Source organism: Anastrepha obliqua, chromosome 3 (genome assembly GCF_027943255.1).
Source record: "Anastrepha obliqua isolate idAnaObli1 chromosome 3, idAnaObli1_1.0, whole genome shotgun sequence".
Lineage (NCBI taxonomy): Eukaryota > Metazoa > Arthropoda > Insecta > Diptera > Tephritidae > Anastrepha > Anastrepha obliqua.
In genome coordinates this window covers 54170915-54459272 of record NC_072894.1, presented here as the reverse complement: position 1 = coordinate 54459272, position 288358 = coordinate 54170915, and the positions used below count along the sequence as shown (strand labels likewise).

At 35.9% G+C, this 288358-nt stretch overlaps 7 protein-coding genes and 2 pseudogenes across 7 annotated transcripts; 5 read left to right on the top strand and 4 right to left on the bottom strand.

The window, feature by feature from the left end:
* The first annotated feature begins 33310 nt into the window (after positions 1-33310).
* Positions 33311-39863, top strand: LOC129241990 (uncharacterized). The gene is made up of 4 exons (XM_054878534.1): positions 33311-33904; positions 33968-34463; positions 34529-36735; positions 39759-39863. Exons 1-4 carry the CDS (start codon positions 33311-33313, stop codon positions 39861-39863), a joined length of 3402 nt encoding a protein of 1133 aa, XP_054734509.1.
* Positions 39864-49346: 9483 nt separating this feature from the next.
* LOC129243267 (U2 spliceosomal RNA) lies at positions 49347-49533 on the bottom strand (annotated as a pseudogene).
* Positions 49534-50121: 588 nt separating this feature from the next.
* LOC129243245 (U2 spliceosomal RNA) lies at positions 50122-50308 on the bottom strand (annotated as a pseudogene).
* A 13803-nt stretch (positions 50309-64111) lies between these two features.
* Positions 64112-74308, bottom strand: LOC129241988 (uncharacterized). Its single transcript, XM_054878533.1, has 4 exons — positions 73715-74308; positions 73156-73651; positions 70884-73090; positions 64112-64150 (listed from the first exon to the last, which is right to left on the bottom strand). Exons 1-4 carry the CDS (start codon positions 74306-74308, stop codon positions 64112-64114), a joined length of 3336 nt encoding a protein of 1111 aa, XP_054734508.1.
* A 4903-nt stretch (positions 74309-79211) lies between these two features.
* On the top strand, positions 79212-86516 carry LOC129241987 (uncharacterized). The gene is made up of 4 exons (XM_054878532.1): positions 79212-79805; positions 79869-80364; positions 80430-82636; positions 86508-86516. Exons 1-4 carry the CDS (start codon positions 79212-79214, stop codon positions 86514-86516), a joined length of 3306 nt encoding a protein of 1101 aa, XP_054734507.1.
* A 208-nt stretch (positions 86517-86724) lies between these two features.
* LOC129241986 (uncharacterized) lies at positions 86725-110490 on the top strand. The gene is made up of 4 exons (XM_054878531.1): positions 86725-87318; positions 87382-87877; positions 87943-90149; positions 110458-110490. Exons 1-4 carry the CDS (start codon positions 86725-86727, stop codon positions 110488-110490), a joined length of 3330 nt encoding a protein of 1109 aa, XP_054734506.1.
* Positions 110491-131757: 21267 nt separating this feature from the next.
* On the top strand, positions 131758-178394 carry LOC129241985 (tigger transposable element-derived protein 1-like). Its single transcript, XM_054878530.1, has 4 exons — positions 131758-131937; positions 177465-177600; positions 177739-177936; positions 178009-178394. The coding sequence occupies exons 1-4, from the start codon at positions 131758-131760 to the stop codon at positions 178392-178394; spliced, it is 900 nt and encodes a 299-aa protein (XP_054734505.1).
* A 4776-nt stretch (positions 178395-183170) lies between these two features.
* LOC129242625 (uncharacterized) lies at positions 183171-189120 on the top strand. Its single transcript, XM_054879379.1, has 2 exons — positions 183171-183396; positions 188398-189120. The coding sequence occupies exons 1-2, from the start codon at positions 183337-183339 to the stop codon at positions 189088-189090; spliced, it is 753 nt and encodes a 250-aa protein (XP_054735354.1). The 5' UTR covers positions 183171-183336; the 3' UTR covers positions 189091-189120.
* Positions 189121-192140: 3020 nt separating this feature from the next.
* On the bottom strand, positions 192141-192663 carry LOC129241187 (probable fatty acid-binding protein). The gene has a single exon (XM_054877395.1). It carries the CDS (start codon positions 192640-192642, stop codon positions 192247-192249), a length of 396 nt encoding a protein of 131 aa, XP_054733370.1. The 5' UTR covers positions 192643-192663; the 3' UTR covers positions 192141-192246.
* Positions 192664-288358: the final 95695 nt, after the last annotated feature.

The following is a 288358-nucleotide window of genomic DNA, read 5'->3' as shown; positions in this document are numbered from 1 at the left end:
AGTGATCTTGGTTTGATGTTTCTTATTTTCTACCGCTTCCAATACAGCCTTTTCGCGCAGTGATTTTAGCACATTAACTTTCCTCGGCTAATTTTTTCAGCAGTTGCCCATACTATAGCTTTGTTGAAAATTGTTACGGCTTCGGATGAACTTATGCGCTTTTGTTCATTTCCACCTATAGCTTCAACTTCATCTTCGGATTCGCTTTCTTCAATAGCTTCAACCTCTTCAATCAAGTCGTCGTTATTCCAGTCTCTTATTTCTTCTTCTGTGAAAGTAGCCTAATAAATATTTATTATTGTTATCGTATGTTTTTTTATTTACATCAAAACCATAATTACCTCAGGATGTAAGTGTTCGAGAATTTCGGCAGCTTCTTTTTCCATACTTTTAGCTTCAGCTTCTATTTGGTTTTTCAAGACACTAAGTGGAATGTCATCGTCGTCATCGTCTTTCAGGTTTGCAAAGTTTAAAATATTTGTCCAGCATTTCGCCAACGTCTCCTGTCTCAATTTATTCCAAGCTCTATCCAAAAATGTAACAGCATCTCTCAAGCTAATTTTTTGTAATGATTGGATCAAATCGCAATCATCGGAGAAAATAGCTGCCAAGAGAGAATTTCGGTAATGTAGCTTTGTTATTCTTATTGCGTTTTGATCCATTGCTTGAATCAAAGGAGTTACATTCGGCGGCATAAACATCACCCTAATTAAACGATCTTCGGATCTTAACGTGTCCTCGTTTGGATGCGAAGGTGCATTGTCAAGCAAAAGTAATGCCTTTTCAGGTAGTCCTATATTTTTTAAATAAGTTTTCACCTATGTAATAAAAAAAATAGGTTTTTTAAAGGGTGTTTAATTTGTAGTCAAATATGAACTTGCCTGTGGTAGAAACGAAAAGTGAAACCAATTTTGGAACAGAGTTGATGTCATCCAGGCTGATTTTGAGCTTCGGTACTCCACTGGGCAGTTAAAATGCCTAAATGCACGCGGATTTTCGGCTTTTCCAATGACAAGCATTTTAACCTTGTGTTTCCCAGTAGCATTCGCACACGCCATAAATATGATGCGCTGTTTTTCAGATTTGTTTCCCGGTACCTGCTTTTCCATTCTAGAAACGTATGATTTTCCCGGAAGGAGCTTCCAATATAACCCGGATTCATCTGCGTTGTAAATTTGTTCTGGGCATAGTTCAAACTCCTGAATTTTAGCTTGTAACTGAGTTTTGAAAGGCTCCACTAACTCTGGTCGCGAGGAAAGTTTTTCCCCTGAGATTGAAATTAATCGTATGCCATACCGTTTTTTTTAATTTTGTAGCCATCCATCGCTGGCAAAGAAGGTTGAGCCATTCTCGCCATATTTGGCATGTAACTCCTTAGCTTTCTCTTTCAAAATTAATCCATTTATAGGATAATTCTTGCTGCGTTGTAATAAAACCCACATGTAAAGCTTTTTTCCATTTTTGGCAATTCTGGAGCGCGAAGCGTTTTACGTTTTCCAGGGCCCGATAGCGTGTTATTAACGCATTCCAAAATTTTGTTTTCATTTTTCACAATTCCACAAATTGTGGACTTGGCAGTGTTATATTTTTTGGATAGAGCTGTGATACTAACGCCATTCCTGGCCTCGTTAATTATTTCAGCCTTTTTTGATAAACTCAAAACATTTAGTTTTCGTCCCATTATAAAACGCAAATAAATAAAATAAATTTGATCTTAACCGCGCAAAATCCCGTGTATCACTGATAAATATCAATCAATTTAAAAGAAAAGTTCCTTTGAATGAAACAAAAGACGCACATAACGACAAAAATTTGAATACTGGGCGTTACAGCACATGCAAAACGACAGTTTCTCACATGTTTTTCCATGAAAAAAGAAAATAATTGTTCGAGTTTTAAAGTAATCAATGGAGAAAAAAAAAAGTTCAAATTTCCGAATCTTCGAGTTATCGTGTGTTCGAGTTTTCGCGAGTGCACTGTAATTATTTACATATGAAGTATTTTTAATTTAATTTTTTTTATTCAAGTATAAGAATTTATAAATATATTTCAATAAAAAAAACAACAAATTATTTATTATTTAACCAGTTTGCATTTTTCATTCATATATTTAAGAAATTGTTGACGAACGTTTTCCGCTTTACATGTAAGCGTGTGCGAGAATACATCCGAACCATACGATGCTAAAGTATTAAATGTCAAAATGTCGCCGAAAACAATTTTGCCCGTGTGCCCGCGAATGAGACATGAAAAGAGAATTTCCAGTGTCTCCCTTCCAGATGTCTCCGTGTGTAAATGGGGTGATAGACGCAAGAGCAACAGCAAGCGCAACGCGATGGCCGCTTTGCCACCACACATTCTAAAATGTTCTAGAACACAACAAAAACATATACCTCACATGCGCATTGCGCCCAAAGCTAAAATCTAAGCCTAGCGACTACAAAAACAAAATACATTCGTAGACGCAGTCGCAGCGGCCATGATTCTATCAGCGACGGCGCTGAACAATTTAGAACAAAAACCAAAAGTTCATTCATAAGTTCCAGCTCATATTTCAATTTCATTCATAAAACGAGCCGCCCATATGCCAATTTTCGCGACCATTCGAAAATAGTCAATATTGGAATATTTCGCGTGGAATTATTTGCCAATATTTGATAAATTTTAAATTTTTGTCATATCGAGTGGCCGCGGCTCCGTATGTATGTATGCACCCTTATATGTATGTAAATATGTCTAACTGTTCGACAGACGCGAGTTAATGCGACTTAGATTCCTTGAACAATTCCAGCGAATCACACATTTCTGTCCGCAAAGCCGCATATATAATATGTACCCTATGATCAAAAAGTACCGGGAATGTTTAAATAAAACATAACAGAGTTAAATTTATATTATCTCCTTCAAAATATGACCCGTCTGAAGCAACACACATGTGCCAACGTTTAATCCAGTCCTCCAAACACACCCGGCAGGCCGACATGGCCTTCAGCTCCTTCGTCGTATTCTCTTTGATTGGCGCGTTATCATCATGCAAAATCTAAGAATTGTTTGCTCACATTTCCGGCCGTTTGCAACATACAGCATCTCTCTAAGGCTTCAAAACGGATAAATAATATTCTTTATTGACTGTCTGGCCCGATGGAAGGTACTCATGGTGGACTATGCCTTGGCAATCGAAGAAAACAGTCAACATCACCTTCCCGGTTCTTTTTGCTCATAGGGTATACATATTTCATCTTTTCACTGACGGGCAAGAAGACGGTCGCAGTTGTTGTTTTCTATATTAAATACGTGCCAAAAAACAAAACGAATAATTCCGCCGACTTTAGCTTCTGCACCACAAATTAACTGCCGCGCGGCCTTCTTAATCGCAAATTTATTCGCTTCGCTGTGGGCATGAAATAAGTCGATTCTCTTAGTAGTGTGGCGAAAAATTTTATGAAATCGTAGTGTGGTAAACGCAGAAAAAATCTGAATTCCTGTCCTAGCGTGGTAAGTAAATATAGAAACCCTCCACTCGCGTCACTCGCGTGGTAAATATCTGCAATCCCCCACTAGTGTGGTAAGTTGAATTTGAAAATTCCTTACTATGAATCTACAAATTAGTACTCGAAAAAAGCTCATTTAACATTTGCTCCTTCTCATTCCATTAACATTCTCTGCTGCTACTGCATTTAAAAGCTCCCTGCCTTTCGGGTTCGTTCTTTTACATCCCAACTCTGCTGCATGCATTGAAGTCACCTGCTATGAGTGCCGCGCTTCTTTGCTTAGCGTCATTAACCAGTTCATCCGTGATGCTGGCAAAGGTACACAGATCTGTACTGGGTGGTATGTAGCAGCTGTATATGTGTATGTTATTTATTTTGGCACGCACATAGCCGGTTTTTGCAACTGGTTTCCCCAGATGGGTTGGGTTACTCCCGCAGCTCCATATGACACACTTGCCATTTGCTTTGCTGGCCCATGACGCCTCATGCCCAGCTCGCATACTATTTGGGTAAGCAGGTTTTGCGATGTTTCGCAGTGGTTGAGGTTAAGTTGCAAGACCTTCATACTTTCTTCTATTGGGCTGCTCTCTGGAATATGGGGCATGTTCGCCCTCCCGTCACATGGTTAGTGACACATTTGCCGTGCTGTAGGCATAGCGCACACCTCGGCGTATTTATGCAGTTTTTAGCCTTATGGTCTTGCCCTCCACATCTGAAGCACTGAGTAGTGCGGTCATCTTCGCTCTTGCAGTTCCTTGCCAGATGGCCAAAATCGTGGCATTTGTAACTTTGTTATAGCTGCCTTTTCCCTAATGCGGCAGTAAGCCCAGCCAATACGTATTATGGATAGGCTTAGCAATTTGTGTGCGTTGGTTGATGGTGCATGTCTGCGTGCCACCGTATGCTGTATACATTACTCGAATGACTGATAGCGTAACTTTTCCGTCAGGAAGGCTATTTTTTATCACCTCTAACAATTCTTCTCAGAACGTCACTTCATCAATATCCTTTATTTGTATATCCGTTTCTTGTGTTAGGGGGCGAACCTGTGCACTTTCGCCGAGGACACCTTCTATTGCTATCTTGAGCTTTTTAGTAGCTGGATCAGCTTACCGCTTTAGTTCGAATAATAATTCGTCCTTCGCTGGCTCAGTCCCTTGAGGTCAGGCTGCGATTTAATTTTTTTAGCATTTCCGCGTATGAAAGTTAACCGACTTTCTTCAGGACCAATGCGTCGGGTTTCGTTGGTATTTTTTGCGTGGTTTTGGTCTTACATTTGACCACTGTTGACCAGCCTTCACATGATTGGGTGTGTGGGTTGGAGTAGTGTTGTTGCTCTTTGAGCCTGGCCTCTATTGGTCCTCTCGGCGATTCTAAGCGGATGCACTTTGCTATTTGCTGCGGCGAATTGGGCGCATCCCGCCCGCTATTGGCCGCCGTGCGGGCTCTCTTTACTTGCTTTTTGCGATCGTTCTCCATTGTTTCGGTTTGTGTGCTTTGATTGGCGTACGCAGTGTGTGGCTTAGATATGCTGTGCATGTCTAATGCTTTCTGATCCAGCCTCTCTATCGCACTCACTCACCAAGTATTTCATTGGAATGTTGATAAGCCCCTGCACTTCCATCATACTAATGAGCTCTTTTATTTTTCCTCCCGTCACACGTAGCGGGTCTCCGTCTGATTCTCGCTTTGTCGCTTGCTCACTTTCCTCCTCCTTCTGCTGTTGCGTGTCGCTTTTTTCCAAGAATGTTAGAGATCAGAGAGTGCGTGACGTTACGTTTGCCGGGTTGTGCAGTGTTGCCAACCATTTGCTCTTCGCAATAAATTTAGTGCTCTTTTATACCCAAAATGCGAAAATTGTTAAGTTTCGTGTTTGTTTCTGTTTTTTAATTCAAAGCTACCGAAACTGTAAGTTAAAAAAAACTGTAGTATTAAGATTTCAGTGCTATTGAAAGTTTGTTGATTCTTATAAAATTTGATATTTTGAAAGTGCAAATTTAATTTTTTGCTCCTTTTAAGGTTATGCAAGAATATTAAATCTTCTTCTCGCAACTCTTCTTAAGATTGAAAACCTTTTTACACATTTTAAAAAGCGTTTGAACTTACTGAATGCGAATTAAAGCCATAGAGGTGTAATCGTTTCGTCCGGTCATCATCATCTATTCATAGAAAAATAAGCAAAAAAATACCAGAAAATACTAAAGAAACATTTTCACAAAAAGATTGCCTTATTACAAAAGGTTACCTTATTACATTGCAAAAAGGAAGGAAAAAGGGGGTAAAAAATAAAAATACACGTGTATCGGCGATTTTCATGTACACGTCACAATTTGTTTTTTTTTTTTTGTAGTTTATAACTTTAAACGATCAATTCTTGTATGCATACTCGTATCTGTATAGCCACACGATCTCAGGATTAGCTTAACGGATTTGAATGAAATTGGGCACACAGATAGTGTATCACATTTCTAGACTTTTCACCTAGGTGTTGCCACTGACAATGTTTCACAGGGTTGCCACCTTTTCGAAATTTAAAAAAAAAATTGCATGAGATATGCCGATGTGGGTATCAAAAGAAAGGTATTTCACTCCGCATTACAATAGAGATATAAAACCCCGAATTTTTTTAATAATTTTATTATATTAAAATTAAAAATTGTTACATTAAAAATTTTAATGCTTTTAAAGAAACTTAGGCCTTTTATTTTTGCGTTTGTAAGCATTTGTGTCAGTATCGTGACAAATAGACCAACAGTTTTCGCCAAGCATATGCGTAATGTATTGTCCTTTAAAGCGCTTTTCAATAGCCGCAATGTCCTGATGGAACCTTTCGCCATGTTCATCGCTACAAGCTCCTAAATCACCAGGGAAACAATCTAAATGATTGTGAAGGAAATGGATCTTTAGCGACATTAATATGCCCATTTCGCCATATGCCGAAATCATTTCTGCAACAATATTTTTATAATTGTCAGCTCGTTGGTTGCCAAGAAACTGCTCAATAACGGCAACTGTGCATTTCCATGCACGTTGTTCGATAGCATTCAATTTTGATGAAAATTCATAACTTGCAACTATTTTTTTTATTTGCAGACCACTGAAAACACCTTAAATTATACACATCATTAAAAAAATAAAGTTACTAAAAGCCTTCGTAAAAAAAATACCTGCATGAATCTTTGCGCCGCTCAGTTTCGGAAAAATATTGCGCAAACTTGCAATCGCCTCGCCCTCACGATCCAGTTTTTTAACAAAATTTGATACGACACCGAGCTTAATGTGCAGTGATGGCAAAATGATTTGAGATGGTTGCACTAATGGTAGGTTTTCTATACTTTCTACGCCTACTTTGTAGCATGTTCGCGGCTTCCACTTAAATTCAGTGTAATGTTGATCTCTTTTGCGTCCTTCCCATGTACACAAAAAGCACTGGTGGGTTGGAAATCCACGCTTAACACCCATGAGTAATCCGACCACTTTTAGATCGCAGCACATTTTCCAATTATGCTCTTGGTAGTTTATCAGCTGTAATATTAATTCCATGCCTTCGTATGTTTCTTTGAGGTTGGTGGCATATGCGATCGGGACAGCTGGATGTTTGTTACCGATATGAAGCAGCACTACTTTAAGGCTGTTGACCGATGCATCGATGAAAAGTCGCCACTCCTCCGAAATATGAGGGTAACCAATTTTTTCAAACATCGAATCAATATCACAACAATAAGCCAGGTTTTTTTTCCCGATCTTCGTGCAATTTAAAAAATTCGTCATATGGAATACTGCTACGTCGATCACGAGCGGCTGTTATTTTAAAATCAGCCGCCACTATATTCCACTGCTTAAAGCGTGATGCAAAGAGTTCGGCTGTTCTCTTTGACAAATTTCCTTCTCGTATAAGGTCATTGAAGTTGGCTTGTGTTACTAAATGGGGCACTGCAGTCGATGCAAGAAATGTTGATAGCATTGTTGGTGCTACTGTTGGTTCTCCATCCCTTAATTCGGGAACATCATCAAAAATCCCCATTGAAGCCGCTATACGTTCTTCTGGTGAGTACAGAACCGCTGGAATAACCGATTCTACATTAGCGTAGCGAATTTTGTTGCGGCGAAAGTATTGGTACTCTTTAGTTTGAGTAAAAGTTACGTAAAAGTAGCACAGTTCACTGCAGTGCTCCGTACGTGGTAGCCAAATTGTTGGTACAGAGTACTTTATTGTTGACCTTTCATCAGTAAACTTGCATAAATTTTTATAGCAATAGTCGCACACGACTTCCGGAGTATACCACAAGTAAGGAACATAAGCAGTCTTGAATATTTTCTGAAACGAAATAGCCACTGTTTTCGTAATATTTTTAAAATTTTTACTTGGTGCGAATAAACCACAAACGTAACAAAAGTTATTTCGAGTCGGGCACTGCATTTTTCGTAAGATGAAATATACAGAAAGACGTTTTCGCGCAACAGAACTTAAAACAATTGTCAAAGTATACGTCTCCTAGTAGCGCAACTGTCAGATGATCGGAACTTCCGGAACTGTAACAAAGACACAAACGGCACAGAGTGTGTTGTATGAAACAATAAATTAAAGGTTAATAAGTTGTTTAAAAATTTGGAGTCCCTTCAAGTTATGCCGAAAATTTAGAAAAAATCTGAGAATTGATAAAATTTCTTTTTTTAATTTTACATAATAAAAACATTTCCATGAGTCTGCCTGCAGAAATTCAGCGCGATTGGATCACGGAAAAAGGGTCAAAAATTGATCCAAAGTTTTTCACACAGGCGGACTACGAGCTTTATATATATTTTATACATAAAATAAAAAATTCTGACGTGTACATGAAAATCGCCGATACACGAAAATCTCCCCTTTCTTTCATAGGATAGAAAAAAAGTTCGTTTTTGTAATTTTTCAATCAATATGTACTTTTTATTTCAAGGCTTTAACACATATTTTTCGACTTTAATTTAAGTATTCATATACCAAGTAATATCGTTACACTTCATACAAAAGTTCTAAAAAGCGATCTAACTATATTATAATATACTATAATATATTAATTATAATTATAATTATAATTATAAAAAAAGTACATATTGATTGAAAAATTGTAGTTCAAACATTTGAGGCATGGGTCTCTGTTGTTATGAACAATATTGCACATCAACCCAACTCACAGAAGCTTCAGTGATTTCTTCAATATTAAATGTTTGGCACTTTGTGCTTCATCCAAAGGCTATGCAGACAAGTAGCCTACGAAAAAGCCGCACTCTTATTTTAGAGTAAGTTTATTTCTTTGCTGCTAATATGCATATGCTATATACGGAGTCGCGACCACCGACATGACAAAAATTTCAAGATTTACCAAATATTGGCAAATAATTTCAATTCTACGCGAATTGGCTATCGAATTGACTAGTTTCGCATGGTCGCGAAATTTGGCATATGGGCGGCTCGTTTCATGAATGAAAGTACTTCGCTCTTAGAAATATGAGCTCGAACTTATGAATGAATTTTTTGTTTTTGTACCATATAATATTCTAAATTGTTCAGCGCCGTCGCGACTGCGTATACGAATGAATTTTGTTTTTGTAGTCGCTAGGCTTAGATTTTTGGTCTATCAAAGTATTTGCGTCTATCAAAGTATTTTGTTTTTGTAAATATGTACAATAATTAGGAATATCCAAAATAGAAATAGACAAAAGTACACGGAAGCAAGAAAGGAGCGCTGTGCTCGCTCATATATGCATGTACTATGCATGTATATGTTTGATTACACTGGATCACAAATTTCAACTTTTTTTCTGCACCAGAGACGCCGTTATGAAATTCATATGTAAAATCGCCGTCTGATTCCGAAAATCAAGGTTATTTTTTATTCTATGGTAACGTTTTTGAGATATTTACGAATTACCGTTATTTCAAAAAAAAGAAAAATTGGGCCCACTTAATCATAATATATATGAATCGAAAACGAATTGAGCGATTCCAAAACCGTTTAAAGCTTTTGAAAGGTAATAAAATTTGCTATAAACTGTGTGTAAAACACTTTTTGCTAGGCCCTGCAGATTCAAAGATAACGAACTATCATAACGGATTTTTAAAATATAAAAAAATTTGTAATTTGAGAGAGAGGATCTTTAAAACTTTTTATTTTTTCCTATATTTTTTGTTTTCACTCTAAGCTCTGTTTTATTACAAAAAAAAAATAAACTTTGATTAAACTAAATCGATGAACTAATACAAAACTTACAAGCATTCAAGTAAATATATCCATATAGTAAAACTTAATTACCCTACAAATAATAGCATATGTACAATGATTCTGTCTTAACTCTATGATCTTGTTTTATAATTGAAAAAGTTATGTGTCTTGTTTTGACGCTTATTTATATAAGGATCGGTTTCTTTTATGAGAAACCAGCAGTAGTCACCCATCATAGCGACATCGCAGAATCCTTGATACCGACTTTCAATCATTTTCATTTGCTGGTGAAACCTTTCGCCATGCTCGTCACTTTCGTCGCCAAGATTTTGCGGGAAAAAATTTAAATGGGAGTGCAGAAAATGAATTTTTAAAGACATATTTACTCCTGAAAGAAAATTAAAAAGGGAATTAGATAAATACATAAGTGACACATTAGCATATAATTTTCTTAGGCTGGATTAATCTTCCAATTCAGAACAAATTTTGGTCGTTCTTGTTTGTTCGGAGCAGGGCAATAAATTCAGATTAAGGGCTATATATTCTCATGTAAATTTAAAAATTTGCTTTCAAATTTTTTGTTTAGTTTTAAAGTTAACTTAGAAAACGGTCTTATATGTGTTTTTTATTTACCCATTTCCGCATAGTTTTTGATTAAATCGTTCACTATCGGCTCGAAGTTAGGACTTTTGTGTTTGCCTAAAAAAGAAGTAACGACCTTTTCAAAAGAGTCCCACGCCGCTGTCTCCACTGGTGACAATAGTTCTTTGAAATGGGTATTGACCATTATTTTCCTTATTTGCGGCCCCACAAAAATCCCTTCCTTTATTTTTGCTTCTGAAATCTGTGGAAAGGTTGTTTTGAAATAATGAAAAGCTTCGCCTTTTTTGTCCAAAGCCTTGGCAAAGTTTTTGATAAGGCCGAGCTGGATGTGGAGCGGAGGTAGAATTATTTTTTCCTTCTTTATAAGTGGTGAGTATTTTATGTTATCCACCCCAACTTGAAACTCGATTCGTTCTGGCCAATCCTTTATGATGTAGTGGTCTTGACGTGCTCGGCTATCCCATTTGCATAGAAAGCAACAGTATTTTGTGTATCCAGATTGTAGACCACATAGCATTCCAACGACTTTTAGATCGGCACATATTTTCCAATCATGTTCTTCGTATTTAATTAATTTAAGCAATTTTTGCATTGTCTCATATGTTTCCTTCGTATTTACTGCATGCGTGATCGAGATAGATGGCTTTTGGTTGCCAATATGCAATAATACGGCCTTTAAACTTAATTTATTGCCGTCTATGAACAATCGCCACTCTTTTGAATCATATGGTTCACCAAACTGTTTAAATAGACCAGCAATGTTTTTGCAATAACAAACACTGTCCTTCTTCATATAGTACTGGGCGAATTGTTCTTGACGAGTCCTATAATATGTTACCTTAACATCGGATGAAACAAATTTAAATTGTTGCATACGAGAGGCGTGCAGTGCGGCCTTTTCTTTTGACAATTCCAAATCCCTTATCCAATCATTGAGTTGTGCTTGTGACAAATGGTTTCTTTCGTTTTCCGTTTGCAATTCAGTACAACATGATGCCGCGTAATCAGATACTGCTGTTGACAATGAAACTGGAGCCGGAACTAAAGTTAAATTTGATTCTGGCAATATAGCTTCCGTTGAATTTAGTTCTGGTAGATACGCTCGCATAGGTTACTTTTCTTGACTTTCCAACCCCAAATACTTTTATAGTACAAATTGAATAGCAAGTTGGTTCCTTCCACTTTATTGGTGTAATAAATTTCATATGTCGCCTAAATAGATAGTTTAAGAAATTAGTCAGATATGCATTAAAAGAGAGAAAACTCCTAATTTTTACGATGTACCTTTTGGTTTCGGTTTCCGAAAATATCAATTTGACTCGACATGTGGTGCACACAGTATTCGGTGTCCATGGTTTTTCATTGTTTCTAGGCTCAATTCCATAACACTTATGGTATGCAAATTTCAAAGGATTTGAAAACACACGTCGCATCCTTTTAGCGATAAATTCCCCGCAGATGAAACAGAACATATCTGGATCATTTTTGCACTCAAACTCTCGCGCCCTTTTATTCATATTATATTTTTAAGTAAATGACGGATTATAAACTGCAATTATAAAGTGAACAGTATCCGGCGATCCTTGCAGAAATTATGAAGGAACGAGGCACATGTACTATTATTTATACTTACATAGATCAACTAAAAATGCAAGCCTACCTATACAAAAAGGTTCCCTAGTTATACATAGAAAACACTACCTGCCTTAAACATATGATCTTGCTTGAAATGTATCTGTGTTTGAGATAACGACACTAACAATTTTTTGTATCTAATAACCCTTCCAAAATCTACCTGTAACTAACTGATATAACTGATATGGATGCGAATACTAACACATATTACCAGTAGGGTACTTTAGTATTAAATGGATATATTTACTTGAATGCTTGTAACTTTTGTATCAGTTCATCGATTTTGTTTAATCAAAGTTTGTTTTTTTTTTTGTAATAAAACAGAGCTTAGAGTGAAAAGAAAAAATATACAAAAAATGAAAAGTTTTAAAGATCCTTTCTCTCAAAGTACAATTTTTTTATATTTTTTCAAAAAAAATCTAAAAAATCCGTTATGATAGTTCGTTATCTTTGAATCTGCAGGGCCTAGCAAAAAGAGTTTTACACACAGTTCATAGCAAATTTTATTACCTTTCAAAAGCTTTAAACGGTTTTGGAATCACTCAATTCGTTTTCGAGATATATACGATTAAGTGGGCCCAATTTTTCTTTTTTTTGAAATAACGGTAATTCGTAAATATCTCAAAAACGTTACCATAGAATAAAAAATAACCTTGATTTTCGGAATCAGACGGTGATTTTACATAGGAATTTCATAACGGCGTCTCTGGTGCATTTTGGCTGTAAACCAGTGTTATTATTTATTTGGAAGTTTATTTTGTAGGAAGTTTAGTAGGCAAGTAGGTATATATTTATGTATGCTAGGACATAAGGTGGATATATGTACATACACACCTACATAAGCTTTAGAGCAGAATTGTTTTTGCATTTCTTGTAAGAATGCGATGTGCTGTGACATGTAAATAAATACGTAACTCAAGGTTATTTGGGTATACTTCCATATGTACATATGAAAGGAAGATGTTGCTGTTGCCCTTGTGCATTATTGGTTTTCATAAACAAATGTACATGCTCACATACATACATATGTATGTAATTTGCAGTCTAATAAATAAACTATAAATTGAAACACAACATAAAATATGTGTTGATTTATCTTCGCCTTTTCACTGTAAGTGTGAACAGACGTGTTTTTCAAATCGCTCAGCGAAATAATATCTATAGTATAACCAATAACTAGTGCGCACAATTGATCTGAGATAGTGACTCTAAACATCAAAAGTACCAACTGACTCGTTAAACTTTGCTTTATGATTGTGTATTTAAACCTCAAAATCAAAACAAAAATAAACATAAATATAAAAAAACATTATTGCTTTATCTCAGCATATGAGTGTCCTTCACTTACCCCCGTGCGAGCGTAAAAGCTCCTACAGTGAATCCCCTAAAATACCAACAATACCAACTCACAATAGTTCTCTCTCAAATCAACCGCTTGTGGTCCGATCAAGCGGCCCTCGCGCGATTTACGTTTTAGCCGTTACTCGCGTTAAAAAAAAACTAAATTTGTTTCCGTTTATTTCGTTTATTTATTAAACTCCGCAACTACTCCGATGAACGGGAGGAACAAGACTGACTTAAAATTATTTACATTTGTGTTTTTATAGGGTAATTCAACATTGCATTTTCGTAATGGGAACGGAAATGCAATAAATGCGAATTTGACAATATTTGTTAAAATTTATTATTTTCTTAATTCTTCTTTAAGTTACTTTTTGAAACGGTTGCAATTCTCAGAATACATTGGTTTTGAAATCAATGTAACTGTTTGTATATGTAACTTCTCCCCCTTTAGATTAGAATTCTCCTGAATTCTTTTATTTAGATTTATTTTAATATATTTTAGTTTTGTTCTCCAAATGACAATTATTAATATTATTGTTAAAATTAGAAAGAAGTTACACCCGTATATGATTTTGTTATGAATTTTCAAATTAGATATATTTTTGAAATTTATTTTATTCTCTTCATCTATTTGCTTGAATGTAAGTTTTTCTGTAAAAATCTTTATATTGTCATATTGCAATCTCATAATATTTCCTTCGAATCTTTCAATCCAATTAGAGTAATAATAATCATTAATTTTTATTGAACAATTGTTAAATAAACAGTGTCATTTAAGTTAACGTGTCCCGCAGGGCATCGTTGGAAAAATTAAAGTTGCGGGCCAACCACTTGGCCCGTTAAGTTATACTTACTTTCGGGATCCTGGAATTAATTGTCTGTTCTTTGTGTTTTACAGTTACTTTATTGTATTCCTGAATATTAGCTGGTTGAAGATTACCGGTTAAAGCCCACTGGTTCAAGACTGCCCGCGCGGCGGCACACTCAGAACCTTTTATATTTAAACTAGCCTTATTCCTACCCTAACTCTGCTGACACAGCGGTTCCCACGATGTTGTGTATTTCGGGTGAAGTTGCTGTCTGCCGGATGCGCGTGTGGATCACGTTGCATTAAGCAGACGCACTGTCAGCATATTTCAATACACGGGTGTGCTTCTGCTGCAGGTGAGCGAGTTAACTGTGGTGTTAACTGCCCCCCTCTAAATATCTGCGTCCCGCAGATTGACATGCGTATTCCGGGAATCGTCGGGTGTCTCCTTTGCGTAGGTAGCAACAGGCATCGGAATGGTAGGTTGGCGTATCGGAGGGAGGTCAAGGCTTGCTGTTATCTTTCTCCAAATCCAGTAGGAGACCACGGCCAATATGCAAATAAAAAAAGCGTCAACAGCCAAAGAGACATGGAATCTCTGGCCCAGTTTGCCCAGATGGTTGATATTCGTCATGCTCAACTCGTGAACGTATTCTAGACTTGGTTAAAATCCTTGGCTTTTCACGTTGGTAACCGCTGCTGGCAATACCTGCGAGCTCTGCGATGCTCTGTTAGAAAAGGTTTCGTTCTTCACCCAAATTGTCTCATTGCTAAACTGGATAAGGAACGTGCCGTTAAGGACGCTCTTGCGATTATCATTACGAACAGTCCCCTGAAAGTTGGTTAGAAATAATGTACCTTCACTAATTAATTCGATAGTTTCTCCATTTTCAGGTTAGAAGTGGCATTCAGCATCACCCCCCTTAATTAGACGTGCCAGGCATCCATCTTCGGGTAATCTTTGCAGATGGCTCATCTCGCAGATCGTTGAATTTTTGATCGAAGGACATTCACTTATTATGCCGTACGTTTCTTCCTTGCTGACCAACATTTTCGTGTAGTTTGCCACTACCCTCATACCTGCATGAACCGCAGCTCTTGTCATTAGAAAGCGGAATTCATCTGTTCTGACCTTAGGGATTGCGAGTACATAAAGCAGCAGAGAGCCGTTTGAAAATAAGGAGGGATTCGCATATTCAATTGCCTCAATGGCATTTTGATAGGGTAAAGCCTCTTCTTCAGAAATTAGCTGATGTAACTCAACCGGGTTTAAGAGGTGGGTGTTGACTATGCCCGACTTTGCCATTTGACATGCGCGTACTACCTCACTTATTTCTTCCTTGAGGATCTGTATGCGGTTAAGCAGTACGGTTTCAGCAGCCGTAGTGCCAACCTCTTTTCCAATGGTGTTCACGTAACGTGTCATCTGATTGATCTGGTTCATAGATTCCCGAGTGGCATTGAAGAGTTCCTCATTTATTTTAAATTGGTGGTTGCTGTTTGCGATTACATCATCCTGACTTCTGAGGATTGTGTCCCAGTCTGTTGCGTCAGGCGAGCCGGCAACCCATTTCCAGGCCGATCCAAGCCAATTGATTGACCGGATTTTACGGGGTTTAGTGGCCCGAAGTTCGGCGAGGCGTTGGTTAATGTGGTTCAAGTTGTATGCCGCAAAGGATTTTGCGACATCATTCCTCATGCCCTTTGCAGCCGTTTCGAATTTCTCCAATGCTTCACTGAAGAGATTGAAATCAATCTTATGTATCAATTTAAAATGGCCATTTACTATCCAGCCTTGACCTTGATTTATCGCTACCAATGGGGCATCGTAGCCGAAGATGTTGAATCCGCAAACGCAGGGGATTACGAGTAATCTAGCTTGATAAAATTTTCAATAAAAATTTACAAATTTTCTTAGTGTGGCAATAAAATAACATAACAAAAATCGGTAACTTCTTGTTTCAGCCTTAAGTTAATATTGCCAGTTGCGCGTGTTCTTTTCTTGAAAGCAACTTGTTCCTAATCAGAATATCCTTTGAAAGGAAAAGGGAGAAAAAGCATTTCGTCGTTTATATTAAAACAAGTGGCTTTTAGGAAAGGAGGAGCGTTACATATATGGCAAAAAATATATTTTTTTTTTACAATTTACAACACTTTACATTATTTGAATATTGGCAAAAAAATATTTTTTCTTTTGTACAATTTACAACACTTTACATTATTTGAATATTGGCAAAAAAATATTTTTTTTTTTGTACAATGTACAACGCCTTACATTATTTGAATATATTTGGCGTTTTTTTTTTTTTCTTTTTTCTGTCTTTTTGATTAACAGTTTCTTTCTCTCTTTTTTTTCTTAAATATAAAAAATTGTTTCATATAAAAATATTTGTTTTTCTTTTTTTTTTTTCTAGAGGGTTTTAATTATCACCCCATTTTTTGTACGAGCCAGCGAAGGAAAAAATCCGTAAAAAAAGGAAAGGAAAGATCGGTTTCATATATTTTTCACCTGAGTCTTATGGATCCTTTTCCCATTGTTCGTTGTTACCGTGACCCTATTATCTTTTCCTACGACTTCCTTTTTGTACAGTGGCCGTTGTTTTGCTTTTATTTGCTTATTCCTTACGTATACCACGTCGCCCTGCGAATATTCCCTAGGGTGGTCCCTTTTTCTATTAATTCGCGAATTTCTTGATTCCTGATTTTTCCTTATTTGACCCCTTACCTCATTGAAAACCTTTTCCTGAAAATTTCTTATCCCCTGGTAGTTTATTCTTTGCACCCTGTTAAAAAATATGTCGCTCGGTTTATGCTTTGTAATGGAATGAATTGAATTGTTGTACCGATCAGCGGCTATGTATAGTAACTCCTTGGGGCTGGTGTTGGGTAGTTCCTTTTGCAAACAGCGGTATATTTCAATAATAGTGGAATGAAGCCTCTCGACCTGCCCATTTACTTCACTTTTTTGAATGGGGGTCTGGTAGAGCCTGATTCCCAAACTTCTTACATAATTGGATACTAGAGGGGTGACGAATCCTCGTTCGTTGTCTGTAACTATCATCCGCGGGACCGTAAAATAGTGAATTACTTTTGCAAATTTGTTTCGCAAAAGTACGGCCGACCTGTCCTTAATGTGGAAAAACTTCGCAAATTTGGAGAATTTATCTAGACAACTTAAAAATTTCTCCCCGCTAATTTCGAAAATATCAATGTGCAGGATATCGCACGGATGTTTGGGTATTGGTGTATCTTTTAATTTTGGGACGAAAGGATGTCTGTCATATTTATTTACCCGGCATATTTCGCAAGCTTTAGTGAAGTTTCTTATCAGGCTCGCCATTTTGGGGAAGTAGTACCTTTCCAGAATTTGTCCTTTATTTTCCACCGGGTTTCTATGAGCCCGCCTGTGCTCCTCCTCTATTATTTTACAAATTCTTTCTTCATTCGCCGCATCTTCTACCAATCTTTGCGTTACCCTAATCTTGTAATAAAGGAAGTGTTCGAGGTACACATCTTGGAGAAGCTGTAGCCGGTTCTCGGGAATTTTGACACCGTTGATTATATTTGGACGTAGCCTTTCTTTCAATATCCTTACTAAAGTGTCCCGATTAATATCGGCTAGAGTCACATAATGGCGCGTGTAACCCTCGTGTGGGTTCTCAACACTAAGGAGTTCCCGTCCCTCTCTTATCACGAGCTGATTCTTAAAAACATTCAAGGGTGCCTCGACCTGAATTATTAGATCGGAGGCGTCTTGTTCAGCGCTGTGGACAGTTTCTATTTCACTTGCGGTCGCGGTGGTAGAGCCCCTAGCGGCGGTCATTGTTCTGGATGTATCTGTTGCTCCTTCACTAGCCGTTTCTGTATCGGAGCCACTAGCCAACACGTGAAGTCCTGTTGTGTCCTGTTTCCGACCTTTGATCCTGGATAGGGCATCTGCCACATAGTTTGATTTACCGGGTGTGTAAATTAACTCGTGGTTATATTCCTCTATCTGGGCCTTCCATCTTTTTAACTTCGCGTTATGGTTTCGGTTTCCTAGAGCGAAGGTCAGCGGCTGATGATCGGTATAAATTTTAATGTTCTTTGCGCCATATAAGTAGGAACGCAGGTTATCCAATGCCCATACAATGGCCAGCATTTCCTTCTCATTTGTAGCATAGTTTTCTTCTGTCTTGCTTAGCGAGCGAGAGATGTACGCGATTGGCCTGTCCTTTCCAACCTCACCTTGGGACAAGACAGCGCCTATTGCAAAGTTAGAAGCATCCGTAGTCAAATTAAAAGGTTTCTGAAAGTCCGGGAAAACCAAAATATCAGCCGAAACGAGTAGCTCCTTTAGATCAGCAAACGCCTTCAACGCAGCGGATTCGAGCTTGATTTTTACCTTTCTCGACTGGTTAGCCTTTATTTGGGCGTTTTCTCCTCGGGTTAGACTTGTCAATGGCTTAGCCACCTTTGCATAGTCCCGAATGAATTTTCGGTAGTACGACGTCATTCCTAGGAAACGCTTTAGATCCTTAAGCGTTTCGGGAGGATCCAATTCCTGAATGGCTCTTACTTTTTTTGTATCGGGCTTAATCCCGTCAGGAGTGATGACATAACCAAAGAATTCTACGCTAGTCTTCATGAAATGGGTTTTTTCCAGATTAACTTTTAGGTTTGCACTCAGCAGCCTTGCAAAGATCGTGCTAACATTTTCTAGGTGCTCTTCTTCACTTTTTCCAAAAACTATGATGTCGTCAATATACACGTAGCAGATCTTCCCAATATATTCTTTGAGAACATCGTCTATCATGCGTTGAAAAATGGCAGGGGCGTTCTTTAGTCCGAATGGAAGCCTAAGAAATTCAAATTTTCCATTCATCGTTGAGAACGCAGTTTTTGGTACGTCACACTCTTTCATCGGAACCTGGTGGAACCCGGTTAGATCAATCGTTGTAAAGTATTTTGCAGCACCTAAGCTGGCAAGAGTTGTATTTATATTCGGTATGGGGTATGTGTCGGCAATTGTTACGGCGTTTAGGCGCTTGAAGTCAACCACCATTCTATATTGCCTTTCTCCCGAAGGTTTTGGCTTTTTGGGGACAATCCAGATTGGGGAATTGTATGGACTTTTCGAAGGACGAATAATGCCTTCCTCAAGCAATTCCTCGACCTGCCTTTCAACCTCCTCTCTCATGCAGGCAGGATATGGGTAACTCTTGGTGTAAACTGCCTCTGCCGTTGTCGTTCTAATCTCCGCCCTTACTGTGGTATCCACAATTTCCCTGTCACTTATCGGATCAAAAAGTTTTTCGTGATTTTTAATGATCTGTTGCAGTTTGTCCTGCGCCCTAGTTGAAATGTTGTTATCGGAAATTTGGTTAATTTGCCCGGAAGGTTTTTCTAAAAGTGGAATTCTAATATTAGGTTTCAAAATTAGCACATTTTCCTTGCGGTCTATTATAGCCTCCAGTTCCTTTAGGGTATCATCGCCAATAATACCATCAAAGGAAACGAGACCCGGCAGTACGTAAAATGTTATAAAGGTATCGTTTCCCGCGCGTTGGAAAAATCTGCCACTAACTTCCTCAGTGATTTTTATGCGCCCTCCGGCTGAACATACGAAAAAAGGCTTCCTAAGTGTCTTACTGTTTAGGGAAAGGGTTGAATTAATGAAATTTTTATTTGCGCCAGTGTCTACAAGAAATTTCAAGGGAGTACCGTCGTTACTCACATACTCTATGTAAGGTAAGCTGGATAGGCTCCTGTCATAAAATTCACCTGGTCTTCCACATTATCCTCTGCTACTTGAGCATACTCTTCATCAATTGCCTCCATATGGAACATCCTCTGCTGTTTCTGGGGGTAATTATCTGAGCCGAATTTCCTTTTTAACGAGAATCCTTGCTGAGGTTTATTCGGGAAACTCCGACGAGTTTGTGCAGAAGGATCCACTTCCATTTTTTCCACTGGTCGATATATTTCCGGTTTTCGGGTAAATGTGCGGTTCTGGAAGGAACCACTCTGCGGCCTAAATCCGAACTTATTACTATTTCCTGTGGGTCGAAAGTTACCGCTAAACTTCGAAACAGATGGGTGAGGCTTAGAATTCCCACTCATGTTATTCATGGGAACAGTCACCGTATTTCTAATTACCGCTCCATGCACAGGTTGATTCCTGAAATTCAAATTTTGTATGTCCAAACAAGCCGTGTACGCTTCAGGCAGCGATCGCGGTTTTTGGACTATTATCATACGAGAAAGGTCGCCATTTAACCCTCTTATGAAGACATCCAGCGCTCGATTCCGGTACGTTTCCATTAAAGCACCCACAGTTTCGGCAGAGTAATTCTCGGTTTTTAATTTGTTAATTATTAGAGAAAACTGATGGTTTACGCGTGCATAAAATTCGTCTAACCTGAGACCACCTTGCGTCAACTGGCCCAACTGGTGCTCCAATGTGCGTATGTCCCTTTTATCTGCATAATGTAGCGACAGGCAGTTTTTAATCCCTGGCCAGTCGACCTCGGAAATATTGTGTGAAATTAGAGCAGAGTCAGCATTTCCCCTAACTTTCTCCCTAATACTTTTAAGGATGGCCCTATATAGAGGTCTTGCCTTGATGATTTTATAATCATCAAGGATTCCCTCCACTGATGTCACCCAGGACACGTATTGGGAAGGGTTTCCCTCGAACACCTGAAGATCCCTAACTGAATCCGGTAATCTACCAATCTCCCTTAAGTCGTCCTCATTCACCGGCCCCTGTAGAGGAATTTCAATTGGTGCTGCCACGTGTCCCCCCACGGACGCTGCCTCAAGCTGGCGAATGCGATATTCGGCTTTTTTCAGCTCAGCCATGAGCGCGCCCACAGAGCCATTTAATTCAGTAACAGATTGGGTTAAGGAATCCATAATTAAGTAAATTGACTCACCGACTTTTATTTTTACTCCTTTTCAAACCTTTTCCTCTTCCTTCGCTGCTTCTGTCACTTTATTCTCTTCTGCTTATTTTTATCGCACTTGTTGTTTTGCTTAATTCAACTCACAGGCTGATTGATTGCATCGAGATATCCAAAATGTTGAGCTAGAAATGCGAAAGTATTAGTATTTTGTAAAATATTTTTTTATTTTTTATTTTATTTTATTGGTTAAGGTCACGGAAGGGACGCGGGAACCCTTTTTAGTCGTCCTACAATCAGATTGTAGGCAACCTACTTAGGACGCTTCCTTCACACGATTCTCGAAAGCCTAAACAACTTTTAATTTAGCTGCCAGAGGCCAGAAATAGTTGGCGTGTTCCCATGTGAACGACAACGTGCACCCAGATAGGGCGTATCTAGTCCACTGGCTGCAGCTGCTTTATCATGCCGAGATCGTTGACGTTACCCAATTTACTTATAAACATGGCTGTAATTACACTAGCCAATTAACATTTTTCCTCTTTTTTTTTTTGATATTTGCGAATCCGAGCAAGTTGAACCTTGTGCCAATGGCACCCACCAATTCGCCACAGATTTAAAATATGTAATTGTTCTCAAGAATCTTTTTGTATTCTTTTTTATTCTTTTTATATTCTAACATGGCTGTAATTACACTAGCCAATTAACATTTTTCTTCTTTTTTTTTTTGATATTTACGAATCCGGGCAAGGAGTCGAACCTTGTGCCAATGGCACCCACCAATTCGCCACAGATTTAAAATATGTAATTTTTCTCAAGCATCTTTTTGTATTCTTTTTTATTCTTTTTATATTCTTTCCTTCTGACGAGGAGTCGAACCTTGCACTATGAATGTTTCACAGTGCCCACCAATTTGTCAGGGATTTTAATACAATTTTCTGCGTAATTATCTTTAAAATTTTTTTTTTTTTTTTTTTGCAGCCTTTTTTATAAAATAAGGCATTTAGTTAATTAACAAGTACTTGGTCCCATGCAATCTCCAATGTGGAAGGTGTAGCATGACTACTATTGCGGGCACACAAGACTGTAACCGACCGACATTATAGTCGTAGGAGTCCGTCCTCGTAGGCGTAGGCATACGGCCTCCTGTGGCAATTCTAATGTCACCGAGCCATCTTCTTTTATCCTCGTGAGTAAATTGCCAGGAGGGTCCCCCCGTAGGTAGTGAATCGCTGAGCAATATCCTCCGAGTTTTATATTTATTTATCGCAGTAGTGCAGTTATAAGTAATGTTTTATTTAATTTACAAATTTTAGAAAAAATTTTTTCATCTTCGTGAGTAAATTGCCAGGAGGGTCCCCCCGTAGGTAGTGAATCGCTGAGCAATATACTCCGAGTTTTATATTTATTTATTGCAGTAGTGCAGTTTATTTAGTTCACAAATTTTAGAAATTTCCTTTCATCCTCGTGAGTAAATTGCCAGGAGGGTCCCCCCGTAGGTGGTGAATCGCTGAGCAATTTACTTCGAGATTCATATTTATTTTATAATTAATAAATTTTTTTATTTGAGCATTCACCCTTCACTGCACCTCACAAACCTTTCATCCTCGTGAGTAAATTGCCAGGAGGGTCGCCCCGTAGGTGGTGAATCGCTGAGCAATTTACTTCGAGATTCATATTCATTTTACAATTAATTTTTTTTTATTTGAGCATTCACTCTTCACTGCACCTCACAAAATTATCGTCGCATTCCGCTCCATTTTGCCGGATATTCGCTTACTAAACAAGGGAATCCTTTGTGAAGCTCGCATTGCGGCTGTTATTTTGCACAAGTGCGGCTTCACATTGTGGAAGGGCATTTTCAAGTGATTTTTCGTTTTGATTTAATTTGAATTTATTTCAAATTCACTTTTAATTTTAGTTTATTTGGTTAACTCCGATTTTTAATATATTTATTAAATTTAATTTCATTTGAACTTAATTTATTTTGTGTTAATTTATATTAAAAAATTTTGCTATGATTTCAATTTTGGTTTCTTGTCTAATTTTAATTTAAGTTTAGTTACAATTTGATTTATTTTATTTTATCAGGTTAAATTTTATTTTACAGTTTTTTTTTTTTTTTTTTGTTTTTTTTTAATGACACGGCGCACTCACTTTTTTATTTTCACTTTTTTTCCCTTTCCACTACACCATAAGGACTCCCTTGCGGAGATCCTTATTAGGTACCCCATCTTTGAAAAAAAGAGGGATCCCTGCTCGGGCGCCAGTTAACGTGTCCCGCAGGACATCGTTGGAAAAATTAAAGTTGCGGGCCAACCACTTGGCCCGTTAAGTTATACTTACTTTCGGGATCCTGGAATTAATTGTCTGTTCTTTGTGTTTTACAGTTACTTTATTGTATTCCTGAATATTAGCTGGTTGAAGATTACCGGTTAAAGCCCACTGGTTCAAGACTGCCCGCGCGGCGGCACACTCAGAACCTTTTATACTTAAACTAGCCTTATTCCTACCCTAACTCTGCTGACACAGCGGTTCCCACGATGTTGTGTATTTCGGGTGAAGTTGCTGTCTGCCGGATGCGCGTGTGGATCACGTTGCATTAAGCAGACGCACTGTCAGCATATTTCAATACACGGGTGTGCTTCTGCTGCAGGTGATCGAGTTAACTGTGGTGTTGACTTTTATGTTACATGTGTTGTTTACAAATAAATTGAATGCATTTTTAACTAGGACCGTTTTTTCGTCTAGTGTTGTAATTTCTAATTCTTTACTTGATATTAATTTACAACTTTTCGTTATTATACAATGAGTGCTGGTTTTTAGTTGTCTGAAATGTTTATTTTCTTTAAATTTCATAATTTTATCTTTATAAGTAAAAACTTCCTCTATTTCTGCTTCTATTTCTTTTTGATTCTTATTTGGTGGTGGTACAATTTTTCTTATTTTTATTTGTATGAATGATTTTGGAATTTTAATGCTTAATATTAAATAGGTTATATTAAAAGTTGCTATTCCTAGCTGTAAATATTTTAATTTATTGAAACCAATATTATTATTGGTAATTTCCTGATTTTTTAGAATATTTGGGTGAACTAGACCATATTTGGCTGCGACTACATTGTCTTGGATTTGTTCTATTTTACTTTTTATTAACTGAATTTTTGTCATCTGTTGTAAGTACATATGTTGTTGATTTTCTTCGCTATGAATTTACTTATACTACTAGCAAACCCGGCCCCCTTCGCTGGGCACACTAAAATAGAATAGATATGGTTTAGAACAGAAAATATATGGTTTTCATATTATTTATTTCTTTATTCTTTATTCAAGCGCTTTGGTATAAACAATATTTTTTGTTTTTCTATTTGTTTTTGAGTAAATATAAAATATAAATTGAAAATCAGGAAAAAAGAAGATTGTTTTTAAATTTCAAATCAAACCATATGAATAAACAATCGTCTTTTTTCCTGATCATCCATGAATTTTTCGTTTCAATTTATATGTTTTATTAAGCATTGGAGCTTTTTTAACCATTATCCATTTATATTTTTCAAAAAAAAAAAAAAACGAAAAAAATTGTTTTTTTCACGAACACATAATTTCATTCGGATTTCACATTAAATTCTCAAATTTCGTAAGAAATTATTCACTGTTCCAAAATCCACTCCAAAAAAATTCACAAACAATTTTTACATGTTGCACTTACGTTTTTTCCTTATGGCATCCAAATCAGAAAGAAATATTGACACATTGTAACCCACACTGTCAATTTGACAGTTCAGTTCCGCCCCAAGTGTTAAAAAAGTAAGCGACATTATGGCTGGTTCAAAAGAACGCTGTACCCGTTGCCAGTGCTCCGAATTACAACCAAATTTTACGAAACCCATTTTCAATACTTACTTAACAATGTGCGTAAGTTTGGTTTAATTCGGTGCAAAGACACAGCGGGTCCACGTTTTGGCATATATTTCGAGACCCTAGTATTCAATAGGTATGAAAATTACCCCGTATTAAAGCACTTATCAACAGCTTTCATTTGATACCCATATTGTACATACACAACCAAAGGTTACCCGGGTCCACGTTTTGACCTATATCTCGAGACCCTATCTACCAATAGGTATCCAAACTATACGGAAACCATCTTCAATACCTCCTTAACAATGTGTGTAAGTTTGGTTTAATTCGGTGCAAAGACACGGCGGGTCCACGTTTTGGCATATATTTCCAGACCCTAGTCATCAATAGGTATGAAAATTACCCCGTATTAAAGCAGTTATTAACAGCTTTCATTTCACACCCATATTGTACATACACAACCAAAGGTTACCCGGGTTCACGTTTTGATCTATATCTCGAGACCCTATCTACCAATAGGTATCCAAACTATACGGAAACCATCTTCAATGCCTCCTTAACAATGTGTGTAAGTTTGGTTTAATTCGGTTCAAAGACACAGCGGGTCCACGTTTTGGCATATATTTCGAGACCCTAGTGTTCAATAGGTGTGAAAATTACTCCGTATTAAAGCACTTATCAACAGCTTTCATTTGATATCCATACTGTACATACACAACCAAAGGCTACCCGGGTCCACGTTTTGGTCTCTATCTCGAGACCCTAGTCACGGAACGGATGGAAATACTCTGAACTAAAGCATTCACCACCAGCTTCCATTTGATACCCATATTGTACGTACACATCCGAAGGTTACCCGGGTCCACGTTTTGACCTATATCTCGAGACCCTATCTACCAATAGGAATCCAAACTATACGGAAACCATCTTCAATACCTACTTAACAATGTGTGTAAGTTTGGTTTAATTCGGTGCAAAGACACGGCGGGTCCACGTTTTAGCATATATTTCGAGACCCTAGTCATCAATAGGTAAGAAAATTACCCCGTATTAAAGCACTTATCAACAGCTTTCATTTGATACCCATATTGTACATACACAACCAAAGGTTACCCGGGTCCACGTTTTGACCTCTATCTCGAGACCCCAGTCACGGAGCGGCATGAAAAATACTCTGTACTAAAGCATTCACCAACAGCTTCAATTTGATATCCATATTGTACAAACACATTCTAGGGTCCACGTTTTGGTGTCTATCTCGAGACCCTAGTCACGGAGCGGCATGAAAAATACCCTGGACTAAAGCATTCACCAACAGCTTCCATTTGATAACATACACATCCGAAGGTTACCCGGGTCCACGTTTTGGCCTATATCTCGAGCCCTATTTCCAAAATAAAATATAATCCATGTTACTCGTGGATGATGTAGCTTTCGAATGGGGAAAGAATTTTTAAAATCGGTCCATTAGTTTTTGAGCCTATTCATTACAAACAAACAAAGTTTTCCTCTTTATAATATTAGTATAGATTAAGTCCTTTTTCAATTTCTTTCCTATCATCTTGTACAATATTTCTTATTTGTTTCATTGCCAAATTAAAATGTTCATTTATGTGTATTTGTTGATTCAACATTTCGTCCGTTTGTGTTAAATGTTTTTGAATTGTCTGTCTGTCGTCATCGTCCATTGTGCCAAATGTCCATTTTGCTACAGTACCTATTGCGTTTACAAGTCCTCTCTTATGTCTTTTTTCTATTGGTATTAATGTCATTAACTTATTTCTCGCTTCTAATAATTCTGTTTGAAATACATTTTTGTTAATTGTCTTTACTGGTATAGTATTTTCTGTCATTTCGTTAATAATATCTTCTATTTGTTTAACGTCAATTATATGGAGTACTATATCACTGTCCTTAAATATGTCTTGGTTTCTTATTTGTATGTCAACAAATCCTGTTTGGTCCGTTAGTTCCGTTAAAATTATCGTGGTGTTACTATGTCCTATCCATGTCAGTACTAATATCATAGTTAGTATCTGCAAATTTTAATGGTCTTTTAATGTTGTTAGGATGAACGTTTTCTAATTTTTACTTCCTATACTTTGGTTGTTCTTTATGCCTAACCGCTTTATAGTTCTTTATGAATCCTTCTGTTCTTTCTTCTTTATAGTCTTCCCTGGTTTTATTTAGATTGCTTATAATTTTATGCTTCTTTGCTTCTAAATTGCTTTTTATTATTTCCGGATCTATTTTATTGTCATGTACTGCGTTTGGTGTACATTTTATTGTTGAATGGAATCTATCATTGTAATTTCGTATGGCTTTCTGTATTGTGTAAGTGTTTAATTGATAAACCTTTTTCTAATTTATATAAAATTCTTAACTGTTCCGCGATAGTGTTGTGAAACCTTTCAATAGTCGCGCTCTAGCAAAGGCAGGACACTCACAGAGAAAGTGCTCAGTGCTATCCGCCTTCTCCAAGCATGACAGGCATACCGGGTCCTCGATGATTCCAATGGTGGTCATATGCTGACCCCATGGGTTGTGTCCTGTAATGATGCCGACCATCAACCGAATGTCTTTCCTTCTAAGTTTTAGTAGAAAATTTATACAGTTTTCTGTTCGGACTTGTCACAAAACACTTTGCAGTTCTGGAGCGTTCTAGACCGGACCATCGCTCTTTATGTAGATTGCTTACATAATCGTTGATCCAATTCTTGATTCCTGCGGGACTGATTCCGATTATTGGCTCTGGCCCCTGTGGGGGCCACCGCTGATCCACGGTTGGCCAATTCGTCGGCAATTTCGTTTCCTTGAACACCGGAGTGTCCTGGAACCCATATAAGTACAAGCCTGTTTTGTCTTGCGACAGAATTAAGCTTCTTCTTACATTCTTGAACAATCTTTGAGGTTTGCTTCGCGTTCTCCAGGGCCTTCAAAGCAGCCTGACTGTCACTGAAGACTCCAATCTGTTTCCCGCTCCATCTCCTCTCGATTATCCATTCGGCTACTTTTAGGATGGCAAAAACTTCTGTTTGGAAAACAGTTGCCATTCCCCCCATAGCATAGTGATACTTATTACTATCGTTTAAGTACCATCCGGCTCCAGACCCTATTTCAGTCTTGGACCCATCGGTAAAGAAAATATCCGTCAAACCTCCCTGCATGCATTCTGGATTGCTCCATTGCTCACGCAATGGAAATCTGACATCAAATTTCCATCCGAATGAAACTGTGGGTATCAGGTCATCTTTAGGTGCCAAAAACAGTGGATACTGCTCCGACAGCAACTTAAAGATTTCTCTGTGTCCCGAAGTTCCATCTTCGTGCCAGAAACTATATTTATGGAGTCTACACATTGCTTTTATTGCTTCCTGTTGTATCTTAAGATCCAGGGGGAGCGAATCAAGCATAGCATTTAGGGCATCACCAGAGGTTGTACTCATGGCACCCGTGATGTGTATAGTTCCCGGATTGTGAACTTAACCATGCTCCGTCGCCACCAGACCACAGAAGCATAAGTGATGATTGGTCTGATAAGTGCCGTGTATATCCATAGGACCACAGCAGGTTTCAGACCCCAAGTTTTGCCAAAGGCTCTACGGCATTGCTGAAAAATCTTCAATGCACGATTCACCTTCAATGTCAAACTGATTGGTCTAAAATTTTTTGGGAATAGGGAATAGTCATCTTTTCCTGGTTTCGGAATAAATACTACTCTTACGCGTCGCCATTGGGATGGTATATAACCAAATGCAAGACAGGCTGTGAAGATCCTTTTCAGGGCCTCAATCAGCCTGTCTCCCCCTTTTTCAAGGATTGCTGGATATATTCCGTCAGATCCAGGGACTTAAAGTTCTCAAAGGAAGATAAGGAAAACCTTATCGATTCCCTTGTCACTATCCGACTAGCAATATACCAGCTGTACCTAGAGGTTCCACCGTTGCCACCGTTATTGTTCATGCCACTCTCAGCTTCAGAGAGAGTTCTACTACCCGGAAAATGGGTTTCGAGTAGAGCATTAAACGTTTCCGACTTGGAAATGGTGTATGAACCATCAGGTTTTCGAATGGAATCCAGCCTTACTGAGCGGTCTAAATGAAGGACCTTACAAAGTCTCGCTGTTTCCCTCATTTCTTCGACGTTACTGCAGAAATTTCTATAGGATTCAAGTTTGGCTTGCCGTACTTTTTTCTTATATTCTCTCTGTGTAAGTCGATGATTGGCCCAGTCCTCTTCTGTTTTGGTCTTCAAGGCCTTATTAAGAAGTTTCCTGGACCGTACACGAAGCTTCGACAGTTCAGGGTTCCACCAAGGAACCGCTTTCCCCTGTCTGCTTTGCCTGAGTGGACACAGTTCCTCAAAGCAATTGATTAAAGTACCTTCTAATTTCTTAGTAGCATCTTCAATCATTTCTGCTGATTTGAGTTTTTTCAGGTTTGGTAATCGCTCTGTTACAAGCTCACCATACCTGTCCCAGTCCACATTTCGAGGATTCCTACCGGAAGGTATTGATATTGTGTCAATTCCCAGTCGGAATTCGATAAGACGATGATCAGAAAGAGAGTCCTCTTCCAAAACTCGCCATCGGTTGATTTGATTTCCAACTGACCTATTGGTAAGTGTTAAATCAATCACCTCTTGTCTCCTTCTGGTCACAAAAGTTGGTTTGTTACCAGTGTTTTGGATGACCAAATCGGATGACAGGATAAAATCCAGTAACTTGAGACCTCTGGGGTTGCATTTGCTGCTTCCCTACACAATGTTCTGTGAATTTGCGTCACAGCCCACTATTAGCCCCAGATTATTGGATTCTGCGTACTTGACCACTTCTCTTAGGTCCCTCGAAGGAGGTGGCTGTAAAGAGTCGTAGGGTAGGTAGGCCGAAACTATGATAGCTTCGACACTGTTCCCACTTTTCAAGTACTTTATTTTTGCAGCAACGATATCTCCAGAGCATAGCTCTTTTAACATCGTGTGTTCGATCAACCTCGGCATGATAATACATACTCGCGGTCTCACATTCCCTTCACAATGAAGTATTTGTCCCCACGACATAGCACTTAGACCACAAATACGCTTGTGACATACCCATGGTTCTTGTATAAGTATTATGTGTGGGTTTGTTTGCAGTTTTGCATGCCTACGGCACAACAATGGTAATATGATTTCTATCATTCAAGTGGTACGCTGCTCCGAACTTTGAGAATTTATCTATAACTGTTAAAAAATGGTTTCCCTTCATGACATACGTATTATATCTATGTGTATAATTTCATTTTTCTTTACTGGTGTTTCTGAGAAACTTAATTTTTGCAGAGAACGTAAATTCATAGAGAAGGCGCAGTCCCGGCCCGTTCCTCCTAACAAAATACGGGTAGGAAAATGAAATCAGCACAAGTTAACAGTAGGAAATTAATTAATATGGCTGCCAGAGAGAAATGAGAGGGAGAGAGTGATACGCAAGTGTGAAAAAATGTAGTTTACATTAGCTTACATTTGCTTGCGTACAGAACAGAGTTGTTCATTTGATATGTCCATATGATTTGTATGCATGTTTACAGATTTGTTCTTTTTGGTTTTTTTATGAAAATTGCGCGTAATTGTATGTATGATTGTTTATCTATATATATAAAAATGAAATGATGTTCGTTCGTCCGCATTTTTTTGGGCCGATACGAGGCCAATTTTATTCGTTCTTTTTTCATATTATAGGGATCCACTAGGGGAAGGTTTTTAGCAAAAAAAAATTTCTTTTAAATATTTTCTTCATATAAAAAAAAGAAAAAATCAAAATATTGTCCAAAACAAAACTTGCTCGATTGTTAGATTAAAGTAAGTTTCGAATCGACATTCATTTTATGTGTACAACTTTTTTTGAATTTTTTGTATTTGTATTGTGATACAGAAATGTATTGTATACAGAAATTTCAAATGATTCGAATGAAAAATTTTTTTTTTTTTTTTATTTCTTCCATAAAATATTACACCTGTCGTTAGACAATAAGTAATTTGATTTACAAAAAGATGGAATGAGAGTGATATTAAAGGGCCAATGCCCCCAAGCTCATTTAGAAGAAGTATATACATATTATTTAAAAACAAGTGGTTAACAAACAATGACATATACGATTAGTTGACAATTGATTACAAGTATTTTGCAAGATCTGTAGGTGTTTGACGGTTAAGCCGACTTTGGGTAGATTTTTCTTTATTTGGTAGTCTTCTCATCATAGGATTTGTATGCGTTAATAGTCTATTTATGTGTCTTCTGCTAGCGCTTTGTATTGTTTCATCAATAGTATCGATGTCAAGGTTGCGATGAATATCTGCGTTAGGTATGTACCAAGGTGCATAAGTTAAGGTCCTAAGTATTTATGAAAATAATGTTTCAATTCAATTGAGCAATGCGTTCTTTGACCAATTCTATATGGAAATGAATGCGTTTGCAAACGATGTTTTCGGCTATGAACAAATGTTGGAATCGAATGAAAATAGAAAGAAACGCGAAATGATAAAAAAAATTCTTGGAAAATTTAAAATGAGTGGTGCTTCATTGGAAAAATTCAAAGGTAATAAGAACATACACAAGATAAAGATGGAATTCGAATTTTTAAATTTATTTTGTTAATTTCTCATTTTTTCAGAAGTACACCAGACAACAACTCATTCCAACTCTGATTTTGAAATCCTGTTGGAATTGCTGATCGATAATTTTGTCACTATAATGGTCAATGGAAATTTGCGTGTAACAGACCGTGCATATTATTTACCATATCAACTTCTTATGGAACATATGGACCAAATGAACACAAAAAAATAATTTAGTTTTGTTTTGATTTTTTGCAACATTTTGGTTTTCAGTTAATACAATAAAAACAATACTGTTTTTTCGTGAACACAAAATTCTAAATTTATTACGTTGTTTGTTTAGAATTTTTTTAGAAAAAAAGTAAATTTTTTGGTTTTGAGGAAATTTGTTTATTGTTGCTATTTGTGAAAGCGTAGATATTTGTAAGTATTTGACTATAATCCTAAAAGTTAATGGAATACCACTATGACACATAGAAAACATTTTTTCAAAGGGGTGTTTTCGAAAATTATAAAAAAAATTGTTTTAAAAAATTTTGAAGAAATAAAGTAAAATAAAAAAATTTCGAAAGCATGAAATTTTTTCAAAACCAAATTTTCCTCAAAAAGATAAAAGAAATTTCTTCGAAGAGGTGTTTTTCTAAAATTACAAAAAAAAAATTTCAAAAATTTTAAACAAATAAAATAAAATAAAACTTTTTCAAGGGTATGAAATTTTTTCAAAACAAAATTTTCTGAAAACCAAACAAAATTAAAAAAAAAAATTTTCAAAGCATTTCATATTCCACTATTAATAGAGAATACATTTTTTCGAGGGGGTGTTTTTCAAAGCGGACAAAAATCTTTTTTAACAAATCAATTTAAACTTTTACAAAAGTATGAAATTTTTTCAAGAACAAAATTTTCTCAAAAACGTGAAATTAAAAAAAAGTTGTTTTTTCAAAATATTTAATTTTCAGCAATTAACTGAGAAGAAATTTGTTAGAGCGAAGTGTTTTTCAAAACTTCAAAAAACACTTTTTAACCAAAAAAAATAAACCTTTTTTCAAAAACAACAGGAATGATAACATTGCCTACCAATTTCTGCACTTTTGCACAGTCTAAAGAGGCATTGATACAGAGTGTATTTCCAAACATAGTTCAACATTACAAAAACCATGATTGGCTCAGCGAAAGAGCAATTTTAGCTGGGAAAAATAAGGACGTCAATGATATAAATTCAGATATTTTAGATCAAATACCTGGTGACATAGTTGCGTATAAGTCAATGGACACTATTACTGATCAAGATGAGGTCGTAAATTATCCAACTGAATTCTTAAACTCACTCGATTTGCCAAGCTTACCACCTCATCTTCTTCTTCTATCTATCTATATATATAAAAATGAAATGAAGTTACGAGGCCAATTTTATTCGTTCTTTTTTCATATTATAGGGATCCACTAGGGGAAGGTTTTTAGCAAAAAAAAATTTCTTTTAAATATTTTCTTCACATAAAAAAAAAGAAAAAATCAAAATATTGTACAAAACAAAACTTGCTCGATTCTTAGATTAAAGTAAGTTTCGAATCGACATTCATTTTATGTGTACAAAAATATATTAGAAAAAAATTTTATAGTTTTTCAAAACATTTGATTTTCAACTATTAACAAAGAAGATATTTCATTTATAGGTTGAATAGAATTCACGTTGAACAAAAATTTATTAGTGTGTGCATCGACAATAATACGTACATATTTGCTGTGAATTATCTTCGCTGTTGCTTTGTGAGATTACATTAATGGACTATTCAATATTTTCGTTATTATAGTATTTATTGATGCTTTTTAGTGTTCCTTATTGCGAACAGGTGAACATTTTGAAAGTGTGGTTTTCGACGATTTTTAAAAATGCCGAAACGATCTGATCTTGGCCGTAAATCGCGCAATACACGTAATCGTGCTGCAAGGAGAAATGAAGAGACTGCAGAGCAACGAAGTCAGCATAATGAGCAAAGTAGACAACGTATGGACAGATCACGTTCTGCTCATTCGAATGAAAAACGGGAAACACGTAATAATAATGATCGTGAAAGAATGAGACGAAATCGTGCAGTGCAAGGTCAACAAAATACGAACATGAATCAGCGTATTAGGAGACAGAGGTCAATTGTACAAAATCTCAACGGAGCAGCGTTTGCATATAATAATTTGTATGATTATAGTTTGCACAATTCTGTTGTAATTGGAACCATGACTGATGTTTGCAAACATTGTAAGGCACTGAAATTTCAAAATGAAACCGATGGTCTTTGTTGTTCCGGTGGAAAAGTTAAACTACCGGAATTAAAACTTCCCCCTGAACCATTACGTTCATTTGTATCGGGAACAACACCATTATCAAGGCATTTTTTGGACAAAATTCAAACGTATAATTCCTGTTTTCAAATGACATCGTTTGGTGCTTCGAAAATAATCACAGATAATTTCATGCCAACATTCAAGGTAATTTGTCTTTATAATACGGAAGTTTGTGAAATTTACAGTTTTGCAAATTCTTCCACACAGATTCAAGGACAAATTTACCATCAAGTCGGATCTTTATTACCATTCGCGGATGCAAATTATGAGTTTTTACAAATTTATTTTATTGGTAATACCGAAGATGAAATTGATCGACGCTGTACAATTGCCACTAATGCTCGACGAGCAATAGTTGGAGAACTGACAGAATTTTTCCATGCTCATAATTTATTGGTTCGATTGTTCAAAACAGCGATGGATCGAATGCCATCAGACAACCATAAAATTGTGATTCGTCCAGACAAAGTACCTGTAGGCGAACACTCTAGACGATTCAATGCTCCCACTATCGACGATGTTGCAATTGTAATTGTTGGCCAAGATTTTCAAAAGCGTGATATTGTGCTTCATCGTAGAACAAACGAGCTAACACGTGTGTCTGAAACGCATCGTTGCTACGATGCTTTACAATATCCAATATTATTTTGGGAAGGCGAAGATGGCTATCATTTCAATATAAAAATGATAAACCCAGCTACAGGTAACTGAAAAAAAATTCACATATGATAATAATAATCTCACAAAGGTGATTTGTTTTTAATTCAGGCGCACAAACGAATAAAAAAGTTAGCGCTATGAATTATTATTCATATCGATTAATGATTCGTGAAAATGAAGAATCTCACATTCTGAAATGCAGAAGATTGTTCCACCAATTTGTCGTGGATATGTATGCAAAAATTGAGACCGAGCGCTTAAACTATATCAAATTCAACCAGACTAAGTTACGGTCCGAGGAATACATTCACTTACGGGATGCAGTGAATAACGATGGAAATGTGAATGACATCGGTAGAATGATCATATTACCAGCAACATATACTGGTAGCCCGCGACACATGCATGAATATGCCCAGGATGCCATGGCGTATGTTCGCGCTTATGGGCGGCCGGATCTGTTTATTACTTTTACATGCAATCCGCAATGGAGTGAAATCAAAGACCATTTATTTCCTGGCCAATCCCCAATTGATCGACACGACCTAACTGCACGTATTTTCAAACAAAAACTAAAATCACTTATGGACTTTATTGTCAAACATAGAGTGTTTGGAGAGGTGCGTTGTTATATGTATTCCGTTGAATGGCAAAAGCGGGGATTACCGCACGCACACATTTTGATTTGGTTGGTTGATAAAATTACACCGGATCAAATTGATAGTGTGATATCAGCTGAAATACCGGATCAAATGATTGATCCAGATTTGTTCGAAGTCGTCACAAAAAATATGATACATGGACCTTGCGGTGCATTGAATCTGAACTCTCCGTGCATGATTGATGGAAAATGTTCGAAGCGATACCCACGAGCATTAATTTCGGATACGGTCACAGGTGACGATGGATATCCGGCATATCGTCGTCGATCAACTGATGCCAATGGTAAATCAACGATAATTAAGATGAGAAATCAAAATGTTGAAGTTGACAATCGTTGGATTGTTCCATATTGTCCATTGTTGTCCAAAACATTCAAAGCGCATATTAACGTGGAATACTGTAATTCCGTAAAATCAATTAAATACATTTGCAAATATGTAAATAAAGGAAGCGATATGGCTGTATTCGGTGCAGTCCAAAATGACAACGACGAGATTAAAAAATATCAAATGGGGCGTTATATAAGCAGTAACGAAGCGATATGGCGAATTTTTTCATTCCCAATCCACGAAAGACATCCAACAGTCGTTCATTTAGCGGTTCACCTTGAAAATGGCCAACGCGTTTATTTTACTCCTGAAAATGCAGCGCTTAGAGCAACAAGTGCACCGATTACAACTTTGACTGCCTTTTTTCATTTATGTCAATCGGACAATTTTGCAAGAACATTGCTATATGCAGAAGTGCCACAATATTTCACATGGGATAAATCCAGGATAACATTTCAAAGGCGAAAACAAGGCAAACCAGTTCAAGGTCATCCTAATGTGTTCTCAACAGATGCATTAGGACGCATTTATACAGTTCATCCAAATAATGCTGAGTGTTTTTACCTGCGATTGTTGTTAGTTAATGTTCGTGGCCCAACATCATTCCAAGCTTTAAGAACAATTAATGGTGAATTGTGCGCTACATATCGTGAAGCATGTCAAAAATTAAATTTGTTGGAGGATGATAAGCATTGGGAAGATACGCTTGCCGTTTCAGCTGTAATAGCCAGTCCACATCAAATACGAACATTATTTTCGATAATAATTGCAATGTGCTCCCCATCTAATCCATTGGAATTATGGAATAATTTCAAAGATTATATGGCAGATGATATTTTAAACCAAATGCGTCGAGCTACTGCAAATTATGAGTTGGAATTCAATTTGGAAATTTACAATGAAGCATTGATAAGGATTAACGACATTTGTTTGTCGATGTCAAACAAATCGTTAGTACAATTGGGCATGCCAGCAGCAAATCGTCCAGTGCATGATATGTTCAATCGAGAATTGGAGCGTGAATACCATTATGATTGTAATGAACTAAACACATTTGTAACATCAAATTTAACGAAATTGAATGACCAACAGCAACATGTTTATGTTACAATCATGAATAATGTTAGCCATGGAACTGGTGGATTGTTTTTCTTGGATGCTCCTGGGGGAACAGGAAAGACCTTTTTGATTTCATTGCTATTAGCAACAATTCGATCAAATAATAACGTTGCATTGGCACTCGCTTCTTCCGGAATTGCGGCTACATTACTGGAAGGCGGTCGCACAGCACATTCTGCATTAAAGTTGCCTTTGAATATGCAGGTAAATGAAACACCAACATGCAATATTTCGAAAACTTCTGGAATGGCAAAAGTTCTTAAAGTATGTAAGCTCATCGTATGGGACGAGTGTACTATGGCACACAAGAAATCATTAGAAGCACTTGATAGAACTTTGAAAGATCTACGAGGAAGCCAAGCAGTCTTTGGAGGTGCCATGATTTTATTGGCTGGAGATTTCAGGCAAACGTTACCTGTGATCCCAAAATCTACGGCCGCAGATGAAATCAATGCATGCTTAAAATCATCGTATTTATGGAGACATGTAAACACGCTTACACTTACCACAAACGTACGTGTTCAACTACAGAACGATCCGTCAGCAGCTGAATTTTCACACCAATTACTGAAAATCGGAAATGGCCAAATGCCTGTCGATCAAACAGGAATGATTACATTGCCTAAGAATTTCTGCACTTTTGCACAGTCGAAAGAGGCATTGACACAGAGTGTATTTCCAAATATAGTTCAACATTACAAAAACCATGATTGGCTCAGCGAAAGAGCAATTTTAGCTGGGAAAAATAAGGACGTCAATGATATAAATTCAGATATTTTAGATCAAATACCTGGTGACATAGTTGCGTATAAGTCAATGGACACTATTACTGATCAAGATGATGTCGTAAATTATCCAACTGAATTCTTAAACTCACTCGATTTGCCAGGCCTACCACCTCATAATTTACGATTAAAAATTGGAGCACCGATTATTATGCTGCGCAACATTAATGTGCCACGACTTTGCAACGGTACCAGACTCGCTGTGAAGAAGCTAATGGGTAACGTTATCGAAGCAACAATTTTGAAAGGGAAGTACCAGGGAGAAGACGTTTTGATACCCAGAATTCCACTGATTCCGACGGATTTACCATTCGATTTCAAACGATTGCAGTTCCCTATTCGCCTTGCCTTCGCTATGACAATTAATAAAGCGCAAGGACAGTCTCTACAAATGTGCGGTATTAATTTAGAATACCCAATTTTTTCTCATGGACAATTGTATGTAGCTTGCTCACGAGTAGGCAAACCATCGTCATTATTCATTTACGCCAAAGATGGAAAAACCAAAAACGTTGTCTACAAAAAAGTGTTACAATAAAGTTCGAATTAAATTGTATCAAAGAATTTGCCCTTGCGCCTATTAATTGTCATAGCGAAGGCAAGGTGAATAGGGAACTGCAAACGTTTGAAATCGAATGGTAAATCCGTTGGAATCAGTGGAATTCTGGGTATCAAAATGTCTTCTCCTTCTTTGTATTTCCCTTTCAAAGTCTGGTACCGTTGCAAAGTCGTGGCACATTAATGTTGCGCAGCATATAATCGGTGCTCCAATTTTTAATCGTAAATTATGAGGTAGTAGGCCTGACAAATCGAGTGAGTTTAAGAATTCAGTTGCATAATTTACGGCATCATCTTGATCAGTAAATAGTGGCCATTGACTTACTTATATGCAACTATGTCACCAGGTATTTGATCCAAAATAGCTACATTTATATCATTTACGTCCTTATTTTTCCCAGCTAATCAATGCCTCTTTAGACTGTGCAAAAGTGCAGAAATTGTTAGGGAATGTAATTATTCCTGTTGGATCGACAGACATTTGGCCATTTCCGATTTTCAGTAATTGGTGTGAAAATTCAGCTGCCGACGGATCGTTCTGTAGTTGAACACGTACGTTTGTAGCACGTGTAAGCGTGTTTACATGTCTCCATAAATACGATGATTGTAAGCATGCATTGATTTCATCTGCAGCAGATTTTGGGATCACAGGTAAGGTTTGCCTGAAATCATGGCCATACGATGAGCTTACATACTTTAAGAACTTTTGCCATTCCAGATGTTTTCGAAATATTACATGTTGGTGTTTCATTTACCTGCATATTCAAAGGCAACTTAAATGCAGAATGTGCTGTGCGACCGCCTTCAAGTAATGTAGCCGCAATTCCGGAAATAGCGAGTGCCAATGCAAAGTTGCTAATATCAATGAAATCAAAAAGGTCTTTTCTGTTCCCCCAGGAGCATCGAAGAAAAACAATCCACCAGTTCTATGGCTAACATTATTCATAATTGTATCACCAACAGCAACATGGGTCATTCAATTTCTTTAAATTTGATATTACAAATGTGTTTAATTCATTACAACAACTCGATTGAGAACTTCGGATTGTGTTTTCGTTTCGTGATGAACAATTTCAACTATGAAAATTTAGTTTATAACAGTAATCAATTTATAGCCAAATAAATTATAGAAGTTTATTATACGTTATCTCCTTTTTAAGCCCTTTTTGGGAGAATATAAATAAGTTTTAAAATTATGCCAAAGACATACAAAATAATAATCATAACCTATTGTATATATCAAAAGAAAAATAAGTTTTAAACTCCTAGATAAATACAAATGTATGATAGGATAATGCTAAATAATCTAATTTTATCATAACTTTGTAAACTCCTATGTTAAAATGATTTTGGGCAATAAATGAAATGAAATGAAAATTGAGAACTGGAGCGTGAATACCATTATGATTGTAATGAACTAAACACAACAACAGCAACATGTTTATGTTACAATCATGAATAATGTTAGCCATGGAACTGGTGGATTGTTTTTCTTGGATGCTCCTGGGGGAACAGGAAAGACCTTTTTGATTTCATTGCTATTAGCAACAATTCGATCAAATATTAACGTTGCATTGGCACTCGCTTCTTCCGGAATTGCGGCTACATTACTGGAAGGCGGTCGCACAGCACATTCTGCATTAAAGTTGCCTTTGAATATGCAGGTAAATGAAACACCAACATGCAATATTTCGAAAACATCTGGAATGGTAAAAGTTCTTAAAGTATGTAAGCTCATCGTATGGCCATGATTTCAGGCAAACCCTACCTGTGATCCCAAAATCTACGGCTGTAGATGAAATCAATGCATGTTTAAAATCATCGTATTTATCGAGACATGTAAACACGCTTACACTTACCACAAACGTACGTGTTCAACTACAGAACGATCCGTCAGCAGCTGAATTTTCACACCAATTACTGAAAATGGGAAATGACCCAATGTCTGTCGATCCAACAGGAATGATTACATTGCCTAACAATTTCTGAACTTTTGCACAGTCTAAAGAGGCATTGATACAGAGTGTATTTCCAAACATAGTTCAACACTACAAAAACAATGACTGGCTCAGCGAAAGAGCAATTTTAGCTGGGAAAAATAAGGACGTAAATGATATAAATGTAGCTATTTTGGATCAAATACCTGGTGACATAGTTGCATATAAGTAAGTCAATGGACACAATTTACTGATCAAGATGATGTCGTAAATTATGCAACTGAATTCTAAAAATTGGAGCACCGATTATTATGCTGCGCAACATTAATGTGCCACGACTTTGCAACGGTACCAGACTCGCTGTGAAGAAGCTAATGGGTAACGTTATCGAAGCAACAATTTTGAAAGGGAAGTACCAAGGAGAAGACGTTTTGATACCCAGAATTCCACTGATTCCGACGGATTTACCATTCGATTTCAAACGATTGCAGTTCCCTATTCGCCTTGCCTTCGCTATGACAATTAATAAAGCGCAAGGACAGTCTCTACAAATGTGCGGTATTAATTTAGAATACCCAATTTTTTCTCATGGACAATTGTATGTAGCTTGCTCACGAGTAGGCAAACCATCGTCATTATTCATTTACGCCAAAGATGGAAAAACCAAAAACGTTGTCTACAAAAAAGTGTTACAATAAAGTTCGAATTAAATTGTATCAAAGAATTTGCTTTGTTTCGTATTAATTTTATTCTCTTTCAGCAAATCATTGAATTTATCGCCTAGCGAAGTGGGCGAGGGTACGCTAGTATACATATATTAGCAAAGGACATATGTATATTAGCTTTACATATATGAAAATTGCGCCAAATATTGGAAAAAATGTATGATTGCATTAGATTTGATTTTGATTGGATAAATGTATATATGTACATATATGAAAATTGCGGCAAATTAATGAAAAGCTCTTATGATTGCTTGTAACCAATTGAACTTTGGTTTCAATGTAATTCGAAAAGAAATGCATGTATGCATGCATGTTTATATACATATTATATATTAGCATAGCATATGTATTAGGTTATGAAAATTGCGCGAAATTGTATGTATGCATGTTTATATACTTATATTAGCATAGGACATACCTATGTATGTAATTAAGTTATGAAAATTGCGCGAAATATTATGTATGCATGTTTATATACGTATATTAGCAAAGGACATATGTATATTAGCTTTACATATATGAAAATTGCGCCAAATATCGGAAAAAATGTATGATTGCATTAGATTTGATTTTGATTGGATAAATGTATATATGTAGATTTTTCTCTATCTTTCAGGTTTTCCTTTTATCTTCTTTTTCAGGTAGCACCTGAGCCTAGATTTTTAAACCACTACAATTTTCACTTAATCACGATGGATTGAGAGTAGTGTTTTAAAAATCAGATAAATCGCGTTGACTTAATCGATGTCAATATCGAAGTCGTGTGAGAAATTGTTATAGTATGAGAACAATTTCGTAATTCGTGCTTTCACAATTTTATATATTTTTTTTTTCATTTCAGGAAATGTATTGTAATATATATACATACATATACATATAAGAGTACTTAAATTACTTGTGAATAAAAATAAAAAATTAAAATTAAATTAAAATTAAATTAAAATTATTTCATTTTCTTAAGGATAATAATATTTATTTGGTAAGAAGAACTTAAATGACCATATACCAATAATTTAATTCGACAGGATTTCCTTACAAAATCAATATATTCGTTCAGCTAAATCAAATGAACATCTGCATATGAAAAATCGTTCATATGGACGTGCAAAAGCAAACACGCATACACATAAATACATGCCTACAAACTTCCATAGACATACATACATATGAGGTTGTGAGCACTTGCGACAGAAATCAAGAAATCCAGCGCGCATTCATAGGCGCAGCGCACATTCATTGGCACAGCATTGTGCATATACACATATTTACATACATATATTGATGCATACATGTATTGATGCATACATATATACGGAGCCGCGGCCACTCGACTTGACAAAAATTCAAGATTTACCAAATATTGGCAAATAATTCAACGCGAAATATTCCAATATTGACTATTTTCGAATGGTCGCGAAAATTGGCATATGGGCGGCTCGTTTTATGAATGAAAGTACTTTGCTCGTAGAAATATGAGCTCGAACTTATCAATGAATTCGTTTTTGTTGTGCTTTTTAATATTTGAAACTGTTCAACGCCGTCGCGGATAAATAATCATGGCCGCAGCAGCTACGCCTAGGAATGCATTTTGTTCTTGTAGTCGCTAGGCTTAGAATTTTAGTTTTGGAAGCATACACATGTAGAGGCATAAAGTAAGTATGTGCGGTTATATTATATGTATACATGTAAACAGTAGAAACATTTACGTACATATGTATGTACATTGTCCCAACATATGTATTCATATATGCATATATACATACATATGTTTATGTACGCGAATACCGTTTAGATGAGTTGTTTTGCATATGTTAGGAATATGTTTGCATAGGTTTGTCTATTTGCTTTTGAATTTTTTATATGTAGATACATATGAGCTGTGTTTTGAGGCAGGTCAAGATTTTTTTCTGCCCACATGAATATGGATGGTAGATGTTATATCTATTTAGTATATGAATATATGTACATACATACATATGGATATAAAAATTTAAAAAGGACACATATTGTTGAATAATAAGCGTTGATGCAAATGAATGGTTTACAAAACCAATTTTTTATGTGAATATTTTGAAATTATTTTGATAATGCACTTAATATCAATACAATTTAGTTAATTAGATACTTAAAATTTCACATTCATGCATGCATATACTTAGAATTAATTTATTCATCTCACAAGAAATAATCCATTTGCGCATGCAAAATGCCGACGGCAAATAAGCATGAAAAAGAAATGTGATTTTTGCATACATACATACATATGTATATTAGAAATACGTTTGCATACGTTTGTCTATTTGCTTTGAATTCTTTATATGCAGATGTATATGAGAGGTGTATGAGCTGGGTTTTGAGGCAAGCCATGTTTTTTTCTGCCTACATGAATATGGATGGCCACATGAAGATGGAATGGTTTACAAAGTTATTTTTTGTGTTATGATATTTGAATAATTTTGATAATACACCTAAATTCAAAACAATTTAGTCAATTAGATACTTAAAATTTCATATTCATGCATGCATATACTTAGAATTATTATTATTATTATTTATTAGAGAAATATGAAATTTAACACTAACTGATAGAGCACTCTAGCTACTTAGGCCTACGGTGATATTGCGTTACTTAGAATTGATTTATTCATCTCACAAGAAATAATCCATTTGCGCATGCAAAATGCCGACGGTAAATAAGCATGAAAGAAAAATGTACAAGTCTGCTGTTATTTTCTTTTCCCTAACATCAAATCATGGCATTTTACATTTCAATGCAAACGCTATATTTATTTCTGTTGACTACGCTCCGCTATGTTAACTCTCTACTGTTAACTTCCTACCCTCGTTTTGATGTGTTTTGACATTTAACCTGCCCATTCGTTCCTGAGCCTTCTCTATGAATTTACGTTCTCTGATTTTTGTTTTATGGGTTTCCTATCGTACTTGACTTCTTGGCAAATTTATCATTGATTCAGAACCAAGTGAACTAATTCCAGTAACTTAGGGTAATAGATTTTATTTTTTATTTGATTGTATGTTTCTAAAATACCGGAATGTAAACTTTCTCTAACATGGTAAAAGGAGATTTATTTTATGGCTTCAACCTCTGTTTCAATGTCTTGTGCTCTTTTTGTACACTTAGTGAATTGAAGTTTGTTGTCATTCGAATACATACTAATCAGTTTTTCTTGTACTATGTTATAGCTGTGGTCGGTTAGTTCTGAAAATATTCCAATTTTTCCTTTTAAAATATATCTTCTGAAAATTTCACCCATTTGTTCAAAATCACACTCTGCAATAAAAATTATCCTTTTTCCGTGTATCTCTCTAAACTCTTCTGTTTTATTATTTGTAAGTATAATCTGAGTTCTATACTTGTTCACTATCTCTTCCTTAATCGCAAACTGATCACCCAAATTCTCCTCTGCTGAATGTACTGTTGCCATGCTTACGTTGTCTTCCTCCCCATCGAGCGAAATTAGGTTTATGCTATTGGAACTGTCATCATCTTCACATTTCAAAATATTATCTTCACTTTTTTCTATTCTACTGAGAAAATCCGCTACTTTGTTCTCTCTACCTTTTATATAGTCTACTTCGAAATCGTACTCTCCTAGTTTGAGTATCCATCGTTGGTGTCTTGGCGATATATCCTTTCCTTTGTATTTTGTGCATAAAAATTTCTTGAATCTATTCAATATGTCCTTTACTTCTCTATATTCTTCTGTATTCAAATGGTTCAATTGAATTCTGTCCCAGTCAAAGTCTGATCCTTCCAGTGTGTAAACTTGGATGTTTTTATATGGGTTTACTGTAAAATTTGTTATTCTATTATTGAAGGATGTGTGACCATCCTCTAGATTTATTACTGTTTTAAAGCAGTTCATTAAATCAATGCCTATGATAAATTTGTATTTTCGTTCTTTCAATTTTGTCGCTTTCCACCTGATTTTCGCATTTTCATTTACGTTAAATTCTTTAGGTGCGTCTGTTTGCACTTCATATCTTATTATATTCTTTCCATTTATTGTACTGATTTCAATTGGTTTTGTAAGTAATATTTTCTTAAATTCTTTCATATCATTGTCTATTAAACTTATGTTTGCACCGGTATCTATTAGTGCATTATATTCTTTATTATTAATTGTTAACTTTACGTGGGGTACGTAGTCTGAGGTTGTTCCCAAAAAAAATAGTTTTGATTATTTGGGGTTTGTTTAAATTGACCTCCGTCGCATTTACATTCTTTTAGTTCAGAATTTTCTATTACTTTATTTAACTTATAGTTTTGTACATCATTTCTGGATTCCATGGGTGCGTTTAGGTTTTGCCTAGGTTGTTCCAAGCGATTTTGGCTGAAACGCTGGAAGTCGCCTGATGGGTTATTATCCCCACTATTTTGAATTCTAAATCGTCCTGAATTATTATAATTATCATTATTATTATTATTATTATTATTATTTCGTGCCTGTTCAGTATTCTGTCTAAAATAACTTTGTCCTACATAATTTCGTTGATAGTCTCCCTGGTTAAATGTATTCTTGTTTTGAAGTCGATTTTGCCTAAATATCCTGCCGTCATTAGTCTTAAATTTCCTGTATTCTGGCCTAATGCATGTATTCTCGAATCTCCTTTTGGTCAATATTTTTAATATGTCATTAATATTTCGTTCTTCGTAGGTTTTATCTAATAGAGTCCCTTGTGTCATTTCTTTAACTGGGTTTACAAGTAAACTATCTATATTCGACAAATCAATATAATGATCATTGTGATAATATACCGTTAGTTCATCTGACTTATATTTAAAGTTTTGCACTTCAATTACTAACTCACTCACCGAATTCACCTTTAAATTGCCTATCATTCTGTATAGTTGATGTGGTTCTACGCTTGGCCTATACCTCAGTTTTAACGTCTCCTTGATCTGTTGCCAGTTGTCCGGGTTGGGAATGTTTATGATGGTATCTTTCGCCTGCCCCTGGATTATTTTGTAAAATATTGTTCTTGTGGCTTCCTTCTTAATATTTTCATCTTGTATAGTTGATAGCAAGTACTCAATACTGCTGAAGAAACTGTTTACCGTTACTTCTCCTGTACCGGTAAAAGTTGGCAAGTGATTTATTGTTTTCAAAATGTTGTTTCTTCTACTGTTGTCTTGTATATGGTGTTGTTCCAGGTTTTGCTGTTGTTGCTGTAACTGGTGTGTTTGTTGTTATAGGTCTAAGTATGCTTGGCGTAAGCGTTCTAATTGTTGATCCTTTCTGGCCAGTTCTTCGGCCACGCTGACGGATGCAATGTGAGCCTGTTCTTCTATTCTTCTCCGTTTGTCAAAGGATTGTTGCCTCTTGGAATACACTTTGAGAAAAAAAAATATAGTGGTGTCTATTTGTAAATATTCCCTGCACTATAACAATTTTTTATTTTTGTGTTCTTTTTTTTTTATTTTAGTGGTGTTCAAGTAGCATAAATGTTCACTGCACTATTTTTTCTATTTTAGTTAACGTATTGTTCGTATCACTGGATCCTTTTTAACTCGTCAGAATCCTACCGACTGCGCCATTTACGTTTTAGCCGTTACTCGCGTTAAACAAAAACTAAATTTGTTTCCGTTTATTTCGTTTATTGATTAAACTCCGCAACTACTCCGATGAACGGGAGGAACAAGACTGACTTAAAACTATTTACATTTGTGTTTTTATAGGGTAATTCAACATAGCATTTTCGTAATGGGAACGGAAATGCAATAAATGCGAATTTGACAATATTTGTTAAAATTTATTATTTTCTTAATTCTTCTTTAAGTTACTTTTTGAAAAAAATAATAAATTAATTTTTTAATATTATTTAGTATTGCATTTACGAAAGTGCAACATATACATATTTTCTTATTTCACTTAAGGTTCATATGTGTACATATTTGCTTACTTGCTAAAAATTGCTGATTATGTTTTAATAAAAAATTTTTTATTCTCTGGAAATTTTATGAATTGCGACATGTGCCGGAAATTGATATTTGGTTACTGCTATTGTCAATTTTATTTAAAAATTCTTCGAATTTATCAGGTACATTGGCTTTGAAATCAATGTAACTGTTTGTATATGTAACTCGCGCGGATAAAGGAACAAAATCAATCCAAATAAACAGTATGAATTCTCTTGCTCTGACTGGAGTTTCTCTCTCAGCAGTCACAACAAACACCAGCACCATAACGACAGCAGCAACGTCAAAAACAACAACAACAGAAGCATCAGCATCCAACACAATTTGCATAATGTCAACGACATTAAACACGCGCACTAATGCACCAGGCCGCAGCGCGCAAAAAGAAATGCAAATTACACCCAAACGCACTCGCAGCTCACCTGAAAAATCCACTAATAAATCAAATAAAAGACCAAAACAATATCCCACCAAACAGCAACAACTAGCACACTGGTTGAGCCCAAGAATGATAGAAACAAGATTGCGCCCATCAGAGCGTACGTGACGTCACGTTTGCTGAGTTGTGCAGTATTGCCAACCATTTGCTCTTCGCAATAAATTTAGTGCTTTTTTATACCGAAAATGCGACAATTTTTAAGTTTGGTGTTTGTTTCTTTTTGTTTTTAATTTAAGGCTAGCGAAACTTTAGGTTAAAAAAAAACTGTATTATTATACAAAAGAAGTTTAAAAAAGGCCACTCTGAGAAGATTTTAGTGCTAATGAAAATTTGTTTACTCCTATAAAATTTGATAATTTGAAAGTGCAAATTTAATTTTTGGCTAAATTTAAGATTATGCAAAAATATTAAATGCCCCTCTCTCAACTCTTCTTCAGATTGAAAACCTTTTTACACATTTTAAAAAGCCTTTGAATTTATTGAATGCGAATCAAAACCATAGAGGTGTAATCGTTTCTTCCGGTCATCAATCCTTAGTGAGACATAGAGCATCAAGAGGTGTATTCATAGTAAAAATAAGCAACAAAATACCAGAAAATACTAAAGAAACCTTACTGAGTAAGAGTACCTTATCTAGTTACATAACTTCAAATATAGCAAAAAAGTCGTTCCCTTAACAAAAGACTCTCGCTTAACAAAAAAACCTCATAAATTAAATTGTACGTAAGCATGACACATTTATTTAAAAAAACGCATATTTTAAAGACAATTTGTCACGCATACAAAGTTCTTTAAGTGATTCAATAAAAATTTGTTGGGTTATTTTCTTTGAATGGGCCTTTTAATGCGTTTTTATATCCAAAGCTAGGCAACACTGCAGTAGCGAGAGAGAGATTTGACTGCCGAAAGCAGAAGAACACCAACAACACCTGCACTCGCGGGCAATGCCACCAGATGTTAAAAAAAGTAAAGCTAAATAAAACTGAATGAATTATTTAAATAATTATTAAAAAATGTATATTTTACAAAATTATAAACATGACATTTTAATTAGAACAGCTAGAAAAATGTCATGAAGAAAGAACTAAAACTCCGAGACAAAAAATAATAAAAATAACAAAAAAAAAAATGCAAAATCAAGTTACGAAAATGGTAATCTGGCCATACTGGAGCTAAAATCACGTAACTAGTTGTCAAATTCGCTGAGCGCAAAGTAACGGGACCACGATAGGCGCCATCTCATTATTCTTTCCATCATGGGTTGAGCCGACCACCAACTGAGAATAGATTCGACATACTTTCTCAAGAGAGCGATGTGGAAGAATCTACCAACAAAGAGCAACAAAGGCCGCTACCATCGAAGGTGGTCGGCCAAAAAAAAAAAAAAACAAAAAAAATACCAGTCTAACGGTTAGACTTGATAGAAGTGAAACCTTCCCTAAAACAAACTGAGAGAGAATAAGACGAAAGCAGCATTAGGAGCGGGATAATTATAGGTTCATTATAATATTGGTATAAAGTTCATATTTTATTTTCTTCATTTTATCATTATTCATCCTCAATGTTTTCAATTTCAACAAATCGCACCCTAAATACAAAAGGGTCACAACTCAAAATACCAAGATTTTCAGGAGAGACGAAAAACGTTTTATGTAAAAATTATTGTAATATTTAAAGAAAATATTGTTCCATCATGAAAATATACAACATTGAAGAAGGTTCTACTATATTTTTCTCAATTTTATTTTATGTTTGCGAAAATAAAACAAAATTTTGATTTATGACTCTTTAACTGAAATTTTTTCGATTAAGTAGTGATATTTTCTTAAGTTGTGCCTTTTTAACTGATAAAATGTTTTAATTTTATAAGTTCCCTAACCTAATTGAACTCACTTTTCACAACTAAAGAGGCACAATGCAAAATAATATACCACGAAATTTATCACTTTTTACAGTTATAGAGGCAGAACTCAAAATAAAACTCTTTATGTGTAATAAAAGTAATCAGCTGTTCTTGAGCCCATTAACGCAACTAAAAATAATTCTCTTTAATTGATCGTGCAAAAGCAACACACTTGACATAAAAATAGACATAACTGTATTTTTCCAGTTAAAGAAGATAGTTATGTGAACGAAATATTTGCAGCAGTTAGAAATGTGTACTCTGAATTAATTTATGCAAAAAACTCAGTTTTGGAAAATTTTGAGTTGTGACCCTTTTGTATTTAGGGTGCGAAATGATACGAGTGGTTTATGATAGATAAAATATGATACAAATGCTTTGGTTTCGATGTTGTCAAAAAAAAAATACCCAAACGGACCGAAGAAACAGACTTACAAATTTCTTCCATTTTCGTCCACTTGTATTCATATAAAAATGTATGCCTCTTCCCACCAAAGCTAAATGTATTAGTACATTTTTTCTTTTATTTATTCAAGGCTGAAATCCCGGCGGTAATGTAATACCGGATCAACCCGTGGCAGAGAAGGAGCAAGCCGCCCCTAAAACACTCCGCCCATTTCCAAAAATTAGTTTAACATTTGTTGTCCTCCGATGGACGATCTATCAGATGTTAAGCTGATAACCACACTACCTAGTCAATACATTTTAAATAATAAACCTAATAAACCTTTTGAGAATTACACGCTCACAAAAAAAAAATTAATGTACGAAATATTTATACCGATTCACTTAAACTGACTTTCAGTATCTAAACCAAAAATAGAAAAGCCAAAAAACTGTTTTCAATAAATAATCAGAAATGTCCTACAATGCAAATTTCAAAAAAAAAAAAAATTTTATTTCTTGTGATTCGAACTAAGAATTTTGGATCGGAAGCTCACATTGCTAGCCGCTCGGCTATCGCGCCATACTGTCAGTGCTGGCCTAAAAGTTATTTAGTTCGTCGCTACGTTTATATGTTGTAATGCGTTTCACTTTTTCCCAAATCACTCCCAACGATTCTAAAGAAGTTTTCACTTCAAAAATTAATGTACGAAATATTTATACCGATTCACTTAAACTGACTTTCAGTATCTAAACCAAAAATAGAAAAGCCAAAAACTGTTTTCAATAAATAATCAGAAATGTCCTACAATGTAAATTTCAAAAAAAAAAAATTCCATTTTCGTCTACATGTATTCACATAAAAATTTATGGCTCTTCCCACCAAAGCTAAATGTATTAGTATATTTTTTCTTGTATTTATTCAAAGCTAAAATCCCGGCGGTAATGCAATACCGGGTCAGCCCGTGGCAGAGAAGGAGCAAGCCGCCCCTAAAACACTCCGCCCATTTCCAAAAATTAGTTTAACATTTGTTGTCCTCCGATGGAGGATCTATCAGATGTTAAGCTGATAACCACACTACCTAGTCAATACATTTTAAATAATAAACCTAATAAACCCTTTTGAGAATTACACGCTCACAAAAATTATTTATATCAACATATAATATAACGCTTCGTAACTAAATAACTTTTAGGCCAACAACGACAGCATGGCGCGGTAGCCGAGCGACTAGCAATGTGAGCTTCCGATCCAAAATCCTCGGTTCGAATCACAAGAAAGAATAAAAGTTATTTTTATTTAGTTCGTCGCTACTTTTATATCAACATATAATATAACGCTTCGTAGCCAAGTAGGTCGCTTTTTTCGTTTCACTTTTCCTCAAATCACTCCCAACGATTCTAAAGAAGTTTTCACTTCAAAAATACCAAAACCACCACCACTATATGTGCAGAATGTGCAATACTTAAGCACATTAGTCAATGCTTTGAATGATAGCATTCAAAATAACTACGAGCTTAAGGTACTTAACAACAATGAAATAAAAGTACAGACAAAATAATCAACGCACTACACATCTACCATAAAACTGCTAAAAGAACCGAACACACAATATTATACATTTCGTCCAAAGGAAGACAGAGGATTTAAGGTTTTACTAAGAAATATGCATCACTCTACAGATAAGGATGGCATTATATCTGAGCTTGCTGAATACGGACATATAGTTACTAACATTAACACAACATCTTTAAAAACGGGACAAAACAACCTCTTCCTATCTTCTCTATTGAGTTTAAACCTAAAGAAATTAACAAAGATATACACAACTTGCCGAGCTTACTTCACTATAAAATAAAATTTGAACCTCCGCATCAGAAAAGGACTTTGCCTCAGTGCATCAATTGCCAGAAATATGGGCATACAAACATTTATTGCACAAGAAGTCCAGTCTGCGTTAAATGTGCAGGCCCGCACAAAACTGTGAACCGTACCATTAATATAAATGACCATAATATCAAATGTGCCCTATGTAAAGAGAAGCACACCGCAAACTATAAAGGCTGCATGGTTTACAAATCCCTAAGAGTGCAACGTTTCCCAGCTCTGCAGAAAGAGAAATGCCTGCTACACATACAAGTTCAAACGACATAAGTGAACACACCAGAAAAAGTTCAGGGACTTATACACAAGTATATAGTAACAAAGTAATAAATAAATACTACTCCTCAAAACGATGATATACAGGAATTGAAAACAATGATAAGCCAGCTAATCAACCAAATGTCGAACATGATGAACATCATAATACTTCTCGTCACCAAAATGGATGACCAAAGAAAATAACTTGACAATAGCCTTATGGAATGCAAACGGACTAAGCCAACATATACTGGAAACTCAAAACTTCATCAGACAAAACAGTATTGACATACTAATGGTATTGGAAACACATTTTAGCGATAAATCCTTTGTAAGAAGATTGTACCAATCATCCTGACAATAAAGCACATGGAGGCCCTGCTATTATATTAAGCCAAAATATAATATGTAGTGAAATGGGGCAATTCAAAATGGATCACCTACAAGCAATGACAATTCAAATTAATGACACTCATGGCCTATTGACTATATCAGCTGCATACTGCCCACCAAAATTTAATAATAAAATAAACCATTATGTTGACTACCTAAATACACTTGAAAACAAATTTATAGAGGGGGGTGATTTCAATGCAAAGAACATGACATGGGGCTCAAGACTGACCAATACCAAAGGGAAAGCTCTACTTGAAGCCATCAGAGAATTGAACTGCGACTTTATAAGTACAGGGGAATCCACTTACTGACCAACTTGTGTTAGTAAAGTACCAGACTTGCTGGACTTTTTCATAACAAAATCAAGAAACTTAAAAATGCTGACAATTAAATCCTGCCTTGAACTTTCGTCTGACCATTCACCAATAATCCTGACAATTCAAAAACGCCTACAACTAACACCTAGTCATGTCGGTCTCCTTGCCGCGGGGATGAGGCTTAAGTGGCGAGTTAACCCCATTCTATGGAGATTAACCTACCACGAACTAAGAGGGCAGCTTCATATAGGAATTGGGTATCCACTCATCCGCGGAACGGCGGAATTGGTGGCCACCCAAGTACTATGTGGAGAGTACCGTACCGACAACCTGGCAGGAGGGATAAAATGCATTTCTTTTATTTAATGTGGAGGCTAAACATGGATATTTCTGCACGAGGTAACCCACTTTTGGGAAATCCTCCCGTCGAGCAATCGACGGCTCGGGCATCGGGCCCGAACCCCACATTCCCCTATGACCGGAACTGACACCCAGGGTTCCGGAGGAAGCGCATTACTAGTGGTGAAACATGGCACATTGGCTATGCCAATGGAGAGCCGAGTAAGTGTGAGCGATACACCGCCGTCGAAACGATCGGAAGCAACTGAACAAGTTGCGAAGGATGTGGAGATGGCGGACAATCTCTCAGTAGACTCAGACGGATCTCTGGTACCGAGTAAGTCATTGACAACGGTTAAACCTGGTGCGAATCAGGTAAGTACCGGTAAAAAGACCGAAGTTATTGGAGATTCGAACGCAGGTGTTGGTCTAACCGCAAGGCAGATCAAACGAAGAAGACAGAAGGCGAGGCAAGCCGAAGCACTAGCTAAGGCAAGGACTCAAGCTCCGTCAACTTCGACACCTGTAACGGAAACGGGAAAGCGTGGCAGAACAGAGGACTCCTCTGTAGCGCTGCGCTCTTCCGGAAACGAAACGAGGTCTGTGCCAACGACCGGGAAGAGGAGAAAGGCAAAGAAGAGGAAAGTCGAGAGACGGAATTCGGAAATGCCTGCATCCTCGACCCAATCCAAGGCAGACAAACCTTTGCCTGACAAGGCAGAGGCTAAGGGACCTCAAATGTCGAATGACACTCTTCCGTCAACGTCTGGCGAATCATTCGCGAGAATGGCAGCAAAGGCAATGACGGAGGAGATACACACCGACAAACAAGATGGTCTACTGTCCAAAGGGCAACAAGACTATCTTGACAGCTATCTTTGGAAAGCTATCGGTGAGTCGAAAGACGCGCCGACGTTCGAGGGGAAAAGCGTGGTGGACGGCATCGTAAAGGTGCACTGTTCCAATGCTTTTTCCCGAGAATGGCTAGAAAAAGCTATAGCAAAGATTCCAGCCTGCGAAAACAGCAAGTTTATTCTTGTTGAGAGTAGCAAAGAAAGGCTGGTACGAGCGAGTGTCTGGATTCCGGGTCCTTCCTGTAATTCAGCAGAACTCCTCAAACGCATCCGTGTTCAGAATAAGGATCTTGACACGACTCTCTGGAGAGTATACTCGTGCACCAGGCAGAAATCCGCTACCACTTCGGAGGCGGGTTCCCACCTGGTACTGGGTATCGATCTTGGGTCCCTCAAGGTGCTTAAGTCGAAGTACGGGTGCCGTCCTCACCTACATCTGGGGCGGATCCAGTTCCGCGTCCAGGATAAGGTGGAGGACAAAGCGTAAATATACTCAGTCCCATGACTGAAGTAATATTTACACAGATTAATCTGCAGCATAGCAAAGCGTCTACGGCTCTCTTGTGCCGTAGGCATGCAAAACTGCAAACAAACCCACACATAATACTTATACAAGAACCATGGGTGTGTCACAAGCGTATCTGTGGTCTAAGTGCTATGTCGTGGGGACAAATACTTCATTGTGAAGGGAATGTGAGACCGCGAGCATGTATTATCATGCCGAGGTTGATCGAACACACGATGTTAAAAGAGCTATGCTCTGGAGATATCGTTGCTGCAAAAATAAAGTACTTGAAAAGTGGGAACAGTGTCGAAGCTATCATAGTTTCGGCCTACCTACCCTACGACTCTTTACAGCCACCTCCTTCGAGGGACCTAAGAGAAGTGGTCAAGTACGCAGAATCCAATAATCTGGGGCTAATAGTGGGCTGTGACGCAAATTCACAGAACATTGTGTAGGGAAGCAGCAAATGCAACCCCAGAGGTCTCAAGTTACTGGATTTTATCCTGTCATCCGATTTGGTCATCCAAAACACTGGTAACAAACCAACTTTTGTGACCAGAAGGAGACAAGAGGTGATTGATTTAACACTTACCAATAGGTCAGTTGGAAATCAAATCAACCGATGGCGAGTTTTGGAAGAGGACTCTCTTTCTGATCATCGTCTTATCGAATTCCGACTGGGAATTGACACAATATCAATACCTTCCGGTAGGAATCCTCGAAATGTGGACTGGGACAGGTATGGTGAGCTTGTAACAGAGCGATTACCAAACCTGAAAAAACTCAAATCAGCAGAAATGATTGAAGATGCTACTAAGAAATTAGAAGGTACTTTAATCAATTGCTTTGAGGAACTGTGTCCACTCAGGCAAAGCAGACAGGGGAAAGCGGTTCCTTGGTGGAACCCTGAACTGTCGAAGCTTCGTGTACGGTCCAGGAAACTTCTTAATAAGGCCTTGAAGACCAAAACAGAAGAGGACTGGGCCAATCATCGACTTACACAGAGAGAATATAAGAAAAAAGTACGGCAAGCCAAACTTGAATCCTATAGAAATTTCTGCAGTAACGTCGAAGAAATGAGGGAAACAGCGAGACTTTGTAAGGTCCTTCATTTAGACCGCTCAGTAAGGCTGGATTCCATTCGAAAACCTGATGGTTCATACACCATTTCCAAGTCGGAAACGTTTAATGCTCTACTCGAAACCCATTTTCCGGGTAGTAGAACTCTCTCTGAAGCTGAGAGTGGCATGAACAATGACGGTGGCAACGGTGGAACCTCTAGGTAAAGCTGGTATATTGCTAGTCGGATAGTGACAAGGGAATCGATAAGGTTTTCCTTATCTTCCTTTGAGAACTTTAAGTCCCTGGACCTGACGGAATATATCCAGTAATGCTTAAAAAAGGAGGAGACAGGCTGATTGAGGCCCTGAAAAGGATCTTCACAGCCTGTCTTGCATTTGGTTATATACCATCCCAATGGCGACGCGTAAGAGTAGTATTTATTCCAAAACCAGGAAAAGATGACTATTCCCTAGCAAAAAGTTTCAGACCAATCAGTTTGACATCGTTCATGTTGAAAAGTCTGGAACGAGTGGTGGAGAAACATATTCGAGTGGGGGTATTGCCGAGAAGTCCCCTTAGTAGAAACCAACACGCTTACCAGAGTGGAAAATCATGTGAATCAGCCTTACACGATCTTGTTAGCAAGATTGAAGCTGGGCTGGAAGCTGACGAATACACAATGGGCGTGTTCGTGGACATTGAGGGGGCTTTTGATAATGCCACTTTCGGCTCGATATGTTCTTCTGCTGAACGACATGGAGTTAATCAAGCCATTATAAAATGGATATACTCCATGCTCTCTGAGAGGCTGTTAACCGCTGGTGGGAGCGGCGACGAGCAAATCACAGTCAGGGCCAAGCAAGGATGTCCCCAAGGGGGTGTTCTTTCTCCGCTGCTGTGGTGCTTCGTCGTAGACTCCCTATTAGCGGAGATGCAGGAACTCGGATTTCACGTCCAAGCATATGCGGACGACGTCTGTGCGCTAACATCGGATAAATCCTTAAGGAGGCTTTGCACGAAAGTGCAGAGGATCCTTGACAAAATCGATGATTGGTGCATGAGACAAGGTCTTTCCGTTAATCCGAACAAAACAACCATAGTCTTGTTTACGAGAAAACGGAAATTGGATGGACTCAGTCTTCCAACACTGAAAGGTGTGACACTTGGTCTCTCCAACGAAGTTAAATATCTAGGAGTAATCTTGGATAAGAAGCTGACCTGGGAGACACACGTTTCACTGAAGGTGAATCGTGCATTGAAGATTTTTCAGCAATGCCGTAGAGCCTTTGGCAAAACTTGGGGCCTGAAACCTGCTGTGGTCCTATGGATATACACGGCACTTATCAGACCAATCATCACTTACGCTTCTGTGGTCTGGTGGCGACGGAGCATGGTTAAGTCCACAATCCGGGAACTATACAGGCTGCAAAGAAGTGTATGTTTATGCATCACGGGTGCCATGAGTACAACCTCTGGTGATGCCCTAAATGCTATGCTTAATTTGCTCCCCCTGGATCTTAAGATACAACAGGAAGCAATAAAAGCAATGTGTAGACTCCATAAATATGGTTTCTGGCACGAAGATGGAACTACGGGACACAGAGAAATTTTTAAGTTGCTGTCGGAGCAGTATCCACTGTTTTTGGCACCTAAAGATGACCTGATACCCACAGTTTCATTCGGAAGGAAATTTGATGTCAGATTTCCATTGCGTGAGCAATGGAGCAATCCAGAATGCATGCAGGGAGGTTTGACGGATATTTCTTTACCGATGGGTCCAAGACTGAAATAGGGTCTGGAGCCGGATGGTACTTAGACGATAGTTATAAGTATCACTATGCTATGGGGGGAATGGCAACTGTTTTTCAAACAGAAATTTTTGCCATCCTAAAAGTAGCCGAATGGATAATCGAGAGGAGATGGAGCGGGAAACAGAATGGAGTCTTCAGTGACAGTCAGGCTGCATTGAAGGCCCTGGAGAACGCGAAGCAAACCTCAAAGATTGTTCAAGAATGTAAGAAGAAGCTTAATTCTGTCGCAAGACAAAACAGGCTTGTACTTATATGGGTTCCAGGACACTCCGGTGTTCAAGGAAACGAAATTGCCGACGAATTGGCCAACCGTGGATCAGCGGTGCCCCCACAGGGGCCAGAGCCAATAATCGGAATCAGTCCCGCAGGAATCAAAAATTGGATCAACGATTATGTAGGCAATCTACATAAAGAGCGATGGTCCGGTCTAGAACGCTGCAGAACTGCAAAGTGTTTTGTGACAAGTCCGAACAGAAAACTGTCAAACTTGCTACTAAAACTTAGAAGGAAAGACATTCGGTTGATGGTCGCCATCATTACGGGACACAACCCATGGGGTCAGCATATGACCACCATTGGAATCATCGAGGACCCGGTATGCCTGTCCTGCTTGGAGGAGGCGGATAGCACTGAGCACTTTCTCTGTGAGTGTCCTGCCTTTGCTAGAGCGCGACTACGGGTATTGGGTTCAGATATCATGGGAATGAGTGATATTCGTTCTCTAAAACTGGAGGATATTTACAGATTCGCCAAAGAATCTGGAAAATTCTCACAGGACTAACTATCTCTATCTCTGTCTCTATTCTTTCCTATCTCTTTCTCTGATACTTTTCTCCCTCCCTCCTTGACTATCTACCCCCTTTCCAGAGCTTTAAATACAATGGGCTTTTTAGCCTGAGTGTTTTAGGAGCCACCAAATCTCCTGGTGCTCCTTGGCTCGACCTCTTCAAATTCAAATTCAAATTCAACACCTAGTCGGACACCCTATAACCATCTGACAGACTGAGAAGTTTTTATGGAAATAATGGAACAAAGCCTGGACAGGAAAATCCCATTAAAAACTACCCGCGATATTGAAACTGCAATAGCTTTTTTAATGACACGACTATTATGTCACTTAGCCGATCCACACCAACTCTTCAACCTCAATCTAGAAAATATAACATTCCTGACGCAATAAAAAGAAAACTAAGCAAAAAATGGCAGACTACAAGATTTCCGGATGACAAAAAACAACTTAACAAATTAACTAAAGAAATTAAAGAACTATTGAAACATGAAAAAGACAAAACACTAAACAATTACCTTAAAAATATTGACGCAACAAAATCTACAAATTATTCACTGTGGAAGGCGACAAAAAAGATGGTCGGAGTTACAAATACACCTCCCACCAATAAGAACTACAAGCGGACAATGGGCCCGAACACCATCGAAAAAAGCGACTTATTTAGCTCAACATTTTAAAAATATATTTCAAAATGAAAATAACACCAATTTCGATTTGACTCAAACAACGAGCAATAAAGACGAGCAAATCATCAAAAAAACCTCACTAACAGAGATAAAGCAATTAATTTCGACATTAAAAAACAAAAAATCCCCTGGATATGACTCCATTTCGGGAAAAATTTTAAAGCATATGCCCTACAGAGCAATGATTTATCTCAGGAACGTTTTTAATGCTGCTATTAAGTTCAAATACTTCCCAAAGACATGGAAAATTGCCGAAATCATTGCAATCCCAAAACCCAATATAGGCGCGACGGTTGCATCGTCGTACCGACCAACTGCTGACAATATCAAAAATATTTGAGAAGCTACTCTTTGATCGCATAGAGCCCATTATAACAAAATTAAATTTAATTCCCCAACATCAGTTCGGATTTATGCGAAAACATTCGACAATCGAACAAGTGCACAGAATCACTCACAAAATTAATAAAGACTTCAACAATAAACAAGTATGTGTGGCTGTATATCTCGGCGTAGCTAAAGCCTTTGACAAAGTATGGCATCCTGGATTACTGCACAAACTCCAATCTTGGTTGCCATAAGACAACTTTCTAATGTTAAAAAGTTACATCCAAGTTAGAAAATTTTATATTGAATATAACGACGCATGTTCATACATTGAGCCTATGAACGCAGAAATTCCCCAAAGCAGTGTATTAGGACCCACTCTGTGTCTTATCTACACCGCAGATTTACCGGAAGCATCTACAGGAAATTGCATGATTGCGACGTTTGCAGATGGCACTGTACTAATGGCATCTCAGAGAGATCCGAAAACAGCACAAACAAATTTACAAAACGACCTCAACAAAAATTGGACTGGTTGAAAAACAATTCAAGTCAATTACACGAACAGAAAGGTAACCATAGACTCATTAAAGATTGGAAACTCTGACGCGATTACTGATACGAAAGCTAAATACTTAGGCATTACAATTGACTCTAAACTAAACTGGAAGAACCATATAATCAAAAAAAGAAACGAAATTCAAAATCGTTTTCGACAACTGTTCTGGCTTGTAGTATGATTATAAGTCGGATATGCCTTAACATTAATATTCATAAACATTTTGTTTTGGTTTTTATTTTATTGTCCACTTATGCATTCACTTTGCTGTGCCGTTTAAATAGAGTATCATATTTCTTAAAAGGTTCATTACACTTGAAACTAAACGCAAACATAGCTAACGTAATTATTTTATGTGCGGCGCGTGAATGCTACACAAGTAAACACCGAAAAATTGTTATTGGCTTGCATTGACAAAAATTACTATAAAAACGCTTGTACGTAGTATGTAAGACACAAGAAAGAAAACAATCGTTTCACAAGCTGGATGCCTAGCTTGAAATGATAAAATAAAATAAATATATTTAAAATTAAAAACAATACATTCTTTCAATCAATATATTTCTTTACATGGCGATCCTGCCAGCTTGAGCATTAATTTTGCTAAGCTATTAAAATGCAAGTTTCTTGCACAAACAAAGTGCAAAATATTGCATGAGTGCTGACGATATCTGCACCAAAAATTGCAATATATTTGCAAGTGCCCTAAAAAGCACCAAATATTAAGTCCTGACGTGATCAGCCAAAACGATCCGTCAGCTGCGGAAGGAAGAACTTGGTTAAGCCGTTACAACCAAAAAAAAAAATAGATGAACAACCGAGCTCAAGGGCCGCAACCAATCTCCTTGGAAGAATACAGGAGACGGAACGGCCTCAACAAAAAACCAAAAGAGGTTTCCATCCCAAAGGTGAGCAAGCCAAAAAGAAGAGGAGGCTACACCACCAGAATGAAGAGGGAAATCAGCATACTCATCAGGGAGGTAAACCAGCAGCCACCACCATCCTGGGAAAAAGCTAGCGCAATCTGGGAGCGCATAACCCAACTGGAATTCCTGCTCCAGCAGAGAAAAGAAATTAAGTAAATATACATAAAACACTGTGCATGATTGAATGCAGATAGTTAGAGTCTGTAAGCGTTAACCGCTCGAGACAAAAATAATTTTCATTTATTTCTTTACATGGCAAAGTTAAACAACTTTGGCTTCTGTCGATTATATGTTTGCCTTATAAAAATTTGACTGTAAATGAATAAAATTTACTAAGAAGGTCATTTTTATGAAAATGTTTTAATTGTTATAATATGTTAAATATAATGTGTTTACTTAATAAATGAATTAACTTGAAAAAAAAAATTGATAAATCCAATGTAAAAAAAAACAAAATTTATTTCCTTACATTATAAATTATTACATTGCATAAATTATTTGATTTACGGTATAAGGTCCCCAATAGATAGTCTTTCAGAAATGGGAAAAACCTTATCAAAAGTTGATAAACCCAATGCTAATGTAGTAAACGAAGTAGTCGTTAACACTGGCTTAAATTTAGTAGAAATTTGCTTAATTATAATCACAGTCATAACCTTATTGATATTAGCATTAAAATTATATGCTATGCATAATAAAAAACTAAAGAAAAAGTATATGAGTAGATCTAATGAGTTAGACAAAATATGAACAAATGGTCCGAAATTCATAAAACTTTACTGATAGAAAAGGAAAATTTCAAAAAATCGTTTAAATGTATTAATAAAAATATACAAATAAAACAGGAAACAGTTAAAAAACATTTAGAAAATTTAGTATTAGCATTAGAATCAATTAGAAATTTAACTTATATAAATTTCGAGCGACTTACCAGGGATCATCAAAAAGAAGCTCTTGACATATTTTGGCAACTACGAGATCAATTAGTAAAAGTTTTAGCCAAATACAACATTCAACAGGAAGTATCTCATTCGATTAATGAGAAAATTTCAATAAATATTATTGAAAACCCACCAGCTAATCTATTAACAAAGCTTGAAGCAGTTTCCTCAGAAACAGATTATCCAATTACTAATTCAGAAATAGAGTCAGAAGAAGAAGGCGAAATGACACAAACAGTTAAACTCCACAACTGCAAAGGCTGCAAAGCTAGTGACTGAATTCGATGGTAAACCAGAAAATCTACGGTCATTCTTAGATTCCTTAGAATTAGTTGAAGTGATCAAGGGTGAGCACGAAACTGTTGCTGTTTCACTCATAAAAACAAAATTAAAAGGGAATGCCAGAAATCTTATAGACAGAGAAACAACAATCTCTGAAATAATCACAAAATTTAACAGGTCAGTTAAAGGAGAATCGGTAGAAGTATTAGCTGCAAAAATAATGAGTATCAGACAGAACAACAAACCAGCTAATAGTTATTGTAATGAGATAGAAGCTCTTACAAAAAACTTAGAAAATGCCTATATCACAGATGGATTGTCGGCAGAACTCGCAAGCAAATACTCGACACAAACTGCAGTAAAAGCATTGACCAAAAACTGCAGCATTGAAAAAGTCAAATTAATAATGGAAGCTGGCCATTTTACAAATATGAACGATGCGATAAGCAAATTCATTGGTAGCTGTACTGAAGCTACAGGACAACAAAACACAATACTACATTTTGGTCAACGACCATTCAATGGACGATTTGCAAGAAATGGAAGGTTTCAAAGAAGAAACAACTTCCCTAGAAATCAAAATCGTTCAAATTTTGATAATTTAGGAAATAATAATCAAAATAGAAATCGTGACCGACAAGGCAGACCAAATTTCAACCGGAACATGACACACAATGTACGAGTTGCCCAATCGGACGAAAACAACTCGGAAAACTAATCTATTCCTCTAAGATACGCTTAACCTTAACTTTAGAATTTTTGTACAACTTAAAATAGCAGATTTAAATACAAACATTACACTACTTGTAGATACTGGCGCAGATATATCACTCTTAAAATTCAATAAATCCACTTTTCAAAAAATAAACACAAAACACATTACAGCATTAAGCGGTATAGGGCAAGGCAAAATCAGTTCTATTGGTACAATATTTTTTGATTTAAAATTTACGAAATTTTTAATTCTACATAAATTTCACGTTATCCCAGATAACTTTCCAATTCCATGTGATGGTATAATAGGCATGGATTTCATGAAAAAATTCAATTGTGTATTAGACTTTACTCAAAATTACGATGCTCTAATTCTGAGACCAGACAATTTAACACAAATTATAGAAATACCAATAACAACAACATGTAACGACGAAATAATCATTCCCGCAAGGTCAGAAGTTATACGAAAAATAAACTTACCTAATACCTTGGATGAAGCACTGATTCCAAATCAAGAACCACACCCTGGAATATTTATAGCCAATACCATGGTAAAACCTGACAACGCCCATATCCGCATTTTAAATACAAATTATAATACAGTATCTTTAAAACAAAGCAACATTTTAACTGAAAATGTTTCTGATTACAACAATACCTTGGATGAAGCACTGATTCCAAATCAAGAACCACAACCTGGAATATTTATAGCCAATACCTTGGTAAAACCTGACAACGCCCATATCCGCATTTTAAATACAAATTATAATACAGTATCTTTAAAACAAAGCAACATTTTAACTGAAAATGTTTCTGATTACGACATAATAAACAATGACACAGGAAATGCACAAAGAAAAACGGACATTCTCAACAAATTGAGAAAAAATTTTCCTAAAACATATGAAAAACAATTGACAAACCTATGTTCCGAATACAGTGACATATTTGGGTTAGAAACAGAAACAATAACAACAAATAATTTTTATAAGCAAAAGTTAATGGTTAAAGACAAACAGCCGGTATACATAAAGAACTACCGTATACCCCACACACATAAAGATGAAATTGAGAGACAAGTAAACAAACTTATAGAAGACAAAATAGTCGAACCATCATTTTCAGAATACAATAGTCCAATACTATTGGTACCAAAAAAGTCTCTACCGAACTAAGTTGAAAAAAGATGGAAGATGGAGTAATCGACTACAGACAAATCAACAAAAAATTAATTGCAGATAAATTCCCGTTACCGAGAATAGATGACATTTTATACCAACTCGGAAGTGCAAAGTATTTTTCATGTCTCGATCTAATGACTGGATTTCATCAAATTGAACTTGATAAAAATTCAAGAAATTTCACATCAACCAACAACGGTTCATACAGATTTACTAGACTACCATATGGCTTAAAGGTAGCACCTAATTCATTCCAAAGAATGATGACAATTGTTTTCAGTGGTTTAAAACCAGAGCAAGCTTTCTTATATATGGATGACTTAGTAGTCCTTGGTTGCTCTGAAAAACATATGATTTCAAACTTGAAAAATGTTTTCGATTTATGTAGAACACATAATCTAAAATTACACCCTGAAAAATGTTCATTTTTTATGCATGAAGTAACCTACCTCGGGCATAAATGTACAAACAAGGGGATACTTCCAGACGACAATAAGTACTCGGTAATAAAAAATTATCCTACACCCACAGACGGAGATAGTGCAAAAAGGTTCGTCGCCTTTTGCAACTACTACCGCAGGTTTATTAAAAACTTCGCTGAATATTCGAGACACCTAAAAAGGTTATCTAAAAAGGGAGTTGCTTTCGAATGGACAAAAGAATGCAATGATGCATTTGTGTACCTCAAAAGGGCATTAATGAGCCCTACATTGTTACAATATCCCGACTTTAAGAAACCATTTTGCTTAACAACAGACGCAAGCAAATACGCGTGTGGTGCAGTACTTACTCAGGAATATGAAGGAAAACATTTACCAGTAGCATATGCCTCCAAAAGTTTCACAAAAGGAGAAAGCAACAAGTCAACAATTGAACAAGAGTTAGCTGCCATACACTGGGCAATAACCCATTTCAGACCTTATATCTATGGTACAAAGTTTTTAGTTAGAACCAATCACAGACCCCTGTCTTACCTGTTCTCAATGAAGAATCCAAGTTCAAAACTAACACGAATGAGACTTGATTTAGAAGAGTATGATTTCGTAGTAGAATATCTTAGAGGAAAAGATAATCACGTCGCGGACACTTTGTGTCGCATTACAATCAATGACTTAAAGGAAATAAATGAAAAGAATCAAAATTTATACAAAATAGTGACTAGATCAATGTCAAAAAATAACAGCAGTCCAACTACACAGCAGCACATTAAAACATATGATAAGCCCAAAATATATGTCCCAATTAATAACACTGACGTCAGGAAATACAATAAATTAAAGATTACACCCACGCGATGTTACATCAAACGAGGAAAATCTATAATGGCATATATAAAAATTGATGACTTATTTGTTAATGGGAAAATTGACTTAGGACAATTCTTCTCTAGGCTCGACGAAGTGGCCGACAAATATGGCATTAATAATTTACAAGTGGCACCTAGCGAGAAAATTTTCGAATTTGTCTCGATTAATGATTTTAAAAATAAGGGCAATATGATACTAAATAAAGTAAAAGTAGCGCTACTGAATGAGGTGACCCAAATCAATGATGCTAAAACTGTAATGGACATTCTAAAAAGATAACACGATGACCCTATAGAAGGCGGTCATTGCGGAATTTTCAGAACACTTATGAAAATTAAAAGACATTACTTCTGGAATAAAATGTCAAAAGATGTTGCTAAGTACGTAAAAACTTGCGAAAAATGCCAAAAAACCAAAATAACAAAGCATTTAAAAAGCCCCATGACTATAACACCAACACCCACAGGTACATTTGATACAGTTATTGTAGACACAATAGACCCACTAGCTACAACAATTAATGGCAATACTTACGCAGTCACAATAATGTGCGACATGACAAAATATTTAGTCACGATACCCATCCAAGGCAAAAACGCCAAGACAGTGGCGAAAGCAATATTTCAAAAGTTTATTCTTACCTACGGTCTAATGAAGACGTTCATTTCGGACATGGGTACAGAATACAAAAATTCAATACTAACAGAGCTATGTGAATTGCTAAAAATAGAGAAAATTAATTCAACTGCTTACCACCACCAAACACTAGGAGTAATAGAAAGATCACATAAAACTTTCAATCAATACGTAAGATCTTACATATCGATTGACAAAAACGACTGGGATGAGTGGCTACAATACTTCACATACTGTTTTAACACCACTCCTTCTACAGTACATGACTATTGTCCGTATGAATTAATTTGTGAAAAAACACCAAACATGTTTCAGCAGTTCAAAAATGTAGACCAAATTACTCCATTATATAACATAGATAACTACGCTAGAAAAGTAAGATTTAGGCTAGAAGTAGCACATAAAAGAGCTCGCAATATGATAGACATAGCTAAAATTAAGCAAAAAACATTTTATGATAAAAATAGTTTAGATCACAATTTTAGCATAGGCAATTTAGTTTTACTTAGGAATGAAGTGGCCCATAAACTGGAACCCCAATATTGTGGGCCTTGTACCATTAAAGCAATAGATAATAAAAATAATGTTACTATAGTCGATAAGTTATCTTTAAAAGAACAAATAGTTCACAAAAATAGGCTTAAGATTTATCAACAATAAGTAGTTTTAAAGACCGGTCTAAACTTACAAAATTAATACAATATATACATATATATCAAATTAAGATTACTCATATGTACATATTTTATTTTAACAATTCAATGTAAAAGAATGTTCATACAAAAAAAGTTGTATGAGCATTCTTCCGAAGAAGGGAGGTGTAGTATGATTATAAGTCGGATATGCCTTAACATTAATATTCATAAACATTTTGTTTTGGTTTTTATTTTATTGTCCACTTATGCATTCACTTTGCTGTGCCTTTTAAATAGAGTATCATATTTCTTAAAAGGTTCATTACACTTGAAACTAAACGCAAACATAGCTAACGTAATTATTTTATGTGCGGCGCGTGAATGCTACACAAGTAAACACCGAAAAATTGTTATTGGCTTGCATTGACAAAAATTACTATAAAAACGCTTGTACGTAGTATGTAAGACACAAGAAAGAAAACAATCGTTTCACAAGCTGGATGCCTAGCTTGAAATGATAAAATAAAATAAATATATTTAAAATTAAAAACAATACATTCTTTCAATCAATATATTTCTTTACAGGCTGCTAGGACCTCAGTCAAAGCTCTCGCTGCAAAACTAAACCTTAATCTACAAAACGATAATTGCACCAATTTGGAAGTATGACATAGAAGTTTGGGGCACAGCTTCTAAATCCAATTTCAATATACTGTAACGTATGCAGTCGAAGATACTTGGCACGATAACAAATGCACCTTGGTATGTATCAAACCTGATACTCACCGCGACTTAAACATCGACAGAGTTGACGGAGCAATACAAATTGCGAGCAGAAGTCACATAAGCAAACTTCTGACGCACACAAAACCGACAATGAGGGATCTTGCTGATGAAGAAAAATTCAATAAGAAGAGACTTAAACGAATGGACAGGTGTAAAAAGAAAAGCAAGACCGTGAAAAAAGAAAAGCAAAGAGAGCTGGGTGTACATATATATTAGTATGTGTATAAAATACAATTTGAATACTCTAACAGTTTCGCATGACGATTTCATTTGTTCTATAACTATAACTTTCTTTATAACTTTACTAGCAAACCCAGCCCCCTTCGCTGGGCACACTAAAATAGCATAGATATGGTTTAGAACAGAAAATATATGATTTTCATATTATTTATTTCTTTATTCTTTATTCAAGCGCTTTGGCATAAACAATATTTTTTGTTTTTCTATTTGTTTTTGAGTAAATATAAAATATAAATTGAAAATCAGGAAAAAAGAAGATTGTTTTTAAATTTCAAATCAAACCATATGAATAAACAATCGTCTTTTTTCCTGATCATCCATGAATTTTTCGTTTCAATTTATATGTTTTATTAAGCACTAGCGTACCCTCGCCCACTTCGCTAGGCGATAAATTCAATGATTTGCTGAAAGAGAATAAAATTAATACGAAACAAAGCAAATTCTTTGATACAATTTAATTCGAACTTTATTGTAACACTTTTTTGTAGACAACGTTTTTGGTTTTTCCATCTTTGGCGTAAATGAATAATGACGATGGTTTGCCTACTCGTGAGCAAGCTACATACAATTGTCCATGAGAAAAAATTGGGTATTCTAAATTAATACCGCACATTTGTAGAGACTGTCCTTGCGCTTTATTAATTGTCATAGCGAAGGCAAGGCGAATAGGGAACTGCAATCGTTTGAAATCGAATGGTAAATCCGTCGGAATCAGTGGAATTCTGGGTATCAAAACGTCTTCTCCTTGGTACTTCCCTTTCAAAATTGTTGCTTCGATAACGTTACCCATTAGCTTCTTCACAGCGAGTCTGGTACCGTTGCAAAGTCGTGGCACATTAATGTTGCGCAGCATAATAATCGGTGCTCCAATTTTTAGAATTCAGTTGCATAATTTACGACATCATCTTGATCAGTAAATTGTGTCCATTGACTTACTTATATGCAACTATGTCACCAGATATTTGATCCAAAATAGCTACATTTATATCATTTACGTCCTTATTTTTCCCAGCTAAAATTGCTCTTTCGCTGAGCCAATCATTGTTTTTGTAGTGTTGAACTATGTTTGGAAATACACTCTGTATCAATGCCTCTTTAGACTGTGCAAAAGTGCAGAAATTGTTAGGCAATGTAATCATTCCTGTTGGATCGACAGACATTGGGTCATTTCCCATTTTCAGTAATTGGTGTGAAAATTCAGCTGCTGACGGATCGTTCTGTAGTTGAACACGTACGTTTGTGGTAAGTGTAAGCGTGTTTACATGTCTCGATAAATACGATGATTTTAAACATGCATTGATTTCATCTACAGCCGTAGATTTTGGGATCACAGGTAGGGTTTGCCTGAAATCATGGCCATACGATGAGCTTACATACTTTAAGAACTTTTACCATTCCAGATGTTTTCGAAATATTGCATGTTGGTGTTTCATTTACCTGCATATTCAAAGGCAACTTTAATGCAGAATGTGCTGTGCGACCGCCTTCCAGTAATGTAGCCGCAATTCCGGAAGAAGCGAGTGCCAATGCAACGTTAATATTTGATCGAATTGTTGCTAATAGCAATGAAATCAAAAAGGTCTTTCCTGTTCCCCCAGGAGCATCCAAGAAAAACAATCCACCAGTTCCATGGCTAACATTATTCATGATTGTAACATAAACATGTTGCTGTTGTTGTGTTTAGTTCATTACAATCATAATGGTATTCACGCTCCAGTTCTCAATTTTCATTTCATTTCATTTATTGCCCAAAATCATTTTAACATAGGAGTTTACAAAGTTATGATAAAATTAGATTATTTAGCATTATCCTATCATACATTTGTATTTATCTAGGAGTTTAAAACTTATTTTTCTTTTGATATATACAATAGGTTATGATTATTATTTTGTATGTCTTTGGCATAATTTTAAAACTTATTTATATTCTCCCAAAAAGGGCTTAAAAAGGAGATAACGTATAATAAACTTCTATAATTTATTTGGCTATAAATTGATTACTGTTATAAACTAAATTTTCATAGTTGAAATTGTTCATCACGAAACGAAAACACAATCCGAAGTTCTCAATCGAGTTGTTGTAATGAATTAAACACATTTGTAATATCAAATTTAAAGAAATTGAATGACCCATGTTGCTGTTGGTGATACAATTATGAATAATGTTAGCCATAGAACTGGTGGATTGTTTTTCTTCGATGCTCCTGGGGGAACAGAAAAGACCTTTTTGATTTCATTGATATTAGCAACTTTGCATTGGCACTCGCTATTTCCGGAATTGCGGCTACATTACTTGAAGGCGGTCGCACAGCACATTCTGCATTTAAGTTGCCTTTGAATATGCAGGTAAATGAAACACCAACATGTAATATTTCGAAAACATCTGGAATGGCAAAAGTTCTTAAAGTATGTAAGCTCATCGTATGGCCATGATTTCAGGCAAACCTTACCTGTGATCCCAAAATCTGCTGCAGATGAAATCAATGCATGCTTACAATCATCGTATTTATGGAGACATGTAAACACGCTTACACGTGCTACAAACGTACGTGTTCAACTACAGAACGATCCGTCGGCAGCTGAATTTTCACACCAATTACTGAAAATCGGAAATGGCCAAATGTCTGTCGATCCAACAGGAATAATTACATTCCCTAACAATTTCTGCACTTTTGCACAGTCTAAAGAGGCATTGATTAGCTGGGAAAAATAAGGACGTAAATGATATAAATGTAGCTATTTTGGATCAAATACCTGGTGACATAGTTGCATATAAGTAAGTCAATGGCCACTATTTACTGATCAAGATGATGCCGTAAATTATGCAACTGAATTCTTAAACTCACTCGATTTGTCAGGCCTACTACCTCATAATTTACGATTAAAAATTGGAGCACCGATTATATGCTGCGCAACATTAATGTGCCACGACTTTGCAACGGTACCAGACTTTGAAAGGGAAATACAAAGAAGGAGAAGACATTTTGATACCCAGAATTCCACTGATTCCAACGGATTTACCATTCGATTTCAAACGTTTGCAGTTCCCTATTCACCTTGCCTTCGCTATGACAATTAATAGGCGCAAGGGCAAATTCTTTGATACAATTTAATTCGAACTTTATTGTAACACTTTTTTGTAGACAACGTTTTTGGTTTTTCCATCTTTGGCGTAAATGAATAATGACGATGGTTTGCCTACTCGTGAGCAAGCTACATACAATTGTCCATGAGAAAAAATTGGGTATTCTAAATTAATACCGCACATTTGTAGAGACTGTCCTTGCGCTTTATTAATTGTCATAGCGAAGGCAAGGCGAATAGGGAACTGCAATCGTTTGAAATCGAATGGTAAATCCGTCGGAATCAGTGGAATTCTGGGTATCAAAACGTCTTCTCCCTGGTACTTCCCTTTCAAAATTGTTGCTTCGATAACGTTACCCATTAGCTTCTTCACAGCGAGTCTGGTACCGTTGCAAAGTCGTGGCACATTAATGTTGCGCAGCATAATAATCGGTGCTCCAATTTTTAATCGTAAATTATGAGGTGGTAGGCCTGGCAAATCGAGTGAGTTTAAGAATTCAGTTGGATAATTTACGACATCATCTTGATCAGTAATAGTGTCCATTGACTTATACGCAACTATGTCACCAGGTATTTGATCTAAAATATCTGAATTTATATCATTGACGTCCTTATTTTTCCCAGCTAAAATTGCTCTTTCGCTGAGCCAATCATGGTTTTTGTAATGTTGAACTATATTTGGAAATACACTCTGTGTCAATGCCTCTTTCGACTGTGCAAAAGTGCAGAAATTCTTAGGCAATGTAATCATTCCTGTTTGATCGACAGGCATTTGGCCATTTCCGATTTTCAGTAATTGGTGTGAAAATTCAGCTGCTGACGGATCGTTCTGTAGTTGAACACGTACGTTTGTGGTAAGTGTAAGCGTGTTTACATGTCTCCATAAATACGATGATTTTAAGCATGCATTGATTTCATCTGCGGCCGTAGATTTTGGGATCACAGGTAACGTTTGCCTGAAATCTCCAGCCAATAAAATCATGGCACCTCCAAAGACTGCTTGGCTTCCTCGTAGATCTTTCAAAGTTCTATCAAGTGCTTCTAATGATTTCTTGTGTGCCATAGTACACTCGTCCCATACGATGAGCTTACATACTTTAAGAACTTTTGCCATTCCAGAAGTTTTCGAAATATTGCATGTTGGTGTTTCATTTACCTGCATATTCAAAGGCAACTTTAATGCAGAATGTGCTGTGCGACCGCCTTCCAGTAATGTAGCCGCAATTCCGGAAGAAGCGAGTGCCAATGCAACGTTATTATTTGATCGAATTGTTGCTAATAGCAATGAAATCAAAAAGGTCTTTCCTGTTCCCCCAGGAGCATCCAAGAAAAACAATCCACCAGTTCCATGGCTAACATTATTCATGATTGTAACATAAACATGTTGCTGTTGGTCATTCAATTTCGTTAAATTTGATGTTACAAATGTGTTTAGTTCATTACAATCATAATGGTATTCACGCTCCAATTCTCGATTGAACATATCATGCACTGGACGATTTGCTGCTGGCATGCCCAATTGTACTAACGATTTGTTTGACATCGACAAACAAATGTCGTTAATCCTTATCAATGCTTCATTGTAAATTTCCAAATTGAATTCCAACTCATAATTTGCAGTAGCTCGACGCATTTGGTTTAAAATATCATCTGCCATATAATCTTTGAAATTATTCCATAATTCCAATGGATTAGATGGGGAGCACATTGCAATTATTATCGAAAATAATGTTCGTATTTGATGTGGACTGGCTATTACAGCTGAAACGGCAAGCGTATCTTCCCAATGCTTATCATCCTCCAACAAATTTAATTTTTGACATGCTTCACGATATGTAGCGCACAATTCACCATTAATTGTTCTTAAAGCTTGGAATGATGTTGGGCCACGAACATTAACTAACAACAATCGCAGGTAAAAACACTCAGCATTATTTGGATGAACTGTATAAATGCGTCCTAATGCATCTGTTGAGAACACATTAGGATGACCTTGAACTGGTTTGCCTTGTTTTCGCCTTTGAAATGTTATCCTGGATTTATCCCATGTGAAATATTGTGGCACTTCTGCATATAGCAATGTTCTTGCAAAATTGTCCGATTGACATAAATGAAAAAAGGCAGTCAAAGTTGTAATCGGTGCACTTGTTGCTCTAAGCGCTGCATTTTCAGGAGTAAAATAAACGCGTTGGCCATTTTCAAGGTGAACCGCTAAATGAACGACTGTTGGATGTCTTTCGTGGATTGGGAATGAAAAAATTCGCCATATCGCTTCGTTACTGCTTATATAACGCCCCATTTGATATTTTTTAATCTCGTCGTTGTCATTTTGGACTGCACCGAATACAGCCATATCGCTTCCTTTATTTACATATTTGCAAATGTATTTAATTGATTTTACGGAATTACAGTATTCCACGTTAATATGCGCTTTGAATGTTTTGGACAACAATGGACAATATGGAACAATCCAACGATTGTCAACTTCAACATTTTGATTTCTCATCTTAATTATCGTTGATTTACCATTGGCATCAGTTGATCGACGACGATATGCCGGATATCCATCGTCACCTGTGACCGTATCCGAAATTAATGCTCGTGGGTATCGCTTCGAACATTTTCCATCAATCATGCACGGAGAGTTCAGATTCAATGCACCGCAAGGTCCATGTATCATATTTTTTGTGACGACTTCGAACAAATCTGGATCAATCATTTGATCCGGTATTTCAGCTGATATCACACTATCAATTTGATCCGGTGTAATTTTATCAACCAACCAAATCAAAATGTGTGCGTGCGGTAATCCCCGCTTTTGCCATTCAACGGAATACATATAACAACGCACCTCTCCAAACACTCTATGTTTGACAATAAAGTCCATAAGTGATTTTAGTTTTTGTTTGAAAATACGTGCAGTTAGGTCGTGTCGATCAATTGGGGATTGGCCAGGAAATAAATGGTCTTTGATTTCACTCCATTGCGGATTGCATGTAAAAGTAATAAACAGATCCGGCCGCCCATAAGCGCGAACATACGCCATGGCATCCTGTGCATATTCATGCATGTGTCGCGGGCTACCAGTATATGTTGCTGGTAATATGATCATTCTACCGATGTCATTCACATTTCCATCGTTATTCACTGCATCCCGTAAGTGAATGTATTCCTCGGACCGTAACTTAGTCTGGTTGAATTTGATATAGTTTAAGCGCTCGGTCTCAATTTTTGCATACATATCCACGACAAATTGGTGGAACAATCTTCTGCATTTCAGAATGTGAGATTCTTCATTTTCACGAATCATTAATCGATATGAATAATAATTCATAGCGCTAACTTTTTTATTCGTTTGTGCGCCTGAATTAAAAACAAATCACCTTTGTGAGATTATTATTATCATATGTGAATTTTTTTTCAGTTACCTGTAGCTGGGTTTATCATTTTTATATTGAAATGATAGCCATCTTCGCCTTCCCAAAATAATATTGGATATTGTAAAGCATCGTAGCAACGATGCGTTTCAGACACACGTGTTAGCTCGTTTGTTCTACGATGAAGCACAATATCACGCTTTTGAAAATCTTGGCCAACAATTACAATTGCAACATCGTCGATAGTGGGAGCATTGAATCGTCTAGAGTGTTCGCCTACAGGTACTTTGTCTGGACGAATCACAATTTTATGGTTGTCTGATGGCATTCGATCCATCGCTGTTTTGAACAATCGAACCAATAAATTATGAGCATGGAAAAATTCTGTCAGTTCTCCAACTATTGCTCGTCGAGCATTAGTGGCAATTGTACAGCGTCGATCAATTTCATCTTCGGTATTACCAATAAAATAAATTTGTAAAAACTCATAATTTGCATCCGCGAATGGTAATAAAGATCCGACTTGATGGTAAATTTGTCCTTGAATCTGTGTGGAAGAATTTGCAAAACTGTAAATTTCACAAACTTCCGTATTATAAAGACAAATTACCTTGAATGTTGGCATGAAATTATCTGTGATTATTTTCGAAGCACCAAACGATGTCATTTGAAAACAGGAATTATACGTTTGAATTTTGTCCAAAAAATGCCTTGATAATGGTGTTGTTCCCGATACAAATGAACGTAATGGTTCAGGGGGAAGTTTTAATTCCGGTAGTTTAACTTTTCCACCGGAACAACAAAGACCATCGGTTTCATTTTGAAATTTCAGTGCCTTACAATGTTTGCAAACATCAGTCATGGTTCCAATTACAACAGAATTGTGCAAACTATAATCATACAAATTATTATATGCAAACGCTGCTCCGTTGAGATTTTGTACAATTGACCTCTGTCTCCTAATACGCTGATTCATGTTCGTATTTTGTTGACCTTGCACTGCACGATTTCGTCTCATTCTTTCACGATCATTATTATTACGTGTTTCCCGTTTTTCATTCGAATGAGCAGAACGTGATCTGTCCATACGTTGTCTACTTTGCTCATTATGCTGACTTCGTTGCTCTGCAGTCTCTTCATTTCTCCTTGCAGCACGATTACGTGTATTGCGCGATTTACGGCCAAGATCAGATCGTTTCGGCATTTTTAAAAATCGTCGAAAACCACACTTTCAAAATGTTCACCTGTTCGCAATAAGGAACACTAAAAAGCATCAATAAATACTATAATAACGAAAATATTGAATAGTCCATTAATGTAATCTCACAAAGCAACAGCGAAGATAATTCACAGCAAATATGTACGTATTATTGTCGATGCACACACTAATAAATTTTTGTTCAACGTGAATTCTATTCAACCTATAAATGAAATATCTTCTTTGTTAATAGTTGAAAATCAAATGTTTTGAAAAACTATAAAATTTTTTTCTAATATATTTTTGTACACATAAAATGAATGTCGATTCGAAACTTACTTTAATCTAAGAATCGAGCAAGTTTTGTTTTGTACAATATTTTGATTTTTTCTTTTTTTTTATGTGAAGAAAATATTTAAAAGAAATTTTTTTTTGCTAAAAACCTTCCCCTAGTGGATCCCTATAATATGAAAAAAGAACGAATAAAATTGGCCTCGTAACATCATTTCATTTTTATATATATAGATAGATAGAAGAAGAAGATGAGGTGGTAAGCTTGGCAAATCGAGTGAGTTTAAGAATTCAGTTGGATAATTTACGACCTCATCTTGATCAGTAATAGTGTCCATTGACTTATACGCAACTATGTCACCAGGTATTTGATCTAAAATATCTGAATTTATATCATTGACGTCCTTATTTTTCCCAGCTAAAATTGCTCTTTCGCTGAGCCAATCATGGTTTTTGTAATGTTGAACTATGTTTGGAAATACACTCTGTATCAATGCCTCTTTAGACTGTGCAAAAGTGCAGAAATTGGTAGGCAATGTTATCATTCCTGTTGTTTTTGAAAAAAGGTTTATTTTTTTTGGTTAAAAAGTGTTTTTTGAAGTTTTGAAAAACACTTCGCTCTAACAAATTTCTTCTCAGTTAATTGCTGAAAATTAAATATTTTGAAAAAACAACTTTTTTTTAATTTCACGTTTTTGAGAAAATTTTGTTCTTGAAAAAATTTCATACTTTTGTAAAAGTTTAAATTGATTTGTTAAAAAAGATTTTTGTCCGCTTTGAAAAACACCCCCTCGAAAAAATGTATTCTCTATTAATAGTGGAATATGAAATGCTTTGAAAATTTTTTTTTTTAATTTTGTTTGGTTTTCAGAAAATTTTGTTTTGAAAAAATTTCATACCCTTGAAAAAGTTTTATTTTATTTTATTTGTTTAAAATTTTTGAAATTTTTTTTTTGTAATTTTAGAAAAACACCTCTTCGAAGAAATTTCTTTTATCTTTTTGAGGAAAATTTGGTTTTGAAAAAATTTCATGCTTTCGAAATTTTTTTATTTTACTTTATTTCTTCAAAATTTTTTAAAACAATTTTTTTTATAATTTTCGAAAACACCCCTTTGAAAAAATGTTTTCTATGTGTCATAGTGGTATTCCATTAACTTTTAGGATTATAGTCAAATACTTACAAATATCTACGCTTTCACAAATAGCAACAATAAACAAATTTCCTCAAAACCAAAAAATTTACTTTTTTTCTAAAAAAATTCTAAACAAACAACGTAATAAATTTAGAATTTTGTGTTCACGAAAAAACAGTATTGTTTTTATTGTATTAACTGAAAACCAAAATGTTGCAAAAAATCAAAACAAAACTAAATTATTTTTTTGTGTTCATTTGGTCCATATGTTCCATAAGAAGTTGATATGGTAAATAATATGCACGGTCTGTTACACGCAAATTTCCATTGACCATTATAGTGACAAAATTATCGATCAGCAATTCCAACAGGATTTCAAAATCAGAGTTGGAATGAGTTGTTGTCTGGTGTACTTCTGAAAAAATGAGAAATTAACAAAATAAATTTAAAAATTCGAATTCCATCTTTATCTTGTGTATGTTCTTATTACCTTTGAATTTTTCCAATGAAGCACCACTCATTTTAAATTTTCCAAGAATTTTTTTTATCATTTCGCGTTTCTTTCTATTTTCATTCGATTCCAACATTTGTTCATAGCCGAAAACATCGTTTGCAAACGCATTCATCTATATATATAAAAATGAAATGATGTTCGTTCGTCCGCATTTTTTTGGGCCGATACGAGGCCAATTTTATTCGTTCTTTTTTCATATTATAGGGATCCACTAGGGGAAGGTTTTTAGCAAAAAAAAATTTCTTTTAAATATTTTCTTCATATAAAAAAAAGAAAAAATCAAAATATTGTCCAAAACAAAACTTGCTCGATTGTTAGATTAAAGTAAGTTTCGAATCGACATTCATTTTATGTGTACAACTTTTTTTGAATTTTTTGTATTTGTATTGTGATACAGAAATGTATTGTATACAGAAATTTCAAATGATTCGAATGAAAAATTTTTTTTTTTTTTTTATTTCTTCCATAAAATATTACACCTGTCGTTAGACAATAAGTAATTTGATTTACAAAAAGATGGAATGAGAGTGATATTAAAGGGCCAATGCCCCCAAGCTCATTTAGAAGAAGTATATACATATTATTTAAAAACAAGTGGTTAACAAACAATGACATATACGATTAGTTGACAATTGATTACAAGTATTTTGCAAGATCTGTAGGTGTTTGACGGTTAAGCCGACTTTGGGTAGATTTTTCTTTATTTGGTAGTCTTCTCATCATAGGATTTGTATGCGTTAATAGTCTATTTATGTGTCTTCTGCTAGCGCTTTGTATTGTTTCATCAATAGTATCGATGTCAAGGTCGCGATGAATATCTGCGTTAGGTATGTACCAAGGTGCATAAGTTAAGGTCCTAAGTATTTATGAAAATAATGTTTCAATTCAATTGAGCAATGCGTTCTTTGACCAATTCTATATGGAAATGAATGCGTTTGCAAACGATGTTTTCGGCTATGAACAAATGTTGGAATCGAATGAAAATAGAAAGAAACGCGAAATGATAAAAAAAATTCTTGGAAAATTTAAAATGAGTGGTGCTTCATTGGAAAAATTCAAAGGTAATAAGAACATACACAAGATAAAGATGGAATTCGAATTTTTAAATTTATTTTGTTAATTTCTCATTTTTTCAGAAGTACACCAGACAACAACTCATTCCAACTCTGATTTTGAAATCCTGTTGGAATTGCTGATCGATAATTTTGTCACTATAATGGTCAATGGAAATTTGCGTGTAACAGACCGTGCATATTATTTACCATATCAACTTCTTATGGAACATATGGACCAAATGAACACAAAAAAATAATTTAGTTTTGTTTTGATTTTTTGCAACATTTTGGTTTTCAGTTAATACAATAAAAACAATACTGTTTTTTCGTGAACACAAAATTCTAAATTTATTACGTTGTTTGTTTAGAATTTTTTTAGAAAAAAAGTAAATTTTTTGGTTTTGAGGAAATTTGTTTATTGTTGCTATTTGTGAAAGCGTAGATATTTGTAAGTATTTGACTATAATCCTAAAAGTTAATGGAATACCACTATGACACATAGAAAACATTTTTTCAAAGGGGTGTTTTCGAAAATTATAAAAAAAATTGTTTTAAAAATTTTTGAAGAAATAAAGTAAAATAAAAAAATTTCGAAAGCATGAAATTTTTTCAAAACCAAATTTTCCTCAAAAAGATAAAAGAAATTTCTTCGAAGAGGTGTTTTTCTAAAATTACAAAAAAAAAATTTCAAAAATTTTAAACAAATAAAATAAAATAAAACTTTTTCAAGGGTATGAAATTTTTTCAAAACAAAATTTTCTGAAAACCAAACAAAATTAAAAAAAAAAATTTTCAAAGCATTTCATATTCCACTATTAATAGAGAATACATTTTTTCGAGGGGGTGTTTTTCAAAGCGGACAAAAATCTTTTTTAACAAATCAATTTAAACTTTTACAAAAGTATGAAATTTTTTCAAGAACAAAATTTTCTCAAAAACGTGAAATTAAAAAAAAGTTGTTTTTTCAAAATATTTAATTTTCAGCAATTAACTGAGAAGAAATTTGTTAGAGCGAAGTGTTTTTCAAAACTTCAAAAAACACTTTTTAACCAAAAAAAATAAACCTTTTTTCAAAAACAACAGGAATGATAACATTGCCTACCAATTTCTGCACTTTTGCACAGTCTAAAGAGGCATTGATACAGAGTGTATTTCCAAACATAGTTCAACATTACAAAAACCATGATTGGCTCAGCGAAAGAGCAATTTTAGCTGGGAAAAATAAGGACGTCAATGATATAAATTCAGATATTTTAGATCAAATACCTGGTGACATAGTTGCGTATAAGTCAATGGACACTATTACTGATCAAGATGAGGTCGTAAATTATCCAACTGAATTCTTAAACTCACTCGATTTGCCAAGCTTACCACCTCATCTTCTTCTTCTATCTATCTATATATATAAAAATGAAATGATGTTACGAGGCCAATTTTATTCGTTCTTTTTTCATATTATAGGGATCCACTAGGGGAAGGTTTTTAGCAAAAAAAAATTTCTTTTAAATATTTTCTTCACATAAAAAAAAAGAAAAAATCAAAATATTGTACAAAACAAAACTTGCTCGATTCTTAGATTAAAGTAAGTTTCGAATCGACATTCATTTTATGTGTACAAAAATATATTAGAAAAAAATTTTATAGTTTTTCAAAACATTTGATTTTCAACTATTAACAAAGAAGATATTTCATTTATAGGTTGAATAGAATTCACGTTGAACAAAAATTTATTAGTGTGTGCATCGACAATAATACGTACATATTTGCTGTGAATTATCTTCGCTGTTGCTTTGTGAGATTACATTAATGGACTATTCAATATTTTCGTTATTATAGTATTTATTGATGCTTTTTAGTGTTCCTTATTGCGAACAGGTGAACATTTTGAAAGTGTGGTTTTCGACGATTTTTAAAAATGCCGAAACGATCTGATCTTGGCCGTAAATCGCGCAATACACGTAATCGTGCTGCAAGGAGAAATGAAGAGACTGCAGAGCAACGAAGTCAGCATAATGAGCAAAGTAGACAACGTATGGACAGATCACGTTCTGCTCATTCGAATGAAAAACGGGAAACACGTAATAATAATGATCGTGAAAGAATGAGACGAAATCGTGCAGTGCAAGGTCAACAAAATACGAACATGAATCAGCGTATTAGGAGACAGAGGTCAATTGTACAAAATCTCAACGGAGCAGCGTTTGCATATAATAATTTGTATGATTATAGTTTGCACAATTCTGTTGTAATTGGAACCATGACTGATGTTTGCAAACATTGTAAGGCACTGAAATTTCAAAATGAAACCGATGGTCTTTGTTGTTCCGGTGGAAAAGTTAAACTACCGGAATTAAAACTTCCCCCTGAACCATTACGTTCATTTGTATCGGGAACAACACCATTATCAAGGCATTTTTTGGACAAAATTCAAACGTATAATTCCTGTTTTCAAATGACATCGTTTGGTGCTTCGAAAATAATCACAGATAATTTCATGCCAACATTCAAGGTAATTTGTCTTTATAATACGGAAGTTTGTGAAATTTACAGTTTTGCAAATTCTTCCACACAGATTCAAGGACAAATTTACCATCAAGTCGGATCTTTATTACCATTCGCGGATGCAAATTATGAGTTTTTACAAATTTATTTTATTGGTAATACCGAAGATGAAATTGATCGACGCTGTACAATTGCCACTAATGCTCGACGAGCAATAGTTGGAGAACTGACAGAATTTTTCCATGCTCATAATTTATTGGTTCGATTGTTCAAAACAGCGATGGATCGAATGCCATCAGACAACCATAAAATTGTGATTCGTCCAGACAAAGTACCTGTAGGCGAACACTCTAGACGATTCAATGCTCCCACTATCGACGATGTTGCAATTGTAATTGTTGGCCAAGATTTTCAAAAGCGTGATATTGTGCTTCATCGTAGAACAAACGAGCTAACACGTGTGTCTGAAACGCATCGTTGCTACGATGCTTTACAATATCCAATATTATTTTGGGAAGGCGAAGATGGCTATCATTTCAATATAAAAATGATAAACCCAGCTACAGGTAACTGAAAAAAAATTCACATATGATAATAATAATCTCACAAAGGTGATTTGTTTTTAATTCAGGCGCACAAACGAATAAAAAAGTTAGCGCTATGAATTATTATTCATATCGATTAATGATTCGTGAAAATGAAGAATCTCACATTCTGAAATGCAGAAGATTGTTCCACCAATTTGTCGTGGATATGTATGCAAAAATTGAGACCGAGCGCTTAAACTATATCAAATTCAACCAGACTAAGTTACGGTCCGAGGAATACATTCACTTACGGGATGCAGTGAATAACGATGGAAATGTGAATGACATCGGTAGAATGATCATATTACCAGCAACATATACTGGTAGCCCGCGACACATGCATGAATATGCCCAGGATGCCATGGCGTATGTTCGCGCTTATGGGCGGCCGGATCTGTTTATTACTTTTACATGCAATCCGCAATGGAGTGAAATCAAAGACCATTTATTTCCTGGCCAATCCCCAATTGATCGACACGACCTAACTGCACGTATTTTCAAACAAAAACTAAAATCACTTATGGACTTTATTGTCAAACATAGAGTGTTTGGAGAGGTGCGTTGTTATATGTATTCCGTTGAATGGCAAAAGCGGGGATTACCGCACGCACACATTTTGATTTGGTTGGTTGATAAAATTACACCGGATCAAATTGATAGTGTGATATCAGCTGAAATACCGGATCAAATGATTGATCCAGATTTGTTCGAAGTCGTCACAAAAAATATGATACATGGACCTTGCGGTGCATTGAATCTGAACTCTCCGTGCATGATTGATGGAAAATGTTCGAAGCGATACCCACGAGCATTAATTTCGGATACGGTCACAGGTGACGATGGATATCCGGCATATCGTCGTCGATCAACTGATGCCAATGGTAAATCAACGATAATTAAGATGAGAAATCAAAATGTTGAAGTTGACAATCGTTGGATTGTTCCATATTGTCCATTGTTGTCCAAAACATTCAAAGCGCATATTAACGTGGAATACTGTAATTCCGTAAAATCAATTAAATACATTTGCAAATATGTAAATAAAGGAAGCGATATGGCTGTATTCGGTGCAGTCCAAAATGACAACGACGAGATTAAAAAATATCAAATGGGGCGTTATATAAGCAGTAACGAAGCGATATGGCGAATTTTTTCATTCCCAATCCACGAAAGACATCCAACAGTCGTTCATTTAGCGGTTCACCTTGAAAATGGCCAACGCGTTTATTTTACTCCTGAAAATGCAGCGCTTAGAGCAACAAGTGCACCGATTACAACTTTGACTGCCTTTTTTCATTTATGTCAATCGGACAATTTTGCAAGAACATTGCTATATGCAGAAGTGCCACAATATTTCACATGGGATAAATCCAGGATAACATTTCAAAGGCGAAAACAAGGCAAACCAGTTCAAGGTCATCCTAATGTGTTCTCAACAGATGCATTAGGACGCATTTATACAGTTCATCCAAATAATGCTGAGTGTTTTTACCTGCGATTGTTGTTAGTTAATGTTCGTGGCCCAACATCATTCCAAGCTTTAAGAACAATTAATGGTGAATTGTGCGCTACATATCGTGAAGCATGTCAAAAATTAAATTTGTTGGAGGATGATAAGCATTGGGAAGATACGCTTGCCGTTTCAGCTGTAATAGCCAGTCCACATCAAATACGAACATTATTTTCGATAATAATTGCAATGTGCTCCCCATCTAATCCATTGGAATTATGGAATAATTTCAAAGATTATATGGCAGATGATATTTTAAACCAAATGCGTCGAGCTACTGCAAATTATGAGTTGGAATTCAATTTGGAAATTTACAATGAAGCATTGATAAGGATTAACGACATTTGTTTGTCGATGTCAAACAAATCGTTAGTACAATTGGGCATGCCAGCAGCAAATCGTCCAGTGCATGATATGTTCAATCGAGAATTGGAGCGTGAATACCATTATGATTGTAATGAACTAAACACATTTGTAACATCAAATTTAACGAAATTGAATGACCAACAGCAACATGTTTATGTTACAATCATGAATAATGTTAGCCATGGAACTGGTGGATTGTTTTTCTTGGATGCTCCTGGGGGAACAGGAAAGACCTTTTTGATTTCATTGCTATTAGCAACAATTCGATCAAATAATAACGTTGCATTGGCACTCGCTTCTTCCGGAATTGCGGCTACATTACTGGAAGGCGGTCGCACAGCACATTCTGCATTAAAGTTGCCTTTGAATATGCAGGTAAATGAAACACCAACATGCAATATTTCGAAAACTTCTGGAATGGCAAAAGTTCTTAAAGTATGTAAGCTCATCGTATGGGACGAGTGTACTATGGCACACAAGAAATCATTAGAAGCACTTGATAGAACTTTGAAAGATCTACGAGGAAGCCAAGCAGTCTTTGGAGGTGCCATGATTTTATTGGCTGGAGATTTCAGGCAAACGTTACCTGTGATCCCAAAATCTACGGCCGCAGATGAAATCAATGCATGCTTAAAATCATCGTATTTATGGAGGCATGTAAACACGCTTACACTTACCACAAACGTACGTGTTCAACTACAGAACGATCCGTCAGCAGCTGAATTTTCACACCAATTACTGAAAATCGGAAATGGCCAAATGCCTGTCGATCAAACAGGAATGATTACATTGCCTAAGAATTTCTGCACTTTTGCACAGTCGAAAGAGGCATTGACACAGAGTGTATTTCCAAATATAGTTCAACATTACAAAAACCATGATTGGCTCAGCGAAAGAGCAATTTTAGCTGGGAAAAATAAGGACGTCAATGATATAAATTCAGATATTTTAGATCAAATACCTGGTGACATAGTTGCGTATAAGTCAATGGACACTATTACTGATCAAGATGATGTCGTAAATTATCCAACTGAATTCTTAAACTCACTCGATTTGCCAGGCCTACCACCTCATAATTTACGATTAAAAATTGGAGCACCGATTATTATGCTGCGCAACATTAATGTGCCACGACTTTGCAACGGTACCAGACTCGCTGTGAAGAAGCTAATGGGTAACGTTATCGAAGCAACAATTTTGAAAGGGAAGTACCAGGGAGAAGACGTTTTGATACCCAGAATTCCACTGATTCCGACGGATTTACCATTCGATTTCAAACGATTGCAGTTCCCTATTCGCCTTGCCTTCGCTATGACAATTAATAAAGCGCAAGGACAGTCTCTACAAATGTGCGGTATTAATTTAGAATACCCAATTTTTTCTCATGGACAATTGTATGTAGCTTGCTCACGAGTAGGCAAACCATCGTCATTATTCATTTACGCCAAAGATGGAAAAACCAAAAACGTTGTCTACAAAAAAGTGTTACAATAAAGTTCGAATTAAATTGTATCAAAGAATTTGCTTTGTTTCGTATTAATTTTATTCTCTTTCAGCAAATCATTGAATTTATCGCCTAGCGAAGTGGGCGAGGGTACGCTAGTCTATATATATAAAAATGAAATGATGTTCGTTCGTCCGCATTTTTTTGGGCCGATACGAGGCCAATTTTATTCGTTCTTTTTTCATATTATAGGGATCCACTAGGGGAAGGTTTTTAGCAAAAAAAAATTTCTTTTAAATATTTTCTTCATATAAAAAAAAGAAAAAATCAAAATATTGTCCAAAACAAAACTTGCTCGATTGTTAGATTAAAGTAAGTTTCGAATCGACATTCATTTTATGTGTACAACTTTTTTTGAATTTTTTGTATTTGTATTGTGATACAGAAATGTATTGTATACAGAAATTTCAAATGATTCGAATGAAAAATTTTTTTTTTTTTTTTTATTTCTTCCATAAAATATTACACCTGTCGTTAGACAATAAGTAATTTGATTTACAAAAAGATGGAATGAGAGTGATATTGAAGGGCCAATGCCCCCAAGCTCATTTAGAAGAAGTATATACATATTATTTAAAAACAAGTGGTTAACAAACAATGACATATACGATTAGTTGACAATTGATTACAAGTATTTTGCAAGATCTGTAGGTGTTTGACGGTTAAGCCGACTTTGGGTAGATTTTTCTTTATTTGGTAGTCTTCTCATCATAGGATTTGTATGCGTTAATAGTCTATTTATGTGTCTTCTGCTAGCGCTTTGTATTGTTTCATCAATAGTATCGATGTCAAGGTCGCGATGAATATCTGCGTTAGGTATGTACCAAGGTGCATAAGTTAAGGTCCTAAGTATTTATGAAAATAATGTTTCAATTCAATTGAGCAATGCGTTCTTTGACCAATTCTATATGGAAATGAATGCGTTTGCAAACGATGTTTTCGGCTATGAACAAATGTTGGAATCGAATGAAAATAGAAAGAAACGCGAAATGATAAAAAAAATTCTTGGAAAATTTAAAATGAGTGGTGCTTCATTGGAAAAATTCAAAGGTAATAAGAACATACACAAGATAAAGATGGAATTCGAATTTTTAAATTTATTTTGTTAATTTCTCATTTTTTCAGAAGTACACCAGACAACAACTCATTCCAACTCTGATTTTGAAATCCTGTTGGAATTGCTGATCGATAATTTTGTCACTATAATGGTCAATGGAAATTTGCGTGTAACAGACCGTGCATATTATTTACCATATCAACTTCTTATGGAACATATGGACCAAATGAACACAAAAAAATAATTTAGTTTTGTTTGGATTTTTTGCAACATTTTGGTTTTCAGTTAATACAATAAAAACAATACTGTTTTTTCGTGAACACAAAATTCTAAATTTATTACGTTGTTTGTTTAGAATTTTTTTAGAAAAAAAGTAAATTTTTTGGTTTTGAGGAAATTTGTTTATTGTTGCTATTTGTGAAAGCGTAGATATTTGTAAGTATTTGACTATAATCCTAAAAGTTAATGGAATACCACTATGACACATAGAAAACATTTTTTCAAAGGGGTGTTTTCGAAAATTATAAAAAAAATTGTTTTAAAAAATTTTGAAGAAATAAAGTAAAATAAAAAAATTTCGAAAGCATGAAATTTTTTCAAAACCAAATTTTCCTCAAAAAGATAAAAGAAATTTCTTCGAAGAGGTGTTTTTCTAAAATTACAAAAAAAAAAATTCAAAAATTTTAAACAAATAAAATAAAATAAAACTTTTTCAAGGGTATGAAATTTTTTCAAAACAAAATTTTCTGAAAACCAAACAAAATTAAAAAAAAAAATTTTCAAAGCATTTCATATTCCACTATTAATAGAGAATACATTTTTTCGAGGGGGTGTTTTTCAAAGCGGACAAAAATCTTTTTTAACAAATCAATTTAAACTTTTACAAAAGTATGAAATTTTTTCAAGAACAAAATTTTCTCAAAAACGTGAAATTAAAAAAAAGTTGTTTTTTCAAAATATTTAATTTTCAGCAATTAACTGAGAAGAAATTTGTTAGAGCGAAGTGTTTTTCAAAACTTCAAAAAACACTTTTTAACCAAAAAAAATAAACCTTTTTTCAAAAACAACAGGAATGATAACATTGCCTACCAATTTCTGCACTTTTGCACAGTCTAAAGAGGCATTGATACAGAGTGTATTTCCAAACATAGTTCAACATTACAAAAACCATGATTGGCTCAGCGAAAGAGCAATTTTAGCTGGGAAAAATAAGGACGTCAATGATATAAATTCAGATATTTTAGATCAAATACCTGGTGACATAGTTGCGTATAAGTCAATGGACACTATTACTGATCAAGATGAGGTCGTAAATTATCCAACTGAATTCTTAAACTCACTCGATTTGCCAAGCTTACCACCTCATCTTCTTCTTCTATCTATCTATATATATAAAAATGAAATGATGTTACGAGGCCAATTTTATTCGTTCTTTTTTCATATTATAGGGATCCACTAGGGGAAGGTTTTTAGCAAAAAAAAATTTCTTTTAAATATTTTCTTCACATAAAAAAAAAGAAAAAATCAAAATATTGTACAAAACAAAACTTGCTCGATTCTTAGATTAAAGTAAGTTTCGAATCGACATTCATTTTATGTGTACAAAAATATATTAGAAAAAAATTTTATAGTTTTTCAAAACATTTGATTTTCAACTATTAACAAAGAAGATATTTCATTTATAGGTTGAATAGAATTCACGTTGAACAAAAATTTATTAGTGTGTGCATCGACAATAATACGTACATATTTGCTGTGAATTATCTTCGCTGTTGCTTTGTGAGATTACATTAATGGACTATTCAATATTTTCGTTATTATAGTATTTATTGATGCTTTTTAGTGTTCCTTATTGCGAACAGGTGAACATTTTGAAAGTGTGGTTTTCGACGATTTTTAAAAATGCCGAAACGATCTGATCTTGGCCGTAAATCGCGCAATACACGTAATCGTGCTGCAAGGAGAAATGAAGAGACTGCAGAGCAACGAAGTCAGCATAATGAGCAAAGTAGACAACGTATGGACAGATCACGTTCTGCTCATTCGAATGAAAAACGGGAAACACGTAATAATAATGATCGTGAAAGAATGAGACGAAATCGTGCAGTGCAAGGTCAACAAAATACGAACATGAATCAGCGTATTAGGAGACAGAGGTCAATTGTACAAAATCTCAACGGAGCAGCGTTTGCATATAATAATTTGTATGATTATAGTTTGCACAATTCTGTTGTAATTGGAACCATGACTGATGTTTGCAAACATTGTAAGGCACTGAAATTTCAAAATGAAACCGATGGTCTTTGTTGTTCCGGTGGAAAAGTTAAACTACCGGAATTAAAACTTCCCCCTGAACCATTACGTTCATTTGTATCGGGAACAACACCATTATCAAGGCATTTTTTGGACAAAATTCAAACGTATAATTCCTGTTTTCAAATGACATCGTTTGGTGCTTCGAAAATAATCACAGATAATTTCATGCCAACATTCAAGGTAATTTGTCTTTATAATACGGAAGTTTGTGAAATTTACAGTTTTGCAAATTCTTCCACACAGATTCAAGGACAAATTTACCATCAAGTCGGATCTTTATTACCATTCGCGGATGCAAATTATGAGTTTTTACAAATTTATTTTATTGGTAATACCGAAGATGAAATTGATCGACGCTGTACAATTGCCACTAATGCTCGACGAGCAATAGTTGGAGAACTGACAGAATTTTTCCATGCTCATAATTTATTGGTTCGATTGTTCAAAACAGCGATGGATCGAATGCCATCAGACAACCATAAAATTGTGATTCGTCCAGACAAAGTACCTGTAGGCGAACACTCTAGACGATTCAATGCTCCCACTATCGACGATGTTGCAATTGTAATTGTTGGCCAAGATTTTCAAAAGCGTGATATTGTGCTTCATCGTAGAACAAACGAGCTAACACGTGTGTCTGAAACGCATCGTTGCTACGATGCTTTACAATATCCAATATTATTTTGGGAAGGCGAAGATGGCTATCATTTCAATATAAAAATGATAAACCCAGCTACAGGTAACTGAAAAAAAATTCACATATGATAATAATAATCTCACAAAGGTGATTTGTTTTTAATTCAGGCGCACAAACGAATAAAAAAGTTAGCGCTATGAATTATTATTCATATCGATTAATGATTCGTGAAAATGAAGAATCTCACATTCTGAAATGCAGAAGATTGTTCCACCAATTTGTCGTGGATATGTATGCAAAAATTGAGACCGAGCGCTTAAACTATATCAAATTCAACCAGACTAAGTTACGGTCCGAGGAATACATTCACTTACGGGATGCAGTGAATAACGATGGAAATGTGAATGACATCGGTAGAATGATCATATTACCAGCAACATATACTGGTAGCCCGCGACACATGCATGAATATGCACAGGATGCCATGGCGTATGTTCGCGCTTATGGGCGGCCGGATCTGTTTATTACTTTTACATGCAATCCGCAATGGAGTGAAATCAAAGACCATTTATTTCCTGGCCAATCCCCAATTGATCGACACGACCTAACTGCACGTATTTTCAAACAAAAACTAAAATCACTTATGGACTTTATTGTCAAACATAGAGTGTTTGGAGAGGTGCGTTGTTATATGTATTCCGTTGAATGGCAAAAGCGGGGATTACCGCACGCACACATTTTGATTTGGTTGGTTGATAAAATTACACCGGATCAAATTGATAGTGTGATATCAGCTGAAATACCGGATCAAATGATTGATCCAGATTTGTTCGAAGTCGTCACAAAAAATATGATACATGGACCTTGCGGTGCATTGAATCTGAACTCTCCGTGCATGATTGATGGAAAATGTTCGAAGCGATACCCACGAGCATTAATTTCGGATACGGTCACAGGTGACGATGGATATCCGGCATATCGTCGTCGATCAACTGATGCCAATGGTAAATCAACGATAATTAAGATGAGAAATCAAAATGTTGAAGTTGACAATCGTTGGATTGTTCCATATTGTCCATTGTTGTCCAAAACATTCAAAGCGCATATTAACGTGGAATACTGTAATTCCGTAAAATCAATTAAATACATTTGCAAATATGTAAATAAAGGAAGCGATATGGCTGTATTCGGTGCAGTCCAAAATGACAACGACGAGATTAAAAAATATCAAATGGGGCGTTATATAAGCAGTAACGAAGCGATATGGCGAATTTTTTCATTCCCAATCCACGAAAGACATCCAACAGTCGTTCATTTAGCGGTTCACCTTGAAAATGGCCAACGCGTTTATTTTACTCCTGAAAATGCAGCGCTTAGAGCAACAAGTGCACCGATTACAACTTTGACTGCCTTTTTTCATTTATGTCAATCGGACAATTTTGCAAGAACATTGCTATATGCAGAAGTGCCACAATATTTCACATGGGATAAATCCAGGATAACATTTCAAAGGCGAAAACAAGGCAAACCAGTTCAAGGTCATCCTAATGTGTTCTCAACAGATGCATTAGGACGCATTTATACAGTTCATCCAAATAATGCTGAGTGTTTTTACCTGCGATTGTTGTTAGTTAATGTTCGTGGCCCAACATCATTCCAAGCTTTAAGAACAATTAATGGTGAATTGTGCGCTACATATCGTGAAGCATGTCAAAAATTAAATTTGTTGGAGGATGATAAGCATTGGGAAGATACGCTTGCCGTTTCAGCTGTAATAGCCAGTCCACATCAAATACGAACATTATTTTCGATAATAATTGCAATGTGCTCCCCATCTAATCCATTGGAATTATGGAATAATTTCAAAGATTATATGGCAGATGATATTTTAAACCAAATGCGTCGAGCTACTGCAAATTATGAGTTGGAATTCAATTTGGAAATTTACAATGAAGCATTGATAAGGATTAACGACATTTGTTTGTCGATGTCAAACAAATCGTTAGTACAATTGGGCATGCCAGCAGCAAATCGTCCAGTGCATGATATGTTCAATCGAGAATTGGAGCGTGAATACCATTATGATTGTAATGAACTAAACACATTTGTAACATCAAATTTAACGAAATTGAATGACCAACAGCAACATGTTTATGTTACAATCATGAATAATGTTAGCCATGGAACTGGTGGATTGTTTTTCTTGGATGCTCCTGGGGGAACAGGAAAGACCTTTTTGATTTCATTGCTATTAGCAACAATTCGATCAAATAATAACGTTGCATTGGCACTCGCTTCTTCCGGAATTGCGGCTACATTACTGGAAGGCGGTCGCACAGCACATTCTGCATTAAAGTTGCCTTTGAATATGCAGGTAAATGAAACACCAACATGCAATATTTCGAAAACTTCTGGAATGGCAAAAGTTCTTAAAGTATGTAAGCTCATCGTATGGGACGAGTGTACTATGGCACACAAGAAATCATTAGAAGCACTTGATAGAACTTTGAAAGATCTACGAGGAAGCCAAGCAGTCTTTGGAGGTGCCATGATTTTATTGGCTGGAGATTTCAGGCAAACGTTACCTGTGATCCCAAAATCTACGGCCGCAGATGAAATCAATGCATGCTTAAAATCATCGTATTTATGGAGACATGTAAACACGCTTACACTTACCACAAACGTACGTGTTCAACTACAGAACGATCCGTCAGCAGCTGAATTTTCACACCAATTACTGAAAATCGGAAATGGCCAAATGCCTGTCGATCAAACAGGAATGATTACATTGCCTAAGAATTTCTGCACTTTTGCACAGTCGAAAGAGGCATTGACACAGAGTGTATTTCCAAATATAGTTCAACATTACAAAAACCATGATTGGCTCAGCGAAAGAGCAATTTTAGCTGGGAAAAATAAGGACGTCAATGATATAAATTCAGATATTTTAGATCAAATACCTGGTGACATAGTTGCGTATAAGTCAATGGACACTATTACTGATCAAGATGATGTCGTAAATTATCCAACTGAATTCTTAAACTCACTCGATTTGCCAGGCCTACCACCTCATAATTTACGATTAAAAATTGGAGCACCGATTATTATGCTGCGCAACATTAATGTGCCACGACTTTGCAACGGTACCAGACTCGCTGTGAAGAAGCTAATGGGTAACGTTATCGAAGCAACAATTTTGAAAGGGAAGTACCAGGGAGAAGACGTTTTGATACCCAGAATTCCACTGATTCTGACGGATTTACCATTCGATTTCAAACGATTGCAGTTCCCTATTCGCCTTGCCTTCGCTATGACAATTAATAAAGCGCAAGGACAGTCTCTACAAATGTGCGGTATTAATTTAGAATACCCAATTTTTTCTCATGGACAATTGTATGTAGCTTGCTCACGAGTAGGCAAACCATCGTCATTATTCATTTACGCCAAAGATGGAAAAACCAAAAACGTTGTCTACAAAAAAGTGTTACAATAAAGTTCGAATTAAATTGTATCAAAGAATTTGCCCTTGCGCCTATTAATTGTCATAGCGAAGGCAAGGTGAATAGGGAACTGCAAACGTTTGAAATCGAATGGTAAATCCGTTGGAATCAGTGGAATTCTGGGTATCAAAATGTCTTCTCCTTCTTTGTATTTCCCTTTCAAAGTCTGGTACCGTTGCAAAGTCGTGGCACATTAATGTTGCGCAGCATATAATCGGTGCTCCAATTTTTAATCGTAAATTATGAGGTAGTAGGCCTGACAAATCGAGTGAGTTTAAGAATTCAGTTGCATAATTTACGGCATCATCTTGATCAGTAAATAGTGGCCATTGACTTACTTATATGCAACTATGTCACCAGGTATTTGATCCAAAATAGCTACATTTATATCATTTACGTCCTTATTTTTCCCAGCTAATCAATGCCTCTTTAGACTGTGCAAAAGTGCAGAAATTGTTAGGGAATGTAATTATTCCTGTTGGATCGACAGACATTTGGCCATTTCCGATTTTCAGTAATTGGTGTGAAAATTCAGCTGCCGACGGATCGTTCTGTAGTTGAACACGTACGTTTGTAGCACGTGTAAGCGTGTTTACATGTCTCCATAAATACGATGATTGTAAGCATGCATTGATTTCATCTGCAGCAGATTTTGGGATCACAGGTAAGGTTTGCCTGAAATCATGGCCATACGATGAGCTTACATACTTTAAGAACTTTTGCCATTCCAGATGTTTTCGAAATATTACATGTTGGTGTTTCATTTACCTGCATATTCAAAGGCAACTTAAATGCAGAATGTGCTGTGCGACCGCCTTCAAGTAATGTAGCCGCAATTCCGGAAATAGCGAGTGCCAATGCAAAGTTGCTAATATCAATGAAATCAAAAAGGTCTTTTCTGTTCCCCCAGGAGCATCGAAGAAAAACAATCCACCAGTTCTATGGCTAACATTATTCATAATTGTATCACCAACAGCAACATGGGTCATTCAATTTCTTTAAATTTGATATTACAAATGTGTTTAATTCATTACAACAACTCGATTGAGAACTTCGGATTGTGTTTTCGTTTCGTGATGAACAATTTCAACTATGAAAATTTAGTTTATAACAGTAATCAATTTATAGCCAAATAAATTATAGAAGTTTATTATACGTTATCTCCTTTTTAAGCCCTTTTTGGGAGAATATAAATAAGTTTTAAAATTATGCCAAAGACATACAAAATAATAATCATAACCTATTGTATATATCAAAAGAAAAATAAGTTTTAAACTCCTAGATAAATACAAATGTATGATAGGATAATGCTAAATAATCTAATTTTATCATAACTTTGTAAACTCCTATGTTAAAATGATTTTGGGCAATAAATGAAATGAAATGAAAATTGAGAACTGGAGCGTGAATACCATTATGATTGTAATGAACTAAACACAACAACAGCAACATGTTTATGTTACAATCATGAATAATGTTAGCCATGGAACTGGTGGATTGTTTTTCTTGGATGCTCCTGGGGGAACAGGAAAGACCTTTTTGATTTCATTGCTATTAGCAACAATTCGATCAAATATTAACGTTGCATTGGCACTCGCTTCTTCCGGAATTGCGGCTACATTACTGGAAGGCGGTCGCACAGCACATTCTGCATTAAAGTTGCCTTTGAATATGCAGGTAAATGAAACACCAACATGCAATATTTCGAAAACATCTGGAATGGTAAAAGTTCTTAAAGTATGTAAGCTCATCGTATGGCCATGATTTCAGGCAAACCCTACCTGTGATCCCAAAATCTACGGCTGTAGATGAAATCAATGCATGTTTAAAATCATCGTATTTATCGAGACATGTAAACACGCTTACACTTACCACAAACGTACGTGTTCAACTACAGAACGATCCGTCAGCAGCTGAATTTTCACACCAATTACTGAAAATGGGAAATGACCCAATGTCTGTCGATCCAACAGGAATGATTACATTGCCTAACAATTTCTGCACTTTTGCACAGTCTAAAGAGGCATTGATACAGAGTGTATTTCCAAACATAGTTCAACACTACAAAAACAATGATTGGCTCAGCGAAAGAGCAATTTTAGCTGGGAAAAATAAGGACGTAAATGATATAAATGTAGCTATTTTGGATCAAATATCTGGTGACATAGTTGCATATAAGTAAGTCAATGGACACAATTTACTGATCAAGATGATGTCGTAAATTATGCAACTGAATTCTAAAAATTGGAGCACCGATTATTATGCTGCGCAACATTAATGTGCCACGACTTTGCAACGGTACCAGACTCGCTGTGAAGAAGCTAATGGGTAACGTTATCGAAGCAACAATTTTGAAAGGGAAGTACCAAGGAGAAGACGTTTTGATACCCAGAATTCCACTGATTCCGACGGATTTACCATTCGATTTCAAACGATTGCAGTTCCCTATTCGCCTTGCCTTCGCTATGACAATTAATAAAGCGCAAGGACAGTCTCTACAAATGTGCGGTATTAATTTAGAATACCCAATTTTTTCTCATGGACAATTGTATGTAGCTTGCTCACGAGTAGGCAAACCATCGTCATTATTCATTTACGCCAAAGATGGAAAAACCAAAAACGTTGTCTACAAAAAAGTGTTACAATAAAGTTCGAATTAAATTGTATCAAAGAATTTGCTTTGTTTCGTATTAATTTTATTCTCTTTCAGCAAATCATTGAATTTATCGCCTAGCGAAGTGGGCGAGGGTACGCTAGTTTCCATATAGAATTGGTCAAAGAACGCATTGCTCAATTGAATTGAAACATTATTTTCATAAATACTTAGGACCTTAACTTATGCACCTTGGTACATACCTAACGCAGATATTCATCGCGACCTTGACATCGATACTATTGATGAAACAATACAAAGCGCTAGCAGAAGACACATAAATAGACTATTAACGCATACAAATCCTATGATGAGAAGACTACCAAATAAAGAAAAATCTACCCAAAGTCGGCTTAACCGTCAAACACCTACAGATCTTGCAAAATACTTGTAATCAATTGTCAACTAATCGTATATGTCATTGTTTGTTAACCACTTGTTTTTAAATAATATGTATATACTTCTTCTAAATGAGCTTGGGGGCATTGGCCCTTCAATATCACTCTCATTCCATCTTTTTGTAAATCAAATTACTTATTGTCTAACGACAGGTGTAATATTTTATGGAAGAAATAAAAAAAAAAAAAAAAATTTTTCATTCGAATCATTTGAAATTTCTGTATACAATACATTTCTGTATCACAATACAAATACAAAAAATTCAAAAAAAGTTGTACACATAAAATGAATGTCGATTCGAAACTTACTTTAATCTAACAATCGAGCAAGTTTTGTTTTGGACAATATTTTGATTTTTTCTTTTTTTTATATGAAGAAAATATTTAAAAGAAATTTTTTTTTGCTAAAAACCTTCCCCTAGTGGATCCCTATAATATGAAAAAAGAACGAATAAAATTGGCCTCGTATCGGCCCAAAAAAATGCGGACGAACGAACATCATTTCATTTTTATATATATAGATTGGAGCTTTTTTAACCATTATCCATTTATATTTTTCAAAAAAAAAAACGAAAAAAAAATTTTTTTCCACGAACACATAATTTCATTCGGATTTCACATTAAATTCTCAAATTTCGTAAGAAATTATTCACTGTTCCAAAATCCACTCCAAAAAAATTCACAAACAATTTTTACATGTTGCACTTACGTTTTTTCCTTATGGCATCCAAATCAGAAAGAAATATTGACACATTGTAACTCACACTGTCAATTTGACAGTTCAGTTCCGCCCCAAGTGTTAAAAAAGTAAGCGACATTATGGCTGGTTCAAAAGAACGCAGTACCCGTTGCCAGTGCTCCGAATTACAACCAAACTTTACGAAACCCATTTTCAATACCTCCTTAACAATGTGTGTAAGTTTGGTTTAATTCGGTGCAAAGACACGGCGGGTCCACGTTTTGGCATATATTTCCAGACCCTAGTCATCAATAGGTATGAAAATTACCCCGTATTAAAGCACTTATCAACAGCTTTCATTTGATATCCATATTGTACAAACACATTCTAGGGTCCACGTTTTGGTCTCTTTCTCGAGACCATAGTCACGGAGCGGATGGAAATACGCTGAACTAAAGCATTCACCAACAGCTTCCATTTGATACCCATATTGTACATACACGTCCGAAGGTTACCCGGGTCCACGTTTTGACCTATATCTCGAGACCCCAGTCATGTAGCGGCATGAAAAATACTCTGTACTAAAGCATTCACCAACAGCTTCAATTTGATATCCATATTGTACAAACACATTCTAGGGTCCACGTTTTGGTCTCTATCTCGAGACCATAGTCACGGAGCGGATGGAAATACGCTGAACTAAAGCATTCACCAACAGCTTCCATTTGATACCCATATTGTACATACACGTCCGAAGGTTACCCGGGTCCACGTTTTGACCTATATCTCGAGACCCCAGTCATGTAGCGGCATGAAAAATACTCTGTACTAAAGCATTCACCAACAGCTTTCATTTGATACCCATATTGTACATACACGTCCGAAGGTTACCCGGGTCCACGTTTTGACCTATATCTCGAGACCCCAGTCAAGTAGCGGCATGAAAAATACTCTGTACTAAAGCATTCACCAACAGCTTCAATTTGATATCCATATTGTACAAACACATTCTAGGGTCCACGTTTTGGTCTCTATCTCGAGATCCTAGTCACGGAGCGGCATGAAAAATACTCTGGACTAAGGCATTCACTAACAGCTTCCATTTGATACCCATATTGTACATACACATCCGAAGGTTACCCGGGTCCACGTTTTGACCTATATCTCGAGCCCTATCTCCAAAATAAAATATAATCCATGTTACTCGTGGATGATGTAGCTTTCGAATGGTCAAAGAATTTTTAAAATCGGTCCAGTAGTTTTTGAGCCTATTCATTACAACCAAACAAACAAACAAACAAACAAAGTTTTCCTCTTTATAATATTAGTATAGATATGCGGTTAATTGATAGTGAAATTAGTTAATGAGTTTAAGATACTAATTTTCACTAAGCTATTAATTTCTGACCTTTGCAAATATGATACTTATTTAAAGCTTATCGCAATTTATACATAGTTAAGACTGCATGGATGTGTATAAAAATGTGCGTACACAACCATTGAAGGGAGTCTAATTTAGAGCCGATATAAAAACCACGCCCGTTTTTAAATTTTTTACTATATTTAGTTTTAACTTTTGGATGAATAAATTTATTTATTTTTTGACAAGTTTGATTTCAACTTTATTTGTAAAGCGGTTGTACAAGGTGGTGCAAAATTACTCATAAATAAATAAATTACTCATAAATAAACAAAAAAAACATGATTTTGAGTGATGAAGTTTTTATTTTGAACTTTACGCAATCTATTGCTTGTCCGTTTGTTTACTGAAGCTGTTTAGTTCACAAGTGTCAAATATGATTGCAAAAAGTATAAATTTTCCGATAGGATGAGTACACTATATATTATTACATTCTTTCCTTAATAGCGTTCACATTGTTCGACAGTATTTTTGCGAATGAAATGATATGGATAGATGATAGTAGACAAGGCACTGATTATTTTTATCATACAAATTTATAGCCGCGTACCTCTGAGCTTTTTATTGCATATGAATGTTAAGAGGACTGTAATGGGACTTTATATCGCAAGAATATACAATTAAAATTTGAAGTAAATCGGGCCGACACGATAAAGTTTTCGGTACGGTACGGACTGACTACATCAAAATCAAAATAAAAGTATTTCGACAATTTTCAGCCTACAAATCTTTTGATTATGTTATTTTTAAGGTACTCGGGCATCTTTTAAGCAAAACACCAGCAATCGATTTTCGAAATTTCTACAGTGGTATAATTCCTTAAGCGGTACCGGTGGTCTAGAGCTCGAAAATTTAGCGTATTTTAAGCAATTTTTTTACAATAAAAAAAACTGAAAAACTGTAAAACTGTATTTAAATTTTCACCCTTTTTATTTAACTTTTTTTTACGTACAAAAATAAATTTTTTTTTTTTAATTTTAATAATTTTAAAAATTACGCTGAAGTTGACCCTCCCGAAAAATTAGACCTAGACGGTGTTGTCCATTTTAGCTCTGCTATTTATCTGAAACACAAAAATCAAAAAGATTATTAATCAGTATGAATGTAGCTATGCCCGGCTACTAGAATAAAAAACATGGACAAAATGGCGCGGTTTTGAATTTGGCACTCTAAAAATCGTTTTTTTTTCAGGTTTTTAATCAAAAAATACGAAATAATTGAAATAATAATATGATTCTAACACGCGCGATAGCCATTGATGTTGTGAACAACATATTACAATTTCCGAAGATTCAGTTGAGTAGTTTTTTTTTGTTTTTTTTTTTACAACACCAGACAGAAAAAGGTCGGTTCGAGATAAATGAGTTTAAAGTTTGGGGTCTAGGAGCGCGGACCGCTCTCTACCTAGTTAGTGAGCTGTAGAAGCTAATATATAATATTGAGAATTCCCGCATGAAAATTTCACAGTATATTCTTAAGATACTATAATTTCGAAATATCGAAAAAAATCGATTTTTTGAAATTTCTAGACTACCGGGTCCCCTTAAGCAATATAAAAATAGCAAGTAAGTAAGTGCTAGATTCTTATCGCGCCAATCAAGAAGAGGAAGTGCTAGATATGCGAATATTTCTGCTGTATTTCTAAAAGAGAGATCACGTTCAAGGAAATTCTTCAAACATTTCCGTTAAATGGAAGGTGTTCGCGATTAATGCCTCATTTCTTCAATTTTTCAAATCAGTTTTTTTCTTTGTAAATACTCAAATAACTAAAATAATAACTGAAAAAATTATACAAGGGTCTTTCTAATTTTTAGCCGTCTAAAGTAGTTTGTACTATTGTATAATCTGGTAGATAACTTTTTGGCATTTATTTTTTGATTATGATTTCCATAATATGTCCGCAACGGCTATGAGTTACATGGTCCATTAGATCAGTCCAATTATTGACTACTTTTTCCAATAAATCTGTCCGTATGGCACAATGGTGATTAATTTTTGGAAACAAAAATTCAGCCAGCATGGCAGTTCCTTCCTCCTTTCAAAATAAATAAAAATCGATGATGCCGCTGGTGTTCTATAAATTTCGCGAACACATTTATTTTTTTCAGAGTAAATTTCTCATGCAACTAAAAAACACCCGATATATAGCTAGTCTTGGTTTTCAAGTTATTTACCATAATTATAGAAGTTTTGGTATGAAGCGAAGAAAAATTCAAACAAAATATCACTCAAAAAGGTATGCTAGCTAATTTGAACTCATAAATATTTTCTCTTCTCTTCGTAATCATTCTTCATCAGCCCTGATAATATGTTGACAGAAAGGTAGAATTGATATTAACTCACATTTTAAGTATTCTTAAGTCGTACAGCGTAATATTTTTCTAGTTACCAGCAAGCAAACGAGCCGATAACGAGTCAAGACTTTACAGTTATGCAGGACAAGGATGTAAGAGAACTGAATATGAAATCGTTCAATAAGAAAGTATATGAATAATTCGCTTGCTCTACAATTTCATTTCTAGATGACTAGGATATTTTTAGAAATACGCAAGCAAACGGAAATCAAGGTAACAGAATCGCAATTCATTAATGTGTAGGGTGGAAGGGAAAACATTCGGAACGGAACAAAGGTTATGTTCCTATTTATTACACTCAACACTGACTTATGAGTAGGGCAAGGCAAAAAATGCAAACAGATGTCATTCTATTTTAATCCTACCAATACATAGCTAATAAATATCATAGTTTTAAATCAAAATGAAATCATTTGCTAAAGCAGACTCCGGCATCATTTGTGATATGATTTTCATATAAATTAAATAGAATTAAAGAAAAAAAAATAATAATTTCGAGTTTTGAGAAAATTTTAATTTATATTTTTTTAAATTTATGACAACAAATATTTTAAATAACCTGAAAAAACTGCATTCAGTAAGGTTATTTCTCGATGTATATAAGTACGAGGTGTGTTCAAAAACTAAAGGGAATTTTCAAATTTCGCGGGCTACGTACATTCGACCTTCGATTATTAGTTTTTTTTATGTTGGTACATTCGTCTCGAAGATATGTTCACGGTTTTAGCAATATAGCATTTTTAGTTTGCTTGTGAGAGGCATAAATAAGCGTGTTCGACGATTGGAGTTAAGAGCTCAAAAACACTTGAAATGTTGACAGTGGTGTACGGTGAGAGTACTCTAAGTGAAACAATTTTTAACAGGTGCACAGTGGTCCCGCCGCGTAGGAAGAGCGGTCATAAGAACTTTTGGCGTGATAAATGACTTTTTAGTACGTTTTTAAGTTGAGAAATTATTTTATTTGTTAAAAAAACATTAAGACATATAAAAAGTAATATATATATTATATAATAAGAATATATATCTATACTAATATTATAAAGAGGAAAACTTTGTTTGTTTGTTTGTTTGTTTGTTTGTAACGAATAGGCTCAAAAACTACTGGACCGATTTTAAAAATTCTTTCACCATTCGAAAACTACATTATCCACGAGTAACATGGATTAAATTTTATTTTGGAAAAAAATAGGGTTCCGTAAGATATTTGGATTTTTCGGACACAAACTGAAAAAAATCTTATATATAAAATAAAGTCAACTTTTTGTGTGTGTTCGTTTACCGGCCGTGTCTGCACCGAATTAAACCAAACTTACACACATTGTTAAGAAGGTATTGAAGATGGTTTCCGTATAGTTTGGATACCTATTGGTGGATAGGGCTCGAGATATAGGTCAAAACGTGGACCCGGGTAACCTTCGGATGTGTATGTACAATATGGGTATCAAATTGAAGCTGTTGGTGAATGCTTTAGTACAGAATATTTTTCATGCCGCTCCGTGACTGGGGTCTCGAGATATAGGTCAAAACGTGGACCCGGGTAACCTTTGGTTGTGTATGTACAATATGGATATCAAATGAAAGCTGTTGATGAGTGCTTTAATACGGGGTAATTTTCATACCTATTGATGACTAGGGTCTCGAAATATATGCCAAAACGTGGACCCGGGTAACCTTTGGTTGTGTATGTACAATATGGATATCAAATGAAAGCTGTTGATGAGTGCTTTAATACGGGGTAATTTTCATACCTATTGATGACTAGGGTCTCGAAATATATGCCAAAACGTGGACCCGTCGTGTCTTTGAACCGAATTAAACCAAACTTACACACATTGTTAAGTAGGTATTGAAGATGATTTCCGTATAGTTTGAATACTTATTGGTAGATAGGGTCTCGAGATATAGGTCAAAACGTGGCCCCGGGTAACCTTCGGACGTGTATGTACAATATGGGTATCAAATGGAAGCTGTTGGTGAATGCTTTAGTTCAGCGTATTTCCATCCGCTCCGTGACTATGGTCTCGAGATAGAGACCAAAACGTGGACCCTAGAATGTGTTTGTACAATATGGATATCAAATGAAAGCTGTTGATAAGTGCTTTAATACGGGGTAATTTTCATACCTATTGATGACTAGGGTCTGGAAATATATGCCAAAACGTGGACCCGCCGTGTCTTTGCACCGAATTAAACCAAACTTACACACATTGTTAAGGAGGTATTGAAAATGGTTTCCGTATAGTTTGGATACCTATTGGTAGATAGGGTCTCGAGATATAGGTCAAAACGTGGACCCGGGTAACCTTCGGATGTGTATGTACAATATGGGTATCAAATGGAAGCTGTTGGTGAATGCTTTAGTTCAGAGTATTTCCATCCGCTCCGTGACTAGGGTCTCGAGATAGAGACCAAAACGTGGAGCATAGAATGTGTTTGTACAATATGGATATCAAATTGAAACTGTTGGTGAATGCTTTAGTACAGAGTATTTTTCATGCCGCTACATGACTGGGGTCTCGAGATATAGGTCAAAACGTGGACCCGGGTAGCCTTTGGTTGTGTATGTACAATATGGATATCAAATGAAAGCTGTTGATAAGTGCTTTAATACGGGGTAATTTTCATACCTATTGATGACTAGGGTCTCGAAATATATGCCAAAACGTGGACCCGCCGTGTCTTTGCACCGAATTAAACCAAACTTACGCACATTGTTAAGTAAGTATTGAAAATGGGTTTCGTAAAGTTTGGTTGTAATTCGGAGCACTGGCAACGGGTACAGCGTTCTTTTGAGCCAGCCATAATGTCGCTTACTTTTTTAACGCTTGGGGCGGAACTGAACTGTCAAATTGACAGTGTGAGTTACAATGTGTCAATATTTCTTTCTGATTTGGATGCCATAAGGAAAAAACGTAAGTGCAACATGTAAAAATTGTTTGTGAATGTTTTTGGAGTGGATTTTGGAACAGTGAATAATTTCTTACGAAATTTGAAAATTTAATGTGAAATCCGAATGAAATTATGTGTTCGTGGAAAAAACAATTTTTTTCGTTTTTTTTTTTTTGAAAAATATAAATGTATAATGGTTAAAAAAGCTCCAATGCTTAATAAAACATATAAATTGAAACGAAAAATTCATGGATGATCAGGAAAAAAGACGATTGTTTATTCATATGCGTTGATTTGAAATTTAAAAACAATCTTCTTTTTTCCTGATTTTCAATTTATTTTTTATATTTACTCAAAAACAAATAGAAAAACAAAAAATATTGTTTATGCCAAAGCGCTTGAATAAAGAATAAAGAAATAAATAATATGAAAATCATATATTTTCTGTTCTAAGCCATATCTATTCTATTTTAGTGTGCCCAGCGAAGGGGGCCGGGTTTGCTAGTAAGATATAATAATATAATAATAATATATAATAAAGTAATATATAATTAATATAAAAAGTCAAAGGAAAATTAGGTATACACATTTTTTATATAAACTTTTTTTGTTTCATTTAAAGTTTTGCATAAATCTTAAATTATAAACAATAATAGAGAAAAAAACATTATATTCCGAAAGGATGAGCATAAAGTATACTTTGATGCCAGTTAACTTATTCTTATTTATGAAAACAATGAAATATTCACTTCCAAAGAAGTTAATGAACTTAGAAGTACAAATTTTTTAACTCAATAAATTTAACACTTCTCTTGACATCATAGATTTCTTTTTACATGGTAATTTTCGTAGACTAGATATAAATGGATCGGAATTAAGAAGAAGCCTGTGCAAAAGATCCGTGTTAGTTACAGTTCTTGAGTGCTTTCTGGTATTGTCACGTCTGAATTGTTTCACTAATTTATTACATGATTCAGCTGCCTCCTTTGATAATTCTCCAATTGATAATAAACAATGATCGATCACCTCCGACCCATGAATGAGCACTTTATGAACTGATACAGGTAAATTAACCATGAATATTTACTAACTAGAATTTTAGCAGTGTCTAGTGCGTATATTTTGAATTTATTCGAATTAATTTTAAAACCAGATGAAAGACATTGGAGATAACTACATCTGTCTATAACGTGTTTGACTATTCCTGTGGTTTCGGATGATATGGTTGAATGAATGAAAAATTTTCGTGCTGTATTTCCATCATTAGAGGTGCCACTTCCTCCAATTCGCGGTTTGTCAACTATCAAGCCTAATTGTTCTCTAAACTCCCTCTGAACAAATTCCGTTCTCTTAGCTAAAAGTGATTTTTAATCAGATGAACGTGCTTGCCACCTTTTAAATTCGATTTTATAAGAAACATGAATAAAGTATTCAAAAAATCGAATCCAAGAATGCAGGGGTGATAAACCGAATTCAAATCTACTGGAGTTTACTTGTTTATTTCTACACTTTTCTAAGTCATTTCTTTAGGTGTCGCACCACAAATATAACATTTACTCGTAGATGAGTCACTAAGAGCACAGCACACTTTACCATCAACCATAGTTAATTGTAAAGAATGACTTACTTTAGAACTATGGTTATCGATTTTAACAACAGTCGGATTCAAGTCACTAATAGCTTTTTTAAAATGCTCTTCTTCTTGAATACAAATTTCTTTAGCAAATTGAAAACGTATAGGCCGACAAAACCTTGTGGAGGATGGTCGAGGGTTTTTCCAAATTATCTCATCTGGGTCAGAGGTAATCGATTTACAAATTAATTTCAAGGGTACATAAGATGTAACAATTAAACTTCCATCTTCCGTTCTCGGATCAGAAAAACTTTGCTTGTATTCGCTCTGTCTAGTGCTGCCATCGAAACCCCATTTACCTACTAATTCATACTCAGTGCAACTTGATTCAGATGTATTTACCAATACTGGTTTTTGAGATTCGAGAATTCGAGAGCAAGTGTGGTCCAACAAACATTGTAAATTAATTTCGGCAGATGATTCTGTAACGCCAATTCCTGTTGGGTAACATAGGTACACATAGGTACAGATTAGACCCTATATCAAGCACACTCGCAGGTCATCGCAGCTGGAAATTGTTTTTCCTTAAAGAGGACATACGTAAGAATATTTTAATGTATGTTTCATTTGTGCAGATTCGTGCGAACTTAGTTAAAACTTTACAAACTTCTCATAAAAAAAAAAATACCAGTCTAACGGTTAGACGCGATAGAAGTGAAACCTTCCGTAAAACAAACTGAGAGAGAATAAGACGAAAGCAGCATTAGGAGCGGGATAATTATAGGTTCATTATAATATTGCTATAAAGTTCATATTTTATTTTCTTCATTTTATTATTATTCATCCTCAATGTTTTCAATTTCAACAAATGATACGAGTAGCTTATGATAGCTAAAATATGATACAAATGCTTTGGTTTCGATGTTGTCAACATATCTTTGAAATACCGCGTCAATGGTTGTTTTTGATCGTGTTGTCGATTCAGTGCGATTGTTACACATTTTTAAATTGAATGTCGTATTGAGAACGTCAATTAAAGGAACCGCTGTGTCCAATGCAAAATTTACGTTAAAATCGCCACTTAAAATCATTGGAACTTTATTATAATCTTTTCTAAGTATCCGCGATACTGCTGGTGTATACTTTATTAAATTTTCGTGAATAAATTCCGTGATGCTATTTATTGATTTTTTTTTCACACTTTTCTGTATTATTTTTCGGCATAATTGCGGTAAATATTTAAAAATGAAAATATTTACGAATATAAAAATACACACGCGGTTGCTATTATGAGCGTCCCCAGCAAAACCTGCGTGACCGAAACTCTAACACAATTACATTTTTTTGAATGTTACAAACACATATGCACGCAGGTTTTGCTGGGGCGTGACCGAAACTCTAACACAGTTACACATATGCACTCGTATTTGTTTGAAAATCGACTCTTTTTTTGGTTCTCCGTCACCTTTGGAAAATGTGTAAACAGTAAGCAAACTTTATTCATATATTTTTCCTCATTTTTGCATCAGTAAAATTAAACAAACGCCGTAGCCGAATGGGTTGGTGCATGACTACTATTCAGAATTCACAGAGAGAACGTCAGTTCGAATCTCGGTGAAAACACCAAAATTAAGGAAAACTATTTTTCTAATAGCGCTCACCCCTCAGCAGGCAATGGCAAAACACCGAGTGTATTTCTGCCATGAAAAAAAGCTCCTCATAAACATATCATAAAATAAAATAAAATAACTGTATAAAAAAATTTTTTTCTTGTGATTCGAACCAAGAATTTTGGATCGGAAGCTCACATTGCTAGCCGCTTGGCTACCGCGCCATGCTGTCGGCGCTGCCCTAAAAGTTATTTAGTTCATCGCTACGTTTATATGCAATATTCGTAGCCAAGAGTGTCGCTTTTTTCGTTTCACTTTTTCTCAAATTACTCCCAACGATTCTAAAGAAGTTTTCACTTCAAAAATAAACGGCAAATTTTATAGTACCTATTTCGTACGGTCTGAAAACCTATTAAATAATAATTAAAAAAGATAACAAAACGTTTAACATGTCGTACATACCTTCAATTTGAATTTCCATTGTACAAAAGGACATAAACACAGTAATGCTTAGAACAATAACACTTCCCGGAACTGCGGAGACCACGCTAACTATCACTTTTCAAATTCTCTTACTTTGGAGGCACAATTATAAGTGAATTGTTTGTGCAGTTGAAATTTCTTTTGTACTCTAAATTACTACGCCTAATGAACTAACATTTAGCTAAATATTGCTGCATAATTTTAACATGACTATTTTCATCCAATGTCCTATGGCGGAACCACTGTGAGGTGGTACAAACTTTTCACAGAAGGTCGAGAAGATATGAATGACGATGCTCGCTCTCGATGCAAGTGAAGAAAATTGTTATGGAGAATCGTCGAATCACATTTTGAGAAGTTGGAAGTTACTGAGGTTGTCGTCATATCGGTTGACGCATACCACGCAATCTTTTCGGAAATTTTGGGCATGAAGCGTGTGGCAGTGAAGCTCGTTGAATGACGTCAACAATGATCCAGATTTGCTTAAAATCGTCCCAATGAAAGATTCCTGGAGAGCCAAGACCAAAAAAAGTACTCCAAGTTCGACCAAATGCCAAGGTTTTGCTCACTGTCTTTTTCTATATTATTACCATGGCGCACAGTGGGAACTTTTCATGTAGACTGCGGCCATAAATGAATTTTTTTCACATCGTTCGATTTGCATGAAATTTTCAAAATTTATTAACAACTAATTAAGAATTGTTGTTTTAAAATTTTAGACCATAATCTTTTTTATTTTTCTGTACACAGTATGTCAAAGTTAAGGTATGACAACATACTTGAAATATGGGAGTTCAAAGTGCTATATTTGAATGCTTGTTATTTATTTAAAGAAAACAAGACATAGCACAGCTTAGCACAGCGATTTATACACAACAAAAACCACAAACAACCATGCGCGAAATTCACACTGCGCGCTATGCATATGTTTACGTGCAATAGTCGGAGCGAGTCTTGTCGCCAAAGCGAGTGGTGGGAGAGTACACAGAAGTGAGTTCTTAATGAGTTGGCGGTGAATCGTCAATTGTCCGTTATGGATTAAAGTATAAATATGCTTGCATTATTATCTTTGTGACAGTGACAGTTAATACAAGTTTAATATAAAGTGTTTAGAAATTTATTAAAGTTATGGATAAATCTAATATTCGTTATAATGCGATTGTTGAACTATTGTTCGATAGGGATAAAGATATTGACGTTGTTGTTGGTGTCATATCAGCAAATTATAATTTGTCTGAGACAAAAATTTTCGCAAATTTTTAATAAAATATTTCTATCCAAAATTTAAATTAAAGTGGAACAAAAGTGCGCGCATTAAATCCAGGTTTTTAATTGATAATAAACAATGGCTTTCACGGCTTTATACGATAAATAAAAACGTTTTGAATATTGAGCAGCCAAGTACAGTGCACTCGCGATAACTCGAACTAATTAAAACAGGCGCTGTTCGATTTATCGAATTTGTTCGACTTATCAATTGAGTGTGCTATGTTAAAAAAACAGTCTTCGATATCGATTTTTTTCAATTAAATTTATTTATTTATTTACATATGGATATGAACATGAATATGTTTAAAATAATGAATTCGTTTCAATATTTTTCATCAAATATTTGGCAGTCTTTGTGTCAGTTACACAAAAAAGTCAGCTTTAACAGAAAAGTTAGGCCGAAAAGAAAGCTGTAATGTGTGTTTGTCTTTTCTTGCCTGCAGCAATGTTGAATATTGCTTTTTCACGCAGCAATTGAAGAGTGTTAACCTTTGCGGGGCTTACTTGTTCAGTTGTGGCCCACTGAATTACCTTATTGATAGAGCTAACTGCCTCCTCAGATGATATCCGCTCACATGTCTCAGTTGTATTGTTAAACTCAGACTCAGAATCACTAGTTTCAATTATGTCTTCTGTGTCGGTAAATTCGGCACCATCATTCCATTTGTTAACATCATGAAGCGTAAATTCGACCTGTAAATTATGTTTTTCATAAAGAAGTCAAAGTTTTAAAACATAATATATATTCCAGTCAGAATACCTGTGGGGCTAAATTGTTAAGCTTATTAAGAATAGAGTCTGTTACTATCTGGTTTTCTTCCAACAATTGTTTTTTTAAAACGCTCAATGGAATATTATCTTCATCAGAGTCGCCTAAGTTATCAAAACTCAAAATGTTTTTCCAACATTTGGATACAGTTTCCTTTTCTAACCGACTCCAAGCTGCATCTAATAAAGTTACTGAATCTCTTAAATTAATTTTTTTCATAGATTCGGTTATATCGCAATTATTGTTGAAAATGGAAGCCAGTAGAAAATTTCTGTAGTATAGTTTCGTTATACGAATTACATTTTGGTCCATTGGCTGGATCAATGGTGTCACATTCGGCGGCATAAACATAGTTAAAATTAAACCATCCTCGGACTTTAATTCGATTTCGTTGGGATGTGATGGGGCATTATCAATTAGAAGAAGAGCCTTCTCAGGTAGTCACCCCTCTTTCAAATATTTTCTTACCTAAATATTAGAGTCATTTAACTTGGTTAAAAAAATTGTTTTAATGAATCTGGATTTTACCTGCGGCACGAACGAATTATGAAACCAGTCTTTGAAAATCGCCGAAGTCATCCAGGCTGATTTGGAATTTTTGTATTCCACCGGACAGTTAAAATTTTTGAAAACACGAGGATTTCTTGCTTTGCCAATAACGAGAAGTTTAAGCTTATGGTTGCCGGTAGCGTTAGTGCATGCCATAAATGTAAAACGCTGCTTTTCAGACTTTCTTCCCGGTGCTTGTTTTTCCGACAACGAAACATAAGTTTTCTCAGGAAGAAGTTTCCAGTACAATCCGGACTCGTCGGCGTTATAGATTTGGTCGGCACATATCTCCATTTCCTGTATTTTTTCTTGTAAAGCCATTTTGAAAGGGTCTACCAGCTCTGGCTGTGATAACAGTTTTTCTCCAGAAATTTTGAACAAGCGTACTCCATAACGTTTCTTAAAGTTTTGAAGCCACCCGTCACTGGCAAAAAATTTAGAATTTTCCCCACACAACTGGGTATGAAAAGCTTTCGCTTTTTCTTTCAAGATGAGTCCACTTATTGAGTAATTCTTTTTTCTTTGGGACAGAAACCATTTGTATAAAGCGGCTTCCATTTTAGGAAACTCAGAAGCTTTTAAAGTTCTCCTCTTCCCAGGACCTAAAAACGTGTTGTTTACTGCTTTTAAAATTGCCTTATCTTTCTTTTTTATAAGACTTATGGTGGACTTGGCTACCCCATATTCCTTCGCTAAAGAAGTAACACTACGTCCACGTTTAATTTTGTTAAGAACTTCAGCCCTCTCTTTTAATGTTAAACACTTCAACCTTTTACGATCCATTACTCGCGTGCACTGTTACACTACAAATGACAAATTTAAAGCAATTTGGTCAATGCAAGATGTTGTTCCCATAACGGGATATTAACGTCGAAATATTCATATGGACAATACACTAGTATACATATAATTTATATACATATACTATTACATATGTATGTATGTACAAAATGTACATGTTTGAAAAGAATGTGTGTACAAATAAATTTGTTTTTTTGTTCGAGTTACAAAGTAGTCAATAGGGAAAAAAATGTGTTCGAGTTAGCACGTCGTTCGACTTAGCGGCTATTCGAGTTATCGCGAGTGCACTGTACTTCGCTTTCAGCCAAACGTGGAAGACCTTGTATTTCATTTGAAGAAAGTCATGAGAGAACTAAGAGGACTAAAATAAAACAAATTTGTGAAAATTATTCTGAAGAGCTGATAGTGTCTGCAGCTAAAAGATGTAATAAAGAAGAAAATTTTAAATCGTTGACACCTGAAAAAGCACTTAGATGCTGCATTATCAAAGCACCAGTATGAAATTTTAAGAAGCTCAGCCAAAGAAATCGGTTGTGATATTTTTCCAAATTATAAACAAATTTTGGCAGTTAAAAAGCAATTTTATCCTGCTAATATTACGGTTGAGGAAAATTGTAGTAGTGTTGGATTACAACAATTACTTGATCACACAGTTTCAAGAATTTTTAAATCTAAATCGCAATGTGAGGTTGAAGAGTTTCCACATCAGTTGCGTTTATTAAGCAAATGGGGCTGTGGTGGGTCATCTGGGCACAGCGAATACCATCAACGATTCTCTGATGAAAATTTATCAGATAAAAATATGTTTTTAACGTCTCTTGTGCCATTGACATTAATTGATTGTCAAAATGATTTATATATGTGTTGGAGTAATTCAGATCCATCTTCAACTAGACTTTGCAGGCCTATCAAATTTGAATTTGTAAAAGAAACCGCAAATGTTATAAATAGCGAAGTAAATAGAATGAATAATGGAATTCAAAATTTGAAAAATTCTGAAATTGAGGTGTTTAATAGGAAATTTACATTATCACATAGTTTAGCGATGACGATGATAGATGGGAAAGTTGCTACAACTGTTAGTAAAAGTTCCTCTATCGCAGTTTGTTTTATATGTGGAGCAAAGCCCACTGAAATGAACGATTTAAATGCTGTGATTTTAAGAGAAAATTCAGCTGAATCTTTGAAATTTGGAATTTCTCCGCTTCATGCGAGAATTAAATTTATGGAGTGTATTTTGCACATCGCATATAATAAAAATTTTGCAGCATGGAGGACAAATGAACATACAAAAGAACAGAAGGAAGAAACTAAAAAAGAAATTCAAAGAAATTTTAGATCAGTACTGGGATTAAAAGTTGATATTGTTAAGCAGGGTATGGGTACAACCAATGATGGAAATGTTTCTCGAAGATTTTTTGAAAATCCAGAAACAACGGCTGACATAACTGGTGTTAATAAAAATTTAATTCACCGATTTAAAATTATTTTAAATACCATAAATAGTACGAAACCTATAGATACCAACAAGTTCCACGTCTATTGCATGGACACTGCAAAATTATATGTAGAACTTTATGCGTGGTATTATATGCCCATTACTGTACATAAAGTTTTGATTCATGACAGTAAAATTGTATCTGAGGCTATATTGCCAATAGGTATGTTTTCTTGCTATATTATTGTTTGATAAATGTTTATATTTAATCACAACTATTAATATTTTGTTTTACAGGAATGTTATCTGAAGAAGCTCAAGAAGCCATGAATAAGAATTACAGAAACTGTCGGCAATTTCATTCGCGTAAAAGTTCCCGCATTTCTACGAATGAAGATGTGATGCATCATCTTCAAATATCATCTGATCCATATACAGGGTGGCGCACGAATCGTGCTACAAAAACAAAACGTAATAACTTTTTTTCTGTATGAGTAATCGGCTTTTTTTTTTTATTTTGCAGATTAGTATTTAGATTTACAAAAAATGGAGGCTTGGGATACCGAAAAGAGGATTTGGATAATGCAGCGGTACCATGCTTTGCAGTCCAGCATTTCCGTCCAAAGGGAATTTAGGCGGGAGTTTGGCAGCACTCCCCCGAGCAGATGGACCATTATGAGGCTGGTGAACATGTTTGCTGAATCTGGAAGCATCGCACGCAGACCGTACCATCGAGATCCCCATGTTCGGGTCGAAGCCACAATCGCGGCTGTAGCATCGTCAATTCAGGCAAATCCAAGAGTTTCGACTCGTAACTTGTCGGCACAAATTGGAGTTAGCAGACGGTCATTGCAGCGGATAGTTCATGATGACTTAAACTTGTTTCCATACAAAGTTCAAATCACAAGCAAATTAAACCCTCTGGATTTGCCTATTCGCCTGGAATTTTGCCAAAAAATTATTGAAATGGCCGAAGAAGACAACAACTTCATAAATTGCTTGTTTATGTCTGATGAGGCCCATTTTGATCTAAACGGCAATGTAAACAAGCAAAATTGCCGTATATGGAGTCAATCAAATCCGCAAATACTCCATGAGATGGAACTGCACCCAGAGCGAGTCACAGTGTGGTGCGCAGTTTCATCAAGGTGCATTGTCGGGCCATACTTCTTCGAAGAAAACGGTGTAACAGCGACTGTAAATGGGGACCGTTATTTAAACATGTTGAAGGAGTTTTTTTATCCAGAACTGCGGCGAAGACGTATCCCTTTTAACAGCATTTGGTTCCAGCAAGATGGAGCAACTGCACATATAGCCAGACCGGTTATGGAGGAGCTCCAACGAAAATTTAGAAATAAATTGATATCCAGAAATTCCACTTTCCGCTGGCCCCCTAGGTCACCTGACCTCACTGCACCAGATTTTTTTTTATGGGGTTATCTCAAACAAGAGGTGTGTAAAGCAAAACCAAGTAATTTGACTGAATTGAAGCAGTCCATCACAACAATAATTGAGCCGATCCCGACTTCAACCCTTCATTGCGCAATGAACAATTTTCTCATCAGGTGTCGCATATGCGGGAATGAGCATGGAGGTCATTTACGTTCTATTATTTTCAAAACTAATTAGTTACATAAAATAAAATTGAATTATCTATACAATAAAAAAACAAAAAGTTAAATACATTGATTAGAAAAAAAGTTATTACGTTTTGTTTTTGTAGCACGATTCGTGCGCCACCCTGTATTAATTCATTTAGAACAAAATTGCAGTTAAAGAAATTGGAATACCATGATGATGTAAAAAATTTATTAAAAGATTGAAAAAAAAAAATTTTTATTGCAGTACTATGAAAAGTAGGCGTAAAAATAGTAGGAATAATTTGAAATTCACACCAAATATTGAAAACTTTTTAAAACGTAAATGTACCAAATTTTAAAGTTTGACCTAAAATTGTATGCCAGTTAGAGCATTTTTTAAGTTAGTATTGTATGGGAGGTGGTCGTAAGAGGGGGCAGATTTTTACAAAATTATTACCCAATATTAGGAATTACACAAAATACAAGTATACAAAATTTTGTTATTTTTTTTTTTAATTTTATGGAAGTTATGGCTACTTTATTGTTAAGGTTGTGTGGGAGGTAGGCGTAAAAGTGGGCGGATTGTTTTGATTTTTTAACTAGAAGTTTAAAATGTCTTAAAAGTGATTTCTGCAAATTTTCAAAGTTCTAGAATGACTTCTTGTATTTTTGGCCGCTGTGGCACCACTGTGTGTCGTGGTGCTTCTTCAAATACGCGAACAAATAAAGCAAAGTGCAGGGAGTCGCTGTTTCGCTTTTCACCTTCTTTCGCTAACACTTAATTATCTGATTTAATAGGCTACATTGGGATATTTGTAGGTATAGGTACATACTCATACACTGTCTCTACCAATAGCATTGACGTTGGCATTGTTAATATGACTTATGGATACATAACTACATACTAGTAGTTTTTTTCGGATTTCGGATTTTGATGTTGGTGTTGTCGGCGTTGATGTAGGTGTCGGCAGCCACAACTTGTTACCAGCAATTCATCTGAATTCTAATTAGCACATGAAATTACCTTACATTTGATTTACGCAGTAAATGAGTTTAATCATTCCTTTCTCTGACTGCGATCAATAAAGAAGCGGCCAACAATACTTTATTAGCGTATCCAATAAAAGTTTGAAATTAAACAAGCGCTTTAAAATTTCACGACGTTTATTTATTGAGCTCTGACAATCGAATGATTCTTATTACTAAACTAAATATATGCATGAGCCAATACGCTTATGGTATATTGGAAAGGTCCTGCTATTTCACCTGATGCTTTCCATTTCAATTCAACCGGGCTACTCGGGTCATGTTCTTCGATTTCGATGTAACTTAAATATGTTGCTCTCTGGTCAAAATAATGAGACACGTATTTTTTTGTTCGCCCGAAAAAAATTTTTTTCAAGAGTTATCGGCAATTTTGTTTTTTGCCTCAAACTCGATTTTTTTTAATTATATAAGAAAAAAATTTTTTGAAATGCCCATAACTTAGTCAAAAATGAACCGATTTTAATAATTCTGGGTTCAAAATGATCGTAATTACTTACACAAGCGACTTCATGTAGAAACAATTGCAAAAAAGTAGTTGAAAATTTTTTATTTAGTAAAAAAGAAAAAAAATTTAAATTTTTTCAAAATTCAATATTTCAAAAAGTGCATTTTTTTTTTTTTATAACTTTTTCCAAATCAAAAAAACATCTCAAACTTTAATTGAGCTGCATGCCTAGTAGCTAAAATGCGTTGTTTTTGAGTAATGCATTTTTAAGTAAACACCCTGTTTCGCACTTTTTGTTTTTTGCAAAATAAAAAATTTTCAACTACTTTTTTGCAACTATTTCTACATGAAATCGCTCGTGTAAGTAATAACGATCATTTTGAACCCAAAATTATTAAAATCGGTTCATTTTTGACTAAGTTATGAGTATTTCAAAAAATTTTTTTCTTATATAATTAAAAAAAATCGATTTTGAGCCGAAAAACAAAATTGCCGATAACTCTTGAAAAAAAATTTTTTCGGGCGAACAAAAAAGTACGTGTCTCATTATTTTGACCAGAGAGCAACATATTTGAGTTACATCGAAATCGAAGAACATGTCCCGAATAGCCCTTTTGAACTGAAATGGAAATAATCTATATAAGAAAATTTTTTTTAATTGCTCATAACTTAGTCAAAAATGAACCGATTTTAATAGTTTTGGGTTCAAAATGATCGTTATTACTTACACGAGCGATTTCATGTAGAAATAGTTGCAAAAAAGTAGTTGAAAATTTTTTATTTTGCAAAAAACAAAAAGTGCGAAACAGGGTGTTTACTTAAAAATTCATTACTCAAAAACAACGCATTTTAGCTACTAGGCATGCAGCTCAATTAAAGTTTGAGATGTTTTTTTGATTTGGAAAAAGTTATAAAAAAAAAAAAAATGCACTTTTTGAAATATTGAATTTTGAAAAAATTTAAATTTTTTTTCTTTTTTACTAAATAAAAAATTTTCAACTACTTTTTTGCAATTGTTTCTACATGAAGTCGCTTGTGTAAGTAATTACGATCATTTTGAACCCAGAATTATTAAAATCGGTTCATTTTTGACTAAGTTATGGGCATTTCAAAAAATTTTTTTCTTATATAATTAAAAAAAATCGAGTTTGAGGCAAAAAACAAAATTGCCGATAACTCTTGAAAAAAATTTTTTTCGGGCGAACAAAAAAATACGTGTCTCATTATTTTGACCAGAGAGCAACATATTTAAGTTACATCGAAATCGAAGAACATGACCCGAGTAGCCCGGTTGAATTGAAATGGAAAGCATCACCTGTTACAATATGATTTTCTGAAATAGCAGGAAAAAATACAATGAGCGAAAATAGTTCGAAAAACTTATGCTAATGCTGTTGGTTATTGGGCAAAAACAATGCATAAAGAAAGGTGCGAAGATAGTGGAAGTAAGTAAGCGTGTTAATGTAAATTTGATAGCTGTAACGACAATTGGAAGTACAGGGGCGGCGACGATGAATTATAAAGAGGGGCGCGAACATACGCATTGGGTTAAAACTCGCTATACATTAGTTGGGGGAAAAGAAATCCATTATTTTTGCGTAAAATTTTATCGCAAATGGTTTAAGCATTAATTAAAGCTTTAGTTTTTGGGCGGTACCACGACTACTAACATGCCGGTCAACTTCGATTATTTCTGTGATTTTATCGACATTTCCTTTTACATCAAAAATGCCTGAACGGAATTTACGAAACCAATTAGCATTGGCACATTGGCTTGCATTTTTATCAAAGAAAAACTGTAAAATATGCCGCATTTTCCCTTTGCTGACTTTCACTATTAACACCTTGAACTCACAACTGCATGGAACAAACAAAAAACAGCAAGCGATTTTTTAGTGTGAAATATCTCCTTGAAAACGACCATGAACTTTAAGTTGTTTGATCGAAATTACGAGAAATCGATCACTACAGCCATCCACCGAGAAAACAATAGATTTCTAAAGAGAATTCAGCCACGGACTTTCTTCTCTTTTAACACCAATTTGCAGATGTTTTTATCTTACAAAAAATCAACTAGTCACGAATCTATAGATATTGCATGGAAATATATAGCCAAATGGGGTGCTTCACTCCAATAATTTCGCACTAACTCCTGTGTACCTATTCCACGTACTTTGGCAATAATACTTTACATACGTCCACAAATCGATTTTTTTCGATATTTCGAAAATATAGTATCTTAAAAATACACTGTGAAATTTTCTTGCGGAAATTCTACAGCCCATTAACCAGGTAGAGAGCGGTCCGCGCGCTCCCGTATCCCTAATTTTAAACTCGTTTTTCTCCAAACTACTTTTTCCGGCACGGTCTGCATGATAATTCATACAGTTTTTTTATGTGTTTTTTTTTTAATATTCGAAACGGTTTTCTCTATAGTTTTATTTTTGATAGTTTTATTAAAAATTTTTATAAACATAATTAAAGTGTGACTTTTATGACGTAAAACGCATACTTTATTTAAAAATCCGGCTCGATAGACTATAACTATAACTTTATTTTAGAATAATTTTTTTACTTTTTACAGATTCATCCACATTTCAAGGAGAAATGATGCCGACCGTGGAGCAACTTTTTTTTCATTGTACTTTGGGTCACGTAATTTTTTATGTACTAATTTTTATAAAGAAAAATTAAAGTGCATTTTTTATGAAGCTTAAGAACTAAAAATAATGTATACATTTTTCTTTTATTTATTTCTTTTGTTATCCCCTCTAAAAACAGTTTTTCCTTTAACGCATTTTAGGCGCTGCTGGACGTATGTAACCCCTTAATAAAAGCACAATATTAAACAGGATGTCCGGTAGCGGATGATAAACAATTCTTTGAAGATAGAAATTGAAGGCATGAGCTTGGGGGATTTTTGGCTTCAGCAGAATGGCGCACCACGCTACATAGCCCATATCACAATTGATTTTTTGCGCGCCATTAATAGTATCATTAGTCGGAGCTGCGATGTCGTTAGACTTTTTTGTAAAGTGCCGTAAAGTACCGGTGAACAATTCGTTCATGATTCAATGAATCGTGCAAGCCTTTCAAGATCCATTCGGAAAACTGGGCTTACAGGTTACGCTATTTCGAGGCCAGCTAAGGCTGCCATAGTGATGGGAGAGCTCGAGATATATTAGTCGATTATCTCGATTGTTAAAACACATCGATGGTTCACGATATTTACGCTCGTACATAAATTGCAAGTCACAAATAGTCCTTAGGCATAAAGTAACGTCTTATCTAACAAACAGCCAAAACCTGGCCGGCGATTAGTAAAATACCACGATAGATCTCACGCAGCCTCTGGCAACAAATTAGCGGTCACGTTCAACATTAGGAAACAATCTGTCAAAATTTTTCGGGTAGTGACAACTTTATTTCTTAAATACATGTTTAAATATATAAGGTTATTAAATAATTAAAAAGCACATCTTTGTTGGTTGGTAAAGAAATACATGCAATTAAGGTTACTTGTAGCAAATGAAATTTTTAAGAAACTTGACGGAGGGGCACCAAAACTGGTGGCGTACGCCGATGACATAGCTATAATAGTTACGGGAAAGTACCTGGACACCATCAGTAATGTGATGAACAACACTCTCAAAACGATACACCAATGGGCATCTCGCGCAGAGCTAGGGATAAACGCGGGAAAAACGGGCATGGTACTTTTTACCAGGAAGTACAAAGTTCCGGCGTGGAACCTCCCGAAGCTAGGCAACAATGAACTACTTCTCAAAGATTATGCGAGGTACCTCGGAGTAATACTGGACAGCAAATTGCTGTGGAAGCACAACGTTGAGGAGGGGGTGAAAAAGGCCAGTAATGCCGTGTACACATGTAAAAGAATGCTGGGCGTTACTTGGGGTTTATCACCCTCTCTGATGCATTGGTGCTACACAGCAGTAGTCAGACCGATATTGCTGTATGGAACCTTAGTATGGTGGACTGCGACAAAAAAACTGACATACTTAATGCCGCTGGAAAGGATTCAAGGACTCGCTGCTCTGTGCATAACAGGAGTGATGAAGACCACTCCAACGGCGGCGTTGGAAATGATACTCAGCATGCTACCAATTAATAAAATACTTGTTAATTTTATTTATTTTAAAAAAAGAGAGGACTATGTCCTCTATATCTTTATTTTATTCAAAAAGAGTGGACTATGTCCACTATATCTTTTATTAATAAATTATTATTTGCCGGAAGACTACGTCTTCTTGATCGGACTTTATTATTAATACTAATTATTACATTGTTATTTACTATCTACTTTATATATATTAACCTATCAAGCAGCAATCATCACGTTGAATGCAACGTGAGCTTATTTTAGGTCCTCAGCACTTTGGGTTAATAAAATAATTAAATTTGGAGGAAGCGGAACTGTGCCAGCAATTGTTGTGTCAGCAATTGAATTGCGACAAGAAGTATTGAAATTTATTAAAATGAAAAACTTGTGTCAGAAATTGAATTGCGACCAGGGGTATTGAACTTTATGAAGAAGATATTTTAATTATTAACTCCTCCCTTCTTAAATTGATTGTCCGCAATCATTTAAAAAAACGGAATATTGTTCAATCTGATAGGATTGATAGGAGCTTCTAATGCTATTGGTTTATGGGATTCAGCCCAATGTTGCACACTCATTGTCACATGAGGCTCGTTATTAGTGTGTGGAATTTGAGGTTCCCAAACAATTATTTTTTTTGTATTTTTAAAGACAAATCGTAAGCATGCTATGGAAATGATAATTAGACTGAGAATAACAGAGATTGACCATCCTCCAATTTTCAAATGTTTCCGAATAGTTGAAATTACTTCCGTATTATTAATCTGTAATTCATTAAGAACTTCAAGTGATAGGAAATTAATATGGTCGCTTTCAAAAGTAAAGGTGAGGCTTCTATATTACTAAAAGTCCTATTGTTAATTTTAATAGTGCTATTATGAAATTTAATAAGAAGTGTTCCAGATATATTTCTCTGCGTTTTATCGACATAAATAGCCATGTTGCAATCATTTACTAGGATAACCCCTGACTCGATCTCTTCGATTAATGGGATATGATGATTGTTGCTCGTTACACATGTAGAATTTTTACTGCTTATAATATTAGGAATACATTTAGTATTTGAAATATTCGTTATTTGGTTCTCTTTACAAATTATTATTTTATTATATTTTTCACAATCATTTATTATACCATATATAGTGTTGTCATTTTTTAAAATCTGCTTAAATTCTAAATTGATTACAGAGTTTTTTCTTTTTACTGGTCTTAAAATTAGGTTTTCATAGGTTTCCTTTTTTGTTAAGGGAATCTTAACCAAATAAAATATTTTTTTATTAGTACTGTACAAGACCGATACTTTGGCAAATTGGAGTGCCTCTTCGGGGCTCACAAAAACAATATTTTTCCCCTAATTTTACTTGTAGAAATTTCAATTTCTTTTTTATCTAATATTAATGGGTTGACGATTCCAAGCTTCGCCCATTCGATTCCATTTTGAATATTTATTAACTCTTCCTTAACTAGTCTTAGATTTATAACTATTTCGTTTTCTAATAATACATCTTTTCTTATTACATTAGAAATTTGATTTACTATCTCTGTTAGATTTTTTAATCTTTTATTAAAAGCTTCATTTACGTATTATATTATTATTATATTAAATACTAGCTATTATTTCAAAGTCGTCGTGATCTGGAGATCCTGCGACATATTTCCAAATAGTACCTATGGCATTTATTGCTCTCTTATTTTTTATAGTGGGTGTTATATTTTCTAAAATATTTTCGGTAAGGCTTAATTTGGGATGTTTTGTTGGATAAATTTGTGGGTATTGGATATGGATATTGCGTACTGTGTCAGATCTATTGAATGTAAAATAGTAAAAGTTCCTTGCTGGATTTTCGCTGTACCTCTATTAATTGTCAAGACATACGAAGAAGTGTAATCCAAAATTTGAACTTCAGTTTTTACAAAGGTTTAACACAATCTGTAAAGGTAATTTATTTTCATTTTAATATGATTTTTATAGACAATTCTGCCTGTCATTGTTAAAACAGTTGAGTCTCTATCTTCTTTGACTATTTCCTTTTTATACCTAGGAGTTAGTATTGATCCTAGTCTCTTGTTAACTTTGACAAAAATTTCTTCTCCTGGTAAATACATTTTTATTTCGTGCCTATTCTGATTATGGTAGTTTAAGTCCTGTTTCTGTTTTTCTGTTAAACGATTGATGATTTCTTGCTTGTCCAAAATTGCTTTTTTTGGATCATTACTTGAATTTCTGTTAAAAAATATATCTATCGGTTTTTTGCCGGTGGTGGAGTGAATCGACCTGTTATACTCGTGTATTGCTCTGGTAAGTAAATCGTGAAAAGGAGTGTGAAGTTTGTCTGGTTTTAAGCATCTCATAATCTCTGAAAGGGTTGAGTGAAATCTTTCTATTTGACCATTAACAGAGCTAGAGTATGTAGAGCTAGAGTGTAGATTTCGATGCCAAATTGATCTTTAAGAAGAAAATTTATTGATACGGAATTTAGAGACTTTTCATTATCTATGACTATGGACTTAGGGATGCCAAAAGCTAAAACGATTTCTTTTAATGGTTCTTTAATATCTTCTATTGCCCTAGACTTTAGAATTTTGACTAAAGCGTATTTCGAAAATTTGTCTATTGTTGTTAGTACGAGGTTTCCTTCGGTGGAGTAAATATCAATGTGGACGATTTCTCCAGGATTTTGTGGAATTGGTGTGGGTTGGAATTGTGGTTTATTAGGACGACGATCATATTTTTGTTCTCTGCAAATTTGACAATTTTTAACAATTCTATTGGATTTTTCCGTCATTTTTGGGAAATAAAAAATTTTTTTTATTTGCTCTCTATTTTCCTTTGCATCTCTGTGGGCTCTTCTGTGTTCCTTGATTAAAACCTCTTCTTGTTCTACATCCTTAGTTATTTCTTTGACCTGTGACTGTGTGAATCTAATTTTGTAATTTATGAAATATTCAGAATAAAATTCTTGAATTATTCGCATGATTGGCTCGGTAGTAAGTAGTCCATTAATTACGCTAGAATTAAGATATTTTTTTAGAATTGAAATTAATATATTTCTGGTATATTGCGGTTTTTTTATTATATGCCTGTGATAAGTTGGAAAGGGAATTTCAAATTTGTAGTTATCATGCTTGTCTAATAAAATATGAATTTGGTTTTTGAAGGCGTTTATAGGACATTCCACTGCTGGTATTTTATTGTCTGATGAACTTTCGTCGCTATGTTGGGTCGCTGTCATTGAGTTTATCTGTGGTGGCCTACATAGTGCATCTGCTACCACGTTTGTTTTACCGGGTTGATATCTGAGTTCATAATCGTATTCTTCTAAGATGGCTTTCCATCTCTTCATTTTGCTGTTAGTGTTTTTACTACTAAGAGCATATGTTAAAGGTTGGTGGTCTGTGAATATGATTACCTTTCGGGATCCGTACAGATAATTTCTCAGTGAATTTAATGCCCAAATTATAGCCAACATTTCCTTTTCATTTGTGGTATAATTTTCTTCGGTTTTACTCAGTGTTCGGGAAAGGAATGTCATAGGTTTTTTGTTTTGAGATAAAACTGCGCCTATTGCGTAGTCGGAAGCATCTGTCGTTAACTCGAAACATTTTTCAAAGTCGGGATGAGAGAGAATTATTCACTTGAGACCAACGATTTTTTTAATTTTTGAAATGCATCCAGAGCATTTGGTCTAAAGATATTTTTGTATTCTTGGAGGAATTTTTTGAATGTAAAATAGTAAAAGTTCCTTGCTGGATTTTCGCTGTACCTCTATTAATTGTCACGACATACGAAGAAGTGTAATCCAAAATTTGAACTTCAGTTTTTACAAAGGTTAAACACAATCTGTAAAGGTAATTTATTTTCATTTTAATATGATTTTTATAGACAATTCTGCCTGTCATTGTTAAAACAGTTGAGTCTCTATCTTCTTTGACTATTTCCTTTTTATACCTAGGAGTTAGTATTGATCCTAGTCTCTTGTTAACTTTGACAAAAATTTCTTCTCCTGGTAAATACATTTTTATTTCGTGCCTATTCTGATTATGGTAGTTTAAGTCCTGTTTCTGTTTTTCTGTTAAACGATTGATGATTTCTTGCTTGTCCAAAATTGCTTTTTTTGGATCATTACTTGAATTTCTGTTAAAAAATATATCTATCGGTTTTTTGCCGGTGGTGGAGTGAATCGACCTGTTATACTCGTGTATTGCTCTGGTAAGTAAATCGTGAAAAGTAGTGTGAAGTTTGTCTGGTTTTAAGCATCTCATAATCTCTGAAAGGGTTGAGTGAAATCTTTCTATTTGACCATTAACAGAGCTAGAGTATGTAGAGCTAGAGTGTAGATTTCGATGCCAAATTGATCTTTAAGAAGAAAATTTATTGATACGGAATTTAGAGACTTTTCATTATCTATGACTATGGACTTAGGGATGCCAAAAGCTAAAACGATTTCTTTTAATGGTTCTTTAATATCTTCTATTGCCCTAGACTTTAGAATTTTGACTAAAGCGTATTTCGAAAATTTGTCTATTGTTGTTAGTACGAGGTTTGGTGGGTTGGAATTGTGGTTTATTAGGACGACGATCATATTTTTGTTCTCTGCAAATTTGACAATTTTTAACAATTCTATTGGATTTTTCCGTCATTTTTGGGAAATAAAAATTTTTTTTTATTTGCTCTCTATTTTCCTTAGCATCTCTGTGGGCTCTTCTGTGTTCCTTGATTAAGACCTCTTCTTGTTCTACATCCTTAGTTATTTCTTTGACCTGTGACTGTGTGAATCTAATTTTGTAATTTATGAAATATTCAGAATAAAATTCTTGAATTATTCGCATGATTGGCTCGGTAGTAAGTAGTCCATTAATTACGCTAGAATTAAGATATTTTTTTAGAATTGAAATTAATATATTTCTGGTATATTGCGGTTTTTTTATTATATGCCTGTGATAAGTTGGAAAGGGAATTTCAAATTTGTAGTTATCATGCTTGTCTAATAAAATATGAATTTGGTTTTTGAAGGCGTTTATAGGACATTCCACTGCTGGTATTTTATTGTCTGATGAACTTTCGTCGCTATGTTGGGTCCCTGTCATTGAGTTTATCTGTGGTGGCCTACATAGTGCATCTGCTACCACGTTTGTTTTACCGGGTTGATATCTGAGTTCATAATCGTATTCTTCTAAGATGGCTTTCCATCTCTTCATTTTGCTGTTAGTGTTTTTACTACTAAGAGCATATGTTAAAGGTTGGTGGTCTGTGAATATGATTACCTTTCGGGATCCGTACAGATAATTTCTCAGTGAATTTAATGCCCAAATTATAGCCAACATTTCCTTTTCATTTGTGGTATAATTTTCTTCGGTTTTACTCAGTGTTCGGGAAAGGAATGTCATAGGTTTTTTGTTTTGAGATAAAACTGCGCCTATTGCGTAGTCGGAAGCATCTGTCGTTAACTCGAAACATTTTTCAAAGTCGGGATGAGAGAGAATTATTCACTTGAGACCAACGATTTTTTTAATTTTTGAAATGCATCCAGAGCATTTGGTCTAAAGATATTTTTGTATTCTTGGAGGAATTTTTTGAATGTAAAATAGTAAAAGTTCCTTGCTGGATTTTCGCTGTACCTCTATTAATTGTCAAGACATACGAAGAAGTGTAATCCAAAATTTGAACTTCAGTTTTTACAAAGGTTTAACACAATCTGTAAAGGTAATTTATTTTCATTTTAATATGATTTTTATAGACAATTCTGCCTGTCATTGTTAAAACAGTTGAGTCTCTATCTTCTTTGACTATTTCCTTTTTATACCTAGGAGTTAGTATTGATCCTAGTCTCTTGTTAACTTTGACAAAAATTTCTTCTCCTGGTAAATACATTTTTATTTCGTGCCTATTCTGATTATGGTAGTTTAAGTCCTGTTTCTGTTTTTCTGTTAAACGATTGATGATTTCTTGCTTGTCCAAAATTGCTTTTTTTGGATCATTACTTGAATTTCTGTTAAAAAATATATCTATCGGTTTTTTGCCGGTGGTGGAGTGAATCGACCTGTTATACTCGTGTATTGCTCTGGTAAGTAAATCGTGAAAAGTAGTGTGAAGTTTGTCTGGTTTTAAGCATCTCATAATCTCTGAAAGGGTTGAGTGAAATCTTTCTATTTGACCATTAACAGAGCTAGAGTATGTAGAGCTAGAGTGTAGATTTCGATGCCAAATTGATCTTTAAGAAGAAAATTTATTGATACGGAATTTAGAGACTTTTCATTATCTATGACTATGGACTTAGGGATGCCAAAAGCTAAAACGATTTCTTTTAATGGTTCTTTAATATCTTCTATTGCCCTAGACTTTAGAATTTTACTAAAGCGTATTTCGAAAATTTGTCTATTGTTGTTAGTACGAGGTTTCCTTCGGTGGAGTAAATATCAATGTGGACGATTTCTCCAGGATTTTGTGGAATTGGTGTGGGTTGGAATTGTGGTTTATTAGGACGACGATCATATTTTTGTTCTCTGCAAATTTGACAATTTTTAACAATTCTATTGGATTTTTCCGTCATTTTTGGGAAATAAAAAATTTTTTTTATTTGCTCTCTATTTTCCTTTGCATCTCTGTGGGCTCTTCTGTGTTCCTTGATTAAAACCTCTTCTTGTTCTACATCCTTAGTTATTTCTTTGACCTGTGACTGTGTGAATCTAATTTTGTAATTTATGAAATATTCAGAATAAAATTCTTGAATTATTCGCATGATTGGCTCGGTAGTAAGTAGTCCATTAATTACGCTAGAATTAAGATATTTTTTTAGAATTGAAATTAATATATTTCTGGTATATTGCGGTTTTTTTATTATATGCCTGTGATAAGTTGGAAAGGGAATTTCAAATTTGTAGTTATCATGCTTGTCTAATAAAATATGAATTTGGTTTTTGAAGGCGTTTATAGGACATTCCACTGCTGGTATTTTATTGTCTGATGAACTTTCGTCGCTATGTTGGGTCGCTGTCATTGAGTTTATCTGTGGTGGCCTACATAGTGCATCTGCTACCACGTTTGTTTTACCGGGTTGATATCTGAGTTCATAATCGTATTCTTCTAAGATGGCTTTCCATCTCTTCATTTTGCTGTTAGTGTTTTTACTACTAAGAGCATATGTTAAAGGTTGGTGGTCTGTGAATATGATTACCTTTCGGGATCCGTACAGATAATTTCTCAGTGAATTTAATGCCCAAATTATAGCCAACATTTCCTTTTCATTTGTGGTATAATTTTCTTCGGTTTTACTCAGTGTTCGGGAAAGGAATGTCATAGGTTTTTTGTTTTGAGATAAAACTGCGCCTATTGCGTAGTCGGAAGCATCTGTCGTTAACTCGAAACATTTTTCAAAGTCGGGATGAGAGAGAATTATTCACTTGAGACCAACGATTTTTTTAATTTTTGAAATGCATCCAGAGCATTTGGTCTAAAGATATTTTTGTATTCTTGGAGGAGTTTTTTGAATGTAAAATAGTAAAAGTTCCTTGCTGGATTTTCGCTGTACCTCTATTAATTGTCACGACATACGAAGAAGTGTAATCCAAAATTTGAACTTCAGTTTTTACAAAGGTTAAACACAATCTGTAAAGGTAATTTATTTTCATTTTAATATGATTTTTATAGACAATTCTGCCTGTCATTGTTAAAACAGTTGAGTCTCTATCTTCTTTGACTATTTCCTTTTTATACCTAGGAGTTAGTATTGATCCTAGTCTCTTGTTAACTTTGACAAAAATTTCTTCTCCTGGTAAATACATTTTTATTTCGTGCCTATTCTGATTATGGTAGTTTAAGTCCTGTTTCTGTTTTTCTGTTAAACGATTGATGATTTCTTGCTTGTCCAAAATTGCTTTTTTTGGATCATTACTTGAATTTCTGTTAAAAAATATATCTATCGGTTTTTTGCCGGTGGTGGAGTGAATCGACCTGTTATACTCGTGTATTGCTCTGGTAAGTAAATCGTGAAAAGTAGTGTGAAGTTTGTCTGGTTTTAAGCATCTCATAATCTCTGAAAGGGTTGAGTGAAATCTTTCTATTTGACCATTAACAGAGCTAGAGTATGTAGAGCTAGAGTGTAGATTTCGATGCCAAATTGATCTTTAAGAAGAAAATTTATTGATACGGAATTTAGAGACTTTTCATTATCTATGACTATGGACTTAGGGATGCCAAAAGCTAAAACGATTTCTTTTAATGGTTCTTTAATATCTTCTATTGCCCTAGACTTTAGAATTTTGACTAAAGCGTATTTCGAAAATTTGTCTATTGTTGTTAGTACGAGGTTTGGTGGGTTGGAATTGTGGTTTATTAGGACGACGATCATATTTTTGTTCTCTGCAAATTTGACAATTTTTAACAATTCTATTGGATTTTTCCGTCATTTTTGGGAAATAAAAATTTTTTTTTATTTGCTCTCTATTTTCCTTAGCATCTCTGTGGGCTCTTCTGTGTTCCTTGATTAAGACCTCTTCTTGTTCTACATCCTTAGTTATTTCTTTGACCTGTGACTGTGTGAATCTAATTTTGTAATTTATGAAATATTCAGAATAAAATTCTTGAATTATTCGCATGATTGGCTCGGTAGTAAGTAGTCCATTAATTACGCTAGAATTAAGATATTTTTTTAGAATTGAAATTAATATATTTCTGGTATATTGCGGTTTTTTTATTATATGCCTGTGATAAGTTGGAAAGGGAATTTCAAATTTGTAGTTATCATGCTTGTCTAATAAAATATGAATTTGGTTTTTGAAGGCGTTTATAGGACATTCCACTGCTGGTATTTTATTGTCTGATGAACTTTCGTCGCTATGTTGGGTCGCTGTCATTGAGTTTATCTGTGGTGGCCTACATAGTGCATCTGCTACCACGTTTGTTTTACCGGGTTGATATCTGAGTTCATAATCGTATTCTTCTAAGATGGCTTTCCATCTCTTCATTTTGCTGTTAGTGTTTTTACTACTAAGAGCATATGTTAAAGGTTGGTGGTCTGTGAATATGATTACCTTTCGGGATCCGTACAGATAATTTCTCAGTGAATTTAATGCCCAAATTATAGCCAACATTTCCTTTTCATTTGTGGTATAATTTTCTTCGGTTTTACTCAGTGTTCGGGAAAGGAATGTCATAGGTTTTTTGTTTTGAGATAAAACTGCGCCTATTGCGTAGTCGGAAGCATCTGTCGTTAACTCGAAACATTTTTCAAAGTCGGGATGAGAGAGAATTATTCACTTGAGACCAACGATTTTTTTAATTTTTGAAATGCATCCAGAGCATTTGGTCTAAAGATATTTTTGTATTCTTAGAGGAATTTTTTGAATGTAAAATAGTAAAAGTTCCTTGCTGGATTTTCGCTGTACCTCTATTAATTGTCAAGACATACGAAGAAGTGTAATCCAAAATTTGAACTTCAGTTTTTACAAAGGTTTAACACAATCTGTAAAGGTAATTTATTTTCATTTTAATATGATTTTTATAGACAATTCTGCCTGTCATTGTTAAAACAGTTGAGTCTCTATCTTCTTTGACTATTTCCTTTTTATACCTAGGAGTTAGTATTGATCCTAGTCTCTTGTTAACTTTGACAAAAATTTCTTCTCCTGGTAAATACATTTTTATTTCGTGCCTATTCTGATTATGGTAGTTTAAGTCCTGTTTCTGTTTTTCTGTTAAACGATTGATGATTTCTTGCTTGTCCAAAATTGCTTTTTTTGGATCATTACTTGAATTTCTGTTAAAAAATATATCTATCGGTTTTTTGCCGGTGGTGGAGTGAATCGACCTGTTATACTCGTATATTGCTCTGGTAAGTAAATCGTGAAAAGTAGTGTGAAGTTTGTCTGGTTTTAAGCATCTCATAATCTCTGAAAGGGTTGAGTGAAATCTTTCTATTTGACCATTAACAGAGCTAGAGTATGTAGAGCTAGAGTGTAGATTTCGATGCCAAATTGATCTTTAAGAAGAAAATTTATTGATACGGAATTTAGAGACTTTTCATTATCTATGACTATGGACTTAGGGATGCCAAAAGCTAAAACGATTTCTTTTAATGGTTCTTTAATATCTTCTATTGCCCTAGACTTTAGAATTTTACTAAAGCGTATTTCGAAAATTTGTCTATTGTTGTTAGTACGAGGTTTCCTTCGGTGGAGTAAATATCAATGTGGACGATTTCTCCAGGATTTTGTGGAATTGGTGTGGGTTGGAATTGTGGTTTATTAGGACGACGATCATATTTTTGTTCTCTGCAAATTTGACAATTTTTAACAATTCTATTGGATTTTTCCGTCATTTTTGGGAAATAAAAAATTTTTTTTATTTGCTCTCTATTTTCCTTTGCATCTCTGTGGGCTCTTCTGTGTTCCTTGATTAAAACCTCTTCTTGTTCTACATCCTTAGTTATTTCTTTGACCTGTGACTGTGTGAATCTAATTTTGTAATTTATGAAATATTCAGAATAAAATTCTTGAATTATTCGCATGATTGGCTCGGTAGTAAGTAGTCCATTAATTACGCTAGAATTAAGATATTTTTTTAGAATTGAAATTAATATATTTCTGGTATATTGCGGTTTTTTTATTATATGCCTGTGATAAGTTGGAAAGGGAATTTCAAATTTGTAGTTATCATGCTTGTCTAATAAAATATGAATTTGGTTTTTGAAGGCGTTTATAGGACATTCCACTGCTGGTATTTTATTGTCTGATGAACTTTCGTCGCTATGTTGGGTCGCTGTCATTGAGTTTATCTGTGGTGGCCTACATAGTGCATCTGCTACCACGTTTGTTTTACCGGGTTGATATCTGAGTTCATAATCGTATTCTTCTAAGATGGCTTTCCATCTCTTCATTTTGCTGTTAGTGTTTTTACTACTAAGAGCATATGTTAAAGGTTGGTGGTCTGTGAATATGATTACCTTTCGGGATCCGTACAAATAATTTCTCAGTGAATTTAATGCCCAAATTATAGCCAACATTTCCTTTTCATTTGTGGTATAATTTTCTTCGGTTTTACTCAGTGTTCGGGAAAGGAATGTCATAGGTTTTTTGTTTTGAGATAAAACTGCGCCTATTGCGTAGTCGGAAGCATCTGTCGTTAACTCGAAACATTTTTCAAAGTCGGGATGAGAGAGAATTATTCACTTGAGACCAACGATTTTTTTAATTTTTGAAATGCATCCAGAGCATTTGGTCTAAAGATATTTTTGTATTCTTGGAGGCATTTTTTGAGATGCGTCCTTCCTCCCCTCTTAAAAGGGATGTCAGGGGTTTAGCAAGTTTCGCGTAATCTTGTATGAAACGCCTATAATAACCTGACATGCCTAGAAAGCTGCTCAAATCTTTTAGAGTTTTTGGGGGTTGTAGTTGGGCTATTGCTTCTACTTTTTGTTTGTTAGCTTTTATTCCTTGAGTTCCGACAATAAAACCTAGAAATTCAATTTCTGTTTTTAAAAATTCACACTTGTCTAGTTGTATTTTGAAGTTTGCGGATTCTAATGTTTCGAATATTTTATATAGATTTTCGAAGTGTTCTCTTTCGGATTTGGAAAATATAATTATGTCATCTATGTAGACATAACATATTTTACCTATGTGATGCCTTAAAACATCATCCAAAGTACGTTGGAAAATTGATGGCGAGTTTTTTAATCCGAATGGAAGTCGGACGAATTCAAACTTTCCGTTATTGACTGAGAATGCGGTTTTTTCTATGTCGCATTCTTTTAGAAGAATTTGGTGAAAACCACTTTTAAGGTCTACCACTGAAAAGTACTTATTTTTCCCTAAATTTGCGAGAACTTCATTAATTTCCGGGATAGGGTATCTATCGGCTACGGTGACAGGGTTCAGCTTTCTGTAGTCGATGACCATTCTGAATTTTTTTTCACCGGATGCATCCATTTTTTTCGGGACAATCCAGACGGGTGCATTATAAGGTGATCTAGAAGGCCTGATTATACCATCGCTTAAAAGTTCATTTATTTGTTTTCCAACTTCGTCTTTAAGTGCCATGGGATAAGGATATGATTTTCAATATATCGGTGAGTCAGATGTGGTTCGAATTTCTCCTTTGATTCGAGAAGTAAATGTAAGTTTTTTATTAGGGTCTTTGAATAAATTGGGATGGTTATTTATAATTTCTTCTAATTGAGATTTTTGAACTTCGTCCATAAGACTAGTTCTAAATTCCATTTTGTTAACGGATTGGGAAATTTGTTGGTGAATTTTAATTTTGATTTTTTGAAGTGAAACTTCTTTTGTCTCGAAGGATGAAACGCTGTGAGGAGTAAAACCATAGCGTTTCATCTACATGTGACGCTACGCCAGCGCCATCTGTTAAAAGCGTGGCGTGGATGAAACGCTGTGAGGAGTAAAACTACGCTAAACTACGTAAAACTCACGCTATGCCAGCGCCATCTGTTAAAAGACTGGCGTGGCGTGTCGTCGTGAATGTAATGCGGTCGTTTATTATTGCATTCTTATCGAATGTAATTTGTAAATATGACATTTGATTGACGGCCGCCGTAGCCGAGTGGGTTGGTGCGTGATCACCATTCGGAATTCACAGAGAGGTCGTTGGTTCGAATCTCGGTGAAAGCAAAATTAATGAAAACATTTTTCTAATAGCGGTCGCCCCTCGGCAGGCAATGGCAAACCTCCGAGTGTATTTCTGCCATGAAAAAAATCTGCTCATAAACATATCATAAAACAAAATGAAATAAATGTATAAAAAAAAAAAAAAAAAAAATTTTCTTGTGATTCGAACCAAGGATTTCGGATCGGAAGCCCACATTGCTAGCCGCTGGGCTATCGCGCTGTGCTGTCGCCGCAAAATAATGTATCATAAATCTGTTTACCATACCAAAGACCATACACTTTGCGAACGCATTTCGGTGGAAACAGTTGACAGTTATCCCAAACACAATATTATATTAGTAACGCGAGACGCGTCATAGAGTGTGTGTGTAGTTTTGAGCAAATCTTACAAACATATTTTGTTTTGTTGATTGATTTCTGTTAAATATGGCATCAAATCAACAAAAACGGAAACCGAAAACAGGTGCTGAACGGCAACGTGAGTATTTGGAGCGTAAAAAATTAAGAGCTACTGTTGAACACCGTGACAGTGAATCCTCCGGTTGTACGATAAGTGATAATTTGTAGTACCAACAACAAGATGCGGAACTACCATTGATGCAGTATTTCATCGATACCTTGATAGATTAGAATGTAGATCATTTTTTACGTATTTCAGTTACCATAAAGCCCTTGTTTCATTTTTGGAAAACGAATCCAATAATGATAATGACAATGCCGAGAACCAAATGTAATTGAGTACAATAAATTCATTTCTTTTTATATTAAAATAAATAAATAATTCTGTTTAATAAAATTCCATTCCATGCTTTCCATGACTTCTGCATGCATTATATTGAAATAATAGTTAAATTATTGATTTGTTGATAAAAGAAGTTTCACTTCAATCGTGCGGGTTCCGTGAACTACCACACACTTTCTTTTTATTTATTACCATGTATTCTTCCTTAATATGAATTATAGCATTTAGTTCCTGTAAGCTGTCATGGCCTAAAATGCCATGAAATGATTTTAAAGAAGGTAAAATATAAAATTTAATAGGATGATTGGGTAAATTAAACAGATTCGCGAATGTATAATGCGTGATTTTAATGTCGCCAGAAACTGAGTTGGCAAAAAAAATTTTTTCGTTTTGTTTAGGATTGTTAACGAGAGATGATTGAATATAATTTTTATTAGACCCTGTGTCTATTAAAATTTTTAAAATTTGACCATTCTTCGCCTTACATTCGAAATATGGAAGCGAAGAATACGTCAGCCTAAAAAATGAATATCAGTCAGATCTAGGGTAGGTATTCCATATTGTTGATCCTGTTGATCTAAGGATTCAACGTAGTTTTCAATATCTTCGTTTTGCAGTTGCTGGTAGTAGTTGTCTTCGTAATTTTCGGGTTGAAATTCTTCAGATTCTATTGAATTGTCAAAATTTTGCTGTTTAGTTTGTACGTGAAAATTTCGTTGTTGTTTAAATGGTGGTGGGACGTGATTCATTGATGCAGGTCTTTTGCCTTGCAGTTGTATCATTTGACGGGGTCTGTTTTGGTAGTTAATATTTCTTGTTTGTATCGACTGATCAACCTCTATTGGTTCAGATCGTTGGGGTTTAGGTGCTGTCGGTCTTGTTGGTTGAAACTGGAATTGTTGTCGCATTTGGTGATGCGGTTGGAACGCAGGTTGGGGGTTATGGTGAGGGAAAAGCGGTTGATTTTTAAATGTATTTTGTTGCATACTGTTCATAAGGGTACTATATTTGGTAGGGTGTTGAAACGTTAATTCCGGGTAAAATGGTCTGTTATAATTTTGCGTGTTCAAGTTACGCGTTGAAGGAAGTGGTGGTTGTTGACGATGTTTGTGGTTTTGGTGTTTATTCGCGTATTCTGACCTATAATGTTGGTTTTCTCACTTCAAGCAAAGATGTAGTGCTTGTGGAAGATCTGAAGGTTCACGAATACCTAGGAGTCTCGGTAGATCTCCGTTTAAGCCTCTTATAAAAGTATCGAGAGCTTTGTCTCGATATGTTTGAGTCAAAAGTCGCAAAGACTCTTGTCCCATTTCCATGCAACCAATTTTGTTTAGGATCAAGGATAGATGCGAGTAGACTTGGTGATAAAAAATTTGAATACTATTTCTTCCCTGGATAAGTGAGGTCATTTGGTACTCCAGTGTACCTAAGTCACGTTTATCGGCGTAATGTAGGGTCAAACATCTTACTATACTATTCCAGTCCAGAGGTGTATTGTACGATTCTAATGCAATATCTGCATTCCCTACTATTTTATTTCTAATTACGCTTAGGATTCCATAGAATTTTGGAGTTCCCCTCATTGAGTTGACCTCATGGCGGAAAACCTGGCAGCGAAATCCGCGAGGAGGCTAATGGCTGCGGGGGTATCACCTGCAGAACCTTCGGTCACAGCTTAATAGGAAAGTGGAGCTCAGGTGGCACGGACTACATGACTCCGTACTTTAATTGGAAGAGAAGGTTTCGCACTACAATTGAAGAGGAGGGATGGCACAAAGGCATGAAGCCTGGCCATAGAACCTTTCACATCTATACAAACGGCTCGAAAACTCCAGACGGAGTGGGAGCGGGTATTTACTGCTCAAAACTAGGAATAAGGCAGTCTATCAAGCTGCCAGACCATAGCAGTATTTTCCAAGCGGAAGTTGTTGCTGTGGGGAAGGCCGCGGAGCTAGCCTACACTAGAACAAGAAAGAACTCAACAATTAATATATACGTGGATAGTCAAGCAGCTATAAGAGCAATAAGCTCATATTGTATTAAGTCCCAAAATGTTCGACGGAGCAGAGAGGCCATAGAAAGGCTAGCCGGAAACAGTAGGCTGCATATCTACTGGGTACCTGGTCACAAAGGCATTATGGGGAACGAAATAGTAGATGAGATAGCAAAAAGTGCTGTGAAACTACCATTTGAACAAGAGAACGACATACCAAAACCCCTAAACACAATATACAACGAAATGGACGACCACATGAAAAGGCAAGTGGAAGCTAGGTGGACTAACCTGACCACATGCAAAACAGCAAAAGTTATGTGTAGAACTAACGACAGAAAACTAACTCAATTCGTACTTACGCTCTCGCGAAAGGAAAGCAGAACTATCATAGGTATGCTAACAGGTCACAATCTATTAGCTGCACATGCGTACAAGATAGGGATTGCTAACACGGACAAATGTAGAAAATGCAGAGAGGATGTTGAGGAGACTTTAGAACACCCTCTGTGCGTTTGTCCGGCATTATCAAAAACGCGACTAAGATGCCTGTTTGAGGGTCTCAAAAACGGATCTCCCAGCCCTACTTAGATTCGCCAAAAGCGCTGACATCCTACATGATGTCTACTTTAGGTATTCATAGAGGTCGGTCTCCATCTGGTATCGCCAGTTACCAAAAGGTCTATGCGTGGCTTATTGCTAACCAGGCTAACCTAACCTATGTTTTAAATCGTTTGCAGCTTATTTCTATTTAAATAAAAAAGTACGTTTTTGCTACCATTGTCATCAAGAGGGATTTAATTTTTTCCCCTTTCTCACCCTTCTTAAATGCAACCTTTGATAAGGGAGTGTCAAAATTCTAATGTCACAAGTGAGCAAACCTTTAATAATTGAACCATGCTCACCCATAAAGTCCTCAACTTTGTCAACCACCAATAAAAAACGAAAAACAACAACGAACTTGAGCCAAAGCAAATTACCAAACTACTGGCTAAGCGGCGATACAAAGTCCACAAATAAATTTGCATCTCTTGCTATTGATGACGAAAATGAAAACAACGAAACAAATACACAAGCGAACAGTGGGCAGAACACTGTTACACTGTTACTTATGCTCAAAATTTAAATAGCGGAAAAAATACAAATAATAATAAACCACCACCAATATATGTGCAAGGTGTGGAGTGCATCAAGACATAAAAAAATGCTTTAAGTGCAATAGCAAATAGCAATTTTGTCCTAAAAATCCTAAGTAATAATGAAGTACGAGTTCAAGCAAATGACCTTGGAACATACACTCAAATACATCAAATGCTAAAAAATCAAAAAAAAGGAACAAAACGGCATACTTTCAAGCCAAAAAATTAGAGGGGGTTGAAAGTAGTATTACGCAACATGCATCTTTCTGTGGACCAAGAAGAAATAAATAGTGAATTAAGAGAAAAAGGTCATAAAGTCATAAATATATTTAATATAACTCAAAGAACAACAAAAAAACCATTACCACTATTTTTTATTGAACTGGAAACAAACACTAATAACAAAGACAACGGTCCCGGATATGCTCTCTACGGCCCTGAACGTCTATACAAATTGTTGACAACAATGAACCCACATCAATATCTATTGTCCACCACGACACTTGATAAAGACGGATCAATATGATGATTTCTTTAATAGATTAGACAACATATTCATTGCTGGAGGAGACTTAAAGGCAAAGCATATAGACTGGGTTTGAAGGTTGACTAATGAAAAAGGTATATATTTAATTAACGCAATCCATAAAAAAATTGCAGGTTTATAAGTACGGGTGAACAAACTTACTGGCCTACGGATGTTAAAAAAATTCCAGATTTAATCGACTTCTGAATAGTAAAAAATATTAACCATAACCAGCTGAAGCTTAAACCAAGTTATGAACTATCATTTGACCACTCGCCGATAATACTTAACTACACATCAAAAATTGACCCTATAGAGACAACACTCCAAATATTTACAAACAGGACTGACTGGGATGAGTATCGAAACCACATCTCCCAACAACTCATTCTAAGTACACCTTTGAAAACACAACTTGACATTGAGCGTAGCATCATATATTTTAATGACATAGTTCTTGACGCAGGATTCAGATTTACACCGCAGCAAAAATATAGCGCACAAAACATTTCAAATGACATTTCTATTAAGAAGCAAATCAAGGAAAAAAGAAAATTGAGAAAAAGATGTCAAGCAACCAGATCTCCTGCAGACAAACAGAGGTTAAACTTAGCCACAAAAAGTTTGAAGGATTGTTTATGTGACATAAAAAATAAGGAAATTGAAAAATATTTAAAAAATTTAATTCCTACACATGACACAAATAATTCCTTGTGGAAATGTACAAAAAAACTTAAAAACCAGATAAAGCATCAAACCCCACTAAGAAAAGATGACAACACATGGGCTTTTACAAATGATGAAAAATCAGCGACATTGGGAAATTATTTTGAAAATGTCCTATCGAACGATGAACATAAACAAATTGACACGATTGGTAATGTTAATACTGATGCCATCAGAAAAATAAGGAAAACAAGCGCGCAAGAAGTGAATTAAACATAAAAAAGCACCTGGATATGTTATGCTGACACGCAAAGCACTTACGGAGCTACCAATTGAGGCTACATAATATATTTCTTAGAAACGTGTTTAATGCAATGTTTCACTTACAATACTTAAAGTACCTAAAAGTATGGAAAGTCGCAGAAATCATTGCGCTACCAAAACCGGGTAAAAACCCAACTGCTCACACTTAACTTCATATCGACCTATAAGCCTACTTCCGACTATATCTAAAATTGCAGAAAAACCTTTACATGACAGAATTACCCCAATACTTGACACGAAAAACATCATTCCAGATCATCAATTCGGTTTTCGAAAAAAGCATTCAACTATTCAACAAAAACATCTAGTTACACAAAAAATAATTTCAGACATGGAAAATAAACGATACTGCGTTGCTGTGTTTTTAGACGTCGCAAAAGCATTTGACAAAGTTTGGCACAAAGGCCTCTTGCATAAAATTAAGACAATATTACCACTGGACTATTATTTAATTATCAAGAGCTACCTTACTGATCGATGCTTTTACATTAAATACAATGACAATACTCACATATTCATCCAATAAAAGGAGGAGTTCCTCAAGGCAGCGTTCTACGACCACTGCTATATGTCTTATTTAACTCTGACATACCACTCCCAGACGAAACTAATTCAACTATAGCAACATTAGCAGACGACAATTTTTATTGCCATTTGACAAAAACCTCTCAACCGCAACAACAAAATTACAGATGTACACCAACAATGTAAAGAAGTGGTTTGACAAATGGAGTTTATAAGTAAATGAGGATAAATCTGTAGAAGTAATATTTACGACAAGAACAAAGGTTGCTGCTATGCCGATTAAGCTCAACAATAAAAATATACTAATTGAAACATCTGCAAAATATCTTGGAATCCATCTGGACTCAAAATTAACTTGGAAAGATCACATCAAAAAGAAAATAAAACAAATAAAGGAAAAATTTCGACAATTGCATTGGCTAGTAAGTAGAAATTCTAAGCTCAGTATTTCCAACAAACTTTTAGTATACAAGGCGGTCATTAAACCAATCTGGACGTACGGACTTCAAGTGTGGGGAACTGCAAAAAGAACTCACATAAACACAATACAACGACAACAATCAAAAATCTTACGTATAATAACAATGTCCGACAGGTACACCAAAAATGATGTCATCCATATAACGTTCAATATACCATTAATCGACGAAGAAATAAAAGCGATATCCACAAGATATTTTAACGAAATAAACCAGCACAAAAACAAAGAAGTCAATACACTCTCACAACTTGAAATAAGAACTTTACGAAGTCTGAAGAGAAACCGACCAATTGACCTATTAAATTAAATATGAATTCTCGTATGCTAAAATAACTGTTCTGTATAAAATGTAATTGCTGTCCTAAAATGTAATCGCTGTATTCGTCTTGGCACTGGGCATGATGAAATATAATTCATAATTTTCCTAACAAATTGTTAAAAAATCTACTAGTTGTCAGTAAGACATATGAATGATTAATGTAGGAAATAAAAAAAAAAAAATTAAGTACTAAGGGATTATTTCCAAAATATGGAAGGTATTCGCACCAAGTCGGAGACTATTCGCCCCCTCAGCGCTTATTTAGAGTTTGACGTCTCTGTTATTGTTGAAATTTGGCTAAATTCTGATTTTTGTAACCAAAGTTCTTCAAATCAAATTAAGGGCATTTCAAATAACTCTCCATGTGCCTACATCATTTTGGATTATTTCTGTATTTGCTTAAAAGGTTCATAGGACTCTCTATATCTAATTGCTACGTACATTTCTCCTAGTTGTATTTGTGATAACTACAAAGCACATATATAACATAACGATAAGTTAGCTTCCAATCATCTGCGTGTTTTCGGTGATGTTAATCTCCCAAATACTAAATGGTAAGTTGGTTTCTCCGACTTGGGTCGAATACTACAGCTGAGCATGAATTTTATAGGGTGGATAATATTTTAACTCTCAACTCCAGATAAATTATTTTGTGAACAAGTTTTATAGAATTCTCGATCTAATGCTCGTAAGTCCGAATATATAGTGTATCTCCTATCAATATCTCAATTTTTCAATGCCATTCACCAATTTCGCGTGTTGATAGCACCACATCTTTCTGCTATTGAAAGCGATTTTTGAAGTGAAAACTTACGTTACGACGCTCATAATAGCAACCGCGTGTGCTGTATTGCGTCCGTATTTTTATATTCGTAAATATTTTCATTTTTAAATATTTATCGCAATTGCAGGCGGTGTTGCAATATACCACAATCAAAATGACGGTGCTCGTATTGTAACTCCACAGATAGATCTGAATGCACAGCAACTAGAATCACTGTCTGTTCAGCTTTCTAAAGTGGGAGAAATATGTGCATGCGAAACCAGATTGAGCAATGGAAAAACAGTTTTAATTGTGGCAATTTATATTTCACCGAATCAATCAATAAATAGCATCACGGAATTCATTCGCGAAAATTTAATAAAGTATACACCCGAAGTATCGCGAATACTTAGAAAAGATTCCGATAAAGTTCCAATGATTTTAAGTGGCGATTTTAACGTAAATTTTGCATTGGACACACCGGTTCCTTTAATTGACTTTCTCAATACAACATTAAATTTAAAAATGTGTAACAATCGCACTGAATCGACAACACGATCAAAAACAACAATTGACGCGGTATTTCAAAGATATGTTGACAACATCGAAACCAAAGCATTTGTATCATATTTTAGCTATCATAAGCTACTCGTATCATTTGTTGAAATTGAAAACATTGAGGATGAATAATAATAAAATGAAGAAAATAAAATATGAACTTTATAGCAATATTATAATGAACCTATAATTATCCCGCTCCTAATGCTGCTTTCGTCTCATTCTCTCTCAGTTTGTTTTACGGAAGGTTTCACTTCTATCGCGTCTAACCGTTAGAATGGTATTTTTTTTTATGAATTCCCAGTCAGTAATTCAAGTGAGAAATTCACCTTCTGTTCTATAGCTGTTTCGATTTCTTCAAACTTAGTTTCAGTTTTTAGGCACTACTTGGTATAAACTGATTTCTGTGCTAGACTTACTAAATGTTCTTCAAATATTTAAATCTCAAGTGAATAAAATGTGCTCAAGGTTTATTCCATTGATTGCGTCAGCATTATTTGAGGTAATACTTCTGCTACTTTATTTAAGATTGCATTTTTTTTAAATGATTAAAAATTTGTATATTCAAAGCTAACAATAACATTAAATAACACATAATAAAGGATGATCTGATTGGAGGTACTTTTTCCGATAGGGGGTTTCAGCAGATCACGCGTGACTACTGTCACACTAAATACATAATTTTTTTTAGTATTCATTGAAATTTCATCATGGCAAGACTTACGTTTCAACAACGTTTATAAATCGTACAAAAGTAATACGAAAATCGACGCTCTGTGCAAAGTCTTGATCGCCCGCTCGGGCCAACTTATGATGTACAGTGATGAGGCAAATTTTTGGTTTAATGGTCAATTGGTCAAAATTGTCAGATTTGGGCTGGAGATCAACCCGAAGTCATTCAAGAACAGCCATCATTTTTCTTCAAAGACGAGTCTGGCGCCAATGTAACAGTGAATGGCGACGGCTATGATAAACAACTTTTTGATACCGGAAAATGAGGTCCGTTATCTCCACAACTCGTAGTAGCAGACAAAAGTATGTATAAATGTATGGCGTTTGCATATACATATTTATGGGTACACCCACAGATGTGTATATGTGTTTGTACTTCAGATGCGCAAGCGACCTCCATCCATCCATCCGTATTTACGAGTACAAATGTACATAAATGCACATCCTTTCATCTATCTATTCATTTGTGTATCATCAGAGTTTTAATGCTCAACGACGTGTCGTGGTGCTTCTTCAAATACGCGAACAAATAAAGCAAAGTGCAGGGAGTCGCTGTTTCGCTTTTCACCTTCTTTCGCTTAAACTTTATTATCTGAAACTTTTAATAGGCTACATTGGGATATTTGTAGGTATAGGTACATACTCATACACTGTCTCTACCAATAGCATTGACGTTGGCATTGTTAATATGACTTATGGATACATAACTACATACTAGTAGTTTTTTTCGGATTTCGGATTTTGATGTTGGTGTTGTCGGCGTTGATGTAGGTGTCGGCAGCCACAACTTGTTACCAGCAATTCATCTGAATTCTAATTAGCACATGAAATTACCTTACATTTGATTTACGCAGTAAATGAGTTTAATCATTCCTTTCTCTGACTGCGATCAATAAAGAAGCGGCCAACAATACTTTATTAGCGTATCCAATAAAAGTTTGAAATTAAATAGGCTGGTGAATCGTGAAGCCTTTTTCACGATTTTAAATATTAAGAAAAAACAAGCGCTTTAAAATTTCACGACGTTTATTTATTGAGCTCTGACAATCGAATGATTCTTATTACTAAACTAAATATATGCATAAGCCAATACGCTTATGGCATATTGGAAAGGTCCTGCTGTTTCACCTGTTACAATATGATTTTCTGAAATAGCAGGAAAAAATACAATGAGCGAAAATAATTCGAAAAACTTATGCTAATGCTGTTGGTTATTGGGCAAAAACAATGCATAAAGAAAGGTGCGAAGATAGTGGAAGTAAGTAAACGTGTTAATGTAAATTTGATAGCTGTAACGACAATTGGAAGTACAGGGGCAGCGACGATGAATTGTAAAGAGGGGCGCGAACATACGCATTGGGTTAAAACTCGCTATACATTAGTTGGGGGAAAAGAAATCCATTATTTTTGCGTAAAATTTTATCGCAAATGGTTTAAGCATTAATTAAAGCTTTAGTTTTTGGGCGGTACCACGACTACTAACATGCCGGTCAACTTCGATTATTTCTGTGATTTTATCGACATTTCCTTTTACATCAAAAATGCCTGAACCGAATCTACGAAACCAATTAGCATTGGCACATTGGCTTTCATTTTTATCAAAGAAAAACTGTAAAATATGCCGCATTTTCCCTTTGCTGACTTTCACTATTAACACCTTGAACTCACAATTGCATGGAACAAACAAAAAACAGCAAGCGATTTTTTAGTGTGAAATATCTCCTTGAAAACGACCATAAACTTTAAGTTGTTTGATCGAAATTACGAGAAATCGATCACTACAGCCATCCACCGAGAAAACAATAGATTTCTAAAGAGAATTCAGCCACGGACTTTCTTCTCTTTTAACACCAATTTGCAGATGTTTTTATCTTACAAAAAATCAACTAGTCACGAATCTATAGATATTGCATGGAAATATATAGCCAAATGGGGTGCTTCACTCCAATAATTTCGCACTAACTCCTGTGTACCTATTCCACGTACTTTGGCAATAATACTTTACATACGTCCACAAATCGATTTTTTTCGATATTTCGAAAATATATATTAGTATCTTAAAAATACACTGTGAAATTTTCTTGCGGAAATTCTACAGCCCATTAACCAGGTAGAGAGCGGTCCGCGCGCTCCTGTATCCCTAATTTTAAACTCGTTTTTCTCCAAACTACTTTTTCTGGCACGGTCTGCATGATAATTCATACAGGTTTTTTATGTGTTTTTTTTTTTAACATTCGAAACGGTTTTCTCTATAGTTTTATTTTTGATATTTTTATTAAAAATTTTTATAAACATAATTAAAGTGTGACTTTTATAACGTAAAACGCATACTTTATTTAAAAATCCGGCTCGATAGACTATAACTATAACTTTATTTTAGAAGAATTTTTTTACTTTTTACAGATTCATCCACATTTCAAAGAGAAATGATGCCGACCGTGGAGCAACTTTTTTTTCATTGTACTTTGGGTCACGTAATTTTTTATGTACTAATTTTTATAAAGAAAAATTAAAGTGCATTTTTTATGAAGTTTAAACACTAATAAATAATGTATACATTTTTCTTTTATTTATTTCTTTTGTTATCCCCTCTAAAAACAGTTTTTCCTTTAACGCATTTTAAGCGCTGCTGGACGTATGTAACCCCTTCATATACATATATAGTATACACACTCGAGCTTGACTTGTTTACAGTAGCACAGAAAACAAACTATGTGACATATCACGCTGAAATTTTCCATGTAAGCTTATAACAGCCCTACCAAAAAACAAAAAATTTATTTTTGCCATATGTCATCCGCGGACCGTTTTATTGATAACGTCTCGTTCATATTTGAGCAGAAGTTATATTATATTATTAGCGCGTACACCCTGTTTGGGTGTTGGGCCGAGCTCCTCCTGCTATTTGTGGTATGCGTCTTGATGTTGTTCCACAAATGGAGGGACCTACAGTTTTAAGCCGACTCCGAACGGCAGATATTTTTATGAGGAGCTTTTTCATGGCAGAAATACACTCGTAGGTTTGCCATTGCCTGCCGAGGGGCGGCCGCTATTAGAAAAATGTTTTTCTTAATTTTGGTGTTTCACCGAGATTCGAAACGACGTTCTCTCGTGAATTGCGAATGGTAGTCACGCACCAATCCATTCGGCTACGGCGGCCTTAATAAGAACACAATATTAAACAGGATGTCCGGTAGCGGATGATAAACAATTCTTTGAAGATCGAAATTGAAGACATAAGCTTGGGAGATCTTTGGTTTCAGAAGGATGGCGCACCACGCTACATAGCCCATATCACAATTAATTTTTTGCGCGCCATTAATAGTATCATTAGTCGGAGCTGCGATGTCGTTAGACTTTTTTGTAAAGTGCCGTAAAGTACCGGTGAACAATTCGTTCATGATTCAATGAATCGTGCAAGCCTTTCAAGATCCATTCGGAAAACTGGGCTTACAGGTTACGCTATTTCGAGGCCAGCCAAGGCTGCCATAGTGATGGGAGAGCTCGAGATATATTAGTCGATTATCTCGATTGTTAAAACACATCGATGGTTCACGATATTTACGCTCGTACATAAATTGCAAGTCACAAATAGTCCTTAGGCATAAAATAACGTCTTATCTAACAAACAGCCAAAACCTGGCCGGCGATTAGTAAAATACCACGATAGATCTCACGCAGCCTCTGGCAACAAATTAGCGGTCACGTTCAACATTAGGAAACAATCTGTCAAAATTTTTCGGGTAGTGACAACTTTATTTCTTAAATATATGTTTAAATATATAAGGTTATTTAACAATTAAAAAGCACATCTTTGTTGGTTGGTAAAGAAATAAATGCGATCAATTACAGTAATCATTGGATAAACGGGCTGGGACGGAAGTTTATTTAAGTTTAATTTTATGACGAGGACATACAACGACGTGTATATTTTCAGTAAAGTTTTCTTAGCCTTGTCTAGTCTTAGTCGATTATCTAGGCATACCTTCTTAAAAGTGTCATAATAAGCCTATATTGTCTTGAAAAAAATTTTAGCTCGATTTATAAACGATAACCCGTGCCGACTTGCGATTTAAATTTGTCCATACAAATTTGCATGATTGCACGTGATTTTTGAGATTATTAGTGCGCCATTGTTTAGTGCGTAAACATGTCGGTGGACAAACAAAATAATTTCCTTATCGGAATGCCTAGCTATCAAATAAATGGTGCGAAATTCCCTCCTAATCGACAAGATCTCTCAGTCCTATTTCAAAATATCCGTCAGGTTGAAGTGACTGTTAGTGAAAATGCAAATCTTGTGATCAGTGCATCATTTATTGGGAAAAAGCAAGAATTCCAACAAGGGCATTTCCTAACTGCGTAAAGAAACTTTTTGATTTATATCATGTTTGGGGAGAGTTACAATAAAATTGTAAGAAAACTCAGTTCCTCGTATGTTGAAGAGCCGTGGGAACAATTTCAAAATTTGCCTTGATAATTTGTTTCATATTGAAATAATAAATATGATTGAAATAATGAAAATAGAGCAAGATAAATTATATTGAATAAAACAGAGAGAGCCAGGTTGGCCGGGATGCTTAGGTGGTGTAGACAAAAAATTGGCGCAAAAAGAAGAAAGATCTAAACGGCCTCGACTGAAAGAAGAGGAACGGATTGTAAGACGAGAGAATCACTGGCTGGTGCATCTACTTCCACCACAAATAACTTAGAAAGTGTAGAAGACTCAGATGAAGAGAAGAACAGTATTCTTGAATTCTGAACTCAGCTTGCCGGACATTCTCTGCCATTAGCAAAGCTAAAAAGAGGGAGAAAGAGTCTCATAACACCGAAACTAGTTGCAGCTTTACATCGATTCCAGTTAAGCATTAGAGACTCCGTTTAAATTTTTAATGCGGTGGTAGAAGCGCTTGGTCCGAGAAGCGATGATTTCCCTGTTAAAAAATCTCGATTCAGCGAATTCACGCTGAAATTAGAAAATCAGGGGCAGAAGCAATAAAATCTGGCCGTTGGGATGGAAAACTATTGTAGAAATAAGGAAATTAGAAAAAAATTTTCTCATATAAGGGACACCCTAATATGTATGTAAAGGGTTTTCCAATAACAGGTGTTAACAAGCGCTATCGAGAGATGATTAATGATTCTTTATGGCCGGAATTGGATAGCATTGATCCGGACAACATTTATTTTCAACAAGACTGCGCTACGTGCCACACAAGCAACGAAACCATTGATCTTTTACGGGAAAAGTTTCCGGACCGTGTTATCTCTCGAAGAGGTGATCACAATTGGCCACCGAGATTTTGTGATTTAACACCTTGTGACTTTTTTCTTTGGGGCCATGCGAAAGAGTAGGTCCACGCCAACATCCCAGGGTCGATTCAAGACCTAAACGATGGAATTCGTGAGGCTATCGAGGACATAGGGCAGCCACTTTGCAATTCAGTTATGGAAAACTTCATGGAAAGGATATTGTCCTGTAAGGGTGGTCGGCCACCACGTGCCTGATGTTATTTTCCACTATTAACGGAATACCTTCCCCTTTATAATGATATAAACATCCGATCATATATATTAAAAAATAGAATTTTTCTTTGAATATCAAAATAACACCTCTATTGGAACCCCTTTATATGTAATTGACGCGTACAGCCTTTGTTGGGTGTTTGGCCAAGTTCTTCCTCCAATTTTTGGTGTACCTCTCGGTTTTGTTCCACAAATGAAGAGACCTACAGTATCATGCCGACTCCGAAAGGCAAATATTTTTTATGAGAAAATTTTCCATGGCAGAACTACACTCGGAGGTTTGCCATTGTCTGCCGAGTTATTAAAAACCACTTTTTCTATATATTTTTTCTATTATTTGATGTTCATGCACGGAGATTCGAACCTACGCACTCCCGAACCCACCAACCCAATCGGCTGCGGCTGCCATCAGCTGCTTGATTTTTTTGTCCAAGTGGCCCCTACTGTTCGGCCAATGATTTAACCGAAATTAACCATTAACTTATTTATATTAAGCCAAAATAAAAGTTGTAAAAGTACTTTCCACTTTATGATTTGCATTTAAAAATCTAAGTGTTCATCTAAGTGGGTTCCACTCTCATTTACAAAAAGGAACTGACAATGCTAAGCAGCGGAATTTTCCTCGAGTTATGGGAGATAGATGAATACTTATATACGAGTACATATTTTCTGCTATCACCATTTGAAAGGATCTGCATTGCGAGAAATTACGTTTTCTGCCATATTTCTTTAAACCTTAAACATTTCCCTTGAATTATATTTTCTCCAAAGTTTATTTAAGATGATGGAACCTGAGTGTGCTGTGCCGAATACATAAGAAAAGTGATCCAGCAATCTGTGCAAATTACCGCGGGATAAGCCTGCTTAACATCGCATACAAGGTCTTATCGAGCGTATTGTGTGAGAGATTGTAACCCATTGTCAATAAACTGAAGGCCTTATCAGTGCGGCTTCAGACCTGGTAAGTCCACCATAGACAATACGCCAAATCCTGGAGAAAACCCATGAAAAACAACTCGACACGCACCACCTCTTCGTCGATTTCAAAGCCGCCTTTGACAGCACGGATAACAGTCACCTCTATGCAGCTATGTCTGAGTTTGTTACTGCCGCAAAACTAATACGGCTGTGTAAGATTACGTTGTGCACTACCACAAGCGCCTTCAGAATTGGAAGTTGAACCGCACTGGTACTATCTTTCATAAGAGTATCATGCTACTAGTGCCGAAGTGCACCGACGACATCGCCATTATCGGCGAAACCAAACGCGCTATATACTCGGTTTACTCCAGGCGAGCAATGTGGGTCTTACAGTGAATTAGGGTAAAACAAAGTACCTGCTGTCAACACACAAGGACTCTTCGCGTCTTGGACAATATGTCAGTGTTGCCAAAAACAATTCGAAGTTGTGAAGAACTTTGCCTACCTTGCAGACGGTTTTTCAACATTAGCAACAGAATTGACGTCAGCCTGGAGATCAAACGTGGAATAACTCTTGCCAACAGGTGTTACTTTGGTCTTAGTAGGCAATTGAGAAATACAGCTCTCTCTCGAAGGAACAAACTGGCATTCTACAAAACGCTCATCATTGCCGTCCTAATATAAGGCGCAGAAGTATGGACGATGCTATTAAAGCTGATGAAAAAGGTTTGGGAGCCTTCGAGAGAAAAATACTACGTAAGATCTTTGGCCCCCTCCGCGTTAGTGCGGAGTACCATGTACGGTGGAATAGCGAGCTATATGAGCTATATAGGGGCATGGACATAGTTAATCGCGTAAAAATACAGCGGCTACGCTGGTTTGGCCTTATCACGCATATGAATGAAGACACTGCTGCAAGGTGAATTTACGACACGGTATTCCAAAAAGGGAGGCGTGGAAGAGGAAGACCACATTCCCGTTGGAAGGACCAAGTACTGCAGAACCTGTCCTTCACTCGAGATTTCCAACTGGCACCGCCAAGCGCAAAACAGAAACGGTTGTAACGCCACATAATTAAAAAATAACATTTGAGGCAATGTTGGAATTCAAGCAGAGTCATGCTGAAAATTCTGATGTATTAGCTGAAGGGTTTTGAGCCTCACTTGCATGAGCTTCTCAAACAACTTTATTTACCTTAAATATGTTGGATGTTGTGGTGCCAGAAAAGTAGGCCACTGAGGATTCTATAATGATGCTGTACCAAGCCTTTTCAAATTTCCTAAACAGATAATTAGAGGCTTTCAACAAATTAAAAGTTACTTCTGCATACACACTTCTGCCGAAGCTGTCAAAATCAAGAAGAGGAAGGCATGGTTCTGAACATTCTGTGCCACTGTCCCGCTCTAGGCAGACGATAATTAAACCATTTTAGCTAAACAATTCTTCCATGAATAGATCTCAGCGCTCTGTTCAAATTGGCTTTAGGAGAGGCCAGAAAACGTTTCCCATGCATCACATTGGTCTATGAGCCTGAGTGAGTCCTATAGTGGACAACCGCCACAACTGAACTTAATCTACCAGCGAACATATAAATCATAAACTCATATGTTCAAAGAACTTTTTTATAAGTACTACTAAAATCTCCTAATGTGTGTACGTTTTGTTGGTAAATATACTCAATACATTAGATTTGCGATAAATATGTTCAACATACGCACGAATGTCTACGAATTGCCAGGAATATCTTTCGAGATGAAAATAATTCCACAAAACATATGTAAATCAATAGATAAAGATATGTACATGATTTTTGGCCAAGTCTAAAGTATACTAAGTGTATATACATATTACATACCTATGCAGTCATATATTCAGATGAGCATGTATGTGTGTCTGTGCCACGGCTTAGACCATCAACAAACTTGTTGCTTCTCAGCTGATTTTCGTACTAAAAGTCAACGCCGCTAAAATGCAATAACTCATCCAACCGCATACTCTTAATGGCGCCAGGAGTTTTTAGTACAAATCGTCTCTGTGGCACACATATATGGTGGCCGAGGAGGTGATACGGCGTGTATTGTCCGGCAATCGACAGTCGAAAAGGTGTGTCAGACAAAACCACTGTTGTCAGAGTCAGTCTGATAAGGGGCTTCATTGAGAACGAACGTTTCCGGTCTTCGAGTTGAAGTTCATTTTAAAGTTAAAACTGGTTCAATATATAAACATATCACATACTACTACATATACACGCTCATACATACCTACATATCTAAACTGAAATACTATATTAAAACTCACATCAAATACAAACACGTAAAAGTACAAAAACAAAAATATTTATATATAAGTGAACTTTATAAACTAAAAGCAATACATTTCAACAGGCATACCACATTAGCAAAATATTCAAATGAAAATTATCGAAAAAAAATTTTTAAATTTGTAAAAGTGTGAATACAAGTTGCAAGTTTCAAGGAAAATATTAGAAAAAAAAGAAAACAATTATTTTAAAAATCTTCAAGTGAATATACACTACATAAACTCTCATTCATATGTGTTTGTATATATGTATGTACAGGGTAAACGATATGAAGTGTTACCTATTCAAAACACTATAACTTTTTTGTGTGGAATTAGTTTTTATTGATTTCAAAGACAAAATTGTTCTAAAGTGATTACAATTTTAACATATATTCACTTTAGCTCGATATGACCACCTTTTGCCTTGACTATAACCTTCAAACGGTAAAAAATGAGTTGCATGCTGCACGAATGTGATCTTGAGGTATTTTGGCCCATTCTCGTATAATCGCTTTTTTCAGCGCATCCATACTGGCATATTTTTTAGTCCTCACTTTGCGCTCCAAAATGGACCAGGTGGAATAGTCCATCGGATTTGCGTCTGGCGAATTCGAAAGCCATTGTGAGGATGAACGTCCATGGTCTACCATCGAAATGTTTGCGTGTCCACGGCTCTAAAGCAGCTTCTAAAACATTTTCCCGATAATAAGTCGCATTCACTTTGACACCAGGCTCGATAAAAACCATTGGAGAGCGTCCATCAGCGGTCACTGCGGCCCAAACCATTACTTGCGATGGGAAATAGCTTCGAGTGGCCATACGTAGGCTCAAATTCTCGTATGAGTGTTCGGTCAATGGGATATTTCTTTCATCAGAAAACACAATGTAAGGAAATTCGCCACGTTCTTGCAAGCGCAACAACTCCTTTGCTCTTTCGCACCGAACTTTTTTTTGCTGGGGTGAAAGATCGTGTGCTTTTTGTAAGCCTTGACCTTGAGCTCATTTTTCAATATGCGTCGAATGCTGTCTTGCGATATTTTCAGTTCTTTGGCCATTTTTCTTCCACTTCGACATGGATTTCGTTCAAGTCGAGCCTTCACTTTCCGAACCACTTCTGGCGTTGTTGCGGTATTTTTTTGTCCACCTCCATAGCGTTTTGCAATGCTACCAGTTACATTGTAACGTTTTATAGTGCGATAGACAAACATTTTATACACTTTGAGGTGACTGAGCTCACGACCAATGGCTGGTTGTGAATTTCCAGCCAAATATAACACAATCACACGATTACGTTTGAATTTCATCACAGAAAAAAAAGTTCAGCAAAACTGAGACGCAAATGCTTTTGATGGCTTATAAACAATATATTGAACTGACATTAGAACAATTTTGACGTTGATGTCATGAGCTGTTTTCTAGATACAAGCAGTGTGAAGCTGGTAACACTTCATATCGTTCACCATGTACATATACTTGCGGTTTAATTTGTGGGAACTTGAACGTTACATACTTGCTTTATGAGAACAAAATATCAGCATTTTGGAAAGCGCCAGTAAATTGTGAAATTAAAAAACAAAGTTGAAAAAGGAGTACTTGGCAACACTTTGCTTAATTTGAAGTTATTTTATGCGGCAGGTTAAGCGGAATTATTAATTTTAAAATTAATTGCTTAAAAAATTTGTGAAATAAATTTGCTTTCGTTAATTTCGAAGATGAGTATTACTAAATATTATATTATACTATAATTTACTGAAAAGGTGAAAAAGTGAGCGGTGATGTCCAAATAGGAGGTTATTTAATAAATAATTACTATCACACAATTTATCAGCCAATATTCGCCTTAAAAAATTCTAAAAACTATCTGAAGTGAATTTTTAAATACCTTTTGCAGTAATATAATATTGGTATGCTTAACTTTAAACCCCAATTTAATTTCTGTTATTTCTCAATCTGTGCCCCAACTAACATAAAATAGAGTCATGCTTTCGCACTCCTATTCGATGATAGCTTTTATCCGCTGAAACTGCCAGCCGTTTACGAATACACTTAAATATGATATCTGTGTTGCGCTTTGGTTAGGTCAAGTGTTGTTTTGGCGACCTTACACTAAACAAAAGCGTTTTGGGCGAGAATTCTTCCAAAACTTCCTCTCCACTTACTCAATTTTTCTCTACCACCGGCTCACGTAGAATATGACCCAGTACTTCCATGAATGTCATTTTGCGCTTCCCATACTTTCTACCGATTTTTGCGTTATTTCCATCCCAGCTCAAAGCGAAATCAAGTTAAAGGACGAGCAGGGGTTTTCTCTGAATTAGCCAATTTATTTATTTGCTTAAAATTGCCGAATACTGCTAGTGTTTTTCAATCAAGTCTTTGCCGGGACGCCATGATGAAGATCCAAACTAGTCAACTCCTCTAAGGAGGAGATCAAATCTCTAGGGAGTGCAGATAACATTTCTCTGATTTGGCTTCCAGGGCATAGGAACATCGAAGGAAATGAAAGTGTTGATGAGCTTGCTAAGAAGGGTACCGAATTGTTCTCAGAGCTTTCCCACTCGGTCGTCGGCACCTCGCTCAACTTTTTTTTCAGAAAATCGCAGAAAAGATGGAGCTCCATTTCGAAAATCCTTTGGCCCCAGTATAATAGACTCCAGAAAATCCACAGGACTTCACACCTTTCAATCTCTAAGCTCATAGTTGTGTTTGCGGGTCATTGGACGATTGGCACACACGCGGAAAAGCTGGGTTCACTATTTAACTCCTATTGCGGAAGCTGTTGGGGCCTTTCAGAAGAAAAGCTAGGTTCTCTATTTAACCCCCATTTCAGAAGCTATGGAGACCTTTCAGAGAAGGATACTGTTGATCACTTTCTCTGTAGATGTCCAGGTTTGGCAGACGATTATGGTCACTGGGTCCTCTTTTCTTCGACAGCCTGGTACAGTGCGCCAATCTAAAACCCATCAATCTTCTCCGTTACATCAACAGCTCTAGTGGGCTGTAAATATCTGCCTGTGGGAGGTCTCATAATGATATCAAAACAGCGCCTTAGTGCTACTTGGGGAGTGCCATTCAACCATTTCACCTTCCTACTTTCTTACTATTCTCGTTGCCATTTAATTAGCTTTCCTACACTTGAGGACAGAATGAAATAATAATATGAAATCCAAATATCCTGTCAGATGATAACCATATTGTATAGCGCTCTTTAATTCTTGAACTATTTGAAAGCGAACTCAAATTAAGTGTCTGAAAAAAAGTGGAAACTCTCAAAGAATTTTTGCAATGATTTTTTTTTTAAATAGGTCTTTTTTGATCCCCATATTGTAGTATAAACAAGGGTTTTTATCAAGAGCTTTTTCATGGGAGAAATACACTCGGAGGTTTCCCATTGTCTGCCGAGGGGCGTCCGGTATAAAAACTACTTCTTCTTCATTTTGGTGTTTCACGGAGACTCGAAACTACGTTCTCTCTGAATTCAGAATAATACCAACCCTACGGCAGCCGCTTTGTATAAGTGAAGGAATTTTCACAAAGGGTTCAGCGGTTCCAGAGGGTACTCGAAAAATACAAACGAACACTCCTCTTTATATAATAATTATAGATCACTAAATCAGTATAATGCTTAAAGAAGAATCTTCCAATATTATTGTTTTTCACCTTAGATAGAGTGAGATACAAACATTTATTGAGTAAGATAGAATAAACATTGTAACGGTAAAATCTACTTCTTGCTTCGCAAATTCTATATTGAAAGTTTGTTTTTATACATTTTTAAACTGACTAAGCTGTACTTGTTTTTCTCAGCCGACGTAGCCGAATGGGTTGGAGCGCAACTACCATTCGGGAATGCGTAGGTTCGAGAATAATAGAAAACAGCGGTCGCCCCTCAGCAGGTAATGGTAAACCTTCGAGTATACGAGTATTTTTGCCAATTGCTGTTCGGAGTCGGATTAAAACTGTAGGCAGCTCCATTTGTGCAACAGCATTAAGACGCAAACCACAAATAGGAGGAGGAGCTCGACCAAACACGTGATAGAAGTGTACACGCCAATTATTTATTTGTTTACTAAGCTTATCGATTATATTATAGAATGAACTTACCATGGTTTTCCATATCGAAAAGTAAGTCTCGTATTTCTTACTAACTAACTTTCGGGTTGTATGGGATTTAACAATACAAGGCAACGGCCTTGACTGGGCTTAACATGGCAAACTCCAGGGACCTATCCTTGTCACTTGCTTTATCCAAGTCGACACATAGCCCCCTAGATAGCTGCTGAGCACCCGCCGGGCAGTGAACGAATGTATGAGACGAATGTCCCCCAAGACATTAAATTTGGGTTGTGCGCTGGGTTTGGGACCCGCCACGGAAAACGAAACACAACCAGGGAAGACCGCAATAGCCTCGGATAATGAACCCCTCAACGTTGACGACCATCGCAAACGAAAACCGGACTACGATTTACGGATATGCACCTGGAATGTCCGAACCCTAAATAGGGAAGGTGCCTCTATCCAGTTGGCGGAAGCCCTCGAAAAAATTAAGGCTGATATCACCGCCATCCAGGAGATAAGATGGACAGGACAAGGCTGCTCTAAGCAAGCAGGCTGCGATATCTACTACAGCTGCCATGCGGAGCGGCGACTTAAGTATCCTTAAGGATCTTATTATAAAAAAAATAATAATTTATTATTTTTGGAGCTTAAGCTTTTTATTCTTTCAAGTTATTATTCTAACTGACTGCAATTCTTTTTAAAATGCAATTTATATTTGTTGACAATTAAAAGTGCTTATTCTACTTTACATATTATTGGTTTCTAAAAATGCTTATTGCTTACTTAAAGTTTGCTGTTTGTCGTCGGCAAATGGTTCATTGGCTTTATTGCTTACTTTAGGTTTCTAGTTACAATTTGTCGACGACAAATAGTTCATTGGCTTTATTGTTTACTTTAGGTCTCTAGTTACAATTTGTCAACGACAAATAGTTCATTGGCTTTTGTAAGTTTTAAGAATGTGTCGATTGCACAACTTTAGTTGGGTAAGAAATTGAAGAGACTTCAGAAGCGGCCAGATTAAGAAAAATTCTCTCAAAGACGCCATGCAACCTAGGCTACCTACAAGGTCAAGGGAATACATGGACTACGTCAAGTGAGGAATCATTAGGTCTTCTCCTAGACACTCACTTTCCAGGAAACAAGCCGGTGGAACAAAACCATTCCGCCAATAATGAAAGGCAATCCGACCGAGGAAATCTCTTAGTCACACACTCAAAAATCGAATGGGCTATTAATACTTTTGGTCCTTATAAATCGCCAGGAACGGACGGTATCTACCCCGCTGAACTGCAGCAATCACGGGGCATTGTACTACCGTATATTAAAATTGTCATTAGAAGTTGTCTTAACATGGGCCACATTCCGCTAGGATGGAGGGAGGCAAAAGTCTCCTTCATACCCAAGGCAGGTAACCCTAAAGACTTCAGACCCATTAGTCTAACGTCTTTTCTTCTCAAGATCCTGGAGAGAATAATAGATGAATACATACGGGGAGTCGTGCCTTTAAATAGGCTCTCTTCGGCGCAACATGCCTATACTAAAGGGAAGTCCACAGAAACCGCCTTACACTCACTAGTCGGGTTGGTGGAAAAAAGCTTATCAGACAAAGAGTTTGCATTGGTTGCTTTCGTAGACATAGAAGGCGCCTTCAACAATATAAATGCAAACGCTATAGTAGATTCATTAGAAGATTTTGGAGTTGAACCACATGTCGTAGCCCTGATAGAAGATACACTCATCAAAAGAAAGGTAACGGCTAAATTAGGAAGCACTACTCTAAGCAGAAAGGTCTGCAGGGGCACACCGCAAGGTGGAGTCCTCTCCCCTCTTCTTTGGACTTTGGCAGTAAACTCCCTGTTACTGACCCTGGAAAGAGGGGGTTGCCACGTCACAGCTTACGCAGATGACGTAGCAATCGCCGTTAAGGGCAAATATCCTAACACCCTTATGGATATTCTGCGCTCTAACATGGCCACGCTTAGAAGCTGGACTGAGAGCAGGGGACTCGATATAAACCCCTCAAAAACTCAAATAATTCTCTTTACAAAGAAACACAGGCTCCCTATAATCTCCCCGCTAACTTTTAAGGGTGTGGAGATTCCTTTGAAAGAGAACGTCAAGTACCTAGGACTCATATTAGACAGGAAACTCACGTGGAAATCTAATATTGAGGAAAGAGTAAAGAAGGCCAACGTTGCATTATACACTTGCAAAAAAGCGGTCGGTATCAAATGGGGACTTACACCCCGTATTACGCACTGGCTCTATACTTCGGTAGTTAGGCCAATCTTAATGTACGGAATACTTGTATGGTGGCCATCTGCTCAAAAGGCGACTTACGCTAAAACCATGAGTAAGGTCCAAAGAACAGCTTTTTTGTGCATCTCTGGCGCCTTAAGGACTACTCCAAACAAAGCGCTGGAAGTGCTAATCAACTTACCTGCCCTAAATCTGGTAGGGAAACACGTGGCCGCCGCCTCGGCGCTCAGATTAAAAAGTATGGCGCTATGGAAAGACCGGTGCTTTGGCCACGCTTCCATTTTGCACTCTGTGAATAGTCATAAACAAGAAATAGACTACTCTATCCCTAGACTCACCTTTGAAAGACTCTTCAAGACGAGTATACCGTCAAGAAGGGAGTGGCATACAAGAAGGCCATGGAGAAGGGGAGAATTAAACTTTTACACAGACGGCTCCAAGCTAGACGATAAGGTTGGCTACGGAGTTTTCTCGAAGGAATTAGGACTGGAACTATCCGTTCGACTACCAGACTACTGCAGCGTCTATCAGGCAGAGGTATTAGCTATAAAAGAAGTGGCTACATACCTAAATACGCACGCCCTAACAAAAACGATCATAAATATATTCTCGGATAGCCAGGCGGCCATCAAATCAATGAATGCGGCATTACTAAGATCGAAGGTTGCACAGGAATGCCGGGCAGCTCTAAATGATATTAGTGACGTATTCAAGGTCAGCCTTATTTGGGTTCCGGGACATAGAGATATTGAGGGAAACTGTAAAGCAGATGAGCTAGCCAGAAAGGGTACCGCTCTCCAACTGCTGAGTGATAAAAGTACCATTGGAATACCCATAACCACGAGTAAACTAATAATAAAAAACCACTTTATCCAAGAGGCCAATAGGTCATGGAGAAATGAAGATACGTGTCTAACAGCTAGGCTACTATGGCCGCAAATAAACAAGAAAAGAACAAAGGAATTGCTTAGTCTCTCAAGAGACAATATCTCGAAGGTCGTGGCTTGCTTAACCGGTCACTGGCTATTTGGCAGGCATTCCTCGAGGCTAGGAGTCTTCTCCCATGAATATTGCAGAAGTTGCAGAGATGAGGAAGAGGAAGAAACAGTTGAGCACTTCCTCTGCAATTGTCCAGCCCTAGCTAAACTCAGAGCAGGTTGTCTAGGTAAATACTTTTTTAATTCTCTTACAGAACTGTCTGGCGTAGGGTTATCATCAATACTACGCTTCATAAGAGCCACGAAATGGTTCCACGAAGGAAGATAAACGAGGTTCCCGTGAAGCACAGTGGTATCACAACGGACCTGTAAGGTCTAAGTGAGTTGGTCGTGCAGACCGACTACCACCATAACCTAACCTAACCCTAAACCTATTATTTTTGCCAATTAATATTTATTTTTGGTGAAGTCGGAGCTGCCTCTGACGTAACTCCTTCCCCCCTTGTAATAAAATTCTCCTGAATTTTTTCTTTTAGTTTTCTTTGAATTTTTACCATATAGCCAATGACCATTGTGAACAACAAAAGTAGTACAGTTATAATTATAAATATGGTGAGAATTGACTTATTGCTATATTTTTTATGATATTTTAATTCCTCTATTTCTTTAACATTTTCAATTTCACTTAAAACTATTTCATCGAATGTAGGTTCTATAGCATCAAATTCCATTTGTTTCTTTGATGGTATGATAAAATGATCTTTGTACGTTTTGTCTGAATTAACAAATGTTTCATTATCAATATTTATTTTACAATCATGAAATGTAAATAGATAGTTTTTGCTAACTGAAAGATTTCTTTCGTCACAATTACTTGTAACAATGCTTCCATTTGAATTTTTTAAAAGGATTAAGCCTGGTTCTATTTCAATAATTTCTTTTTTGTATTCTCTTATTTTCTTACAATTATTTTTATAAATGCACAAATTAGATTTTTTTGTTTCTTTTATGTTAGGGCTTTGCTTATATTCATAAACTTCTCCATTATAGTGTATAACTTCTTGTGGTTTAAAGTTTAGCTGTGTAAATTTTGTGTCTGGGATTGGTGTAATGAGGGATCTCTTAACAGTAAATGTATCTTTTGGAAATTTTATGACAAATATTATCTTGTCCTCTTTGTACTTTGCGACTCCTAGTTGCATGTACTGAAGTTCATAAAAATCTATTTTAAAATCGTTAATTTCTTTGTTCGTTAAAATGTTGCTAGTCATTACGTTAATTTTTGCGGAAACTATATTATTTTGAATGTGTTCTAAATTGTCCGATAGAATCTTTAATTTGAGCAAAATGTCTAAGTAATTTACCTGATTCAGTATTTCGTCATTGTGTTTCCTTATCGTATTAAAGTGCTCTGAAATAGTTTTTCTGTCTACGTCTATTGTTGATTTAAGTCTGTTTAATGTCTGATTAAAATAGTCATTTATGTATATATGTTTATTTAGGTTATTTATTGTCTTGTGATTATTTTCGTCTATCAGTTTTAGATGTTCCTCAATATCTATTCGGTCGTCATCATTCATTGTTCCTGCAATCCATTTTAGTCCTGAGCCTATTGCATTAAATAATCTTCTTTTATTCCTGTTGTTATGTAAAGTTTGTGCCCTTGCTTTAATTTTTTCTAGCTCATGTTCGAGAAGTATTTTGTTTTTAGTAGGGTGCAATTGTTTTATCTCTGTTTCTAAATTATTAACTATTTCCATTATTTCTTTAATATCAATTATATGAATAATTTAAAATTATTTGTGTTTCTTCTAATTTAATTTCTGCGAAGCCATTAGAATTGCTAATTGGTTGGATTGTCAAGGATGCCATTGTCATTGGTAGTAAAATCGTTAGTATAACGGTTAATGTCCATTTGACCTGAAAATTTATTTCTACGTTTAATATTTGTAGGGTGTACGCCTGCTAATTTTAACCTAGGATAACGAGGCTCGTATTTATGTCTTATTGTTTTGTAGTTTTTAACAAAACCTTCCTCATCTGTCCTTTCGTAATTTTCCCTGTTTTCATTTCTCTTATTAATTATACGCTGTTTTGCCTCCTTTATTCTGTGTTCTATTACACTTTTGTCTACTCTTCCTTCTACGATATCTATCGGTTTTTCTTTAACTACAGAGTGAATAGACTTGTTATACCATTCCACACATTTAAAAATTCGTTCTTGTGTTGAAAGTGAAGAATTGTCAGATTCTAATCCCCTATATTTTTCTGAAATTGTACTGTGTAATCTTTCTATATCCGCGTTTCCAGTGTGATTGTTAGGCTTAGTAAAATGAACCTCAATTTCTTCTTGTCTAAAAAAATCTTTAACATTGGTAGAATTAAATTCGTTATCTGTGATTACTTTGAGAGGTTTACTTCTAACTGATAGGAATTCTCTTAATTTTTCAACAATTGTTGTACTGTTTCTATCTTCTAAATATATTGCAATTGCATGTTTGGAAAATTTGTCTATGAATGTTATAAAACTGTGTCTCTTAATTGTATATACATCTAGATGTATAATTTGATTAACGTCTGATGGAGTTTCAGTAATATGAAATTTCGGTTTTATAGGTTTACGATCGTATTTTGTTTATTACAAGTATCACAATTGTTAATATATTTGTGAACCAAGGTTTTCAAATTTTTAAAATAAATCTTCTTTTTTAGTCCTTCATAGTTTTCTGTTATACCACCGTGACCTGTTTTAAGTTTATGGTATTTAGCGATTTGTTTATATGTCTCATCTTCGTTAGCCATATCTTTTGTTTGATAGCTACACCTGTAAAACTGTATACTGTTGCCAAAAAGGTCAATCAGTTTTAGTTGTACTTGATTATAATTTTCGTCAGATAATTCAGAAAAAATTCCTACTTTACCACTTTTTAAGAATCTTCTAAAAATGTCGGTCATGAAGTTTGACTCGATATCGTCCCTACTGACAAAAATTTTCCTTTTTCCGTGAATAATTTCTATTTCCTTTGTTTTGTATTCTGCTAATATTATTTGAGTCATAAACCTGTTTACGACCGTATCTAAAATCGGGAAATGGTCATTTTGTTCTTCTTGTTGCGAATGGATTGTCGCTGTTGTACTTATATTGTCCTCGTCGTTAACTGCATAGATTTCTCCTGTATTAGAATCAATTCGGCTCAAAAAGTCTGCAATTTTATTCTCTTTGCCTTTAATGTGGTTCATGTTTATGTTATATTCGCCTAGTTCCATTAACCATCTTTGTAGTCTGGGGTTGATATCTTTTCCTTTATGTTTAGTATGCAGCCAGACTAAAGGCTGATGATCAGTTAAAAGTTCCGTAAATATATGGCCTATAATACTTTGTGGCCCAAACAATTGCCAAAAGTTCTTTTTCGACCGCAGCATATTTCCTTTCGTGCTCGTTGAGGGTATTGATGACATACCTAATAGGGTGCTCACCCTGCATAAGCACTGCACCTATCGCATAATCGCTGGCATCAGTTACCAATTTAAAATTTTTTGAATAATCTGGGTATTTTAGGATTGGTGGGTTTACTAATAGTCTTTTTAGTTTTTGGAATGCGTCGATGTACTGAGGATCATTTTTATTCACTTTAGCGTTTTTCTTTAAATACTTTGTCATACCATGTGCTATTTTCGCATAATCCTTTATAAATTTTCGGTAATAGCCGGTAGCTCCCAAGAAGGATTTAATTTGTTTCTGCGTCTCAGGGAGCTTTAGTGTTTGAATACTTTCTGTTTTTGAGGGGTTCGGTTTGACGCCTTCTGTGGTTAGAATATGACCTAAATATTCTGTTTCTTTCGAAAAGAACTTACATTTGTCTACCTGGATTTTGAGGTTATGTTCCCTTAGTCTTTCAAATACTTTTCGAATGTTTGTTTCATGCTCTTCTAAGCTTGTACTGAAAATAAGGATATCGTCTAAGTAAACTACGCATATTTGGTTTATTAGCCCTCTCAGCACTGAGTTTATTAGTCGTTGGAATGTAGATGGTGCGTTTTTTAGTCCAAAAGGCATACGAATAAATGCCGAAAATGCCGTCTTTTTTCTGTCCTCCTTTTTTATTTGGATCTGGTGGAAGCCTTTCGCCAAATCAAGGGTAGTAAAGTATTGTGATTTCCCCAATTTATCCAATATACCTTCGATATTGGGTATTGGGAACTTGTCGTCTATTGTGATTTCGTTAAGTTTGCGGTAGTCTATGACTATACGCCACTTTTTTTTCTGAATAGTCCATTTTTTTTGGAACTATCCAAATTGGTGAGGTGTAGGGAGAGGTACTTTCTTTTATAATATTTTGTTGAAGCATCTCCTTCATCTGCCTGTTGATCTCCTCTTCATGGACTTGAGGGTATCTGTATATTTTAGAATATACAGGATTGTTGGTTTTTGTGATGATTTCGTGTTGGACTTCATGAGCATGACTTAGTGTCATACCTTCTTGAAAAAACAAATCTTTGTTTGCTTCGAGTAGGTTTTCTAATTTCCTACTTTCTTCTTTGTTCAAGCTATCTCTTGAGAGTTTATTAATTGTTTCTTCAATTCTTGAACATTCTAACGAATGAATATTTTCATATTCATACGGACAAGTATTGCAAAATTTTATTATATTTCCGTTTACTTCAATATGTTCCTCACCCATATTAATGTTTACTTTCAGTATTTTGAGAATATTTTGTCCTATGAGGCCATCGAATGGTTTATTTTTGAAATTGGTCAACTTCCAACACATTAAGTTGTCGTCATTAAATTCTTTTGGAACATCCGTAATTATTTCATATTCTACTTTAATTTGTCCGTTTAATGTTTTGAAGAGTAAGGGTTTATCTAATCTTTTACGTTTATGTTTTGGAAGTAGGTTTTCGTTTAACAATGTGGTTGACGATCCGGTATCTATTAAACACCTGATTTTAATGTTTTGGGCGGTTAATTCTATTATCGGTAAGTTTGTTTTGAGACTTGTGACTGAAAATTTCCTTCGATATGATCAACGTCCATTGGTTCTACATGATTATAAGAATTTTTTCTGAATGGATTTTGCGTCCGTCCTGATGTCTGTCCGTGTTGTTCGAATCTAGATGGGTTTGAGTGACGGAATTGTCCTGAACTGTTTGTCTGTCTAAATTGATCTAAGTTATTTGTATTTATCTGTCTGAACTGTATTGCATTATTAGTTTTTTTGAACTGTCCGAAATTATTTGCTTGTCTGTTTTGTTTTATATAGTTAGATTCCCTATATTCCATATGTCTATTGCTGGTATTCTGTCTTATTATTCCTGTTTCTTCTAAGGTATGGTATGCTAATCTGATATTATGAATATCCCTACTGTGTATAATACTCGACATGTAAGGTGGAATGTTATTTAAAAAAGTTTTTAAAATCATAGACTCATTTATTTTTGGATTAAATTCACTAGGTTTTTCTACGTCTTGCTCATATTTTTCATTTAATTTGCTTAAAATATTACTTAAATTAAAATAATATTGACTTACATTGTAATTTTTTGTTGAAAGGGCTTGATGGTATAGTTGGTAGTAAGTTTCTCTAACGCCAAAGTTCGCGATTAACTCCTTTTTGATTTGTAGCCAGGATGGATCGGGTCCCAGTGTTCGTATGACGTCTAATGCTGCTCCTTGAATTTTGTTAACAATACACCGTTGAAATACGTATTCTTGTAGCCTGGTCTTTTCAAATATTGGGATGAAAAGTTCGACTTCTCTTATGAATGATGATAATGCATATCCCTTGTTTCCTGTGTACTCCTTTATCCTCGATGCTTCCTTTAAAACTTCGGATATGGCTATTGGTGACTCATTAGCTGCTGATTCGTTAGCTGAACTATTTCTTGGAGTTCGTTCCGTTGAGTTTGCTGCTTCCATTGTTGATTAATTAAAATTTTATTTGTTAAAAAAAATTTTTTTTTTATAATATTTTTCTTCTGTAGGTTTTGTTTTCACTTTTATTTTAGATTTTCACTTTTATTTTAGATTTTCACTTTTATTTTAGGATGTTCTTTTTGTTGTAGATTTTTTGCTTTAAAAAGTTCTTTTTTTTAAAGGATTTGCGTTCGATCTAATCCTTCGGGGCTAGATCCTACCGACTGCGCCACTTAAGTATCCTTAAGGATCTTATTATAAAAAAAATAATAATTTATTATTTTTGGAGCTTAAGCTCTTTATTCTTTCAAGTTATTATTCTAACTGACTGCAATTCTTTTTAAAATGCAATTTATATTTGTTGACAATTAAAAGTGCATATTCTACTTTACATATTATTGGTTTCTAAAAATGCTTATTGCTTACTTAAAGTTTGCTGTTTGTCGTCGGCAAATGGTTCATTGGCTTTATTGCTTACTTTAGGTTTCTAGTTACAATTTGTCGACGACAAATAGTTCATTGGCTTTATTGTTTACTTTAGGTCTCTAGTTACAATTTGTCAACGACAAATAGTTCATTGGCTTTTGTAAGTTTTAAGAATGTGTCGATTGCACAACTTTAGTTGGGTAATCGACCTTTTATTATTTTTGCCAATTAATATTTATTTTTGGTGAAGTCGGAGCTGCCTCTGACGTAAATTAGGATGCGGATTTGTTGTAAGCGGGAGGCTTCGGTCCCACGCCTCTAGGTTCACACCTGTGAGCGATAGGCTAGCCACAATCCGTATCAAGGCACGGTTCTTCAACATAAGCCTGATTTGCGCGCACGCCCCAACGGAGGAAAAGGACGATGCCATCAAAGACAATTTCTATGCGAGACTCGAGCAAGTATATGACCGCTGCCCAGCCCACGACGTGAAGATCGTACTTGGGGACTTCAACGCAAAGGTTGGGCGAGAATCTGTCTTCGATCCCACCGTCGGTCAGTTCAGCCTCCACGAGACCTCATCGAACAATGGTCTAAGGCTGATCGACTTCGCTGCGGCGCGAAACATGGTAGTTAGTAGCACCAGATTCCAACACCTTAACATCCATAAGGCCACCTGGCTGTCCCCTGATCAAAGAACGCGCAACCAAATTGATCATGTTGTGATCGACGGAAGGCATGCTTCATGTGTACAGGATGTGCGAACATTCCGTGGAGTGAACATCGACTTTGACCACTATCTTGTCGCAGCCAAGATACGCATGCGGTTATGCAATGCGAAGAACGTGCGCCCCACTACGCAACGAAAGCTAGACGTCGCTAAGCTGCTATCACTGCTATCGGACTGCCGAAACTTATTCCGCTCACCTCTTGGAGTTGCTCCTCCACGATTCTCTACCTGCAGACGCAGGCGGACTTTGGGCACATATATCCCGCTCTATGCGAGCTGCCACTGAAAAAACCATTGGGTTCCAACGCCCACCTAAATGAAACCAATGGTACGACGAAGAGTATCGCGAAGCTACTGCAGCGAAGAATGTAGCTTACAAAAGAACTCTGCAGTCAGCTGAAACGTGGGCCGTGCGAGATAACTACAGGGAAAAGAGATCGGAAGAGAGGCGCCTCTTCAGACGCAAGAAACGAGAACAGGAGAAGCGTGAGCGTAAGCTGCTAGAGGAGTACAGGGGCAGGAATGATGCTCGAAAATTCTATCAACAAGTCAAGCGTCTGACACAAGGTTTCAAGACCGGAGCATCAGCCTGCAAAGATAAAAACGGAAATCTGGTTATGGATACACAGTCCACACTGGGCATATGGAGGGAAAACTTCTGTAATTTACTTGCTGGCGATGACGCACACAACTCCGATCCAGTAGAAGATGACCCGATACCGCCAATCGACGAAATTTGGACGTTCCACCACCTAGTCATGCCGAAGTCAGAGTTGCCATTCAGCGGCTCAAGAATAACAAAGCGACTGGCGGCGATGTGCTGATAGGGAGCATGCATCAGCTCATCTGCAAAATATGGCTAGCAAAAAGCATGCCCGACGATTGGAATCTAAGTGTCCTTTGTCCTGTACTGAAGAAGGGTGACCCGACGATCTGCACCAACTACCGGGGCATCAGTCTTCTAACCATCGCCTACAAGGTCCTGTCTAGCGTCCTATGTGGAAGACTTAAGCCGTTTGCCAACACACTGATCGGGCCTTATCAGTGCGGCTTCAGAAGTGGTAAGTCCACCATCGACCAGATTTTCACATTACGCCAAATCCTGGAAAAGACCCATGAAAATCAAGTCGACACCCATCATCTCTTTGTCGACTATAAAGCTGCGTTCGATAGCCCGATAAGGGATTGCCTGTACGCCACCATGTCTGAGTTCGGTATACCAGCGAAGCTCATACGGCTTTGCAGAATAACGTTGAGCAACACAACCAGCTCCGTCAAGGTAAGAAATAACCTCTCCGAGCCATTCAGTACCGTTCGAGGTTTCAGACAAGGCGATCCACTGTCATGCAACCTCTTCAACTTCGTGATGGAAGGGGTGTTCCGAAAAGCAGGTGTGCATCGTAATGGCACTATTTTCTACAAATGTGTCCAGCTCCTTGCGTACGCCGATGACATTGACATTATCGGCCGCTGTAAGCGAGATGTCACGGTAGTTGTCAACGTAATTAGTTAATGTAGTTTTTCCGTTTTCTACGGGAAAAGTGTATTATTTGTTTTGATTAAATTGATAGCTGCCAACCGCAAAGTTTTTTTATTTTGGCTAGTCAAGGTGGTGTTGTTTCCTCAGCTGATTGGTACCCGATGGTCATTATTTTCTTTCCCTTTTCTTTCTTCAGCCGAAATTTGACAATAGCCCATCAAATTATTGTATTTCAAGTCTCAATATTGTAACCTTGTAGTGGATATTTAGCCTTGGAGTGTATCAAAAACAAGCTGCCACAAAAATAGTCAATGAGAATACAATTCATGGAATTTCTAAAGCAGAGAATGTTAATGAAATGAGAAGGAGCAAATGTTACTGTTAATTATTTTTAGTACAATTGTGATTTGAAAGATTTGTAGTAAGGGATTTTAGAACACCGACTTTGTAGGCACCTCACAAAGATTGAAATCACCACACATCTTTCACCTCAACACACAACACATTTCTCACCTCGACCTTAAACCAATTAAATTTTTACTAACGGGTGATTTTTTAGCTATAATCTTTTTAAACAGTTAGTTTAAACAGCTGACGCACCTATCGTGTTTTGTTTCACTGCCAAATATCTTCAGTTTGGTCTATAATTTAACCATGAATCGTCTTACAAACGAACAACGCTTGCAAATCATTGAATTTTATTATAAAAATGCGTGTTCTGTTAAGTGGGTACGTAAATAAGCAGAATTGTCGATTTAGGAGTGAAGATCAGCCAGAAGAATTGCATGAGCTATCAATGTATTCAGAAAAGGTCACAGTTTGGTGTGGTTTATAGGCTGGAGGTATCATTGGACCGTACTTCTTCAAAGATGCTGCGAATCGTAACGTAACTGTGAATGGTGAGCGCTATCGTGAAATGATATCCAACTTTTTTTTGCCCAAAATGCAAGAGCTTGACTTGCATGACATTTGGTTTCAGCAAGACGGTGCCACATGCCACACAGCACTCGTAACAATGGACTTGTTGAGAGGCGAGTTCGGTGAACATTTTATTTCACGTTCGGGACCTGTCAATTGGCCACCCAGATCGTGCGATATAACGCCTTTAGATTATTTTTTGTGGGGCTATGTTAAAGCTCATGTCTACTCAGACAAGCCCGCTTCAATTAACGCATTGGAAGACAACATTAAAACATTTATATGTGAGATACCGGCCGAAACATTGGAAAGAGTATGCCAAAATTGGACTAAGGGAATGGAGCATTTGAAGCGCAGTCGCGGTCAACATTTGCATGAAATAATCTTCAGACAGTAAATTATATGGACTGTACTATCGATTTAAATAAAAATTGCATGCATTTTTCTGAATTTTACGTATGTTTTTTTGGAAAACTTTCCTGTAGCTCTTAAAAAATTACCCTTTATTTTCGTATTTTTGAAATAATAAGCGCATACATAAAATTTATTAAACAATTTTTTTTCGATTGCATTTACAGAAAATATAAAGTCAGAAAAATAAACAAAAATAAAACAATTTGGCGCCGGTAATTGATGCCAAGTCAAACATGCGGCATGGATAAAGGTGCGGTGCGTTTTGATACAAAGCTGTGGATATCTAACGTGCGACGGTGACAAGTTTTAATGCATTTTCTGAAATTCATGACGGTCTTCATTACATGCACAAATGAATGTACGTACTATGTATTTACATAATGAAAGTATATAACACTACCAAATATAATACATACATATTAGGGCGGGTTGATTTAAAAATCGCTCATTGCTCTGTGAAAATCGGATTCTAGGGATCAAAATAAGAAACTTTGCCGAAGGAACCATACCTCTAAAACGAATTCTGATGTCCTCCAATTTGGGTCGAACGAAAAATCCCACTTTAACCCATTTAGAGTGCTCCAATCGAGTCCACATGTATGACCGCCCCCACTAACTTTGGACGGCCGATCCACCCATGCCAGTGGCACACCCCCTGGAACTCCCCTGGGGGTTCCCCATACAATCATTTCAAAATATCACCATTTTTGGCCTTTACATGAGAAAAGAAACTAAAAAGTTCGACCCAAATTGGGGGACATCAGAATTCGTTTTAGAGGTATGGTTCCCTCGGCAAAGTTTCTTATTTTGATCCCTAGAATATGATTTTCACAGAGCAATGGGCGATTTTTTTGCCTCCCCACAAAAGGCACTAAAAGTTCGACCCAGATTGGGGGACATCAGAATTCGTTTTAGAGGTATGGTTCCTTCGGCAAAGTTCCTTATTTTTATCCCTAGAATATGATTTTCACAGAGCAATGGGCGATTTTTTTGCCTTCCCACAAATCGACCCGGCCTAATACATATGTATGTATATTATGTGCTTGTTAATAGGAAGTATTTGTGTCCACAAGTAAAATAATGGTTTAAGATAAATCAATACTAATTTTATATTGCAGTTCTATTTATAGTTTATGTATTCGACGGCAAATTACATACATATGTATGTCTGCTTGTACATTTGTATATGAAAAACAATAATGCACAAGGGCAACAACAACATCTTCCTTTATATGTATGTACAGGGTTGGCCATATTAAACTGACCCATTGAGTAACCCTATAACTTTTTACTGTAATTTCAGATCAGCTAATGATATACCGCGTTGGAAGCGTCAGTCGAAGGAGATTTATACCATGAAACAGTACACCCCAATAGAACGCGCTGAAATTGTTCAGCTGTACATTCAAAATTCCTTCTCGATTGTAAAAACGCAACGTGCGTGGAGAAAAAAAAATAAAGTGAAAAGTGCGCCGTCAAAGAACGCAATCAAGCAAATGCACAAAAGATTTTTGTCTTCCGGCACTGTGGCTAATACCCGACGTCCAAATAAAAAGCGGCCAAGACGATCTAACGAAAATATCGCGGCCGTAAGAGCCAGTATCGAGTCATCGCCGCGAACGTCAGGTAATCGTCGTTCTGCTCAGTTGGACATCCCTCGGACCACTCTACGACGTATCATTCGTTTGGATTTGGGGATATTCCCGTACAAAATACAACTAAATCAACAACTGTTGCCGGCCGATAAGCCTCGTCGCTTGGAATATGCCAATTTTGTCGTCCGAATGGCCCAAACTGATGAGGATTTTTGGCATCAAATCATTATGAGTGATGAGGCCCATTTCTCCTTGAACGGAACCGTAAATAAGCAAAATTGCCGTTTCTACGCCACTGAAAACCCTCAAATTATTGAAGAGGTACCTCTCCACGACCAAAAAGTTACAGTCTGGTGTGGCATGTGCGCTGATATGGTCATTGGGCCGTTCTTCTTTGAAAATGGTCAACACCAACCATTGACCGTCAATCAAGAGCGTTATCGGGCCATGATAACCGATTTTGTGATGCCGATTGTTCGTAAAAATGGTATGGAGCACTTCTGGTTTCAGCAAGATGGCGCACCACCACACACAGCACGAGCCACCGTCAACTTATTGAAGACTTTGTTCCCTGGCCGTTTGATATCAAAAAGCGGCGATTTTGACTGACCGCCACGATCACCGGATTTGACGCCACCGGACTTTTTTCTTTGGGGCTATTTGAAATCTAAGGTTTACGTCAACAAGCCAAAGACACTAGGCGCACTTAAGGCCAATATCCGACGGGAAATAGCCGCCATATCGGCCGAGACGCTGGCCAAAACTATGGAAAACGCCGAAAAACGGGCACATTACGCTATACGAGCTAAGGGCGACCACTTGCGCGATATCATATTCAAAAAGTGATGTAAACGAATCTCCTTGAACTAAATTAAATGTTTTTCACAATGAAACACAAAAAAATGTTTCTTTTTCCATATTTTTTTAATAATCACATGGGTCAGTTTAATATGGCCAACCCTATGCATGTATGCCCAAATAACCTTGACTTATTTATTCACATATCACAGCACATCACATTCCTACAAGAAATCAAATACACATACGCACTAGTGAACGACTCTCTTCCTAACAAGTGCAAAAACAATTCTTCTCTAAAGTTATTGTAGGTGTGTATGTACATATGTATATCCACCTTATGTCCTAGCTAAGCTTTCTACAAAATAAACTTCCAAATAAATAATAATCAATCATACTTACATGCATATATGCGCGAACACAGCACTCCTTTCTTGCTTCCGTGTACTCTTGTCTACCGCCAGTGAATATTCCTAATATTCTACTTACAAAAACAAAATACTTTGATAGACCAAAAATCTAAGCCTAGCGACTACAAAAACAAAATACATTCGTATACGCAGTCGCAGCGGCTACGATTCTTTTAGCCGCGATGGCACTGAACAATTTAGAATATTATATGGTACAAAAACAAAAAATTCATTCAATTTCTCAACCATCCGAAAGTAGTCAATATTGGAATATTACGTGTAGAATTGAAATTATTTGTCAATATTTCGTAAATCTTGAATTTTTGTCATGTTGGTGGCCGCGGCTCCGTATATATGTTTTTATTTTTTATGAGGAGGATGCATCGAAAGCCTTACCCCGTCAGTGTGGGGCTTTTATCCGAACTAAACCTTCTACCGTCAAAGTACCGATCCCCCCGGCCCTACCGTCAAGTATTTCGTCGGGAGGCGGTTTGAGCGTTGCACTCAACGTCAGTTACTTTTCTGATGCAAAATGTCACAAGCTGCATCTGCCTATTACCACCACTGTTAAGTCATATCTGAAGAGAAACACCCCTGTCGGATCTATATGCCCCCTCCCCCCATGTCCCTGTTCGTTACCACAGAAAGGGTTAGTTTCTAATAGTGGTATCGTCAGTTTATCTGCGTTTCCATCTCTGGATAGGTGTGCTGCTTCACGTTCTTATTTGGCGTTCCCGCATCCTCCTTACCTGCTCGCTATGTCGGAGTTGCTTACTACCCTAATGAAGACAGCGAAGATGGGGGACGCTACTCTCTTCCATTTCTCCCTAGAAATGGCGCATTCCTCCCTACCGCTGCCGATGACTCCAAGAGTGATGTGGCCTGCCTGTTTAGCGACTTCGCTGAATGATTTGGGCAGACCGTCATCAGTCCTGGGTCTCTTTTCTAGGGAAACATCCTTGTCCCTTTACCCTCGAATCCACTTGTGGCGCACTCACTCCCTTTCCTCTGCCCTCTTCCGCCCCACGCAGAACCTTCCTGGCCCACTCAAGCGTCTGGGAATGTTTCTCAGATAGCTGAGAAGCATTTCGGTCGCCGTAGTGCTCCAGGATTTTGGTCGCGAGTCGAAGGTCGGAGAAGGACCGTTTGCTTTTTGTCCGCCGCTTAGGGGGTCCCCGAAGAGGCAACCCCGAAGCCCCCGGAAAACTGAGGGAGGACGCCTTGCTGGCACTGCCCACCCCATCCAGTGCTGCTAAATTAGGAGACACAGACGTTTCCACCTGCAGCCTCCTACCTACCATAAGCGTATTCCCGCTTGTGACCCCCACGTTCTTGCCGGGAGTCAGTTCCGACTTCCCCTCAGGGTCCCCCTCGTGTTCTACTCTACTAGTCGCTTGCGACATTTTGCTGCCACTAAGAACTTCAGCTCTCGGGGTAAGACCCCGGGAGAATTTATGAGGAGGCGATTTCACCCCTCCTGTCCTAGATGGTTTTAGGACTCGGTTCCGAGTTCCCGCTACCATCTGAGGTGTTTGTTGTTTGTTTTGTTGTGTTTGTTGATTTGGTGTTCATGTTTTATTTTAAGTGCGTCCCCACTCGAAGCCGCTATCCAAAGCCCGTAGAAGTGTAGTCGTCCCTTAGAGGTCTCATGGTTGTCTATGCCGCGGCAGGGAGGCCATGCGAGGGTTGACGCATGCCCCCATGAGGCATGCGTTCAGAGCCAGACCGGACGCAAAGACGAGAGTCATCTCAACTGCACCTACACCGCCAACCCAATGGCGACGGGTTTGGAACGTACTCCGAGGCCTGCCAGGGTTGTAACGGGAGGGGGGCAGAATGCAGCAACCACCAGCACAGGGGTCAGAAAGATTCCAAATCATAAAAAAAAAACAAAAAAAAGATGATCCAAAGACGAAAGCAGGGGTCATCCCCGTTCAAGTTGTCGGAAAGGCCGTTCAGGCCGCAGATCATTTGGCGCTATCCAGGGTGCACCACGCGGAGGCGATCTACTTTACACCCCTCATGTTGGTAGTACCGTCTGCTTCATCTAGTTCCGCACTATTTTGTAGGCCGAGCCCCATGTGTTATTATTGACGTCGTCACATAGCTCTTGGAACATATTGCGCTTACTATCGCGAATAGCCAGTTTAAACGCTTTGCGCTTATTTTTGTAGTTGAGCCTGAGTTCTACGGTGTTGGTTGCATTCCGTGAGCACTGACATAGCCTTCTGGCCCGATTGTATTGTGCTCTCAACTCCGCAATCTCGTCGTCTCACCAGTATGTTGGTTTACGTGTTTGGCATCTTCCTTGTCGGACCATAGCGGCATCGCATGCTGTGGTGATGGCTGACCTTATCCTCGACGCTGCAGTTTCAACCGTAAATATTACCTTGGTGTCGTCGAAGGCTATCCCAAAGAGCTTCTCGTCGAAGCTTTTCGTTTTCTACCCATTCTGCCGGTTGTAGGGTATCGTGCCTAATTGAGCTTTTTCGATGGCAATGACTTTGCCAGAGAATGTTAATGGAATGAGAAGGAGCAAATGTTAAATGAGCTTTTTTCGAGTTCTAATTTGTAGATTCATAATAAGGTAATTTCAAATTCAACTTTCCTCACTAGTGGGGAATTGCAGATATTTACCACGCGAGTGGAGGGTTTCTATATTTACTTACCACGCTAGGACAGGAATTCAGATTTTTTCTGCGTTTACCAAACTACTGAGGAATTTCATAAGATTTTTCGGCACACTACTAAGGATATCGACTTATTTCATGCCCACAGCGAAGCGAATAAATTTGCGATTAAGAGGACCGTGCGGCAGTTAATTTGTGGTGCAGAAACTAAAGTCGGGGGAATTATTCGTTTTGTTTTTTGGCACGTATTTAATTCAGGTTCAAGTCCTGAAGTCATATTTTTTTTTCTTGCACATTTTTTTTTTACAATTCAAATCAGGGAAGTTTGGTAAAAATTTTGAGTTTATTTTAATTAAAATTTCTTTAAAATACTGTTTTCTTTGTATTTCATAAATGGAAATTTCTTTTCGGTATAAAATAGTTCATACTGGATATGACCTGATTTTTATATAAATCAATCAAAACAGAAAATATGCACATGTCTTTAATCTCTTTCATCAAATCCAAATTATATTGATGAGAAAATATCATTCTCATATCCGTCCAGAAAGCCAGACGCGCATACACACATACATATGCATATAATTACGCATACAAACTTTCATATATGTATGTATGTATTTAATCTCTTCAGTCAAATCTGAACTACTTACATACACATATTGATGAGAAAATATTCTAATATCCATGGATGCATCCAGAAAGCCAAACGCGCATACACGCATATGTATATAAATATATATAAATACTAGCAAACCCGGCCCCCTTCGCTGGGCACACTAAAATATAATAGAATAGATATGGTTTAGAACATAAAATATATGGTTTTCATATTATTTATTTCTTTATTCTTTATTCAAGCGCTTTGGCATAAACAATATTTTTTGTTTTTCTATTTGTTTTTGAGTAAATATAAAATATAAATTGAAAATCAGGAAAAAAGAAGATTGTTTTTAAATTTCAAATCAACGCATATGAATAACTAAGAAACAATCGTCTTTTTTCCTGATCATCCATGAATTTTTCGTTTCAATTTATATGTTTTATTAAGCATTGGAGCTTTTTTAACCATTATCCATTTATATTTTTCAAAAAAAAAAAACGAAAAAAATTGTTTTTTCCACGAACACATAATTTCATTCGGATTTCACATTAAATTCTCAAATTTCGTAAGAAATTATTCACTGTTCCAAAATCCACTCCAAAAAAATTCACAAACAATTTTTACATGTTGCACTTACGTTTTTTCCTTATGGCATCCAAATCAGAAAGAAATATTGACACATTGTAACTCACACTGTCAATTTGACAGTTCAGTTCCGCCCCAAGCGTTAAAAAAGTAAGCGACATTATGGCTGGCTCAAAAGAACGCTGTACCCGTTGCCAGTGCTCCGAATTACAACCAAACTTTACGAAACCCATTTTCAATACTTACTTAACAATGTTTGGTATATATTTCCAAACCCTAGTCATCAATAGGTATGAAAATTACCCCGTATTAAAGCACTTATCAACAGCTTTCATTTGATACCCATATTGTACATACACAACCAAAGGTTACCCGGGTCCACGTTTGACCTATATCTCGAGACCCCAGTCACGTAGCGGCATGAAAAACACTCTGTACTAAGGCATTCACCAACAGCTTCAATTTGATATCCATATTGTACAAACACATTCTAGGCTCCACGTTTTGGTCTCTATCTCGAGACCCTAGTCATCAATAGGTATGAAAATTACCCCGTATTAAAGCACTTATCAACAACTTTCATTTGATATCCATATTGTACAAACACATTCTAGGGTCCACGTTTTGGTCTCTATCTCGAGACCCTAGTCACGGAGCGGATGGAAATACTCTGAACTAAAGCATTCACCAACAGCTTCCATTTGATACCCATATTGTACATACACATCCGAAGGTTACCCGGGTCCACGTTTTGACCTATATCTCGAGCCCTATCCACCAATAGGTATCCAAACTATACGGAAACCATCTTCAATACCTTCTTAACAATGTGTGTAAGTTTGGTTTAATTCGGTGCAGACACGGCCGGTTAGCGAACACACACAAAAAGTTGACTTTATTTTATATATAAGATTTTTTTTCAGTTTGTGACCGAAAAATCCAAATATCTTACGGAACCCTATTTTTTTCCAAACTAAAATGTAATCCATGTTACTCCTGGATAATGTAGTTTTCGAATGGTGAAAGAATTTTTAAATCGGTCCAGTAGTTTTTGAGCCTATTCGTTACAAACAAACAAACAAACAAAGTTTTCCTCTTTATAATATTAGTATGGACATATATACAAGCCTTCAACGAACGCAGAATGTATGCATATAAAAAACAACAACTGCGAGCGTCTTCTTGTCCGTCAGTGAAAAGATGGGATCTGTATACCCTATGAGCAAAAAGAACTGGGAAGGTGATGTTGACTGTTTTCTTCGATTGCCAAGGCGTAGTGCACCATGAGTATCTTCCATCGGGCCAGACAGTCAATAAAGAATATTATTCATCCGTTTTGAAGCCTTTGAGAGATGCTGAATGTTGCAAACGGCCGGAAATGTGAGCAAACAATTCTTGGATTTTGCGAGATGATAACGTGCCATCGCACCGATCAAAAATATCAAAGAGAATACGACGAAGGAGCTGAAGGCCATGTTGGCCTGCCGGGGGTGTTTCGAGGACTGGGTTAAACGTTGGCACATGTGTGTTGCTTCAGACGGGTCATATTTTGAAGGAGATAATATAAACTTGCCTGAAATTTAACTCTGTTATGTTTTATTTAAACATTCCCGGTACTATTTGATCATAGGATACATATATGCGGCTTTGCGAACAGAAATGTGTGATTCGCTGGATTTGTTCAAGGAATCTAAGTCGCATTAACTCGCGACTGTCGAACAGTTAGAAGACATATTTACATACATATAAGGGTGCATACATACATACGGAGCCGCGGCCACTCGACATGACAAAGGCCCTTATTATGAGCAACATTCGATCTTCGACTATAGTCGAAAGTGCTGATCGAACGAATTTTCATTTGGTATTATGGTGCTCATTCGTTGAAGAATAGGACTATTGTGAATATCGATCGCTCGGCGCATTTACAATAGATAATTTTTCTCAGCTGATACAGCAAATCAAAATAAAAGAAAAACCGATTGTGTTGAAATTCTTTACTAACAACAATTTTAAAAGTTAAAAAAAGTATTTTTTGTGAAAATGAGTACAACGGAGTTGTGGTTCGACGATTCATCGCTCGATGAAAGATTAGTGGAACTAGCTAGATGTAGAAAACAGCTGAAGGGCGCATCCAATCCCCTTGAAATGGCTTCCACTGAGTAAGTTTAGTATTTTCAAAATGTGTTGACGTACTTAATATTACAGAAATTTCCTTACAGTTTTTTAAAGAACTTTAGATTATCTAAAGAGGCGTTTATGAACCTACTGTCCAGTACAGAAAACCAGTTGCAGCAGTGCACCCGAGCCAAGAGCTCTTCACAATTCTCCAAAAAAAGCAACACAAATTATTAATGTGTGTGCAGCTTTGCACAACATTTGCTTGTTTTATAATGTTCAACTTCCGGATGAAGAGTTATCCGATGAGACCTTCAACGATGATGCTGAAGATATTGAAGTGGAGCCAAATAACGGAAAAGCAGAAAACATAAGAAATGAAATTCTTAGAATATTATAGAAAAATCTAAAAGTATTAAATAGAAACCTTTACGCCACAGTTTCTGTTTTATTTTTGTTATAAATTCTTTTTATTCAATTATTCGTCATTCGAAAAAAATATGTATTTCAGTTCCTCTACGTATTTCAGCCCATACCTGCCAAGGGAAAATAAAAATGTATTTCTATAGGCATCACAAAAAAAAAACCATTATTAACCTTAATCCATTTTGCTGCCGTTCTAACTGGTGGTCCCAAGCAATTCAGCTCCGCTGTAAATTCCTCCCATTTTTTTGCTGCTTGTACTTTGGTGGAAATCTCTTTTGCGAATTGTGGATTCTCTTTTCTAATTGTTGTTTGGTATTCACGACTTTCGACCTGCATAAAATTAACAAAATTAGTATATATTTATTATTTGGTTACTATAAAACCATAAATAATCGCAAACAACTTACACTTTAACAAGTTTACCCACAATACGCTACACGATCGAAAGCAAAATTGCATTCGACTCTAAATTCGGTAAACAACGAAAATTTCGACAGCGTTGCACCGCTCATAATACCAAATTGACATTCGATTTTCGATCTTCGACAACCAACGAATATCGAAGATCGAATGCAACTCATAATAGGGGCCAAAAATTCAAGATTTATCAAATATTGGCAAATAATTCCACGCGAAATATTCCAATATTGACTATTTTCGAATGGTCGCGAAAATTGGCATATGGGCGGCTCGTTTTATGAATGAAATTGAAATATGAGCTCGAACTTATGAATGAACTTTTTGTTTTTGTTCTAAATTGTTTAGCGCCGTCGCTGATAGAATCATGACCGCTGCGACTGCGTCTACGAATGTATTTTGTTTTTGTAGTCGCTAGGCTTAGATTTTAGCAGAAATGTTTTAAGGATTTTTCCTTATTAAAAAAAATTTAAGACTTTTGTCTTTGGCTGTGTTTTCACAACTGTCCCTTTATTATTCAATTTCTTTTCTTATGTTATAAAATTACAATTTACTTATTAACTAAAAAAAATGTTGTTTTCGTCGGTTTTTGCCTACTAATCATAAGTGTGTTAATAAATTAGGTTGAATTGCAATTTCGTTGTGAGAGCGGAAATGCAGTTGATTTGGAAATAATATTAAGTTGCATTTTTGTCAAGTGAAATAAATTAGGTTGCATAAATATGTATACATAGGTATGTATGAATGCATGTATATATGTATATACACATGCTTTTCATATTATGTTAAGCCTTGTTATGGGGATAACGGTTGGTGTTGTAACACCCCCACCGTTAGATTGAGGCTCCGACGAAATTTTAAGTATTCGTTTTGGTCTTAAAATATATATTACGATTAAGATAATGATACTTAGTATAATTACAGTATCGATGGTATAACTAATAGTTCTTGTTTGTTTATCATGATTTATCATTTGATCTAAATCTTCTTCATATTTAGTTTGTTTAATATACAAATCTTTTAAATTTAATTCTACAATTGTTTTATTTTCTTTAACTTTAGTTATAAGATGAGGCTGAATGGTTTTTTCAATAAATGGTATTTTATCATTGTAGAAGGTTTTATTTCTTATATTTATTTCACAATTCTCAAAAATAATTAGGAAAGTTGAACTTACATTTAAATTATTTTGTTTATAATTGCAATTGTTTGAATAGCTTTCAAAGAAATTGTTTACTAAAATAAGTCCTGGTTTAATTTCTTTTACTTCTGACAAAGTGTTTTTCTTCATGATACAACTTGTTTTCTTATTTTTCACAATATTTTGAATACATTCATCGTGTAATATTTGCATATCTTTGCGTAAATTAGTTATATTTGGATAAAATATATTTTTGTTTTCATCTATTATAATTTTATTGATTTCAAAGTTTACAGATTTATTTTCTTTATTAGGTATCGGTTCGAGGATTATTTGGGAAAAGGATGAATTTGAGAATTCGGGAATAGACAGGATAATAATTATTTGTTCTTCATGGAAGGATACGGAAATTTTAGTATTGGTGTATGTCTCAAAGTTATCTACAATTTCGATTTCCTTTTCGCCTAGCAAGTCAGTGGGGATAATACCTAATTCGCTAGTAAATATAACTCTAGCAATGTCGTCCATATGGTTTTTGAGTAAGTTTATGACACTGTCAATCTGATATATATGGCTTAGAAACATAACTTTGTTTTCTAAGGAAAGTATTTGGTTCTCTATGTCCCGTCGGAATTGGTTAATATATTTACTGACAATAAATTGTTGCTTATTTATATGAGAGGTGATATTCTGAATCTGTTGAGAAAGGGTGTTACTTATCCGTGCCAATGTATTTGTGTGTTCTGAGTTGTGTTTTATATTGTCTGTGATGTTTAGTAAAGCTGATTTGATTTCTTCTTCGTCATCGCTGTCCATATTACCTGTAATAAACTTTATGCCTTTACCTAATCCGTTTATTAGTCCTCTTCTTGTTCTTGTCTTAAAGTTGGGTGAAATATTGTCTAATTTAGTCTTTAGTATTTTGAAGTTATTTTTCATTGTATCGAGCAAGGGTAATAAGTCCGATAAAGGGCTATCTAACAAATTTATGTTATTGTACAGGTATCCCTTGTATAACGCGGTCTTATACAACGCGGTTTCGATATAACGCGATTTGGAAAAATTAGGTTTCAGTACAACGCGAGGAAAAAAATGTTCTTTTTAGAAATTTAATACATTTAAGTATCAGCATAAGTTATATTTCTGATCGAAGATAGGTATGTATGTAAATTTTTGTTATTGGTAATTTTCTTTTTTATTTACAATGTACATACTATATGTAAACTTTTGCAGCCATGAATAGTGAAATTTCAACTGCCGAAGAACCAATGCTAAAGCGAAAATTTATTACCTTGGATGACAAAATTAAGATTCTGGATAGATTAAGGAGTGGTGAAAAAGCATTATTAATAGCAAAGTCTCTCAGTTTAAATAAATCCACAATACGCACCATTAAACAAAATGAAAATAAAATTAGAAATTCTGTTATTGCTGGGTCATCAATAAGCACAAAAACAGTTGCACATGTGCATGATCTTTTAATAGAAAAAATGGAAAAAGCGTTAATGTTGTGGATAGAAGACTGTGCTACAAAAAAAATGCCAATCAGTACAAATGCCATTAAGACGAAAGCTCTTAAAATTTATGCACATTTAAAAGAAAGTAATTCAGATGTAGTCCTAGTAACCAAAACATCTAAGCAGGAATTCTTAGCTAGCAAAGGCTGGTTCGAAAACTTTAAATCTCGCTTTGCATTACACAATATTAAAGTTCAAGGTGAAACTGGATCGGCAGACGTAGAAGCTGCGAGGGTTTACCCTAAAACTCTTGCTAAAATCATTGACGAAGGTGGTTATAAGGGAGAACAAATTTTTAATGCGGACGAAACAGGTCGCGTCGGACATACATTTCGAAAAATGAAAAAGTTGTACCGGGTTTTAAGGCCGCAAAAGACAGAATTACTCTACTTCTCTGTAGTAATGCATCTGGTGACTACATTACAAAACCTTTATTTATAAACCGCTCGTTAAATCCACGAGCGTTGAGAAATGTCGATAAATCCAAGTTACCTGTTTATTGGCGGGCAAATATATTAGCAAGGTTTGGGTTACAAGAGATTCGTTTTTAAATTGCTTTGTACCTATTTGTTGAGGTTGAAACTTATTTTAAGATTAAGAACATCGATTTCAAAGTGCTTTTAATACTTGATAATGCCCCTGGACATCCAAAAGACTTAAACCATCCCAATGTAGAAATAGTGTTCCTACCACCTAATACCACGTCTATCATTCAACCGTTAGACCAAGGTATAATATCAACGTTCAAAGCATTTTATATTCGGCAAACATTCCAACTTATTCTTGATAAAATGGATTCAAATCCTAACATGACAGTTACAGAACTATGGAAAAATTTTTCAATTTTAAACTGCATTACAATTGTAGACAAATCTCTTAAAGAATTAAAGCAGTCCACGCTAAATGGCTCATGGAAAAACATATGGCCGGAGATTGTTGTAAAAAATAATGCTGTGCCACCATTACATGTGGAAGTGAGCCGTATATTAACGATAGGTCAACGTTTCAGTGGAGAAGGCTTTGACGATATGAATGAAGATGACATTTATGAAATTATGAATGAAGGTACAGACCTCACCGAAACAGACCTAATTCAATTAACAACTGAATCTCCATCCGTCTAAAATCTCGCACAAGATGACGTCACTTCAGTAGAAGATATCTGTGAATCAATTCCCAGTTTCACTCTGAAGCGCATACGAGAGGGTTTAAGTTTGGTTGAGAAAATGAAATCTTTCTTTACAACTAATGATCCTTCGCTGGAGAGATGCAGCAAAATAATAAGGGAAATAGATATTAATCTAGCACCTTATTACGACATTGAAAAGGAGCTTAAAAAAACCACCCACCAAAAACTGATAACAGATTTTGTAATTATAAAACCAGTAGAAGAACCACAAAGTCCCACAACTAGTTTCTTATCCAATAGCGAAAACTATGTTGAAAAAATATCTTCTGATGCAGCTATTGCTCCCCCAAAACGCCCACGTGCAAATATCTTTGAAGACAGTGAAACAGATTAATTACCATATGAAGTTTGAAGAATAACAATAAAGTTTTTAATAAACCTTTAATTTGTTTTAGTTTGTTTTTAAATTTTTTAATGTGCACATAATTATTTAAATTTTGTTTTTTGAATTTTGAGATATGTATCTACATATGTATTATTATTCATATCTTGTGTTTTTAATTGTATAAGAAAGTCTGAACTTTAGTATTGAGTTGAAATATATGTGCATCTGTTATTTTGTATGTATTTTATTTAAAAAAAAAACCTATTGGAACATAACCCCCAAATTTATATGAAAACTATGTTTTAGATAACGCGGAATTACATAACGCGCAATTCGTCTGGAACGTAACTATCGCGTTATACGAGGGATACCTGTATATGGCTTCCGTTGTGTGATAGTAGTCAGTTAAATTTATAAAATGAAATATTCTTTTGTAGTGGTCTATGATTCTTATATCTTTTCCCTTATAACCTTCGTTTTCCTCAAGGTCTTGTATGTCCATCTTTTGCGATTGTGTCAGGTGTAGAACCAAAATTAAGCTCAATATTGTTGGTAATAGTTTCATCTAGGATATCTAAAAGGAATGTTTTGCATTTAACAATTTTAAAATTTCTATTTTCCGTGAAGTACCTATTTGCAGCTTCTTTTAGGTTCTCGTATATCCTTTCATCATCCATGAATTCGGCATTTGTTTTATCAGGGCAGAAATGGTTTTTCTGTTATTTTTAAAAATGTTTTCATTTTTAATTTTGAGTGATCCTGATGTAATTACTTTGAATACTATTTGCCTTTTATAAATGTTGAGAGGATTACTTGTTTCTGTACGTACGGTTTGTTCTGCTTCTAGTATGTTTTGGTTCAAAAGTATATTTGCTCTTGATAACGCGTCTGCGTTCCCATTAAGAACTCCTTTTTTGTATATTATTTCGTAGTCAAATTCCTGGAGTTTTAACCTCCATCTAATTAATTTAGAATTCGGCTCTTTTACGGAGAATAACCAGGTTAGAGGCCTGTGATCGGTTTCTATGAGAAATCGTCTACCGAACAGATATGGCCTAAAATATTTCGTGGACCAGACGATTGCAAGCAGCTCCTTTTCAATGGTGCTGTAATTTTGTCCTGCGCCATTTAAAGTTCGGCTTGCAAAACAAATCGGATGACCCTTTTGGGACAGGATTGCACCTAGAGCGTAATTACTCGCATCAGTTTGGAGTATGAATTTTTCATTGAAATCGGGATATGCTAATACGGGGGCGTTTGTTAAAAGTCTTTTCAGGGTTTCGAAACTTTCGACATACTCTGAATTTTTTGTGTTTACTTTTGCGTCTTTTTTCAAGCACCTCGTCATAGGTCCAGCAATTTTTGAATAATCTCTTATGAATTTACGGTAATAACCCGCTAAACCTAAAAATTGTTTTATTTCTTTTTGTATTGTTGACAGTGGGAATCTCTGCACACAACTTATTTTGTCAGGGTTGGGCTCTATGCCCCTATCTGACACAACATGTCCGAGGAAATTTGTTTCCCTCTTCAAAAACTCGCATTTATCAATTTGAATTTTAGGATTTACTTCTTTGAGGCGTTGTAGAACTTTTGTTAAAGATTCCACATGCTCTTGGAGCGAAGTGCTGAATATAATGATATCATCAAGATATACTAGGCATATCTTGTTTATCAAGTCGGATAGCACATTATTCATCAGCCGTTGGAAAGTAGCTGGAGCCGTCTTCAGTCCAAATGGCATACGTAAAAATTCGTAATGACCATTTTCTACACTGAAAGCCGTCTTAGCCACGTCTTTTTCATGAATTTCGATTTGGTGGAAACCCTTTGCCAAATCCAAAGTCGTTAAATATTGGCAGCGTCCGAGCTTTTCCAAAATATCATCTATATTTGGAATAGGGTATTTGTCGTCTATAGTTACTTCGACTTACGACAAGCCTCCACTTCTGTTTGCCGCTGGCGTCCAATTTTTTGGGCACAATCCAGACAGGTGCAGAATAAGGAGAGTGACTGGGTCGGATTATTCCTTTGTCCAACATCTCTTGTATCTGCCGTTGTACCTCCAGTTTGTGTACATACGGGTAACGATACGTTTTGGCCGTAATAGGGATATTATTAACCGTCCTTATTTCATGCTTTATAGCATTAGTAAAGGATAGGTCGCTATCATCTGAATAAAATATATTTTTTTATTGCACCTAGAAACTTTTGTTTCTCTTGCTCATTTAAGTGATCTATACGAATTTGGTTCAAGACGTCTTTCTTTATTTCCTCTTTTTCATTAAAATATTCGCTGTTTTCCTTAGAGTAATGTATGGGGATTTTATTTTTCCCGATTATTAAAATGTTGTCTTTTAAATTAATTATCGTATTAAGTTTTCTTAATATATTGTCGCCTATTAGCCCACTATATTGTTTATGGAAATTATATATTAGGAATTCCATTTTGTTGTTTAAAGTTTCGCCGAATTCCTTGAAAATAGGAATTGCGACTTTTTCGCTGACTTGTATGGTCTGGGAGAGTGTCTTAATGTATATCGGTTTGCAGGGTACTTTCCACTTTGGGTGGCATATCCCTGGATTAATTACAGAATGTGTTGATCCACTATCAATGATAAACTTCAAATAACCTTGTTTAGATTTAATTATTATATGGGGTAATTGCCCGTGGAGGCAGCTGGTTGAAAATTTTGAGCAGTGTTTACTTCCATTGGCTCCACTTCCTGGTGTTGTTGGTTACTCTGCCGCCTCTGACCTTGTTGGAAGGGTCTGTAGAGTCTTTGTCGTTCATCATGTTGATTTTGTCTATGTAAATTTTGGTAGTCATCTATTTGATTTCTCCTGGGGAAATCATTTCTATTAAAGTTTCCATTCTGAGACCTTTGTGGTCGGTTACCACGAGATTGTGGATTATTTCCAAACTTTTGGTTTTCTCTAACCATTTTAGTTTTTCTAGGGTAAATTTGCCCATCCTTTCCTATTTTATCATACCCATTCTCATAAAGAATATTAATCGCACTTTCGAGAGATTGAGGATTCCTACATGCAAGAACTGTTTTCATTGGTTCGGGGATTTTACTTTTAAATATGTTCAGAGCCGACCTCTGATTATTGATAGCAACCTGATTAGCGGCTTCGCCTTCTCCTAATATGAGGACGGATTTATTATTTAGTCGCCTCAATCTATACTTGATATTGTTATAAAAATCTATTGTATTAGTTTCAAAACTCACTGAACGTAAGTCGTCGAAAAGCTCTTCGCAGCTTTTCCTTTCTCCAAAATTATTGTTAAGTAATTCTTTGATTTGGTTCCACGATTGCGCTTGTGCGTTAATTTCTAGAATTTCTCTGGCCCTACCCGTAATTCGATTTTTTATTATATCTGAGAACACTGATTGGGACAAACCATAGTAGGCTAAAAGAATCGGGTGGATCCTGTCAATAAGTCTCGTGAAAGTTGAAAGTTCGTTTATATTTCCGGAGAATTGTGGGATGCTATTTAGATGCTTAATTGGATCTAATTGGATTTGAGGAGGATTTGCCATTTTTAGGAGTTATTTTCTTTTAACGTTTACGGTTTTTATAAAAAGATTTTGTGGTCTTTTCAAGAAGAATTATTAGAGGGTAAAATTTATTTGTTCTGAATTTAAAATTTACAGAGATTTACCGAATTTTCCTTTCGTTAGATTGAAAACACTTTCACAAAAAATTCACATTGTAATTAAATATTTAATAATATTTTTCTTTTGTTCGTTTGAACCTTTTTTTTTTTGTTCTAAGTTTTCTTATATATGTATATGTATAAACTATATATCAATAAATTATTTACTAGTGTTACGCCAAATGGCTTAGAATTTTAATTACTAATTTAATTTTATATATTTAATTTAATTTTAATCATTATTATTAGAATTTGTTAAATTCCATAATTTCTTGTAACGTTTCAAATTAAGTTTACTGTTTTCTAAAAATACTGTTCAATTTTCGTACATAAAAATAGCACTATATATGTATAAACACCTATATTACATAAACGTAACAGAGCAATACATATTTACTATAATTACATAAATATGAACTTAATCCGTTAGGCTAAAACATTATAAAAACTTGAATTCTGAAATAAACAAATCACTTGTAAAGTTACCACCGAACGCGTTCGCATTTTATTTAACAGGCAATTGTTGTGTTCGCGCATCCTTCCCACGTAAAATAATTTCTCTTAAAAACGCTTAAGAATTTTCATGGCGCCCGAGCAGGGACTAAGTGCGTGAAAACATAATTATAAAATTAAACATAATTAATCCGCTTGTGCTAAAAAAAAAAAAATAATAATAAATTGGTCAACATAATCGGAAATTATTTCCAAATACACAAAACAATAAACACATAAAAACAATAAGTGCTTTAATTAGTAACAACAATTGCCTGCGCGTTTATATTTTTGCAAGTCGGTTTTCGCGTCGAGTGACAAAAACAAACAAACAAACATAAAAACCACCCTCACTAAAAAAGGTTCAGTGTCTAAATTAAAAGCAATAAAAAGTACATAGGTACAATACATAGTGTATATTTGTGAATACATACGGAGAGAAGCGGTATCAGCGGCAATACAGTGTCCCGTTTATGGAATAGGACACAGTGAAAAAAAAAAATTCTTAAATTATAATAAATAAAAGAATAAACTAAAATACACAGTGCAAAGCTAAAACAAAGCTAAAACAGTGCAGTGTTCTCGGCCAAAAATAAGGCAATTTATAAAAAAAAAAAAAAAACAGTGGAATTCACCGCTGCTCATTTGCAGTTCGTCGCCATCGTCAATATCAGTTACTGCCATACTCGCCGCTGCTCTCATCGCTGTAACCGTCGCTGCTACTCTGGTCACTGCTGCTGCCGTCATCGCCCGCTGTCGCTGCGATTCCTACCGCTGGTTCTGTCGCCGCCAGGAATGACCTGCACCTGCATCCTTTGCAAAAGGAAAGTTAAGGCTTCCAATAAGCCTATACAGGTAACAAGTGCAATAAATTGAAAGTTGTGGTTGTTGTTGATAAACACTCTCAATTTTTTGCATCCCCTTTCCACTTTCTTGCATATATATACATACATATATATGTACACACACCCATATGTGTACATGTACCATATATACAATTATCTATACAAATATACGTATATAAAACTCCGCGAAAGTGAAACAAGGGTACGTTGGGATTTGATAATAAAGGGTGTGACCTTAAATGCGAAATCGTCAATAAATTTAAAAAACAAAATTAAATAAATTGAATACCTTTTTTTCGAACAATAAGTTCAATTAAATTAAAATTATTATAAAGTTAAACAAATTTTTCGTAAATACGGATTATTTACAAGAAAATAATTCAAATCTGTTGAACAATTTTCGTAGTGTTGTGCTACTGTGCTTGCTCATCCTTTCGTGGCCTGACCACAGCCTTGTCCAACAGCTATTTTTCGTTTTTCTGATTGAGATTTGTGCAGGCTATTCAGCCATCTTTTCGTTTTCGTTTTTTCAGCCACAAACTCTCACAGATATTTTTTCGTTTCTGTGGACATTGAGCAAATTTTTCGGGAGTTTAAATAATTTAACTCAAAATAAGCAAGCCAAAGACAGCAGTTCCAAGTCTCTCTCCAAGTAAGGAGATTATGGAATTGAAATCACTAAAGCGCCAGCGAACTGTTGCGAAAAATAGTATAGTGCGCATAAAAACGGGTCTCCTCGATAAAACAATGTCGTTAGATCCAATTGAATTGGAGTGTCGACTGGACATTTTGAACTCTCATAGCGATAAGCTTATGAAGTGTCAGTCGAAAATTGAAGAAATCGACGAGGAAGACATAGCCCGTGGGGAGTTAGAGGACCTAATAGTGGAAACTAAGTCCGTTATAAAATCTATTCTGGCGAGAAATAAATCGTCAATAGCCGAAACATCATTTGTTGCACCTCACAGCTCGCGACTACCGAAAATGTCGCTACCGAAATTTAAAGGGGAATATTCAGAATTTAAAAATTTTATGAGTCTGTTCGAGAGTTTGGTGCACAACGATCCTACAATCCCAGAAATTGAGAAATTTAATCACTTGGTTAACTGTCTGTCTGGTGAAGCTTTGGGAACGGTAAAGGCCTTCCAAATGTCGGACGAAAATTATTCGAAGGCGTTGGCTAGTCTCAAAAAAGTTTATGACAATAAATGCTTAATATTTTTCGACACAATTTCCAAACTTTTTGAACTGCCAACTATCCCAAAGCCATTGCGCACAATGATTGATACAGTGTCGGCTGTTTACGACTCGTTGCTGTCGTTAGGTGACGAGAAAAACATCACAAACGCTATCATAATTCATCTGGTAATGTCAAAAGTTGACACCGTTACTCGGTCAAAGTGGGAGGAACAGTTGGATTATGATAAGCTGCCATTATGGCGTGAGTGTGAGACAGCATTAAATAAACGCTACCAACATTTATCTGCCGATGAAGCCTCAACGTCGAGGCTCAAGCCGTCAAGCAGTCACAGCATTCAGAAACCCCACCTTCATGCGGGAAGGACGAAAGCTGCCTTAGTGACTTCAAATATAAAACAGCCGGTGTGTCCGCACTGTAAATCAAATGATCATAGTATACCCGCGTGTCCTACTTTTAAAACTCTCTCTGCTCAGCAGCGATTTGAGTTTGCTAAATCAGTCCCCTTATGCATAAATTGTTTGCGAAAGGGGCACTCAGTTTCAAAGTGCAAAGCGGATCGGTGTCGTGTTTGCAACCGTTCGCATCACACGTTGCTGCACCAGTACCCTGTATCCTTTGCAACTGCACCACAACTTTCGACCTCGCATGCCATGCACACGACGAGTACGCCAGATCGGGTTATGTTGGCTACAGCCGTAGTCAACGTAAAAGGTAGCTCCGGAGAGTACCTTGCTGCACGAGCCTTGCTGGATTCTGGATCTCAGGTGAATTTCATGACAGAGGATTTGGCGCAGAAATTACGAATTCGTCGCGAAAGTACGACCTTAAATATTATCGGCATCGGAAATGCAACCAAAAAAGTAAGGACGAAATTAAATACGTTTGTAAAATCGCGGGTCAATAATTATGAGTTTTCGGCACAGTTTTGGATAATGCGATCCATTTCAGCCAGCCATCCAGATCGTAACGTAAATATTAATGGCTGGAAAATTCCTAAAAACATTAGCTTAGTGGACCCAGAATTTTATAAGGCTCAAAAGGTAGATCTTTTGTTAGGTGCTGAAACATTTTTCGAGCTTTTAGCTGTAGGCCAGATCAAGGCCAGCCCCAATCACCCAACATTGCAAAAGACACTTTTAGGCTGGGTTGTGTCTGGCAAATACGCCTCCAACCAACGTCCTCCTCCCACAGTCAGTAGCACATTATGCCATACTGAACAAGATCTAGCAAATATAGATTCCATTGTCCAAAGGTTCTGGGCGATGGAAGAAATACCTTCAGGGGCTAGTTCGACAAAATTCACACCTGAACAAATAGAGTGTGAAAAATTTTTCGTAAAAACTACTAAAGTTTTGCCTTCAGGAAGGCTTCAAGTAAGACTGCCTTTCAAAGATGACCGTAAGTTACTCGGTAATTCCTATGAAACCGCGTCTCGGCGGTTTCAGGCCCTGGAGAGAAAGACCTTGAAAGATCCAGAACTTCGTCAAATGTACCTGGACTTCATGAATGAATACATCGAATTGGGTCACATGAGCCCAACAAATAATAAGATCCCGAGTGAGCCACACTACTTCATTCCGCATCAATGCGTTCTTCGGCCTGAAAGTACGACGACTAAATTACGTGTTGTTTTCGACGCATCAAGTCGTACCTCTTCTCAAATTGCGTTGAATGAAATCTTGATGGTTGGGCCGACCATTCAAGAAGAGCTGTATTCAACACTTCTTCGTTTTCGCTTGCATAAATATGCATTTACGGCGGACATTACTAAAATGTACCGCCAAATTCTCATGCACGAAGAAGACAAAAACTTTCAGCTTGTAGTGTGGAGACGGCATCCATCTGAGCCACTTCAAATCTTTCGACTTAACACCGTAACATACGGCACTGCGCCTGCTCCATTTCTCGCTACACGGTGTTTACAAATGCTCAGCGATGCCAATACACATATGTATCCACTCGGCTCAAAGGCAATAAAAAGAGATTTTTATGTAGACGACCTGCTTACAGGATCCGATAATTTTGAATCTCTAGATCTTATTAGAAGTGAGGTAGTTAAAATATTAAACTCGGCAGGATTCAATTTATCTAAGTGGTTTTCAAATCACCCATCATTTTTCGATTGTGAGAGTTCTGAGAAGGCCTTAAACTTCAATCACACAGACTCACACTTGGAATCCATTGGTTGCCGAAGGAAGATTTGTTTCGGTTTGTCTTAAATGACAACTTTACCAGTTTACGAGCCACTAAGCGAAACATATTATCAGTTTCGGCTCGTCTTTTCGATCCTCTTGGTTTACTTGCCCCACTAGTTACCAAAGCAAAAATCTTATTGCAAGAGCTTTGGCTGCAAAGACTAGATTGGGATGAGTCGATTCCATTGCACCTCGACACCAGCTGGGAAAATTTCAAAGCCAATCTACTGCAGCTACCATCAATAAGCATTCCTCGGTTTGTACACACCGAGTCGAGTGCAAGCTGCCAAATTCATGGCTTTGCCGACGCCTCAATACGAGCGTATGGCTGCTGTATATACATACGTAGCCATTCGGCTGGTGGAACGAAATGTACGCTGCTTACTGCAAAGTCTAGAGTGGCTCCGCTGAAGACTAAATCTCTTCCGCGTCTAGAGCTCTCGGCAGCCCACTTGCTGGCCAAATTATGGTCACGAATAGCGCCAATGTTGAGTCGGCCAATTGAAAATATAAACTTCTGGACAGACTCCGAAATTGTTTTGCATTGGATCAAAACGCATCCATCTGTACTACAGACCTTTGTTGCAAACAGAGTGTCCGAAATCCAAGAGTTGACGGATAAAGCTACTTGGCGACATGTGCCAACTAAGCAAAATCCCGCGGATCAAGTGTCTCGGGGTTGTAACGTGGACGAATTGAATAATTCTATCTGGTTTAGCGGTCCACAGTTCCTCCTAGAAGACCCTGCGTTATGGCCAACAAACACCCACTTCCAGCTCTCTCCAGGAGACGAAGCATTAGAGAAGAAACGGAACGCAACAGTTTTAGTTGTTCAAGCAAATGAATCGCATCCAATTATGGAACTCACCAAAAGAGTATCTTCTCATCAAAAACTGCTTCGTATTGTCGCTTACATATTAAGATGGATAAAACGCATTAGAAACCCATCTGCGACATTCACACAAATGCTGACGGCTGAGGATATTAAATTAAGTTTCCTCAAAGTCATTCAGGTGGTTCAACATGTTGAATATGGTGAAGAAATTATGAAACTCACCAAAGGTACCACCCTACCCTCAAGTTTGCAAAAACTTAATCCATTTTTGCACAACTACTCGGAATTGTCGCTGTCCTTTAATTTACTCCGAGTAGGAGGCCGCCTATTAAATGCGCCTCTCCCATATGATGCCAAGTTCCCACTGCTCTTAAGCAAGAACTCGCACTTCGTTACCACATACTTACGGTACCTACATTTTCGAAATCACCATGCTGGAGCAAAGGCATTGGTAGCGCTTCTCCGAGACCGCATTTGGCTGGTCAATGCTCGAGAAGCTTGTAGTCGTACCGTTCGAAACTGCACACACTGCTTTCATTATAAGCCGAAGCTGCAAACCCAAATAATGGGAAATTTGCCTGCCGATAGGCTTCGTGCACTACGACCCTTTCTAATATGTGGAGTAGATTTTTGTGGTCCCGTATATACTACATTGAAAATACGTGGTAGACCCCCAGTAAAAACATATATCGCAGTGTTCGTTTGTTTCACTTCAAAGGCAGTACATTTAGAACTAGTAACAGACTTGTCTTCTAATTGTTTTATTTTCGCCCTAAAAAGGTTCATTGGACGCCGAGGAATGCCGCGGAAAATATACAGCGACAACGCCACCAACTTCGTCGGCGCCGATCGCAAACTTCGCGAGCTGAGGGATGCTTTCGAGGCCCAACAACCGGAAGTACAGAAGTACGCAACGGACGAAGGATTCACCTTCGCCTTTATACCACCCAGGGCACCGCACTTCGGCGGGTTATGGGAGGCGGCAGTGAAGTCCGCCAAACACCTTCTCGTGCGCGCAATCGGCAACGCGCTGCTCACCGCCGAAGAACTACAGACGCTGCTCGTCGAGGTCGAGGCCGTACTCAACTCGCGACCCCTGGTACCACTGAGTCAGGACCCGAACGATGGAGAGGCCCTAACACCAGCGCACCTACTAGTTGGGTGCCCCCTTCGAGCGCTGCCACCAGCCCAAGTATCGATGGACCCAATGCGTTGCTGCGACAGATGGCAACTTGTCTGTTGTCTCAAGCAACAGTTTTGGCGACTGTGGTCCAGGAACTACCTGTTGGGTCTTCAACAGAGGAACAAGTGGTTGCATCCGAAGCGCAACCTCGAGCTGAACGACCTCGTCCTGGTTCAGGAAGACAACACACCACCGCAGCAATGGGTGCTCGGCCGCGTCGCCGCAACCGTAACAGGGCAAGACGGCAAAGTCCGCGTAGCAGACGTGGCAACCAAAGCGGGCGTAATTAAACGCCCCGTTCACAAGCTCGCCGTACTGCCATTAGACGTTGAAGGACCATAAGCCTTTCAAGGTGGCCGGTGTTACGCCAAATGGCTTAGAATTTTAATTACTAATTTAATTTTATATATTTAATTTAATTTTAATCATTATTATTAGAATTTGTTAAATTCCATAATTTCTTGTAACGTTTCAAATTAAGTTTACTGTTTTCTAAAAATACTGTTCAATTTTCGTACATAAAAATAGCACTATATATGTATAAACACCTATATTACATAAACGTAACAGAGCAATACATATTTACTATAATTACATAAATATGAACTTAATCCGTTAGGCTAAAACATTATAAAAACTTGAATTCTGAAATAAACAAATCACTTGTAAAGTTACCACCGAACGCGTTCGCATTTTATTTAACAGGCAATTGTTGTGTTCGCGCATCCTTCCCACGTAAAATAATTTCTCTTAAAAACGCTTAAGAATTTTCAACTAGCTTACTTTGTATTTCTTTTAATTGTTGTAGATGATATGGTATTCTTCTTCTTGTTGCTTTGGTGTTGATTGTTGTTTGTGACGTCAGAATTTTAAAATTGTTCAGTTGTAGTTGTTTGTCCTCTGTATACTGATATGCTGTAGTATTCTTCTCCTTATTGCTTTTGGTGTTGATTGTTGTTTGAATTGTTCAACATAGATTTTTTTTTTTTTTTCAAAATTATTCACTTTGAAAAAATTTTAATTTTTGTTCATAGATTTTTTTTTCAAAAATTGTTCGTTTCAAAAAGTTTTAATTAAAGTTCGTGTGTTTTTACACATAGATTTTTTTTCAAAATTATTCACTTTAATTTTTTTGTTCATCGATTTTTTTTTTTCAAAATTGTTCATTTCAAAAAGTTTTAATTTAAGTTCGTGTATTTTTACACATAGATTTTTTTTTCAAAATTATTCACTTCGAAAAATTTTAATTTTTGTTCATAGATTCGATTAGAAAGATTTTAATTTTTATTCAGAGATTTTTTTTCAAAATTATTCACTTCAAAAGATTTTAATTTTTTGTTCATAAAATCTCATTTTTCGCTTCAAAAAAAAAAAAAATTTTAATTTAGTCCATGTATTTTTACACAGGAGTTCACTAAAATTATAGGGATAATTTATGTATTTTTACATAATTTTTGTATTTTTACATAAATTATTATATGGGTATTAAAATATCACATCCCATCCTCGTCGCCAGAAATGTTTTAAGGATTTTTCCTTATTAAAAAAAATTTAAGACTTTTGTCTTTGGCTGTGTTTTCACAACTGTCCCTTTATTATTCAATTTCTTTTCTTATATTATAAAATTACAATTTACTTATTAACTAAAAAAAATGTTGTTTTCATATGCATAAATATGTATACATACAAATGCAAAATAAGGTAGCCATTGGTCCCATTCGTGATTTTCTACGAAGTGTAACAGAAATTCATTTAGGACTCTGTGACTCCTTTCAACTGTTATTGTCTGATGGTGATAGGGTGCTGAAAAGGTCTGCTTTATATTTAGTATTTCGCATATATTTTTCATTAATTCATTTGCAAACTCGGTACCTCGGTCAGATTTTAATGTTTTAAAAAGTCCGTATTTTAGTATTACCTGTTCTACTAGTGTCTTTGCGATAGAAATTGCTTCTTTAGTTTTCATTGGGAATAAGATTACGTATTTTGTCAGTTCGCATTGTACCGTTAAAATATATCGGAAACCATTTGATATAATCAATGGTCCTATTGTATCTATGCTTAAATTTTCAAAGCTTGTACTAGGTGTGTCCGTTATTGTCATTTTTTCTTTTATGTACTTTGTCTGTTTGTTTCGAGTACATTCTTTACAACTGTTTATATATCTTTTTATCATTTTTCTCATGTTCTTCCATATATATTTTTGTTTTAATTTTAAGATAGTTTTTCTTATACCCAGGTGTCCTCCTAGTGCTGAATTGTGATACTCAAAGATTAAATTTTTTATAATTTTTCGTCATTAATTTGTTTTGGGGCTTTATATAAAATTATTCTTAAGGGTCTTAAATTTTGTTCTAATCTTTCACTTTGTAACTTGTTGAATGCATTCTTAAAATTTTCAATATTCATTTCTCTTAATAAATTATCTTTTGCTAGCGCTAGCTTTTCTATATTTCTTTTAGTCGCTATTGATGATAGTTTCGCCATGATTGAAACGTATTTCTGAGGCTCCTCACTATATCGGACTATTATATCCCCTTTTTTATTTATCTGTATTTCGGATCCTTTCATTTTTTCTTCGTATACGAATTTTAATCTTTTTATATTTCTTATATTTGTTGTGGACGTGCATTCCCAAATGTGAAGTTGGCCTGACTTCGAATGAGAGTTGTAGTTCTCCTTGTCTGCCCTGGTGTTATTTTTGGCAGACATTCCCCTTGTTATTACAAACATTTTATTATTGTCATCACAATTCGTTGGTATCATTTTTTTTTAGTATGTCTGAGTCTATCTTTATTCGTGATAATGCATCGGCATTTGTATTCATTTTGCCTTGCTTGTAGACTATTTCGAAATCATAGTCTGACAAATCAAGTCTAATCCTAATCTAAGTCTAATCTACCCTTTTTTTTATTTTCATTTAAGTGCACGAATATTCCATTTTATGTTTATTTAACTGAATGCAAAAAGTCACATTTGTTCTTATGCCGGTTTTGTGCTTAAATATTTGTCAATGATAAAAATTGTAAATTAAATGTTAATATATATTATTTAAATGCATTAGCGAAAAATCTCTATTCAGCAATATTTATCATAGCATGTGTGAACAATTTGGCGCGCGTCGTTAATAATATTGAGAATTATTTCACTTTAATTAGCCGCCTAATCACATAAAAATAGTTAATTGTTACCTAATAACAACTTCATACTTTTAATTACATTATTTTATGCATTAATCAGCAAATAATCAGTCATAAACAAAATTGGGATATTCACAATCCAAAATATATATATATGTATATGCAGTTATATAAAGTACAATGTATGCTGTATGATAGTTAGTTTTTCAATCATTAGTTTATTGCAAGAAGTGGCATTTTTTATTTTAAATTACTTTAGCTTTTTGTTACTGTTGTTTTGAACTTCGCATGTAGCGCACTGCGCATTTATACAGCCTTGTAGACTCTGACGGACTTCAGGTCTTTGAGGGTGAGAGTAATCACTAGCTCGGAGTTAGTGAATTCACGAATAATGGTCGATGGTTTGTCACCCTTCTGTTCTTGCACCAATTTGTTGCCATCCAGAGTGAAGACGCTCTTCACTTTGCGACCATCAAGTGTCTCTTCATCGAATTCCTCGCCCAGCTTGAAGTTGACCGTAGTTGTCTTAAAGGTTGAGGTAGTGGTGAAAGAGTAATTATCACCATCCTTCTTCAGTTCAACGGTGGGGCTGATACTGTTACCCATTTTGCGTAGAACCATACCGACACCCAATTCCTTCATGTATTCGTCGAAGTTTTCACTCTTTTCTAATTTGTATTTCTTTCCTTCCCAGACAGCCATTTTTACTAATGATTTATTTAGCGTTTAGGATCGTCCGCAGGATCGCCATGAAAAGTGGCAGGATCGTCAATGTATAAGTGTTATTATTTTATGGAAGAGCTTTAGGGCAAACCTGCCGACTAAAGATTCCTTTGTAAATAAAAGATTTTTATTCAGTTAGGGAAAATGACTGCCTTCCAACTATCAGGTTGAGACTGAGCTGCCTTCTGATAGAATGGATTTATTTTACACTTTCTTTTTGCCTTGTCATCAATAAAATATATATAATTACAATCAAACATTGTTACAAGTAAAAATCAATAACAAAATTGTAAACACTTAAAAATACTATACAATGAAATTTTGCTTAGGTTGACTTAAATTTTGTTTAGGTTAACTTACTTCACAGTAAGCTATGGCTTTGCTTTGGATTGGGGTATCATATGACAAAAAAAAGTATTTGGTGTGTGCCATGTGTTTACTTATGTTTCGGGTTTCAAAAAAAAGGAAAAGAATTTATGTCATTGAAATTAAAGAGTAGAGTAAATTGAAATAAAAAGAATTATGTCATTGAAATTGAAGAGTAGAGTAAATTGAAATGAAAAGAAGTATGTCATTAAAGTAGAGTAAATTGAAATGAAAAGAATTATGTCATTGAAATTGAAGAGTAGAGTGAAGTGAAATGGTTTACATAATTTGAGTTAGAGTATTAAAAATATATTTAAAGAATTCGAAAGAACTTTGAAAGTGAAGTGGAGGCACTCTACAGTAGCTGGATCAGTTTACCGCTTTAGTTCGAATAATAATTCGTCCTTCGCTGGCTCTGTCCCTTGAGGTCAGGCTGCGATTTAATTTTTTTTAGCATTTCCGCGTATGAAAGTTAACCGACTTTCTTCAGGACCAATGCGTCGGGGTTCGTTGGTATTTTTTGCGTGGTTTTGCTCTTACATTTGACCATTGTTGACCAGCCTTCACGTGATTGAGTGCCCTCCACGCCTAGGTCGCATTCGTGTCTACTGCTGCCACGCTTTGTTTGTTTACAGCAACCACCTCTTTTGGTTGGTTGGAGTAGTGTTGTTGCTCTTTGAGCCTGGCCTCTATTGGTCCTCTCGGCGAATCTAAGCGGATGCACTTTGCTATTTGCTGCGGCGAATTGGGCGCATCCCGCCCGCTATTGGCCGCCGTGCGGTCTCTCTTTGCTTGCTTTTTGCGATCGTTCTCCATTGTGTCAGTTTGTGTGCTTTGATTGGCGCTCACAGTGGGTGGCTTAGATATGCTGTGCATGTCTAATGCTTTCTGATCCAGCCTCTCTATCGTACTCACTCACCAAGTATTTCATTGGAATGTTGATATGCCCCTGCACTTCCATCATACTAATGAGCTCTTTTATTTTTCCTCCCATCACACGTAGCGGTTCTCCGTCTGATTCTCGCTTTGCTCTCTTTGCTCCTCTTTCTGCTGTTGCGTGTCGCTTTTTTCCAAGAATGTTAGAGACAAGATTGCGCCCATCAGAGAGTGCGTGACGTCACTTTTGCCGGGTTGTGCAGTGTTCCCAACCATTTGCTCTTCGCAATAAATGTAGTGTTCTTTTATACCCAAAATGCGAAAATTTTTAAGTTTCGTGTTTGTTTCTGTTTTTTAATTCAAAGCTACGGAAACTGTAAGTTAAAAAAACTGTATTATTAAAATTTCAGTGCTATTTAAAATTTGTTGATTCTTATAAAATTTGATATTTTGAAAGTGCAAATTTAATTTTTTGCTCCTTTTAAGGTTATGCAAGAATATTAAATCTTCTTCTCGCAACTCTTCTTAAGATTGTAAACCTTTTTACACATTTTAAAAAGCGTTTGAACTCACTGAATGCGAATTAAAGCCATAGAGGGGTAATCGTTTCGTCCGGTCATCAATCCTTAGTGGGACATAGGGCATTAAGAGGTGTATTCATAGAAAAATGAGCAAAAAAATACCAGAAAATACTAAAGAAACATTTTCACAAAAAGATTACCTTATTACAAAAGGTTACCTTATTACATTGCAAAAAGGAATCCACGCGCATTCAAAGGAACAGCATTGTGCCGAAACTTATGAATTATGAAGCGTAAACAAAACTGCACCATAATATACTTAGACACCTTTTTAGAACTTTTGTATGAAGTGTAACGTTATTATTTGTTATATGAAAAATATGTGTTAAAGCTTTGAAATCAAAAGTACATATTGAATAAAAAATTGTAGTTCAAAAATTTGAGGCATGGGTCTCTGTTGTTATGAACAATATTGCACATCAACCCAACTCACAGAAGCTTCAGTGATTTCTTCAATATTAAATGTTTGGCACTTTGTGCTTCATCCGAAGGCTATGCAGACAAGTAGCCTACGAAAAAGCCGCACTTTATTTTAGAGTAAGTTTATTTCTTTGCTGCTAATATGCATATGCTTTTGTGCACTTTTTATCAATTGGAGAACCACATACATAAAGGAATATAATAATTTAGCATTTATATACCATGGGAGAAGCAAAAATAATGTTTTCGAAATTTTTCGTAGTATCGAAATGTCCGGGCCAGAACTTTTTCAAATACTACTTGTTGTTTTTTTGTGCCTCTTAGTGTAGCATCTGCGAACACCTGAGTCACAGCAGCTGGGGCTTTCGAGCAGTTGGAAGACATATTTACATACATACTATATCAGGGTGTATACATACGGTATATACGGAGTCGCGACCACCGACATGACAAAAATTCAAGATTTACCAAATATTGGCAAATAATTTCGATTCTACGCGAATTGGCTATCGAATTGACTATTTGCGCATGGTCGCGAAATTTGGCATGTACCATTCACCAATAATCCTGACAATTCAAAAACGCCTACAACTAACACCTAGTCGGACACCCTATAACCATCTGACAGACTGAGAAGCTTTTATGGAAATAATGGAACAAAGTCTGGACAGGAAAATCCCATTAAAAACTACCCACGATATTGAAACTGCAATAGCTTTTTTAATGACACGACTATTATGTCACTAAGCCGATCCACACCAACTCTTCAACCTCAATCTAGAAAATATAACATTCCTGACGCAATAAAAAGAAAACTAAGCAAAAAATGGCAGACTACAAGATTTCCGGATGACAACAACTTAACAAATTAACTAAAGAAATTAAAGAACTATTGAAACATGAAAAAGACAAAAAACTAAACAATTACCTTAAAAATATTGACGCAACAAAATCTACAAATTATTCATTGTGGAAGGCGACAAAAAAGATGGTCGGAGTTACAAATACACCTCCCACCAATAAGAACTACAAGCGGACAATGGGCCCGAACACCATCTAAAAAAGCTCAAAATTTTAAAAATATATTTCAAAATGAAAATAACACCAAATTCGATTTGACTCAAACAACGAGCAATAAAGACGAGCAAATCATCAAAACAACCTCACTAACAGAGATAAAGCAATTAATTTCGACATTAAAAAACAAAAAATCCCCTGGATATGACTCCATTTCGGGAAAAATTTTAAAGCATATGCCCTACAGAGCAATGATTTATCTCAGGAACGTTTTTAATGCTGCTATTAAGTTCAAATACTTCCCAAAGACATGGAAATAAATAGGCGCGACGGTTGCATCGTCGTACCGACCAACTGCCGACAATATCAAAAATATTTGAGAAGCTACTGTTTGATCGCATAGAGCCCATTATAACAAAAATAAATTTAATTCCCCAACATCAGTTCGGATTTAGGCGAAAACATTCGACAATCGAACAAGTGCACAGAATCACTCACAAAATTAATAAAGACTTCAACAATAAACAAGTATGTGTGGCTGTATATCTCGACGTAGCTAAAGCCTTTGACAAAGTATGGCATCCTGGATTACTGCACAAACTCCAATCTTGGTTGCCATAAGACAACTTTCTAATGCTAAAAAGTTACATCCAAGTTAGAAAATTTTATATTGAATATAACGACGCATGTTCATACATTGAGCCTATGAACGCAGAAATTCCCCAAAGCAGTGTATTAGGACCCACTCTGTGTCTTATCTACACCGCAGATTTACCGGAACCATCTACAGGAAATTGCATGATTGCGACGTTTGCAGATGGCACTGTACTAATGGCATCTCAGAGAGATCCGAAAACAGCACAAACAAATTTACAAAACGACCTCAACAAAAATTGGACTGGTTGAAAAACAATTCAAGTCAATTACACGAACAGAAAGGTAACCATAGACTCATTAAAGATTGGAAACTCTGACGCGATTACTGATACGAAAGCTAAATACTTAGGCATTACAATTGACTCTAAACTAAACTGGAAGAACCATATAATCAAAAAAAGAAACGAAATTCAAAATCGTTTTCGACAACTGTACTGGCTGCTAGGACCTCAGTCAAAGCTCTCGCTGCAAAACTAGACCTTAATCTACAAAACGACAATTGCACCAATTTAGAAGTATGACATAGAAGTTTGGGGCACAGCTTCTAAATCCAATTTCAATATACTGTAACGTGTGCAGTCGAAGATACTTGGCACGATAACAAATGCACCTTGGTATGTACCAAACCTGATACTCACCGCGACTTAAACATCGACAGAGTTGACGGAGCAATACAAACTGCGAGCAGAAGTCACATAAGCAAACTTCTGACGCACACAAAACCGACAATGAGGGATCTTGCTGATGAAGAAAAATTCAATAAGAAGAGACTTAAACGAATGGACAGGTGTAATATTTTTTGCGAGCACTGCAAGCACGCAAATTGCGGGTAAAACTAGACCGTGAAAAAAGAAAAGCAAAGAGAGCTGGGTGTACATATAGTATGTGTATAAAATACAATTTGAATACTCTAACAGTTTCGCATGACGATTTCATTTGTTTTATAACTATAACTTTCTTTATAACTTTATATGCGGTTAATTGATAGTGAAATTAGTTAATGAGTTTAAGATACTAATTTTCACTAAGCTATTAATTTCTGACCTTTGCAAATATGATACTTATTTAAAGCTTATCGCAATTTATACATAGTTAAGACTGCATGGATGTGTATAAAAATGTGCGTACACAACCATTGAAGGGAGTCTAATTTAGAGCCGATATAAAAACCACGCCCGTTTTTAAATTTTTTACTATATTTAGTTTTAACTTTTGGATGAATAAATTTATTTATTTTTTGACAAGTTTGATTTCAACTTTATTTGTAAAGCGGTTGTACAAGGTGGTGCAAAATTACTCATAAATAAATAAATTACTCATAAATAAACAAAAAAAACATGATTTTGAGTGATGAAGTTTTTATTTTGAACTTTACGCAATCTATTGCTTGTCCGTTTGTTTACTGAAGCTGTTTAGTTCACAAGTGTCAAATATGATTGCAAAAAGTATAAATTTTCCGATAGGATGAGTACACTATATATTATTACATTCTTTCCTTAATAGCGTTCACATTGTTCGACAGTATTTTTGCGAATGAAATGATATGGATAGATGATAGTAGACAAGGCACTGATTATTTTTATCATACAAATTTATAGCCGCGTACCTCTGAGCTTTTTATTGCATATGAATGTTAAGAGGACTGTAATGGGACTTTATATCGCAAGAATATACAATTAAAATTTGAAGTAAATCGGGCCGACACGATAAAGTTTTCGGTACGGTACGGACTGACTACATCAAAATCAAAATAAAAGTATTTCGACAATTTTCAGCCAACAAATCTTTTGATTATGTTATTTTTAAGGTACTCGGGCATCTTTTAAGCAAAACACCAGCAATCGATTTTCGAAATTTCTACAGTGGTATAATTCCTTAAGCGGTACCGGTGGTCTAGAGCTCGAAAATTTAGCGTATTTTAAGCAATTTTTTTACAATAAAAAAAACTGAAAAACTGTAAAACTGTATTTAAATTTTCACCCTTTTTATTTAACTTTTTTTTACGTACAAAAATAAAATTTTTTTTTTTTAATTTTAATAATTTTAAAAATTACGCTGAAGTTGACCCTCCCGAAAAATTAGACCTAGACGGTGTTGTCCATTTTAGCTCTGCTATTTATCTGAAACACAAAAATCAAAAAAATTATTAATCAGTATGAATGTAGCTATGCCCGGCTACTAGAATAAAAAACATGGACAAAATGGCGCGGTTTTGAATTTGGCACTCTAAAAATCGTTTTTTTCCAGGTTTTTAATCAAAAAATACGAAATAATTGAAATAATAATATGATTCTAACACGCGCGATAGCCATTGATGTTGTGAACAACATATTACAATTTCCGAAGATTCGGTTGAGTAGTTTTTTTTTTTTTGGTTTTTTTAACAACACCAGACAGAAAAAGTATAGGAGCGCGGACCGCTCTCTACCTAGTTAGTGAGCTGTAGAAGCTATAATATTGAGAATTTCCGCATGAAAATTTCACAGTATATTCTTAAGATACTATAATTTCAAAATATCGAAAAAAAATCGATTGTTTGAAATTTCTAGACTACCGGGTCCCCTTAAGCAATATAAAAATATAAAAATAGCAAGTAAGTAAGTGCTAGTTTCTTATCGCGCCAATCAAGAAGAGGAAGTGCTAGATATGCGAATATTTCTGCTGTATTTCTAAAAGAGAGATCAGTTCAAGGAAATTCTTCAAACATTTCCGTTAAATGGAAGGTGTTCGCGATTAATGCCACATTTCTCCAATTTTTCAAATCAGTTTTTTTCTTTGTATAGTAAATACTCAAATAACTAAAATATTAACTGAAGAAATTATACAAGGGTCTTTCTTATTTTTAGCTGTCTAAAGTAGTTTGTACTATTGTATAATCTGGTAGATAACTTTTTGGCATTTATTTTTTTATTATGATTTCCACAATATGTCCGCAACGACTATGAGTTACATGGTCCATTAGGTCAGTCCAATTATTGACTACTTTTTCCAATAAATCTGTCCGTATGGCACAATGGTGATTAATTTTTGGAAACAAAAATTCAGCCAGCATGGCAGTTCCTTCCTCCTTTCAAAATAAATAAAAATCGATGATGCCGCTGGTGTTCTATAAATTTCGCAAACACATTTATTTTTTTCAGAGTAAATTTCTCATGCAACTAAAAAACACCCAATATATAGCTAGTCTTGGTTTTCAAGTTATTTACCATACTTATAGAATTTTTGGTATGAAGAAAAAAAATTAAAACAAAATATCACTCAAAAAGGTATGCTAGCTAATTTGAACTCTGTTCTGGTATAAATATTTTCTCTTTTCTTCGTAATCATTCTTCATCAGCCCTGATAATATGTTGACAGAAGGTACAAATGATATTAACTCACATTTTAAGTATTCTTAAGTCGTACAGCGTAATATTTTTCTAGTTACCATCAAGCAAACGAGCCGATAACGAGTCAAGACTTTGCAGATATGTAGGACAAGGATGTAAGAGAACTGAATATGAAATCGTACAATAAGAAAGTATATGAATAATTCGCTTGCTCTACAATTTCATTTCCAGATGACTATTTCTCTAAATTGATCACCCTTTATAATAAACTATTTTTTTATCAGTGTACTTCTTATTTGATATATCCTCCAGATCCCCTTTTTGTTGGATACAATTAAATTTAATGTGCTTTGTTGCTACTAGGAAATCTTTATATGGTTTTAACCTCCCAAATAATAGAACACTCCCCGAGTCGAACAAGCTTTTCGTTTCATTGAGCCTTGATCTCTCGGTTACTAAATTTCGTTTTAGGTCTCAAGCAAAAGCATTATTATCTAAGAGTCTTATTATTTAATTTTTATTTTCTTAAATTTAACTTAAATGAAATTGTAATACCACTTATTTAATTTTACTTATCTCTAGTCTGTAAGAAATCTTGTTCGTCTGTAAGAGTTATAATTTCATAGACAAATATGAAATAAATAAATAAATCTGGGCTATTTCCATTCAACACAGAATTGTATTACAGATCTACGCATCAAATTTTTGCTACCAAGCACTAAGCCAATATTTAGTAGAACCATCACACCTGCCATAAAAACACAAAAACTGCCAAGAATACAATCAGCAATTACGAGGTGCTTAAGTTTTGCCTGGCCATGCTTGTATTAAACGAAACCACTATATAGAACTTGCAGTGAAAAGTGTAGCTAGGACACCTTCGTTAATTTCCAATCTGATTATGCAAAAAAGGCACCAAGAAAACGCAAACGAAGGGAAAACATACAACGTTTACACTTCAACGTTGCAAAGAAGGGCTATGAAAATATACACTCGATTAAGGATTAGACACATTATCCTACCGCATGCACATTTACTGTCGGGTAAAAGCCCCTCCAAATGCCACCTATGTGATGACACCGCTTCTATCAAACACATTCTCACATTCTGTCCGATCCTTCACACAATTACCCACAAACTTGACAGGATTGATTTAACAAAATTATTAAAAGAACCTTCAGAGAAAAATATTATGATTTTATACAGTTTCTTAAGAAACTTAAACTTTTTTGTAATATAATATATCTAAGATACTTCCATTTGTACTAACACTTGGCACATACACTTTGTACATAGCTATAATTACGAGGCGGTTGAAGGCCTCGTAGCCAGTGCTGCGTTTATGTATTTATATAACATTTTTTTTTTGTTGCATAAATTATACATAAATAAATAAATAAATAATTAAATAAATAAAAATATATAAATAAGTAAATAAGTGAAATAAATCTAATATGTATATAAAATTTCCATGTCACAATGTTAGTTACCGCACTCCTCCGAAAAGGCTTTACCGATTTTTACCAAATTTTATATACGTAATCAGTAGGTCTGAGAATCGGCTACTATCCATTTTCCATACCCCTATACTATAGACTGAAGCCGGTCTCCTGTTTCACTCACACAATAAGACTTCTCTCACTCCCTACACAGTTTTGGGCCATCATTATTGTTTATGTATCGAGTGTAGTAGTAACGCATACAATTACCTTAAATTAATAATTAACCTTAAAAGTACTCAACACATGTCACGAGCTCCAACCAACAAGGGTTTTTTTATATAATTAATTGAATATATAAGGTTGTCAAAAAAGTCTTGCGGTATTTTTATTGAATTTTTAATTGTTCATAAAATTGGTTATAATAATGTGATTTAAGTCAAATATGCGCCGTTTTGTTCAATGACGGGTTCCCAACGAGATGCCAACTTCATAATGCCCCTCTTATAGAAGCTCGCTTCCCTATTGTCAAAAAACTCGGAGAGCCAATTTTCACAGGACTCTCTTGTGGACAACTTCCGACTACCAAGCTCGTTCGCCATGGACAGAAATAGGTGGTAATCAATTGGTGCGAGATCCGGGCTATACGGTGGATGCAAAAGAACCTCCCATCCGAGCTACCGGAGCTTCTGGCGCGTCATCAAAGATGTGTGTGGCCTGGCGTTGTCCTGATGGAAGACAATTCGGCCTCTGTTGATCAAAGATGGCCTCTTCTGCATGAGTGCTGCATTCAAGCGGTCCAGTTGTTGGCAGTACAGGTCCGAATTGAGCGTTTGGCCATAGGGGAGCAGCTCATAGTGGATGATTCCATGCCAATCCCACCAAACACACAGAAGAACCTTCCTGGCCGTCAACCCAGGCTTGGCCACCGTCTGGGCAGCTTCACCGCTTTTCGACCACGACCATTTGCGCTTCACGTTGTCGTAAGTGACCCACTTTTCATCGCCAGTCACCATCCGCCTCAAAAACGGGCGAATTTTGTTGCGATTCAGAAGCGATTCGCATGCATCCATACGGGCAAAAATGTTTTTTTGCGTCAAGTCGTGTGGCACCCATACATCGAGCTTCTTTTTGAATCCAAGCTTCTTCAAATGGTTTATAACGGTTTGATGACTCATGCCCAGCTCTTGGCCGATGCTACGGCTGCTACTATGCCGGTTTCTTTCGATCAATTCAGCGATTTTATCGCAATTTTTGACGACAGGCCTTCCGAACCGTGGCACATCTTCGATCACCTTTGCACCAGAACGAAAACGTTGAAACCATCGTTGTGCGGGGGAAATGGAAACTGTATCGGGTCCATAAACTGCACAAATTTTGTTGGCAGCATGAGATGCATTTTTGCCTTTATCGTAGTAGTACTGTAAAATATGCCGTATTTTCTCTTTATTTTGCTCCATGTTTGCGACGCTATAACTCACGAACGACTAAAAGCAAACAACAATTAATCAAACACGTGTTAGCACGTGTTAGCACGTGAAAAGAGCTTTCCAAAAAGCTCTAGCGTGAACCGATGCGACGAATACAACTAGAACTACGCGCTTGCAAAGACAAGCTTGCGGAAATACCGCAAGACTTTTTTGACAACCTTATATATATACTAGCAACCCGCCCAGCTTCGCACGGGTATAAAATATATACCCTATGTCACTCACTGAAAAAATGATTAAAATCGATCCAGTAGTTGTGGCTTATTCATTACTGCCCGTGGCCCGCACGCGTTAAATTTGGAGTAAAACAATTGCCGTTTTTTTATAGCATGAAGATTTCCTGCTATCTTTGGGATATCTAAATTCATACCCTACAGTTTTGCATATTAACTTTTTGCATTTTTACATATGTGTTTATTTTATTTTTACAACAATTACTATATTACAGAATGTCTTTATATACAATGTTCATAGCCTTCTTGTCATTAGACAATACAAACATGTTTTCTCTAGAGGTTACTCTTGAAAGAGCGACATACAGTTGGCCATGTGAAAAACAGTCAACACTCAAATCTAAGCCTGCAACGTTGAAGGTTTGACCCTGAGATTTATTAATGGTCATTGCAAAAGATGTCTTTACCGGAAATTGTAAGCGTTTAAATTGGAATGGTAGATCCGATGGTATCAGAGGGATTCGGGGAATCAATACATCTTCTCCGGTACCACATCCTGTGAGTATTGTGCACTCTATTATGAAAGTTTTCAGTGATTTTACCAGCAAACGCGTGCCATTGCAAAGTTTAGGTGGACTTAGGTTTCTTAATAAAATAACAGGACAACCTATTTTCAGCTCCATTTTGTGAGGAGGGAGTCCAGACGGGTTCAAAGAATTTAGAAATTCTGTAGGAAATTGAACAGCTTCTTCCAAATCGAGAACAGTATCGACCGAGTAGTATATTTTCGTCGGCGCATCAATCTTTGAAATAATCAAGTTATTTACTTTATCTACTTGTTCGTTAGTTGGTGACAGAATAGCTCTTTCTTTAAACCAAGATATTGTCTTATAACTTATGTTATCAATGTCAGGATAGACATTGTTGACTAACTCTTGGATGTTGTATATCAAAACACAAAGGTTTTCTAGGTTAATCCTTCCCTCACTTTGTATTAATTCTCCATTGCCAACTTTTAGCAGCATCTCTGGAAATAGCCTGTTCTCACGTGAAGATGACGAAACCCTCATATTAGTTTTAAGATCTAATTTATTGACATGCGACCAAAGGTGGGATCTTTTTAGCGAAGCATTTATTTCGTCAGCACGTGCTCCTCGAGTCACAACTGGTAGGATTTGACGGAAATCTCCTGAGAACAGAATTGTACATCCACCCATAGGTGAATTTTTGTTGCGCAAATCGCGCATTGTCCTATCCAGTGCTTCCACAGACGTCTTGTTTGACATGGTAGCTTCGTCCCAGACTATTAATGAGCAGTCACGCATCAATTTTCCTGTATTGCTCTGTCTAGAAACACTACAGACGCTGTTATCATCATCGGTTGCGATTTTCAGCGGGAGCTTGAATGTAGAGTGTGCGGTTCGGCTTCCTTCCAAAAGAGTAGCGGCAATGCCGGATGACGCAACAGCTAACGCAATTTTTCCGGTAGATCTCACTTTTTTTAAAAGCAGATTGATTAAAAATGTTTTTCCTGTGCCTCCTGGGGCATCAAGGAAAAACAATTTCCCTTCATTGTTATCAATTGTTGATAGTGGCTCATCTTGAGCTATATTTTGTAAAAGTCTCGTTTGATCGTATGATGTTTCTCTTGTGTACTCGGCACTATTAGTTAAATCAGTAGTATTAGCTGGCATCGGCAGCCCAAAATCCTTGATCGTTTTACCCGAAAGTAATTGGACTATTTTGTTTAATTCAAATAATGCTTCGTCAAATATGTTTTGGTCATATTGTACATCAACAGAGTTTGACTCTTGCCGTCGCCGAATCAGAATATCACTGGCCATATTTTCTTGAAATTTATTCCATAGACTAACAGAATCAGTTACTTGACAAAACACTACCATGACGGCAAATAAATATCTTAATGATGTAGCTGAACTACAAACAGCTGCTTCTGATAATGTATTTTCCCAGTGAGAATCGTCTTCCAAGAGCCCCATAGCTTTCCATGCTGCTTGATAAGTATTGTAAACAACACCTTGTAAAGTTCTTAGGTGAGCAAAGGATGTCGGGCCTTTTACAATATGAAGTAACATTCTCAGATAAAAGCATTCGCTGTTGTTGGGATGAATCACATAGACTCTGCCAAGAGCATCCGTTTTTTTTACTCTGGGGAAACCATCAACCGCAGTACCTTGTTTTCGCCGTTGAAAAGCTTTAGAACTCTGGTTCCATGTATAGTAACTTGGAACTCTGTCATATGTCAGTGTTTTCGCGAAATCATCTTGAGCACATAACTTGAAGAATGCAGTCAATGTTGTATCCGGCGGGTTATTAATAACTTCTTGTATATTGTTCTCAGTGAAATATACCCTTTGTCCATTTTCTAAATGAACTGCAAGGTGGACAATTGTGGGAGACCGGTCGTGCACTTCGAATGATAAAATCCTCCATACAGCTTCAGAGCTGCAGATGTAACGTCCAGACTGATATATTTCCACTTCATTTGGTGATTGTATGTTGAAAGTGGCCTTTATTAATGTACTTAGTAACATATTGGATTGACTTTATTGAATTGCACAACTCCACGTTGATGTGGGCATCAAAAATTTTCAAAAGGAGCGGATTATAGGGAACGATCCATCGGTTGTCAATATTAATGTTTCGGACGGTAGCAATTTGCCCACCCCCTTCTGGCGATCGTCGACGATATTTGGGGTATCCATCATCGCTAGTAATTGTTTGAGTTTGGAACGACTTCGGAAATTTTTTGCTGCATTTAGAATCTCGCATACATGGAGAACTCGGGTTTAAAGTCCCGTAAGGGCCGTGTACCATATGTTTCTTTACGATTTCGTATAGGATAGGATCTTCATCTTTATCCGGTAATTCAGCTGAAATAACCCTGTCAATTTGGTTTGGTCTAATTTTGTTCACTAACCACACCAGCAGGTGTACATGTGGCAAGCCACGCTTCTGCCATTCTATTGTGTACATATGACAGTGCGGCGGGCCGAATATATGAGACTTGTTAATGAGGTGCAGCATTTTCTGTACTTTTAAATGGAAGACTCTGTCTTGTGGTGAATTGGTGTTAATATTTTTTCTGATTTCCGACCAATTTGGATTACATGTTGCAGTTATAAATAAATCAGGTTTGCCGTACTTTCTGACGTAAGCCATGGCGTCTTGCGATTTTTCGTGTAAATATCGAGGTCCACCTGTGAATGATGAAGGTAGTATAACCAACTGCCCAATGCCGTTGTGGTGTTCATTCGCCTGTAAAGCATCCTGAAGATGAACGTAATTTTCGGCTCTCAATTTAGTTTGATTATTACGGATGTAGGCCAATCTCTCAGATTCAATTTTAGCATATTGATCTACCAAGTATTGGTTTGTTAACATCCATATCTAAGCAAAGTGTTGAAATCATTACGTCTTGTCATTATACGGTAGCAATAGTAGTTCATACATGACACTGTTTTACGCAGAGGTGTACCACCGATTGGGTCAACTTGAGAAATATTAATAGCATAACTATTTTCTCCACGACATAGCATCAAAGGATATTGTAAGCTGTCATAAGATCTGTGTAACTCTGAAATTTTTTGCAAATTATCATCACGACTATGCAATACAATATCTCTTTTGTCAAATTGCTGTCCGGCTATCACCACTGCTACTTCACTCGTGGAAGGCGCATTGTATCGTCCTCTGTGTTCTCCAACAGGAACTTTATTTGCATGGATTACGACATTAAAGTCAGGAGTATCTGCTGGAACACTCTCAATCGCAGTTTTGAAAGACTGTATGTAGCAATTATGAGAATGTAACATATCTTGGAGAGATCTAATCAAATCTCTATCAATTGGCCGTGCAACACTTGAACACCTCGTAGATGCTTGTGTATCTGGATCTGCAATAAAATATATTTGCAGGAATTTGTGATCATCGGGTCGAAGTGGTAGCAAGCTCCCAGCTAAGTGGTATACTTGCCCTTGAATTTTAAATGTAGGCATGAACCCACGCTCAACGACTTGCTTACTCTTAAAAAAGGTTATTTGAAATGCGTTATTGTAATGGCGTATATAGCGCATGAAATGATTAGATTTCTGATGATCACCCGTAAGAAGAGAGTGAAGTGGTTCAGGTGGAGGGAGAATTTCTTCTAATTTGACTTTTCCTTGTAAACAACACATACCTTTCGATTCGTCCTTGAATTTCAATGCGAAGCAATGTTCACACACTACTGACATAGTACCTATTGATACTATTCGGTCGTCCTTGTAAGAAATCGAAGGATCATAATTCATGGCCGAATTTTCTTTACTCACCCATGAATTAGTAACTCGTGCTGATGATTCTCTGGCTCTCTTTATTCGATGTCTGTCCTTATCTCGGGTGCGGCGAAGCTCACGCTCTCTTGAAGATTCTCCCTCTCTCTGAGCTCTATATCTATCCCGAAGCTGACTGAGTCGAGCCTCACGCTCTGCTGACGATTCTCTGTCCCTCTGAACCGTATGCCTATCTCGATCCCGGCTGCAACGAACCTGACGCTCTACTGAAGATTCCCTCTCTCTCTCAGCTCTATATCTATCCCGCATCTGACTGCGGCGAGCCTCACGTTCCGTTGACGATTTTTCATCTCTTACTGAACGTAGTCTTCTGGCATCCACTGTACTACGACCTATGTTCGAACGACGACGTCTTCCAGCCATGACTTTATAATTTTTGTGAAAATTTACTCAGTTCTATATGTATGATTACCTATCCACAAATTGTCATATTATTAGTATGTGCCGCAGTTAAAAATATGTAAATACTTACCATTTAGAAACAAAAGATAATTACTGATGTAATATCTTGAAAAATATTTTTTTCAATTATATGCTGTAAAGAGTCATATACATAGATCTATATTAAAACAACAATGTATTTAAGGTATTTAACCAATTAAATAGGATTAATGATGTACCTATGTATTTGTTGAAATCACTTCGAAAATAAGCTATTAGTTGTCGTAAAAAGTAAATGACAAAAAATGTTATTGTATGGAATCGATAGCAAACTAAACGCGCTCCGAATCAATAAAAACTATTCAAAAACTGTATTTTAACACGTTCCCTGTCCCAATACAAAAATGCAAAATTGACCGACACGTCCAACAGCGTTTTTTGAATAATTAGTTTTTTTGTAGTCATAGCTTTATATAATAATATACTAATAATTAAAAAAAACGGATGTAGGGTATTTCTACCTGAAACAGATATCAGAGAACGTAAATTCATAGAGAAGGCTCAGGAACGAATGGACAGGTTAAATGTCAAAACACATCAAAACGAGGGTAGGAAGTTAACAGAAGAGAGTTAACATAGCGGAGCGTAGTCAACAGAAATAAATATAGCGTTTGCATTGAAATGTAAAATGCCATGATTTGGTGTTAGGGAAAAGAAAATAACAGAAGACTTGTACATTTTTCTTTCATGCTTATTTGCCGTCGGCATTTTGCATGCGCAAATGGATTATTTCTTGTGAGATGAATATTTTAATTCTAAGTAGCGCAATAGAACCGTAGGCCTAAGTAGCTAGTGTGCTCTATCAATTAGTGTTATATTTCATATTGCTCTAATAAATAATAATATTATAATTCTAAGTATATGCATGTACGAATATGAAATTTTAAGTATCTAATTGACTAAATTGTATTGAATTTAGGTCCATTATCAAAATTATTCAAATATCATAACACAAAAATAACTTTGTAAACCATTCATTTACATCAAGGTTTATTATTCAGCAATATGTTGTACTTTTTAAATTATTATATACATATGTGTGTATATTAATATGCTACAAAGCGTTGAATATATTATATAACTATAACATCTACCATCCCTATTCATGTGGGCAGAAAAAAATCTTGACTTGCCTCAAAACCCAGCTCATACACATCTCCATATACAGAATTCAAAGCAAATAGACAAACGTATGCAAACATATTTCTAATACACATACATATGTATGTGCAAAATTCACATTTCTCTTTCATGCTTATTTCCCGTAGGCATTTCGCATGCGCAAATGGATTATTTCTTGTGAGATGAATAAATTAATTCTAAGTATGTAATATATGTATAAGTTATATTAGTTCAACTTCCCTCTGGAGCAGTATTGATGCCTTGGTCCAGCGGCGGATGTTGCTGATACGTCTCAGCCACTTCTTAATTCAATTAACTTTAGGATGGTTATGTTGGGCGATTTGACTTCGTCCCCTTGTTGGACTATTGGCCTTGTGGCTCAACAGTGTAAATTAATAGATCAAATATTAACGGCGGCGTTCCGGAGTAAAGCCAATCGTTCTTTATTGAATAACTGTCTGGACAAAACTGATTATAAGAATGGGGAGTATAAAAGACTAAAGCTAAGTACATAAATGGAAAACATGAATCTAAACCTAAATACATAATAAATATATAAAGATTATGCCATGGGTTTGTGTGTGGTCAGTAAAACCGACTCAGCATATTTCGGTCAGAACTCCAACGCTTGCGACATAACGGAAACGACTGGCCGTTGCTTCGACCCACATTATTTTGTTTATGTTGCATATGTGGTCGGGTTCAACGACATTGTTTGCGCGCGGGTTGCTAGGTGAATTCATTGCGAGGCAAGTTCGATGACTTGGCTGTTAACTAGCCCCCCTTTAAGATTGTTGCCGTCCTCGGTGACACTTAACTCCTTTACCAGTTCTTGCAATTTGATGGAAGATCTTCTCCGGTACCAACATTGATAGATGATGCCAATACAGCCAAAGGCAAGGCTGAGTGTTACACCAACCATGAACCAGGCTCTGGGAGTCCCTCCGGAAAACATATCGTCTCTTAACTTCTGAATTATATGCAGATTGTGTTCATTCATCCTTTGTAACATTGGTAGGCTGAGCACTTGGTCGTGTCCTGTAATATTCAGCAATGGTGACGCCACGATGCCTGGACTCTTGTTTACAACACCATTGTAGTTAATGTATGTGGTCTCGTTTATAGTCGCAATACGTTGAAATGTGATGAGATGCGTGCCTTCAATTGTCATCACTGGGCCGTCATCTACTCTTACTCTTGCTGATAGTTCGTTGACAACGATTAGGGGTAATCGGTTCCAAGTGGCTTGGCTGTGTGTGGCATAACGCTGAGCCTCCGGAATGTAATCCGCTGGCGCATGTGTCGTAAGCAGATTTCTTGCAGAACGTCGCAAAGTTGGTTGTAGCGCATTCTGTCACAGCTAGGACTCCATCGTCGCATTCAGCTACTATGTCATCATGTACTTGCAGAATGGTGTTATTGTGGGCAACAGGATATATCATAACCTTCTTACAAATAGTCTTAACATTAGGATATTCAATTATTATGTGGATTACTCTATTTGATTGAAATATTTTTATATTTGATACTGCCATTAAACTAACTATTGGGACCTCTGTGAGCTGTTCGGTAAAAATTGATTTTAAATCTTCGTGGTCGAGAATTGCGGGGTTTATGATGTTAGATTTGGCGAGCGTTATAGTGAGCATAAGGTTTTGGATTTCAGTGGTTAACATTCTATTTCGTGCAAGTAAAGTTTCATACAAATGAGGAGAGTCTACGAACTCGCCTTTTTTTTCTTTAATTGATTTATTTACTGCATCAGTTAAAAGGTTAATTTGTTTCTGTGCTTCAGTGATTACTATTACTTGTCTGTTGTTTGATTCTATGAGCTCGGCTTCGGTAAGTTTAATCTTTTCTAAGTCTGATGCATCAGGCGTACCTGCAACGATTTTTAAAGCTGTTCCTAGAAAGTCTAAACTTCTGGCCATTCTATGGTGTACCGTTAAGCTAGATAAAATATTCTGAATATGGTCGATATCTACATCTAACAATTTTCGCATGCGTGACTGAGGGAAAGTTTTGATAATTTAATTGTATCATCTATAATGCTCACGAAATTATATAAATTTGTAGAATGTCTCACGTAACTATGTTGTTCCCATACAAAAACGTTTCCGTCCAATATCGGAATGTAGCTTGCGTGCGAGAAATCGGTGATGCGTGCGTGAGTTGTGGATAAGAGTATGAGGGTCACTCCGATGAACCTGTATGAAATCTTATGCGTTATGACCTATGTTTACCTCACATTGTCCTTATGGACCACCCTCCCCTTAACAAGTATAGACGTTCCCAGGTCTGCTTGTACGGCGCCCTCTGTGCACAAGGGAGATAGTTTGTTACCTAATCTTTTGTTATTTTTGAGGTAAACTTTTTCTCCTACATCAAACATCCTGTTCTGTCTGTTCGGGTTGCATCTAGCTAATTGATCTTGCTGAGCTTTTATTAGTCGATCTTTGTCAATGACCAGCCGTTTATTCTTATTTCCGTTGGAATCTATTCCTTTCTTATCAACAACCCAGACTGGGCTATTATACGCAGATCTTGATGGCCTTATGATGCCATCTTTCAACAGCTGTGCGACTTCGTTGTTTACAAAATCTGACACGCCTACTGGGTATGGATAGGGCTTTGAATATACCTCCTTATTGTCTACAGTCCGGATCCTGGCGACGACTGAAGTATTGTAAGGCAGTGCCTCGTTAGAGGTCGCGAATGCACTAATTCTCTTCAGTATCATTTTCTTGAATTCGCCTTTTACGGAATTTGGGACTACGATATCATCGACACGTGTAAAGTTCACGTTATCGCACGGATGGTGATTGAGTATTTCCGAAGTATTACCGTAGTTTATGCTGTTTTCCATCAGGTCAATAGTTACCCCCGCCTGCGTGAGCAGATCGAAGCCTATTATAGCATCAAAGGTGTCAAGGGTATCTAATATGAAAAACGTGGCAACTTTCCCAAAAATTACTATTGAACATTTTTTTTTAATTTTACTGGACCCGTGAATGGAGTTCACAGTAAAAGGGGTGTCGACTGGTGTTACGTTTTTTTACTCCTTTACGGGTTTAATGTAACTTTTTGCCGCCCCGGTGTCGATAAGAATCTTTAATGTTTTGCCAGCCAATTGACGCTCGACGAACGGCAATCGGGAACGACCTCTTAAAAAATTCAATAAATCGTTGTCCTCGGGTTCGCCACTTTCGTCATCTATTTCAGCACGCGCAGTTTCGGCCATTTCTTCGTATTCTTTCTCGTCTTCGGTAGGCGCTCGTTGCGTAATATTGTTAATCTTTTGGCGCCTATAGCCTGACGTGCGTTCTGAAGTGTTATGCCTTTTGCGAGCCCCGTCTTGTGTAGAATAGCCCTGTGGCTTTCCCCAATTGGTCTGTTGTCTTAACTTGGACATCGAAGGATCAACGTCTATGGGTTGAGCCTGATATTTTGATTGTGGCTCTTTGTCATTCGCTAGCGTTTTAGGGTCAGCTTGCTGTGCCCTGCTTTGGCCTTGATTTCCCATAAAATGTGGATTTCTTTCCTGGCCCCTGCCTTGTCTAGCTTGGTTACGATTGCCAAATCTAGTATTATCGCCGCTATGGTTTCTTTCTTCAATTACTTTAGCATAAGATGCAGCAAATGCGCTTATTTCGATGCTATTTTCAGCCTCACGGGCCACTGCTAATGCAGATGGCAAATCCTTGGGCTTCGCTGGCATTACTAAAGATTTTAGGGGCCTCCTAAGTCCTGCCATGAAAGCGTGTAGTGCATCGTCTCTAATTTCTGCACAAAGAATGGACGCAGCTTGCTCGTCATGAGTCATTACTATTTTATTTGTGACCAGAGTGAGCTTCTTTTCTACCTCATCGTAATATTCCATTAAGTTTAGGTCACCCTGCCTAACCAGTTCTAGTTGCTGCCTAAGTACGCGCAAGGATGTTTTGTCTGCGTACGAGCAGTCGAGCCTAGCGATAATGGCGTCAAAATTAAGCACTGTATTGTGCGACGTAAGGATGGCACGAGCTGGACCAGTTACTTTGTTTTTTAAAATGGCCACAGCCTCGTAATGCGCCTCGCTGCCTACGTATCTTTTGAAAATCTCGTATGCGTCTATAGCCGCCTGTCGCCACGACACGTATTCCTCATGATTTCCATTGAAGTTAGGCACTGATTTTACAATGTCTAACTTCACCTCACATCCCACACTAGGGTCAATTGTTACTCTCTGGTATGTTTCAACTTGTGGGGTCTCTATTCTTAATGCATTAACCTGACCTCTAACTGTTTCAAGTTCCGCTCGGAACTCGTCTTTTAGTCTCCTCTCTTGTTCGAGGAGCGCACTGTTTACCGCACCTTCTATTAACGCTTTTAGTAATGCCGGCTCCATTCCTAATTGACTGTTTCTTCCTGGCCTAAATCCTATTTCTTGCTCTTCGCCACTGTCGTACTCTATCTTTATATTTCTATAAGCCCAAGTCATGAGCAGCCAATGAAGCGAAAGTATCAACTTGTTTCTCTTAACAAAAAAAAACTGCACTTGCACGTCAATAATTTCGCGACTATACCGTAATGGTCACTTTCGCTTTGCCAATTTATTCACAATTTTTTTTATTTAAAATAGTTTTTCGTAAATACTTTTTCTAATTTTTACCGAACAGTCACTTACATGTTCTTGTTTAGGGCCATGGTGTTCCTAGCTTAATAGATATCGTAAGATTATCTAGTTCCAGTTAACTCTGTTGGGCGCCAGTTATATTAGTTCAACTTCCCTCTGGAGCAGTATTGATGCCTTGGTCCAGCGGCGGGTGTTGCTGACACGTCTCAAGTTATATGTATTCAACTTCCTTCTGGAGCAGTATTGATTCCTTGGTCCAGCGGCGGATGTTGCTGATACGTCTCAGCCACTTCTTAATTCAATTAACTTTAGGATGGTTATGTTGGGCGATTTGACTTCGTCCCCTTGTTGGACTATTGGCCTTGTGGCTCAACAGTGTAAATTAATAGATCAAATATTAACGGCGGCGTTCCGGAGTAAAGCCAATCGTTCTTTATTGAATAACTGTCTGGACAAAACTGATTATAAGAATGGGGAGTATAAAAGACTAAAGCTAAGTACATAAATGGAAAACATGAATCTAAACCTAAATACATAATAAATATATAAAGATTATGCCATGGGTTTGTGTGTGGTCAGTAAAACCGACTCAGCCGATGAAAAATCAGCGACATTGGGAAATTATTTTGAAAATGTCCTATCGAACGATGAACATAAACAAATTGACACGATTGGTAATGTTAATACTGATGCCATCAGAAAAATAAGGAAAACAAGCGCGCAAGAAGTGAATTAAACATAAAAAAGCACCTGGATATGTTATGCTGACACGCAAAGCACTTACGGAGCTACCAATTGAGGCTACATATTTCTTAGAAACGTGTTTAATGCAATGTTTCGCTTACAATACTTAAAATACCTAAAAGTATGGAAAGTCGCAGAAATCATTGCGCTACCAAAACCGGGTAAAAACCCAACTGCTCACACTTAACTTCATATCGACCTATAAGCCTACTTCCGACTATATCTAAAATTGCAGAAAAACCTTTACATGACAGAATTACCCCAATACTTGACACGAAAAACATCATTCCAGATCATCAATTCGGTTTTCGAAAAAAGCATTCAACTATTCAACAAAAACATCTAGTTACACAAAAAATAATTTCAGGCATGGAAAATAAACGATACTGCGTTGCTGTGTTTTTAGACGTCGCAAAAGCTTTTGACAAAGTTTGGCACAAAGGCCTCTTGCATAAAATTAAGACAATATTACCACTGGACTATTATTTAATTATCGAGAGCTACCTTACTGATCGATGCTTTTACATTAAATACAATGACAAATACTCACATATTCATCCAATAAAAGCAGGAGTTCCTCAAGGCAGCGTTCTACGACCACTGCTATATGTCTTATTTACCTCTGACATACCACTCCCAGACGAAACTAATTCAACTATAGCAACATTTGCAGACGACACAATTTTATTGCCATTTGACAAAAACCTCTCAACCGCAACAACAAAATTACAGATGTACACCAACAATGTAAAGAAGTGGTTTGACAAATGGAGTTTATAAGTAAATGAGGATAAATCTGTAGAAGTAATATTTACGACAAGAACAAAGGTTGCTGCTATGCCGATTAAGCTCAACAATAAAAATATACTAATTGAAACATCTGCAAAATATCTTGGAATCCATCTGGACTCAAAATTAACTTGGAAAGATCACATCAAAAAGAAAATAAAACAAATAAAGGAAAAATTTCGACAATTGCATTGGCTAGTAAGTAGAAATTCTAAGCTCAGTATTTCCAACAAACTTTTAGTATACAAGGCGGTCATTAAACCAATCTGGACGTACGGACTTCAAGTGTGGGGAACTGCAAAAAGAACTCACATAAACACAATACAACGACAACAATCAAAAATCTTACGTATAATAACAATGTCCGACAGGTACACCAAAAATGATGTCATCCATACAACGTTCAATATACCATTAATCGACGAAGAAATAAAAGCGATATCCACAAGATATTTTAACGAAATAAACCAGCACAAAAACAAAGAAGTCAATACACTCTCACAACTTGAAATAAGAACTTTACGAAGTCTGAAGAGAAACCGACCAATTGACCTATTAAATTAAATATGAATTCTCGTATGCTAAAATAACTGTTCTGTATAAAATGTAATTGCTGTCCTAAAATGTAATCGCTGTATTCGTCTTGGCACTGGCCATGATGAAATATATTTAATAATTTTCCTAACAAATTGTTAAAAGATCTACTAGTTGTCAGTAAGATATATGTATGATTAATGTAGGAAATAAAAAAAAAAAAAAATTAAGTACTAAGGGATTATTTCCAAAATATGGAAGGTATTCGCACCAAGTCGGAGACTATTCGCCCCCTCAGCGCTCATTTAGAGTTTGACGTCTCTGTTATTGTTGAAATTTGGCTAAATTCTGATTTTTGTAACCAAAGTTCTTTAAATCAAATTAAGGGCATTTCAAATAACTCTCCATGTGCCTACATCATTTTGGATTATTTCTGTATTTGCTTAAAAGGTGCATAGGACTCTCTATATCTAATTGCTACGTACATTTCTCCTAGTTGTATTTGTGATAACTACAAAGCACATATATGTATAACATAACGATAAGTTAGCTTCCAATCATCTGCGTGTTTTCGGTGATGTTAATCTCCCAAATACTAAATGGTAAGTTGGTTTCTCCGACTTGGGTCGAATAGTACAGCTGAGCATGAATTTTATAGGGTGGATAATATTTTAACTCTCAACTCCAGATAAATTATTTTGTGAACAAGCTTTATAGAATTCTCGATCTAATGCTCGTAAGTCCGAATATATAGTGTATCTCCTATCAATATCTCAATTTTTCAATGCCATTTACCAATTTCGCGTGTTGATAGCACCACATCCTTCTGCTATTGAAAGCGAATTTTTATGAATTCCCAGTCAGTAATTCAAGTGAGAAATTCACCTTCTGTTCTATAGCTGTTTCGATTTCTTCAAACTTAGTTTCAGTTTTTAGGCACTACTTGGTATAATCTGATTTCTGTGCTAGACTTACTAAATGTTCTTCAAATATTTAAATCTCAAGTGAATAAAATGTGCTCAAGGTTTATTCCATTGATTGCGTCAGCATTATTTGAGGTAATACTTCTGCTACTTTATTTAAGATTGCATTTTTTTTAAATGATTAAAAATTTGTATATTCAAAGCTAACAATAACATTAAATAACACATAATAAAGGATGATCTGATTGGAGGTACTTTTTCCGATAGGGGGTTTCAGCAGATCACGCGTGACTACTGTCACACTAAATACATAATTTTTTTTAGTATTCATTGAAATTTCATCATGGCAAGACTTACGTTTCAACAACGTTTATAAATCGTACAAAAGTAATACGAAAATCGACGCTCTGTGCAAAGTCTTGATCGCCCGCTCGGGCCAACTTATGATGTACAGTGATGAGGCAAATTTTTGGTTTAATGGTCAATTGGTCAAAATTGTCAGATTTGGGCTGGAGATCAACCCGAAGTCATTCAAGAACAGCCATCATTTTTCTTCAAAGACGAGTCTGGCGCCAATGTAACAGTGAATGGCGACGGCTATGATAAACAACTTTTTGATACCGGAAAATGAGGTCCGTTATCTCCACAACTCGTAGTAGCAGACAAAAGTATGTATAAATGTATGGCGTTTGCATATACATATTTATGGGTACACCCACAGATGTGTATATGTGTTTGTACTTCAGATGCGCAAGCGACCTCCATCCATCCATCCGTATTTACGAGTACAAATGTACATAAATGCACATCCTTTCATCTATCTATTCATTTGTGTATCATCAGAGTTTTAATGCTCAACGACGTGTCGTGGTGCTTCTTCAAATACGCGAACAAATAAAGCAAAGTGCAGGGAGTCGCTGTTTCGCTTTTCACCTTCTTTCGCTTAAACTTTATTATCTGAAACTTTTAATAGGCTACATTGGGATATTTGTAGGTATAGGTACATACTCATACACTGTCTCTACCAATAGCATTGACGTTGGCATTGTTAATATGACTTATGGATACATAACTACATACTAGTAGTTTTTTTCGGATTTCGGATTTTGATGTTGGTGTTGTCGGCGTTGATGTAGGTGTCGGCAGCCATAACTTGTTACCAGCAATTCATCTGAATTCTAATTAGCACATGAAATTACCTTACATTTGATTTACGCAGTAAATGAGTTTAATCATTCCTTTCTCTGACTGCGATCAATAAAGAAGCGGCCAACAATACAAAAATAGGCTGGTGAATCGTGAAGCCTTTTTCACGATTTTAAATATTAAGAAAAAACAAGCGCTTTAAAATTTCACGACGTTTATTTATTGAGCTCTGACAATCGAATGATTCTTATTACTAAACTAAATATATGCATAAGCCAATACGCTTATGGTATATTGGAAAGGTCCTGCTATTTCACCTGTTACAATATGATTTTCTGAAATAGCAGGAAAAAATACAATGAGCGAAAATAATTCGAAAAACTTATGCTAATGCTGTTGGTTATTGGGCAAAAACAATGCATAAAGAAAGGTGCGAAGATAGTGGAAGTAAGTAAGCGTGTTAATGTAAATTTGATAGCTGTAACGACAATTGGAAGTACAGGGGCGGCGACGATGAATTATAAAGAGGGGCGCGAACATACGCATTGGGTTAAAACTCGCTATACATTAGTTGGGGGAAAAGAAATCCATTATTTTTGCGTAAAATTTTATCGCAAATGGTTTAAGCATTAATTAAAGCTTTAGTTTTTGGGCGGTACCACGACTACTAACATGCCGGTCAACTTCGATTATTTCTGTGATTTTATCGACATTTCCTTTTACATCAAAAATGCCTGAACAGAATCTACGAAACCAATTAGCATTGGCACATTGGCTTGCATTTTTATCAAAGAAAAACTGTAAAATATCCCGCATTTTCCCTTTGCTGACTTCCACTATTAACACCTTGAACTCACAACTGCATGGAACAAACAAAAAACAGCAAGCGATTTTTTAGTGTGAAATATCTCCTTGAAAACGACCATAAACTTTAAGTTGTTTGATCGAAACTACGAGAAATCGATCACTACAGCCATCCACCGAGAAAACAATAGATTTCTAAAGAGAATTCAGCCACGGACTTTCTTCTCTTTTAACACCAATTTGCAGATGTTTTTATCTTACAAAAAATCAACTAGTCACGAATCTATAGATATTGCATGGAAATATATAGCCAAATGGGGTGCTTCACTCCAATAATTTCGCACTAACTCCTGTGTACCTATTCCACGTACTTTGGCAATAATACTTTACATACGTCCACAAATCGATTTTTTTCGATATTTCGAAAATATAGTACCTTAAAAATACACTGTGAAATTTTCTTGCGGAAATTCTACAGCCCATTAACCAGGTAGAGAGCGGTCCGCGCGCTCCTGTATCCCTAATTTTAAACTCGTTTTTCTCCAAACTACTTTTTCCGGCACGGTCTGCATGATAATTCATACAGTTTTTTTATGTGTTTTTTTGTATGTATTCGAAACGGTTTTCTCTATAGTTTTATTTTTGATATTTTTATTAAAAAATTTTATAAACATAATTAAAGTGTGACTTTTATGACGTAAAACGCATACTTTATTTAAAAATCCGGCTCGATAGACTATAACTATAACTTTATTTTAGAATAATTTTTTTACTTTTTACAAATTCATCCACATTTCAAGGAGAAATGATGCCGACCGTGGAGCAACTTTTTTTTTCATTGTACTTTGGGTCACGTAATTTTTTATGTACTAATTTTTATAAAGAAAAATTAAAGTGCATTTTTTATGAAGTTTAAACACTAATAAATAATGTATACATTTTTCTTTTATTTATTTCTTTTGTTATCCCCTCTAAAAACAGTTTTTCCTTTAGCGCATTTCTGGCGCTGCTGGACGTATGTAACCCCTTAATAAGAGCACAATATTAAACAGGATGTCCGGTAGCGGATGATAAACAATTCTTTGAAGATAGAAATTGAAGGCATGAGCTAGGGGGATTTTTGGCTTCAGCAGAATGGCGCACCACGCTACATAGCCCATATCACAATTGATTTTTTGCGCGCCATTAATAGTATCATTAGTCGGAGCTGCGATGTCGTTAGACTTTTTTGTAAAGTGCCGTAAAGTACCGGTGAACAATTCGTTCATGATTCAATGAATCGTGCAAGCCTTTCAAGATCCATTCGGAAAACTGGGCTTACAGGTTACGCTATTTCGAGGCCAGCCAAGGCTGCCATAGTGATGGGAGAGCTCGAGATATATTAGTCGATTATCTCGATTGTTAAAACACATCGATGGTTCACGATATTTACGCTCGTACATAAATTGCAAGTCACAAATAGTCCTTAGGCATAAAGTAACGTCTTATCTAACAAACAGCCAAAACCTGGCCGGCGATTAGTAAAATACCACGATAGATCTCACGCAGCCTCTGGCAACAAATTAGCGGTCACGTTCAACATTAGGAAACAATCTGTCAAAAGTTTTCGGGTAGTGACAACTTTATTTCTTAAATACATGTTTAAATATATAAGGTTATTAAATAATTAAAAAGCACATCTTTGTTGGTTGGTAAAGAAATACATGCAATTAAGGTTACTTGTAGCAAATGAAATTCTTAAGAAACTTGACGGAGGGGCACCAAAACTGGTGGAGTATGCCGATGACATAGCTATAGTAGTTACGGGAAAGTACCTGGACACCATCAGTAATGTGATGAACAACACTCTCAAAACGATACACCAATGGGCATCTCGCGCAGAGCTAGGGATAAACGCGGGAAAAACGGGCATGGTACTTTTTACCAGGAAGTACAAAGTTCCGGCGTGGAACCTCCCGAAGCTAGGCAACAATGAACTACTTCTCAAAGATTATGCGAGGTACCTCGGAGTAATACTGGACAGCAAATTGCTGTGGAAGCACAACGTTGAGGAGAGGGTGAAAAAGGCCAGTAATGCCGTGTACGCATGTAAAAGAATGCTGGGCGTTACTTGGGGTCTATCACCCTCTCTGATGCATTGGTGCTACACAGCAGTAGTCAGACCGATATTGCTGTATGGAACCTTAGTATGGTGGACTGCGACAAAAAAACTGACATACTTAATGCCGCTGGAAAGGATTCAAGGACTCGCTGCTCTGTGCATAACAGGAGTGATGAAGACCACTCCAACGGCGGCGTTGGAAATGATACTCAGCATGCTACCAATTAATAAAATACTTGTTAATTTTATTTATTTTAAAAAAAGAGAGGACTATGTCCTCTATATCTTTATTTTATTCAAAAAGAGTGGACTATGTCCACTATATCTTTTATTAATAAATTATTATTTGCCGGAAGACTACGTCTTCTTGATCGGACTTTATTATTAATACTAATTATTACATTGTTATTTACTATCTACTTTATATATATTAACCTATCAAGCAGCAATCATCACGTTGAATGCAACGTGAGCTTATTTTAGGTCGTCAGCACTTTGGGTTAATAAAATAATTAAATTTGGAGGGAGCGGAACTGTGTCAGCAATTGTTGTGTCAGCAATTGAATTGCGACAAGAAGTATTGAAATTTATTAAAATGAAAAACTTGTGTCAGCAATTGAATTGCGACCAGGGGTATTGAACTTTATGAAGGTGAATATTTTAATTATTAACTCCTCCCTTCTTAAATTGATTGTCCGCAATCATTTAAAAAAACGGAATATTGTTCAATCTGATAGGATTGATAGGAGCTTCTAATGCTATTGGTTTATGGGATTCAGCCCAATGTTGCACACTCATTGTCACATGAGGCTCGTTATTAGTGTGTGGAATTTGAGGTTCCCAAACAATTATTTTTTTTGTATTTTTAAAGACAAATCGTAAGCATGCTATGGAAATGATAATTAGACTGAGAATAACAGAGATTGACCATCCTCCAATTTTCAAATGTTTCCGAATAGTTGAAATTACTTCCGTATTATTAATCTGTAATTCATTAAGAACTTCAAGTGATAGGAAATTAATATGGACGCTTTCAAAAGGAGCGGGCTGCATTAACGCGGGGATGATTTGTAAAGGTGAGGCTTCTATATTACTAAAAGGCCTATTGTTAATTTTAATAGTGCTATTATGAAATTTAATAAGAAGTGTTCCAGATATATTTCTCTGCGTTTTATCGACATAAATAGCCATGTTGCAATCATTTACTAGGATAACCCCTGACTCGATCTCTTCGATTAATGGGATATGATGATTGTTGCTCGTTACACATGCAGAACTTTTACTGCTTATAATATTAGGAATACATTTAGTATTTGAAATATTCGTTATTTGGTTCTCTTTACAAATTATTATTTTATTATATTTTTCACAATCATTTATTATACCATATATAGTGTTGTCATTTTTTAAAATCTGCTTAAATTCTAAATTGATTACAGAGTTTTTTCTTTTTACTGGTCTTAAAATTAGGTTTTCATAGGTTTCCTTTTTTGTTAAGGGAATCTTAACCAAATAAAATATTTTTTTATTAGTACTGTACAAGACAGATACTTTGGCAAATTGGAGTGCCTCTTCGGGGCTCACAAAAACAATATTTTCTTCTCTAATTTTACTTGTAGCAATTTCAATTTCTTTTTTATCTAATATTAATGGGTTGACGATTCCAAGCTTCGCCCATTCGATTCCATTTTGAATATTTATTAACTCTTCCTTAACTAGTCTTAGATTTATAACTATTTCGTTTTCTAATAATACATCTTTTCTTATTACATTAGAAATTTGATTTACTATCTCTGTTAGATTTTTTAATCTTTTATTAAAAGCTTCATTTACGTATTATATTATTATTATATTAAATACTAGCTATTATTTCAAAGTCGTCGTGATCTGGAGATCCTGCGACATATTTCCAAATAGTACCTATGGCATTTATTGCTCTCTTATTTGAATAGTTCGTGCGGTTTTACAACAGATGGCGTAACTTGATTATTATTCCATCGATCCACATTTCCAAACATTCATTGGAGAGCTACTGTCGTAAGGCACAAACGTCAGTATAAGTTTTTTATTTCAAGCGTAAACAACAATATTTTTACCACACTTGAAAATGTCGAATTTCGTGCCAAATAATGTGTTTTTGCGGGGAATTTTTTAATATGAAGAAAAAAGCAGCCGAAAGTCATCGTATCTTGGTGGAAGTTTATGGTGAGCATGCTCTAGCTGAGCGAACGTGCCAGAAGTGGTTTGCACGCTTTAAAAGTGGTGATTTTGGCTTGGAAGACGAAGAACGCGAGGGTGCGCCGCCAAAGTTCATGGATACCGAATTGGAGGAATTGCTCGATCAAGATCCGGCTCAAACGCAAGAAGAGGTTGCAAAAACTTTGGGAGTTGATCAATCAACCATTTCCAAACGTTTAAAAGCGATGGGAATGATCCGAAAGGTAGGCCATTGGGTGCCGTATGAATTGAAGCCAAGAGACGTTGAACGCCGTTTTATGGCATGCGAACAACTGCTTCAACGGCACAAAAGAAAGGGTTTTTTGCATCGAATTGTGACTGGCGATGAAAAGTGGGTCCATTACGACAATCCAAAACGTCGGGCAACGTATGGATACCCTGGCCATGCTTCAACATCGACGTCGGCGCAGAATATTCATGGCCTGAAGGTTATGCTGTGTATCTGGTGGGACCAGCTGGGTGTTGTGTATTATGAGCTACTGAAACCGAATGAAACGATTACGGGGGATGTCTACCGACGACAATTGATGCGTTTGAGCCGAGCACTGCGAGAAAAACGGCCGCAATACGCCGATAGACACGACAAAGTTATTTTGCAACATGACAATGCTCGGCCACATGTTGCACAAGTGGTCAAAACATACTTAGAAACGCTCAAATGGGATGTCCTACCCCACCCGCCGTATAGTCCAGACCTTGCGCCATCCGATTACTATCTCTTCCGATCGATGCAACATGGCCTGGCTGACCAGCACTTCCGTAATTACGATGAAGTCAAAAAATGGATCGATTCGTGGATTGCGGCAAAACCGACCGAATTTTTCACAAAGGGAATCCGTGAATTGCCAGAAAGATGGGAAAAAGTAGTAGTAAGCGATGGACAATACTTTGAATATTAAATTTGTAACCATTTTACGTCAATAAAGTTTCAAATTTCGAAAAAAACCGCACGAACTTATTCATAGTCCTATTAGTGGGTGTTATATTTTCTAAAATATTTTCGGTAAGGCTTAATTCGTGGATAAGGATGGGATACAGGTTATGGTGATTTGGGATGTTTTGTTGGATAAATTTGTGGGTATTGGATATGGATATTGCGTACTGTGTCAGATCTATTGAATGTAAAATAGTAAAAGTTCCTTGCTGGATTTTCGCTGTACCTCTATTAATTGTCACGACATACGAAGAAGTGTAATCCAAAATTTGAACTTCAGTTTTTACAAAGGTTAAACACAATCTGTAAAGGTAATTTATTTTCATTTTAATATGATTTTTATAGACAATTCTGCCTGTCATTGTTAAAACAGTTGAGTCTCTATCTTCTTTGACTATTTCCTTTTTATACCTAGGAGTTAGTATTGATCCTAGTCTCTTGTTAACTTTGACAAAAATTTCTTCTCCTGGTAAATACATTTTTATTTCGTGCCTATTCTGATTATGGTAGTTTAAGTCCTGTTTCTGTTTTTCTGTTAAACGATTGATGATTTCTTGCTTGTCCCAAATTGCTTTTTTTGGATCATTACTTGAATTTCTGTTAAAAAATATATCTATCGGTTTTTTGCCGGTGGTGGAGTGAATCGACCTGTTATACTCGTGTATTGCTCTGGTAAGTAAATCGTGAAAAGTAGTGTGAAGTTTGTCTGGTTTTAAGCATCTCATAATCTCTGAAAGGGTTGAGTGAAATCTTTCTATTTGACCATTAACAGAGCTTTCGATGCCAAATTGATCTTTAAGAAGAAAATTTATTGATACGGAATTTAGAGACTTTTCATTATCTATGACTATGGACTTAGGGATGCCAAAAGCTAAAACGATTTCTTTTAATGGTTCTTTAATATCTTCTATTGCCCTAGACTTTAGAATTTTGACTAAAGCGTATTTCGAAAATTTGTCTATTGTTGTTAGTACGAGGTTTCCTTCGGTGGAGTAAATATCAATGTGGACGATTTCTCCAGGATTTTGTGGAATTGGTGTGGGTTGGAATTGTGGTTTATTAGGACGACGATCATATTTTTGTTCTCTGCAAATTTGACAATTTTTAACAATTCTATTGGATTTTTCCGTCATTTTTGGGAAATAAAAAATTTTTTTTATTTGCTCTCTATTTTCCTTTGCATCTCTGTGGGCTCTTCTGTGTTCCTTGATTAAAACCTCTTCTTGTTCTACATCCTTAGTTATTTCTTTGACCTGTGACTGTGTGAATCTAATTTTGTAATTTATGAAATATTCAGAATAAAATTCTTGAATTATTCGCATGATTGGCTCGGTAGTAAGTAGTCCATTAATTACGCTAGAATTAAGATATTTTTTTAGAATTGAAATTAATATATTTCTGGTATATTGCGGTTTTTTTATTATATGCCTGTGATAAGTTGGAAAGGGAATTTCAAATTTGTAGTTATCATGCTTGTCTAATAAAATATGAATTTGGTTTTTGAAGGCGTTTATAGGACATTCCACTGCTGGTATTTTATTGTCTGATGAACTTTCGTCGCTATGTTGGGTCGCTGTCATTGAGTTTATCTGTGGTGGCCTAGATGGTGCATCTGCTACCACGTTTGTTTTACCGGGTTGATATCTGAGTTCATAATCGTATTCTTCTAAGATGGCTTTCCATCTCTTCATTTTGCTGTTAGTGTTTTTACTACTAAGAGCATATGTTAAAGGTTGGTGGTCTGTGAATATGATTACCTTTCGGGATCCGTACAGATAATTTCTCAGTGAATTTAATGCCCAAATTATAGCCAACATTTCCTTTTCATTTGTGGTATAATTTTCTTCGGTTTTACTCAGTGTTCGGGAAAGGAATGTCATAGGTTTTTTGTTTTGAGATAAAACTGCGCCTATTGCGTAGTCGGAAGCATCTGTCGTTAACTCGAAACATTTTTCAAAGTCGGGATGAGAGAGAATTATTCACTTGAGACCAACGATTTTTTAATTTTTGAAATGCATCCAGAGCATTTGGTCTAAAGATATTTTTGTATTCTTGGAGGCATTTTTTGAGATGCGTCCTTTCTCCCCTCTTAAAAGGGATGTCAGGGGTTTAGCAAGTTTCGCGTAATCTTGTATGAAACGCCTATAACAACCTGACATGCCTAGAAAGCTTCTCAAATCTTTTAGAGTTTTTGGGGGTTGTAGTTGGGCTATTGCTTCTACTTTTTGTTTGTTAGCTTTTATTCCTTGAGTTCCGACAATAAAACCTAGAAATTCAATTTCTGTTTTTAAAAATTCACACTTGTCTAGTTGTATTTTGAAGTTTGCGGATTCTAATGTTTCGAATATTTTATATAGATTTTCGAAGTGTTCTCTTTCGGATTTGGAAAATATAATTATGTCATCTATGTAGACATAACATATTTTACCGATGTGATGCCTTAAAACATCATCCAAAGTACGTTGGAAAATTGATGGCGAGTTTTTTAATCCGAATGGAAGTCGGACGAATTCAAACTTTCCGTTATTGACTGAGAATGCGGTTTTTTCTATGTCGCATTCTTTTAGAAGAATTTGGTGAAAACCACTTTTAAGGTCTACCACTGAAAAGTGCTTATTTTTCCCTAAATTTGCGAGAACTTCATTAATTTCCGGGATAGGGTATCTATCGGCTACGGTGACAGGGTTCAGCTTTCTGTAGTCGATGACCATTCTGAATTTTTTTTCACCGGATGCATCCATTTTTTTCGGGACAATCCAGACGGGTGCATTATAAGGTGATCTAGAAGGCCTGATTATACCATCGCTTAAAAGTTCATTTATTTGTTTTCCAACTTCGTCTTTAAGTGCCATGGGATAAGGATATGATTTGCAATATATCGGTGAGTCAGATGTGGTTCGAATTTCTCCTTTGATTCGAGAAGTAAATGTAAGTTTTTTATTAGGGTCTTTGAATAAATTGGGATGGTTATTTATAATTTCTTCTAATTGAGATTTTTGAACTTCGTCCATATGACTAGTTCTAAATTCCATTTTGTTTACGGATTGGGAAATTTGTTGGTGAATTTTAATTTTGATTTTTTTATTTATTACCATGTATTCTTCCTTAATATGAATTATAGCATTTAGTTCCTGTAAGCTGTCATGGCCTAAAATGCCATGAAATGATTTTAAAGAAGGTAAAATATAAAATTTAATAGGATGATTGGGTAAATTAAACAGATTCGCGAATGTATAATGCGTGATTTTAATGTCGCCAGAAACTGAGTTGGCAAAAAAAATTTTTTCGTTTTGTTTAGGATTGTTAACGAGAGATGATTGAATATAATTTTTATTAGACCCTGTGTCTATTAAAATTTTTAAAATTTGACCATTCTTCGCCTTACATTCGAAATATGGAAGCGAAGAATACGTCAGCCTAAAAAATGAATATCAGTCAGATCTAGGGTAGGTATTCCATATTGTTGATCCTGTTGATCTAAGGATTCAACGTAGTTTTCAATATCTTCGTTTTGCAGTTGCTGGTAGTAGTTGTCTTCGTAATTTTCGGGTTGAAATTCTTCAGATTCTATTGAAATGTCAAAATTTTGCTGTTTAGTTTGTACGTGAAAATTTCGTTGTTGTTTAAATGGTGGTGGGACGTGATTCATTGATGCAGGTCTTTTGCCTTGCAGTTGTATCATTTGACGGGGTCTGTTTTGGTAGTTAATATTTCTTGTTTGTATCGACTGATCAACCTCTATTGGTTCAGATCGTTGGGGTTTAGGTGCTGTCGGTCTTGTTGGTTGAAACTGGAATTGTTGTCGCATTTGGTGATGCGGTTGGAACGCAGGTTGGGGGTTATGGTGAGGGAAAAGCGGTTGATTTTTAAATGTATTTTGTTGCATACTGTTCATAGGGGTACTATATTTGGTAGGGTGTTGAAACGTTAATTCCGGGTAAAATGGTCTGTTATAATTTTGCGTGTTCAAGTTACGCGTTGAAGGAAGTGGTGGTTGTTGACGATGTTTGTGGTTTTGGTGTTTATTCGCGTATTCTGACCTATAATGTTGGTTTTCTCACTTCAAGCAAAGATGTAGTGCTTGTGGAAGATCTGAAGGTTCACGAATACCTAGGAGTCTCGGTAGATCTCCGTTTAAGCCTCTTATAAAAGTATCGAGAGCTTTGTCTCGATATGTTTGAGTCAAAAGTCGCAAAGACTCTTGTCCCATTTCCATGCAACCAATTTTGTTTAGGATCAAGGATAGATGCGAGTAGACTTGGTGATAAAAAATTTGAATACTATTTCTTCCCTGGATAAGTGAGGTCATTTGGTACTCCAGTGTACCTAAGTCACGTTTATCGGCGTAATGTAGGGTCAAACATCTTACTATACTATTCCAGTCCAGAGGTGTATTGTACGATTCTAATGCAATATCTGCATTCCCTACTATTTTATTTCTAATTACGCTTAGGATTCCATAGAATTTTGGAGTTCCCCTCATTGAGTTGTAGATTTGTAATACCCTATCGACACTTTTTTTCCAGGAGTTAAATTCGGATGGGTTTCCAGAAAATTCTCTCAAACTTCTTACTATGTCTGGAATTTTGTCCAAGTCGTTAAAGTTTTCCCTATATCTTTCCTCTATGGTTTGGTCATTTCCGTAATTTATGTCCGCGTTGGGGTTTATTATAGACTGCACAATACTCCTACACTGTTGTGCACAAATGGAAGCTATCCTATTTTCTAATTCGGCATTTATTTGAAAACTTTGTGGCCTTACTGATGGGTTTGATATTGGGTCGGGGCTAGGATTATTAAGGATAGGTGGTCTTATTATGTTGTTAGGATTAGCCATAGTATTTTAAAAAAATTCTTTGTTGGGAAAAAAATTGTTTTTCTTTCTTTTTACTATATTTTTATTTATTTTTTACTAAGGTAAGATTATTTTTCCTTATAATATTTCTTAAAAATAAAAAATTAATATATTTTAACTTACACAATGATTAGAACTGCCGATGACATTATTGATGTTGTGCTGCAGCTGGTTGTTGGTGTTGTTGTTTTTGGTGTAGTTCTTGGTGTTGTTGTTGTTGTCCTTGGTGTTGTTGTTGGTTTTGTTGTCCTTGCTGTTGTTGTTGGTATTGTTGTCCTTGGTGTTGTTGTTGGTATTGTTGTTTTTTTAAGTTGATTTTTCAATTGTTTATTTAGATTAGAACGCACTGCGTTTATATTGAATAGTTCTATTCTTCACACCAAATAACGCGTTTTATTTAAAACTTTATGATGATTTTTTTTTTTTTTTTTATTATCACTAAATTTACTTAGTTTAAAACCGTTCCGACTGCATGAATTTTTTCCGTTTTGTTTGTCACTACTAAGGATTCATTTGCAATACACCAAACGAACGGGACGCGTACAGGCTTTGGTTCCGTGGTATATTTTTTATACCAGGCTGCTCGGGCGCCAATTAATAAAATACTTGTTAATTTTATTTATTTTAAAAAAAGAGAGGACTATGTCCTCTATATCTTTATTTTATTCAAAAAGAGTGGACTATGTCCACTATATCTTTTATTAATAAATTATTATTTGCCGGAAGACTACGTCTTCTTGATCGGACTTTATTATTAATACTAATTATTACATTGTTATTTACTATCTACTTTATATTAACCTATCAAGCAGCAATCATCACGTTGAATGCAACGTGAGCTTATTTTAGGTCGTCAGCACTTTGGGTTAATAAAATAATTAAATTTGGAGGGAGCGGAACTGTGTCAGCAATTGTTGTGTCAGCAATTGAATTGCGACAAGAAGTATTGAAATTTATTAAAATGAAAAACTTGTGTCAGCAATTGAATTGCGACCAGGGGTATTGAACTTTATGAAGGTGAATATTTTAATTATTAACTTACCTATTGACCTCATGGCGGAAAACCTGGCAGCGAAATCCGCGAGGAGGCTAATGGCTGCGGGGGTATCACCTGCAGAACCTTCGGTCACAGCTTAATAGGAAAGTGGAGCTCAGGTGGCACGGACTACATGACTCCGTACTTTAATTGGAAGAGAAGGTTTCGCACTACAATTGAAGAGGAGGGATGGCACAAAGGCATGAAGCCTGGCCATAGAACCTTTCACATCTATACAAACGGCTCGAAAACTCCAGACGGAGTGGGAGCGGGTATTTACTGCTCAAAACTAGGAATAAGGCAGCCTATCAAGCTGCCAGACCATAGCAGTATTTTCCAAGCGGAAGTTTTTGCTGTGGGGAAGGCCGCGGAGCTAGCCTACACTAGAACAAGAAAGAACTCAACAATTAATATATACGTGGATAGTCAAGCAGCAATAAGAGCAATAAGCTCATATTGTATTAAGTCACAAAATGTTCGACGGAGCAGAGAGGCCATAGAAAGGCTAGCCGGAAACAGTAGGCTGCATATCTACTGGGTACCTGGTCACAAAGGCATTATGGGGAACGAAATAGTAGATGAGATAGCAAAAAGTGCTGTGAAACTACCATTTGAACAAGAGAACGACATACCAAAACCGCTAAACACAATATACAATGAAATGGACGACCACATGAAAAGGCAAGTGGAAGCTAGGTGGACTAACCTGGCCACATGCAAAACAGCAAACGTTATGTGTAGAACTAACGACAGAAAACTAACTCAATTCGTACTTACGCTCTCGCGAAAGGAAAGCAGAACTATCATAGGTATGTTAACAGGTCACAATCTATTAGCTGCACATGCGTACAAGATAGGGATTGCTAACACGGACAAATGCAGAAAATGCAGAGAGGATGTTGAGGAGACTTTAGAACACCTTCTGTGCGTTTGTCGGGCATTACCAAAAACGCGACTAAGATGCCTGGGAGCCCCACTGTTTGAGGGGCTGCAAGACGTCTCAAAAGCGGAGCTCCCAGCCCTACTTAGATTCGCCAAAAGCGCTGACATCCTACATGATGTCTACTTTAGGTATTCATAGAGGTCGGTCTCCATCTGGTATCGCAGGGACCAAAAGGTCTATGCGTGGCTTATTGCCAACCAGGCTAACCTAACCTATGTTTTAAATCGTTTGCAGCTTACTTCCATTTAAATAAAAAAGTACGTTTTTGCTACCATTGTCATCAAGAGGGATTTAATTTTTTCCCCTTTCTCACCCTTCTTAAATGCAACCTTTTGTAAGGGAATGTCAAAATTCTAATGTCACAAGTGAGCAAACCTTTAATAATTGAACCATGCTCACCCATAAAGTCCTCAACTTTGTCAACCACCAATAAAAAACGAAAAACAACAACGAACTTGAGCCAAAGCAAATTACCAAACTACTGGCTAAGCGGCGATACAAAGTCCACAAATAAATTTGCATCTCTTGCTATTGATGACGAAAATGAAAACAACGAAACAAATACACAAGCGAACAGTGCGCAGAACACAGTTACTTATGCTCAAAATTTAAATAGCGAAAAAAATACATTTAATAATAATCCACCACCAATATATGTGCAAGGTGTGGAGTGCATCAAGACATAAAAAAATGCTTTAAGTGCAATAGAAAATAGCAATTTTGTCCTAAAAATCCTAAGAAATAATGAAGTACGAGTTCAAGCAAATGACCTTGGAACATACACTCAAATACATCAAATGCTAAAAAATCAAAAAAAAGGAACAAAACGGCATACTTTCAAGCCAAAAAATTAGAGGGGGTTGAAAGTAGTATTACGCAACATGCATCTTTCTGTGGACCAAGAAGAAATAAATAGTGAATTAAGAGAAAAAGGTCATAAAGTCATAAATATATTTAATATAACTCAAAGAACAACAAAAAAACCATTACCACTATTTTTTATTGAACTGGAAACAAACACTAATAACAAAGACAACGGTCCCGGATATGCTCTCTACGGCCCTGAACGTCTATACAAATTGTTGACAACAATGAACCCACATCAATATCTATTGTCCACCACGACACTTGATAAAGACGGATCAATATGATGATTTCTTTAATAGATTAGACAACATATTCATTGCTGGAGGAGACTTAAAGGCAAAGCATATAGACTGGGTTTGAAGGTTGACTAATAAAAAAGGTATATATTTAATTAACGCAATCCATAAAAAAATTGCAAATTTATAAGTACGGGTGAACCAACTTACTGGTCTACGGATGTTAAAAAAAATACAGATTTAATTGACTTCTGAATAACAAAAAATATTAACCAAAACCAGCTGAAGCTTAAACCAAGTTATGAACTATCATCTGACCACTCGCCGATAATATTTAACTACACATCAAAAATTGACCCTATAGGGACAACACTCCAAATATTTACAAACAGGACTGACTGGGATGAGTATCGAAACCACATCTCCCAACAACTCATTCTAAGTACACCTTTGAAAACACAACTTGACATTGAGCGTAGCATCATATATTTTAATGACATAGTTCTTGACGCAGGATTCAGATTTACACCGCAGCAAAAATATAGCGCACAAAACATTTCAAATGACATTTCTATTAAGAAGCAAATCAAGGAAAAAAGAAAATTGAGAAAAAGATGTCAAGCAACCAGATCTCCTGCAGACAAACAGAGGTTAAACTTAGCCACAAAAAGTTTGAAGGATTGTTTATGTGACATAAAAAATAAGGAAATTGAAAAATATCTAAAAAATTTAACTCCTACACATGCCACAAATAATTCCTTGTGGAAATGTACAAAAAAACTTAAAAACCAGATAAAGCATCAAACCCCACTAAGAAAAGATGACAACACATGGGCTTTTACAAATGATGAAAAATCAGCGACATTGGGAAATTATTTTGAAAATGTCCTATCGAACGATGAACATAAACAAATTGACACGATTGGTAATGTTAATACTGATGCCATCAGAAAAATAAGGAAAACAAGCGCGCAAGAAGTGAATTAAACATAAAAAAGCACCTGGATATGTTATGCTGACACGCAAAGCACTTACGGAGCTACCAATTGAGGCTACATATTTCTTAGAAACGTATTTAATGCAATGTTTCGCTTACAATACTTAAAGTACCTAAAAGTATGGAAAGTCGCAGAAATCATTGCGCTACCAAAACCGGGTAAAAACCCAACTGCTCACACTTAACTTCATATCGACCTATAAGCCTACTTCCGACTATATCTAAAATTGCAGAAAAACCTTTACATGACAGAATTACCCCAATACTTGACACGAAAAACATCATTCCAGATCATCAATTCGGTTTTCGAAAAAAGCATTCAACTATTCAACAAAAACATCTAGTTACACAAAAAATAATTTCAGGCATGGAAAATAAACGATACTGCGTTGCTGTGTTTTTAGACGTCGCAAAAGCTTTTGACAAAGTTTGGCACAAAGGCCTCTTGCATAAAATTAAGACAATATTACCACTGGACTATTATTTAATTATCAAGAGCTACCTTACTGATCGATGCTTTTACATTAAATACAATGACAAATACTCACATATTCATCCAATAAAAGCAGGAGTTCCTCAAGGCAGCGTTCTACAACCACTGCTATATGTCTTATTTACCTCTGACATACCACTCCCAGACGAAACTAATTCAACTATAGCAACATTAGCAGACGACAATTTTTATTGCCATTTGACAAAAACCTCTCAACCGCAACAACAAAATTACAGATGTACACCAACAATGTAAAGAAGTGGTTTGACAAATGGAGTTTATAAGTAAATGAGGATAAATCTGTAGAAGTAATATTTACGACAAGAACAAAGGTTGCTGCTATGCCGATTAAGCTCAACAATAAAAATATACTAATTGAAACATCTGCAAAATATCTTGGAATCCATCTGGACTCAAAATTAACTTGGAAAGATCACATCAAAAAGAAAATAAAACAAATAAAGGAAAAATTTCGACAATTGCATTGGCTAGTAAGTAGAAATTCTAAGCTCAGTATTTCCAACAAACTTTTAGTATACAAGGCCATTAAACAAGGTCATTAAACCAATCTGGACGTACGGACTTCAAGTGTGGGGAACTGCAAAAAGAACTCACATAAACACAATACAACGACAACAATCAAAAATCTTACGTATAATAACAATGTCCGACAGGTACACCAAAAATGATGTCATCCATACAACGTTCAATATACCATTAATCGACGAAGAAATAAAAGCGATATCCACAAGATATTTTAACGAAATAAACCAGCACAAAAACAAAGAAGTCAATACACTCTCACAACTTGAAATAAGAACTTTACGAAGTCTGAAGAGAAACCGACCAATTGACCTATTAAATTAAATATGAATTCTCGTATGCTAAAATAACTGTTCTGTATAAAATGTAATTGCTGTCCTAAAATGTAATCGCTGTATTCGTCTTGGCACTGGCCATGATGAAATATATTTAATAATTTTCCTAACAAATTGTTAAAAGATCTACTAGTTGTCAGTAAGATATATGTATGATTAATGTAGGAAATAAAAAAAAAAAAATTAAGTACTAAGGGATTATTTCCAAAATATGGAAGGTATTCGCACCAAGTCGGAGACTATTCGCCCCCTCAGCGCTCATTTAGAGTTTGACGTCTCTGTTATTGTTGAAATTTGGCTAAATTCTGATTTTTGTAACCAAAGTTCTTCAAATCAAATTAAGGGCATTTCAAATAACTCTCCATGTGCCTACATCATTTTGGATTATTTCTGTATTTGCTTAAAAGGTGCATAGGACTCTCTATATCTAATTGCTACATACATTTCTCCTAGTTGTATTTGTGATAACTATAAAGCACATATATAACATAACGATAAGTTAGCTTCCAATCATCTGCGTGTTTTCGGTGATGTTAATCTCCCAAATACTAAATGGTAAGTTGGTTTCTCCGACTTGGGTCGAATACTACAGCTGAGCATGAATTTTATAGGGTGGATAATATTTTAACTCTCAACTCCAGATAAATTATTTTGTGAACAAGTTTTATAGAATTCTCGATCTAATGCTCGTAAGTCCGAATATATAGTGTATCTCCTATCAATATCTCAATTTTTCAATGCCATTTACCAATTTCGCGTGTTGATAGCACCACATCTTTCTGCTATTGAAAGCGATTTTTGAAGTGAAAACTTACGTTACGACGCTCATAATAGCAACCGCGTGTGCTGTATTGCGTCCGTATTTTTATATTCGTAAATATTTTCATTTTTAAATATTTACCGCAATTGCAGGCGGTGTTGCAATATACCACAATCAAAATGACGGTGCTCGTACTGTAACTCCACAGATAGATCTGAATGCACAGCAACTAGAATCACTGTCTGTTCAGCTTTCTAAAGTGGGAGAAACATGTGCATGCGAAACCAGATTGAGCAATGGAAAAACAGTTTTAATTGTGGCAATTTATATTTCACCGAATCAATCAATAAATAGCATCACGGAATTCATTCGCGAAAATTTAATAAAGTATACACCCGAAGTATCGCGGATACTTAGAAAAGATTCCGATAAAGTTCCAATGATTTTAAGTGGCGATTTTAACGTAAATTTTGCATTGGACACAGCGGTTCCTTTAATTGACTTTCTCAATACAACATTAAATTTAAAAATGTGTAACAATCGCACTGAATCGACAACACGATCAAAAACAACAATTGACGCGGTATTTCAAAGATATGTTGACAACATCGAAACCAAAGCATTTGTATCATATTTTAGCTATCATAAGCTACTCGTATCATTGAAATTGAAAACATTGAGGATGAATAATAATAAAATGAAGAAAATAAAATATGAACTTTATAGCAATATTATAATGAACCTATAATTATCCCGCTCCTAATGCTGCTTTCGTCTCATTCTCTCTCAGTTTGTTTTACGGAAGGTTTCACTTCTATCGCGTCTAACCGTTAGAATGGTATTTTTTTTTATGAATTCCCAGTCAGTAATTCAAGTGAGAAATTCACCTTCTGTTCTATAGCTTTTTCGATTTCTTCAAACTTAGTTTCAGTTTTTAGGCACTACTTGGTATAATCTGATTTCTGTGCTAGACTTACTAAATGTTCTTCAAATATTTAAATCTCAAGTGAATAAAATGTGCTCAAGGTTTATTCCATTGATTGCGTCAGCATTATTTGAGGTAATATTTCTGCTACTTTATTTAAGATTGCATTTTTTTTAAATGATTAAAAATTTGTATATTCAAAGCTAACAATAACATTAAATAACACATAATAAAGGATGACCTGATTGGAGGTACTTTTTCCGATAGGGGGTTTCAGCAGATCACGCGTGACTACTGTCACACTAAATACATAATTTTTTTTAGTATTCATTGAAATTTCATCATGGCAAGACTTACGTTTCAACAACGTTTATAAATCGTACAAAAGTAATACGAAAATCGACGCTCTGTGCAAAGTCTTGATCGCCTGCTCGGGCCAACTTATGATGTACAGTGATGAGGCAAATTTTTGGTTTAATGGTCAATTGGTCAAAATTGTCAGATTTGGGCTGGAGATCAACCCGAAGTCATTCAAGAACAGCCATCATTTTTCTTCAAAGACGAGTCTGGCGCCAATGTAACAGTGAATGGCGACGGCTATGATAAACAACTTTTTGATACCGGAAAATGAGGTCCGTTATCTCCACAACTCGTAGTAGCAGACAAAAGTATGTATAAATGTATGGCGTTTGCATATACATATTTATGGGTACACCCACAGATGTGTATATGTGTTTGTACTTCAGATGCGCAAGCGACCTCCATCCATCCATCCGTATTTACGAGTACAAATGTACATAAATGCACATCCTTTCATCTATCTATTCATTTGTGTATCATCAGAGTTTTAATGCTCAACGACGTGTCGTGGTGCTTCTTCAAATACGCGAACAAATAAAGCAAAGTGCAGGGAGTCGCTGTTTCGCTTTTCACCTTCTTTCGCTTAAACTTTATTATCTGAAACTTTTAATAGGCTACATTGGGATATTTGTAGGTATAGGTATATACTCATACACTGTCTCTACCAATAGCATTGACGTTGGCATTGTTAATATGACTTATGGATACATAACAACATACTAGTAGTTTTTTTCGGATTTCGGATTTTGATGTTGGTGTTGTCGGCGTTGATGTAGGTGTCGGCAGCCACAACTTGTTACCAGCAATTCATCTGAATTCTAATTAGCACATGAAATTACCTTACATTTGATTTACGCAGTAAATGAGTTTAATCATTCCTTTCTCTGACTGCGATCAATAAAGAAGCGGCCAACAATACAAAAATAGGCTGGTGAATCGTGAAGCCTTTTTCACGATTTTATTTTATTTTATTTTATTTATATGTAAGAGTAATAGTTATAAATAACCAATACACTAAAATTTACAAGAACTCTGGCTACTAAGGCCTTCGGCTCGAGATTCATACTTATAAGACTATTTTAGATAATTTAGAGATAATTTACATTAAGTATTAAAAAACAAACAAAAACTTTGTGTTATTCAGGATGAAAGTAACAATAATTTTAAATATTTAGTTTAGCTAAGATTTGAAATTTAAGGAAAGCGTCAATATTATCTGAATTTGCTACTTTCAGATGGTCAGAGGGTTTGCTGCTGCCAAAAGCTGTTGTTCGGATCTGACTTAGGCCAGGGCATTCGTCCAGGAGATGTTGTACTGATAAATCTGGTATATTGCAGTATGAGCATGGCGGCTTCAAGGCTCCATTTAGTAAATGACTATGAGTTGGAATTGAATGTCCGATTCGTAGACGCACAAAAGTTCTGATACCTCTGCAAGGAGAGTCAGATGGGAAAATCGGTTTAGTTCCACGGGGATTATTTAATTTGTAGTAGTGATGATAGGCGGCCCAATCATGCGTGAGTTTTCCGGCTAAATAATTTGACGCATACCTCCGTAGGTCTTTAGGAGTGAAGTGGTTAAAGAAATGTAATGGCTGCATCCGTGCTTTATTTGCACGTTCATCAGCAACTTCGTTGCCTTTGATTCCAGCATGACCAGGAACCCACATAATTTTTATTGCGTCTTTCTTTTCATATATAATATTTCTAATCATATTGATGAGTAACATATCGTTTTTTGGGTTCTGCAAGGCTTCGATGACGGATTTGCTGTCGCTGCATATTAGATGTTTTTTGCTCGTTTGGGAGGCAAACCTTACTGCTTCATGCAGTGCAGCTGCTTCTGCTGTGAAAGCTGAGCAGTATGTAGGCAGTGCACCGACAGAAATTGTGGCACCGTCGCTATTTGTCACAGCAAATGTTGTGCTGGTGTCCGATTTGGATCCGTCAGTGAATATAAAATCCCATTCTGCACGAAAAGGTTCAATAGCTTTGCTGTAGTGCTGTATGTATTCGACCGATGCTGTTTCAATTTTTTTAAGGCAGAATAATTTGTTATAGAAACAGGATTTGAGGGAAACCCACTGAGGGTATGTTGGTGTTCTCATAAGGATCGGAGTCGATATGATGTTCAATTCTTTGGCGAGTGTGATGCATCGCGACAGGACCGACGGCTTTTTGCTTTGCATTGTAAGCTGTGACGACCTTTCGACTATGTTGAATAGAAGTTTGCTCTTGCAGTGCATAATTTTTGGTATTAACATCAGCGTCTTGCTCAATATTCTGGATGCGATATCTGGTAGTCCTGCTTCCGTTAAGACAGCTTTGGTTGGGGATGTAGGGAAAGCCCGGATACATCGTCTAGCGGCTGTGTGATATGGTGCTTGCAGTAGTTTTAGATGATTTTTGGCGCAGTGCCCGTATATAGACAGGGCGAAATCAATTTTTGATAATATTAACGCTTTCGTTATATTTATTAGGGTTAAAGTATGTACAAAAAAATGTTTAGACGAAAGATATTTTATAATATTTAATCGAGATAACAAGCTTATTCTAATATATTTACAATGGTCTTTAAATGTAAATTTTTTGTCAAAAACAACGCCGAGTATCTTAAGAGTGTTAGTGTGGGGGATTATAGTGTTAGAAATGGAAAGGGAAGGGAAGATACACTTATGTTTACGGCAGATGTGGAATGTTGCACACTTGTTCAAAGCAATGCTGGCTCCTGATGATTTAGACCATTCAGAGATCTGACTTAAAATATTTAGAAAATGAGTTTTTATCTGCGAAAGGTCGTTTAGGTCAGAGAAAATTACCAGGTCATCAGCGTAAACAAAATGACTAATAGATGGGAGTGGGGAAATTAAGGAAGTAATTTCATTAAAAGCTATGATGAACAAAATTACTGAAAGAGGGGAACCTTGAGGTATGCCATTGTGTAATTTTAAAATATTAGAATTGTAATTGTTGATACTAACAAAGAATTTGCGGTTCAGTAAAAAAGACTTAATTGTATGGTACATTTTGTTTCCAACTTTCCAGCGTTTTAATTGCCGAAGAACAATATGAGGACCTATCCTATCGAAAGCTTTTTCGAAGTCTAGGTTAAGAACTGAAACGTGTTTTCGAGAGGATAAAGCGGTTGAGGCAAAGTGTTCAAAATATAGAAGTGGATCAATCACACCAAGACCCCTTTGAAACGCAAATTGATTGTCCGATATGAAACCTTTTTGTTTAGCGTACCACAGTAACCGAGTTGAAATTATTTTTTCGAAAACTTTAGACATGCAGGGGAGTAAGGATATAGGTCTGTAGTTCGAAATAATGGTATTGGGTTTATTAGGTTTAAGGATAGGAATAATCTTTGCAGTTTTCCAGGCCTGCGGATAAATACCCTGGTTGAAAATCTTGTTATAGAGATTTACGAGTCTGTTTCTAAGATTGTATGGGAGATTTTTGAGAAGGGGATATGGGATTTTGTCCGCTCCTGGGGTTTTGCCGGTCATTGAGCCTATTGTAGTCTCAAATTCTTCTATCGTAATTGGTAAATCAGAAAGGATGGCTTTAGGGCAGGGAAAGGTGTTGTCGTAGGGTTCAGATAGGATTTTGTTCTTTACGGTATTGAAATTAGTATGGAAATTAGAAGAATGTGAATAATCCCTCCAAATGGTTGCAAATTCTTCGGAAATATCCTGTGCACTGTAGATCGGACCTCTTTGGGAGTGGACGAATTTTATATGGTTGTGTTGGCCTGATCCTGTGAACGATTTTATGTCTGTCCAAATATGCTTGGGACTAGATGCCGGAGTGATTTTGGCCGTAAGTGTTTCTAATGCTTTCCGTTTTGCTAATTTTAACTCTCTCCTAAATACAGCGTTCGCTTTTTTAAATCTTACAAGGTTGTCTAATGTTCTACTTTGTTTATAACTGACCCACAATGATTGTTTGTGGTTTCTTAGGGATGAGAGAACAGTAGACCAGTAAGGAAGCCTTGTAGCAAACTGTTTTGATCTGGATTGAGGGATGGCAATGTGAGCAGCGGATCTGATTAATGATTTTATGGATGAGGCCTCAGCGTTTATATTATGCAAAGATGGCTTACTGCTACATGTATCTGCCAAAAGAGAGAGGAATTTAGGCCAGTCCGCTTTGTCAGTTAAAAATTTTGCTCTAAGCTTAACTTGGTATTGGATCGGTAGGTTGAGGGTAGTAACTAGGGGGAAGTGATCACTGTTATGTAGCTCGTCAAGTGTTCGGGATGACAATTTGGGTCCTAGGGAGGCGGAAGCGAGGATAATGTCAGGATGGGTGAAGGAGCCATGAGTGGAAAAGTGAGTGGGTGAACCGTCGTTAAGGACGATGAGGTTGTTGGATAGGACAATATCTTCAATTATTTCGCCTCTACGGTTTGTTGATGGAGAGCCCCAAAGTGGGCTCCAGGCATTGACATCACCGAGAAAGATGTAGGGAGGGGGAAATAAGATAAGGATATTTTGAAGTTCCCTGCTATTAAAAGTCTGATTGGGCGGAATATAGCAGGTTATAATTGACAATTTAAAGCCAATGTCTATTTCAACTGCTAACGCGGAGATGTTGGATGAAATGGGAATAGCTTTATGTGCGAAAGATTTTTTTACAAAAAGGGCAATGCCTTGTTTGCATGAAGAATTTTGAGGGAGGTTGTGGAAATAGCTATTGTACTTGATTGGGGAAAAAGCTGTTTTGTTGTGTGGGAGGTGTGTCTCTTGCAGAGCAATAATATCGGGAGAAAATTCATTTATGAGAATGTTAAGGTCTGGATAATTGTTTAGTAGACCATTTAGATTCCATTGCAAAATTTTCATTGTTTAATCTGAGATATTATCAGATAAATAATCGGATTGGGATATTTTATTTAATGTAGAAATATTGTATGAAGAAGATTTCGAATTATTTAAGTCATCGACTGAATTTATTGGTGCTATAGTTTGATTTGAGAGGTTAGGGCTTATATTAGTGTGACTGTTGCTTTCTGCATTAAGGCTTGCACTGTTGTTAGTGTTAAAGCTATGTTGATTGTTTTTGTTGTTGTTTGTAACTATGGATAGAGATGTAGAAAACAGGTTTGTATTACTTTGTTGTTGGTTACTTGAAATGCAATTTTCGGCTATGGAAAGAGGTGGTGAAGAGGTTTGTTTGTCACTTTGTTGTTGATTATTTGAAATATTGTTAGAGAGTGAAGGAAGAAGTCGTGAAGTTTTGGAGTTATTTTGCTGTTGAATATTTAATATGTTGTTTGTAGCTGCAGTAGGGAGAGGAGAAGAAATAAGAGAATCTTTAGTTACAGTAGAAAAGGAAGTAGAGTACTCGTTGAGTTGAGGTGGAATTTGCAATTTATGTATTCTTATTGCTTCTCTCATTGAGCATTTATTGTCAGTTTTTATTACAATAATCTCTTTCATTTGCTTATACTTTGGGCAAAGCTTGCTGGAAGCGGAGTGGTTTCCAGCGCAGTTTACGCAGAAGATTCGAGTGCAAGGTACTGGAAGATGGGGAGGAAGAGCGCACATATCGCATGCTGGTGTTTTCTGACAGCGTTTAGCTGTGTGCCCAAGCAGTTGGCAGCTCTTGCATCTCATTGGATTGGAATAATATGCTCTTACCTTAGTTGTATACCAAGAGACATCGATTTTTTCTGGAAGATAGTAAGAATCAAATGTAAGGAGTACAACTCCGCTGGGAAATGATTTGCCCTCATTGTATTTCTGAAATTTATAAACACTAACTACTCCTTGATCTTTAAGGTTTTCCACTATTTCGCTCTCTGGTATTTCATTTAAGCACGGAGCGTAAATGGTGCCCTTGGAATAATTAAGGGTATTGTGAAGGTCAATGTTAACTTTACAAATTCCATTTAAATGTTTGGTTGCCAGAAATTTCTTAGCAATATTGGAATTTTTCACCATTAGTAAAAGATTTCCATCTTTTAAGTCCGTGATTTTCATAGGTTCTGAGCTTATATTTTGCAGGGCTTTATGCACTGCAAAACACGAATATTTTTTCAGGGGCTTATTATTATCAACAGCACTTACCACGAGATATTTTGGGTTGTCTTTTTTTACTGTTGGTAAAGATGGAAAAAACTCTGTAGTTACTGATTTTGCTTTTTTCCTCTTTGGTTGGGGACTAGGGGATAACAAGGAAAACCTGTTATTCCCTAGTGGAGGTCCCTCTAGGGACATTTCGGCTTACACTCCAAAAACAATTAATCAGCAGAGGCAAAATCACACGAATTAGTAAGTAAATGAGAAATTGGAAAGTAGAGAAAAGAATAATCGCACTGACGAGAAAACACAACTTCGCTGTGGAAACGACCGTGTGGTTCGGAAGGCAGTCGATGACTGTTCACGATTTTAAATATTAAGAAAAAACAAGCGCTTTAAAATTTCACGACGTTTATTTATTGAGCTCTGACAATCGAATGATTCTTATTACTAAACTAAATATATGCATAAGCCAATACGCTTATGGTATATTGGAAAGGTCCTGCTATTTCACCTGTTACAATATGATTTTCTGAAATAGCAGGAAAAAATACAATGAGCGAAAATAATTCGAAAAACTTATGCTAATGCTGTTGGTTATTGGGCAAAAACAATGCATAAAGAAAGGTGCGAAGATAGTGGAAGTAAGTAAACGTGTTAATGTAAATTTGATAGCTGTAACGACAATTGGAAGTACAGGGGCGGCGACGATGAATTATAAAGAGGGGCGCGAACATACGCATTGGGTTAAAACTCGCTATACATTAGTTGGGGGAAAAGAAATCCATTATTTTTGCGTAAAATTTTATCGCAAATGGTTTAAGCATTAATTAAAGCTTTAGTTTTTGGGCGGTACCACGACTACTAACATGCCGGTCAACTTCGATTATTTCTGTGATTTTATCGACATTTCCTTTTACATCAAAAATGCCTGAACAGAATCTACGAAACCAATTAGCATTGGCACATTGGCTTGCATTTTTATCAAAGAAAAACTGTAAAATATCCCGCATTTTCCCTTTGCTGACTTCCACTATTAACACCTTGAACTCACAACTGCATGGAACAAACAAAAAACAGCAAGCGATTTTTTAGTGTGAAATATCTCCTTGAAAACGACCATAAACTTTAAGTTGTTTGATCGAAACTACGAGAAATCGATCACTACAGCCATCCACCGAGAAAACAATAGATTTCTAAAGAGAATTCAGCCACGGACTTTCTTCTCTTTTAACACCAATTTGCAGATGTTTTTATCTTACAAAAAATCAACTAGTCACGAATCTATAGATATTGCATGGAAATATATAGCCAAATGGGGTGCTTCACTCCAATAATTTCGCACTAACTCCTGTGTACCTATTCCACGTACTTTGGCAATAATACTTTACATACGTCCACAAATCGATTTTTTTCGATATTTCGAAAATATAGTACCTTAAAAATACACTGTGAAATTTTCTTGCGGAAATTCTACAGCCCATTAACCAGGTAGAGAGCGGTCCGCGCGCTCCTGTATCCCTAATTTTAAACTCGTTTTTCTCCAAACTACTTTTTCCGGCACGGTCTGCATGATAATTCATACAGTTTTTTTATGTGTTTTTTTGTATGTATTCGAAACGGTTTTCTCTATAGTTTTATTTTTGATATTTTTATTAAAAAATTTTATAAACATAATTAAAGTGTGACTTTTATGACGTAAAACGCATACTTTATTTAAAAATCCGGCTCGATAGACTATAACTATAACTTTATTTTAGAATAATTTTTTTTACTTTTTACAAATTCATCCACATTTCAAGGAGAAATGATGCCGACCGTGGAGCAACTTTTTTTTTTCATTGTACTTTGGGTCACGTAATTTTTTATGTACTAATTTTTATAAAGAAAAATTAAAGTGCATTTTTTATGAAGTTTAAGCACTAATAAATAATGTATACATTTTTCTTTTATTTATTTCTTTTGTTATCCCCTCTAAAAACAGTTTTTCCTTTAGCGCATTTCTGGCGCTGCTGGACGTATGTAACCCCTTAATAAGAGCACAATATTAAACAGGATGTCCGGTAGCGGATGATAAACAATTCTTTGAAGATAGAAATTGAAGGCATGAGCTAGGGGGATTTTTGGCTTCAGCAGAATGGCGCACCACGCTACATAGCCCATATCACAATTGATTTTTTGCGCGCCATTAATAGTATCATTAGTCGGAGCTGCGATGTCGTTAGACTTTTTTGTAAAGTGCCGTAAAGTACCGGTGAACAATTCGTTCATGATTCAATGAATCGTGCAAGCCTTTCAAGATCCATTCGGAAAACTGGGCTTACAGGTTACGCTATTTCGAGGCCAGCCAAGGCTGCCATAGTGATGGGAGAGCTCGAGATATATTAGTCGATTATCTCGATTGTTAAAACACATCGATGGTTCACGATATTTACGCTCGTACATAAATTGCAAGTCACAAATAGTCCTTAGGCATAAAGTAACGTCTTATCTAACAAACAGCCAAAACCTGGCCGGCGATTAGTAAAATACCACGATAGATCTCACGCAGCCTCTGGCAACAAATTAGCGGTCACGTTCAACATTAGGAAACAATCTGTCAAAAGTTTTCGGGTAGTGACAACTTTATTTCTTAAATACATGTTTAAATATATAAGGTTATTAAATAATTAAAAAGCACATCTTTGTTGGTTGGTAAAGAAATACATGCAATTAAGGTTACTTGTAGCAAATGAAATTCTTAAGAAACTTGACGGAGGGGCACCAAAACTGGTGCAGTATGCCGATGACATAGCTATAGTAGTTACGGGAAAGTACCTGGACACCATCAGTAATGTGATGAACAACACTCTCAAAACGATACACCAATGGGCATCTCGCGCAGAGCTAGGGATAAACGCGGGAAAAACGGGCATGGTACTTTTTACCAGGAAGTACAAAGTTCCGGCGTGGAACCTCCCGAAGCTAGGCAACAATGAACTACTTCTCAAAGATTATGCGAGGTACCTCGGAGTAATACTGGACAGCAAATTGCTGTGGAAGCACAACGTTGAGGAGAGGGTGAAAAAGGCCAGTAATGCCGTGTACGCATGTAAAAGAATGCTGGGCGTTACTTGGGGTCTATCACCCTCTCTGATGCATTGGTGCTACACAGCAGTAGTCAGACCGATATTGCTGTATGGAACCTTAGTATGGTGGACTGCGACAAAAAAACTGACATACTTAATGCCGCTGGAAAGGATTCAAGGACTCGCTGCTCTGTGCATAACAGGAGTGATGAAGACCACTCCAACGGCGGCGTTGGAAATGATACTCAGCATGCTACCAATTAATAAAATACTTGTTAATTTTATTTATTTTAAAAAAAGAGAGGACTATGTCCTCTATATCTTTATTTTATTCAAAAAGAGTGGACTATGTCCACTATATCTTTTATTAATAAATTATTATTTGCCGGAAGACTACGTCTTCTTGATCGGACTTTATTATTAATACTAATTATTACATTGTTATTTACTATCTACTTTATATATATTAACCTATCAAGCAGCAATCATCACGTTGAATGCAACGTGAGCTTATTTTAGGTCGTCAGCACTTTGGGTTAATAAAATAATTAAATTTGGAGGGAGCGGAACTGTGTCAGCAATTGTTGTGTCAGCAATTGAATTGCGACAAGAAGTATTGAAATTTATTAAAATGAAAAACTTGTGTCAGCAATTGAATTGCGACCAGGGGTATTGAACTTTATGAAGGTGAATATTTTAATTATTAACTCCTCCCTTCTTAAATTGATTGTCCGCAATCATTTAAAAAAACGGAATATTGTTCAATCTGATAGGATTGATAGGAGCTTCTAATGCTATTGGTTTATGGGATTCAGCCCAATGTTGCACACTCATTGTCACATGAGGCTCGTTATTAGTGTGTGGAATTTGAGGTTCCCAAACAATTATTTTTTTTGTATTTTTAAAGACAAATCGTAAGCATGCTATGGAAATGATAATTAGACTGAGATTAACAGAGATTGACCATCCTCCAATTTTCAAATGTTTCCGAATAGTTGAAATTACTTCCGTATTATTAATCTGTAATTCATTAAGAACTTCAAGTGATAGGAAATTAATATGGACGCTTTCAAAAGGAGCGGGCTGCATTAACGCGGGGATGATTTGTAAAGGTGAGGCTTCTATATTACTAAAAGGCCTATTGTTAATTTTAATAGTGCTATTATGAAATTTAATAAGAAGTGTTCCAGATATATTTCTCTGCGTTTTATCGACATAAATAGCCATGTTGCAATCATTTACTAGGATAACCCCTGACTCGATCTCTTCGATTAATGGGATATGATGATTGTTGCTCGTTACACATGTAGAACTTTTACTGCTTATAATATTAGGAATACATTTAGTATTTGAAATATTCGTTATTTGGTTCTCTTTACAAATTATTATTTTATTATATTTTTCACAATCATTTATTATACCATATATAGTGTTGTCATTTTTTAAAATCTGCTTAAATTCTAAATTGATTACAGAGTTTTTTCTTTTTACTGGTCTTAAAATTAGGTTTTCATAGGTTTCCTTTTTTGTTAAGGGAATCTTAACCAAATAAAATATTTTTTTATTAGTACTGTACAAGACAGATACTTTGGCAAATTGGAGTGCCTCTTCGGGGCTCACAAAAACAATATTTTCTTCTCTAATTTTACTTGTAGCAATTTCAATTTCTTTTTTATCTAATATTAATGGGTTGACGATTCCAAGCTTCGCCCATTCGATTCCATTTTGAATATTTATTAACTCTTCCTTAACTAGTCTTAGATTTATAACTATTTCGTTTTCTAATAATACATCTTTTCTTATTACAATTTTGTTTTTAAATGCTCATAACTTAGTCAAAAATGAACCGATTTTAATAAGTTTGGGTTCAAAAGGATCGTCATTACTTACACGAGCGACTTCATGTAGAAACAATTGCAAAAAAGTAGTTGAAAATGTTTTATTTTGCAAAAAACAAAAAGTGCGAAACAGGTTTTTTACTCAAAAATTCATTACTCAAAAACAACTCATTTTAGCTACTGGGCATTCAGCTCAATTGAAGTTTGAGGTGTCCTCTTGATTTGGAAAAAGTTATAAAAAAAGCAAAAATACACTTTTTGAAATATTGAATTTCGAAAAAATTTCAAGTTTTTTTCTTTTTTGCTAAATAAAAAATGTTCAACTACTTTTTTGCAATTGTTTCTATATGAAGTCGCTCGTGTAAGTAATTACGATCATTTTGAACCCAGAACTATTAAAATCGGTTCATTTTTGACTAAGTTATGGGCATTTAAAAAAAAGTGTTTCTTATATAATTAAAAAAAATGGAGTTTGAGCCGAAAATCAAAATTGCCGATAACTCTTGAAAAAAAATTTTTTCGGGCGAACAAAAAAATACGTGTCTCATTATTTTGACCAGAGAGCAATATATTTCAGTTACATCGAAATCGAAGAACATGACCCGAATAGCCCGGTTGAATTGAAATGGAAAGCATCACTAGCTATTATTTCAAAGTCGTCGTGATCTGGAGATCCTGCGACATATTTCCAAATAGTACCTATGGCATTTATTGCTCTCTTATTTTTTATAGTGGGTGTTATATTTTCTAAAATATTTTCGGTAAGGCTTAATTCGTGGATAAGGATGGGATACAGGTTATGGTGATTTGGGATGTTTTGTTGGATAAATTTGTGGGTATTGGATATGGATATTGCGTACTGTGTCAGATCTATTGAATGTAAAATAGTAAAAGTTCCTTGCTGGATTTTCGCTGTACCTCTATTAATTGTCACGACATACAAAGAAGTGTAATCCAAAATTTGAACTTCAGTTTTTACAAAGGTTAAACACAATCTATAAAGGTAATTTATTTTCATTTTAATATGATTTTTATAGACAATTCTGCCTGTCATTGTTAAAACAGTTGAGTCTCTATCTTCTTTGACTATTTCCTTTTTATACCTAGGAGTTAGTATTGATCCTAGTCTCTTGTTAACTTTGACAAAAATTTCTTCTCCTGGTAAATACGTTTTTATTTCGTGCCTATTCTGATTATGGTAGTTTAAGTCCTGTTTCTGTTTTTCTGTTAAACGATTGATGATTTCTTGCTTGTCCAAAATTGCTTTTTTTGGATCATTACTTGAATTTCTGTTAAAAAATATATCTATCGGTTTTTTGCCGGTGGTGGAGTGAATCGACCTGTTATACTCGTGTATTGCTCTGGTAAGTAAATCGTGAAAAGTAGTGTGAAGTTTGTCTGGTTTTAAGCATCTCATAATCTCTGAAAGGGTTGAGTGAAATCTTTCTATTTGACCATTAACAGAGCTTTCGATGCCAAATTGATCTTTAAGAAGAAAATTTATTGATACGGAATTTAGAGACTTTTCATTATCTATGACTATGGACTTAGGGATGCCAAAAGCTAAAACGATTTCTTTTAATGGTTCTTTAATATCTTCTATTGCCCTAGACTTTAGAATTTTGACTAAAGCGTATTTCGAAAATTTGTCTATTGCTGTTAGTACGAGGTTTCCTTCGGTGGAGTTAATATCAATGTGGACCATTTCTCCAGGATTTTGTGGAATTGGTGTGGGTTGGAATTGTGGTTTATTAGGACGATGATCGTATTTTTGTTCTCTGCAAATTTGACAATTTTTAACAATTCTATTGGATTTTTCCGTCATTTTTGGGAAATAAAAATTTTTTTTTATTTGCTCTCTATTTTCCTTAGCATCTCTGTGGGCTCTTCTGTGTTCCTTGATTAAGACCTCTTCTTGTTCTACATCCTTAGTTATTTCTTTGACCTGTGACTGTGTGAATCTAATTTTGTAATTTATGAAATATCTATATATATAAATGTGAAAATCTGTCCCTATGTTCGCTTATAACTCGAGAATGGCTGAACGGATTTATCTTATCTTGGTCTTGAATTATTCGTGGAGGTCTTGGGAAGGTTCTAAAGGTGAGAAAAATTCGAATAATTGCCGGGAAAATGGTCAAAACGTGGACCCGGGTAACCTTCGGATGTGTATATACAATATGGGTATCAAATGAAAGCTGTTGGTGAATGCTTTAGTTCAGAGTATTTCTCATGCCGCTCCGTGACTAGGGTCTCGAGATAGAGACCAAAACGTGGACCCTAGAATGTGTTTGTACAATATGAATATCAAATTGAAGCTGTTGGTGAATGCTTTAGTACAGAGTATTTTTCATGCCCCTCCGAGACTGGGGTCTCGAGATATAGGTCAAAACGTGGGCCCGGTTAACCTTCGGATGTGTATATACAATATGGGTATCAAATGGAAGCTGTTGGTGAATGCTTTAGTTCAGAGTATTTCCATCCGCTCCGTGACTAGGGTCCCGAGATAGAGACCAACACGTGGACCCTAGAATGTGTTTGTACAATATGGATATCAATTGGAAGCTGTTGGTGAATGCTTTAGTACAGAGTATTTCTCATGCCGCTCCGTGACTGGGGTCTCGAGATATAGGTCAAAATGTGGGCCCGGGTAACCTTCGGATGTGTATATACAATATGGGTATCAAATGGTAGCTGTTGGTGAATGCTTTAGTTCAGAGTATTTTTCATGCGGCTCCGTGACTAGGGTCCCGAGATAGAGACCAACACGTGGACCCTAGAATGTGTTTGTACAATATGGGTATCAAATGGAAGCTGTTGGTGAATGCTTTAGTTCAGAGTATTTTTCATGCCGCTCCGTGACTAGGGTCCCGAGATAGAGACCAACACGTGGACCCTAGAATGTGTTTGTACAATATGGATATCAATTGAAAGCTGTTGGTGAATGCTTTAGCACAGAGTATTTCTCATGCCGCTCCGTGACTGGGGTCTCGAGATATAGGTCAAAACGTGGGCCCGGGTAACCTTTGGTTGTGGATGTGCAATATGGGCATCAAATGAAAGCTGTCGATAAGTGCTTTAATGTGGGGTAATTTTCATACCTATTGATGACTAGGGTCTCGAAATATATGCCAAAACGTGGACCCACCATGTCTTTGCCCAGCGAAGCGGGCCGGGTTTGCTAGTTCAGAATAAAATTCTTGAATTATTCGCATGATTGGCTCGGTAGTAAGTAGTCCATTAATTACGCTAGAATTAAGATATTTTTTTAGAATTGAAATTAATATATTTCTGGTATATTGCGGTTTTTTTATTATATGCCTGTGATAAGTTGGAAAGGGAATTTCAAATTTGTAGTTATCATGCTTGTCTATTAAAATATGAATTTGGTTTTTGAAGGCGTTTATAGGACATTCCACTGCTGGTATTTTATTGTCTGATGAACTTTCGTCGCTATGTTGGGTCGCTGTCATTGAGTTTATCTGTGGTGGCCTAGATAGTGCATCTGCTACCACGTTTGTTTTACCGGGTTGATATCTGAGTATATAATCGTATTCTTCTAAGATGGCTTTCCATCTCTTCATTTTGCTGTTAGTGTTTTTACTACTAAGAGCATATGTTAAAGGTTGGTGGTCTGTGAATATGATTACCTTTCGGGATCCATACAGATAATTTCTCAGTGAATTTAATGCCCAAATTATAGCCAACATTTCCTTTTCATTTGTGGTATAATTTTCTTCGGTTTTACTCAGTGTTCGGGAAAGGAATGTCATAGGTTTTTTGTTTTGAGATAAAACTGCGCCTATTGCGTAGTCGGAAGCATCTGTCGTTAACTCGAAACATTTTTCAAAGTCGGGATGAGAGAGAATTATTCACTTGAGACCAACGATTTTTTTAATTTTTGAAATGCATCCAGAGCATTTGGTCTAAAGATATTTTTGTATTCTTGGAGGCATTTTTTGAGATGCGTCCTTCCTCCCCTCTTAAAAGGGATGTCAGGGGTTTAGCAAGTTTCGCGTAATCTTGTATGAAACGCCTATAATAACCTGACATGCCTAGAAAGCTTCTCAAATCTTTTAGAGTTTTTGGGGGTTGTAGTTGGGCTATTGCTTCTACTTTTTGTTTGTTAGCTTTTATTCCTTGAGTTCCGACAATAAAACCTAGAAATTCAATTTCTGTTTTTAAAAATTCACACTTGTCTAGTTGTATTTTGAAGTTTGCGGATTCTAATGTTTCGAATATTTTATATAGATTTTCGAAGTGTTCTCTTTCGGATTTGGAAAATATAATTATGTCATCTATGTAGACATAACATATTTTACCGATGTGATGCCTTAAAACATCATCCAAAGTACGTTGGAAAATTGATGGCGAGTTTTTTAATCCGAATGGAAGTCGGACGAATTCAAACTTTCCGTTATTGACTGAGAATGCGGTTTTTTCTATGTCGCATTCTTTTAGAAGAATTTGGTGAAAACCACTTTTAAGGTCTACCACTGAAAAGTGCTTATTTTTCCCTAAATTTGCGAGAACTTCATTAATTTCCGGGATAGGGTATCTATCGGCTACGGTGACAGGGTTCAGCTTTCTGTAGTCGATGACCATTCTGAATTTTTTTTCACCGGATGCATCCATTTTTTTCGGGACAATCCAGACGGGTGCATTATAAGGTGATCTAGAAGGCCTGATTATACCATCGCTTAAAAGTTCATTTATTTGTTTTCCAACTTCGTCTTTAAGTGCCATGGGATAAGGATATGATTTGCAATATATCGGTGAGTCAGATGTGGTTCGAATTTCTCCTTTGATTCGAGAAGTAAATGTAAGTTTTTTATTAGGGTCTTTGAATAAATTGGGATGGTTATTTATAATTTCTTCTAATTGAGATTTTTGAACTTCGTCCATATGACTAGTTCTAAATTCCATTTTGTTTACGGATTGGGAAATTTGTTGGTGAATTTTAATTTTGATTTTTTTATTTATTACCATGTATTCTTCCTTAATATGAATTATAGCATTTAGTTCCTGTAAGCTGTCATGGCCTAAAATGCCATGAAATGATTTTAAAGAAGGTAAAATATAAAATTTAATAGGATGATTGGGTAAATTAAACAGATTCGCGAATGTATAATGCGTGATTTTAATGTCGCCAGAAACTGAGTTGGCAAAAAAAATTTTTTCGTTTTGTTTAGGATTGTTAACGAGAGATGATTGAATATAATTTTTATTAGACCCTGTGTCTATTAAAATTTTTAAAATTTGACCATTCTTCGCCTTACATTCGAAATATGGAAGCGAAGAATACGTCAGCCTAAAAAATGAATATCAGTCAGATCTAGGGTAGGTATTCCATATTGTTGATCCTGTTGATCTAAGGATTCAACGTAGTTTTCAATATCTTCGTTTTGCAGTTGCTGGTAGTAGTTGTCTTCGTAATTTTCGGGTTGAAATTCTTCAGATTCTATTGAAATGTCAAAATTTTGCTGTTTAGTTTGTACGTGAAAATTTCGTTGTTGTTTAAATGGTGGTGGGACGTGATTCATTGATGCAGGTCTTTTGCCTTGCAGTTGTATCATTTGACGGGGTCTGTTTTGGTATATTAGTTAATATTTCTTGTTTGTATCGACTGATCAACCTCTATTGGTTCAGATCGTTGGGGTTTAGGTGCTGTCGGTCTTGTTGGTTGAAACTGGAATTGTTGTCGCATTTGGTGATGCGGTTGGAACGCAGGTTGGGGGTTATGGTGAGGGAAAAGCGGTTGATTTTTAAATGTATTTTGTTGCATACTGTTCATAGGGGTACTATATTTGGTAGGGTGTTGAAACGTTAATTCCGGGTAAAATGGTCTGTTATAATTTTGCGTGTTCAAGTTACGCGTTGAAGGAAGTGGTGGTTGTTGACGATGTTTGTGGTTTTGGTGTTTATTCGCGTATTCTGACCTATAATGTTGGTTTTCTCACTTCAAGCAAAGATGTAGTGCTTGTGGAAGATCTGAAGGTTCACGAATACCTAGGAGTCTCGGTAGATCTCCGTTTAAGCCTCTTATAAAAGTATCGAGAGCTTTGTCTCGATATGTTTGAGTCAAAAGTCGCAAAGACTCTTGTCCCATTTCCATACAACCAATTTTGTTTAGGATCAAGGATAGATGCGAGTAGACTTGTTGATAAAAAATTTGAATACTATTTCTTCCCTGGATAAGTGAGGTCATTTGGTACTCCAGTGTACCTAAGTCACGTTTATCGGCGTAATGTAGGGTCAAACATCTTACTATACTATTCCAGTCCAGAGGTGTATTGTACGATTCTAATGCAATATCTGCATTCCCTACTATTTTATTTCTAATTACGCTTAGGATTCCATAGAATTTTGGAGTTCCCCTCATTGAGTTGTAGATTTGTAATACCCTATCGACACTTTTTTTCCAGGAGTTAAATTCGGATGGGTTTCCAGAAAATTCTCTCAAACTTCTTACTATGTCTGGAATTTTGTCCAAGTCGTTTAAGTTTTCCCTATATCTTTCCTCTATGGTTTGGTCATTTCCGTAATTTATGTCCGCGTTGGGGTTTATTATAGACTGCACAATACTCCTACACTGTTGTGCACAAATGGAAGCTATCCTATTTTCTAATTCGGCATTTATTTGAAAACTTTGTGGCCTTACTGATGGGTTTGGTATTGGGTCGGGGCTAGGATTATTAAGGATAGGTGGTCTTATTATGTTGTTAGTGTTGAAATGGATAATGTATCACAAATCTGGCATCACCCATATTACTTAGACTTAAATGTCATTTATGTCAATTAATTAAATACACATTTTTTCACTTCCTGGTTGTTCAAATAATAAAGAACACGTTCGAACAAGACTCTGCGATATTTTTAATAGGTTATGGGCCCAGCACGCTTCCACTGCGCCTGGATAGTTCCCATTTAACCACAACTGCGAAACAAAGAAAAGATCTTGACAACAGAAGAAAATAAAAATCCATAGAAACGAAAAAAAAAAAAAACAAAAAAAACGTGAAGTGCAAACTGAAAAATGAGTTTTTCGGCAATTAATATTGAACGTCTGAATAAAGAAAATTTTGATACCTGGAAAATACAGGTTGAGGCCATTTTAATAAAAAATGGGACGTGGAAATACGTGAATGGCAGCTGTATAAAACCAGAAGCGCCACCCGAAGCAGTGAACGAATGGATAGATAGCGATGCCAAAGCAAGGTCAGATTTAGTATTATCAATCTCTCCAACCGAATTACAGCAAATTAAACAATGTCGTACATCGAAGGATATTTGGGATAAACTTCATTCGGTATATCAATCCCGCGGACCAGCACGTCAAGCAATGTTGCTCAAATCGCTCATATTGCACAAAATGACACCCGGTGATGATATGCACGAACATTTGCGAAAATTTTTCGACATTGTTGATAAGCTTGTAGAAATGGATATGGTCGTCATAGATGAACTATTGACCATCCTGCTTTTGTATAGTATTCCTAACGAATACGAAACGTTCAGAATTGCAATTGAGACGCAAGAAAAACTACCGAAACTAGAAATGCTGAAAGTGAAATTATTAGAGGAGTTCGAAGCACGGAAACGACATGAAGAAGCAGATCCCGAAGACGTATTGTATGCGAATAGACGTAACTTAAGGGGTTAGTCTACTTTGTCACTTTAAAATTTTTCAATTTTTTTTTTTTGCATAATTTGAAAGTATATATATCCAGAAATATTGTGTAAAAATTTTAAGAAAATCCGAGCACTCTAACTATTTTTTTTTTACCTGAACATCATTTCGTCTACCTGCGCGTATAGCGTGCATTAAAAACTTTAAACGCGTTTTTCTCAAAACAACGTTTTCAAAATCTAGCTCCACTGTATCTCAAAAACTAATCAACCGATTTTCATAAAATTTGGATCACCTATTCTAGACATAATTTTCACCAAATTGACGCTCGGGGGTTTTGAAATTTTAAATTTTTACTATATATTTTTTTTAAATATGCGAAAAAAAAAACCGTTCTATCAAAAATTTTCCATTTTTATCAGCCATTTTTTTTGTCTTCATTAAAACCTAATATCCGAGGGTCATTTTGTAGCCAGTATCTTACTGAATCTGAAACATTTTGATTTTTTTGTTTCAGACAAGCCGTTCTTGAGTTCTGATGGAGCTGCCTCACCAACCCATGTTTGAGACGTTACGCTTCACTGCTATTTTTTTACTAAAAATACTATAAAATTGAATAAAAAAAAATTTATTTCTGAATTTTAAGACTTTATTTAATAAATCAAACAAATTTTATATTACTATCATTTATAGTTTTCTCAAAAAAAAAATCACGAATATAGCCTTTTTTTCGAGTCTCCAAAGTAGACTGACCCCTTAAATAAAAGCAGAGGTCGACCACCAAACACAGCAAGGGAAGATCAACAGAAACAATCTTTCAAATACGCTTGTCACACATGCGGAAAGATAGGCCACAAAGCAAGAGATTGTAAATCCAAAAATTTCAAGCACAGAAAGCCACAACAGAGGCAAGAACAAAACCATTCGTCGTGCAAAGTTGAAGAAATCGTTTTAGGTGCAAGCAGCGTAAATATGAGTGGCAGATGGTGTCTAGATTCAGGGGCATCGTCGCACATGTGTGCATTGCGTGAAAAATTTCGACATTTTAAAACCTTAAACGGCAAAACGTTAGCGTTAGCAAATGAGAGCTTTACGAAAATAGAAGGGCGCGGAATAGTGGAAATCAAATCGAATACCGGTTGTAATGTTACACTTAACGAAACATTATATGTGCCGGACCTCCGAACAAATTTGTTGTCAGTGCCAAAAATGACTCAGCATGGTCTTGAAGTGACATTTACCGGAAACAAAGCTATTGTAAAAAATGCTTCGACAGGCGCAAGAATCCTCGTTGCGGAACGAAAAGAGAATCTGTATTACGTTGAAGAACGCTTTGAATTTACAGCGATCGCCAACATGAAACCAACATCACTTCAAGATTGGCACGAAGCCTTTGGCCATTTAAACGAAAGAGATCTAAAGGCAGTTATTGACAAGAAAAAAGTTATTGGAATAAACGCAAATACGAAAACAAACTTAACTTCATGCAGTACTTGTATTCAGGGAAAGCAGACACAGAAACCATTCCAGAAGTCGACTCGTGAAGCCATGGATGTTTTAGAGTTAGTACACAGTGACGTATGCGGGCCGATGAAAACGCAATCTTTTGCTGGCTCACGTTACTTTCTCACATTCATTGATGACAAGAGTCGGTGGTGCGAAATTTACTTTCTAAAACATAAAAGCGAAGTTTTAGAAAAGTTCAAAGAATATAAACGTTTAATGGAAAATCAATCTGGTAAGAAAATTAAATGTCTGCGAAGTGACAATGGAACTGAATACACAAGCAATGCTATGAGAAGTTTCCTCAAAGCCGAAGGTATACGACAAGAGTTTACTATCGAATACACTCCACAGCAAAATGGAGTAGCCGAACGGAAAAACCGAACCATCGTAGAAATGGCCAGATGCATGCTCATACAATCGGGACTTCCTCCAGCATATTGGGCAGAAGCTATCAATACCGCAAACTATTTACGCAATCGCTGTCCGTCACAAAGTTTGAATGGTGAAATTCCCTACCAAATATGGATGGGAAGGACTCCACATGTCAGCTATTTACAAAAGTTCGGCTGCACAGCGTACATGTTAGACAAAACTGCAAGTAAGTGTAAATTCAATTCGAAGTCCATAAAATGCATATTTGTAGGTTATTGCGACACGTCGAAGGGTTACCGCCTTTGGGACCCCGTAGCCAGAAAAATACGTCGAAGTAGAGACGTCGTGTTTGTCCCGCAACAGAATATAGACACATACGAAGAATTTTTAACGAAAGACATCGAAATACATTCGCAGTTAGAACAAACGAAAGAAAAGGCACCGGTAAATTTTCCCGAAAGCCAACAACAACAACCCCAAACAACTGGAGATTTGGGCGTTCAAGCGCCACGAGCTCTTAAACGAGGTAGAGGCCGCCGAAAGAAAATTAAGATTAAGTCCCGCGGTAGACCACGGTTAGAATACAATATGGTACCAGTTTTCGAAATGTCATCAAGCGACGAAAATTCTACCAGTGATCTGGAAGCGGTTCTCGAAGATGAACATCACAGTACAGCATTAGCCCATAGTACCGACCCAGAAACCAGTAAAGAAGCCCTCTCAAGTCCTGAAGCAACCGAATGGAAGAAAGCCATGATAAAAGAATACCGAACGCTTATGTCAAATAATACTTGGGAAATCGTAGATCGACCGGTTGGGAAGAAGATTGTCCAATCTAAGTGGGCTTTTCGAACTAAATACAAATCAGATGGCAGTGTTGCCACCAGAAAAGCTAGACTGGTAGCAAAAGGATTCACTCAAAGGGCTGGAATTGATTATAATGAAACCTTTGCACCTGTCGCTAGGCTAAACACCATACGGCTGCTAATGGCTTTTTCAGCAGAAATGGGTTTAGAGGTCCACCAGCTCGATTTTGTAAGCGCATATATAAACGGAACTGTAGAAAACGAAATATACATGACTTTGCCCAGCGATTTGCATGAGATATTGAGCGATGCTGAAGCATCTCAATACACGAAAGACAACGCCTGTTTATTGAAAAAAGCAATCTATGGCTTAAAGCAGTCGGGTAGATTGTGGTACCAAAAGCTAGATCAGAAGCTACAAAATATGAACATGACAGCATCGAAATGTGATCCGTGTTTATATATGTACAGAAGCAAAAGCACTATTGCTCTTATTGCCATATATGTTGACGACATAATCGTAGCGTCGAACAACAACCTAAAATTAGAAGAAATAAAAAATGAACTGGCATCTACTTTTGAAATGAAGGATTTAGGCCCGATAAAGTTTTGCCTTGGGATTGAATTTAATCAATGTATAAACACAAAAACTATTACAATGTGTCAATCGAAATACGTAAGTCAATTACTGAAAAAATTTAACATGGAAGAATGCAAACCGGTCGCCACACCTGCAAACGCAAGCATAAAGCTGTCTAAGGCAATGTCTCCGAAAACCGAAGAAGAACGTAATTCTGCAAGCAAACTGCCATTCCAGAATCTAGTTGGCTCACTAATGTACTTGGCTGTTTCAACAAGGCCAGACATCGCACACATCGTAAGCGTATTGAGTCAATTTAACACCAACTTCGGAAGTGCACACTGGGTGGCAGCAAAGCGAGTATTGCGCTATTTAAAAGGTACACCGAATCTTGGAATGACTTTCACTTCAACCAAAAACAGCACCTTAGAAGGATTCGCCGATGCCGATTGGGGGTCAAATATTGACGACAGAAGATCATATACCGGGTTTACATTTAAATTAGCGAACGGAGCAATAAGTTGGGAGTCCAGAAAACAGCGTACAGTGGCTATGTCAAGCACCGAAGCTGAGTACATGGCGCTTTCTGATTCAACCAAAGAAGCAATACACCTGAAGAGGTTAGCCAGAGAAATAACCGGCGAAGACAGAACAGTAATCATCTACAATGACAACCAAGGCGCCGGTAAGCTAAGCAAAAATCCGATTTTCCATAACCGCACCAAACACGTCGATATACGTCATCACTTTGTCCGTGAAGCTGTGAAAGAAAAGACATTATTATAAAATATATTAGCACTGAAGAGATGCCAGCGGACGTTTTGACAAAAAGTTTGTCAGCAACCAAGCACATTCATTGTATACAAAATCTCGGAATGAAACTGATTTAAGATTTATATTTCGGGAATATGTACTTAATTTAATTACTAATTTAACACACTTGAGTATTTATAAAATAAATTTGTAAGCGATGTCAGATTTGAGGGAAAGTGTTGAAATGGATAATGTATCACAAATCTGGCATCACCCATATTACTTAGACTTAAATGTCATTTATGTCAATTCATTAAATACACATTTTTTCACTTCCTGGTTGTTCAAATAATAAAGAACACGTTCGAACAAGACTCTGCGATATTTTTAATAGTTAGGATTAGCCATAGTATTTTAAAAAAATTCTTTGTTGGGAAAAAAATTGTTTTTCTTTCTTTTTACTATATTTTTATTTATTTTTTACTAAGGTAAGATTATTTTTCCTTATAATATTTCTTAAAAATAAAAAATTAATATATTTTAACTTACACAATAATTAGAACTGCCGATGACATTATTGATGTTGTGCTGCTGCTGGTTGTTGGTGTTGTTGTTTTTGGTGTAGTTCTTGGTGTTGTTGTTGTTGTCCTTGGTGTTGTTGTTGGTATTGTTGTCCTTGGTGTTGTTGTTGGTATTGTTGTTTTTTTTAAGTTGATTTTTCAATTGTTTATTTAGATTAGAACGCACTGCGTTTATATTGAATAGTTCTATTCTTCACACCAAATAACGCGTTTTATTTAAAACTTTATGATGATTTTTTTTTTTTTTTATTATCACTAAATTTACTTAATTTAAAACCGTTCCGACTGCATGAATTTTTTCCGTTTTGTTTGTCACTACTAAGGATTCATTTGCAATACACCAAACGAACGGGACGCGTACAGGCTTTGGTTCCGTGGTATATTTTTTATACCAGGCTGCTCGGGCGCCAATTAATAAAATACTTGTTAATTTTATTTATTTTAAAAAAAGAGAGGACTATGTCCTCTATATCTTTATTTTATTCAAAAAGAGTGGACTATGTCCACTATATCTTTTATTAATAAATTATTATTTGCCGGAAGACTACGTCTTCTTGATCGGACTTTATTATTAATACTAATTATTACATTGTTATTTACTATCTACTTTATATTAACCTATCAAGCAGCAATCATCACGTTGAATGCAACGTGAGCTTATTTTAGGTCGTCAGCACTTTGGGTTAATAAAATAATTAAATTTGGAGGGAGCGGAACTGTGTCAGCAATTGAATTGCGACAAGAAGTATTGAAATTTATTAAAATGAAAAACTTGTGTCAGCAATTGAATTGCGACCAGGGGTATTGAACTTTATGAAGGTGAATATTTTAATTATTAACTTACCTATTGACCTCATGGCGGAAAACCTGGCAGCGAAATCCGCGAGGAGGCTAATGGCTGCGGGGGTATCACCTGCAGAACCTTCGGTCACAGCTTAATAGGAAAGTGGAGCTCAGGTGGCACGGACTACATGACTCCGTACTTTAATTGGAAGAGAAGGTTTCGCACTACAATTGAAGAGGAGGGATGGCACAAAGGCATGAAGCCTGGCCATAGAACCTTTCACATCTATACAAACGGCTCGAAAACTCCAGACGGAGTGGGAGCGGGTATTTACTGCTCAAAACTAGGAATAAGGCAGTCTATCAAGCTGCCAGACCATAGCAGTATTTTCCAAGCGGAAGTTGTTGCTGTGGGGAAGGCCGCGGAGCTAGCCTACACTAGAACAAGAAAGAACTCAACAATTAATATATACGTGGATAGTCAAGCAGCAATAAGAGCAATAAGCTCATATTGTATTAAGTCCCAAAATGTTCGACGGAGCAGAGAGGCCATAGAAAGGCTAGCCGGAAACAGTAGGCTGCACTGGGCTCTACTGGGTACCTGGTCACAAAGGCATTATGGGGAACGAAATAGTAGATGAGATAGCAAAAAGTGCTGTGAAACTACCATTTGAACAAGAGAACGACATACCAAAACCGCTAAACACAATATACAATGAAATGGGCGACCACATGAAAAGGCAAGTGGAAGCTAGGTGGACTAACCTGGCCACATGCAAAACAGCAAACGTTATGTGTAGAACTAACGACAGAAAACTAACTCAATTCGTACTTACGCTCTCGCGAAAGGAATGCAGAACTCTCATAGGTATGCTAACAGGTCACAATCTATTAGCTGCACATGCGTACAAGATAGGGATTGCTAACACGGACAAATGCAGAAAATGCAGAGAGGATGTTGAGGAGACTTTAGAACACCTTCTGTGCGTTTGTCGGGCATTACCAAAAACGCGACTAAGATGCCTGGGAGCCCCACTGTTTGAGGGGCTGCAAGACGTCTCAAAAGCGGAGCTCCCAGCCCTACTTAGATTCGCCAAAAGCGCTGACATCCTACATGATGTCTACTTTAGGTATTCATAGAGGTCGGTCTCCATCTGGTATCGCAGGGACCAAAAGGTCTATGCGTGGCTTATTGCCAACCAGGCTAACCTAACCTATGTTTTAAATCGTTTGCAGCTCACCCATAAAGTCCTCAACTTTGTCAACCACCAATAAAAAACGAAAAACAACAACGAACTTGAGCCAAAGCAAATTACCAAACTACTGGCTAAGCGGCGATACAAAGTCCACAAATAAATTTGCATCTCTTGCTATTGATGACGAAAATGAAAACAACGAAACAAATACACAAGCGAACAGTGCGCAGAACACTGTTACTTATGCTCAAAATTTAAATAGCGAAAAAAATACATTTAATAATAATCCACCACCAATATATGTGCAAGGTGTGGAGTGCATCAAGACATAAAAAAATGCTTTAAGTGCAATAGCAAATAGCAATTTTGTCCTAAAAATCCTAAGAAATAATGAAGTACGAGTTCAAGCAAATGACCTTGGAACATACACTCAAATACATCAAATGCTAAAAAATCAAAAAAAAAGGAACAAAACGGCATACTTTCAAGCCAAAAAATTAGAGGGGGTTGAAAGTAGTATTACGCAACATGCATCTTTCTGTGGACCAAGAAGAAATAAATAGTGAATTAAGAGAAAAAGGTCATAAAGTCATAAATATATTTAATATATATTAACTCAAAGAACAACAAAAAAACCATTACCACTATTTTTTATTGAACTGGAAACAAACACTAATAACAAAGACAACGGTCCCGGATATGCTCTCTACGGCCCTGAACGTCTATACAAATTGTTGACAACAATGAACCCACATCAATATCTATTGTCCACCACGACACTTGATAAAGACGGATCAATATGATGATTTCTTTAATAGATTAGACAACATATTCATTGCTGGAGGAGACTTAAAGGCAAAGCATATAGACTGGGTTTGAAGGTTGACTAATAAAAAAGGTATATATTTAATTAACGCAATCCATAAAAAAATTGCAAATTTATAAGTACGGGTGAACCAACTTACTGGTCTACGGATGTTAAAAAAAATACAGATTTAATTGACTTCTGAATAACAAAAAATATTAACCAAAACCAGCTGAAGCTTAAACCAAGTTATGAACTATCATCTGACCACTCGCCGATAATATTTAACTACACATCAAAAATTGACCCTATAGGAACAACACTCCAAATATTTACAAACAGGACTGACTGGGATGAGTATCGAAACCACATCTCCCAACAACTCATTCTAAGTACACCTTTGAAAACACAACTTGACATTGAGCGTAGCATCATATATTTTAATGACATAGTTCTTGACGCAGGATTCAGATTTACACCGCAGCAAAAATATAGCGCACAAAACATTTCAAATGACATTTCTATTAAGAAGCAAATCAAGGAAAAAAGAAAATTGAGAAAAAGATGTCAAGCAACCAGATCTCCTGCAGACAAACAGAGGTTAAACTTAGCCACAAAAAGTTTGAAGGATTGTTTATGTGACATAAAAAATAAGGAAATTGAAAAATATCTAAAAAATTTAACTCCTACACATGCCACAAATAATTCCTTGTGGAAATGTACAAAAAAACTTAAAAACCAGATAAAGCATCAACCCCCACTAAGAAAAGATGACAACACATGGGCTTTTACAAATGATGAAAAATCAGCGACATTGGGAAATTATTTTGAAAATATCCTATCGAACGATGAACATAAACAAATTGACACGATTGGTAATGTTAATACTGATGCCATCAGAAAAATAAGGAAAACAAGCGCGCAAGAAGTGAATTAAACATAAAAAAGCACCTGGATATGTTATGCTGACACGCAAAGCACTTACGGAGCTACCAATTGAGGCTACATATTTCTTAGAAACGTGTTTAATGCAATGTTTCGCTTACAATACTTAAAGTACCTAAAAGTATGGAAAGTCGCAGAAATCATTGCGCTACCAAAACCGGGTAAAAACCCAACTGCTCACACTTAACTTCATATCGACCTATAAGCCTACTTCCGACTATATCTAAAATTGCAGAAAAACCTTTACATGACAGAATTACCCCAATACTTGACACGAAAAACATCATTCCAGATCATCAATTCGGTTTTCGAAAAAAGCATTCAACTATTCAACAAAAACATCTAGTTACACAAAAAATAATTTCAGACATGGAAAATAAATGATACAACGATGCTGTATTTTTGGACGTCGCAAAAGCTTTTAACAAAGTTTGGCACAAAGGCCTCTTGCATAAAATTAGTACAATATTACCACTGGACTATTATTTAATTATCGAGAGCTACCTTACTGATCGATGCTTCTACATTAAATACAATGACAAATACTCACATATTCATCCAATAAAAGCAGAAGTTCCTCAAGGCAGCGTTCTACCTCTGACATACCACTCCCAGACGAAACTAATTCAACTATAGCAACATTAGCAGACGACAATTTTTATTGCCATTTGACAAAAACCTCTCAACCGCAACAACAAAATTACAGATGTACACCAACAATGTAAAGAAGTGGTTTGACAAATTGAGTTTATAAGTAAATGAGGATAAATCTGTAGAAGTAATATTTACGACAAGAACAAAGGTTGCTGCTATGCCGATTAAGCTCAAAAATAAAAATATACTAATTGAAACATCTGCAAAATATCTTGGAATCCATCTGGACTCAAAATTAACTTGGAAAGATCACATCAAAAAGAAAATAAAACAAATAAAGGAAAAATTTCGACAATTGCATTGGCTAGTAAGTAGAAATTCTAAGCTCAGTATTTCCAACAAACTTTTAGTATACAAGGCCATTAAACAAGGTCATTAAACCAATCTGGACGTACGGACTTCAAGTGTGGGGAACTGCAAAAAGAACTCACATAAACACAGTACAACGACAACAATCAAAAATCTTACGTATAATAACAATGTCCGACAGGTACACCAAAAATGATGTCATCCATACAACGTTCAATATACCATTAATCGACGAAGAAATAAAAGCGATATCCACAAGATATTTTAACGAAATAAACCAGCACAAAAACAAAGAAGTCAATACACTCTCACAACTTGAAATAAGAACTTTACGAAGTCTGAAGAGAAACCAACCAATTGACCTATTAAATTAAATATGAATTCTCGTATGCTAAAATAACTGTTCTGTATAAGTAATTGCTGTCCTAAAATGTAATCGCTGTATTCGTCTTGGCACTGGCCATGATGAAATATATTTAATAATTTTCCTAACAAATTGTTAAAAGATCTACTAGTTGTCAGTAAGATATATGTATGATTAATGTAGGAAATAAAAAAAAAAAAAATTAAGTACTAAGGGATTATTTCCAAAATATGGAAGGTATTCGCACCAAGTCGGAGACTATTCGCCCCCTCAGCGCTCATTTAGAGTTTGACGTCTCTGTTATTGTTGAAATTTGGCTAAATTCTGATTTTTGTAACCAAAGTTCTTCAAATCAAATTAAGGGCATTTCAAATAACTCTCCATGTGCCTACATCATTTTGGATTATTTCTGTATTTGCTTAAAAGGTGCATAGGACTCTCTATATCTAATTGCTACGTACATTTCTCCTAGTTGTATTTGTGATAACTATAAAGCACATATATAACATAACGATAAGTTAGCTTCCAATCATCTGCGTGTTTTCGGTGATGTTAATCTCCCAAATACTAAATGGTAAGTTGGTTTCTCCGACTTGGGTCGAATACTACAGCTGAGCATGAATTTTATAGGGTGGATAATATTTTAACTCTCAACTCCAGATAAATTATTTTGTGAACAAGTTTTATAGAATTCTCGATCTAATGCTCGTAAGTCCGAATATATAGTGTATCTCCTATCAAAATCTCAATTTTTCAATGCCATTTACCAATTTCGCGTGTTGATAGCACCACATCTTTCTGCTATTGAAAGCGATTTTTGAAGTGAAAACTTACGTTACGACGCTCATAATAGCAACCGCGTGTGCTGTATTGCGTCCGTATTTTTATATTCGTAAATATTTTCATTTTTAAATATTTACCGCAATTGCAGGCGGTGTTGCAATATACCACAATCAAAATGACGGTGCTCGTACTGTAACTCCACAGATAGATCTGAATGCACAGCAACTAGAATCAATGTCTGTTCAGCTTTCTAAAGTGGGAGAAATATGTGCATGCGAAACCAGATTGAGCAATGGAAAAAAAGTTTTAATTGTGGCAATTTATATTTCACCGAATCAATCAATAAATAGCATCACGGAATTCATTCGCGAAAATTTAATAAAGTATACACCCGAAGTATCGCGGATACTTAGAAAAGATTCCGATAAAGTTCCAATGATTTTAAGTGGCGATTTTAACGTAAATTTTGCATTGGACACAGCGGTTCCTTTAATTGACTTTCTCAATACAACATTAAATTTAAAAATGTGTAACAATCGCACTGAATCGACAACACGATCAAAAACAACAATTGACGCGGTATTTCAAAGATATGTTGACAACATCGAAACCAAAGCATTTGTATCATATTTTAGCTATCATAAGCTACTCGTATCATTTGTTGAAATTGAAAACATTGAGGATGAATAATAATAAAATGAAGAAAATAAAATATGAACTTTATAGCAATATTATAATGAACCTATAATTATCCCGCTCCTAATGCTGCTTTCGTCTCATTCTCTCTCAGTTTGTTTTACGGAAGGTTTCACTTCTATCGCGTCTAACCGTTAGACTGGTATTTTTTTTTATGAACTCCCAGTCAGTAATTCAAGTGAGAAATTCACCTTCTGTTCTATAGCTGTTTCGATTTCTTCAAACTTAGTTTCAGTTTTTAGGCACTACTTGGTATAATCTGATTTCTGTGCTAGACTTACTAAATGTTCTTCAAATATTTAAATCTCAAGTGAATAAAATGTGCTCAAGGTTTATTCCATTGATTGCGTCAGCATTATTTGAGGTAATACTTCTGCTACTTTATTTAAGATTGCATTTTTTTTAAATGATTAAAAATTTGTATATTCAAAGCTAACAATAACATTAAATAACACATAATAAAGGATGATCTGATTGGAGGTACTTTTTCCGATAGGGGGTTTCAGCAGATCACGCGTGACTACTGTCACACTAAATACATAATTTTTTTTAGTATTCATTGAAATTTCATCATGGCAAGACTTACGTTTCAACAACGTTTATAAATCGTACAAAAGTAATACGAAAATCGACGCTCTGTGCAAAGTCTTGATCGCCTGCTCGGGCCAACTTATGATGTACAGTGATGAGGCAAATTTTTGGTTTAATGGTCAATTGGTCAAAATTGTCAGATTTGGGCTGGAGATCAACCCGAAGTCATTCAAGAACAGCCATCATTTTTCTTCAAAGACGAGTCTGGCGCCAATGTAACAGTGAATGGCGACGGCTATGATAAACAACTTTTTGATACCGGAAAATGAGGTCCGTTATCTCCACAACTCGTAGTAGCAGACAAAAGTATGTATAAATGTATGGCGTTTGCATATACATATTTATGGGTACACCCACAGATGTGTATATGTGTTTGTACTTCAGATGCGCAAGCGACCTCCATCCATCCATCCGTATTTACGAGTACAAATGTACATAAATGCACATCCTTTCATCTATCTATTCATTTGTGTATCATCAGAGTTTTAATGCTCAACGACGTGTCGTGGTGCTTCTTCAAATACGCGAACAAATAAAGCAAAGTGCAGGGAGTCGCTGTTTCGCTTTTCACCTTCTTTCGCTTAAACTTTATTATCTGAAACTTTTAATAGGCTACATTGGGATATTTGTAGGTATAGGTACATACTCATACACTGTCTCTACCAATAGCATTGACGTTGGCATTGTTAATATGACTTATGGATACATAACTACATACTAGTAGTTTTTTTCGGATTTCGGATTTTGATGTTGGTGTTGTCGGCGTTGATGTAGGTGTCGGCAGCCACAACTTGTTACCAGCAATTCATCTGAATTCTAATTAGCACATGAAATTACCTTACATTTGATTTACGCAGTAAATGAGTTTAATCATTCCTTTCTCTGACTGCGATCAATAAAGAAGCGGCCAACAATACAAAAATAGGCTGGTGAATCGTGAAGCCTTTTTCACGATTTTAAATATTAAGAAAAAACAAGCGCTTTAAAATTTCACGACGTTTATTTATTGAGCTCTGACAATCGAATGATTCTTATTACTAAACTAAATACATGCATAAGCCAATACGCTTATGGTATATTGGAAAGGTCCTGCTATTTCACCTGTTACAATATGATTTTCTGAAATAGCAGGAAAAAATACAATGAGCGAAAATAATTCGAAAAACTTATGCTAATGCTGTTGGTTATTGGGCAAAAACAATGCATAAAGAAAGGTGCGAAGATAGTGGAAGTAAGTAAACGTGTTAATGTAAATTTGATAGCTGTAACGACAATTGGAAGTACAGGGGCGGCGACGATGAATTATAAAGAGGGGCGCGAACATACGCATTGGGTTAAAACTCGCTATACATTAGTTGGGGGAAAAGAAATCCATTATTTTTGCGTAAAATTTTATCGCAAATGGTTTAAGCATTAATTAAAGCTTTAGTTTTTGGGCGGTACCACGACTACTAACATGCCGGTCAACTTCGATTATTTCTGTGATTTTATCGACATTTCCTTTTACATCAAAAATGCCTGAACAGAATCTACGAAACCAATTAGCATTGGCACATTGGCTTGCATTTTTATCAAAGAAAAACTGTAAAATATCCCGCATTTTCCCTTTGCTGACTTCCACTATTAACACCTTGAACTCACAACTGCATGGAACAAACAAAAAAAGGCAAGCGATTTTTTAGTGTGAAATATCTCCTTGAAAACGACCATAAACTTTAAGTTGTTTGATCGAAACTACGAGAAATCGATCACTACAGCCATCCACCGAGAAAACAATAGATTTCTAAAGAGAATTCAGCCACGGACTTTCTTCTCTTTTAACACCAATTTGCAGATGTTTTTATCTTACAAAAAATCAACTAGTCACGAATCTATAGATATTGCATGGAAATATATAGCCAAATGGGGTGCTTCACTCCAATAATTTCGCACTAACTCCTGTGTACCTATTCCACGTACTTTGGCAATAATACTTTACATACGTCCACAAATCGATTTTTTTCGATATTTCGAAAATATAGTACCTTAAAAATACACTGTGAAATTTTCTTGCGGAAATTCTACAGCCCATTAACCAGGTAGAGAGCGGTCCGCGCGCTCCTGTATCCCTAATTTTAAACTCGTTTTTCTCCAAACTACTTTTTCCGGCACGGTCTGCATGATAATTCATACAGTTTTTTTATGTGTTTTTTTGTATGTGTTCGAAACGGTTTTCTCTATAGTTTTATTTTTGATATTTTTATTAAAAATTTTTATAAACATAATTAAAGTGTGACTTTTATGACGTAAAACGCATACTTTATTTAAAAATCCGGCTCGATAGACTATAACTATAACTTTATTTTAGAATAATTTTTTTACTTTTTACAAATTCATCCACATTTCAAGGAGAAATGATGCCGACCGTGGAGCAACTTTTTTTTTCATTGTACTTTGGGTCACGTAATTTTTTATGTACTAATTTTTATAAAGAAAAATTAAAGTGCATTTTTTATGAAGTTTAAACACTAATAAATAATGTATACATTTTTCTTTTATTTATTTCTTTTGTTATCCCCTCTAAAAACAGTTTTTCCTTTAGCGCATTTCTGGCGCTGCTGGACGTATGTAACCCCTTAATAAGAGCACAATATTAAACAGGATGTCCGGTAGCGGATGATAAACAATTCTTTGAAGATAGAAATTGAAGGCATGAGCTAGGGGGATTTTTGGCTTCAGCAGAATGGCGCACCACGCTACATAGCCCATATCACAATTGATTTTTTGCGCGCCATTAATAGTATCATTAGTCGGAGCTGCGATGTCGTTAGACTTTTTTGTAAAGTGCCGTAAAGTACCGGTGAACAATTCGTTCATGATTCAATGAATCGTGCAAGCCTTTCAAGATCCATTCGGAAAACTGGGCTTACAGGTTACGCTATTTCGAGGCCAGCCAAGGCTGCCATAGTGATGGGAGAGCTCGAGATATATTAGTCGATTATCTCGATTGTTAAAACACATCGATGGTTCACGATATTTACGCTCGTACATAAATTGCAAGTCACAAATAGTCCTTAGGCATAAAGTAACGTCTTATCTAACAAACAGCCAAAACCTGGCCGGCGATTAGTAAAATACCACGATAGATCTCACACAGCCTCTGGCAACAAATTAGCGGTCACGTTCAACATTAGGAAACAATCTGTCAAAAGTTTTCGGGTAGTGACAACTTTATTTCTTAAATACATGTTTAAATATATAAGGTTATTAAATAATTAAAAAGCACATCTTTGTTGGTTGGTAAAGAAATACATGCAATTAAGGTTACTTGTAGCAAATGAAATTCTTAAGAAACTTGACGGAGGGGCACCAAAACTGGTGGAGTATGCCGATGACATAGCTATAGTAGTTACGGGAAAGTACCTGGACACCATCAGTAATGTGATGAACAACACTCTCAAAACGATACACCAATGGGCATCTCGCGCAGAGCTAGGGATAAACGCGGGAAAAACGGGCATGGTACTTTTTACCAGGAAGTACAAAGTTCCGGCGTGGAACCTCCCGAAGCTAGACAACAATGAACTACTTCTCAAAGATTATGCGAGGTACCTCGGAGTAATACTGGACAGCAAATTGCTGTGGAAGCACAACGTTGAGGAGAGGGTGAAAAAGGCCAGTAATGCCGTGTACGCATGTAAAAGAATGCTGGGCGTTACTTGGGGTCTATCACCCTCTCTGATGCATTGGTGCTACACAGCAGTAGTCAGACCGATATTGCTGTATGGAACCTTAGTATGGTGGACTGCGACAAAAAAAATGACATACTTAATGCCGCTGGAAAGGATTCAAAGACTCGCTGCTCTGTGCATAACAGGAGTGATGAAGACCACTCCAACGGCGGCGTTGGAAATGATACTCAGCATGCTACCAATTAATAAAATACTTGTTAATTTTATTTATTTTAAAAAAAGAGAGGACTATGTCCTCTATATCTTTATTTTATTCAAAAAGAGTGGACTATGTCCACTATATCTTTTATTAATAAATTATTATTTGCCGGAAGACTACGTCTTCTTGATCGGACTTTATTATTAATACTAATTATTACATTGTTATTTACTATCTACTTTATATATATTAACCTATCAAGCAGCAATCATCACGTTGAATGCAACGTGAGCTTATTTTAGGTCCTCAGCACTTTGGGTTAATAAAATAATTAAATTTGGAGGAAGCGGAACTGTGCCAGCAATTGTTGTGTCAGCAATTGAATTGCGACAAGAAGTATTGAAATTTATTAAAATGAAAAACTTGTGTCAGAAATTGAATTGCGACCAGGGGTATTGAACTTTATGAAGAAGATATTTTAATTATTAACTCCTCCCTTCTTAAATTGATTGTCCGCAATCATTTAAAAAAACGGAATATTGTTCAATCTGATAGGATTGATAGGAGCTTCTAATGCTATTGGTTTATGGGATTCAGCCCAATGTTGCACACTCATTGTCACATGAGGCTCGTTATTAGTGTGTGGAATTTGAGGTTCCCAAACAATTATTTTTTTTGTATTTTTAAAGACAAATCGTAAGCATGCTATGGAAATGATAATTAGACTGAGAATAAGAGAGATTGACCATCCTCCAATTTTCAAATGTTTCCGAATAGTTGAAATTACTTCCGTATTATTAATCTGTAATTCATTAAGAACTTCAAGTGATAGGAAATTAATATGGACGCTTTCAAAAGGAGCGGGCTGCATTAACGCGGGGATGATTTGTAAAGGTGAGGCTTCTATATTACTAAAAGTCCTATTGTTAATTTTAATAGTGCTATTATGAAATTTAATAAGAAGTGTTCCAGATATATTTCTCTGCGTTTTATCGACATAAATAGCCATGTTGCAATCATTTACTAGGATAACCCCTGACTCGATCTCTTCGATTAATGGGATATGATGATTGTTGCTCGTTACACATGCAGAACTTTTACTGCTTATAATATTAGGAATACATTTAGTATTTGAAATATTCGTTATTTGGTTCTCTTTACAAATTATTATTTTATTATATTTTTCACAATCATTTATTATACCATATATAGTGTTGTCATTTTTTAAAATCTGCTTAAATTCTAAATTGATTACAGAGTTTTTTCTTTTTACTGGTCTTAAAATTAGGTTTTCATAGGTTTCCTTTTTTGTTAAGGGAATCTTAACCAAATAAAATATTTTTTTATTAGTACTGTACAAGACAGATACTTTGGCAAATTGGAGTGCCTCTTCGGGGCTCACAAAAACAATATTTTCTTCTCTAATTTTACTTGTAGCAATTTCAATTTCTTTTTTATCTAATATTAATGGGTTGACGATTCCAAGCTTCGCCCATTCGATTCCATTTTGAATATTTATTAACTCTTCCTTAACTAGTCTTAGATTTATAACTATTTCGTTTTCTAATAATACATCTTTTCTTATTACATTAGAAATTTGATTTACTATCTCTGTTAGATTTTTTAATCTTTTATTAAAAGCTTCATTTACGTATTATATTATTATTATATTAAATACTAGCTATTATTTCAAAGTCGTCGTGATCTGGAGATCCTGCGACATATTTCCAAATAGTACCTATGGCATTTATTGCTCTCTTATTTGAATAGTTCGTGCGGTTTTACAACAGATGGCGTAACTTGATTATTATTCCATCGATCCACATTTCCAAACATTCATTGGAGAGCTACTGTCGTAAGGCACAAACGTCAGTATAAGTTTTTTATTTGAAGCGTAAACAACAATATTTTTACCACACTTGAAAATGTCGAATTTCGTGCCAAATAATGTGTTTTTGCGGGGAATTTTTTAATATGAAGAAAAAAGCAGCCGAAAGTCATCGTATCTTGGTGGAAGTTTATGGTGAGCATGCTCTAGCTGAGCGAACGTGCCAGAAGTGGTTTGCACGCTTTAAAAGTGGTGATTTTGGCTTGGAAGACGAAGAACGCGAGGGTGCGCCGCCAAAGTTCATGGATACCGAATTGGAGGAATTGCTCGATCAAGATCCGGCTCAAACGCAAGAAGAGGTTGCAAAAACTTTGGGAGTTGATCAATCAACCATTTCCAAACGTTTAAAAGCCATGGGAATGATCCGAAAGGTAGGCCATTGTGTGCCGTATGAATTGAAGCCAAGAGACGTTGAACGCCGTTTTATGGCATGCGAACAACTGCTTCAACGGCACAAAAGAAAGGGTTTTTTGCATCGAATTGTGACTGGCGATGAAAAGTGGGTCCATTACGACAATCCAAAACGTCGGGCAACGTATGGATACCCTGGCCATGCTTCAACATCGACGTCGGCGCAGAATATTCATGGCCTGAAGGTTATGCTGTGTATCTGGTGGGACCAGCTGGGTGTTGTGTATTATGAGCTACTGAAACCGAATGAAACGATTACGGGGGATGTCTACCGACGACAATTGATGCGTTTGAGCCGAGCACTGCGAGAAAAACGGCCGCAATACGCCGATAGACACGACAAAGTTATTTTGCAACATGACAATGCTCGGCCACATGTTGCACAAGTGGTCAAAACATACTTAGAAACGCTCAAATGGGATGTCCTACCCCACCCGCCGTATAGTCCAGACCTTGCGCCATCCGATTACTATCTCTTCCGATCGATGCAACATGGCCTGGCTGACCAGCACTTCCGTAATTACGATGAAGTCAAAAAATGGATCGATTCGTGGATTGCGGCAAAACCGACCGAATTTTTCACAAAGGGAATCCGTGAATTGCCAGAAAGATGGGAAAAAGTAGTAGTAAGCGATGGACAATACTTTGAATATTAAATTTGTAACCATTTTACGTCAATAAAGTTTCAAATTTCGAAAAAAACCGCACGAACTTATTCATAGTCCTATTAGTGGGTGTTATATTTTCTAAAATATTTTCGGTAAGGCTTAATTCGTGGATAAGGATGGGATACAGGTTATGGTGATTTGGGATGTTTTGTTGGATAAATTTGTGGGTATTGGATATGGATATTGCGTACTGTGTCAGATCTATTGAATGTAAAATAGTAAAAGTTCCTTGCTGGATTTTCGCTGTACCTCTATTAATTGTCACGACATACGAAGAAGTGTAATCCAAAATTTGAACTTCAGTTTTTACAAAGGTTAAACACAATCTGTAAAGGTAATTTATTTTCATTTTAATATGATTTTTATAGACAATTCTGCCTGTCATTGTTAAAACAGTTGAGTCTCTATCTTCTTTGACTATTTCCTTTTTATACCTAGGAGTTAGTATTGATCCTAGTCTCTTGTTAACTTTGACAAAAATTTCTTCTCCTGGTAAATACATTTTTATTTCGTGCCTATTCTGATTATGGTAGTTTAAGTCCTGTTTCTGTTTTTCTGTTAAACGATTGATGATTTCTTGCTTGTCCAAAATTGCTTTTTTTGGATCATTACTTGAATTTCTGTTAAAAAATATATCTATCGGTTTTTTGCCGGTGGTGGAGTGAATCGACCTGTTATACTCGTGTATTGCTCTGGTAAGTAAATCGTGAAAAGTAGTGTGAAGTTTGTCTGGTTTTAAGCATCTCATAATCTCTGAAAGGGTTGAGTGAAATCTTTCTATTTGACCATTAACAGAGCTTTCGATGCCAAATTGATCTTTAAGAAGAAAATTTATTGATACGGAATTTAGAGACTTTTCATTATCTATGACTATGGACTTAGGGATGCCAAAAGCTAAAACGATTTCTTTTAATGGTTCTTTAATATCTTCTATTGCCCTAGACTTTAGAATTTTGACTAAAGCGTATTTCGAAAATTTGTCTATTGCTGTTAGTACGAGGTTTCCTTCGGTGGAGTTAATATCAATGTGGACCATTTCTCCAGGATTTTGTGGAATTGGTGTGGGTTGGAATTGTGGTTTATTAGGACGATGATCGTATTTTTGTTCTCTGCAAATTTGACAATTTTTAACAATTCTATTGGATTTTTCCGTCATTTTTGGGAAATAAAAATTTTTTTTTATTTGCTCTCTATTTTCCTTAGCATCTCTGTGGGCTCTTCTGTGTTCCTTGATTAAGACCTCTTCTTGTTCTACATCCTTAGTTATTTCTTTGACCTGTGACTGTGTGAATCTAATTTTGTAATTTATGAAATATTCAGAATAAAATTCTTGAATTATTCGCATGATTGGCTCGGTAGTAAGTAGTCCATTAATTACGCTAGAATTAAGATATTTTTTTAGAATTGAAATTAATATATTTCTGGTATATTGCGGTTTTTTTATTATATGCCTGTGATAAGTTGGAAAGGGAATTTCAAATTTGTAGTTATCATGCTTGTCTAATAAAATATGAATTTGGTTTTTGAAGGCGTTTATAGGACATTCCACTGCTGGTATTTTATTGTCTGATGAACTTTCGTCGCTATGTTGGGTCGCTGTCATTGAGTTTATCTGTGGTGGCCTAGATAGTGCATCTGCTACCACGTTTGTTTTACCGGGTTGATATCTGAGTATATAATCGTATTCTTCTAAGATGGCTTTCCATCTCTTCATTTTGCTGTTAGTGTTTTTACTACTAAGAGCATATGTTAAAGGTTGGTGGTCTGTGAATATGATTACCTTTCGGGATCCATACAGATAATTTCTCAGTGAATTTAATGCCCAAATTATAGCCAACATTTCCTTTTCATTTGTGGTATAATTTTCTTCGGTTTTACTCAGTGTTCGGGAAAGGAATGTCATAGGTTTTTTGTTTTGAGATAAAACTGCGCCTATTGCGTAGTCGGAAGCATCTGTCGTTAACTCGAAACATTTTTCAAAGTCGGGATGAGAGAGAATTATTCACTTGAGACCAACGATTTTTTTAATTTTTGAAATGCATCCAGAGCATTTGGTCTAAAGATATTTTTGTATTCTTGGAGGCATTTTTTGAGATGCGTCCTTCCTCCCCTCTTAAAAGGGATGTCAGGGGTTTAGCAAGTTTCGCGTAATCTTGTATGAAACGCCTATAATAACCTGACATGCCTAGAAAGCTTCTCAAATCTTTTAGAGTTTTTGGGGGTTGTAGTTGGGCTATTGCTTCTACTTTTTGTTTGTTAGCTTTTATTCCTTGAGTTCCGACAATAAAACCTAGAAATTCAATTTCTGTTTTTAAAAATTCACACTTGTCTAGTTGTATTTTGAAGTTTGCGGATTCTAATGTTTCGAATATTTTATATAGATTTTCGAAGTGTTCTCTTTCGGATTTGGAAAATATAATTATGTCATCTATGTAGACATAACATATTTTACCGATGTGATGCCTTAAAACATCATCCAAAGTACGTTGGAAAATTGATGGCGAGTTTTTTAATCCGAATGGAAGTCGGACGAATTCAAACTTTCCGTTATTGACTGAGAATGCGGTTTTTTCTATGTCGCATTCTTTTAGAAGAATTTGGTGAAAACCACTTTTAAGGTCTACCACTGAAAAGTACTTATTTTTCCCTAAATTTGCGAGAACTTCATTAATTTCCGGGATAGGGTATCTATCGGCTACGGTGACAGGGTTCAGCTTTCTGTAGTCGATGACCATTCTGAATTTTTTTTCACCGGATGCATCCATTTTTTTCGGGACAATCCAGACGGGTGCATTATAAGGTGATCTAGAAGGCCTGATTATACCATCGCTTAAAAGTTCATTTATTTGTTTTCCAACTTCGTCTTTAAGTGCCATGGGATAAGGATATGATTTGCAATATATCGGTGAGTCAGATGTGGTTCGAATTTCTCCTTTGATTCGAGAAGTAAATGTAAGTTTTTTATTAGGGTCTTTGAATAAATTGGGATGGTTATTTATAATTTCTTCTAATTGAGATTTTTGAACTTCGTCCATATGACTAGTTCTAAATTCCATTTTGTTTACGGATTGGGAAATTTGTTGGTGAATTTTAATTTTGATTTTTTTATTTATTACCATGTATTCTTCCTTAATATGAATTATAGCATTTAGTTCCTGTAAGCTGTCATGGCCTAAAATGCCATGAAATGATTTTAAAGAAGGTAAAATATAAAATTTAATAGGATGATTGGGTAAATTAAACAGATTCGCGAATGTATAATGCGTGATTTTAATGTCGCCAGAAACTGAGTTGGCAAAAAAAATTTTTTCGTTTTGTTTAGGATTGTTAACGAGAGATGATTGAATATAATTTTTATTAGACCCTGTGTCTATTAAAATTTTTAAAATTTGACCATTCTTCGCCTTACATTCGAAATATGGAAGCGAAGAATACGTCAGCCTAAAAAATGAATATCAGTCAGATCTAGGGTAGGTATTCCATATTGTTGATCCTGTTGATCTAAGGATTCAACGTAGTTTTCAATATCTTCGTTTTGCAGTTGCTGGTAGTAGTTGTCTTCGTAATTTTCGGGTTGAAATTCTTCAGATTCTATTGAATTGTCAAAATTTTGCTGTTTAGTTTGTACGTGAAAATTTCGTTGTTGTTTAAATGGTGGTGGGACGTGATTCATTGATGCAGGTCTTTTGCCTTGCAGTTGTATCATTTGACGGGGTCTGTTTTGGTAGTTAATATTTCTTGTTTGTATCGACTGATCAACCTCTATTGGTTCAGATCGTTGGGGTTTAGGTGCTGTCGGTCTTGTTGGTTGAAACTGGAATTGTTGTCGCATTTGGTGATGCGGTTGGAACGCAGGTTGGGGGTTATGGTGAGGGAAAAGCGGTTGATTTTTAAATGTATTTTGTTGCATACTGTTCATAGGGGTACTATATTTGGTAGGGTGTTGAAACGTTAATTCCGGGTAAAATGGTCTGTTATAATTTTGCGTGTTCAAGTTACGCGTTGAAGGAAGTGGTGGTTGTTGACGATGTTTGTGGTTTTGGTGTTTATTCGCGTATTCTGACCTATAATGTTGGTTTTCTCACTTCAAGCAAAGATGTAGTGCTTGTGGAAGATCTGAAGGTTCACGAATACCTAGGAGTCTCGGTAGATCTCCGTTTAAGCCTCTTATAAAAGTATCGAGAGCTTTGTCTCGATATGTTTGAGTCAAAAGTCGCAAAGACTCTTGTCCCATTTCCATGCAACCAATTTTGTTTAGGATCAAGGATAGATGCGAGTAGACTTGTTGATAAAAATTTGAATACTATTTCTTCCCTGGATAAGTGAGGTCATTTGGTACTCCAGTGTACCTAAGTCACGTTTATCGGCGTAATGTAGGGTCAAACATCTTACTATACTATTCCAGTCCAGAGGTGTATTGTACGATTCTAATGCAATATCTGCATTCCCTACTATTTTATTTCTAATTACGCTTAGGATTCCATAGAATTTTGGAGTTCCCCTCATTGAGTTGTAGATTTGTAATACCCTATCGACACTTTTTTTCCAGGAGTTAAATTCGGATGGGTTTCCAGAAAATTCTCTCAAACTTCTTACTATGTCTGGAATTTTGTCCAAGTCGTTTAAGTTTTCCCTATATCTTTCCTCTATGGTTTGGTCATTTCCGTAATTTATGTCCGCGTTGGGGTTTATTATAGACTGCACAATACTCCTACACTGTTGTGCACAAATGGAAGCTATCCTATTTTCTAATTCGGCATTTATTTGAAAACTTTGTGGCCTTACTGATGGGTTTGGTATTGGGTCGGGGCTAGGATTATTAAGGATAGGTGGTCTTATTATGTTGTTAGGATTAGCCATAGTATTTTAAAAAAATTCTTTGTTGGGAAAAAAATTGTTTTTCTTTCTTTTTACTATATTTTTATTTATTTTTTACTAAGGTAAGATTATTTTTCCTTATAATATTTCTTAAAAATAAAAAATTAATATATTTTAACTTACACAATGATTAGAACTGCCGATGACATTATTGATGTTGTGCTGCAGCTGGTTGTTGGTGTTGTTGTTTTTGGTGTAGTTCTTGGTGTTGTTGTTGTTGTCCTTGGTGTTGTTGTTGGTTTTGTTGTCCTTGCTGTTGTTGTTGGTATTGTTGTCCTTGGTGTTGTTGTTGGTATTGTTGTTTTTTTTTAAGTTGATTTTTCAATTGTTTATTTAGATTAGAACGCACTGCGTTTATATTGAATAGTTCTATTCTTCACACCAAATAACGCGTTTTATTTAAAACTTTATGATGATTTTTTTTATTATCACTAAATTTACTTAGTTTAAAACCGTTCCGACTGCATGAATTTTTTCCGTTTTGTTTGTCACTACTAAGGATTCATTTGCAATACACCAAACGAACGGGACGCGTACAGGCTTTGGTTCCGTGGTATATTTTTTATACCAGGCTGCTCGGGCGCCAATTAATAAAATACTTGTTAATTTTATTTATTTTAAAAAAAGAGAGGACTATGTCCTCTATATCTTTATTTTATTCAAAAAGAGTGGACTATGTCCACTATATCTTTTATTAATAAATTATTATTTGCCGGAAGACTACGTCTTCTTGATCGGACTTTATTATTAATACTAATTATTACATTGTTATTTACTATCTACTTTATATTAACCTATCAAGCAGCAATCATCACGTTGAATGCAACGTGAGTCGTCAGCACTTTGGGTTAATAAAATAATTAAATTTGGAGGGAGCGGAACTGTGTCAGCAATTGTTGTGTCAGCAATTGAATTGCGACAAGAAGTATTGAAATTTATTAAAATGAAAAACTTGTGTCAGCAATTGAATTGCGACCAGGGGTATTGAACTTTATGAAGGTGAATATTTTAATTATTAACTTACCTATTGACCTCATGGCGGAAAACCTGGCAGCGAAATCCGCGAGGAGGCTAATGGCTGCGGGGGTATCACCTGCAGAACCTTCGGTCACAGCTTAAAGGAAAGTGGAGCTCAGGTGGCACGGACTACATGACTCCGTACTTTAATTGGAAGAGAAGGTTTCGCACTACAATTGAAGAGGAGGGATGGCACAAAGGCATGAAGCCTGGCCATAGAACCTTTCACATCTATACAAACGGCTCGAAAACTCCAGACGGAGTGGGAGCGGGTATTTACTGCTCAAAACTAGGAATAAGGCAGCCTATCAAGCTGCCAGACCATAGCAGTATTTTCCAAGCGGAAGTTTTTGCTGTGGGGAAGGCCGCGGAGCTAGCCTACACTAGAACAAGAAAGAACTCAACAATTAATATATACGTGGATAGTCAAGCAGCAATAAGAGCAATAAGCTCATATTGTATTAAGTCCCAAAATGTTCGACGGAGCAGAGAGGCCATAGAAAGGCTAGCCGGAAACAGTAGGCTGCATATCTACTGGGTACCTGGTCACAAAGGCATTATGGGGAACGAAATAGTAGATGAGATAGCAAAAAGTGCTGTGAAACTACCATTTGAACAAGAGAACGACATACCAAAACCTCTAAACACAATATACAATGAAATGGACGACCACATGAAAAGGCAAGTGGAAGCTAGGTGGACTAACCTGGCCACATGCAAAACAGCAAAAGTTATGTGTAGAACTAACGACAGAAAACTAACTCAATTCGTACTTACGCTCTCGCGAAAGGAATGCAGAACTATCATAGGTATGCTAACAGGTCACAATCTATTAGCTGCACATGCGTACAAGATAGGGATTGCTAACACGGACAAATGCAGAAAATGCAGAGAGGATGTTGAGGAGACTTTAGAACACCTTCTGTGCGTTTGTCGGGCATTATCAAAAACGCGACTAAGATGCCTGGGAGCCCCACTGTTTGAGGGGCTGCAAGACGTCTCAAAAGCGGAGCTCCCAGCCCTACTTAGATTCGCCAAAAGCGCTGACATCCTACATGATGTCTACTTTAGGTATTCATAGAGGTCGGTCTCCATCTGGTATCGCAGGGACCAAAAGGTCTATGCGTGGCTTATTGCCAACCAGGCTAACCTAACCTATGTTTTAAATCGTTTGCAGCTTATTTCCATTTAAATAAAAAAGTACGTTTTTGCTACCATTGTCATCAAGAGGGATTTAATTTTTTCCCCTTTCTCACCCTTCTTAAATGCAACCTTTTGTAAGGGAGTGTCAAAATTCTAATGTCACAAGTGAGCAAACCTTTAATAATTGAACCATGCTCACCCATAAAGTCCTCAACTTTGTCAACCACCAATAAAAAACGAAAAACAACAACGAACTTGAGCCAAAGCAAATTACCAAACTACTGGCTAAGCGGCGATACAAAGTCCACAAATAAATTTGCATCTCTTGCTATTGATGACGAAAATGAAAACAACGAAACAAATACACAAGCGAACAGTGCGCAGAACACTGTTACTTATGCTCAAAATTTAAATAGCGAAAAAAATACATTTAATAATAATCCACCACCAATATATGTGCAAGGTGTGGAGTGCATCAAGACATAAAAAAATGCTTTAAGTGCAATAGCAAATAGCAATTTTGTCCTAAAAATCCTAAGAAATAATGAAGTACGAGTTCAAGCAAATGACCTTGGAACATACACTCAAATACATCAAATGCTAAAAAATCAAAAAAAAAGGAACAAAACGGCATACTTTCAAGCCAAAAAATTAGAGGGGGTTGAAAGTAGTATTACGCAACATGCATCTTTCTGTGGACCAAGAAGAAATAAATAGTGAATTAAGAGAAAAAGGTCATAAAGTCATAAATATATTTAATATATATTAACTCAAAGAACAACAAAAAAACCATTACCACTATTTTTTATTGAACTGGAAACAAACACTAATAACAAAGACAACGGTCCCGGATATGCTCTCTACGGCCCTGAACGTCTATACAAATTGTTGACAACAATGAACCCACATCAATATCTATTGTCCACCACGACACTTGATAAAGACGGATCAATATGATGATTTCTTTAATAGATTAGACAACATATTCATTGCTGGAGGAGACTTAAAGGCAAAGCATATAGACTGGGTTTGAAGGTTGACTAATAAAAAAGGTATATATTTAATTAACGCAATCCATAAAAAAATTGCAAATTTATAAGTACGGGTGAACCAACTTACTGGTCTACGGATGTTAAAAAAAATACAGATTTAATTGACTTCTGAATAACAAAAAATATTAACCAAAACCAGCTGAAGCTTAAACCAAGTTATGAACTATCATCTGACCACTCGCCGATAATATTTAACTACACATCAAAAATTGACCCTATAGGGACAACACTCCAAATATTTACAAACAAGACTGACTGGGATGAGTATCGAAACCACATCTCCCAACAACTCATTCTAAGTACACCTTTGAAAACACAACTTGACATTGAGCGTAGCATCATATATTTTAATGACATAGTTCTTGACGCAGGATTCAGATTTACACCGCAGCAAAAATATAGCGCACAAAACATTTCAAATGACATTTCTATTAAGAAGCAAATCAAGGAAAAAAGAAAATTGAGAAAAAGATGGCAAACAACCAGATCTCCTGCAGACAAACAGAGGTTAAACTTAGCTACAAAAAGTTTGAAGGATTGTTTATGTGACATAAAAAATAAGGAAATTGAAAAATATCTAAAAAATTTAACTCCTACACATGCCACAAACAATTCCTTGTGGAAATGTACAAAAAAACTTAAAAACCAGATAAAGCATCAACCCCCACTAAGAAAAGATGACAACACATGGGCTTTTACAAATGATGAAAAATCAGCGACATTGGGAAATTTTTTTTGAAAATGTCCTATCGAACGATGAACATAAACAAATTGACACGATTGGTAATGTTAATACTGATGCCATCAGAAAAATAAGGAAAACAAGCGCGCAAGAAGTGAATTAAACATAAAAAAGCACCTGGATATGTTATGCTGACACGCAAAGCACTTACGGAGCTACCAATTGAGGCTACATATTTCTTAGAAACGTGTTTAATGCAATGTTTCGCTTACAATACTTAAAGTACCTAAAAGTATGGAAAGTCGCAGAAATCATTGCGCTACCAAAACCGGGTAAAAACCCAACTGCTCACACTTAACTTCATATCGACCTATAAGCCTACTTCCGACTATATCTAAAATTGCAGAAAAACCTTTACATGACAGAATTACCCCAATACTTGACACGAAAAACATCATTCCAGATCATCAATTCGGTTTTCGAAAAAAGCATTCAACTATTCAACAAAAACATCTAGTTACACAAAAAATAATTTCAGGCATGGAAAATAAACGATACTGCGTTGCTGTGTTTTTAGACGTCGCAAAAGCTTTTGACAAAGTTTGGCACAAAGGCCTCTTGCATAAAATTAAGACAATATTACCACTGGACTATTATTTAATTATCGAGAGCTACCTTACTGATCGATGCTTTTACATTAAATACAATGACAAATACTCACATATTCATCCAATAAAAGCAGGAGTTCCTCAAGGCAGCGTTCTACGACCACTGCTATATGTCTTATTTACCTCTGACATACCACTCCCAGACGAAACTAATTCAACTATAGCAACATTTGCAGACGACACAATTTTATTGCCATTTGACAAAAACCTCTCAACCGCAACAACAAAATTACAGATGTACACCAACAATGTAAAGAAGTGGTTTGACAAATGGAGTTTATAAGTAAATGAGGATAAATCTGTAGAAGTAATATTTACGACAAGAACAAAGGTTGCTGCTATGCCGATTAAGCTCAACAATAAAAATATACTAATTGAAACATCTGCAAAATATCTTGGAATCCATCTGGACTCAAAATTAACTTGGAAAGATCACATCAAAAAGAAAATAAAACAAATAAAGGAAAAATTTCGACAATTGCATTGGCTAGTAAGTAGAAATTCTAAGCTCAGTATTTCCAACAAACTTTTAGTATACAAGGCGGTCATTAAACCAATCTGGACGTACGGACTTCAAGTGTGGGGAACTGCAAAAAGAACTCACATAAACACAATACAACGACAACAATCAAAAATCTTACGTATAATAACAATGTCCGACAGGTACACCAAAAATGATGTCATCCATACAACGTTCAATATACCATTAATCGACGAAGAAATAAAAGCGATATCCACAAGATATTTTAACGAAATAAACCAGCACAAAAACAAAGAAGTCAATACACTCTCACAACTTGAAATAAGAACTTTACGAAGTCTGAAGAGAAACCGACCAATTGACCTATTAAATTAAATATGAATTCTCGTATGCTAAAATAACTGTTCTGTATAAAATGTAATTGCTGTCCTAAAATGTAATCGCTGTATTCGTCTTGGCACTGGCCATGATGAAATATATTTAATAATTTTCCTAACAAATTGTTAAAAGATCTACTAGTTGTCAGTAAGATATATGTATGATTAATGTAGGAAATAAAAAAAAAAAAAATTAAGTACTAAGGGATTATTTCCAAAATATGGAAGGTATTCGCACCAAGTCGGAGACTATTCGCCCCCTCAGCGCTCATTTAGAGTTTGACGTCTCTGTTATTGTTGAAATTTGGCTAAATTCTGATTTTTGTAACCAAAGTTCTTTAAATCAAATTAAGGGCATTTCAAATAACTCTCCATGTGCCTACATCATTTTGGATTATTTCTGTATTTGCTTAAAAGGTGCATAGGACTCTCTATATCTAATTGCTACGTACATTTCTCCTAGTTGTATTTGTGATAACTACAAAGCACATATATGTATAACATAACGATAAGTTAGCTTCCAATCATCTGCGTGTTTTCGGTGATGTTAATCTCCCAAATACTAAATGGTAAGTTGGTTTCTCCGACTTGGGTCGAATAGTACAGCTGAGCATGAATTTTATAGGGTGGATAATATTTTAACTCTCAACTCCAGATAAATTATTTTGTGAACAAGCTTTATAGAATTCTCGATCTAATGCTCGTAAGTCCGAATATATAGTGTATCTCCTATCAATATCTCAATTTTTCAATGCCATTTACCAATTTCGCGTGTTGATAGCACCACATCCTTCTGCTATTGAAAGCGAATTTTTATGAATTCCCAGTCAGTAATTCAAGTGAGAAATTCACCTTCTGTTCTATAGCTGTTTCGATTTCTTCAAACTTAGTTTCAGTTTTTAGGCACTACTTGGTATAATCTGATTTCTGTGCTAGACTTACTAAATGTTCTTCAAATATTTAAATCTCAAGTGAATAAAATGTGCTCAAGGTTTATTCCATTGATTGCGTCAGCATTATTTGAGGTAATACTTCTGCTACTTTATTTAAGATTGCATTTTTTTTAAATGATTAAAAATTTGTATATTCAAAGCTAACAATAACATTAAATAACACATAATAAAGGATGATCTGATTGGAGGTACTTTTTCCGATAGGGGGTTTCAGCAGATCACGCGTGACTACTGTCACACTAAATACATAATTTTTTTTAGTATTCATTGAAATTTCATCATGGCAAGACTTACGTTTCAACAACGTTTATAAATCGTACAAAAGTAATACGAAAATCGACGCTCTGTGCAAAGTCTTGATCGCCCGCTCGGGCCAACTTATGATGTACAGTGATGAGGCAAATTTTTGGTTTAATGGTCAATTGGTCAAAATTGTCAGATTTGGGCTGGAGATCAACCCGAAGTCATTCAAGAACAGCCATCATTTTTCTTCAAAGACGAGTCTGGCGCCAATGTAACAGTGAATGGCGACGGCTATGATAAACAACTTTTTGATACCGGAAAATGAGGTCCGTTATCTCCACAACTCGTAGTAGCAGACAAAAGTATGTATAAATGTATGGCGTTTGCATATACATATTTATGGGTACACCCACAGATGTGTATATGTGTTTGTACTTCAGATGCGCAAGCGACCTCCATCCATCCATCCGTATTTACGAGTACAAATGTACATAAATGCACATCCTTTCATCTATCTATTCATTTGTGTATCATCAGAGTTTTAATGCTCAACGACGTGTCGTGGTGCTTCTTCAAATACGCGAACAAATAAAGCAAAGTGCAGGGAGTCGCTGTTTCGCTTTTCACCTTCTTTCGCTTAAACTTTATTATCTGAAACTTTTAATAGGCTACATTGGGATATTTGTAGGTATAGGTACATACTCATACAGTGTCTCTACCAATAACATTGACGTTGGCATTGTTAATATGACTTATGGATACATAACTACATACTAGTAGTTTTTTTCGGATTTCGGATTTTGATGTTGGTGTTGTCGGCGTTGATGTAGGTGTCGGCAGCCATAACTTGTTACCAGCAATTCATCTGAATTCTAATTAGCACATGAAATTACCTTACATTTGATTTACGCAGTAAATGAGTTTAATCATTCCTTTCTCTGACTGCGATCAATAAAGAAGCGGCCAACAATACAAAAATAGGCTGGTGAATCGTGAAGCCTTTTTCACGATTTTAAATATTAAGAAAAAACAAGCGCTTTAAAATTTCACGACGTTTATTTATTGAGCTCTGACAATCGAATGATTCTTATTACTAAACTAAATATATGCATAAGCCAATACGCTTATGGTATATTGGAAAGGTCCTGCTATTTCACCTGTTACAATATGATTTTCTGAAATAGCAGGAAAAAATACAATGAGCGAAAATAATTCGAAAAACTTATGCTAATGCTGTTGGTTATTGGGCAAAAACAATGCATAAAGAAAGGTGCGAAGATAGTGGAAGTAAGTAAGCGTGTTAATGTAAATTTGATAGCTGTAACGACAATTGGAAGTACAGGGGCGGCGACGATGAATTATAAAGAGGGGCGCGAACATACGCATTGGGTTAAAACTCGCTATACATTAGTTGGGGGAAAAGAAATCCATTATTTTTGCGTAAAATTTTATCGCAAATGGTTTAAGCATTAATTAAAGCTTTAGTTTTTGGGCGGTACCACGACTACTAACATGCCGGTCAACTTCGATTATTTCTGTGATTTTATCGACATTTCCTTTTACATCAAAAATGCCTGAACAGAATCTACGAAACCAATTAGCATTGGCACATTGGCTTGCATTTTTATCAAAGAAAAACTGTAAAATATCCCGCATTTTCCCTTTGCTGACTTCCACTATTAACACCTTGAACTCACAACTGCATGGAACAAACAAAAAACAGCAAGCGATTTTTTAGTGTGAAATATCTCCTTGAAAACGACCATAAACTTTAAGTTGTTTGATCGAAACTACGAGAAATCGATCACTACAGCCATCCACCGAGAAAACAATAGATTTCTAAAGAGAATTCAGCCACGGACTTTCTTCTCTTTTAACACCAATTTGCAGATGTTTTTATCTTACAAAAAATCAACTAGTCACGAATCTATAGATATTGCATGGAAATATATAGCCAAATGGGGTGCTTCACTCCAATAATTTCGCACTAACTCCTGTGTACCTATTCCACGTACTTTGGCAATAATACTTTACATACGTCCACAAATCGATTTTTTTCGATATTTCGAAAATATAGTACCTTAAAAATACACTGTGAAATTTTCTTGCGGAAATTCTACAGCCCATTAACCAGGTAGAGAGCGGTCCGCGCGCTCCTGTATCCCTAATTTTAAACTCGTTTTTCTCCAAACTACTTTTTCCGGCACGGTCTGCATGATAATTCATACAGTTTTTTTATGTGTTTTTTTGTATGTGTTCGAAACGGTTTTCTCTATAGTTTTATTTTTGATATTTTTATTAAAAATTTTTATAAACATAATTAAAGTGTGACTTTTATGACGTAAAACGCATACTTTATTTAAAAATCCGGCTCGATAGACTATAACTATAACTTTATTTTAGAATAATTTTTTTACTTTTTACAAATTCATCCACATTTCAAGGAGAAATGATGCCGACCGTGGAGCAATTTTTTTTCATTGTACTTTGGGTCACGTAATTTTTTATGTACTAATTTTTATAAAGAAAAATTAAAGTGCATTTTTTATGAAGTTTAAACACTAATAAATAATGTATACATTTTTCTTTTATTTATTTCTTTTGTTATCCCCTCTAAAAACAGTTTTTCCTTTAACGCATTTTAAGCGCTGCTGGACGTATGTAACCCCTTCATATATATTACTAGCAACCCGCCCAGCTTCGCACGGGTATAAAATATATACCCTATGTCACTCACTGAAAAAATGATTAAAATCGATCCAGTAGTTTTGGCTTATTCATTACTGCCCGTGGCCCGCACGCGTTAAATTTGGAGTAAGACAATTCCCCTTTCTTTATAGCATGAAGATTTCCTGCTATCTTTGGGATATCTAAATTCATACCCTACATTTTTGCATATTAACTTTTTGCATTTTTACATATGTATTTATTTTATTTTTACAACAATTACTATAGTACAGAATGTCTTTATATACAACGTTCATAGCCTTCTTGTCTTTAGACAATACACACATGTTTTCTCTAGAGGTTACTCTTGAAAGAGCGACATACAGTTGGTCATGTGAAAAACAGTCAACACTCAAATCTAAGCCTGCAACGTTGAAGGTTTGACCCTGAGATTTATTAATGGTCATTGCAAAAGATGTGTTTACCGGAAATTGTAAGCGTTTAAATTGGAATGGTAGATCCGATGGTATCAGAGGGATTCGGGGAATCAATACATCTTCTCCGGTACCACATCCTGTGAGTATTGTGCACTCTATTATGAAAGTTTTCAGTGATTTTACCAGCAAACGCGTGCCATTGCAAAGTTTAGGTGGACTTAGGTTTCTAATAAAATAACAGGACAACCTATTTTCAGCTCCATTTTGTGAGGAGGGAGTCCAGACGGGTTCAAAGAATTTAGAAATTCTGTAGGAAATTGAACAGCTTCTTCCAAATCGAGAACAGTATCGACTGAGTAGTATATTTTCGTCGGCGCATCAATCTTTGAAATAATCAAGTTATTTACTTTATCTACTTGTTCGTTAGTTGGTGACAGAATAGCTCTTTCTTTAAACCAAGATATTGTCTTATAACTTATGTTATCAATGTCAGGATAGACATTGTTGACTAACTCTTGGATGTTGTCTAT

Coding starts and splice junctions, on each gene's coding strand:
- LOC129241988 (XM_054878533.1), bottom strand. CDS start 74,308: ATGCCGAAACGATCTGATCTTGGCCGTAAATCGCGCAATACACGTAAT. Junction 73,091..73,155: donor AATGATAAACCCAGCTACAG/GTAACTGAAAAA, acceptor TTTTTAATTCAG/GCGCACAAACGAATAAAAAA. Junction 64,151..70,883: donor AGTTGCCTTTGAATATGCAG/GTAAATGAAACA, acceptor ATTTCCTTTAAG/TCATTGATTGTAATGCGACA.
- LOC129241987 (XM_054878532.1), top strand. CDS start 79,212: ATGCCGAAACGATCTGATCTTGGCCGTAAATCGCGCAATACACGTAAT. Junction 79,806..79,868: donor ATTTCATGCCAACATTCAAG/GTAATTTGTCTT, acceptor TCTTCCACACAG/ATTCAAGGACAAATTTACCA. Junction 80,365..80,429: donor AATGATAAACCCAGCTACAG/GTAACTGAAAAA, acceptor TTTTTAATTCAG/GCGCACAAACGAATAAAAAA.
- LOC129241187 (XM_054877395.1), bottom strand. CDS start 192,642: ATGGCTGTCTGGGAAGGAAAGAAATACAAATTAGAAAAGAGTGAAAAC.
- LOC129241985 (XM_054878530.1), top strand. CDS start 131,758: ATGGTCTGTTATAATTTTGCGTGTTCAAGTTACGCGTTGAAGGAAGTG. Junction 177,601..177,738: donor CATTCAACCGTTAGACCAAG/GTATAATATCAA, acceptor TTACAATTGTAG/ACAAATCTCTTAAAGAATTA. Junction 177,937..178,008: donor TTATGAAATTATGAATGAAG/GTACAGACCTCA, acceptor ATCTCGCACAAG/ATGACGTCACTTCAGTAGAA.
- LOC129241990 (XM_054878534.1), top strand. CDS start 33,311: ATGCCGAAACGATCTGATCTTGGCCGTAAATCGCGCAATACACGTAAT. Junction 33,905..33,967: donor ATTTCATGCCAACATTCAAG/GTAATTTGTCTT, acceptor TCTTCCACACAG/ATTCAAGGACAAATTTACCA. Junction 36,736..39,758: donor AGTTGCCTTTGAATATGCAG/GTAAATGAAACA, acceptor GTTCAACTACAG/AACGATCCGTCAGCAGCTGA.
- LOC129241986 (XM_054878531.1), top strand. CDS start 86,725: ATGCCGAAACGATCTGATCTTGGCCGTAAATCGCGCAATACACGTAAT. Junction 87,319..87,381: donor ATTTCATGCCAACATTCAAG/GTAATTTGTCTT, acceptor TCTTCCACACAG/ATTCAAGGACAAATTTACCA. Junction 90,150..110,457: donor AGTTGCCTTTGAATATGCAG/GTAAATGAAACA, acceptor TTTGTTTTACAG/GAATGTTATCTGAAGAAGCT.
- LOC129242625 (XM_054879379.1), top strand. CDS start 183,337: ATGACCTGCACCTGCATCCTTTGCAAAAGGAAAGTTAAGGCTTCCAAT. Junction 183,397..188,397: donor CTTCCAATAAGCCTATACAG/GTAACAAGTGCA, acceptor CGCCCTAAAAAG/GTTCATTGGACGCCGAGGAA.